Below are 248,418 nucleotides of genomic sequence, written 5' to 3'. Positions count from 1 at the left end.
AACTCTTTAGGCCTTATTTTAGAGGATCTGGGCCCCTTGCTCAATTTTATCCATCTGGCCCCAACTCCAGAATCAAGAATGGGAAATACAACTCCCTTTCCCACACGGTTTCAGGCAAGTCCCACCCCACACCTGGAGTAAGACCCGCCCTGGCAGCTTGAGCTGGAAGCCTGCCTGCCTCCAAGGGCACACGTATTGATCAGCCCTGAGCCCTTGACCCCTGAGATCCTTGACACCCCCCACCCCTGCACCTGTGCCCCCACAGCCTGCCAGAATGTGTCTTTGTGTCCAATAGGCTTCCCTGGTAACCATCCGTCCATCTGTCCCTGTGTTCTGCTGTATATACCTTCTTGCTGCACCCCACCTCCCTGCATATGCCCCTTCACCCCGCTGGAGAGAAACCTCTCTAGGGAAAGGCAGGGTGGCTGCACCCAGCGACTAATCCAAATGGCAAATATTTTGTAACAAAATAGCCCAGAGGTATTTTATCTGTTCAATTCATAGAGTTTTAGAGATTATATTGAAATATGTCACTTGAGCAAATTTTGTGTTGGTTGCATTTGTTTTGTTCTCTCAGAGGGAAGTCCCACTTTAAATCAGAGTGTCTGATTGTCCAGAGGCCAAAGCCAGAGGCTGTTCTGAGGCCCTCCGACCTGAGGTCTTTGAGTGCTGGACTGCCAGTCTGCTCTCTTCTGGCCACAGTGATGTCACCCCTCACCCCAGGAGGAGGTACCTCTGTGCCACCATGGGACATGGTTAGGAAGCCCCAACTTAACTAAAGGAGACTTGGGTGTGGGGGGTCATATGATGGGTCAGAGCTGGGGACGCAGGGCCAGGGAGCTGACCCCACCAACTTACCTGTCAGCCAGGTAAGAGAGCACCTAACCGTGGAGACCGGAACAGTTTTGGGGGGAGGAAGCCCCATGACTGGCAGTGTGCATCTCAGTAGAGTGAGAGACAAGGGACCAGGACCGCATCTGCCCTGCATGACTTTCTGCAATGGAGAACAGGGGCATGTTGGGGACCCAGGGTCCCACTGACCATGGTCAACCCCCCAAAGCCTGACTGTCCAATCACAGGTCTGCTTTGACAAGCCCTGTGTGGAGGGCACCAGGCTCAAGTGAAGGGACTGAGGGAACACTACTAGGGAAGGTACACGGAACCACAGAGTGTGGGGGTGCAAACATCTGTGGGTTGCTGGAGGGGATGCTGAGATTTGGTGGCGGCAGGATAAGACGAAGACAAGGTGGCTGTAATGCAGGAGAAAACAAGAAAATCAGGGCTAGGGAGAGACACAAGGGGCTTGGGCCAGCATTCACAGCTACATGCAGTGCTCACATCAGGCTCCATGGACAGAGGCTTCACAGAGAGTGATTTCTCCTGGCAGAGGAGAGAGGAGAGAGCCTTCCAGCAAAGCTGAAGCATCAGAGGCACTGCACCATGGGAAAAAAGCAACCAGCCAAGATGGTGGGGCCAGGGACACCTGCAAAGAGGGCAACCAGCTCTCCTGGTGACCAGAACCCTGAACACCCTGAAATCCAGACAGCTCCCCAGGTTGGGTCCCATTATCCCCTGCAAAAGTGGAAAGGAACATGACCTCCACCCTCCTTCCAGGAAATGGGAAATTCCAGGAGCAGCCTGGGGCCAGCTAGGACCTGTCCCATCCTGGGAACTCTCTGACCCAAGAATCTGAGGACAGGCCCCTCGAGAGCACCCCTGAGGGGACCCAACTCAGCCCAGGCCTGGGAGAGGGCCAAAGGCCAAAAGGGCTGCTGCTGTGTGAGAACACAGGCTAGCCACCATTCTCCAAGCCTGCCGACCCCTGAGGTCATCTGGAAGGAACGGCCATTCCTGGCTCAGCAAGAGAGGAAGACCATTGTCTCTAACAGAGGCCCCTGGATCCATCTGCCACAGGGCTGGAGAGCCAGGGCCAGTGACTCTCCCTGGTGGTGACCCTTTGGGGGGAAACTCAAACTCATCAGCCATTGACTTAGAATGTTTCCAATAAGGGAGACAGGGATGGATAGGCTTGTAGCTGAGAGCAATGGACCAGAACGAGATGCCAGTGCTAGAATCCAGGGAAAGTCAACAAGGCTACGAAGCCCCAGCATGCACCAGGCCCCGGCCTGGGGGTGGGGGGTACACAGTGAATGGGACAAAATTCCTGCCCTCCGGGAGCTCACACAGAGTGGTCACACACACAAACAGACCAATTACTCTCACATAGTGAGTGCTGGCACGCTAGAGGTGACAGGGAAGGGCTGTATCAGAGTGAACAGTCAAGGAAGGCCTCTGAGGGGAGGCATATTCAACAAGGTCAAGGTCAGGTCTGAGGGCAGGTGAGCAGTTCAGAGACCATCTCCACAATGTTGAATGGCCAGCGTTTTGAGGCAGAAACGGAGATATTTCCTAATATATGAATTTACTTACATGAAAATCGTTACTATCTCTTACTTAAATGCATTTGAAGAACTACTTACACTGAGGAAATAATAAAATTAGGCTTCTCCTGGAAAACTCCGGACAGATGGGCATGATAATCAGTGGGAAAGGAGGTGGGTTGAAAGCAGGCTGTCAGGCTGTTCCAGAGGCAGGCCGGGTGGGGGTGGCGTTAAGGGCTGGGCCGAAGCGGGAGGACCCAGGCCACCATTGCAGGCCCCAGAAGAGAAACACCCACAGTGAGGAAATGCTGTCCTGCCACCAGGCATTACTGTCCAGACCCAGGGCTCCCGTATGGTTCTGACTCCTGACGGGGAGGAGCCCACCCCAGGGCGCCATGAGCCCACAGGCAGCACTCTTCCCCCTCCCTGTCTAACCTGTCACCCCAAACCAAGGGGACTCAGGTTTGCAATTTAAAATATAATAGGGGGTGCCTGGGAGGTTCAGTCAGTTAAGTGTCCGACTTGGGCTCAGGTCATGATCTCATGGTTCTTGGTTTCGAGTCCAGCGTGGGCCTCTGCACTGACAGCTCAGAGCCTGGAGGCTGTTTCAGATTCTATGTCTCCCTCTCTCTCTGCCCCTCCCCTGCTTGTATTCTCTCTCTTTCTCTCAAAAATAAATAGATAAACATTAAATAAATAAATAAAATATAACAGCATGGACTCCATGGCCCATTACCCACAAGGCCCTGGGATTGGCACCTTTTCCGACCTCAGCGTGAATTTCACAAAACTGTAGTAGGGTTGATTTCTCATCCAGTAGGATAGGCAGAAGACCACTGTGCACCTTGGCGAACCTACCTTCCTTCCCCAGCCCTGACGAATGTGGCTAATTGACCACTGCTTTTCAGGAATCACCACCAGTCAACAAATGACACCTGGGATGAAACTCAGTTACCAGCCACCCATGGTGTCCTTGTGGAGCCACCTTGAGGGAAGCCATGGATGGAGAGGGTTTTAGAGCAAGAGGCCCAGTCAGACTCTGGGTCCCAGGGAGGAAGTCTCCTCAAACACCAGCAGCAGGGGCTCGTGCCCACTGTTGTCAGATTGCCTGTGGAAAATGGCTCGGGAGGACGCCTCACTATTCCTTAGCTCAGCGATGCTCTGCTCGTCTGGTGCTCAGGATCGCTTTTCTTGGGGCTCCACACCGCTCCAGCATCCTGTCAACATCCTGCCCAGTAGGTCCCCTCACTCCTCTACTCACCGGCCACCAGCTCCCTCTCTCCTCTGACCCACAGAGTGAACCACTGAGGTACAAGACAGCAGCCAGGGTCACAGATGCAGGTGGGGAATGCCAGGGGGGACGGAACTCAGAAGAGCTCTCCATCCCTGGGAAAAGCATGGCTGGGAGAGGCCACCACCAGGCATTTCTGGCCTTGAGAGACCCTTCACAGGACAGGGGAATGTGTTCCCTCCAGGAGCACGTGGGGCCCAGACAGAGCCCAGTGGCCTGGAGTCACAGGCTGAGCTCTTATGTGCTCCCCTCCCCTTCCCAGGAAGGAGCCAGGCCCAGCGATAGGCCCCATGTCCCAGCCTGGAGTCAGAACTGGTTCCACTGGGAAAATTCCATTCTGGAAGAGGCTGGAGGGTGAAAGAACTGGGTCGGGAGATGAGGAGGAGGGCTGGAAACTTTTTCCTCTGTCCCTCCATCCCTCCTGCAGGTCTGGGTGGCTCCTTTCCCGAGGGAACCAGGCGCCCTAACCCCATTAGCCAGCCCTGAGCACCTCGGTGCTTCCTGCTTCCATGACCCTGAAGAACCTCAAGGCAGACTCTGGAAAAATTGTGGGAACTAGCTGCGGGAAGGCAGGAAGCCACCAGGAGAGCTGGCTTTTATTCCCACATTCCCAACTTCCCTCCCCCCAGCACCCCCAATCCTTTTTCCTTCTAAGACGTGTGGGCTAGGAAGTGGCCTCCCCACCAACCCCCAGGCTTAAGGGGGTTGTGCCACCCCCTGTGCCACCATCACAGGGAGGCACAGGGTCCCAGAACATCCAATCTGGAAGCAGACAGGTTAGTCAGTCCAACTGCTTCCTTTTATGGATAAGGAGACTTTCATTTAAGACGTTAAATTAAAGCCTCAAAAATAACAACAGAATAATCCTACGGGCAGTAGGGGGAAGGAAATAACAAAGACAAAAGCAGAAATAATGAAATAGGAAAGACATACACAATAGACAGAATTAACAAAACCAGAAGTTAGTTCTAAGAAATGACTAATAAAATAGACAAAGCTCCCATTTGACTACTGATCATGAAGATGAGAGTCGTCACAGATAAGTACGTTAAGGCAACAAGGGTTAGAACTACTCGCACTGCAGAAATGTGGTTTTAAGTAGAGACTACTCCAAAAAAACTCCAAACAAACTATACACCGTATGACAACACATTTGAAAACCTTCACAGGGAGAGACTGGGTGGCTCAGTCAGTTGAGCGTTCAGTTCTTGGTTTCAGCTCAGGTCATGATCCCAGGGTTGTGAGAACGAGCCCCATGTCAGGCTCTGTGCTGAGCGTGGAGCCATCTTGGTATTCTCTCTCTCTCTCCTTTTGCCCCTCTCCCCTGCTCGTGCTGTCTCTCTCTTAAATAAAAAAAGGAAGAAAGAAAGAAAGAAAGAAAGAAAGAAAGAAAGAAAGAAAGAAAACCTTCACAGAATGAATACTATTCTAAAAAAAACACCTTACCAAAACTCAGTCAAGTACAAACAGAAAATTTGAGATGTATAATCATTAAAGAAATTTGAATGGGTAGTTAAAAATCTATCACCTCCCTCCATGAAAATGATACAAAACCAGGCCAAATGATTTTGCAAAATTCTACCACGCACTGAAGGAACAGATAGTTCTAATCTTACATTAACTCTTTCAGAGAGGAGAACAAAAGAAGGAAATTTCCCAAACTCCTTTTCTGGAGTCATTTTAAAAACAAAAACGAAACCAGACAAGGCTTATATGAGAAAAGAGAAACTACAGGCCACTCTTGCTCCTGAGCATAAATATAATACTTGTAGAGGCAAAATAACATACTGAATCTGGCAGTGAAGAACAAAGAATGTGATAAACCATGACCGAACTCGATTAGTCCCAGGAATTAAAGATGGTTAAATATTAGAAAAACCCATTAATATAATTCACTACATTAACAGATTAAAGGGGAAAAACAATATGATCATTTCAATTGATGCAGAAAAGGCAATCAATAAAATTCAACATTGAGGCACCTGGGTGGCTCAGTCTGTTAAGTATCCGAGAGCATGGCTTTGGCTCATGTCATGCTCTCACAGCTCGTGAGTTCGAGCCCCGAGTCAGGCTCTGCGCTGACAGCCCAGAGCCTGGAGCCTGCTTCAGATTCTGCATCTCCTTCTCTCTCTGCCCCTCCCCTGTTCATGCTCTCTTTCTTTCTCAAAAATAAATTAAAAAAATTTTTTTTTAATAAATAAATAAAAATACAAACCAGCAACCTTAGAACAGAGGAAAATGTCATAGCCTTATAAGTGATACCTACCCAAACCTACACCAGCCATCACACCTAGGCGTGGAATATCAGAACGCCTTTCATAACTAGGAAGGATGGTACCTGCTCCCACCATCGCTAGTCACCAAGTGAAGGAAAAGGAGGAAAAATGAAAGCACGATGGTCGGAGAAATCAAATTGTCACTATTTCCAGACAGTCCAATTATTTGTAAAAAGCCCTGAAGAATCAAGAGGAAAAAATCATTAGAATTAATTCAGAGGAAAAGCCTGCAGCCTGGTAGGGGCTGTTTCTCCTCTGCCCCACAAGCCTGCCCTGGCCACTCTCTGGCCTCATCCCCACCCTCTCACGGGGCCCCTCCTCTCACCAATAGACCCCAGCCCAACTGCACTTGCTGAGGACCAGCCAGGTGGGCGCAGGCTGCCTTCACGCACTCTGGTAGGCCGGGAGCCAAGTAGGGATGAGGGCACGGAGTCTCTCTGCGGGGGCCTACCCACTGCAGATGTGGACTGTGCGAGCTCTGGTCTCAGGGCCAGGCCCTCCGGTGCCGCTGAGGACGCCCTTAGCAGATCGGTGAGGTGGTGTGGGCAGAAAGAGCCTCAGGACGTGATCACATCAGGAGTTTGGGCTGGATTCTTGTTACATCAGCGGGGCTGGATGCTCACCCTCCAGAGGGGCTCAGCCTTGGCCTTGTCAGGGAGTGAGCTCTGACCACCATGCCAGCGGTCATACTGGAAGCACAGAGTGCTAGAATGCAGGACACCGGGGCCCACAGCACCAACCCACCTCAGCCCCACGTAACTGCCGGGCCCTCAGCAGCCCTCTGCTTGTGGTCCTCCCAGCCTCTCTGTATTGATGACTGGCTAACCAGCTTTTCCTCCCTGTCAGATCCAATCAGCCCGTGGTCAACAGGGAGTGGGCACGTGAGGACCTGGGTGGCAGGCAGGCCTCACCTGCCTCAGAACCGGGAGAAGAGGGCAAGGCCCCAGGGTCCGGGGATGGATTTGGAGGGCCAGAGGTGGTGAGGATGTGGGAGAAAGGCAAAGGACTCAGACAGGAGGAATACCAGCTAAGCATCTTCTTCCCAGAGTGCTGAGGGATGCCTCTGACAAGAGGCCACAACTGACCCTTGGAGATGGGGATTCTCGTATGCAGGGAAGCCAAGGGCCTATAGTAGTTACCTGCTGGTGCTTAATAAACTACTCCAAAATTCAGCAGCTTAAAACACTCACTGTGGGTCAGGAAATCAGAGTCCGCCCGGCTGGACGTTTCTGGCTCAGGGCCCCTCGGGAGGTTACAGTCAGTGTCAGCCAGGCCTGCGGTCATCTGAAGGCTTGAGTGGTGCTGCAGGATCCACTTCCACTGTGGCCCATTCACCTGGCTGACACATCAGTGATGGCCCTTGGCTGGAGGCCTTGGCTCCTTCCACATGGGCCTCTCCATTGGATGCTTGAGTGTCCACATGGCATGGCCATTGGCTTTCCCCAAATGACCCAAGAGGTCAAGGCAGAAGAAGCAGTTTGCCACCACTCCATCATATACACTGTGGATCAAGAGTGGTGGGTGCCAGGAGGTAGGGATCACTGAGGACCATCTTGGAGGCTGGTTACCAGGGCCCTTAGGGGAGTAGGAGGTAGGAGGTGGACTATAAGATTTATCCAGAGAGCGCCTTCTGTGCCTCTGCCTATTTTAGGACAACGTGCTAGCCTTTCCAGTGAGCTGAGCTCAAGCCCTGTGATTATGATATTTCCCCCACAGACCCCAGTCCTGGCTCCTTCTTCCAAAATCTCATTAGTCTGTGCCCCTCTGCCTCAACCTCCCCCCACCCCCACCATCTGATTCTGCTCCTTTCCCCTGCCCTAACCCCCATTCCCATAACCTTGTCCTCTCACCTCCACAGCTAAAAGCTTACAAGGCTGACAAGCATTCTCTCTGTAAGCATTCTCTCTCTCTCTCTCTCTCTCTCTCTCTCTCTCTGACTGAGTGGGGGGAGTTCTGATCTGAGGCTCAAGAACCCACATCCCTGGGCCACACTGGGATGGAACAGAAGGGCACAGCTGTGCTTCCTGTCTATAGGGACAGCAGACACAAGGGACCCAACCAGAAGTTAAGAGTCTCCCTCCAGGTGGCCTCTACATGAAGGATGGATTTGGGAGGTGAGCTGGAGGAGGAGCCCAGGCAGTTCCTGGAGGCCCCAAACCAAAGCCAGCCCTCTCTTATGAGGCTCTGCAGGGAGCGGGGTGGGAGAACTACAAAAGTAGGGTGCCAGTCTAGATGGGGGAGCAGTTTCTCCTCACAGACCACAGCCTGCAAATGGGAAGTCCACACCCCAGGGGTCAGAGGCTCCAGTGTCAGCAGAGTTCAAGGCTTCCTCAGCTCCCAGAGCTCTCCCAGCTCAGGGGTATTGGCTGGAGGGGACTGAGCGCACCTGAGTCCACTCCTCAGCTCGTGCGCAGGGCAGCACGCTGGATGGGAGGGGGAGGGGCCAAGCCCAGGCCAGCACCAAGGTCCAGCCAAGCAAGGGGGACATACAGGGAAAGCAAAGTGAGCAGCTGGGAATGGCAAACCCCCGCCTTGGGAGGTGGGCTCCCCGGAAGCCCAGCCTCAGGTGGGGAAGGGATTCCCAGGAAGAACTCGGGGTGCCTAGAAAGCAGGGACAGTCTTAGCCTCACAAAGTGGAGGAGTGCCAGTCAGGTAAAAATGCTTTTGCCTACAGTAAAGGGGAGGATGATTTCTAAGCACATTTGGATGCGCTGGTGGGCTGGGGAGGCAGCTGAGGCCCCAAACTTCAGAAAAGCCAGCTTAACCTTGTCCTTTTTGGCTTCGGAGTCCACTCTACCGTGGAAGCTGCCGTGTCCTGGCATTTTTTTCTTTTTTTTACTTTTTTTACTTTTTATTTGAGAGAGAGAGAGTGGAGAGAGGGGCAGAGAAAGGGGGAGAGAGAATCCTAAGCAGGCTCCATGCTCAGTGCGGAGCCCGATGCGGGACTTGATCACACAACTCTGAGATCATGGCCTGAGCCAAAATCAAGAGTCAGATGCTCAACTGACTAAGCCACCCATGTGCCCCATGACACTTTATATTTATCTCTGAAATCAAACTTAGCCATCCCCCTTCCTTGAGAAAGGGAAGAGCTCAGGTGGGAGGGGGAGTTGACCAGGATTAATAAATTACATCAGAGGGTTTACAGAATGGGAAATCCATACATGAACAAGCCATGAACCACCCCTTCTCTAGGCACAGGGATGCCTGAGACCACTTCCCTTTGGTCCCCCGTCCTGCTCAAGCAAGTGTTCCTGTGCCCTCCCTTGCAGAGTTCTCAGTTCTTCCCCCACGGCACAGATTATGTGAAAAGGTCAGGTATGAATAATAGGGACTGGGGGAGCCTGTGGCAAACTGGACAGTGCTTGGAGGCGTTCACCTTCAAGAGTTGTTCTTTAAATATCATACTGGCCAAATCATAGTTGCCATATCAGGCCACCAGTTTAAAACTCAGCCTAGATGAGATGAAATCAGACCCCAAGTTATAACCCTGCATCTGCTCTTTATGCATATATGCGCATGTACACACACACATATACAGATACACACATATACACATACACACACATATACACATACACACACATACACACGCACATACACATACACACACATACACACACACATACATACACACAAACTCCTGAAGTAAAGTGCTCTGGACACTTTGAAGAGTCAAATTGTTGGGGTGCCTGTGTGGCTCAGTTGGTTGAACGTCCGACTTGGTTTTGGCTCAGGTCATGATCTCACAGTTTGTGAGATCAAGCCCCGAGGCATGGAGCCTGTTTGGCATTCTTTCTCTCTCCCCCTCTCTCTCTGCCCCTCCCCCCACTCCACATGTGCACTCTCTCTCTCTCAAAATAAATAAACTTAAAAAAGAGTCATATTGTTACTCATTGTGGGCCCAATAAGTGGTACTCCATAAGCTATGAAGTTGGTCTGAGGTCTCTTTTCCTTAGTGTTCCCTCAGCCTCAACCGCCCCATGAAGGCCCTCTGACACGGCCCGCCCGCCACAGACCACAGAGGCTCTGTCTTGGGTGCCAGGGTGGAAGACGCAGTGAGAGAGGGGAATGGTTGCAGACATGCTGTCTCCAGTGGGGCCCCCGAGCCAGAGCGGAGACCTTCCCAGACAGGCTGGGAGCTTAAAGCCAGGGAACCCGGAGCACCAGAAACTCCTGGTGAGTTTACGTGGAGAGAGGAAAAATGGGTGAGGACCATGGGTGTCTGCAAACAGTCTGCAGAGATAGAAGGTGAGGCTCAGGGCCCCACAAGCTGGGGAGAGCGAGTGCCCTGCCAGAGTCCAGACTACATAGTCCAGAGTCTATTGTAGGGCAACCGCCTACAATAGAAAATGCCATATTCCAGGTTGAAAGGGCCCAGGCTAAAAAGCACAGCACACTATGGGGAGGTTGCAGGGGGCTGAGAGGCCTGGCCGACCTCAGCGCCCCCCATGCCCTTGCAGCTAGGCAGCTCCAAGGCAAGCCAACTGTAATGGGGAGCCCTGCTTGGACCATGGGAGGAGGGTATAGGAAGTATTTAGTTTCCAGAGGGCGAGAGCTTATACAGGGAAGAAACAGCCAGCCAGCCTGCGAGGGCAGAGGAGGCAGGGCCAGGGGAGGCTGCACTGCTCTCATCCACCACCAGGTGGCAGCAAAAAGCACTGAACCTGCCTCACATGTCCCTAGGGTCATACAGGAGCGCAATCTGGCTGAAGCAGTTTCTCTCTATCCCTTTCTCCTGGACCTCCTTCTTCACCCACTAACTAGTCCAACAAAAGTAAGCACAGATGTGCAGAGCAGTCAAAGGGAGGCAGAACCCAGGGGTCTGGACATCTGCCTGTGCCCAGCGTGCCAACGTACTTGTTCTTACAAGCGGAGAAGCCCTAACAGCTCTGGATGAAGGACGCCAGGCACTCTGAAGATGGAACTCACCCTGGCTGCACCGTGGCTTTTTACTTTGGCCACTGGGCAGTGGCTCTGGGTGACATCTATCTGTGCATCATTGCAGACGGCTATCTATACAGGTGGCTGCCCTTCTTCCAGCTCCCAGACCCTGCCCCAGGAAACTCTCCTGGAGTGGCCTACCCCACCTCTTCTTCTCCTCCCTTGCCTTTGGCAGGAACTGGCATAATTTTACAGGGACATGGGGAAAGGAGCGTCCCAAACACAACACCTCTCTCTCTGTGGGAGACCAGTCCTTCCAGACTCCAAGGAAGCGGGGGGAGGGGGGAAGGAGAGATGGAAAATGGCAAGAACAAAAAGATCCAGAGAGGAAATCTGGCCAGATGAGTATGGGATGGCAGAGAAAATGCCAAGGTAAGGATGCCAATCTGGGGAGAGCTGCTCACCCCTCTATAGAGGGGACCACTCTCCTTCCCACCCCAAGACAACATAACTAAACAGAAATGGGGTGAGGCAGAGAAAACTAGCACACAGCAGCAGGCAATCCATACATGCTTGTTAAATATGTATAATGGGGAAGAACACCGGCCTGAGAACAAGGACACCAGGTTTCAGGCATATCTCTGACCCTAAGGAGCCAGAACTTGAAAGAGTCACTTTCTCTCTGGTCCTCGGTTTCCTCATCCATGAAGTCAGGAGGTTGGACAAAAAAAGCACAGTGGCAACTGGAGCACCTGGAGCACTGTATTTGAAAGGACTGTGAGGTGGGAAAGACTCAGTCAGCAATGTCTGTTGCAGGCATAGGAAAGTACAGCCACCCTCACCATGCATTTGTACAGTCTAGGGATCATCTCTAAGTTCTTTCCATTCCAATGCTCCATGAGTTGAGGACAACATTGCAGGAGGCATGTGGAACTAGGGCTGCAGCTAGGGACACCTTAAGACAATGATGGCTTGTGAAGGCTTGCCTCTTGGCTGTTTCTCAAGTTCCTTCCCCATGGACTGACTCCAGAACACTAAGCCTAATGAAGCACCCCTCTAATGGAATGTCAGAATCCAATAGTGTGTTCGTTGTCATTTCCAACATGGTGTGTTCCATTGGGCTCTCCAAGCCAAAGCATGATACATATTCCCATCAGTGCTACCCTCCCAATGCACAAATATAGTAAGCTGTAACATCCCAGATACAGGAACATCCCTACAGTGGGAGTTCCACACAGTGTAATATGTTAGAATCAGATGGTGGACTCAAAAAAGACCACCCTCCTTTATAAATAAGAAGGTGTGTTCCAACAGTATGGCGTGGTGCAGTGGGACCACCTCTAGCCCACCAGAAGGAGCTGCCCTCGCTGAGGAGAGAGCAGCGTGGCCTCTGGCCGGGGGCACCCATGAACATCACAGAGGTGCTCAGCAGGACTGTGGTAAGGGACAGAGGCAAAGGCTGTTTGCTGTAGTGGCCCTGACAGAGGTTCCTGGCTCAGTGGCCACTTGGCTGCTGGCCACATCCTACAAGTGGGTCTCCTTCTCCCCAGTGATTAGTCCTTCCTTTGTTGGGGAAGGCCCACAGTCCTGGCTGGTACCACGGTCCAGACACAGGTGTTGCTTGGGCTGCGGGAGGCTGGGGTCGGGGGTGGTGAGCTGTTGCAGGCGCTGTGGAGAGAAGAAGGAACGAGTGGGTGCTACCGGTGAGAAAGGCAAAGCTGTTTCATCCTGGTTGTATCCCCAGGGCCTGGTACAGAGCCAGGCACACTGGGGGCAGCCAGCACGATATGAGTAAATACATGAATAAATATTTTGAGAAGAGAGAAGAGACGATCAATCCCGTGGCGATTAAGAGCATGAATGGGCTGGGTTCTAGTCCCAGCTATGTTACTACATATGCAACTTTTTAGGCAACCCATTTAACCCCTCTGTGCCTTATCTGTAAAACAAAGATAATAATAGTACACAGCTCATAGTATAGTGCCTGGCACAGGGTCAGTTGGTCAATAAGTGCCTATTATTTTTTATGAGGAGCAGTACTACTATTATTACTGTTATTGGTGCCATCTTCTTCCCCTCCTTCTTGCCTTGAATGCAGATGTGATGACTGGAATGATGACAACCTTCTTGTGACCATGAAGTGGTAAGCATGATGATAAAAAGACGTGCTCAGGATGGAGGTGCAGAAATAGAGGAAGAGTTTGGCCCTAACAACTTCTTTTCAGCAGCTGAACCAAACACCAGCAGCACCCATCTCTGGTCTCTTGATGTAAAAAGAAAATAAGCCTATTGCTTGTTGCAGGTCGGGTTTTCCGTTACTTGTAGGCCAGATAGATTTCTGCAAGTGTAATGTCTTTGTGGAGCATGCGCTATCCCCTTTTGGGAAGGCATGTCTTAAACTCTAAACAGGGAGCTTTTGCCCATGCCTCCCCAGGCAGAATTAAGAAAAGAAACCAGGAATGAACCATGATAGCTGGTTATTAATTTCCTGGGAGCAAGGAATTTGTGCCCTATAAATCTCTGTCTGGGCACCTTGAAGTTCTTATTGTGACTCAGTTTCCTCCATAAGCATTTGACAGTGTACCCATGGTCAACCTGCCCACATGATCGGCTGGAGGTCAGATTCTGAAGGTCTAGGACTCTAGGTCTTTTGAGTGTTTCTGGAAATGAAGCCATTGGACTGGTCTTCAAAGGCCCTTCTCTTTGAGATTTCACAGACCAAAAAGCTGTCCCACACTCAGAGCTGGGCCCCGCCCATCGTGCCCTGCCTGCAACCTCACTCAGCAACCCCCTTTAATATATCACTTCCCCTGACCCCTACCTTCTTGAAGGAACCCTGGGTCTTCAGAAGGGTGATGATGATGAACAGAGGGACGCAGACCATGGAGGACAGAGCCAAGAACCAGCCGATGGAGTAGCCCCAAGGAGGGTACACATAGATGTTGTTGTATTTGAGAGGTGTGTACTTGCTCAAGGAGAAGAGGAAGGTGGCCTGGAAAGAGGGAGAGGTGGATGCAGATTAGACAGAGAGCCCTTGAAATCCTCTCTTTAGCTGCTTAAATATCCAGTGACAGAGGACAAGTAAATTACACTGAAGTGGGGGCGCCTGGGTGTCTCAGGTGGTTAAGCATCCAACTCTTGATTTTAGTTCAGGTCACGATCTCAGTCATAAGATCGAGCATTGGGCTCAGCGTGGAGTGAGGAGCCTGCTTGGTTCCTCTCTCTTTCACTCTCTCTCTCTCTCTCTCAAATAAATCAACTTAAAAGAATACACAGATAGATAAATAAATACACTGAGGTGCTTCAATGAGGTAGAATAGTAAAAGCCATTACAAGCTGTGGGCCAAGGCATCACTCCATGGAGGGCTGAGACAGGAGGTGCGGCGGTGGGGGAGGGGGGAGGGAGGAGGAACCCTGAGCAGGCAGACAGAAAGAGACCATAACTGGGAAGTCTGGCGGCTGGATGGAGGCGCTATGAGAAAGGAAGGGAGCAGAAACTGGAGGGTAATGATGGTAAAGCAGAGAGATGACATGGTCCCAGGAAGGAAGGGCAGGAGAACCAACCCAGAAGTGGAAATGGACCGGCCTCCCAAGGTAACTGGACAGGCAGGAAAAGAGCCCCAGAACCCGGGCATCCTGTTCCTTGTCCCCGAGTCTTCTGGATGTAGGAGGAGATATAGGGGTAGCTGGGTGGGCACATACCAGGCAAAGTCCAGGGGTCAGAAAGAGCCAGGAGATCTTCACCAAGGGCCATGGCCGGTAGCCAATCATGTCTTCAACGTTGTCATAGAACCGATCTGCCCCTGCCCAGGTGGGAGGGGAGTGTGAGAACAGGAGGAAGGGAAGAACTCACAGTATCTGGGAAGGACTCACCTGGCTTTGCACTCTTCCCCCTACCCTATGAGGGGAAACCGGATCCAGGCACATGAATGAAATGGGTCCCTGGCACCCCAACCACAAAGCAGGGAGCGAGGAGGAAGAAGGGGCTGCCACCAAAAAGCCAGGTGCCCTTGAGAGAGTCACCTAACCTCCCAGTTAAATCCTTTGGCCCCTTGTCTAGGAATGAAGACCCTACTAACCACAGAGGTGGGTGAGAGCCTAAAATGGGCACAATGACTGTGCAAACGCTCACTTATATATGCCTCAGACATGACTTCAGTTTCAAGTCAAAACAGCAAAGTTCCCACTGTTCCAAGCATAGCATGCTGAACTCACATAGGGCCAGAAAGCCTCTGGGAATGGAACAACAGTCTAGATTCGACACTCTGGAGGAGCCACTCTGTGTTCTTAGAAAATCTTGCTAAGAGGCTTGCTTTGTGTTTGTGGAAACACTGACTGGATTTGTTTACTGTCCTTCTGTTTCCACGTTTGCTCCAGATCCAAATCCAAATCCAGCCAGTCTCCCAAGAAGAAAAGGGCCGCTGATCGGGAAAGACAGTTGGAGGGCCCCCTAGCCCTTCCTCAGAAAAAAAAAAAAAAAAAAAAGGAACTTTCCGCTGATCACTGATGGGCATGAAATGCCACCATTAGGGAGTCATTCCTTTGGCTTCTAAATTTTTCCCGCAGTTAAAAACCAGATGTTACTAGGAAGGGGTAACATACTAAGGTTTCTCAGCTACTTATACCTTTCTGTGATTGAGTTTATCAGATCTTCTTTGAGAACAAGTTCTGAGGAGCAGTAGGGGAAAATCAGAAAGACATCAGATGCTTGAGGTGAGAAGACAGGTGACCTGTCCCAGGAAAGGAAAGGACACCAAAAAAGAAGGCCCGGGGTAGCAAAATAAAAACCTTCTCGTGGCTTTCCTACCTATGCCCACTACACGGCACCCACCTACCCTCTCTGCCCTGAGCCTTGTTACACTAGCAATGTGTTCCCCCCCCAACCTGGTGCAGTGGAGTCAGATGGTTTGGGTATGATGATGCCTCCCCCACTTACTCTCTGTGTGAGCTCAGGCAAGAAACCTACCTCTCTGAGCCTCACCTCCCCTGCACAGGCTGTTGTGTGGGTTGAGAGAGAATGTATGATACAATCATCACGTTGCTTGGCATTCAGCAGTGCACGGACTCCATGCATAAAGATTTCTCCTCTATTGTCATCAGGCACAACAATGGCATGGATGTCACAGCACTCAGCACCACTGGCCAGTTGCCCCAGCACTGAGGGGGGTCAGGGAGGTTGAGGGCAGTCAATGGAAGGCAGAACTCACTTTAGTTTAAGAAAGAAATGCATAACAGCCACAACAAAAAAAGCTACCTCAAAAACGTGGGAACGAGTTTTCTGTTCCTGGAAGTATTCAAGCAAGGTCTGGGTGGTAACCTAGAAAGGGAGTGTGGAAATGTGTGGAGGCTCAGACTACGTGGCCCTGAAGATCTCTTCTGACTAGGACTCCCACTGATGAAGTGCCTCCAGCAGTTTCCGCATCAAGAAAACGGCACACTGTTGTTTCTGATTCCTCTCACTAGCGCAGGAAATCAGTTTTGTCCTTACCGCAGCTCTGTCTGCCACAATGAGAAATGCCTGGGTTCCCAGAGGCGGACAAAGTTCCCAGAGAAAAGAACCAGGGCAGCAACACCAAGACCTATAGAAACCAGAGGGCTGGCACACCCGGCCTCTCACAACCTTAGGGGTAGGCTCTCCCCGCCTCCCCCCTCCACTTACCATACACCCAGCTGATGCAGATCACTTCAAACACTGCCAAGAAGAGCAGGCATATGCCACTGGAAGCGTAATAATCAAACAGCTGGAAGATATACATCCCGCCCTGCAGAGAGACAGGGAGAGCTGGGCCTTGGCCAATGGGGGAGGGAACCCGCTCCTCAGGGACAGGGCGCACACCCATCTGGGCACACATCCTGCTCGGCCCATGGGAAATTGTTCCTTGCATCTGAAGGCGGTTTGGCCAGGCAAGGCAGGCCCTGCATTTAACATCGGGACAACAACCTGACAGCTACAGGGACACTGGGAACTGTCTGCCCGGGATCGTATCTCCTAGAAGTTGGCCCCACCTCACTCTGAGAGTGCTCCGCTCCCCTCTCCAGGCCCGAAGGACAGCCAGGGCCAGACATTTACCGTGTTCTTAGGAAAAGGTCCCTCTCTTTCCTGTGGGGTTGGGTGGGTGGCAGAAGGTAAGCCTGAAGCTGCACCCACCTTCTTTAATATGAGGAGGGGAATCTGGCTAAGAAGGGCATTCCTGACAATGTCATTAGACCAGCTCAGCTGGATCCAACCATGCCTGAAACCAAATATCCCTAGACTTTGCAGTTTCTTGGCTCCCCCGAGGCTCCCTTTTCTGCTTAAGCTAGCTTGCATTTGGTGTCTATCACCCGACACGGAAAGACAGCTAACTAACACAGGTAGATTCTGCCTCGTGGTCCCCACAACCTTGCTGTGAGGAAGGTGGGCTCTGAGAAGGGTCACCAGTGCACCCCACGGCTCCCTCAGCCTGGAGCCCCGCCTGCAGGCCACCCCCCTCTGCTCACCTCCGTGACCAGGAAGAGCCCTAGCAGGTAGCACACGATGGCAATGGTGAGAATGAGAAGTTCTCGCCTCCCGCTCTTCCGGAGCTGACCGGGGAACATGTCCACAGAGGCTGTCACCAGGCACTCCACACAGACAAACTGCAGGCAGGAGGGAAGCCAGGGTGAGAGGCACCGCCTGCCCTTGGGCCTTGCCTGGCGTGGCCTTGCCCTGGCCGCCTTGCACCCCACTCACCCGTGCTGATGCACAGGAGCGCAGGAAGGGGCACAGGGGCAGAAACAGGGTGGCCAGCCCTGCCCTCGGCCGTATCTCTACGACCGAGGGTCCCAGCAGTGAGGGTTGGAGGGGGAGATATGTTCCGTCCCCAAGATGGGGGCGGGGCTGTGGGGGGAGAAAGCAGGTGGCCCCCCTCACAGAAGAAGGTCTTGAGGCCAAGGGTCACCCAACCAACTGCAAGGACAAACCCTGGAAAGTGGAGTGGGGCTTGGAATGTAGGTCAGGGGAAAAGGAGTTGGGGGGGGGGGGAAGGGAAAGCCCAGAACCTCAGAAGCTGGCAAGAGGGTCACCAGGGCAGGGAGGGTTGGGGTGGGGTGACGAACCTGGCTGTCCAGCCCTAGGAAGATGAGCATGATGAAGAAAAGGCAGGACCACAGCTGGGATAAGGGCATCATAGTCACCGCCTTGGGGAACGCGATGAAGGCTAGACCAGGACCTGCAGGCACACAGCACAGTCAGGAGAGCTCCTGGCTCTCACTGCCCTGGCGAAGAGCCTTCTCCCAAGGCACTGTGTGGTTCAAGGGGAGTGGTTCAATAGATCAGGGTAGTTTCACCCCTTACTCTGCTCTCTGGTTCTGGGGAGTTGGCTGTGCATTGGTTTATCCATTTATCCATCCCTGCACACAACCGTGGGGCTACCCGCCCTCAGTGCCCTCCTCCACCTCCCTCCCTCCCATGAGAAGGCCCAAGCTCTGCCCCCAGATGCTGAAAGGTTCTCATAAGCCAGCTGCTGGGACTCCTGCCTGGGACCCTGTAGGAGGGATCTGTGTTCCCTGACCCACCTTCCCCTCAGGGCCCAGACAGCAAAGTGGTACCTACCAGACTCGGCCACTTCGGAGATGGGCATCCCCTGCTCCTGGGCCATGAAGCCCAGGATGGAGAAGACCACGAACCCGGCCGCGAAGCTGGTGGCGCTGTTGAGGAAGCAGAGGGCGATGCAGTCCCTGCGGGGCGGGGCCAATGCAGAGGAACCAGGAAGGAAAATGAGGAAGAAATCCATCAAGGGAGGGGAGATCCAAAGACAGCAAGCGGGGAGAGGGGAGGGAACAGGAAGGCAAAATATGCGAGAGGAGAGAAATGGAAGAGAGAATGGGCGAAAGACCACGGTCATGTGGTGGAAGGTGAGAGAAGAACGTGAGGAAGAAAGAAGAGGAGGGAAGGAAGACACTGAGTCTGCAAGATGAAGCTGATTCCCCGACCTCACTGCAGGCAGGTCTGGCGCCCTGGGGTCCCGCAGTGTCCCGGCCGCCCAGCCCTACCTGTAGCAGTTGTTGTGGTACTTGTTGTAGCTGCCCAGGGCTGTCAGGCACCCCTGGCAGATGGCGAAGGAGAAGAAGATCTGGGTGCCCGCGTCCATCCACACCTACGTGAGACCCCAAGAAAGTGGCAGAGGGAGTGGGAGGGTGCCCGCCCGTCACCCCTCAGCCCCAGCGCGCCCTCCTGGGTGTGCCCTCAGAGTCGCTTATTCCCCACTCTCTGCTCACAATCTCTTCACTGGCAGGCCAGGTTTAAATTTGCCTCTTTTGGGGGAGAGGCACCTGGGTGGCTCAGTCGGTTGAGCATCCAACTTCAGCTCAGGTCATAATCTCATGGTTCCTGAGTTCGAGGCCCACATCTGGCTCTGTGCTGATAGCTTAGAGCCTGCTTTAGATTCTGTGTCTCCTTCTCTCTCTGCCCCTCCCCAACTCTCTGTCTCTCTCTCAAAAATAAATAAACATTAAAAAAAATTTTTTTTAAGTAAATTTGCCTCTGGGGGCACTTCGTAGGCACCAAGTACTTGAATTTCTCAGGTGGAGTGGCAGTGCCCAGAGAAGGCAAAGCCTACCTGCAGGGCAGAACTGAGAGCACCTGCTCATTCAACAAGTGCCACAGGCCACTTCATTAAAATATAAAGAAAAACACCACCAGGACTCCACGGGGAGGGGGTGCAAAGAATGCGCTCAGACAAGTCCTAGAGGAGGAAATACAAATGGCCAGCAAATCTGTGGGAAAATGTCCAGCCTCACAGCAGTAAAAAATAAAAAAAAAAATTAAGACAACAAAATGATACTATTTTGATCTATCAAATTACCAAAGGTTAAATTATTATCGAATCTCTCATGGGCCCTGCAGAAAAAAGGGTACCCTCCAATACTGGGGGAAAAAGTCCACATTTCTCTAAAGCCAGTACATTTCAAGAACCTTAAAGGCACATGCTCTTTGACTTAGTGATTCCAGGGCTGACTGCCATCAGGAAATAATCAGAGAGGTGGCAAGAGATTTAAATATGGGGTGTCCAATGCAGCTGTATATACGATCATAAAAAACTACATGACCTTAAATGTCCAAGAATCAGAGATTGAGAAAGTGAGGACCCCCACCCCAGGGGTGAGCGTTCAGAGGACACGGGGCCTTGTCTGCTTTGCCCACTGCCCCACTCCATGGTCAGAGCGCCACCTGGCACTGAAAGAGTCCTCAGTACATTTTGGGTGAATGAGTGACCGAATGGATGATGGATGGAGGACATATTATGCAAGGATTTAAAATGACTTCTACAAATGAATGTGATAGCATGAAAAATGCTTACAATGGAATTTAAATGAAAAAAGATGCATCTCTCTGTATATAAATATCTCAAATACATTAAAACAAAGATACACAACACCAACTAGAAAAAGAGTTGGAAGGAAATATACTAAAATGCTCATAGAGATGATACCTGAGTGGTAGGATTACAAGACACCTTTATCTAATTTTTCTCCAGTGGGGATATATTGCCTTTAATCTTTTTTTTAAATGTTTATTTATTTTTGACAGAGAGAGAGACAGAGCATGAGTGGGGGAGGGGCAGAGAGAGAGGGAGACACAGAATCCCAAGCAGGCTCCAGGCTCCGAGCTGTCAGCACAAAGCCTGCTGCGGGGCTCAAACTCACTGCGAGATCATGACCTGAGCTGAAGTCAGACGCTCAACCGACTGAGCCACCCAGGCGCCCCTTTTTAATTTTTTTGCAGGAGGGAATATATTGCCTTTAAACCAAGAGAAAAGCAACTACAGATTTTCAAAAGTACAGCTCTGGTTTGGGGTGAGAGGCATCTGGGAAAGAGTCCCCAGCACAACCCCTACCTGGGGGTCCTTGAGGCGAAGCAAATCTGGCTTCAGGTAATAGATGACACCCTCATAGGCTCCCGGAAGGGTGATGCCTCGGATCAGTAGGATGATCAGCATCAGGTAGGGAAATGTGGCTGTGAAATAAACAACCTGGAGGGGAAGCGGGGCCAGGTCACTGCTGTTGGGGACACAGCTGCCAGGAGGTACCAGGGAGTCTGCGGTAGTCCTCCTGTCACCCCTCCTCAGGCAGCATGAGTCACACCTAGCTCAGGGTCCGACACCTTCTTAGAGATGCTGAGAGTGTGTGAGCACCTGTCTTCCTTTACACATTCCAGTGGGTCTTAGGTGCCCTGGCAGGCAGACTGTGAGATATACATCAGCAGGGTAAAGAGGGAACAAAGACAGGGAGGGGTACAAGCTTCCAGCCATAACATTTCGAAGACTATTTTAGAATTCAGGGGTGCCTGGGTGGCTCAGTCGGTTGAGCATCTGACTTCAGCTCAGGTCACGATCTCCCAGTTCGTGAATTCGCGCCCCACATCGGGCGCGAACCTCTGTCCATCACCCACCCCTGTCCCTCCCCCACTCACTCTCTCTGTTTGTCTCAAAAATAAATAAATGTAGAAAAAAAATAGAATCCAGAATCTGTTCTCCCTTAATCCCTCACCCTAGCTGGTCTCCCTATGCCCCTGGTGAGTGTGGGACGTGGTGAGGGAGGGGGAGCAGATCGCCACAATGACCTGTGGCAAAACTTAGACTGCACTTTTCCAGGCTTAGGGTTGGGCAAGCAGCAGTGGCCTGAGCTCTGGGACATGGAGACACTCAGATGGGTCTACTCGGCCCCTGACCAAGTTTAGCTCCTTAACCCACGGGGATGGCAATATCTGTGTTATTATCACTATTTCTAGTTTTATTATAATTACAACAATCCGCGGAAAGGCAAGGCTGCCCCCCAAGAACAGGCTAATCAGAGAAGTCAGCATCCCGTCTACTCCTGGCTTTAAAAAGCATGAGGCATCCACCTCAGATTCCCTGGGTTGAAAATAAGTGTTCAAGTCTGAACTCTCTCAACACATACAATAAGCCACTCTTGTCCATTCTTGGCTTAAACCCCCGTGATTATTGGAAACTCACCACCTCAAAGATAGTTCTGTGTGCTAGTTCTTACCAAACATTGTCTTGTTGTGTTGTTAGGTGCAAACAGCAAGTCGTAAAAGTGTATGATCCTAATTGTGTAATATACACACATAATAGATACAGATATACACAAGCATACTTCAAAAGGAAACTAGAAGGCAATACAGCAAAACATTAACAGGGATTAGTAGATCCAAACTGCCACCATGCTGGCTCCAACAGTGATTAGGGGGACTTTTATGCTTCTCATTTTGCTCTGCATGTTTCTTATGTAAACAGGTCTTTTAAAGTAATATTGAAAGAGAAAGTCCTTCCTTGTGCTGAGCTAAACTCTTCCTACCATTTTCCCCTGCTCTCACCATGCCTCTCCCCTAAACTACTCTTTCAGTTCTCCAGAGGGACTCTGTGAGTGTCTCCATGGATTCTGGGGGCTGCAGAGAGCTTACCAGGAGCCAGAACACCTCACCTTGCCAGTGGACTTGACCCCTTTCCAGATGCAGAAGTAGCAGATGACCCAGGCGAGCAGGAGGCACAGGGCCAGCTCCCAACGCAGGGCCCCCAGGTCATGGATGCCTGAGGTGATGCCCAAAACACGTCTCCTGAGGATGGAAAAAATGAATAACCAGGTGAAAGGCTATAGGGGCACAAATAGCCTTTGTCTTCAAGTCTCTTGATTCTTAGAGCTGACCCCACACATCTCAGGTTCCAGGCTTCCCCACCCCATCCCCCTGCACCTCCCCTATGGCCATGCCATGTTCCCACCTGTAGTCTGTATGCCCCTGGCCGTTAGAAGACCAAATCACGTAATCCCATAGGTATCTTTGTCTTTCTAACCATCCAGCTTTCTCTGTTGTACAGAGAGATAGAGATAGAGAGAGAGAGAGAGAGAGAGAGAGAGTGAGGGTGGTAAATAATAAATGGATAAGTAGATGGAGAGTAGATATTCAGGTTGATGCACAACTACATGGGTATCAAACAGAGGGGCTGAATGTGTTTTAGTACCTAAAGGGTGTAGGGAGTAGTGGAAATGTGTGTGCGTAAGCGTTGGTGGACATGTGTGAGGTTTGGGTGACATGGGGTCGTAAATGTGTGAGGGTGTAGGTAGACACATGTGAGTGTTGGTAAATAAGTGTGGGTTTTAGGTAAGGGTGAGGGTACAGGTACACTTGTGTCAGAACGAAGGTGGACACGTGGGCATGGGCAGATGTAAGGGTGTAGTCAGGGGAAGGGTGGAGGTGTGAGTATAGTGTTTGCCAGTTTTTGCAGTACAAATGCTTCCTCCTTGCCCAGTTTCAAGCCACCAACATGACATCACTGAACACAAAGCTGGGGAGCGATGTGCACAACCAGCTCTCCTTAGCTGGGACAGACTATTTGCCGTGCACCTGTGGACACGTGTGGGTTGATGTGAGTGTTCCCTCATGGCTCAGTGATGTGCCAGGTGGGGGTGGGAGGTGGGTAAGTGCTGAAGAGCATGCACAGAAAGGCTTGAACTTGTACTCCAAGTCCCAGACCTCAGACATCCAAATTTCCTGCTTGGGGCCCCTTAGCACATGGCATCCAAGCCCAGCACCTACTCCCAGAATTCCATGACAGGTGAAGTGAAGTTCTCAGACGAGGTCACTGTGCGGGCTCCCGAACGGTTCATAAAGTCCATGCAATGCTCTGTTGGGAACAAGGGGTGGGGCGGGGGGCTGTGCATCAGCTGGGGACGAGATGGGGAGAGATACCCTCACATCTTAGTCCCTCCAACCTTCTGACCTTACAGCCCAGCAGTCCCCATAATTCCCAGTCCCAAGAGCTTCCCCTGGAGCCCCCATTTCCCAGGAGTTAGCCACTCAGGTGGTTCATGAGACCATGTGCCTCCCTCCTCATGTGCCTCACACTGCTCTTGTTCCAGTGAATCTGGCTGTTTCTCTGGCCACCCCACCCACCAACCTCTGACACAGACCTCGGATCCCCTCTGCCCCTATAACTTGCTCACCCTCTCTCCACTCAGCAGATGAATGGACTGAGTCCTTGGGCTTGCTCTTCCCCCCACATGGCTTATGCTGTTCACATTTTGGGTCCTTCTCATCCTTCAGGCCTCAGCTAGCTCTTTCCCTCCCACTGCTGTATAGTTTCTGCAATGTTTCTTTCACCCATTGCAATATGTGATTGTTTTATTAACTTGTCTCTATCACTAGACCACACATTCAAGGAGGGCTGGGGCCATGTTGCCAGTGCTCACCCTTGGATCTCTAGCACCTGGCACAGAGGGAGTGAGGATAACCCCCTGCAGTTATATAAAACATTCACAGTCTTGTTGGATTTTTGGTTCTCCTAGTGGGAACCTAGTCTAGGCTCCCACAAAACTGCACCAGAGGCCACAGAGCTTGGCTTTGAGGCAAGTTATACCATGTGCTCTGTCATTGTTCGCCATCACCAGCCACCACAGGCCCAGCCCCTAAGGAGAGGCCCCCTCCCGGGGGCTGAAATGATGGATACCTGTGTTCCAGGTATTGGTACAGGTTGTCCAGGGCAGCTCAGAGGTAAAGGAGCTGAACAGGTAGAAGAGAGCCCAGGCGAGGATGATGATGTAGTAGATGTTCAGGTAGGACTCAATGACCACTGACGCCAGACCAATGCCTTCGGGAGTAGGGCAGGCATGGAGAGCAACAAACAGAATCCAAGAGATCAATGTTAGCCCAACAAAGTCACATAGAAGCTGCCAGCTGTGGCTAGAAGGACATTGGGTACTAAACGAACAGAACACCCGTGGTTTGCTTGTTGGCCTCAGAAGCCATTTACAGCATATTTTTCTTTTTAAATTTATTTTTATTTTTTAATGTTTTTTAATTTATTTTTGAGAGAAAGACAGAGCACGAGAAGGGAAGGGGCAGAGAGAGACACAGAATCTGAAGCAGGCTCCAGGCTCTGAGCTGTCAGCACAGCCCCACGCGGGGCTCGAACTCACGAACCATGAGATCATGACCTGAGCCGAAGTCAGATGCTCAACCTCCTGGGACACCCAGATGCCCACAGCATATTTTTCTAAGTAAGAAAAGCAGGTTACAGAATACCATCTCAGGCATTCTTCCACTTTTGCAGTATATATTTAAATGTATACTTTTTTTTTTTTTCTAATGAGATAAAGTCTGGAAGGATTGTCATCCAAAAGTTAACGGTGGTTGTCTATCTAGGTGATAGGATTTCGGCTCATGTTTTAAAGTTTGTTTGTTTTTTACCTTTTGTCCATCTGCATTTTCTAGTTTTTCTGTGACAATCATGCATTACTTGTAAAATGAAAAGGGACTGGAAGAACAAAGTAATTGGGAAGCGTTGGTAAGAATCAGCCTCAAGATAAGTGCAAAAACCAAAAGAAACCAGCAAGGAAAAAAGAAAGGAGAAGTGGTCGCTGACTGTCAAGAACTCTGGAGCGTGAGTCAGTCTCCACACGCCACATCTCGCTGCAGAGCGCGGGGCCAGAGTGTTGGCAGAGGCGTTCTCACACCCAGGAGCAGCCTGGAGGCTGGCTGTGGCTCCCTATCAGGGGGGGAGGTACCAAAGGGCAGGCACAGTCACCCCCACCCAGCCCGTCTGCTCCTGCAAACGTGGGATCTTTGCCACAGTAATTTTAAAAGTAGCACGTTGCCAGGGAGGCTCTTAGTCCCGAGGTGTGAAAGCTGGGCAGAGGACGGATCACAGGCCTGTTTGTCCTGAGTCCTGAGTCCTCGCCCCGGGCTCAAGAACGACTTAAGGAAGGCCAGCTCAGCCCCAGGGCAGGTCGGAGAATCAATGCTGACTGTCAACAAAACCACCCCTTGGCCAGGTGAGCCCACCCCGATTGTCTATTCCCGCTGGCCTGGCAAACTCGACCAGAGGCCATCCGTGTTTTCCTGCATCTGGGTCCCTGCAGAGCATCCAGGCATTGGGGGACGGGAGCCCTAAAGTGGGCGTGGCCAGGGCAACTTGGTCCTCGGGAGGGGCGGTGGCTGGGGCTGCTGATGGTGAGGAGGGTCCCCAGGGGGAGCCGGTGGCAGGGATATTCAGAGCGCGCACACAGACGCCCACACACCCAAACAAGCGGCCACTGTGCCGCCACTCACCCGCCGGAACGCACTGTGCTCCCACCGGCCCGCCCCGTAAACACCGACCTGACCCTGGAGGAGGCAGGGTGCCAGGCTGGGGAGGGGAGGTGCCCCTTCTCTGAGAGGAGGAAGCTTGTGCCTGTGTGCAAATTGAAGAGGGAGGGTGGGCGAGCACAGGGTGTGCCCAGGCTCCCTGGGAGGTGAACTGGGGCTGGGCGCAGTTAGGCAGGTGGCGGGCAGGCAGTAAGCAGCCTGGACCCTCCCACCAACATAGGTGCACACACCTTGAGTGAGCCTTTCCCTGAGACCCCAGGCCTTGGAGTCTCTTCAGCTTGGAAAAGACAGAAAGAGCAGCAATCGCTCCCCACAACCCCCATCCAATGCTTAGTCTGCACCCCCTGTCTGTGGTGACTCCCTTGGAGAGTTAGTACATGCGTGCCAGAGAGGCCGGCCCCTGTTTTGGACACCCAGGGGCTCGCTTGGACCTTGGGATAGAGCCCAACTGGCTGGGACAGTAGGCTGCTCTGGGGTCTGGAGCAGAGCACTGAGAAACTCTGTGCTCCGGCTGAGGCCACAGCACTCCTGGAGCAGCCAGAACTCATGAGAAGAAATGCATGTGGGCCAAGCTTCCCCCTGCCCCAGCCACTCACTGCTGCTGCTACAGGGGCCCCATGGATGCCCCAAGAGGGATCAGTACCAGACCAGCCTTGTACCCCAACCAAACCCCCAGTCAGTGGTCAGGGATCCGGCCTGCTCAGGAACCAGTGTTTCTCTACCATGCCCACCCCTGTCCAGCCTACCAAGCTGGGCAGCAACCCCAGATAGCCTAGTCCCTGGGCTCCCTTAGGGACTGACATGAGGGAAAGAGTCCTCTCCTCATTTCAAATATGCAAGAAACCTCTCGGAGACCAGGATTGGGTTTCCCACTGGCCCCCAGGGGACTGGTCCAATCAATTAAAGATGGGGTCAGGGAAGGACACTCCAAACTGCTCACACTAGTGCCAGCAACTCCATAGAGGGAACAGGAACTGTCCCTAACATAATCCCGAACACAAGAAATAGCATGAATTTTCAGCTCAGGGAGGCCTGGGTTCAAATCCTTAGCGAATGACTTCATTTTCTCATATACAAATAACTAAGAGAGTTATTACTGGAGGATTCAATGAGGAAATGCATGTAAAGTGCTTACATGAACCCTAACACATAGCAGGGCTGAGCAGATGTTAGACGACATCATCATCATCATCATCATGACTATTGTTATGTACTCTGGGACCACGCCATATACCCAGGAACAGCTTTCCAGGAAGCCAAGGAAGATGAAGCTCAGGATTCCTCACTTGCAAGGACCCCTTCCAAGGCTCCTCATCTGAAGTTTCACTTGCAGTTTTGTGCTGTCTTTCTTGAGGAATGCCTTCTTCCCCAGCATCTATAAGCTTTGGGCCCCACAAAGTCTGGCGACACTTCCTGGGTCATCCACAGCACTTAGCACGGGATGAGAGGAGATGACTAGGAAGCGATGGCCCCGAAGGAAGGGGAATGGGGTGACGGAGGGATAGAGGCCCTTGGGGGCCCTGGTAGGAGGGAAAAAGGGAACACTCACCCTGGAGAAGGGGGCAGATCTTCCTCCAGGCTGTCACGCTCCCTTGGCTGGTGTACTGGCCCAATGCCACCTCCAAGAAGAACACTGGGATGCCACAGGTAAAGAAGAAGATGAAGTAGGGGATGAAGAAGGCTCCTGTGGAAGAAGGAGGCAGGAGCTGAGCCCTCAGTCCTCGGAGACCTATGCCCCAGTGCTCGTCACCCTCCTCACCCTCCCAGGGGCCCAAGTCGGCTTCCTCCCATCTGCCGGCAGGGACAGGCAGAAATTTTCCAGTCTGAGCCCCACTCAGGATAGGAAAGACCTTTGAAGAAAAATGAGTAAAAATTTAGGTGGAAATCCTAACAGACGCACTATTTATTTTCTCAGTGTGCTTCACAAACTCAGTCAGTTTATTATTTTTGGAACAAAAACATGTGTTCTGTATAATTTGATATGCTTATTAAATTATCAAGTTTGTTACATGTTAGAGAAAAACAAACAAAAACACCTTGGAAAAATTATTTTCCCTCTAATAATTTTCAGAGGTTTTTTTTCCCCTCCACCAGGCTCTGGTTTGAACTGGGGTCTTAGCAGACAAGGCCCTTCCTCTGCTCAGGCAGGTTCCGGGCACTGGGGTTTCAGTAGCCATGTGATAAAGCACTGACCTACAGGCCCCCACAGGAGGCCAGGCCTAAAAAGCATCTGATAAATTATGGAATTTGAAGACAACCCTAAGCCATCAGTGCCCACTTCAGTCACTAAGATAGTGACCTCACCTCAGAAGTGTATCCATGGGTAAATGGAATATTGTTTACTGTACAATAATAACACTTAGCACCTATTTGCTGCTTACTGTATATAAGGCATTGTTTTTTTTAAATTTTTTAATGTTTATTTATTTTTGAGAGAGAGAGAAAAAGAGACAGAATGTGAGCAGAGGAGCGGCAGAGAGGAAGGGAGACACAGAATCCAAAGCAGCCTCCAGGCTCTGAGCTGTCAGCGTGAACTCACAATCCATGAGATCATGACCTGAGCCGACGTTGGATGCCCAACCAACTGAGGCACCCAGGTGTCTTTGTAAGGCATTCTTGTAAATGCCTCACCAGCATCAAAATCCTTGACAAAGCCACCTCCTGTGGGGTAGGTACTATTGTTATCCCCATTTTACAGATGGGAAAACTAAGACACAGATGAAGAAACTGAGACACAAACCCAGCTGGTCTGATCCTGAGTCTGTGCTCTTTTTTTTTTTTTTAAGAGAAAGAGAGAGAGAAAGAGCTCAAGTGTGAACAGTGGAGAGGGGAAGAGGGTGGGGGAGCTCAAGTATGAGCAGGGGAGAGGAGCAGAGAGAGAGAGAGAGAGAGAGAGAGAGAATTTCAAGCAGGCTCCACAATCAGCATGGAGCCCAATGAGAAGCTCAATCCCACAACCCTGGGATCATGGCCTGAGCTGAAATCGAGAGTCAGACACTCAACCGACTGAGCCACCCAGGCACCCCGAGCCTGAGCTTTTAACCACTGCATCATAAGACCTCTCAAGTAATTCACTTTACTTTGTAGACAAAATAGAAAGTGCAAAGGGAAAAAACATTGTACACCTTTTCAGTTTTTTGTACACACACACACACACAAACACATACATACTTCCTTTTTTGCAAAAGTGAGAACCTACTATAATTACTTGATAACCATTTAAAAACACATCAAGAACCTATTATATCAATAAATACATATGTCATAATTTTAATGGCTATATAGTATTCTGCCTTATGCATCTACCCTAGTTTTTTCCATCAGTACTCCCACTGGCATTTTTGGTTGTTTTATTGGAAACTCTGCTGTGATCCGTTGTCCACAGCCTTGTGCACTTGCCTAATTTGCTCCTCAGTATAAGTTTCCAGTAGACAAATTTGTAGGTCAGAGGGTATGCATATTTTTTTTTTTGGCTTTTTTTGTGGTAAAATATATATAACATGAATTTTACTTTTTAACCATTTTTAAGTGTACAGTTTCGTGGCATTAAGTACATTCACATTATTATCCAACCATCACCACCATCAATTTCCAGAACCTTCTTACCCAACCCAATCTGAAATTCTGTAGCCGTTAAATAGGAACTCCTTGTTCTCTGCCTCTCCCCAGCCCCTGGTAACCACGATTCTACTTTTTCTCTGTGAATTGCTATTCTAGACACCTCATAAAGAGGGATCATACAGTGCTTATGCCCTCAAGGTTTATCCATGCCATTTTAAGGCTGAACAGTATTCCCTCTTGTGTATATACCACATGTTTGTCTATTTGTCCATTGAGGGACATTTGGGTGGATTTCCACCTTTGGGGTTTGAACATTTTTTTAAGGTCTTTGACGTGCATTTCCAAATCGCCTTCCCAGACTCTCATACCAATCTGCACTGCCAGTAGCGATATGTGAGAGTGAGACAGAAGGATTTGTGAGTCTTCTGGGCCCTACAGAACCATAACAGCCAGTAACTCTGCGAGTCCTGATGTCCTTTTTAACCCCAGGTTTGCCGGTACATCCTGAGTACTGCTAGAACATTCCTCAACCCAGTGCCAGTACCATCACTGACTCCAGTTTATGTGGCTTAGGTGGCTGAGGGGCAGCGTTCAAAAGTGTTTGGGCTGGGGGCTCTCCCAGAGGGCACTTTCCCAAAGTCTGGTCTGTGGCGGCCTGTGACCCATGGACCCCTTCTGCTGGCTTGTGTGGAGGCCCTTCTCTCTACTGAAGGAGACAGTCTCAGCTCTACCCTAGGCATGTAGACTTCAGCCCCACGGAAACTGGGGAGAGCTCAGGAGGCCTGGAGATGGGCCACTGTCAGCCTGAGTCCACCCCAGAAGGGCAGTGAGGGCCTGGGCCATGGGCAGCAGTGTGAGGAGGTTGGTCCTGGATCGCCTGGATGGTTCCTCCATCCTTGGCTTTCTCCCTGGGTTTCCAATGCACTATCACTGCAAACACACTCCCCTCTAATGAACTTCTGAGAATCCTCACCTGGGGAGATTGCCCTGGCCCACATTTCTCTTGGCATCTGCCCAGACTCTGGGCACCAGAGGCCTGAAGATGCCCCACAGGGATCTGTGAAGACAGGGTAACTTGAGACGTGTTTATAATCTCCCTCCCTCTGCTCTAAGGTAGGCCTTATTACCTCTGCCAAGCACACACTCCTGAACCACTGAGTTTCCATTGTCATCTGGAAACTCAGAATTCATAAAATTCTCTCTCCAAGTGAACCATTTTTTGAAGATGATCTAGTTTAGTGCCTTCCTGCTTTCTTGTGACCAAAGACATTATTATACCAATAACATTGTTTTTTATCCCTTTGGAAAGATTTTTCTCTACAAAACTATTTATTAACTAATAATAATTATTTATTAAGCAATAATAATTGATTCATTTATCAGTAAAAACTATACTTAACTGCTGACTGAGAATTATGGTCAGTTTGAGATAAACCCTATTATCGCAATGAGTTAGTACAATTGTAAAAGCCTAAAGCAACGAGTTGACATTTGAGTTGGTCCGTGAAGTCATATCCCCCACACAGATCCATTATCAAGTTGTCTGCAATGAGGAAACATGTGTTACTACTTTCCTAAACCCCCACACACCAGTGACCTCAGATTGGGACCCTTGATCTGGCTCAGCGTCTCTTGTTAAAGGTGAGGGAAACACGCCGGGGCCGGCAGGGGGGTGGGCAGTGTGCCTCCTCCAGGTACTTAGGTTGGGGCAGAGCTCAAGTGAGGACACAAGGGACAGAAATGAACACAGACCCTGGCCAGGAAATGCAGTCTGGTTCTGCCTCTTCGCAGATGACCCAGGCTCAGCCCAGCATCACTGCACACTGGCACAGGTGCTTGTCTCTCCAGGCCGCCCCACAGTACAGAGGCCACAGCCACAGTGCAGCCACCAGGTGGGACAAGGCAGCGTGGGCCCTGGAACCTGAAAACCTGTCTCCTTTTCAGACGGCAGGGAGAGGATGAGGGAGCCTGCGAAGCAGGCTACCAGCTACCAGCCGGTTCTACGGTCTTGGGCAAATCGCTAAACATTCTGAGCCTCCACGTGCTCTATGAGATGAGCGCTCAGCCTAAGTCCTCTTTAGCTGGAGCATTAACGCCCTGTGTGTCCGTGAAACTGGCCTAGGACGGTTCAGTTCGTGAGTTCAAGCCCCACATCCGGTTCTCTGCTGTCGCGGCAGAGCTAGCTTTAGATCCTCTGGCCCACTCTCTCCCTGCCCCGCCCCTGCTCATGCTCTCTCTCTCTTTCTCTGGCGCGCTCCCTCTCTCTTTTTCTCTCTCAAAAATAAACATTAAAAAAAAGAAAAGAAAAGAAACAAGTTCTTCTTGCTTCCCCTGATCTCTGGCCAGGATTCATCCCCCACTCCCAGGCCTGGCTCCATAGCCCTGACCTGCCAGGAAACCCCAACGCTATTTCTTTGGAGCCATTAGTTCAAGCAGCTTGTAATAATAACTGTAAGTTTTGAAACACAGAACAAGTTACATAGTAGATACTCAGTAAATAATTGTCAAATTAAATACGAATCGTGTTTAGAAGGATTTTCTAAACAACGATTATCTTTAAATAGGAATGTTTCTTCTTTTTACCTTTCTGGAATGTTTCTAATTTCACAATATACATATGCGATTTGCACAAGAAGAATAAAGATATTTTCAAAAGGGAAAGATGAATCTGTCCAGTCACAGGGGCGCCTGGGTGGCTCAGTCGGCTAAGTGTCCAACTCTTGATTTTGGCTCAGGTCATGATCTCACAGTTCATGCGTTTGAGCCCTGAATCAGGCTCTGTGCTGGTAGCACAGTTCCTGCTTGGGATTCTCTGTCTCCCTCTCTCTCTGCCCCTTCCCCCACTCACTCTCGATCTCTCTTTCAAAATAAATAAAAATTAAAAACTTAAAAAAAAAAGAATCTCTCCAGTCACAAATAAATTCATATAAATGAATTCTTTCATTTGTATGAAAATTCCAAGTAGGTAAATCTATAGCCACAGAAAGTAGATTAGTTGTCACCAAGGGTTGGCAGGGACACGGAATACAGTGACTGCTTATGGCTTCGGGGCTTCTTTCTGGAATGATGAAAATGTTCTAAAATCAATTGTGGTGATGGTTGCACAATTCTGTGAATAGGCTAAAACCATTTAACTGTACACGTAAAAAGATTAAGCTGGCCCCTTCCCACCATGCCCCTACTCATTTTTACTACCAGTGCTGAAAAATAATAAAATTAATGTTCCTTCAATTAAAAAAATCATAAACAAGGTAATATCACCTCTCTGATCAAATTCTTCTACAGTTCCCATCTCACTCAGAGCAGAGGCTACAAGATGTGGGCCCTGTTACCTCTCTGATCCCTTCCCCTACTCTTGCCCCCATCTGTCTCTGCCCTCCTCTTCAAACATGCCAGATGCACTTTCACCTCAGGACCTTTGCACTCGCTGTTTGCTCTGTTTGGAATGTTCTTCACCTGAGAACTGTCCATACGATTCACTCCTTTACCTCCTTCAAGTCTTTCCTCAAATGTGACCTCCTCAGCTAAAGCTTTGCAGCTCACCTTGCTCCACATTTTCAACCCCCCCCCTCCCCGCCGATGACCCAGCCTTCCCCCACCCCTTCCCTGCTTTGCTTCTCACCATTCCACAACTCGCCATTCAACATACCACGCATTTTACTTGTTTGTCTGTCATCTGCCACCTTGCACTAGGAATATGTTCTGTTTTGTGTCTAGAACACTGCCTGGCCCAGGATAGGTCCACAGTAACACAGGTCGAATGAACGAATCCTATCAGCCACTGACACTGTCCAGAATAATGAAGCATTATTAGTAGTGTATCTTACTAAACACTCAGATTCCTTGGTCCTGCCCATTACCTCGATTAAACTTCACTGGAGCCCTGGGAGGCACCATCCCTATTTCACAGAGGAAGACCCTGAGGCGGAACTAGAACTCAGACCCAAACCCTCCAAACTGCATTCCAGCCTCCTTCTGGTTTACCACATCGCCAGGCAGGAGGCGCCCAGGTGGGCCCTGCCTGGCAGTCAAGGCACGGCTCTCCCCACCACGCCTACCTCAAAGTGAACTCACCACCTCCATTTTTGTAGCAGAGATAGGGAAACCTCCAGACATTGCCCAGCCCAATGATCTCCCCGGCCACTGACAGCACAAACTCCATCTTGTTGGTCCATTGGCCCCGATCCTTCACCTGGTCCTCGCCTTCCTGGTCCAGCTTCTCTCCCTCCTCAGGGAGCCAGGAGACCACAGGAGGCCCGTCCTCGGGGACTTCCATTTTTCTGTCCATAGCCACGGGGTAGATGGGGGGGCCGCCGAGCCGGGAGTGGGCAGGATGGGGAGACAGGCGCCTGGTGGGAGGACAAGGGGTGAGCCGTGCAACCCCAGTGCGTGCCCCACCACCCCTGCTTTCTCCATCCTCGTCTTTTGTCATCTGTATAACATTGCTGTAATATCTCATATGGTTGCAATATTGTTTAATATTGTCGGACTGTTGATTTTCTTCCCGAACTCTCAAGGACTTTTACACCTGAAGTTACACTTTGCTCTCATAACTCAGAGACCAAATATTAGTTTGTCCATTTTGCAGATGGAAAAACCCAGGCCTTGAGAGATGAAGACCACGCAGGAGTGGACTGGGAGGAAAGGGCTCGGGGTCTTTTATTCCGAGTCCCTTTTGAGCTTTACAGCCAGCCACCATGCGCGCTGGGCCCATCTGCCCAGCTCCACAGGGTCCATTGAGTGGCGCCAGCCCAGCCTCCGGCCTCCAGCCCAGAAGGGATCGAAGCCTGCCAGGGGTGATAGGAGGTCAAAGGGCAGGTGTGGCTTAGGTGACTGCATGGTCTTCCCCTAGCGGTTGTGTGCTCACTCCCGTGCCAGGTCATTGATCGGCTCAGGGTAAACATGGGAGCCAGCTAGCCCTGGGTGTCTGATTGGGAGGGAAGGAGAAGGTGGGGCCTCTGAGCAAGGCCAGGTGAGACCCAGAATCAGCACCAGAACCAAGTACCTACGGCCTTCGAGGGAAACCTGGCTCCTTTTCTCTCTGGCATACCTCTGTCCTGAGAACACGCAAGGGGTCCTGGTGGTAGATCCCAGGGCGAGACTCACTTGGGTAGTGGTCATCTCCAGGTCAAGGTGGTCCCCTCGTGGGAGACCCAGAAGTGGCTGCCCATGACAGCGGGTCACTGCTCTTCCTCAGTCCCTGCTCCCCTAAAGAGCCCAAAGCTCCCTGAACTGCCAGAAAAATGACGTGGTCGTTCTCAGCTTTACTCTGTGCCTGTCATCATCCGTTTGTCAACCCCCGGGAGATAAATTGCAGCACTGCGGTGTTGTCCTGGAATCCGTGTTTGCCTTCCCCTCCCTCCCCTACACACAGCTGCCCTGAGGCCACCTCCACCTTGGCTCCCAGTGAGCTGCCAGGAGGAGGTGCCCGGGCTCCAGAGGGAAGCGCCCACCCACTGCCCCTCACCTCCAGGGGCGCTGGGGGAATCAAAGTGACCAGAAGCTACCAAGTGCTCCATGCTTCTCCAAGGCTCTAGACAAACACAAGGGATTCTTTTTACTAAAAGAAGTGTCTGTGTTTATTTGTTGGTCCTTTTAACCCAGGCAACAGCCCAAGCCCAAGTCAGTTAGAAAGGCGTGGCAGGAGCCATTTGAGGTTATGGAAATTTTTGAAGGTGACTTCGAGGGTACAGGTTATCCCAGGAATGGGAAAGCCTGGCAGGGGGAAATTCTGGTATGGGGACTCAGAGGGTTCCACTGCAATCGCAGCCCAGGACAGGAGATGAGGAGAAGCACCCAGTGGAAATCAGGTCTTGGGCCTCTGGTGTCAGGGAGGAGGGAAGGGAGGAAGAAGGAAGGGGGGAGGAGGAGGAGAGGGAGGAGGGGAAGAAAGTTCCCAGGTTCAGAGGAGACTGTCAGACCTCAGGTGGGGAGGGGGGGGTGCTTTGAGAGCCAGAGTGTCAGGTTGGAAAAACAGTGCAGTCTGGCCCCAGGGGGAAAAGTTGGCGGGTACCCGAATGAGCTGTAGATGTTGTTACATAACTGGGGTTAGGGCACCCTGACCAATGGCCCCCAATTCATTATCAAACAAATGAATGGATGAGTGGAGGAATAAATGAATGAATTCAAAAATGTTAATGGAAAAGCACCAGACATGAAACCCAAGTTCTAGTCCAGACCTAGCCAATAATAATATTAACAAAATTAACGTTGTGCCAAAAACATACACTTCTTTGTGTACGTTACTAAATTTCATCTTCATTAAAATCTTTGACGTAGGTATTACTGTTAACTCCATTTTATAAATGAGGAATTGAAGCTCAGAGAGGCTAAGGAACAGGACTTGACACCCACCAGGTGTTCAGGAAAACTATTTTTGAATGATTTGAATAAACTTACCAATACACTAAGTGGTGGAGCTGAGTCTCTAACTTGCTATGTGACCTTAGGCAAATCACACCTCCTCTCTGGGCTTTAAGTCTCCCTGGAAGAGAGAATGATCCCTGTTCAACAAGGGCATTGGGAGGGTGGGGGGTAAAAATAAGATCCATGAAAGACAAGGAGAGATTTTTGCCTTTGCCTGACCAAGTACCAAGTACCAAGAGCTATAGTGTAGCTCAGCTCAGGGTGAGCCCGAGCACACAGGTCACCAAGGGGGTGGTCAAGGGACAAGTCTTACTTCGCAGACCAAAAGCGGCTGTTCCAGGGCCCAGCTGTCCTGGAAAGTTGAAGGAGGGGAGACCTGCTGGGGCAAAGGAGTAAACGGAGGGAAAACCAGAGGCGAGTGCAGGATGAGGAAGCAAATCTGAGATCCCCGCTCGGGCACAGGGTTTGGGTTGTATTGGGATGGGGGAAGGGAGACAAGAGAACATACATTGATGAGCTGATAATGACATTTTTTTTTTAATGTTTAAAGGTTACTGGGAAGATCATAATTTGTGTGTTAGAATGAAAAACCGGAATGGCAGAATGAAAGCAAGAGCATGCGAGAAGGAAAGCTGGCCTAGAGCCACGGCAAAGCCAAGGGGAAACAGGCTGACAGTGCAGCAAGTGCGATTCAAGTTAGACTCAGGGAAGAAGTGTCCAGGAGGATGTCAGACACAAAAACAAGCCGTACAGAGCTCTCCTTCTGGGGTGACTTTTAAGAAGCCAAGAGGATGGCACGCCCCACCTTTCCGCCTCCCTCACCCCGTCCCCACGGTACCCTTCTACCCTCCCCAACCCCGTGTGCTAGGAATAAACAACGGTGTCATCCACAGTTGAGATGCCTTCCAGAGATCCCCCCCTTCCCAAGGGTCCACCTGTCTCGGTCAGCTCTCCAGCCGCTCGCACCACTTTCCCACCCCCGCTAAGCTGGAGCAGGGCACAGGGCACAGATTGGAGCTCACCGCACATCCATGCCCTCCAGAAGCAAAGACACCTACACCCACACTGGGCTCAGTCTGCCCATCGAGGAAATCTTCAAGAGGCCTATCAAGTCCGGAATTAACCGTGTTCAGGAGCTGGGCATGAAGACGGAGGCCTGGCCCAGGGCTAGCGGAGGAGCAGACAGGTGGGGAAATGCCGCCCCCCCGTGTGCCGCCAGGATCCCAGTGCAGCCCAACACCCTCCCGGGCCAGCCCCGGCTACGGGGGCGAATGGGATGCCCCAGCCCCTGCTGCAGCCCACACCCACATACCAGTTCCTTTTTCCGTACACACACTGGTGCCGTTCCCGTCACGTCCCTTTGCACACACATACCTGTGTGCATGGCACCAAAACCTGACTCCGTCTAGTCCTTCACACCCTGTGGGCTGCTCACTTCAGCTGGTGGCCGCCTGCACCTCCCAGTGGCTCCCTCGTTGCCCTTCCCTGGCACAAGCATGCTCATGCCTCCCCGGCACCCTGAGCTGAGGCTGCTTCCTCCTTCTGGGAGACAGTTGGCTCCCTGCTTGCCCTGCCCCACCTGTGGGGGAGGGCAGAAACCCCTCATCTGCGTGGCTAATTGCAGGTCATGGGCCCTCAGGAATGCCCAAGCTTTCTCCTGTCTGCTCTCCCTTCCCACATCACTGGGCACTGTCTGCTTCCCCTCCCTGTCAGTCAGGTGACCACCCCTCTTTCCCTGCTTGTCTGGGGCCAGCCCCCGATCTCTGTACTTTCCCAGGATGGTCCCTAAGCATGGTTTGGGGAAGCTGGGGTGATGCCCCTTGTCCTGAGTCCCAAGCATCAGACTTTCCTCCGGTCCCAGGTTTTTGTACCACAGACGCACACACTTCTGCAAAGATTTGCCACCTGGGACTCAGCCCTCCAGCCCCTCTGAGGCACCTCTCAGGCACTGCGAAGGCACATCCAGTCCTCCACTTCCTGCTCACCTCAGTCCTGATCTCCGCTCCCGTGGTCAGCTCAGCTCCATGCCTTGGGTCCCCAGGACAGTCCCGGGGAAGCGGCTTGCAAGAATACCCAGAAAGACGGGACCTGAGAGGGAAACTGTCCACCTCTTCTCCTTCCCTTTTCCTCCCAGCTCAGAATCCCGTCCAAGTTGTTGTCCTGGGACTCCCAGACAGAAAGCAGCTCTGCGTGTGTGTGTGTGTGTGTGTGTGTGTGTGTGTGTGTGTGCGCGCGCGCACGCTCACACACACCAGTGTATTGGGAAGTGAAGGGACAGAGAAATACCACAAGCAACAGGAGGGACTGAAGCCAAAAGTTTGTGCACCAGGATTACAACATCTGACTTCAGGAAGCCAAGTCCTCTGTCCCCAGCCCCCCACCCCCATCTCTCTCCTGCTGTGGGCTGCCCCCCCCCAGCCCTCCTAGTGGGTGCTGTCCCAAGACAGTCCCTCCAGACCAGCTCAGAGACTCATACCCGATCTCATCTCCCTCCTTTCTTTCGTCCCTCCCGCCTTCCCCTTTCTCACCGTGCCCCTCCAGCACCAGCAACTTCTGAGGGAAGAAATGAGGATGTACAGGTCAGGGGGCAGCCTTCTCTCACCAGAGGAGTAGGATGGGAGCCACCAACCCCACGGTGGAAACTGACAACCTTAGGAGGGGAGTTGGCCTCAGTGACGAGGGCTCAGGAGGAGGGTGAATCACGCACTGGAGTTTTCCACCAAGTACCTGCCCTCTGTGGTTTCAAGGCAAGGCTCTGGACCTTCACAACCACTACCCTATTCCCTGGGATTTTCCTAGAGAAAGTGCCCACAGCATACTTCAAGAAACCTAATCTAGAAAGGACACAGGTTTACAGTCAGACGGACCTGAGTTTGAACCCCTCCTCTGTTCTACCAGTCAGGGCAGCTAGGCAAGGATCTGAGCCTCAGTCTTTCAATCTGTAAAGGGTACAAAACAATGTCTACCTACTTTTCAGGGTTAAAGACAATATGGTAAATTGCTTAGGATATTGTAGGTGCTTAAAGGCGAGTGGGGGTGGGGGCGGTCATTGGTGTTTGTTGTGTGTCCTCGGGACGCAGGGGCTGGGATGATGGGTGTCTGGGCCCAGGCAGCAGTAATTATGTTCTGGTGACCTCTCAGCACTAAGACACACAGCTGAGACAGCCTGGCAGCTGTCAGTGGTGAATTGGTATTTGTTGAATAAATGTGTATGCCCCCCGCCATGAGTGAGTTCATCCAGAACGGGGTCCTTATCATTATTCCTGAGCATGCCCTCGTGGTGCTGGGTACAGGACCGTCCCCTGGTCGGTCATTCATTCAGAACAGCCAGTGTCTCTTTCAAGACAGTGAAGGTGCTTTTTCAGCCCCAGGTGCTGAGGAGGGAGGGGAAGTTGTGGGGAGCAAGGGAAATTTCCCTTTGCATGAACTTCCCCTTCATATTTTAGAACTTCCCAGCAGGGCTGGGGTGTGAAGTGAGAATCTCGGTCTGTAGTTTTCCATCAAGCAGCCCCACTCGGTGTCTCTCAGGCCCCTCTCAGCATGTCCTGTGGGGATCCCCAGCAAGAGAAAGCCAGAGCGAGTCTCCGGCCTCAGACTCTTAGCCTCTGTGAAACCGGAAGGTTGTCTCTGGCAGAGCCACACGGCCTCAACCAGAATTCACACCCCTGTTACCCCTGGGCTCAGCTGGGACGGTGTGACCTGCATTGCTGCATCTGCCCTGTCCCTGCGTGTTGGGTCCACCGTAGTGCAGAGAGACACCAAAGTCCATGAGATTACAGAACAGTGGTGACAGCCGTCCCAGAACAAAATACCCAGCCTCTCCATGAACGGAAGCGAGAGGAAAGAGAATCAGACGAGGCAGGGGTTAGATTCCCTAGCTCATTCATTCATTCAAAAATTTTATTTCAGGGGCACCTGGGTGGCTTAGTTGGTTAAGCAGCCGACTCTTGATTTCAGCTCAGGTCACGATCTCACAGTTGGTGAGTTCGAGCCCCACATCAGGCTCTGTGCTGACAGCGGAGTCTGCTTGAGATTCTCTCTCCCTCTCTCTGCCCCTCCCCTGCTCCTGCTCTCTCTCTCTCTCTTTCTCTCTCTCTCTCTCAAAATAACTAAATAAACTTAAAAAATTGGGGGGCGCCTGGGTGGATCAGTTGGTTAAGCATCTGACTTCAGCTCAGGTCATGATCTCACGGTTCATGGGTTCGAGCCCCACATCGGACTCTGTGCTGACAGCTCAGAACCTGGAGCCTCCTTCGGATTCTGTGTCTCCCTCTCTCGCTGCCCCTCCCCAGCTCATGCTCTGTCTCTCTCTGTGTCTCTCTCTGTCTCTGTCTCTCTCTCTCAAAAATAAACATTAACAAAATTTTTAAATTAAAAAAATTTTTTTTTATTTCATACCTACAATGTGTCAGGCTTTCTGCAGGGACCTGGGGCTATGCACGGACAGGCAGTCTTACTACCTTACCTTCAACTTGTAGAACAGCTGCCTTGTTTGCTCTGGCCTCCTTCTCACTTTGAGCCCATCCTTACTCAAGCCCACCCTGGCCCCTGCAGCTTCCAACCCCCACTGGGTATTCAGACCAATTAGTAAGCTCCCAGAGGCCAGAGACCCCAATCTTTACAAAAGGTAGGAATCCTGAAATTACTTGGAAAGCCTACCTAAGACTGTGTCCACACTGGGGAGGGTCCAGAGACAAGATGAAATACAGTTAAATGACTCAGTCATCTTGCTGCAGTGAGAACTGTGAACCCCATAAAATGTTCTCCTCACCACCTTCATCTAACCCCATGCATGCTTTTAGAAGGCCTGCCATGGCACCTACTGTGTGAGCATGTAACTTTTGTTCCTGCAGTGTGTTGTTTCCTAGGGCATAAATATCTAAAGGGTGGGGACTGCTTCATAATTCCTTGTTTTTGCCTCCAGCATTTAATGGAGTGCTGGCTCAGAGCAGACACTCAGTGTTCATTGGATGGATGGATGGATGGATGCAAGCTGAGGGAAAAAATCCATCCCAGTTTTCCATTTTCTGGAAAACCATTGCTCTCCTGGAACCAGGGGATAGATTAGGGCTTGAAGGACTCAGGTCCCGCTTTTCCTGAACAATACAGCTAGTGCCAAACCCGACTCTGGGGCCACGGGATGCAGAGTTCTTCTAGGGCTACCTCTCCCTCGCACCCTTGCAAAACGCCTAGCCCCATAAATGTGTAGCCTTTTTCTGGGCCCAGTACGACTTGATGCCTGCGGCTGGAGAGGCGGTGGGGACAGCAAAGACGCCTCTGAACTCTTCCTGGCCTAGTGTCGTGGGGCTGGAGCCACGGGAAAGAGGATGAATTTGCTTGAATGTGTCCCCAGGGCAGCTCTCCCTTACACCCTTCACTGGACTCCAACAACACATTGATCTAGGTATTCTTATTTCCATTTTACAGAGGAGAAAGTGAGGGTCCAGAACGGTGAACCGGCCCAAGGTCACAGAGCTGGTAAGTAAGAAGGCTCAGACCCCAGCAGGGACTGCAAGCCTCTGGGAGGGACTATATTGGGCTGACTGTGGTGTATCTCGGGCACACTTATCTGAGGGTAACAGAGGACTAGGTGTCTGTGTGCACACGGATGGATCTGGGACATGCGCCAGGTCTGAGGTGTGGGATCCAAGGCTCCAAGGCAGCCTGGTGGGCTCAGCTTCCCTGCCTGTAAGGGCCCCGCTTACAACTCCAGTGAGCTGGGCTTCCTCTCTCCCCATTCAGCCATCACTTGCCCAGGGCTCCCCACGCCTGTCTTTCTTCCCTAACAGGTGTGGCTGCTAGACAAGAGGGGTCCCCTTCTTTTTGTGTCTTTTTCCTTGGAGAACTGCAGGATCAGGTATCTGGCCTTGCAGGGAGAGAAAGCAGATGGGACAGACAGCAGGCCCTGCCCCACCGTCTCGGCTAAAGCGACGTTCAGGAGTTCCTGCTCCTGTTCCTGGCCCCGACGCAAGCAAGTGGCTTTTCTCTCATGTCTTTGCCTGTCAATGCCCTGGGTTATTAGAGCATATCCCCCTCATCCGTCCCCCCAACTGGCTTAATGACCTCACACCATTTGGCACTGAGGACTGAAAGGGCTCTCACACCCGTGACATCATTTGAGCCCTACAATAAGACTGCGTGCATGCGGGTGCACAGTATTACTTCCGTCTGAAAAACATGAAGATCTGAATCCCAAGTAAGTTCCTGTGCTCACTTTGGCAGCACATATACTAAAATTGGATCTCGGATAAGTTCCACAAAGACAAGTTAGAAGCAGGTCAGGACTGGACCCCACATCTCCTGATGCTCAGGCCAACGGATTATTTTCACACCATATTCCACCACTAATGAATCTCCTAACTAGGATTCAAATCGCCATTACTGAAACACTGGCACCCTTCCCTCAGATGCTTGCAGCTGTGATCACATGGATGGATGGAGAGACAGCTGTCACACTGTCAGCACGGGGTTCGCAACCCACCCCATCTAAACCAGCGAGTTCCTTCCCAGACCCCAGTTTGCTTTTCCTTCAAAAAAACAGCATCTGTCACAAGTTCTTATTGAAGACACTGTGTCATGTGTCACGAGTATAGCACAGAGCCACATAGTAGGTGTTCTGGAAATATCGTCAGATGGGCAAGATGCCAGGGGTGTGGTGTCTCCAGCTGCAGCATGTTTCTCTAGCAGACTGACTTCTCCCACCTGGCACACCTGAGGGAGGCCCAACCAGTCATTGTCCGGGAAGAAGCAGCCAACACCGACCAACAGGAGGGCCACGACACCAACTTTTACGAGTTCTCCCAACAGCCACAAACAAATAAAAAACTGAAGATTGGCAAAGATTCCGGTGCATTTTCCCACTAACTGACCTGTAAAACAAACTAGGAAAATCACCCAGGGGACGCTGTGTGCCCTCAGTCTGCAGCTCCAAGAATCCCAGGCACTCCCCCAGAACAACGCCAGAAGGACCATCTGAACAGAGGTGGGGACACCGGCCGACCCCAAAGCCTCCACATGTTCAGGGAGAAATGCAGCTGTGTGTGTTCAGGCACTTACACACACACACACACCGAGAGATAAGTGCACCCCAGCTCCACGCAGCTCCACACGTATAGGCTGCAGACACCTGTGGTAGAACTTGGGGACCAGGCCACGCCACTGACCCCGAGGTAGGACAGGCTTTGCCTTCTTCCACTTGCATTCTCTTTGCAGCCTGACCCCAAGAGCTCATCTGCGCAGCTCCAGCCCTGACCGCGAGCTGTGGTCATGGCAGTGCCACCCCCTGGTGGCCACGTCCGGCGGTGCCGCGCCTGGCATCTGTCCGCTGAGCAGAAAAGCGAGGTGGTCCTCGGGAGGTGGGCGCCCTCTGCTGGCTGAACTTGGGTAGTGCCCGTTCTGTCCGGGCTTCTCATGCCTGCGGCCTCAGGTCTGCTGCAGTCCCTGGCTGTCTCCCTCGCGTCCCCCCGCAGGCACCCGCGCTCGCGCTCGCACTCACAAGTTTGGCAGGTGGGGTCAGGGAGGGACATGGTAAGGGGAATGTGGGCGGGAAGAAGCCCAACCACACTTTCCTCTGCCTTCCTCTAGCTAAGGCTCACGCCGCCCTCGTTCCTCCCTCCATTGCCCTGCTTATTCCACCGAGCGAAGGAGGGAGGGAAGGGGCTGTGGGGGACGCATGGACAGAATGTGACAGACCCCTCTGGTGTGAGTGTCTGAGGATGGAGGGTCTCAGCTGGGCCCCACTGCCCTTCTCACCACCGCAGTCCCCTCTGCTCATGGTCCACAAGTACTCAATGAGGCAGGGAGAGACAGAGAGGAGGGAGGGGCCGCTAAGGCCACAGCTGTAAAGTGAGGAAGTGGCCAAGGCCACAAGGCAGAGGGGCAGGAACCAGGCAGAGCCTCTGGCAGTCGGTGGGAAGAACATGGATTTAATGGAATGAAGGGTAAGAGGGACGGGGCTGTCACTCCACCCACCGGCCCTCACCCGGCTTCCCAAGGCCTGTTGCGAAAGGGGTGCCCTCGATACCAGCATCTCACACCTGTACAGCCACCCCTGGAGCAGAGACGTTCCAGTGGCAGGCGCCCAACCCAAGGTGGATTCCAAACCCTCCTTCTCATCTGCCCCGGGAGGAGGCAGAGAAGCACAGCGGGGCTGCTTCTGCCCTCCCCTTCTGCAGCTGTCCCCACAGCCAGGCCCACGGGCATGATCCGAGGCCTTGCGGACCTAGCAGTGGGACTCCACTTCTGTGAGTATGAGCAGTGATGTCCTGGGTGTGGCGGGGGCAGAGGGTTCTGCTCGGTTCCATCCAGGCAGGTCCTCAGCTGGGCACAGGAGCTGGCGAATTCTCTGCAAGGAACGTGGAGGTGGCGGTGGTGAGCTGGAGTCAGGGGCATATGTCCCAGCTTCCCTCACTACCAGCGTCTGCCTGCCGCCCCCACAGGCAAACGCGCCCTCCAGGTGCCGGCCCTGTCATCACCGCCTGTGACTTGGAGGCTTCCAGTCTTTTTCTGAGACTCGGAAGCACTCACTCAGTGCCTCCCCAGCACCTTCACCGGGCTCCTTTGCTGGCAGGCATCTGTGTATCATCATGGGGGCCCTACCTCACCCTCTAGGGCTCCTACCCGCCCTACTGACTCTCTACCTCTCTGAAGGAGCCCTTGAGGGTGCTGAGCTTGTAGAAGCCCCAGGCAGGAATGCAGACCATGGAGGACAGAGCCAGGAGCCAGCCCAGGGCGTCACCCCACCACGGGTATGTGTACTTCTTGTTGTAGGTCAGTGGCGTGTACTTGATCAGGGAGAAGAGGAAGGTGGCCTGAGGATGAGAGGAGAAGAGAAAGGGGCTGGGAGAGCAGGGGCCTTGTGCCCTCGGCCCCCCTGGGAGAGCTGGCAGAGACCAGTCCCCTTGCAAGACTGGATTTGCCTCCAGGCTCAACTGGGTCAATCAACCCCCAATCCCCATCCACATTCTACTCAAAGTCCACACCCCCAGTAGTATTTCCAGGGCACCTACCTTGTTCCTGCAGGGTCCCTGCACCCCTGGGCACCCATACACATGGCCGGCCCTCAGCTAGGACATGGTCACATGGCTGCTGGTGTTTTCGGCTGCTTAAGTCTCCTGCACCGTCAGGAGGGGCTGCCAGGGCCTCAAGGGCAAGAGTCATGCCTCCTTCCCCCTGGGCCTCATTTATGCCCTGCCTATAGTGGGCGTGTGGGGGGACTGCTGACACACAAGATAGAGCCCAAGGAAGCAGCACTTAGTGGTTTATGGTTCAGGATCTGAAGCCAAGCTGCCAAAGTAGCTCACGGCCACTTTCTCACTTGGGCAAATGGCTTCACCTCTCTGGCTTCAGCTTCACCTATAAAATGAATCTAACGGTAATTCTTGCTTCATGGGGTTCTTGTGCAGATAACGTGGGCTAAAATGTGTACCACGCTCTATGCCTAATGTGAAGTAAGTGCCCTGTGACGGTGCTATTATAATTGCTGTGGTTAATAGTATTATTATGAGCAACCCAGGACACTTGGGTTTTGCTCCTGCCCTGTGACATTCGACTCACTCTGTGGTGTGGGTTCAAGCCATCTGACAGCTCTGAACCTCAGTCTGTCCTTCTGTGAAATGGAAAAGAAGAATCTATCTCGCTAATCGTTTTCTAGAATCCAAGAGGAGGACGAGTGAAAATCTAAAGTGATTCTCAATCCTCATGGACACATCCTTTCCAGGGCTAACAGCCTATCTACCCTCCTACGGCCACCGTCCTTCTTTGCCTTCCTGTAGTTTTACCCCCTGAGGGTTATCTTACTGTGCATACGGCTGGTGTGAGGAAAAGCCAACAATATTTGATAAGAGGCCATGGCCTGTACCCAATCATATCTTCAATGTTGTCGTAGAAGCGCCCGGCTCCTACCGTGCAGAAGAGAAGGAAGGAAGGGGGAGAAAGGACATTCTTTAGCATCGAAGGCAGAGGCAGGATGGGCAAAGGCCAATGAACAGAAGCTACCATGGTTGTCTTTCCAAATCGCTGCTGGGAGACTCTCTTCCCTGAAATTCATAGGCATGCACGGCAGTGGGCAGAACTCAGCTTAGGCAAAGATAATAACTTTCTGATTACCAAGGCTGTTAAGGGCTGAAAAGGTTTGGATAGGACAGGATTTGGACCCACTTGGGGTGGTCTGGGTACAGTCATAACCAGGAGAGTGACAATGGTAGCAATAGCAACCAGAAGATTTTTGAGGCTGAGTAGGGGAGGTGCCCCAGGAAAAGGTGGGTGTGAGCAGATGACTGTCTTTTGCTCTCAGGCCCTGAGGTGACGATGAGTACTGGGGTTGGAACCTGGGGGAAGAGTCACTCACCATAGACCCAAGCCACGCAGAGGGACTCAAAGATGGCCACAAACAGGAGACACATGCCACTGGCTGCGTAGTAGTCAAAGAGCTGAAACACGTACATACCGCCCTGCCCAGGAAGAGATTAAAAAAAGAAAAAAATGAAATGTATCCAGAGGAAACAGATTGGCCCATGGCCTCTGGCCTCACACCCTCAGACACAGAGCAGACCTGGTGAGGATCATGGGAGACAGATATTAAAACAACATAGTCTGTAAGCTCTAAGGCACTAGGCAGATATGAGACAGTAATTATTTTTTATTATGATTTTTGGAAGGAAGGTAAAACAGACAGCTGTTGTTAGCTCATCCCTGAGAACATTTAGGGATTGACCCGGAAGTCTAAGAAAAAGCGTGTACTTTTTTGGCAAACGCTCGACAGGGGCTGTCCTCGATACTGTCAAGCTGGCAAGCTCCATCTCCTTCCGTCTCCCTTGAGACAAAACAGAAAATATCACCCCTCCCCAGGGCTCCCTTTCTTCCTTTGAAGTTTGTCCCTGGAACTTGGTTCAGTTGCCTGGGAAATCACAGGAGCTTGCTGGAGAGGCAGTCCTAATCCAGGACTTTCTGACCATCTTTTCACACCTCTTAGCTTACCTGGATCCAAATGACCCCTTGGCCACCCCCAAAGGTAGGTGGCCAGTGTCCAAAGGTCAGAGGAAGGTGCCGCCTGCTTTGTGCTTCCTGTGGCTGGGAAAGGAGGGCGTCCCAGGGCCCTGAAGCCCGGAAGGCCTGCCCCGCGACCTGAACCCACACAGCCTGCTCCGCCTGACAGGTGGCAGTGTCCAGCTTGGCTTCTCCTCCTCACCCGGTCCGCACCTCCAAGCCTCCCAGACCCTCACCTCTGTGAGCATGACCAGCCCAACAAAGAAGGAGACGACAGACACGCCGAGAATGAGAAGCTCCCTCCGGTTCTTCTTGCGGAATACACGGGGGTACATGTCCACCAGCGCCGTCACCAGGCTTTCTACGCACACAAACTGGATGAGAGGGCAAAAGAATTGGAGGGAAAGAGAGCTCCCAAAACACGCTGCACCAACTAGCTCTGGCTTCTGGCTCCCAGCGTCAGCCCTGCAGCATCCCTGTCTCAGGTCCCCGAAGCTGTCCTGTACACTTAAGTCTGGACCTCCCCTTCAGAGCTCGTGTTGGTCCCTAGAAGGGCATCCACTTCTGACATTCACCCAGCCCCCGGCTCTTTTAAGGCCCCTCGGGACATCAGGCTCAGCCTCGTTTCCCCTGCTCCCCCTTCTCCAGCCCCCACACACCCACCCATCTCTCAGGCTCTGCTCGGCCAGTTCTTGGTACCTGGCTGTCCAGTCCCAGGAGGACGACCATGAAGAAGAAGCAGCAAGCCCAGAGAGGAGAGAAGGGCAGCATCGCCACAGCCCGGGGGTAGGCGATGAAAGCCAGGCCAGGGCCTACAGCAAGAAGCAGAGGAACACAGCGCAGTGCCTGGGCTGGCTCCAGGCTGTGTTTGATCCCAAGGCTTCCCAGCGGGGGCCATGGAATCACAGGAGCCAGAGGAAACTTGACCCCAAAGTTACCATCATCACCCCCAAACTCACCCAGGAGAAGCCACCTAAACCTCTACCTGGGTCCCAAATTTCCAAGGCACCACCCGCTGTATTCTCACTGGCAGGGATGGAACCTAGACACTGTGGGTGTGAAGGGCTTTGGAAAATGGAAAGGAGGCATATCACCTGCGTTTCTGCAAGCTCCACCCTGAATCCTCAGGCTCACTCTCAGGATCTCTTGCCCCAAACCAGAGGTTTCAAACTTAAGAGCCAAGTGGTTGGGCAGGCCAGGTACATTCGTGCAGCTGACCCAGTGTCACACACTGGTGAGAGGGAGATAATTCTAGCACCTGCCTCAAAGCTTTCCACTGCATGGTGCGGGCAAAATGCTTCACACAGTGCCTGGCATTTAGTAAATGTTTAATAAAAGTGAAACGCTATGATTTTTAATAAGACTCAGTGGGATCCCAGTGCTTGGTACTCTGCGTAACAGGATGTGCTGTGGGAACGTTATAATAAAACACTGCTTTGCTAGTGAGTGCACGACGGTGGCCCTCAAGAATAGGGGAAGGGCAAGGGACATTTACAGCTTACCCAGGTAGGGGACCAATCCTTGATTTTGTTTAAAAGCAATAATAGCACTGCATGGTGAAAAGGAGGAAACTATGTGCCACCATAAACTTATCTTCGAGATACAGTTTAAGATGAGCAAAACAAGGGGCAGCTGGGTGGCTCAGTCAGTTATGCATCCAATTCCTGATTTCAGCTCAGGTCATGATCTCATGGTTCATGAGTTTGAGCCTTGTGCTCCCTGCTGACAGTGAGGAGCCTGCTTGGGATTCTCTCCCTCTCTCTCTCTGCCCCTCTTCCGTTGCACTGTCTCTGTCTCTCTCCAAATAAATAAATAAACTTAAAAAAAAGTAAAGTGAGTAAAACAAAAAGCCCAGCTGTATACCAGCTGTATATAGTATATTATCAATTAGCTTTTTGAAGGGAGTAAGAAATAGCAGTAGTAATATGTGCTAGGCATGTATGAATGTTTATGTGTGTGTGTGTGTGTGTGTGTGCGCGTGCACTTTTTACTCATATATGCCTAAACTGTTTCTGGAAGGAGAAACATGAACCTCATCACCTTGGTTGCCTCCAGGGCAAGGACGTGGAGGCCAGCTGTGGGAAATGCTCACTGTCTATGCCTCTACCCTTTGAAGCTGGGGTGAGGGTGCTCCCCAGGTCTTCCTAGGACACGTCCACCGAAAGATGACTATGGCTCACCCCCAGTGTAGGCGACAATAGAAACGTGTACAGATCCCGCTTGGCGAAGGTTCAAGCAAAACTCACAGAAGCCACCCCTGGCGCCCTTCCCCACAACACTCACCAGACTCGGCCACTTCAGAGATGGGCACCCCTTGCTCCTGAGACATGAAGCCCAGGACAGAGAAGATGGCAAATCCGGCCACAAAGCTGGTGCCGCTGTTGAGGAAGCAGAGGGCGATGCAGTCCCTGTGGGGCAGGTGGGAAGGCGGAAACAGGCAGGGTCAGAGAGGGGTTGCCAACAGGAACTGGGAACACTGCCCCTCAGACAGGCAGACACTCACCCCAGCCCTTCACGCAGGCCAGAGAGGGGCTGCCTGCCAGGATTAGGTTCTGCCCTCCCCCTGCCCACTCCATTAGCTGAGACTTGGAGTCAGTCAAGGTAGTCATGAAAGAATAAGGCTCTAAGGAAGTAAAATGCTAGTCTAAAAACTACAAACTGCCACACGGCCTTCCCTCCCTGCCATATTGCCACCACACCACTTGGGACGCTACCACTCAGACACAATTCAGTTTGGCGTACTAATATGGAGGGTATGGACATAGACAATCCCAAGCAACAAATAACTCCCATCCCTCAAATTTGATTTCGCAATTCATGACATGATTTTTTTTTTTTTTAGCTAAGATTGAAATTAGCATGAATGCTCTGATATGAACCAAGTTGGGAACCAGAGGGAGGGGGACATGGGAAGGGGAGCAGTGAGGTAAAAATAGGTAAGGATTCAGTGTTTGTTGGGGCAAATATACAAAGCAGGCCAGGCCCAGGTTCCACTGTATATGATGAATTACTCCTCAGGCTTCAGCCCACCAACGTCTCCGTTAGTCGGAGGGTTGGGCCCTCACTGTGGTTTCCCAGCCAACTGCAACTATCCCAGCCTTTGGAAGCAATCCCCCTGCCCGTGCTGCGGTTGGCTCCTTTCAGCAACTTGCGGCCCTGGGGCATTGGAAAATGGGGTGAAGACGAGTAGGGGGAAGGTGAATCCATGAGCTGGTGCACCCTCCAAATCACCCTTGATCTAGCATGCTGGAGGGGGGCAGTTGAGAGAGGCAGATTGGTGGCCTGGGCCCCACTGCCCCCAGTCACCTGTAGCAGTTGTTGTGGTACTTGTTGTAGCTGCCCAGGGCTGTCAGGCACCCTAGACAGATGGCGAAGGAGAAGAAAATCTGGGTGCCTGCGTCCATCCATACCTACACGGGGAAAAGGCAAGAAAGTTGCACACCAGGAGAGCCAGGCCATCGGGGCTCCATGGGGGCACACAGGCCCATGGCTGAGCCAGGCACTGGCTAGCAATGGTGAGAACCCTGCTCTCAGCCTGTGACCCTGCTGTCCCAATGGGCTCTACTTCCTGGGCCCCTAGATGGAGTTTCTTGGGCACTACCAGGATGGCATGGGCATTGGGCATTGGAAAAGACTAATGGACTTGATGGAGGAGGCTGGGAGGGAGCCCTAGGACTAGGCTAGACCCAGTACCAACTTTTGTATAACAGAAATACAGCCCAGGGTTCTGCCTGCACTTCCCCCCTATCCTTGCCCCTCCTGGCAGTGTGACCAGTTCAGAAGGAATCCAGGGACAGATATAGGCCCTTAATATCAATGCCAACATGAGATATGGCTTTGCCCCTGTGTGCCTCAAAATCTGCTATCTGAAAAACAGAAAGTAGTCCGTAGCTGACAAAGTTGAGGATGAATAGAAATGCATCTGTAAGGGCTTTGTACTCCTCGGGGGGGGTGGGGGGGGTGGGGGGAAGGAGCTCTGTGGCTAAACATAGGGCATGGTTGTTACTGTTGTCTCAGCTGGCTGACCCAGCCCCGGCATGTTATGATTTAGATTCAACAGCTACAATAACATCCCAAAGAGAAAGAACATCAAGGCAAACAGAACTAGGCAACTCTGCAGATCTGCAGGAGGTGGGGTCCTGGGGCCACAGACCCTCCCCAGGCACCTCCCGTCTTCAGAGGATGTGAGCACCACAAAGGAGCACTAAGTTACGGGCGCAGAAATCACCAGGCAGGTGTCCTACCATCTCTGTGTTTGCCATTTCCGGTCTCTGCCCAGCCCTGCCCTAGCAGCTCCCAAGTAGGCCCCTGCTCTCCTTACCTCCATGTCAAGCTCCCAATGCCCACATCCACCAGAACCTCAGCTTCTGTCTGTCCAAAGCTCCTCAGTCCCTCACCTACCTCTCCCTGCCTCACTAACCATCCCCGCGGCCCCCAACCTCCCTTGCTTTCTGGTCACACTCGCCCCCACCCAAGTGCCCATTTTCCTCAGCATTGTGGTGGGTCTCAGGGACCCCTTGGCAAGCCCCAGTTGAGATACTGGATCTCTAGGACTGAAGGAGAACTCAGAAATCTGTATTATTTTCAGAGCTTCCTGAATGATCCTAATGTCAGCCAGATGTGGGAATCACTGCCCCTGAGAACTGGCATCAGGGACCCATCCAGGGCACTCAGTCCTCTGGTTATAGTCCCATTTCTGTGGGAAGCAGGACAGCACAGGGAAAGCTGGTGAAGAAAAAGGGAGACCATCTCCAGTCTCCTGCCCCTTCTGCTCGCTCTGAACCCTGTCCCCAAGGTATTCCGCGAGGTGGGAGTTGCCACCAGGGAAAAGGCGTCAGCAGCAAGCAGCACAGTCGAAGATCCAGAAGGGTCCCTGGCTAACAAGGAAATAGCACACAAAGATGGAAACACCAGGAAAACTTTTTTAAACCTGACGGCAAATTATAATGGGAAAAGGAGGGGCAGTTTCGGGATTTATTTCAGAAGCTAGAGAAGGAAAAGTTAGGAATGAAACTGAGGATGAGAAGGAGGGGCTCACAAAATTCGGTGTGATGCCACGGACATTTGAGGGGGTGCCTTGGGTCCTCCATTTGCTCCTTTGAGATGTCTCAAAGCTTTTTCTTCTAAAAGTGCCCCACAGAGCCTGTGAGAATGGTCACCGCAGGAAAACTCAGTGACCGGAGGTCGCTCTGTTCTATTTCGTTCCTGTTCACTCAGCAGGTCATTCGCAGCGCCTTGAAGCAAGAGGCTCTGAGCCTGTGGGGAGAGGCCTGACCCAGGCACAGACATGGAGGGCTGGGAGACGCCCTGATCTTCCCCGGGGGCTCACAGCCACGGACCCCCGCGATCTCTCCCCATCAGGTCATCCAGGATATGGCCCAAGAGCCTGCCCAGTGTCAGATCTTCCAAGTTTGTTCCCTGTGCCTGGCAGTGCACAGGGTGCAGACTGACCCACAAGTTACCAGGGAAACCCTCCAGTGCCCTCAGAGACATTCTGCGGCTGCCCACACACAGGCACGGGCTGCAGATCCCATGGTGATGAGGTTTCGCGAACTTGGGTTCGGGAAGAAAAAAATAAGAAAAATTGTGCCTTGGCAGTTCACCCTGCCCTGAGGGGGACAGACTAAGACTGGGGTGGGAACAGAGGTTAATGAGAACACAGAAAAAAATGCAGCAGGAGGGCTGAGAGTTCGGAGGGCAAGGGGCAGACCCGGTGCCTCTGACAAAAGCCCCCTCCTGGGGAGCTTGGCAAGCCCCCTGCTCTTGGCCCAGCTGCAGCCTGACAGGCCTGCTGGGATGGGGAGAGCAGTGGGGTCAGAGGAAGGGCCACAGGGACAAGCAGAGCAAGCTGTCCTGTTCCCCGCCACAGGCGACCCACTCCCTGACCACGCCAGCAGCCCTGGCTTCTAAAGCAAAGCCCCAGTGTGTCTTTGGTTGAAATAGAGGTCCGATCGAGAATAAGACAAGTGTGAAAAACACCTGGTGGAATGTGGGCAAAAAAGAGGTCTTTGGGGGAGCAGAGAAAGACAGAGACCTCTAGAAGATCCAGGAGAGACGTTTCCAACTTTGAGTTCAGTCCCAAGGACTATTATATTCAGTATTTTTAGGAAGGCAATAGTGTGCAATGGAAAAAGCCTGGGCTTTGGAGTCAAATTGAACTGGGTTCAATTCTTAACTCTATTCATTACTAGCTATGTGATCTTGGGCAAGTCACTTAACCTCCCTGAACCTTGCTTTTCTCATCAGAGCAATGGGTATAACAACAAATAAAATAATATATATGAAATACCTAACACATAAATATTGATTCCCTATCCCACCTTCTGGAATAATAAAAGCATCCCTTAAAACTCTCAAATTCATATTCTTTGGATGATTTATATCATGGTCATCAACACAGCAGACTTCTAGAGTACCTGGAATGAAACCCAGGCTCCCCCATGCGCTAGTTTTGTGGGTTAGGGCAAATTTGTTAAGTTTTCTAAGCTTCCATTTCTTCTTCGGCAAAATGAAGCTAACGGCAAACTCGCAGGGTTGTGTGGGGACCACCCTGTGTCATGTAACCAGTTACGTGCCTGGCAAACAGTAAGCACATAATAAATGTGTTAGCTGTTGCTGCTGTTTGTTGTTGTTGTTGTTGTTGTTGTTGTTTTAAAAAGGCAACTCGCCTTTCAGTAATGATGAGGTCCCATAGATTTCAATGTACGATGTCAAAATAAAAAGACTCTAATCAATGGACCCAACCTCTTCCCTTAACAGACCCTTCATTAGAATAGCTTAACATAGGGCTTTAAAAGGCTCCACAAGGGCTCTTTGGACACTGTACCCTCAGCCTGCTGCCCCATCCATCTATGGAAGTGCAGCAGGACAGAGGGCCAGACGAGGGAAAGAAACAAGCACCCAGTAGGGTCCTGAGTTTCCAGGATCTACTCCACAACGTGAAAGAGACGAGCCCCAGGAAACACGAGGAGAGTCCGTGACCTGCCTGACACACAGCAAGCCTGGCAGAAAGAGAGGAGAAAGCCAGATCAACCCAGCATTGTCTCTGCCTGCCTCCCCACTCCCAGACCAACTGCTTGGCAGAGAGCGATGTCTTTGGTCTTTGTGTTGGCTAGCAGGAATTTTGCACCGTTCTCAAGTGCCAGGCAAATGCCAGTTGGAATTATCGCACTTCCTGGGGAGTGCCAACTACATTCAATTAGGGCTCTGGCAGGAGCATCACACCTGCAGGCCGCTGCTCTGTTCGCTGACAACAAAGGCTTCCTGCAGCATGAGACCAGGACCTGGCTGCCAGTGAGGCTGCTGGGAAGCCCAGACCAAGCCTGGCTCTTCAAACATCTCCCTCCTCATGGCTTCAGAGGACCAGGAAGACACATGCTATCTGCACAGCCTACAGCTGGCTGGGGTTGGAAGGGTAATATCCCAGAGGGCAGATTAAAAGAGGTTTTATTCCCTGCGGTAACCCAGACCCGGAGTCGTGGCTTTATTAATGCTCAGAGTTGAAGGCTATCTGGTCCACCTTCTTCATGTTTGCTAGAAGCTACTCTACAACAAACGCTACACCTAGAACAGACCTGCTGCATGATGAATGTTCAAGAAATTTTTGCTGAATGAATGAGCTATGAGAAAAACCAAGATGTGCAGACGGGACTTTGCTTTCAAGAGATCCTAAAGTAGGGGCGCCTGGGTGGCTCAGTCGGTTAAGCGTATGACTTCCGCTCAAGTCATGATCTCGCGGTTTGTGGGTTCTAGCCCCACTCTGTGCTGACAGCTTGGAGCCTGGAGCCCACTTTGGATTCTGTGTCCCCCTCTCTCTCTGCCCCTCCCTTGCTTGCACTCTGTCTCTCTCAAAAATAAGTAAACATTAACAATTTTTTTTTTTTTAAAGAGAGATCATAAAGTATATGGGATTTGTCAGCATTCGGGCCCAGCTTCCAGTTGCAGACACGAGGATGGAAAATTCATTAAACTCTCTAAGCCTTCATTTCCTATCTATGAAATGAGGATACTTCATTGATCTGTTGTGAGGATAAGCTATAATAATGGATGTAAGCCTCTTAACAATGACAGGGATATAGTTAGCACTCAATAGTTGTTGGCTATAAATAGCTGATCAGGACAAATGAGGCACTGATCACAGAAGCCGTAAATCCATTCCAGAAATCCCAGACCCCTCTCTCCTAGTTAGTTCTGTGTCAGCCTACCTGCCTGTCTCCCCGCCTGAACACAGCCCTTCCTTCCCTCCCTGACCTCCCAACAAAGGCAGACTGTGCGGTTTCATGACTGGTTCACACCTCTGCTGCTCCAGAATGACAACGGAGCTCTCCTGCACAACAGACCCAAGCCAGAGTCTACCCTTGGCCTTCAAAGCTGTCCTTCAACTCTGCCCCCACGACCTCCTGTTCGCTGTGGACTCTCCACCACAACACTTTGGTCCCAGATAAGTCAAAGTACTTATGATTCACAAAATAAAAATACACTTTGTTTGGCCAGCCACTTACTTGCTGTGTGACCTTGGGCCTTGTTTGCTCATCTGTTCAATGAGGAGTTTGCACTAGATGATCTCTGGGGTCGTTTTAGCGCCAACACCTACAGTTTTATGGTTTGTTCCAAAGCCTGACTACAGCCTTTGTGCCTCACGTGAAGCTGACGTCACAGCAATCTGCACCTCCACTATGTTTAAGAAATGGGGGAGGGTGGGATAAGCCCATATCCCCCCAGGTCACTGAGCAATACCTAGGACGCAAGGCTATGGATTCCCTGGGGGAGGTTTTGAATGCAAGTGCTCTGGCTACTTCTGGGAGCCACAGCAGGCCTGGTAGAACTTGGGATGGGAGAACTTAACTCGGCTGGGGTGGCTGGAAGGCCTAAGAAAAATTCAGCTGCTGGATCACCCAAAATTCTGTATCATGGGGACCCATCGCTTCTGCATGCTTCTGAGCGCCCAGCCCCAGAGGAAAGCGTGGAACTGTGTGCCGCTCCCTTTGCTCTTATTCCCCCTGGGCAGTTTCAGGGAATGTGCTGGTACCGCATTATTTATGATGTTTGCAAAGCCATCCAACGGTTAGTCTTTTCTGTACTGGGAGCCTCCCGCCCTATGTCTCCTTAGGGCCCCTTTCCAAACTCAGAGAACTCCTCCAGGACCCAAGGGGAGGATCTCTAAATTGTACATGCTCCCCAGGGAGGGCGACCTCCGTGCCAGGGAGGCAGAGGCGGGGCACGTAGCTGGGCAACACATTTTAGGGGCTCTGGGGTGGAGCTTACCCACGCTCCCCTCCGGCCCTCGACACCTCCTGGCTTTGCCAGCTTTCAAAATGGCTGCCAAACATGAGAAGATAAGAAACCCGTCAGAGGCAGTGGCTTCTTATTTCAGGCCCTGCTTTACAAACCCCTCCAGTCAGCAAGCAGCACCACCCCCCTCCCTGCGCCAAGCCACGAGGAAGCTGGCTGAAGCAGACAGAGTGTGGGCACAAAGGAAGGGCCAAAGGGGAGGGAAGAGGCAGGGGCCTCTTGACAACTGACAGGAAACTCAATACCAGCCCAGCTGGCTGGGAGGGGCCCGGGACACCTCAGAATGGGCCACGTGGCCACAGGGAGGGAACCAGAGGAGCTGGTGGAGGGTGAAGAAATAGAGAGGAAGCTCAGTGTGAAAGATCACCAAGAGAAAAAAAGTGCAAAAAGGGGACGGGGTAGACGGTGGGGAAAGGGCCGCCACCTGTGAGTAAAAGGCCCCGAGGGACACGTCTCAGGCAGCCCTGAGAGGTGTGAGCCAAGCAGGGACCACAAACAGCTGTTGACACATGTCTGGAGCCCCCCTACGCCACCATGGATGCCTTGGGGTTTGGGCCAGGAGCAGGGATTCCGGACCACAGTGCACGGAAACACCCTCCAGGGCCACGTGATGGCCCTTGTCTGTGGCTTCTTACCTGGGGATCCCACAGACGCGTGAGGTTTGGGTACAGGTAAAACTGAATTCCTTGGGCTGCCCCAGGCAGCGTCACCCCTCGAATTAACAGGACCACCAGCATGAGGTAAGGGAATGTGGCTGTGAAGTACACCACCTGGCCAGAGGGCAGATGAAACACAAGGAACCTGTGAGTTTGGAAGGAAGGGCCTGGCGATCCAGCAGCAGAGTCAGGAGGCCAGAGCTCCCCCACACCCACAGAAGAGGTCAAGAGAGTTTCTCTCCTCCCCCACCCAACCCCTGCAGCTGTTCAGCTCCATCTGCCCTCTGCCTTAAGCCGCAACCTCCCTTATCCCTTTCTCCCTCCCACTTAAAGCACCCACCCTCCTCCTGACACATACCCAGTAAATACTTGTCGAGTGACTGAATGAACTCAGGCATTCTCCCACCAAGTGTGCTTAGAATTACGGCAAGGGTTGTCAGGTATGAAAACTCTGTAACACATGATCCCTATCCTCACAGAGCTTACGAGCTTAGCACACCCGGGCAGCCAGATTACGAAGGAAGCCTTGTTGGAGGCCTCCAGGGCAAGAGTCCAGAAGAACTCAGAAAGCCCTCTCATACCTTGTACACCCAAGGCAAAGAGTGCCCCCCACCCCAGGTTCTCAGGGTGGTTGAGAATCATTTTGAGATTAACAGTCTCGGGCAGATTCTTTCTCCCAAGAACTGTTGGATGAAACAAGAGCCACGAACTGTGTCCAGTTTGCAATGTCCCCTCGCACGTGGTGTATTGCAAGATCACATTCCACAGATCTGGAAGTGTCCTTCCTGCCTTCCTCTCCCCCTCCTTTCCACTCCATTTCCCCATGTACCAGAGTCCACAGGATTGAATCAAGGAGAGACACAGAATCAAGGAAGGGAGCCACACAAAATCTTGGTGAGATCATTCCCTCCCATCCCTGACCAGGTTACAGCTTAGGAGAACTCCTGGGTGACCAGGCCCCCAGGGAGGACAGGGAGTCCTGGGATGAGAGGGGCCAGGAGCTCTCCAGCACGGACCTTGCCCGTGGACTTGACCCCCTTCCAGATGCAGAAGTAGCAGATGACCCAGGCGAGCAGGAGGCATAAGGCCAGCTCCCAACGCAGGGCCCCCAGGTGTTGGATGCCATCAGAGATCTTCAGGACCCGCCTCCTGGGGAGAGAAGGTTGAGCCGGGCTCCACTTTTGCTGCCAGCCTCAGTTTTGTAGCCCGTGTGTCTCAGGCAGTGGAGCCATGCCTCCAGGCTCTTGTCCAAAGGCTTGTCAGCTCTTTTCACTCAGATCCATGAGGCTCTCCTTTGCCCAGAGGTGGGGGTAGATATAAAGGGAGGCAAATATAAACTGTTCCCAGGTAAGTTTGCTCTGGGAGGCTGAGTACCAATTTAACCTAGAGAGGGAGGTGCAAACACATATCTTCTCAACCAGGGTTTCAGGATGTTTTGATATTAGGAATCATGTCCTAGGTCATTATCAACATTAGGGAGGGGAGAGAGGGGGGCTAAGAGGCAATATGCATGCAGCAGAAGGGAGGAGGGGTTAGGAGTGTGCACACACATGCATGTGTGCTAACATGCACATGGGCGCATGGGAGAGGAGAGGCAGGCACAGCCTGAGGAGAGTTGCAAAATTCTCATCTCTGAAACCAATTCTGCATTAACCACAAATACAAGCACACCAGAAAAAAGGCCACTTAAGTGAACACTTAGGCCACCAAAGAAGGACGTGGAAATTCTTCTCTTGTGGTCCCCTGAGGGTCAGCCCTGCATGAGCCCATCCCTGTGCCCTTCTTTTGAACACAACCCACACTGGGATGGGGAGAGGGGCCTCACTTACTCCCAGAACTCGATGACAGGAGACGTGGCATTCTCAGAGGTCACATTCAGGGAGCCATTGGTCCTCTGGAACTCTACACAGGATTCTACCCGTGGGTCCCAGGGAAGGAAGCAAGAAAAAGATCATTGAATATTTGGCATGACTAGAGAGAGTCATGGGGAAGGTAAGGTCTTTGGAATGAACCAGGCTGAAGTTGTCCAAACAAAACATCCTCAAACACAAGACGAACTCAACAAGCTTACTTCACCTTCCCCCACAGGACTGTACGTGTGGGCTTCTAAATGTTTGGGTACATATTCTTACTAAAGCATGATCAGATGGCATCAGGAAAGATATTCCACATGACATCTTCTTCAAAGTATACAAATATTTCTAGGTCACTGTCTTGTGTAAAGTCACAACCTTTGAGGGATCATAAAAGTGCTTTCTAGGGAAAAGATGGAGCAGAGTGGCCAAGAGCACAGACACAAGTTAGAAAGTTCTGGCTTGAATCCTGACCCTCTGGTTATTTGCCATGTGGCTCTCTAACTTCGCTTCCCTCAATTCTAGAATGCATGTAGTGATATCCAGTTGTGGGATTGACAGGGGACTAAATGAAAATATGAGTGCAAAGTGCCCAGTAAGTAGTGGTTCTTAACTATCTGCATCTGACATTGGAGTTTCACAACGGGGCTCACATTCTTTTATACATTGTGTTAGTATAATAATCCTAGAGATATTAAGACAGATAGTGTTTCCCCCATCATACACATGAAGAAAGTGAATCTTCTTAGAAATGGCCGGTTCCAGCTCATAAATGACGAAGCAAGGACTAGAATCCAGCTCAGCAAATTATATGTTTTACCTTCAAAATCTTACCTAGAATCTGACCTTTTTCATTACCACTACCAGCACCCTAGTGCAGGTTTTCATCCTTCCCTGGCTCCTAGACTGGCCTTCAGTTTCTACTCCTGCCTCCTTAGCCAAATCTCCACACAGCAGCCATAATGATTTTGTTAAAATTTAAGTGGCTTTATGTCATGTCTCACTTTAAAGCTCTCCAATGAGCTTCTCATCCCATACAGAGAAAAAAGCTATAACCCTTATAATCGCCTCCAAGGCCCTTTTCAATCTACTTGCATCACTTCTGTCCTCCTTTCCCAGTGCTCCCCCAGTCAAATGCTCCAGCTACACCGACCCCCTTGCTGTTCCCTGGATGCTATAGGCACAGGGCCACCTCAGGGCCTTTGCACTGGTTGGTCCTTCTACTTAGTGTTTGCCCCTGAAATCTGAGTGGCTGATTCCCCCACCTCCTTCAGAGCATTAGTCCTATGTCCTCTCAGTATGACCTTCCCTGATGACTCTATTTAAAATGACAACTCCCAACCCTAAAACTCCCAATCCCTCCTCCCTGTTTTACTTTTCTCCCTAGCACTTCTTTGAACATAATACATATTAATCATTTATTTTGTTTATAGTATGTGTCTTGCCACTAGAACAAAAATTCCATGAGGGCAGGGAGCTTTGTTTTTGTGCATTTTCGTAACCCCACTGCTTAGAACAGAGCCTGGCACATAGTAGGAGCTCTATTAAATATCTGTTGAATGAATGTAAATCAAGCATTCTTTTCACTAAACCCTTTCTCTCTCCTTGAAGCTTCAGCACACCCAGAAAAGTATTGTTTCATCTTGACAGGACAAGATGTCCTGTAAATGAAAGATGCTAGGCTCTGAGTAAAACCAGACTCACTAGGAGAAATGTCAAAAATGCCAAGCAAAAGGCTCAGGAATTGAATTTTCCTCAGAATTGTCTCAGAGATCCTCCAGTCAACCCAAAGGTATATAGGCCTAAAAGTGCCCTGAAGCAAAAGCCCTAGGCCACCAAAAATTTGCAACATTTTTACAAAAGGAACTCCCCTGAAATCTGGATCAAATCACTGTCTGACAAGCTGGTTGTCAAGGATGATTTCAGCGTCATTAGAATATATGAATGAATGAATGAGGGTTGAAGGAAAGAAGGGAGGAGGGAAGAAAGAAAGAAAGAAAAAATATATGATAAAGAAAATATTAGAATAAAACAGGTTTTTAAAATTGGACTCATCCAGCCACCTGGGTGGCTCATTTGGTTAAGGGTCCAGCTCTTGATTTCAGCTCAGGTCATGATCTTGCCATTTGTGAGTTTGAGCCCCACATCAGGCTCTGCACTGACAATTTGGAGCCTGCTTAGGATTCTCTCCTTCTCTCTCTGCCCCTACCTCACTCTCTCTCTCTCTCTCTCTCTCTCTCAAAATAAGTAAATAAACTTTAAAAAATAAAATAAAATTGGAGTGATCTGACGAATATTTTTTCAAGTGCTTATGAGGTAGGCAGCACTGTGCTAGTCACAAAGGATACAGAGATAAAGATACCTTTTCTGTCCTCAAGATCTTGCTGACCTGTGGGAAAACCAGACCAACAGCCCAAAAGTAAGGCAAGTGCCACAGTAGAGTCAGGGCTCAGTGCAGGTAATACTACATGTATTTAAGAACACGGGGTGCCTGCGTGGCTCAGTTGGTTGGGCAGCCAACTCTTGATTTCCACTCAGGTCATGATCTCATGGTTCATGAGTTCGAGCCTGGTGTCTGGGTCTGCACTCACAGCATAGAGCCTGCTTGGATTCATTCAAGCCCCTCCTTGCTCTGCCCCTTTCTCGCTTGCTGTCTCTCTCTCTCAAAAATAAATTAACTTTAAAGACCAAGAAGAAAGGAAACCTATTGAATCTTGGGGCATCAGGGGAGGAAGCTCCAAGATTTGACTCTTCACTTGCAAAATGGTGGAATGAAGGTGGCAGAGATCAGCAAAAGAATGCCTAGGAAGGGATCAAAAGTTTGAGGACAAGAGGGGCCTTGCTAAACATTGCAAAATGTGCCTCCCTGGCAAGAAAGACTCAGACTCCAGTTCGGAACTGACTACCTTACCTGAATAACAACAAAAAATTAATCATGGCACATATAGGGCCTTGGTGACGTATCAGCACTGAGAGTTGTAGTGCTGAGGGTCCAAGCAGGACAGCTCTCCATCTGTGCTGTCCAATAGGGTATTTTCCAGCTACATGTGGATGTTCGCGTTTAAGTTCATTAAAATTAAATACAAGTTTTAAAATTTGGTTCCTCACACACACTAGGCACATTTCAAGTCCTCAATAACTGCACGTAGCTAGCACCCACCACACTGGATAGTACAGAGAACACTGTCATTATCACTGATAAGTTCTCTTGGACGGCACTAGGGATTTTTAATTGTTGTTACTTTCAGTCAAATAGACTCAGCAGTTCTATGGCCATAGGTGGTTCTTGTTGTCTTACGAGAGAGTCGCATGCAATCTTATAAGCACGGGAGAAATTAATTGTTACTACAAATTGTAATGAAGACATACAAAACAGTTTATTCTCTGGTTAAGTCCAGATGAACTGTGAGTTAGAAAGACCTAGGATAGTATCAGAAAGAAGCCATGAAAAAGAAAACTAATGGACAAACAATACATATATACACCTAAGTAATCATACTTCAAATTGAAATAAGTAAATGGCTAAACTACATAGAAAGGAATCAATTCTATTTGCATAACACATGCTTTCATAATACATGAGTTGAATGCATTATTTTAAAAAAAATTTTTTTTAACATTTATTTATTTTTTAGAGACAGAGACAGAGCATGAGCAGGGGAGGGGCAGAGAGAGAGGGAGACACAGAATCCGAAGCAGGCTCCAGGCTCCGAGGCATCAGCACAGAGCCTGACGCGGGGCTCGAACTCGTGAACCGCGAGATCATGACCTGAGCCGAAGTCGGACGCTTAACCAACTGAGCCACCCAGGTGCCCCCATTATTATTTTTTTAATTTGAGTATAGTTGACACACAATTTTTTTTTAAGTCTGTGACATTTTTCCTGTGATGCTGTTCTCACTCTGACTTTTGATCCAAGATTTCCATGACCTACTTGGCAGACTTCTAGTATGTGCCAAGTTAGGGTTGGGGATACTCAGGACATAAGGATAATCTCAGTCTTGGTTAATGTGCTGTTTAGAAATGGACTCTCTAGAGATGACCTTACCTGTGTTCCACTCATGGTGGCAACTTCCCCAGGGAAGGTCGATGGTGAAGCTGCTAAAGAGGTAGAAGAGGGCCCAGGCCAGGACAATGATGTAGTAGATGTTGAGGAGGATGACAATCATCTGGGAGGCATAGCCGATGCCTGGAGGGGAAAACTGCAGAATTGGGCTAAGGACAGTGGACAGATTTCTCATAAGCCACCCCTCCCAGTTTAGGAGGGGGTTTGTACTCCACTGTCAGGGCCCTAAAACATTGCTGGGTGCAGGCTCATTGACTCTCTCCTCAATCTCCCCAGCAGGTGAGGAGGGACTTTTCTCTCTGCCTTCCATTGCTGTGCCCTGGATTCCTGTGAATTTTCTTCTTTGCCGGTTCTGAAAATTCCCTGATTTTCAATAGTTAATGTTCCCTGGAGTTAGGCTGATATATTTCTGAAATATAAAAACACATGTTAAGAGCAGAAACAGGGGCATCTGGCTGAGCTCAGCTCATAGACCATGAGACTCTTGATCTCAGGGTCATGAGTTCAAGCCCCAAATTGAGTGTAGAGCCTACTTGGGAAAAAAAAAAGAGCAGGAATAGACAATTCACATAAGAAGAAATACAAATAGATCTTTCCTAATAATTGCAGGTATGCAAAAGGAAACAATGATGAGGTACCTTTCTGTATAGCCAGATGTAATGAAATTTGTTACAAATGATGTAACTCAGTGATTTCCAAATTTGTCCACATATTAGAAATACCTGAGAATATTTTTAAAATTTCAAAGTCTAGACCAGACTCCAGACCAATTAAATCATGATCTCTGGAGATGGGATACAGGTCTCAAGATGTTTTGAAGATCCCCAGGTGATTCCAACTTGAAGACAAGTTTGGGAACCACAAATACCTTGGAGTCATTAAAGATAAGGGGGAAAGATGCTTACTCATATCTAATGACATGGCAAGTCAATATAACATTTCCATAGAACAATTTAATAAGCTAGACCAAGGGACATCAACTTGATTGTCCATTTGATCCAGCAATCCTCATCCTGGAAATTTATCCCAAAGAAATAATTCCCCCAAAAGAGGCAGAAAGCTATCTAAACAAATACACATGATAGCAGAATATAAAAATGTTATAAGTAATTGAAAATAAGTAAAAAGCCCCAAACAGAGAACTGTTAATTATGATATACCCACTCAACTGAAGTTTATGCAATCATTAAATTATTATTGTGTTGGAGCGTCTGGGTGGCTCAGTTGATTGAGTGTCTGATTCTTGGTTTCAGCACAAGTCATGATTCCAGGGTTGTGATATCAAGCCCTGCATCAGGCTTCATGCTGAGCGTGGAGCCTGCTTGTCATTCTCTCTCTCTGTCTCTCTCTGTCTCTCTCTCTCTCTCTCTCTCTCTCAACCTCTTCCTGTATCCCTCACTCATGTGCTTTCTCTCTCTAAAATAATAAAATAAAATAAAATAAAATAATTGTTGGGTAGAGGATGGAAAAACTGAAAAGTGGAAACATAAACCGTGTATGTTCCAGATTAACAGATATGTTAGCTCTATTCAGAGAGACAGAAAGAATGAAATAAACCCCCCAAACTGGAAACAACACAAATGTTCTTCAGTGGGTGATGGTTAACTGAACTGTGGTACATCCATACCATGGAATACTATTCAGCATTAAAAAAGAATAAACGAACTCTTTATACAAGAACTGGGATGGATCTCAAGGGCATCATGCTGAGTAAAAAAGCTAATCTCAAAAGACTATAGACTGCACAATTCTATTTATATAACATTCCCAAAATGACAAAATTATAGATATAGAGAACAAATTAGTGGTTGCCAGGGGCTAAGGATGGGGCAGGAAGGGGTAGGTGTAACTACATAGGAGTAGCATGACAGAGATCTTTGTGATAATGGAAGAGTATGTATATTGATTGTAGTGATGGTCACACAAATCTACGTATGTGATAAGATAACACAGAATTATACACACGCGCACACGCACACACACACACACACACACACATAAATGAGTGCTTGGAAAATTGGGGAAATCTGAATAAGGTCTGTGGATAGTACCAATGTTAACTTCCAGGTCCTGATATTTTTTAATAGTTAAGTAACATCTTAACATCTTGGGGAAAGTTGGGTGAAGGGTACATATGACCTCCCCATACTATTTTTGCAACTTTCTGTGACTATATATTATTTCAAAATAGACACTTAAAGAAAATCCTATAGAAAGAGAAATATTGAAATAAAACACCCTCAAGTCTAAATAGCAATTGTGTCAAGACAGAAGAATTATTAATGATATTTTTTGCCATTTAAAATTCTCTTTATTTGTTTTGTAATTAATTAAATATGCTTTGAAAAATACAAAATCATTGTTATGCATGTGTAAACTATATAGCTAAGAAAGCTTTGCACTCTACTTATTTAATCTAAAGCCTTTTTTCCCTTCTTCACCCCCATCTTCTCCATTCTCTCAGAGACCAGGGGATTAGCTCAGCCCTAAATCCACAAGTGGGGGGTTTAACATAAAGACACAAAGTCTTTAAGTCTGTGACATTTTGCCTGCCATTCTGATGAATTTTCACTCTGATCTTTGACCCAAGATTTCCATGACCTACTTGGCAGATTTCTAATATATCCCAAGTTAGTAGCACGGCTACTAAATCCAGTCATTCCAAATAAGGTTTATAACCATGTATGCAGATATCCTGGAATCAGGCACAGGGCTACTCACCCTCAAAGATGGGGCAAATCTTCCTCCAGGCTGTGATGCCTCCCTGGCTAGTGTACTGGCCCAGTGCTGTCTCCAAGAGGAAGACAGGAATGCCACAGGTAAAGAGGAAGATGAGGTAGGGGATGAAAAAGGCACCTGTGGGGTGGGAAACAGGCTTTCCATTACCTGGCACCACCCTCCTCATAGTCCACATTCATCTCCTCCCATCACCACCCCACGTTGCCAGTCAGAATCCCCAGGGGTGCAGGACATGCAAAATGCAGGGGACATCTGTCCAGATATCTGGAACCATAGCAGAAATCAAGAGTCACCAAGTTACCTAATGAGCCCTTTTTATCACTGAAAGTTTCAATCTATACCTACCAAGGCTTGCTCCCCATCGAACATCAATTATTACTTTAATTACACAAAACTTGTGGCCACAGCAAGGCGCTCATTGAATAATGGACATCCAGGAGCATTAACACAGCCCACAGACTATAATTCTTTCCAAGGAAATGACTGCTTTTAATGGTAGAGAGAGACTTTTAGCAGACTGAAATCAGATTTCCCTTTAGTAATCCTTTCTCCTTCTGTTTTTCATAATTATTGGCTGAGACAGTGTACTGATTCTGGAAATGCTGGCATTTTCTCCACTGTGGACCTCTATCTGTTGGCAGGGTAGATAGGGCAGTTCACAGAGTACCAGGGAAGAGAGAACTGCACACAGAAGGAGATCCAAATATCTGCGGAGAGTCCCCTTCTAGCTTTCAACTGAGTGCCGCTTAGCATCTACATAGGAGGAAATGACCCGAGCTAAGGGAAAGAACCATTCAGAAAGATTGAGAGTAATGGTGCTCACACAGGGCTGGGAAGAGTGCTGGCTCCCACTAGCCAGAATGGATAGTCCCAGAATTCTCAAGGGATTGGGAAGAGAAGGTATTTCCTCAGAAGTGGGGAATGATTAGCCCTAGATTGAGCACAGCTCTGGTTCTCCCTAACAAATCTTAGAAGCAAAACCCAAAAGTATCAAATAACTTCACTGGTCCCGAGCAAAGCTCAAGAATTTTTATAGAAATATAAAAATCCCAATAAAAATACTGTTCAGAAATGAAAGTGAAGTAATGCTTCTTAAGACAAGCAAAACTTGAAAGAATCCATCACCAAAAGATCTGTACTACAAGCGATGTTAGAGAAAAACCTTCAGCCAGAGGGAAATGATGCCAGAGAGATATATGAATCTACACAAAGGAACGAAGAATGTTAGAAATGTTACATACACAAGTAAACATATAAGAATTTTTTTCTTATCACCCAAATCTCTTTGAAAAGTTAACTGACTGGTTACACAATGTAAGGTGGAGTTTATAACAGATGAAAAAGTAAAACGTGTAACAACAAGAGCACAAAAGTCAGGAGGAGAGAGATGGAAATGTATTATTGTAGGGTTCTTATATGTAAAGTGGTATAATATTACTTGAGGGTGAATTGTGATAAATTGAAGATGTATGCTACAGGGGCACCTGGGTGGCCCAGTTGGTTGACTTGAGCTCAGGTCATGATCTCTCAGTTCATGAATTCAAGTCCTGCATCAGGTTCTGTGCTGTCACCGCAGAGCCTGCTTCAGATTCTCTCTCTCTCTCTCTCTCTCTCTCTCTCTCTCTGCCCCTCCCCAACTCCCATTCTCTCTCCCTCAAAAATAAACATTAAAAAAAAACCCAGTGTATGCTACAAAACCTAAAACAATCATTCAACTAACATAACAAAGGCTTATGGCTAACAAGTCATCAAAGGAAGAAAGCCAACAATGGAATAATAAAAAATATTCAATTAATTCAAAAGAAAGCAGAAGGATAGGAAAAGGGGAACAAAGAACTGATAAGACAAGTAGGAAACAAAAAGCAAGATAATGTCCCAAATAAATGGCAAAGATTGTCAGATTGGCTTCAAAATAAAAACAAGGTTCAACTACATGTTGCTTAAAAAAAATGCACTTTAAATATCAACACATGAAAAGGAAATCCTGCCTTTTGAGATTACGTGAATAGACCTCGAAGACATTACATTTTCAGAGAGAGAATAACAAATACTGATTGTTCTCATATATGGAATCTAAAAAAGCCAAATTTGGAGTGCCTGGCTGGCTCAGTCAGAAGAGCATGTGACTCTTGATCTTGGAGTTGTGAGTTCGACCCCCACGTTGGGTGTAGAGATTACTAAAACAACAAACAAACTTAAAATAAAAATTAAAAAGCCAAATCTGTGGAATTAAAGGGTAGAATGGTGGTTGCCAAAGACCTGGGGATGGGGGAAATGAAACGGTTTAAAATGAAAGTTAATGGGGAATAGAGCTCTCCAGTCCTTCACCTTTCAAATCTCTGGCCTGTAGTCTACACATCCATAAGTCAGGCACCGAGGAAGGCACCTGATTACCAGAAGGGCAAAGAAATAAAGATCATAAACACCTCAGCCTAATAAGTCCATAAGTCAACCCAAGACTTGTTGAGTAGGAAAGGAAAATAAGGGAAGACAGAACTTAGTAGCTGATATGGACAGTTACTGCTCAGAGTTGGAAGCATGGCAGAAAAAAGAGAGAGAAGAGGGAGAGACAGAAAGACCGAGAGAAAGAGAATTTTTGCCCAGCTCAAGCCCCACCTCCCTATCTTTATGCTACCTGCTCTTTCCCAATAAACCAAGCCAATGTTTAACTGCAGTAGGTTCCATGGTCAGCTCTATGCCTCTCCTCCTCTGCCTCTTTGAGCACGTGGGCAGCTGGCCACAAGGGGCAAGGTTCACACTCAATAAGCAGAGCCACTAGTCCTACAAAGGGAAGGGGTAGGAGAGGGATGGGACCCAGAGGGAGCCAGGTGCAGATTGGGGAGTCCTTTGGGGGCACTCTGCCTCTTTCCCCACAGCCCCAGTCACCACCATTAAAAGATGGAGCTAGTCCTAGAGGTGGAGGATGGAGTTCAGTTACCTGCTCCCTATTCCTGTGGGTTAGTCTCCTTCTCCAAATTCTAAAAGGTCCTGGCCTGTTCCCCCATGAGATGGAGAGGCCACATGCCCAACCTAGAGGGGAATCATTCTGTAGGCCACCCTTCACAAAAGCAGCACACTCTGTGGTGTCATCTGTAACATTCCAGCTAATATTTTAAAACATAAACAGATGAGATTCCACATGAGCAACACAGCAGTGAGCATACATGAACAGTTATGTGCTGCAGTCACCACTAATCTGACCACTCCTGGGGGGGTGAGTAATTAACTGAAAATGGTAACAAATCATCACACACTACTAAAATAGCTATTACTGTTACATGGAGGAAAAAAGTGTTCTTCTCTTCTCTCTGTTCTTACGTACTGACAAGCAACAGCAAGGTGACCAGTTCTCCCTGAGGCCAGGTACCATTTAATCCTCTTTGCCTTCATCTCCCTATGGTCTAGAGCTGCCCTTCCCCCACAGCCTGCTCCTCTAAGATCCCCATTCCTAGAGATCCAGTTGCGGGACATTCTGCTGTAGCCTCACATGCAGTCTCCAGGCATCCCAGGTGTTGAGAAACTCAGTCTGCTGGCAGCCAGGTCTAGGGAGCTAGAGAGATCCTAGCAGAAGGCCCATGTTCTGAAGCCACCAGGATCTGGGTGTCTGGGGACTGAAGATCAGAAGCAGAGAGGGCTTGGGGGGAGGCAGGGTACAAGGAAGAAGGAAGCACCTGTCCTCGCATAAGGTAACTGATCTCCAGCTGCTGTTCTATGACTAGCAAAAACCCACGATTCTTAGCACAAGTGACCTCTGCCCCTGGTTTTCAGCAACCTGGACTTAGAAATTAAGTGTGGGGGGTGAGGGTGCCTAGGTGGCTCAGTAGACTAAGTGTCTGACTCTTGCTCTCAGCTCAGGTCTTGATCTCGGGGTTGTGAGTTCAGCCCGTGTTGGGTTCCACAGCCGGTGTGGAGCCTACTTTAAAAAAATGAAATTAAGTATAAGGACGCCTGGCTTATGAGACCCTTGATCTTGGGGTTGTGAGTTTGAGCCTCATGTTGAATGTAGAGATTACTTAAAAATAAAATCTTTAAAAAGAAAAGGAATTAAGCATAAAATGTTTGGCAGATGGTCTTTTTGTCTGGGCTGAGATTGGCAGGCAAGTAACTTAAATTCCCTTGTGGTAGAGTTGAATTCTCTTGCCAAAACCCTCTCCTACCACCTTTCCCCAACATCATGCCTTTTGAGTTATCCAGAGACTTTTCATCTGCATGGCTAGAACTTTAAGGGATAGGCCCTGGTGGAAGGTCATGTTTGCTTTTCCCTCCAGGGAACTGAGGCTGGAGAGCTTGAGAAATAGTTCTTTGGCCACTTCGCCAGTCAGGAGACCCATCCCCACCACCGCCAGACATACGGGCACACTGTCACTACTACGCGGCACTCATATTGGCTTATCCCTCCCCAGGAGGGAGAACACAGACAGCAGAAATGTACTTTGCCCACTCCCAAGTTTTGCCCAAATCACCCATATTTCCTATTTCTAATCATTTTCTTTCCCCATTATCTTGAACCCACTGCAAGCGGTCTTTGCCCTGCCATACCACTGGGACTGCTCCTACAAGGTCACCAAAGGCATCCATTCCACCAAAGCCAACACTTCATTCTCACTCCATATCTTTCTTAACCTATCTGTGGCATTTGATGCTTGCCTCCCAAAACACTTCATCATCCTGGTATCATCTTTCTTCACTGGTTTCTCCTTCTCTGTCTCCTAATGGTCCTTCCCCTTCCCCCCAGTCCTTGCTCTCTTTTATCACCATCAAAATTCTAATCACTCTCAAATTTACATCTCCCATCCACATCTCTCTCACAGACTCCAGACTCATATGTTTTACTGCCTAGTCGACATCTCCACTTGATATCTAACAGATATCTCCACTCAGTGTTCCCCAAAGTCAACTCCTTATTTTCTTCTTAAAACCTGCTCCTCTTATGGCCTTCCACATCACAGTAAATGGCAACTCCTTCCTTCGCAGTGCTCAGTCTGCAATCCTTGGACCGCTAAGCCCAGGCAGCAGCAGTGGAAGTGACAAGAGGTGTCAGATTCTGCATACATCATGTGGGGTCTCCAGTCCCAGGCACTCTGGGTTCCTCAAGTCTGTTGGCAGCCAGAGTCCAGGGAGCTGGAGAGGTTCCAGCTGAAGACTCAAGCTCTGAAGCCCCCAGAATCTGGGTAATTAGGTAGATCTAACAGTCTGGGAGCGGGAGGGAAGGACTCAAGGATGACTCCGAAATATTTAGCCTCGTAACTGGTCTGCTTCTGCCCCGACTCGTGTACAATCAGTTCTCAACGGCAGCCAAAGAGATTATTTTAAAATGTAAGATCATGCCGCTCCTGCTCAAAACCCTGCCCTGTCTCCCCATGTCACTAGAGCAAAAGCCAAAGTCTTACAATAGCTGACAAGGACCTACATGATCTGCCACCCTCGTCCTATTTACTTCTCTGACCTCAGCTTCTATTTACTCCCCTCCTTGCAACTCCTCAAATAAGCCAGTCAGCCTCTTGCTTTACTACTATTAAATCTTTTGTGTCCTCTGCTTGGAGCACTTTTACCCTCGATATCCACATGACCAGCCCTCTCACTCCTGGCAAACCTTGCTCAAATGTTCTCGATGTGCCCCCTCCACACACACACACTCCTGATCCTCTTTTCCCAGCTCTACTTGGTCATTTTCCACAGCACCCATTAACTTCCGATATGCTATATAATTTTGTTATTTACTACATTTATTGTTTATTGTCTGGCTCCCTCTTCAAGAATGTAAGCCCCACAAAGACAGGGAATTGTTCTGTTCTGTTTGTAGATGTAGCCCAACAGCTTAGAATAATTCTAGGCAGATGGTTTGTACCCTGTAACTGCTGTTGAATGACTCAGGCAGGGTCGGGGCTTGGTGGGCTGTGTGCTGGGGCAACTGGCTGAGACTGGAGACTCCAAAATGATATCTGGGGGTGGATTGGCCACAGGTCCCAGACAGCAGGGATTGTGCTCAGCTAGGAGATGATTGAGGCAGGCATCTCGCTCATCCATCTCTCTGACAAGCCTACCAGTTTCTTCTGATTTTAGATGGGCTTCTTTAAATCACTGTCTCAGTTTCTCTGGTTTTCAACTCTAGCGTTTAACTAGTTTACCTGCTTTTCTATCATCTTCTTGCTTCAGCCCTTTCTCTGCTCTGGAACTCACTTCAAATTGGATCTACCAAATGTTAAGGCTAGAAGGAACCCAAGAAGACATCATTTGTATTTCTTAAGTTTGGAAAACTAAAATTATATTTTAGGGACTTTTTTAATCTCTGACCTCACCACTAGACAAATATTGATAATAATAAAAGGCCAAGCTTATCTTCCCCTCCTGCCCCAAGCACAAAAGTGGCTGTTTAAAGCTAGGAAGTTGAAGAAAGGGCCCAGAAGCCCAGAAGCAGGCCGATAGGGTCCATTACCTGAGCATGACACACCCCAGAGGACCCCAGCATCCTTCTCCAGAACTTGCTCAGAACATTCCTCTCATCCCCTGGGAGTCCAGGTCCCAGTTGGAGGACCATGGGTTTAAATAAAATCACTAAAGCAGGAGGAAAAGGGTCAAATCAATGTAAGTGGTCTCCATTCTCCTCACCTTCCTTCCCCATACTGGTAGCAAAGGGTCAGAAAGAGGCATCAGTTTGTTCCTTGACAGACAAGGGGGTGAGAAGAGGAAGTGTGGGGACCCATTCTCTGTGGGAGCTTTGTTTTGCTGGGAGATGAAGGGGGCTGAGTGGTGACAGAAAGGTTAAGCTGCTGGGAACCCCAAAACCCAGGCATATCTAGGTCCCTCTCATGAGCACACATCTCCTCGGTTAGTCCCCCTTACCTTGGCAAAAGAGGCTTTCCATTAATTCCCCCGGTGGCCCTGGGTGACTCATGCCCTTCAGAGCAAACCTGGGCATCAGTCTCTAGCTCCAAAGCCCCTCAGAACACTTCCCTCCAGCTGCTGTCGTCCATCAAGGAAAAGAGGAGTCCTAAGACCCTGCACTTGATCAAGGGAAGAGATTGTAGGTGGCAGTGTTAGGGATTAAACCGAGAGTTTGACTGGATCCGGGACCCCTGAAAATGTCTCCACTCTCAATCGGAATCAGCATGCTGGAAGGCAGGCTCTCTACAGGAAGGAAGCAGCCACAGCCATCATACCCACCCTCTTCCCTCACAAGCCCATAGCAAGAACCAAGGGCCCCCCGATTCTTTTCTCCTCTTGGGCCTGCATTTCCCCTGGAGACAATGTCACACACTCCCAGGCCTACACAGACTCACCACAGAGTCCAAAGGCAGAGCTCAGATCCAAACACTGCCAGACAAGCTCCCTCAACAGGGTGAGCCCACACCCCCCACTGCTCCTATTACGGTTCCCTTCGCTTCACCTTTCTCAGCCCAGCGGTTTTGCGCCAGACCTGGATATCACTCCCTCCCACCTCTTCGTGCCACTCCTGCTAATTCCCAGGCCAACCTTTACCCAATTCCAGAGAGGCTTGGGGAAAGCCGCTCACCTCCTAATCTTCCTGCCATGTGAGGAGCTAAGCTGGTTAATAGGCTCCAGATATAGAGTCCCAGTGGCCAGCTTTAGCCCCCAGATTCCTCCTCCTCCCTGGACCAGCCTCGTCCCTCCACCCAGTTCTCTGAAGGGAAGCGTGTGGAGTGTCCAGGACTAGGTTCAAAGTGGAAAGACCTCCTTCCTTCCCTCACAGGGCACAAGGAACAAAGTCCTGTGATTTCAGGTTGCTGGCCAGAAATCCCTGGGGAGAAAGGACGCATCAGCCCATACCCACCCCTCTGGAAACATACAAATTAACTTCCAACTCCACGGCCAATCCTCCAATTGCCACAATCCTGAGAATAGGTTCCATGGGCTCAGAGGACCTCTGTACCCTCCTCTCCGGCCCTCCCACTTCCACTGTCCGAAACCACCGGGAGACTGAGCTCAATGCATTTGGAGGCTCCGACTCCCCTGCACGAGGCTGGGTATCACATTAGGGTACCCTCCAATCCTCATGGCCCCAGAATAACCACTGCCCTCAGCATTTCCCCCGCGTTACCTACCTCTGCACTTCCCCCTCCCGCAGCCCAGGCTGCAACCTCACTTCCAAACCAGATCTGGGAGCCCCAACACCTATAAGCTTTACCCATCAACAAGGAGATGTTCGTAACCCACTGCTCAGCCAGAACACTTCAGTACCTGAGAAATCCCTCCAGGGCGTCCCACAGAGGTCTGGGATTCCCTGAAAGTGAGTTACTGGTTGGAAAATTACCACCACTGCTGTGGGGTAGCAAAGTTATTCTAGGAGGCTGGAAGGGATAGGAGGAATGAGAAGCCAAAAAAGCCCTAGGAAAGAGTTAGAGTTAATACTGCATACACACAAATTTTCAGTGGGAAATTCTGAAGGCAGAGCCACTAGTATCAAAGGTTATGACACTGGTAAGGGTTGGGTAATGACTGGCTTAGAGAATGTCACAATGCCAGCAGAGAAAGGGAAAACACAAAGGCTAAGGAGTCTCAAGACCACAGGACAGTTCAGTATCAACATCATCTTCAACATAGCTGCCATTTATTAAGCACTTTACACACATTACCTCTCATCCTTACAGCAACTTAAAGGCAGGTACTACTATCTGAATTTACAGGAACAGCAGCTGAGGCTCTGAGGGCCTCAATAACTTGCCCAAGACTACACAGAGAGTAAGTAGCAGAGCCAGAATCCAAATTCTGATACATCTGGTTCCAAACCTATGTTCATATGTCTATGATGCCATAGCATTCTAGAAAGACCCCTGGGAGAGTTACATAACCTCTCTAGGTCTCAGTCTCCTGCAGTGTCCTTACTGACTTGTAAGGGGCTGTCCAACTCCAGCATTCTATGCACCCATGGGAGTCCCCAGAGGGGCAATAATTACAGGAGATGGAGACATCCTCCTTCCAGGGACGGGTGGGGTGGCACAGTAGCTCTCACCTCCCCCATTTTTGTAGCAGAGATAGGGAAACCTCCAGACGTTGCCTAGGCCAATGATCTCCCCGGCTACTGACAGCACAAACTCCATCTTGTTGTTCCAGTGCCCCCGTTCCAGGGTACCATCTTCCTTCGTCTTTTCCATGACAGGGTACACTGGTTTTGTCTCCCCATTGCTGGCTGTGCTCGAGATCCTGCTATCCATCCCACCTGAAAAACAAGCAGAGTGTTCTATTACTGCTGGGAACCTTGGGAGGAAATCCTTCCCCTTCCTTCACCAGCAAACTCCTGAGGGAATAAGTGCACGAGGAGAAAGTAAATTTCTACCCCCTTGCCTATAGACCCACGTCCTCCTTAGCATCTCGTATTGGTAAAGCCTGGGTAACACCTGCTAAGAATGTATATTCCTTTACTGTTCAGGAAGAAAGCATTGATGCTGAAGTATAGATATTCTTTCCACTAGGGAGGGCCTCTTGGGTTGGGGCTTGTGGACATGGAAGAGTTCACATGGCCCCTGGGCTAAGTTCTCCACGCCATCCTACAACCAGCTTTGTCTGTGTTAGCACGTGCTCCAGTGTCTGTATTCTGTATGGGGACAGCGGAAAAGATCCTCAAACCCACCAATCTCCCATGCAGGAATTTACTCCAGGGAAATAATTGTGACTGTGGATAAAGATTTGGCACTGAGGATGTTCATTGTTTACAGCAGCAAAAAATTAGAAAACACACACAGGTTAAGAAATTATGGCCCATACATACAACAGACTAATATATAATCATGAAAAATTGTGTTGCAGAAGAAAGTGTAATGAAATGAAAGTGTTCACGATATGTGGAGTGAAAAATTATAAAATAGCACATATGATATGATCATGCTTGGAAAACATTTTATAAAGTGTATGCATCAAAAGACTAGGATATCCACCAAAATGTTTCTCGCTCAGTGGTTGGATTATAGGAATATTTTCCTTATTTCTATTTTCTATGTTTTCATCAAAGAACATGATTTATTTTGTAACATTAAAATAAAAGCAAGTTTTTAAAAACTCTTTCCAGGGGCTCCTGGCGGCTCAGTCAGTTAAGTGTCCAACTCTTAATTTCAGCTCAGGTCATGATCGCACAGTTTGTGAGTTTGAGCCCTGAGTCGGGCTCTTTATTGTCAGCAAGGAGCCTGCTTGGGATTCTCTCTCTCTCTGTCTCTGCCCCTGCCTCAAGTGCACTCTCGCTCTCTTTCAAAAAAAAAAAAAAAAGAAAAGAAATCCTTCCAAAGGAATGGGAGAAGCTGAGTGGGCCCTGGAATTCTGAATTAAGATGGACTGACCTTCCCAGCTATCTTTCTACCTCTCTCTGAAGTCAACATAAGAGAAAGATGAACTATGGGCTCTTTTTCTTTGTTGGTGATGAAACATGTGGGAATCTATTTCAGTAGAGAAGACAACATGAAATGAATAAAGGGCCACAGTTCCAAACGCTCCCCTGCCCTATTCTAGACTCTTACTGAGATTGAAGATAAGATCTGCTATGGCTCACACGTAAAGAGTAACTACTATAAAGCACTTTACATATACTTATTTCACTTAATCCACACAACCACCCTGAAATGTAAGCAGTATTAGTTCTGCTTTGTAAATAAGGAAGGTGCAGCTCAGAGAGGTTAAATGACATATCTGTGGTCATATAGCGAGTAAATTTTGTACAAGTGGGACTTGAACCCACTCTGTCCCTGCTCTTTCAATTAAATCTCTCGATTTAATTGGCTGCCCAGGTTTATCAGCATGTCTTTTTTTTTTTTTTAATTATTTTAGAGAGACAGAGAAAGCATGAGCAGGGAAGAGGGGCAGAGGGAGGGAGAGAAAGAGAGAGAATGAGAATCGCAAGCAGGCTCCACGATCAGTGCAGAGCCTTACATGGGGCTCGATCCCATGACCCTGGGATCATGACCTGAGGTGAAATCAAGTCAGATGCTCAACTAGCTGAGCCACCCAGGCGTCTCTCAGCATGTCTAAATAAGCATCTTCTAATGACTTTCCCTGATTTTTCACAGTGGCCCCTTTTCCAGAGAAGTAAGCAGATGGACATTTTTGTGCCCCTCAAGAAAAATTCATGTTAACAGAACTTTCTCATTGGGAGCCCCATCTGGCCAGACTCTCCTATGGTTCAGTTTCCCCAGCGGGGGCTACCTTCAGGATTCAAAAAGTTAGAGAGAAAGTCAAGGAACAGTAGGGATCTTTGCTTATTTGATAAATCAGGGAATAGGCTCCAAAGAGTGTGCACTGAGAAGGAGAAATCCAAGCAGCTGGTCCCAAGAAGCAAGCTTCCTCAGTCCTTTTGAGAAGGTTGTCTAACGTCTTGTGCCGCTTCTCAGCCTCCCTTTACCATCCGATGGGTGTCTTCCGATGATGGCATGCCATCTCCCTCCACTCCTTCATCTTCTCAGACCCTAGAAGAAACAGTAGCCCTATCCTGGGTCCCTTGCCTCATTAGGGTACTGTTTCTCAGAGGTTGTGTGGTGCAGCAAAAAGGTCATGAGTTGTAGAGTCAGACAAGCCAGGTACAAATCTTAGGTCTGTGCTGTACCACTCGCTGCCCAACTTCAGAGAAGTTAATTAATTACTCTGAGGCTTCGTTCACTCATCTGTAAAAGTGGGGAGGATTAGATGAGGTTATGCATATAAAGTAAAGGACTTAGCAGAATAACAGGCACTCAAATTTGTAGTTTCTTTCAATCTTGTCAAAGAGTTGCTCATTGTCTCATTTCACAGAGAAAAAAGCTTTCCTTTCTGCTCAATCTAGGGCTCTCTTTCTCTAAATCGCATTGTCCCTTAAGTCAACAGCCACTGCAGTTTCAGAAAGCCAAGAATATAGCATCTAGGCTTTGCATGTACACACATGAATGTCAGGAACATATATTCTAGGAGGATCAAAAAATCCTTTGGTTGTAAGTCCTATGATCCCATCCTATAGTCTGAGACCCAGAAACAGAAAAATGAGAGAAGGAGGGAGGGAGAGAGAGAGAGAGAGAGAGAGAGAGAGAGAGAACATATTACGAACCTTAGTGCAGCTGCTGCCAGAGGTCCAGTCAGGGGGAGAAGAATTATCTAAGGGGGAAGGGGAAGGTGCTGGCTATTTAAAGTGTGGTTCCAACTCCTCTGCGGCACTTGCACTTGTAATTCTAAACTTGGCCCTGCCCACATTCCTCCTCCTGCCTCCCCACCCCACTTTCCCTCCCCCTGAGCAGCAGACTTACACACCGGAGTCATTTCACAGCCTGGGGAGTGCGAGTACACCCTGGCAGGTCAGGCCAGTTGCTTGTGAGGCTGGGCAGCTAGTCTTCCCCCCAGAGCTCATGTGCTCTTGCCTGCCCCCCCCCCACCGGCAACCTCAGGGTCACCCTAGAGGGATCCCACCTTCCACCCTTTCTCCAGCCCCAGCGCTCCTGTACTCCTATACACACATCAGGAATAGGTGTCCCTTGGGTTGGGTGCTGTGCAGATTAAACGTACATTTCTCAGGGCACCTGGGTGGCTCAGTTGGCCAGGTCATGATCTCATGGTTCGTGAGTTCAAGCCCCACATCGGGCTCTGTGCTGACAGCACAGAGCCTGGAGCCTGCTTGGAATTCTGTCTCCCTCTCTCTCTGTCCCTTCCCCGTTGGCACTCTGTCTCTCTCTCTCTCTCTCTCAAAAAAAAAAAAAAAAAATTGAAAAAAATTGAAAAAAATTTTAGTGTACATTTCTCTTATGCCTCTATAGGTTCTGATTTGGTGTAGACCGTGATTAGAATAAAGATACATATGTACACCTGAAACTAATGTAATACTGTGAATCAACTACACCTCAATTAAAAAAAATACATTGATGGAATGAAAAAACCATCGATCATTGAAAGTTGTACCATATTATCTATTTTTTATTTTGTACTTTTTGTTTTACTGGCAAAATTATATGCATAAAGTTCAATAAAAGAAAACTTTCATTAGAAAACAAAAAAGTAAAGATATATAGATTACAGACAACTGAGAAGCCAGGAAAACTTCCTCAACACACATACATGCACACACACACATTTATATACATATAGAAAAGCTGGGAGTGTCTGGGTGGCTCAGTCGGTTCAGCGTCTGACTCTTGATTTCAGGTGAGGTCATGATCTCCTGGTTCGTGAGTTCGAGCCCCGCATCAAGCTCTGCGCCAGTGGTGTGGTGGCCTGCTTGGGATTCTGTCTCTCCTTCTCTCTGCTCCTCCCCCACTTGTTCTCTCTCTCTCTCTCTCTCTCAAAATAAGTAATCTTAAAAAAAAGAAAAAAGAAAAGTCAGAAAAAGCATTCACTAAACAATTAATAGTAGCTCTATCTGGAGAGAAGGGGTTGGGGTCAGGAAATGAAAAATGAAGTAAGGGACATTTTCCACTTCTGCTTAAATTTTTAAGCTTTGGGCTGGGCTGATGGCTCGGAGCCTGGAGCCTGTTTCCGATTCTGTGTCTCCCTCTCTCTCTGCCCCTCCCCCATTCATGCTCTGTCTCTCTCTGTCCCAAAAATAAATAAAAAACGTTGAAAAAAAAAATAAAAAAAAAATTTTTAAGCTTTGGGGTCAGTTTGAATGTTTAAATAACGTGCTAGAATTGATTTTTTGAAATAACTCTTTAAACCAATAAGAAAAGAAAGTGCCAAACTTTCCAACAAAGCAAAGCCCTAAAGTCCTCCTAAGTGAAAGAGCCGGCTGCGAAGAGGGGGCGGGCGCTGTCCCGGGCACTCAGTGTCGGGGCAGGAGCAGCCCAGGGCCCGGCTGTGGTGAAGGCAGGCTGCGTCTTTGGCCAGCAGAGCCCCCCAGAGCCACCGGCTGGGGCGCAGCGCAGTGCAGTGCTAGGACACCGCCTAGGCGCCAAGGTCCAGGGCTGAGTCCTGCCTCCATCACTTTCCAGTTTGTGGCCTTGTTGCTCGAACCTTGTTTTCAAGAAATCTATGAAAAGGTGCTTACCTTGCAGCGTTGAGTTGAGGTTTCGGGAGAAAATGGGCATATGTAAAGGGCCTAATACAGAGCAAGCCTTGAATGTCAGGCCAGACAGTAAGAAATAGTCATGCGGTGGGGGTGGATGACTGAATGGGATTAAAAACAAAAAAAATGTGCCTGAAAGGACACAGAGGAGTAGAAAAGAAGGTAAATCCGAGATTCTAACACAGTTTCTATTTCTCTTCTGTGTCATCTGCGACATCCCCTCCAGGGATGGCAGCAAGGGGCACGGCAGTGCGTTATGACAATACCCAAGGAGCCTCACAGAGATTATTATTCCTGTATTTCAGCAGCTCCATCTCCTCTCCCCTTCTAACCATCCCTCCATCTTACTTAACTGTAAAACAAGAGACCAAATATCTTCTCTGAGAGAGGTTGCAAAAAAGTCTGTTTTCAAAGCCAACACTGTTAACTTCTATTTTTATTTACCATTGAGTGGTACTTACTAATAACCTTGTAACTGAACTGTTAGGTTGGAAACTCTGGTATCTGTATTCAAAAATGACCAGATAGGGGCGCCTGGGTGGCTCAAGTGGGTTGAGCGTCTGACTCTTGATTTCAGCTCAGGTCACGGTCCCAGAGGGTCCAACCCCACATGGGCTCCGTGCTGAGCGTGGAGCCTGCTGAAGATTCTCTCTCTCCCTCTGCCCCTCTCCCTCACTCACACTCTCTCTAAATTAGAAGAAAAAAAAAAAGACCAGATAACTTGAGTTTACTGAGGCCTCAGATATATATATATGTATATATATATACACATCACATATATAAAGATACCATACAGCCTTTAGCAATGTTGCACAGCCCCTCCTATGTCCTCTATGTGTAAAAATCGGGGTTCCCAGTTTCCAGGAAAGACTGTCAGGGATCAGGGCATCATTAAGATCAGGCTGAGCTAGTTTTGAGTTGCTGCTCTCATGTTAAGGAATGTTTTGTTTTGCTGGTTGATCCTATTGTTTTTACATAACCACTTGCATATTACCACTTTTTTAAATTTTATTTTTAAATAATCTCTACACTCAATGTGGGGCTTGAACTTACAACCCTGAGATCAAAAGTCACATGCTCCACTGACTAAGCCAGCCAGGTGCCCCACATATTACCATTTTGATTGCTCTTTTGCTGTTTTATTCCTCTCCAAATCTTTGTTACCCTCAATTTCTTTTTTTTTTCCATAAAGTAGGAATTGATGTGGTAGGTCTTTTTTTTTTTAAGAGAGAGAAAGAGAGAATACACTCAAGGGAGAGGGACAGATGGAGAGGGAGAGAGAGAATCTTAAGCAAACCCCACACTCCGTGCAGAGCCCCACGCAGGGCTCAATCCCATAACCCTGGGATCACAACCTGAGCTGAAATCAAGAGTCAGACACTCAACCAACTGAGTCACCAGGCGCCCCAATGCTGTAGGTCATTTGCCTTGTTTAGGTTGACCAAAGTTTTAAAAAGTTTGAAAACCACTGGTAAATGAGTGTTCATGACAATTCTTCATAACTCCCTGTTTGGGGTTAAGCACAAATCAGGCAGGACTAGCTTTGCATCTCCTTCACATTGCCATTATCCTTTTGTCTCCTGGGTCAGGGAATCTGGGAAAAGGTAACACTAGAACCAGTACTCCAGAATTCTCACTCAAGAGTCTGCGTAAGTTCTAAGACTCACTCAGGCCTGTTAGTGAGGATAATGGGAGGATGTGCTCCCCAAACAGGATGCATGAAATAAAGTGAACGATGGAGAAAGTGGGCCTGGGAGGTCTTGGCTTCTATCCAATAGACCTTGGGCATATTTAAATGCCAATATGCTATGATATACTCCCCCAGCAATTTTTTGTCTCTACTAGGAGTGACACAAGGGCAAATAAATTTTAGAAGGAGCATGATTCATTTCAGAAAGAATATTTCTGAGCAACTCCAGTGTCAACACTGGAATTGGTTGGTGAGGGAAGTGGTGGGTTCCTCTGGAAATCTTTAAATTAATAGGCATAGTTAGGTCTGTTTAACCACAGGGGTGAGGAACTGTTTGACCCCTTTGATCTCTTCAAATATCACCCTGAAAGGGAAGAAAGGAAGTAGTGAATAAACTAGACAACAAATTATGTTTTTTTTAAAACTGGAACAATTCAAGCAACAATATGAATAAGGATAATAATGGGTTTTAACCCAAAGGAAAAAATATATTCACAAGTCCATGCTAATATAAGTATATAATCAATGAAGTAAATGAATGGGGGAGAAAGGAGAGCTCTCCTATACAGTAGAATTCCAGTTAATAAAAGTAGAAGGAAAGCAAAAAATAGAAACTCACCATTAGGCAAATACCACTGTAATAATTGGAGAAAAGATCCACCAATGAATGCTAAAATTAGTGGGTGAGAATTTGAGGAGGAACAGAGTTTACATAGTCTCAAAGTATCTCCTCCAAGGTATTTATTAACTACTAAGAGGCAGTAACTTCATGGTGGAGAAATCAGACAGAAACCATCATAACCAAGTGACCAAGGTCAACATCTCCCATAATAAGACCTATCAATACCCACATCACGAACCACAGGAGATGATGTACCAAGAAAAACACAACATTTCTGTGGTATCCTCACCAAAGATTGAGTCTGGTCACGAGAAAACATAAGACAACCCCAGAGTGGGGGACACTGGACGAAATAACTGACTACTACTCTTTAAAAGCATCGAAGTCGCGAAAGACAAGGAAACTGAGGAACTGTCTTAGGCCGCAGGAGACTGAAGGAAATAATAACTAAATGTAACCTGGGATCCCACATAGGATCCTAGGTAGGATGCTAGAACAGAAAAGGGACATTAGTGTAAACACTGGTGGCATATGAAGAAGGACTTAGTTTTGAATGTGCTCTGCCGATGTTACGTCCCCGATTCTGGCAATCGTGCTACGGTTTGGTAAGATGTTAACATTAGAGAAAGCTGGGTGAAGGGAAACCGGACTATTTTTGCAATGTTTCTTTAAGTCTAAAACTAATTTATATAAAAAGCTTGTTTTGTTTTTTTCCCCAAAGACTATCGTTTGCTCCCTGACTACTGCTTTTCAAGTACTTGATTGACCCTGTTGTGAAAAGCCCTGGTAACACAGGTGATACTGAAAATGTTGATGACTCTTCACTATGCTGTGTTCGATTCCACATGGGATAGCCTAACTTCTGTCAGCCCAAGGTCTTAAAGAAATAAAACTAATGACAAAGAATATTAATGTCAATCATCACCATTACTAGTTGTATCAGGCACTTCCAGTGTGCCAGGCACCGTGTAAGTGCTATTCGTGCACCATCTCATTTTACCCCCAGAGAAAGCCTATGAAACAGATGTAGAGGCCCCTTTTGGGCAACAGGCTTGACCGATGGAAGCCTGAGTGAGGTGACCCCAGCCTCTTGGCTGAATACAGACAGGGCCATCAGGTGACCCACCTCAAAGTATCCATAATCTCTAGCTGACCAATGGGTTACATAAACCCGGACACAGGTAACAAAAAAGGAAAATTACATATATTCCCACACCTCCTCCTCCTCCCCTTAAAATACAGCCCACACCCCTGCCTCATAACAGTCTCTGCTCTGCTGTCCTGCATGCAGCTCCCTTCCAGTGCATTCAACAAACTTCTATCTCCCTTGTTCTGCCTCGGGTGAATTCTTTCACCTCCCGTGCTGCAAGCTTCCACCCATCGGGTTGCCCCACATTTGGGGGAGAAACTGCTATTTCGACTTCTTAAAAATGAGAACACATAGGCTTAGGGAGAAGTAAATAACTTACTCAAGGTCACGTACCTAGAAATGGTGGGGCAGAATTTGAACTCAGGCTTGCAAGATTTCAAAGTCCACTACTTATAAATACCATGCTACACTTTAACTCCAGGAGGGGTGGGGAAAAAAAGACAAGAAAAAGGCTACCAAGCACAGCTGTAGCATTGTGTTTATTTGGGCTGTTGCTAGCCCATGGGATTAAACATAGCTGTTTTGGAAAGAGGTGAATAATGAAATGACAAGAAAAGTTGTTGCTTTCACTGAAAATTTCATCAGACCTGAAGAATATTTTAACAATCTAATTAGAGGCTGTCTCCTATCCCGACATGTTGACAATCCTGCCCCACTACTCTACCTTCCCTACCAAGGAAGGAAAATCATAACTTTTCTCTTTAACTCCAGAAAATTAATTGTAGTCCTTTTCTACTTGTATGCAGTTTCTTCTGATCTCTGTTCCCCTGATTTTCTTGTCTCATTCTCAGAATAGAGAGGAGAGTTTGCAACATTTATGTAACTAACTAGTCTCAGCAGGAAACTCTTGGCTGATTAACCGAGAGCGATAAGGGGCTCTGAGTGAATGGAGAAATTCTCAACATAGATTCCACACCCTGACACTACAGCCCAGAGCTACGGTGAGAGAGGGCAGAGTGGCAACGTGTTAAAACGACAGTTTCAACCTTTGGACAGTCTTTTAGGCTAACCATTTTTAAATACCACCACAGGAGTTTATTTACGATAGGCAAGAACATATATTGATGCACTGATCACTTAGCTGGAGGATATGGAACTCAAGGTACTGCCTATAATCTCATGTGTCACTGCTGATGACTCTTAGTCCAGAGAGGGAGAAGGGGCCCCAAAAAGGAGTGTGACTATATGGGTCTCCTCCATCCTTATTCTCCCAAACTAGAAAAGAATAGGGCCCACACCCAAACTGTGTTGTAGCAATGCCAACCAGCCAAAGACACCAGGCACACACCAGTAGTGAAACAGGTTGATTACTCATTGCAACAAGGGAGAATGTGCTCCATCAGGACTGTGGGAGATCTCAGTAAGAGGGTGTTAGAGAGGATTGATTATAAAATGAATTTGTGTTAGGTGATTTTGAGGATGGTTCGGGAAGCAGAGCTTTGCTGTGGATTGGTTGCTATTAGGAAGCAGAGATAATTTTCTGACCGGATTTCTTGGTAAATTTTATCTAGAAAGCAGGAAGAATGAAGCAAAGCTAAAAATGGGAATTTGTAGGGAAACAGTGGCCATTTGTGTTAGCCAGCATAGGGAGACGTTTGGCCATTTTTTGTGATTTGGATAATGTTCATGTTTTTGTCTCTTTTCAGAGATGATCACAGAGTGGTCTTATTTTTGTCTTTTCCATCATGATCACAAAGTGGCCTTGTCTGATGATGATGTGGGAAATGACTTATGTTCAACAGGAGAACACGGGGCCCAACTGTGGGTGTCAAGGCCTAGCCACGCCAAGGTTCTGGCAGTGCTAATGCAGGTCTTAGCTGTCACAGGGGTTCTTTTCTCACTGGTAGCCACACGCAGAGCCTCGCAGAGCTGAAATGACACAGCGGGAGCTGGTAACTCTGCGGAGAGGAGGAAACCCACCTTCCTCTCAAAGGCCTTGGCCACAGCTTCTCCCTTGCCATTTCCTGGAATTCTCTGGCCTTCGAAGGAAGCCCTACCCCAACATTCTTCACTCTTGTTGCATCTTTCTCCTCTTTCTTCCATTAAAAAAGGAAAGAAAAATTTCCTAGAATACATAGACATCATCTGGCCGTTCTCCTCTCAACTCTTCTATCAGATTAATATGTAAATTTTTCAGAATATGAAATCACAATGCGTGAACATGGAGTCTGGAGAAAACCTTGCTTCCGTGGGCCTTGGAGCAACTAGGAAAGCAAGGATTATGAAAGCATGACCTCCTTGAGGTGTCGCTAACCCTTGTTTTTTACACTAAGATCTCAGCAGCTCAGGAGGCTGCCTGCTCTGTTAGAGTGTTTAAAACTAAGGTGGATGGCTGTGCACGTGATAATCTGGCCCATGAACTCCTGCCAACTCTGCTCCCTTCTCCCTTCCAACATGCTCCTCCTCTCCAGTTAAACACTTTTCCTCAAAGAGCACCTGGGTGGCTCAGTCGGTTGAATGTCTGACTTTCAGCTTCAGGTCATGTTCTCACAGTTCGTGGGTTTGAGCCCCGCTTTGGGCTCTGTGCTGACAGTGCAGAGCCTGCTTGGGATTCTCTCTCTCTCTCTGCCCCTCCCCGCTCACCCTGTCTCAAAAATAAATAAATAAACATTTTTTTAAAAAAAGAAAGTGATTCCCAACACTGTACATCAGAATTACCCATAGAGCTATGCTACATAAATTTATAGATAGCTGTATATAACTACATTATGTATATGTAGTTATATGTATTAACTATATATATATATATACACATATATACATATATATAACTCCATATATATAATGTAGTTATATGTAATAACCACATATATATAGTTAGCTAGATTTATATATCTATATATAACTACATGTATATGTAGTTAGTCTAGCTAACTATATATAAATCTAGCTAACTATATATATAACATATATAAGTTTATAGTCTGGGTCCTGCCTAAGAGATTTTGATTCACTATTCTGGGGTGGAACCTAGATATCTCTGGTTTTGGGGGGCAGTTGTTTTTAAGACAGAAAGAGTGTGAACAGGGGAGAGGGATAGAGGGAGGGAGAAAGCGAGAGAATCTTAAGCAGGTTTCACGCTCAGCTCAGAGCCTGATGTGGGGCTCGATCCCATGACTCTGGGATAATGACCTGAGCCAAAATCAAGAGTCAGACACTCAACTGACTGAGCCATCCAGGTGCCCTGATATCTCTGTGTTTTTTTATTTTTTTATTTTTTTATTTTTTTATTTTTTTAAATTTTTTTTTCAACGTTTTTTATTTATTTTTGGGACAGAGAGAGACAGAGCATGAACGGGGGAGGGGCAGAGAGAGAGAGGGAGACACAGAATCGGAAACAAGCTCCAGGCTCCGAGCCATCAGCCCAGAGCCTGACGCGGGGCTCGAACTCACGGGCCGCGAGATCGTGACCTGGCTGAAGTCGGACGCTTAACCGACTGCGCCACCCAGGCGCCCCATCTCTGTGTTTTTAAAGCTCCGCAGTTTGATCTTAATGCATACTGACCCTGATTCTCACAAATATGATCTTGATTCTAACAAAGATTAAACTTAATGCCCAACCAGGATTGAGAACTACTACATCTGAAACAGGCTACCACATCAAAACCTATCTCTAAGGGGAATAGAGATAATAGACAGACAGATAGATGTAGATACAGACAGCTATATTTACAGATGTGTTTATCTATATCTATCTACACTCCAAGAAGCTAAGGGTCTATTATATACTTAAACCATTTCCAAATAGGAAGATCACACACTCCACTCAGGGCCTCTCCAAAATCACATAACCCTTAGCAGGTAAGGGGCTTTTGTCTTCACTCTTAGCCCAGGTTCTTGTTTGCCCATTGAAATCACCTGGAAAGCATTTTAAAAATCACTGACACTTAGCTCCCGACACTAAAGCTTCTGATTTTATTGTTGTGAAGTGCAGCTTGGACATTGACTGTTTTCAAAAGCTCCTTGGATGACTCTAATGAGCAGCTAAAGTTGAAAACCTCTGTAGCCTAAAAGCTCTTGTGGCAGTTATCTTAGCTCTCATTCCATCCTCGGGAAAGATGCCTTATATTTGAAATTCTTTTGGAAAGCCACCCTCAGCCTTTTCTTCTCCAAGATAAATAATCACAAATCCCTTTTATCTCTTCTAAGAATCCTCCCTTCTTACTCCACCCACTGTTTTCAGTGCTTGTCCCTGGATGCTCTCCAGGTTCTTAACATCTCTGTCAAGCTGGAGTGGTCAAAACTTCCGGACCCTGCCGTGCCGTATTGTTGTTGACTGTTCCATGTTGTGATTGCTTCAACGGTGGCTCCACACTGCTGATTCAGTTCTTGGTTTCCACCAATCAAGAAATCCACCAATTGGCGAACTCCACATACACACTCGCGGACTTAGAAGCAGAAGCCTAAATAAGTTAGTATGGGAATTGTATGGCAAGTCCTCCAAGGTGACCAATGGGGGTGGCGCATGGAGGAGGCAGAAAGAAAGGGCATAAGTGCAGAATGAGGCAAGAGCAAATTTCAGTGTGGTGGAAAAAACAAAAACAAAAACAAAAACGGATAACGTGGGAGGCAGAACTCCACGATCCCAGTCCTGGAAATGACTCTAATCAGCCCCATAACCTTGGGCAGTGAACTTCACCTTTCTAGGCCCCAGTTGCTCATGTGTAAAATCAGAGAGTAAGCCCAGATCATGTCTAGGCTTCACTTCAGCTCTGCATCTTTCACAGCTGACCTCAGGCCATAACGGAAAAAAGTGGCTCTCATGGTTCCCCTTCTACTTGATCTGCCCACAGTTCTTTCTCTCAGCAGCTCCAGTCATTCCAAGAGTTATTATTTTCCCAATCCTGACATCAAGGATTACAGTGCAGACCTAGCATCCCTAGAATGGAAGCTTCTCTAAGATGATACAGTGCCGTCTTCTAAATAAAGAAAACAGTCTCAAAGTATTCAGTCCACTCAGCTGATCCTTGAAACATTGAAATGAGTTAAAGACACATTCCTCCATGTTTAAGAATTAGAGCTCTAAACAAGAATGACCAGAATAGTCAGTGTTCACTTCTTCATCAACAACTATACCTACCAAAATGTAGCACCCTATAGAGTCATCAATATTAACAGTTGTGGCACTGTGCCAGGCGCTTTAACATACATTCTCCTGGTTTGCATTGACAAACCAGAAAGATTGGCATGATCCCTATTTTATAGGTAAGCCTCAGAGAGCTTCAGAGAGAAGTAAATGCCCAAGATTCCAAAGCTACTAAGTAACAGAATTGGGATTTGAATCCAGGGCTCCCCCAGATCCCTCTGTTTCACCCAGCAGAGATAGGTACACCTTGAAGCTAATGATGTCTTGGGGTCCCTCACTTGCACGAATGCCTTTCTTTTTTTTTTTTTTTTTTTTTTTTTTAATGTTTTTATTTATTTTTGAGACAGAGAGAGGCAGAGCATGAGTAGGGGGGCAGAGAGAGAGGGAGACACAGAATCCAAAGCAGGTTCCAGGCTCCAAGCTGTCAGCACAGAGGCCGACGCGGGGCTCGAACTCACAGACTGTGAGATCATGACCTGAGCCAAAGTCGGACGCTTAACCGACTGAGCCACCCCGGTGCCCCTGAGAATATGTTTTAGACATGGATTCAAGAGGAATGCTTGCTGGCTTTCTGCTCTAGGAACCTATCCTGCTACTTTAAAGAAATGAGGGACTGTGGTTTCACCTTGTGCCATGTGAGCATGGGTCACTCACTCTTCATTCTTCCTCCACTTTATTTTGTACCAGTGGTATCCTGCTCCCGTGACAGGCTGTGGATTTCCTCTGTCCCTTATGGCAGGCCTGATGGCATGAGTCTCATCCTGTGACATGCCACTCCATTCTGATTTTCACAGATCTCCATTCTGCACCTGATTTGTGGTAATGACTCTGCCCTTCCCCTCCTTTTTCTCAGTCTGCTTTCCAGAACTGAGCCTGCAGTTGCTTTGGCATTGGGCTTCAGCTCTACTTTTTTAGCCAGAAAAGTAATGCTTCTTGATCACTTGGAAAGGAGTACCTTGAAAAGGAGGGGGTGGGGCAGAAGAGGGAGCACCTTATACCTCAATTTCTATTAGAAAGGCCCTAATGCCAGGGTTTTTCACATTTCATTCTAGCTTCTTCTATAACCACATCAAAATACTCTAACACTGTATTTTTCATCTACTGCTCTTCCCTTCATCATGATCTTAGTTATCAAAAACCTGTTCTCCTTGAGATTAATGCAAATGTTTTTCTCTTTCCTCCCTTTCTGCAAACCAGAGAGAGTGCAGATAACAACTATTGACATACACAGCTTGGGGCACCTGGGTGGCTCAGTGGGTTGAGAGGCTGATTTCAGCTCAGGTCATGATCATGAGTTTGAGCCCCACATCATGCTCTGTGCTGACAGTTCAAAGCCTGGAGCCTGCTTCGGATTCTGTGTCTCCCTCTCTCTCTGCCCCTCCCTCACTCGTGCTCGGTCTCTCTGTCTCAAAAATAAATACATTAAAAAAATTAAAGAAAAGAAAAATACAGCTTAACAGAGAAACACCTTCAAAACTGGGAATTTCATGTGAAGTCAGCACAGTATCTCCTTCTCCCTCCACCTGTCCACTCATCGTCTCCCATAGCCTCAACACATCCCACAAATCAGACAAACCTTTGCTTGGTAAACAAATATTTATTATGCAATGGTAGCCTAATTAGTACTACTAGAAAAAACAAGGTAGAACTAGACTATTTATATATAATATTTCCCAGACACATTTTTCATGCAAGCGTTAGCCATGTTTTAGAAACAATTTAGTCTATCAGCAGAAGAAGCATGGAAAAGTTGACATTTGAAAAGCTGGAAATCTTAGGGCTATGTCATTCTAAGACATGATAGGATATATGTATATATATGTGCATGTATACATAGAACTTAAAGCAGAACTTAAAGCAGAATATTAAATATATCCCTGAAAAGAACTGTAAAACAACACACAAAGCCAGCACCCCTTGCTGAGATGTAAACATGTCTATAGGCAAATGGATATATAGGACTCGTCTATCAGTAATCCTTATTCTTCTTCTTTTATTTATTTATTTTTTTAAATCTTTTTTTATGTTTTTATTTTATTTTTGAGAGAGAGAGAGAGAGAGAGAGAGAGAGAGAGAGAGAGAGAGAGAATGAGCAGGGGAGGGGCAGAGAGAGAGGGAGATACAGGACCTGAAGCAGGCTCCAGGCTCTGAGCTGTCAGCACAGAGCCTGACGCGGGGCTCGAACTCACAAACTATGAGATTGTGACCTGAGCTGAAGTCGGACGCTCAATCGACTGAGCCACCCAGGCACCCCATTCTTCTTTTGTTTTTTTTAAAGAGAGTGTGCACAAGCAGGAGAGGGGCAGAGGAAGGGAGGGGGGAGAGAGAGAGAGAGAGAGGGAGAGAGAATTCCAAGCAGACTCTGCTCTGAGTGTGGGGCTCAATCCCACAACCCTGGGACCATGATCTGAACGGAAATCAAGAGTCAGATGCTCAACTGACTGAGTCCCTCAGGTGCTCTGGATAGAAATTATTATTAGCTTGGAAACCAATTTGACAATAAACTTCATATATTGAAAATAAATAAATAAAAATTATTAGTTTACAAAGTTGGGATGAAACTTTAAAACTCTAAATTCTGCTTCTGGTCTGTTGCCTCCTATCTTTTATTACCACATATCAAGAAATCAGCTTACTAAATCCCCAACTAATCCATCCCTAGAAACAAAATAGAAACTCTCAGGATACATGGGAAAGATAAGAGCATAATTTCAATGATGAGGAAATCCTCACATTTCCATATTTGTGAATGAAAATTAGGAATGGAAAATACAGCAATTTTTGCTGACAGCTTCCAAAAGCATGAGGCTACAAAGATAAGAAAATGAATGAAGAGGAAGCAAATTTGCAAAGACTCTTCGCTATGCATACTGTGAATCTCATGAATTAAAAAATTCAAGATTTGATTCCTTCCTCCAGAATTATAGCTTAAAGACTAAAAGAATGCTTTGCATACACAATAAAAAAGATGGGAACAATTTGGAATGTTTTCAGAGGAGAACTACCAGTAGGGCCAAGTAACTCAGAACACACGGTAGTAGATGTGAGGAGATTTGGAGGTTTCTCTTTCTCTAAGAAGAAGAAAAGATCATTTCCATTGAATGTAAGAGGGGGATTGGCCAAAGGACAATTATAATTACCCCAAATTGGAGTAGTTTTATAGAAGTTTAGCTCAAGTGAAAAAAAAAAGTTACTGCTTTTCTTCTCATGAACACTAGAAAAAAAGCCATTACACTTTTTTTTTTCAATCTGATTTGAATGGGAAAGTACGGAAATTGTGAATGTTGTTAAGCCTAAGGAAGTTAGCTCATTTTCTCAGGCACTTCAGTCTTAGGCTGATACAGCATATTACTCATGCTGACTGTGTGCAGGAAGGAAGGTCGCACCCCACAATCACTGCCTCTTGGCATTCACACCCTCTGTGACCTTCTCCCCATGAGTGTAAGCAGGACCTGTTACTTCTAACCAACAGAATACAGCAAAGGTGACAGGATATATGTGATTATGTGCACATGATTATATAAGATTGTAACATGTGTCTTGCTAGTAAACTCTTCCCCTGGCTGGCTTTGAGGAAACAATTGGCCATGCTAGAAAAATCCATGCACCAAGGAACTTAGGATGGCCCCTTGTCAGCAGCCAACAAAAATGGAGGCCTTGAGTCCAACAACCCACAGGAACTAAATGCTACAACAACGACATGAGCTTGAGAGGGATTCTTCCCCAGCTAAGTTTCAAATGAGACCACAACCTCAACCACCACTTTTGATTATAGTCTTAGTGAGACCCAGAAGCAGAGGACCCAGCAACGTTGTGCCCTGTCTCCTGCCCAACAGAAATGGTGAGGTGATAAATGCGTGCCGTGCCAAATGGCTAAAACTGTGATATTATGGATACACAGCAATAGAAAATTATTACAGCCAGTACATGAGATATATCCTCATAAGTAATTATGGTTGCATAGTAGAGGTTTTGGAATGACTATATTTACATATGCATAGATGCTCAGATACTTTGAAGAATGAATGAGTATGCTATAAGAAATTTAAGAAATGTAGTCAACAGAGGAATAATCTAAAGAAACGTGGCACTCCTCACACCAATTGATTCAGGATAGAACAAAAATTTAGTATAGAGAATAAAACTAGAAAAGTATTAAGCAAGGGGTGCCTGGGTGGCTCAGTCGGTTAAGCATCAGACTCTTGGTTTCAGCTCAGGTCATGATTTCACAGCTTCATGGGTTCAAGCCCCACACCGGGCTCTATGCTGGCAGCATGGATCCTGCTTGGGATTCTCTCTTTCCTCCTCTGTCTGCCCTCCCCCACTTGCGCTGTCTCTGTCTCTCTCAAAATAAATTAATAAACTACAAAAAAAAAGTATTAAGCAGGTAAGGAGGTATTTTTATTATCTTGTAGAGGAAGTCATTGTAAGCATGTCAGGAAAACCAGGAATTATAAAATTAAGGAAGTTGACATCTTAATAAAATAATAACTTTTATAAAGAAAAAAATAATAAATAAGAATAAAAGACTAATAGCAAGGTGATCAAAAATTTGCAACACAAGACAAAGAAATAATGTCCTCAATACACACAATTCTTAAAAATCTTTAAGATTCCATTTAATGCAAGCTATACATGCATTAAAAAGAATACAACTCTGTATTTTTGTCTTATACAAATGTTCTTATTACTAAGTAAAAGAATCAAGTTACCAAACAGTAGTGTGTGACATCATTTATGTAAAAGTGTACATATTTGCATATATGCATACATAAATATGCACAGATAGCTGTGTGAAAGTAAATTTGGTTAAATCTTAACAGTGGTCTTTTTTTTTTAAATTTTTTTAAATGTTTATTTTTGAGAGAGAGACAGCATGAGCAGGGAAGGGGCAGAGAGAAAGGGAGATACAGAATCCGAAGCAGGCTCCAGGCTCTGAGCTGTAAGCACAGAGCCTGACATGGGGCTCGAAACCACAAACTGCAAGATCATGACCCGAGCCTAAGTCAGACACTCAACTGACTGAGTCACCCAGGTGCCCCAGCAATGGTCTTTTTTTGGTGGAGGGTCATTTTTCATTTATTCTTAGTATTTTTTTTAAGTTTTATTTATTTTTATTTATTTTATTTATTTTTTAATTTACATCCAAATTAGTTAGCATATAGTGCAACAATGATTTCAGGAGTAGATTCCTTAATGCCCTTTACCCATTTAGCCCATCCCCTCTCCCACAACCCCTCCAGTAACCCTCTGTTTGTTCTCCATATTTAAGAGTCTCTTCTGTTTTGTCCCCCTCCCTGTTTTTATATTATTTTTGTTTCCCTTCCCTTATGGTCATCTGTTTTGTCTCTTAAAGTCCTCGTATGAGTGAAGTCATATGATTTTTGTCTTGCTCTAATTTCCCTTAGCGTAATACCCTGAGTTCCACCCACGTAGTTGCAAATGGCAAGATTTCACTCTTTTTGATTGTCGAGTAATATTCCATTGTATGTATATACTACATCTTCTTTATCCATTCATCCCTCGATGGACATTTGGGCTCTTTCCATACTTTGGCTATTGTTGATAGTGCTGCTATAAACATGGAGGTGCATATGTCCCCTTGAAATAGCATACCTGTATCCCTTGGATAAATACCTCGTAGTGCAATTGCTGGGTCGTAGGGTAGTTCTATTTTTAATTTTTGAGGAACCTCCATACTGTTTTCCAGAGTGGCTGCACCACCTTGCATTCCCACCAACAATCCAAAAGAGATCCACTTTCTCCACATCCTTGCCAACATCTGTTGTTGCCTGAGTTGTTAATGTTAGCCATTCGGACAGGTGTGAGGTGTATCTCATTGTGGTTTTGATTTGTATTTCCCTGATGATGAGTGATATTGAGCATTTTTTCAGTGTCAGTTGGCCATCTGGATGTCTTCTTTGGAGAAGTGTCTATTCATGTCTTTTGCCCATTTCTTTACTGGATTATTTGTTTTTTGGGGTTTAGCTTTTATTTTTATTTAAGTAATCTCTACAAACTTGGGGCTCAAACTCATGACCCCGAAGTCAAGTCACATGGTCTTCCAACTGAGCCAGCCAGGCGCCCCTTCTTAGTACTTTTTTTAAACAAATGTTCATGTGCTATTAAACAAACAAACGAACAAACAAAAAACAATAAATATATTTCCCCCAAAAACTTTTAGAAATATTAGTGCAAAAATCATTATATTTGTCAGATAAGTTAAACAGAAAACATTTAAAGAAGAAATACCAATGTGAAAGATACTGAAAGGAAAACAATTTCTTGGATGGGAACAACACCAGTATGTTGCAGTCATTTCTGCAGACTGTATTATCTCAGGGAGAATGCTCTGGAGATAACTTCTATTGCTGGTAATTTGTAAGAAAAACGGAAAAAAGACTAGAGATGTTTTGAAATAAGGTTGGGAAAAGCATGGGAGGCAATTAATATGATTCTAAAAGGTATACAGGGGAAATAATAGAATAGCCTACTAAGTGCCATTATCAAATTAATGATCTTGTCACACTAGTGGTGGCTGAATGCACAGGCATAGGTGGAAGGCACTACATAAAAATATGTGAACACCCTTATTATACACAGCTCTTAACAATCATTAAGACTCCCTATAATGCATTTAGAATGGTGGTTCTCAACCCTTGGCTGCATAACTAAAATCACCTGGAAACTTTTTTTTTTTTTAATCCTAATGCTTGAGTTTAGAAAAGGCAAATCTACAGAGACGTAAGTAGACTCATGGCTGCCTAGAGCTGGGAGTGGAAACGGGATGACTTTGAAGGGGCATGAAGTTTCTTTTTGGGGTAATGGAAACATTCCAAAGTTAGATTGTGATGATAGTTGCACTATTCTGTAAATCTACTAAGAATCTTTGACTCATAAAATAAAAACACGTGAATTTTATGGTATTGTATCTCAAAAAAGCTCTTCAAAAAAAAAAAAATACTGGTGCTTGCATGCTACTCCAAGATACTCTAATTCAATTGGTCTGGGATGGGAGTGTCAGGGATGGTTTTGTAAAGCTCTCCAGATGATTCCAATGTGCTACCAGGGCTGAGAACCACCAATTCAGTTGTAGGAGAATACAGAATTACTTCATGTTACCAAGGCCAGATTCTTTGAGAGAATACACGGAGCTTCAGACCACCTTTGATTTCCACTGTACATCTCCAACTATGCAAATGGAATGTTGGTCAAATTCGTTGCGAACTCCATTGTGTTGGGGTGACACTACACATAGAGTTCCACCTTTAGAATTTTAGCTTGAAAGCTAAAGGATGTTCTGAGTATGTATTTAAGATGGAAATGAAGTTGGAATTTTTTCAGATAAATTCAATGTGTTTGAATTTTAAGAGGCTCAAAGTCATAACACATAAGAAAAAATTAATATTAAGCCAGAAGATTGAAGTTGAAGGATGGGGAGGTTAAAAAAAAAAAGTTATTGTCAAATATTGAAAGGATGCCAAATAGAGGCAGTTGAACTCGTTTTTCATATCCTCAAAAGAATCTGGATTGATGTATGAGGCTACAGGAAGATGGACTTTAGTTCTTTGAAAGGAAGATCTTTACAATAAACTTGTTCTAGGCATTGTGTTAGAAGCTAGTGATATAAATGCTGTGACTATAATACAGTCTAGCAGTTCTCTAACTTCATCAAGTATCACAACCACCTGGAGGGCTTATTAAAATGCAGGTTGTTGGCCCTGCCCCCAGAGTTTCTGATTCAAGAGGTCTGGGGTAGGGCCCAAGAATTTGTGTTTCTAACAAACTCCCAGGTGTTGCTGATACTGCTGATCTAGAGACCACAACTTTGTGAACCACTGTATAATCTAAATATTACTAGAGTTCCATGAAAGGACATCCACATCACATTAGGAGGAAAGGATTAACCTGTAAGACTTCTCAGAAGAGTTTTGGGGATGGGCTGAATTTTGAAAACTGGGCAGTGTTCAAACGACAACCATAGGCTCAATATGAAGTCACTTATGTCAGGCCAAGTCACCAAACTGGGGCTTAATATCTAACCTAATTGCAGTTTCAACCTCCCCCAGAAACGTAGTCTTAACTGATCAGTACCATTGAGGTAATCTGTCACAGGGACCCTCTCTATCCACCTTCCCCACCTCAAAGAAAATATGGTAATCTGCCTGAGACCTCCTGATCATTCCCTAAAGGTAAAGTGATCTTGTTTGAAACAATCCTTTCTTCTCCTTTGCTAATAACTTCATTGCCCCACCCTCCCTCCTACAAAAATCTTCTATTTTGTACAGGTCCTCAGAGCCCCCCCCCCCCCCAACTTGCTAGATAGGATGCTGTCCTCATGAATCACTTAATAAAACCAATTAGATCTTCAAATTTACTCAGTTGAGTTTTTGTTCTTTAACAGGAGATAGTAAGGAAAAGTGTGGATGAGGGCATGGCAGCCCAAACAGAGCACAATAAATTGACAGACAACAATATACAGGAAGGGACAAAGGCATGAAACAACATTTATTCAAGTCATTGATTGAATGTTTACCATATGCAGGGTATTCTTCTAGTTGCTGGGTATAAAGAGATGAAATAAAAAAAGCTCCTGCTCTCATAGAACTTATAAACAAATACAATACATATTGCAAAGTCCCATTAGGGGGTAGAATAAGCTGTTAGGAGAGAATAAGGGGCCTCTGAAGAGGTGGCATTTAAACTGACATCTTGAGAATGACAGAACTAGGAGAGCATTCCAGAAAAAGCCTCGGAAATGAACATCTGTGTCTGAAGCAGTGAATGGGGGTGTATGTGGAAACAGGACAAGCTTAGAAAGGTAAATGGGGCAGATTCCATAGGACAATGTGTTAAACAGGCTGGCTGTTTGGATAGTTCATTCTGGTAGTAATTTGCAAGATAAACTTGATTGACCAGACTAAAGAGTAGTGCAGAAATCCAGGGGAAAACTGAGGAGGGCTTGAGCTAATACATCACAATGAGAACAGAGGAGATAATTGCATACAGGAAGGGAGTGGTCAGAAAGAATATACGATGGTTCACAGAATTTTGGCTTACGCAACACACTCTTCTTTTGGAGGGAATAAAGAGGAACTATTTTGGGGGTAGGAAGAAAAGTTTGGTTTTGACACAATGAGTTTGGAGTGATTAAAATCATACAAATAGAAATGCTTACCAGACAGTTGATTAAAGAGCAAGCAAGCAAGCATGAACTGGTGATAATGATTTGGGAAACATCAGAGAATAAAAGTGGTAAGTGGTAACTGGAAGTGAACAAGAGCTTATATACCCCCAAAGAGGGTATATAAGAGAAGAGTCTTTGATGACACCACTTTAAAATGCTGATAGTGGTGACTAGGGAAACTTAGAGCTCTCCTGTTAGCTTCAATTTGCTCAAGTCAGTGTTAGGAGGGTACCTCTGCTGAGGGAAGAGAGGTGGTGGGTGAGGATTTGACAACAGTGAAAGTGGTAAGTAGTCTTTAAAAATGGAAGAGGTTGCTGGACCATTGGGGCTTTGAGAACCCACCTACCTGAGTCAGTTTTTGGTACTACCAATCAGTGGTTTGTACTCAGTAATATTCAGCAGCCCATGAGAGCAAAGAGGTCAGATGGCTAAAATGATCCAGAAATAAGGTTCTGCAGGGCCAGAGTGATGGGGAAACACCATGAATGAGTGACAGGCCATGCAGTCTATGCTAAATGGAGAAGAAATGACCTGGAGACAGAGTGAACTGAAGATTCAAAGAAAAAAGTGATTAACTGGAGATTTTTGAGATCATAAACACACTAGGAGGCAAAGATCAAAGATACGACATTAAAAATCAGAATTGTATGGGGGCACTTGGATGGTTCAGTCAGTTAAGCATCTGGCTCTTAATTTTGGCTCAGATCATGGGCTTGAGCCCTGCATTGGGCTCCATGTGGAGCCTGCTTGGGATTCTCTCTCCTTCCCTCTCCCCCTCTCATGCTGTAAGTAAATAAATAAACATTAAAAAAAAATCACAATAGTATGAATATAGGCCTAGACCTTAACATTTAGAAATAAGTTCTTGACACAATCCAAGCTATGGCCTTGGAATTGGTTTGCTAAATGAAGTGAAAAGGAGTATTGGAAAAAAAAAGGAAAGAAAATGATTATTGGAGGTGAAGGTACAGAAACAGTAAAGTCAACCATTATCAATGATATTGCCCAGAATAATGGTAGGGTTGGAGGTAGAGATGCTCTTGAACCATCCAAGTCCTGAATGAATGTAAAAGAGTAACCAGAGATGACAGTAATGAGGATAGATGATGGTACAGCTGAGTGTCAAAGGCCTCAATGTGTGGCAGTGGAAATCAGTAACACAAAGGCAACAGCCCCTATAATGTACTGGTTTATACCTTATAGTAGTAAAGTGAGAAAAAGGGCACCCTCAACTTGAAATAGTCCTAAGGTAAGTGCGGCTGAGAGCCAGGTTCCAGTTAATGAAAAAGTAGAAGTTCACAAAGGAATAGGGAAGCAAGTCTCTATAATGTATACTTATTTAAAGTAATCTCTGCCCAACACGGGGTTCAAACTTAACCCTGAGATCAAGAGCCACATGGTCTACTGACTGAGCCAGCCAGACGCCCCTCTGTAATGCAAAAAAAAAAAAAAAAAAGGGCAGGAAGGGGCACAATAGGAACATGAATTGGAGATAGTAGGTGGTAACGCTGGAATACGAAGAGAGAGGAAGGATGACTGGATGGGCTTTGATCTATTATTTATTCTTTATTGTAAGTAGGCTCCACATGAGGCTTGAACTCATGACCCTGAGATCGAGTCACATGATTTATTGAGCAGCCAGGTGTCCCTGGACTTCTATTTTAGATGGCAGCAGTGAATTACAGGGATGAGAAGCAAAGTGAATTAAACCAGCCTTAAATGTTCCAACTGGAATTCTGAAGTCACAGGTCTATGACAAAACAAACAGAAGTGCTGAGCATTGACCAAGCCTAGATATGCCTGAACTCTTCTAGGTTCCAAGAAGTTTTAACGATAAAACTCCATTTTGTGTCTCAGCAAAGCTTAGCCCCAAGTAGAGAGGATGGAAAGGTTAGGCCAGAGAGGACTAAAGTAGCCTACTAAGACTGAAGACCTGTGAGTGGCCTACTGGTCTCAGTGGGAAGGGGTCTTTGCTTTGAGTGGTGGAAAAATATTACTAAGATCAAATACCAATTCAGGAGGAGGGAGTCTAATAGGTCTGTCGAAATGTGTCTTCTACTCACCTTACCTCCACACAGTTGGGCACTGGACAGAACGAGATGCTAGTCTTGGGGCATACATAAAAGTGCTTGATGAACTCTGCAAAATCCAGACCCAAGTGAAGGGAAGACTATGGGTAAGCTCTAATATGTAAGTTAGTGACCAATACTTACATTTTCAAAAAACAGAATATTCAATACAGTCTGTACAATCCCTCCTTGGAAGTAATGAGTAGACTTTTTCTAACATTAAACAGGGATTTGGACTACATGTCCAAAATCCTTGTACTACTTCCTCTAGAAATTCTATAAAAGTTTTAATAGGAAACTCTTAAAAATCATCATCTAGGTCTTACCTCTCTAGAGGGGAGAGGGCTATAACTTTGTATCCACACAAACTAACCCACACAAGGTAGGAAACTTAGTCTCAAAAACACTAGTATAGGTAATATAGAGCTAAAAACCCATTAGTTATTTGATTCCTAAATCCATGTTCTTTACCTTATGTAATCCTAAAGTCTTCATCTGGGCTTTTAAGTTTTTGTTCATTTGCTTGTTTTTGTGAACTACAGACAATTCTGTCTTCATCCCTATATTCCTGGCAACTCATCAGGGTTCCTTAATACAAGGGTTACCAGCTGGACCTACCAAGCCATTTTCAAGACTTCCTGTGTTGCCTTTTTTCCCATTAACAAGACATACAACCTAGCTCCAAAGTCAAGGTTAGTGAAAATCTATGGTAAAGAAATTTCATGGAACTTCACTATATGGAAATGCTAATTAAATCTTTCTTCCTACTAAAATGGAGTAGAAAGTCTTTAAAGAAGAGGTGAAAAGAATCCAGAAATTCCAAAATCCCTCTAAGTTTATTTACGTAACATTTTTGTGTTCTTTTGTATTTTATCTCCTTGTGTATGTGACTTCCCAATTCATGGCTAATGGCTAAGATTCTGGACCTTCAATTTATTAATGTCAACTACAATGCCAAGGCTCCAAGAAATATTTGATCTAAACTGGGAGGACCCCACACAATTTTTAAAGAATCTGTCACTGTATGAAATTGCAGGTGTCTTTTTTTCGCTGGCAAGATTATTTTCCAAGTTAAGAGACAGCCAGATTTCCCCCCTCCTCGTTCCCACCAATCTTCCATACCAACACATATATACACAGTCACATACTTCATATTTGAGGCCAATTTCATCGAAAGCAGAATCTTAACATTTCCAGCAATGCCCACATGATCTGGTAACCTTGGCAATGAGTAAAAAACGCTACTTACTTCTCTGAAGTAAGCTGTAGTTTGAACTAGTTTTAAGCATGAGGCCAAAAAAAGTATTTCCTCATTTTCCCTGCTATGGTTTGCTGCAAGGATCAAAGTGCTCAAGAATCAAAGGTGGGGAAATGGCTGTAGATCACTGCTGGATTCTTGCTGAAAGCAGGACAGGTGAAATCTTCAGGGATCACTTCTTCGACTTCACACTTTCTGAAAACAGTATTCTCAGTAATAGGCTAATCACACCAGTGATCAAATTACTTGAGGCCAGTATTTGATTTTATAGAGAGCAACTGCAGTATCAGAAACAGCTTTGACCCCGGGTGAAAAGCTCTCATGCACCTGCCAGTTTTCCTCAGGATCATCAATACTCAACACCAACATTTACCTTTACTTGGTTACCATTTACAGTTGACACCAATGTAAATGAGAGAGTAGGGGGGAACCTGAGCACACACACACAATTTTTTTTTTTTTATTTTTTAGATGTAATGCAAATAACCGTATCTAATATTCTTTTAGAAAACAAAAGAAATGGAAAACATGCTCAAAAAACAAGAAAACAAGTTATACTTTTCATAAGGCACCACCAAAAACCTTGGTAAATCAGAGTCCATATTATATTTAAGTGTCTCACTAACAAGTAAATAAATATGTAAGAGAATAATCAATAGAGGGTCTTGAGGTTTACAAAAGACATTCCTGTTTAGACATCTTGGAGTATTGCAAAAGTAAGAATAAGCTGGATACATCTACACCCGTCACATCCTTTCCCAGTGCACATCAGCCATTGCATAGTGGTGAGTGGATATGATCCAGGCCAAGAGAAGACTGCAATTCCAAAATAGATTTACATCCAATTGTTTCCTTCTCATGCTGTAAATATCATTCGGCACATCCATATCCAAAGAAGTAATGATATGCTTTAATTTAAAAGGGGGGGGGGGGGGCAGGAGTTTCAAAAGGTGAAAGACAAATCAATTGCCTGCTTTTTAAAATTTATACTTAACAGACCTACTGCAAAAGCAACTTTCTACACACATATGAAGCTAGTTCCGTATGTAAACCTTTATTGAACCTGGTTATATGTGGGACTTTAACAGCTTAATTTTCCACAATTTACAATTTTTAAATCCCACTCCAAATTGTCACTTTCTCCTTTAAAAAGGATATAGTCTCATCCTTTGAAAGAAAGGCTTTCTCAGTTTTTCCTTTCACCCTACTTTAAGTTCTGGCTCATATTCATACAAATGTACTACAGAATTAAAATACTGACAAGCAGGGAGTTTCTTTTACGTGCACTCAACTGCATCCAGAATGTTAAAATTAAGAAAAACAAATAAACAGACATTTCTTGGACACCAAAGACAAAAGCAGAGAAGAACAGAATTGAAGCACAGGTAAAAACTGTTCTATTCTTACAGGTCTGCTAGCTTTGCTAGGATTTTGATTATTAAAGTACATAGTAGACAATCACAGATTTAATGCTTATCTTTTCAATTATTCAAAGTATGACATACAGTAATTTGTAATTTTATTGAGGCACAAATTTGAATCATGCAGTGCAAAGGTGGTCTGCAGCAACTTAGGAAGGGAGTGTAACATCTAACTCTCAACATGGCTTTGTTGCAATAACTATCAGGAACTAAAATAGACATTTGTGGGAAAAAAATGTCCCCTCTTCTGCCAATAAGAAAGCTAACTACTACTAATGCTATAGTTGCACTTGTAAACTTGGGAATTTGCATAGTTCCACTGACCTACCCCTTTGAGAATATTAAAGACTTATGTAGCATTTTTAAAATTTTTCTTTCTATAACCTTCCCCAACATAGTTATAATGAAGATAGTAAGAAATATCTTTGAAAGAACTATCACAGAAGTTAAAACACCAATGGTGAAAATTTGCAACTCTGAAAAGTAAAGGAACATTTTAAATCAAATTTTAATATAAAATGTTACAACAATGAAGAATGGAGTAAGTTGTAAATAGGTAATTTCCTCTAACTGAAAACAATATTTTATATTAGAACACCAGCATGTCTTTAAATAGATGAATCTTAGTTCATTAATTCCAAAATTATAGACTTGTATATGTTCGTTTTTCTCTCTCTCTTTTTTAAACTAATGTCTCTCATCTGTTCTTCTCAGCCTTTGGTCGAGTCAGACCAAATCCTCTGTGACTTTCAAATAAATACAGAAAATCCCACCAAATCAACTGAATGATATATTTAAGTTTCAAAACAGAAGATAAACAGGGAGCTACTCATAGTTGAAGACTGTCTTGCATTTTTCTCTCAGATCTCCAGCTGGTAAATACTGTATTAAGGACATAAATTATTTCCTCAACAGCCACCTGCATCCACCCACCATACTCCAAGAAGCAGAGCACCAACTTAACTATCTTTCTCAGCATCCTCATGCCCTTCCACTGATGGCTGAGTAAAGTTAATGGGTGACTAGGAAGAAAAGATAAACTATTTTTAAATGTTTTCCACCAAGGCAGCCATCACTTAAAACTGCATTCAATTTTTAACCCAAAAGTATTTGAAGATCTTTGCAGAGAAGACGAAAGGCAAAAAATATTGTGCTTTCTTTTATAACATCAACCAGATAAAATTCTTAGGTAATAATATCTTTATAGACTGGCAAAATTAAAATTTATGAAATTGGTTAAAAGTTACCTTGTAATATCCCTTGAAATCTTAAATCATATACACACTTGAGATCATGCAGAGTGACGCTTATGACCCTTGTAACAGGTCAAAACACTAAAAATGTTATGCAATATTAAGGGAAGACTAAAAATTAGGTAGTTTGAACCATAGAGAAAGCATTTACAGAAACTGGGTTTTACAGGAAAAGTTTTTGTTTTTTTTTTTGTTGTTTTGTTTTGTTTTTTTAGCAAGATGCCTTTTGAGTTAAATCTCATACCCACTCAAACTGTAACTGGACAGTACATTTCACTTCTAGTTACTAGAAGACATTTCTTTAAAAGAGACTGGGACAAAAAGGGAACAGGAGATTATAAGCTGTTCTCTAGGCCCACCCTGCTCCCCTCTTTTAAAAAGAAAACTGATAAATTAAGCCAAACCACAGATTTTTAAACAAAATAAAGGGACACGGCATAGTGAAGACAAAACACTATTTTTAGTTTTTTGGGGTTGTTTCTTTGTCCTTTAAAAAAAATTAGTCCCCTTCTAATAAAAGTTTCCATACAGCTTACCTAACACCTTAACAATAGAGAGCACAACAGGAGGGAAGAGGGCACAGCACCATAGTTTCAAACATTCACATACAAAAACAAAACAAACCAGCCATCACAGAAATAGTAAGACCAAGTTTCCCAATAGACAGGGACAAGTTCCAACAACACAAAGGAAATACAATGATCTATGAATAAAAACAAGATGGAAGATGTGGTCAGGCTAGGATGGAGAAGGAAGTGCTAACTCCTTGTACTACAAGGAAGGAATGGGGTTTCTTTATTAAAAAGCAAAAAGAGAAAGCAAGCCCCCAAATGGATTTTTGATGCTGAAAATTCTGTCATATGCTGCTGGTAACAGTAAATATATATATTTATATATCCATATATGTATATTAAAAAAGGAAAAATAATCTATTTATAGAACAGTCAGTAGTCAGAGACATTTAGAAAAAAGTAAAAACAAGTCCTTTTTTCTTTTTTTAAAAATGGATTTACTAAAACAACTTTATCACCCGGAGGTGCTACAACCCCATATCCTCTGATGAAGCCAGGGTGTTATTCAACAGCATCTGCTGTGGGCCAGTATCAGAAATTGCCAGTGTTGGAAACAGCAGACATCGGGGTCAGGGCTGCAAGGCAAAAAGCTGTTATTTGCTGGTCTTGCTCATGGCCATGCCTGAAGCCTGGTGGTCTGGTATACTTGTAAATGAAGGTTTCCCCGAAAAGCATGCATCACTGGGTCTCAGTAAAACATTCTGACTTGTCTTCTTTTCTTTTGCAGGAGCCTGGATCCATGTACCTGCTCGTCTCTAAAATGCAGACCCAAGACAGCAAGACTTCTCAAAGCCAAAAAAAAAAAGGCTCCTTGCCTTGAAATAAGAAAAGCTCTTCTTCCCAGAATCCAATCTAGTCAGACTTCTGAACTAGATGACACACTCCTCCTTAGGAAGATAAGGTGATCTGCCTCTCATTTGGGGTTTTCTTCTTGGTACAAACACACACAAGTAGCTGGGGTCTAGACTGTGCTACTATCCCATGACTACTAACAGGAGTAACTTTGGCCCTGTTGCTCCCATGGCTATATCCGTAGGGCATTACATGCCAGGTAACAGTGGAAGGAGAGTGGTACTCTCACTCCTGTCCAACTGTCCTAAGGAGAGCCAAGTAGTCAGCACCTCCAGACAGTACTGCCTCTAGGTTGTAAACCTCTAACTAGTATCAACTGGCCATAAGCCACATCCTACATGCCCTGCTAACATACCAATGTATTAATGCCAACCAGCCACTCTAGAGCTCAATCAAATGTCTGGCTGTAAAGTAACATACCGTACTCAGAGGAGACATAAACTGAAATACTGGCTGCTGTACCAAAGACACCCTCTGCATAGATGTGTTGAAGAGAATGTAGGTCACACAGTCCATGCAAAGAGGAAGTCCGCTAAGAGGACTTTCTCTGAAGGCCATTTGTCTTTGGAAGCAACATTCTGAGTGGATCTAAACCACTCTACTTGATGACTAAGGTCTCAATGTGGTCCATTTCCCCCCATGTCCCAAACTAACCCAGCAACTGCTAACTGGTCTCCTTAAGATCCTCCATTGGTAGTTTGTAGCTCATTATGAAGGAAGGAGGTGGTGCTTGACCTGGGCTATCTGGCCCTTGCTTCTTTGCACAGTTTATACAGATGTAATCTTCATTTTCAGCCATTTCTGGAGATACACCCACACAAACTTGATGAAACCACTCATCACAGCCACCATCACATTGTACCCAGTCTACCTGTAGGAGACAAGATTGAGGAATGTTTAGGTTACATAAACATTAAGCCTAGAAAAAAAAAAAGCAAACCAAAGAGCTTTCTTGGCTTAAATGATAGCAAATAACTGGGATGTCCAGAGACAGACAATGACTTTTTATGGGGTTACTTTTTAAAGAAAGAAGCTGGGAAGTTAATATCCCCAAATTATATTTTACCACAGTATGTCCACAAAATTAGGCCTCTTAGGTACTCCATTACCTCATAAATACCCAGGGATCCTTTTGAGGCAGAAACATGTTTGAGAAAAACTTGACAAAAAAGGAACTTCTAATAGAGCAGCCAAGTAGTTTTAGCTAATATTAACAATTTCTAGACGCTAAGACAATGCAATTATCAATCAAGAAAGGAAGAGTACAACAATGTGAAGGCAATCCTGTGTATTAGCTTTATTTCAAAGAGATAAGCCAAAGTACTAAGAGCATTAAATACCTTTTTAGAAAAGCAGTCACATAGGCCACTTTTAAAACTAATATTTTTTATTCTTCTCTTCTTCCGTTACAAATACAACTCCCTATAAAAAGTTAGCAAATATCAGAGGTCAAATCTTACAAATTAACCAATTAAAACAGTCAAAGTCACAGGTCAATAGATCACTCTGGGGTTTAAAATTCAAGTCTGTATAACTGATAGGTCAGTGGCAGATGCCAGGCAAACTTTGACCCTTCAGAGGATATTGTAATCATAGAAGGCTAGAAAGGGACTGTAGTTTGGTGACTTTATTAAGCCTTGGGCCTGGAGTTAACAATAAGATGATTTGGGTTTTTGTATCTGGAGGGTGAATGTGGTAGTTTTTATAACTGATGTCATGGCAGATGAGAACCTTTAAGATTAAAAGAGCTACTCTTCCTCTCCCCAGTACAAAGTGGATCATCTCACTGGCAACTTACAAAGCCACTTACAATGAGCTTTGCCAGTTTTCAGAGCAAAGTAAGGAGTATGAAGGGATCAAAGAGGTACCTCAGTGAAGTTTATGAGAAAAGAACAGAGGAGGAAGGTTTGGGCTAGGTAAATGAGATTCAGGGAAAGTGAGTAGTTTCTAAATTAGTTTCCGAGTACTCAAAGAGTTATCAAAATGATGATGCTCATGTTAGTGGTTTTAGGGTTGTAATAAAGCATGGGAAAAATCACTTGTCAAAAGAATCTTTCTGCTTCCATTGTTCCTATTCTAGAGTTCTAGTTATTAGGAGACAGTGCTGTGTACAATAAAGATTACTGAATTCAGTCACAAGTTCTGAATTCTGATGTGTACAATTTGAGGCAAAGAATTTAATCTCAGTAAGGCTCAATTTCCTCATCTGTAAAATGGAGATAATATTCTGTTTACAGGATTATTTAGAAGATTAAATGAAATAATGTATGGTAAAACAGCTAGCTCACCGAGTGGCATCTTTCAAGATCACAGTTTCATGCCTCTACTCATTATACTATCTTACACAAGATCCATTTTGCACTTTGAAATAACTGCTTGTAGCACTGCTTCTCAAAAACGTGTAGACCACTTACATAGAATTGCCTGTTGTGTTCATTAAAAGTACGGCTGAGACCCATCCCAAACCCAAACCTACAGACTCAGAATATCTTGGGGGTACAAACCAGAGCTTATATTTTCAGTCAGATTCTAGGTAATTTTTATATTTTCTAAATTTGATCATTCCTAGTACTTTGTGATACTGCTTGCTGGTAAATTCAGAGCAATTTAACAATTCCTTCTGTTTTTGTTCTGTAATTATTTATGTAATATTTAGTTTCTGAAGTCAGTGCAGTAAAGAAAATTGAACTGTTCCTATTGCAGCAAACTACTATATGAAAGACAAAAGAGGGAGATAAATGACTTCTTTGCAACAAACTAAACATATAGGTACTATAGCAATGAAGATTTACAAAGTGCTAATGTGATGGTAAGTAACTTGGGGTAAGTGTTTTGGCTATTTGGCACTGGTAACGAGAACTGGGAAGATGATCTGTGTTTCTTTGGGCTGCCCAAATTGGAGATATTACCCTGTTTATGATGCCACCCTGAACCAGTAGATAACTCTAGTCCTACTTTCAACCTTCTTAATCTAGTCCAGTCCCCATTCATGCTAACCCATAGGATAAGAAAGTTCCCAATTTATCAGTATATCCTGCCAAGAAAAAGTGGCCCTATCTTTTTAAAAATCTAATTCTGCACTGCATTCCAGGTTTCCCCAAATTAAATCTATCAGTCTCAAGTAAGGATGAGAACACATTCTCTTTTGTGATTTTGGCTAGAGGTCCACTCCTAGAGCCTAGCTCTCCCACCATTCCAAAACAGTATAAAACTTTTCTTGAGACATGTATCAGTACACAGATTGTATCTCAGCCTACAGGTTATATATCAATTTACCCTAATAATCTAGCAGGGAAAAAACAATCCTTCCCTTACTAGTATCTTTTTGTCATGTTCATGTACTAATAACAATCCAATTCCAGTTCTACTTCTGTTTGAAAAGGCCCATAGGGTCATAAAGCAAACCAAAGTTTGGAATTTCAACTGAATTAACTGAAGATTTGACACAGGGGCAACAGATTGTGTACTAGGCTGAAAACTCAAGAACACAGAACTTGGTTTTCCGCACATTAGGCTCTAATAGTCACTTCCCCTTTCATTGGTTTTAAGAGATTTACTTATCAAATCACAAAAATAATTAAAAAACTTCACAGCTGTGAGTTGTTCAAATATTAACTGATAAAAGATTTGAAAGTATAGTACAAATACATTACCAGTTGGATTGGGGGAAATTTTTAAAGAGAAATACATTAAATACAGGAAATAATGTTAATTTAGTATTTCCTGTGTTGCTATATGGTTTCATATTTACACTTAAAAATATTTACCATATTTCATTTTGTTCACTTCACAGGGCCTTATTACTGCACTGGGAAAAAAGAAAGCCTGGTGATTTAGTGATAGTCTTAGCTTAGTTACCCGACCAAGCTTTTGTTATTTTGGCATTCAATCTCTACTGCACCAAGGTTCTCTGCAAAAACCAGATTCGAAATTTAAAACAATTCACTTAATGAAGTACAAGAGAACAATGTTCAGAATCCTTGTGTATATTTTTTTGATGCTCTTAACATTAAGTGGCCAGCTCTCTTAGCCCAAGATTGATGTGTTTCCCAAGATAGGAATTTCAATGCTAAAACTGGAAAGTCCAGGCAAACTGGGACAGTTCGTTACCCAATCTCACATCACCACTTGTTGAGGGTAATCCAACCTTTGATTACCTGTGTTTTAAAAAGAGATATGAACTAATAATGGAAAGGCAAATACTTTGGCTGAGATAGCACCCTATGAAAATCTTTTAATACATCAGAGTGGCTGACAAAGAGTAAAAGTGAGACATAGGTTTATCAACTTCATCTCTATTTAACCATCTAAAACTTATGGAAATAGTAATGGGTAAGGAAAAGGCCCACAGGAAAAAGGTAAAAAAAGGTAAGGGAAAAAAGTCTATTTTCATAAGATGATTAAATATTCTAATACAGAAAAAAAAAGTTTACTTAAATGTTAGCTTAAAGAATGTGCTCCTTTTCAAGTTAACTTCTTTTACTTTTGGTATCAGTAAGACTGAATGAAAGTGGCAGACTTCAGGGAGAAGATTCCGAACCTTAAAACTAATTTTTTGAAAATAGTTATTTTTTTTCATTATTTTTAAAATTAATTACACCTTGAAATTAATTTGATAATGGTGGAAAAGAGACTTTTTTTTTTAAACCCTTTCCCATTATTCTGGTAATATTTTTCTTTTCTCTTTCTAAAACATCTTGAAATTGAGGCTAGGTACGTTTAGGTAGCCCTTCAAAGTTTTCTCAATCTGCACATTGTGGGGGAAAAGTAATAGTAATTATTGGTTAGAAATATGGTAAATGTACATTTACCTAAATATGAACAAACGCTAGAAGTTATTTTTTGCTTCGTGATATTTAAAGAACACAGACTTCTCTAAAAACATTCTTCTTTTTTAACCATCATTTTATGCCATGCATTAATTTGGTTTTCTTAGAAAAATACTATACTTCAAATGGAGAAAGTTGTAAAATTCTTTACAAAGCAGTTGAAGAAATACACCTCTTATTTAGTAAAACTAGTTTCAAGAACAAACGTGGAGAACCATAAATATTGCAAAACAGCAATGATGAGCAAAATGTTTACAATCTGAAATAATTTCTGTTTAAAATTAAACACATTAGGGGTACCTGGGTGGTTCAGTCAGTTAAGCATCTGACTTTGGCTCAGTTCATGAGTTAGAGCCCTGCAACTGGGCCCAGTGCTGATGCCTCAGAGCCTGAAGCCTGCTTCAGATTCTGTGTCTCCCTCTCTCTCTACCCCTCCCTTGCTCATGCTCTCTCTCTCTCAAAAATAAACATATAAAAATTTTTATTAAAAAATTTATTTAAAAAGTTAAATTAAACACACTATAAAAATGCAACATTTAGGGGTGCCTGGGTGACTCAGTCAGTTATGTGTCCAACTTTGGCTCAGGTCATGATCTCACTGTTTATGAGTTCGAGCCCTACATCGGGCTCTCTGCTGTCAGCACAAAGCCTGCTTTGGATCTTCTGTCTCCCTCTCTCTCAGGCCGTACCTCCCCACCCCCATCCCTCTCTCAAAAAAAAAAAAAAAAAAAATTAAAAAAATTACAACATTTACTGTTTCTTTTATGTAAACTAATGACAGGTTAAGACACACCTTCCTCACCTTTGTATGTGTTTTAACAGTTTGAAATAGACATTTTCTCTGAATGTGCAGTTAAATCTCCCTCAGTTCTATTAAGACAACTTTCCAGATTAAAAAAAAAAAAAAATACCTTTAACATTAGGAGCAAATCTCAGGGCTCACTTAAAAATAACCATTACATCCTTAACATTTATACTGCATTTTGGTTAACAAGTGTTTTCATATAAATGATCTCCTCTTAATTCTCATAACCCTGAGAGTAAGCAGGGCATGTGTTAAATTATTTAACAATTTTATAGCAGATGATAAAAAAAACTGCTTGTAACGTTTATATGCTACAGGAAGATAATGGATGACCTGAGCCATATTTACGATGCTGAGCAGAAGAGGGGAAAGATTATTAGGTGGAAAGGTGAAAAAACAGAAAGCAAAAAGTTTGTGATGGATATAAACATTGTAGGAAGGATGATAGGAAAGCTTAAAAAAGAAACACCATCTTGCTGCCAGTCCTGAAACTGCCATAAAATTAGTTTAAAAAAGGGAGAAGCTTCTGCCAACATGAGCTGCTAATACTTCTTCAGTACCCAAAGAAAAAGTTAACCTTTCATCAGCTTCTTTAATAAACAAATTCGGATGAGAATAAATTCAAAATGAAAGAAAAATAATATACACACATATATAATGTAACTACTAAAATGTTTTAAAATATTCATAAAACAGAAAAATTTATATAATAAAGATACAAAAGTGAACAGGTTTTATGACATAACATAAAATAAGCCATATAGAAAAAAAGACTAGAAGGAAACACAGTAAAATATTTGTAGATATTGTCCTTGGAAGGTTAGACTATGGGATATGTGTCTTACCATATATATATTCATTTTCTAAAAATGAGTGGAAAACATTTAATAAGTGTAATTTAAATATAAGTGTCATTCAGTTTTGGAATGTGCTTTTGTACTTACATCTTAATTATTGGTGGGGTGGGGGATATTAGTGGAGAAAACCTGGTCTGGGAGCCAGGAAACCATGGTTCTACGTTTGGCTTTGCACTAATTAGCTCTATGACTTTGGTCACATCATTTATCTTCACTGAGTCCTGGTTTCATCATTTGTAAAATGAAGAGCCTGGACAAGGTGACCTCTTCAAGCTCTAACAAGAATCTGACTGAGGAGGGAAGTAAGGGAATAATGGTGCAGTTATATTCTCTGTTCATATATTCAAACTGAAGAGGTATTACAATTTTAAGTACCAAGTGGTATAATAAGCATTATCAAATAAAAACTATGAATTTACTAATAATCTTGATGGGAACCATAACAGATGCCTCCAGTCATTGAATGAACTGGGATTTTTCATAAAGTCCATCCATCTTACTCAGAAGTTCATAACATCAATATTACTTAAAGAATGGCCATCAGATAATTAATATACTGAAATTTTTAAAATAATACCTTTAAAGATCTTAATTATTTCTTCACAAGGTATTTGAAAAACTCTTACTCCATTTAGAAGAATGCACACAGGCCTGAGTGTTGGTAAGACACAGACCAAACGGGAAGATTTAACCCCTTAGTTTAGGTCTTTAGAACAAATCTTAATGCAATTTTCCAGAGCTCTTAAAATACTGGCCCAGAATGTTTTCAGGCCACTGTGACTAACCGACAAGGTATTTAGTTCTCTGAGTCACCCTACAGGGAAGGCAAAAGACTATACCAAAACTGCTATGCCAGCTCCACATGAAATGCACTGCTACCCAGGGTTATCACATAGCTTCTCTCTGCTCTTGTCTCTTTATGTTCACTAAGTACCTGATTTTTAAAGCACAATATCTCTTCTATTAAGCACACTGACCTAACAGCCTCATAATTCACAATGGTTTATAGAAACTGTAGAAAACATATTAAGTTGGAAGCCCAAATTCTAGAATCAAAACCATATTCTCATTTCATCAAACTTCTGTCTGGAGAACTGCTGCTCCTTGTCCTCTCTCCCACGTGACCGTATAGTTAAGAGCTCACCTTGTCCTTGCAGGGCCTCTGGCAGTTCTGTGCTGCACACACAGCATTTTCGTCATCAGACTCTTCCGCTCCTGACCAGTCGTACTTTGAGGGGATGTCCAGCACTTTTTTCTCTCTCTTCTTCTCAGTAGTCTCTTTCACAAGGTCAACTTTGGCTGCAGCAGCCTTCTCCTTCTTCTTCTTTCTCTCTTCTTCTTTTGCCAGTTTCTTGGCCAGTTTATTCAGCTCCTTTGATTTTTCTGCACTTAGTTTTAATTTCTTCTTTTTAGGTTTATCCATTTTCTTTAACTCCTTGGACTTCTGTTTTCCTTCTCCAAAAAGCTGTTCTACTTTTTCTAGCTTCCGTTTCCGTTTCTTCTCTGAAGAGTCTTTTCCTTTTATTTTTAATGGCTTCTCTTCCATGCTGTCATCCTTCATCAATATAAAATTAGAAACAATTTTAAAGCAAGACATTTATTTTATTTTAAATAATAATCTTTCTTACTATTTTTTCATTCATTTTAAGTAGGCTCCACTTCTGGCACGAAGCCCAACGTGGAGCTTGAAATCACAACCCTAAGATCAAGACATCAGCTGAGATCAAGAGTAGGACACTTAACTGACTGAGCCACCCAGGTACCTCTAAAGCAAGACATCTAAAAAGTTTTATTCTCTTATATGAAGTATCTTGAGTAGACAACCTTAACAAAAACAAAAACAACAGCAACAGAAAGTAGAACAGAGGTTACCGGGAGCTGAGGAGAGAGGGAAATGGTATTTATTGTTTAATGTGTACAGAAGTTCTGTTTGGGATGATTATGGAAATTGACAGTGGCAATAGTTGTAGAACACTGTAAAGGCAATTAACACAACTGAACTGTATACTTAGAAGGATTAAAATGGTAAATTTTATGTTGTGTACATTATATATAATAAATGTTCTAAAGATATTTAAAAGACATTTTAAGAAAGCAAATATAGGGGCGCCTGGGTGGCTCAGTCAGTAAGCGTCCAACTTCGGCTCAGGTCATGATCTCGCGGTCTGTGGGTTCGAGCCCCGCGTTGGGCTCTGTGCTGACAGCTCAGAGCCTGGAGCCTGTTTCAGATTCTATGTCTCTTTCTTCCTCTGACCCTCCCCTGTTCATGCTCTCTGTCTCAAAAATAAATAAATGTTAAAAAAAAATTAAAAAAAAAAAGCAAATATAGGGGCGCCTGGGCGGCTCAGTCAGTTAAGCATCTGACTTCAGCTCAGGTCATGATCTCATAGTTTGTGGGTTCGAGCCCCACGTCAGGCTCTGTGCTGACAGCTCAAAGCCTGGAGCCTGCTTCGGATTGTGTCTCCCTCTGCCCCTCCCCCTTTCACGCGCTGTCTCTCAAAAATAAATAAATGTTAAAAAAGAAAAAGAAAAAAAAAAAAAAAGCAAGCACCTGGGTGGCTCAGTCGGTTAAGCTTCCAACTTCAGCTCAGGTCATGATTTTATGGGTTCATGAGTTTGAGCCCCACATCAGGCTCTCTGCTATCAGTGCAGAGCCCACTTCGGATACTCTGTCCACCCGCCTCTCTCTCTGCCCCTCCCCCGCTTGCACAAACACGTGCACATACTCTCTCTCAAAAATAAACATTAAAAAACAAGAAATCAAATGTTAATATTCAATGAAAATAATGGCAAGCCTATATAAAACATCTGACTTTAGATTACTAGGGAAAAAAGATCGTTGTTAGCATATATTAGTATAGTGTGTAGCACCTCTGTTTAACTGAGATAAAACATACACATAAAGCTAAAAGCACTAAATGTACACTGAATTATGTAACAAGTTTTTTGGTCTTCATTTACTACTACTACAGTTCTTTACTAACTCACAATTAATAAATTCCTGAAGGCCAAGTTATCAAAAGGGTTGGCAAAACCTAAAACTATATCCATGATCTCATTACAAAAGATACGTAGTAACTTTGGCAAGGGCTAGAACAAAAAACTCTTACTTTTTTTTTTTCAATTTTCTAATATTTTTCTGATTTCTATTATATGCCAATGTAATAAACATTAAAAATTTTAACAGTAAAAGTATGTCTAGCAACAGAAAGTACAAGGAGGAGGTACAGAAAGGAATACTGAAAAACATTAAGCTTGATAGTTACTTAAGAAACACCACTTGAGAACTCATTTTGTGACATATCTGAAACTGGAAAATCTTTGACAGGAACCTAAGAAACCTCAGAATGCAAAACACTGCATTATAAATGTCTGAAGTCTATCACATCTTGCACTATAAATTCACCCTCTCAATACTTTGTGTTTCCTTATGTGTAAAATAAAGAGGATCAGATGAGATAATGGATGAGAAGTAAACCCTTTGTATTTTGGAAAACACTATCTAAATGAGACTACCTTTGATCTGAATTCCAAACCAAAAACTATCATATGCCATGTATATCTGTATCAATTGTCAGTGACATCGTACCATTCCATTACATGGAAATAAGTAATGGAAAAGAATAATGAAAAGAACATTAGGAGTCCAGTGCCAGAGCTGGAATCCAGGTCTCTTTGTTTTTACTAAATGTGTGATCTAAGCAAGTTTCTACCTCTCTGACCCTTAATTTCTTCATGTGTAGAATGGGCTCAATACTTGCCCATCTATCCTTTCCTCTCCCCTTCAGGATTATGGTGAGGATCAAATGAGATCACAGATAGAAAAACATCATATAAACTGCAACCTGCTATGAGGTATTAATATATGAACATGGACTCTCTTGCCTACCCCAGTCTGCTTCTATTTAACCTTTCCCTTTTATTCTCCCCTCCTCCCCTATTTAACCCTTCCCTTGCTTCTTTTTTTTAACCACTATATTTTCTTCTGCCTTCTTTTGGGCCTTTCAACAGTGGGAGTCTGGGATAAGGAAGTTGTTCCTTCCTTAGAAGAACTGGTAGTTTTCAGTGCCCTCCTTTCTTTTTAGCAGAAATGGTGTTTACTTCCCCCGCCCCCCCCAGATATTATATAAAATCTTAATAAAGAAAATGAAAAAGCAGAACTACTTTTGGCTTAATGGAAAAAAAGTAGGATAGCCACAGTACTACCCACTCAGCCATCCCCATCCTGGCATTTGTGGTACCTCCAAAGAACCAAGACATTCTAAAAATGTTAAAGCCATGGTTTAAGCTTTAAATTCTTGCCTCCATGATATGCAGGAATCTGTCTTCAGAGGGTGGGTGTGTGGCCTGCAAAATCCGCCAAATGTGTTGAGTCTCATCCAGAGATACTTCTAGGAGATCCCCAACCATCATAAGTTCTTCCAGCTGGGCTTTAGCGCCGGGTGACAACTCCAACACTGGAGGTTCCAAACTCCGGGGCACCAAAGGGCTCTTCCGAGGTTGTTTCCTGGGGGTACTAGAACCTTTCCAATAAAACAAAAGACAAAGCAAAAAAATGAAAACTATCAACAAACTGTAATGTTTCCAAAGTAAATATTTAGGGGAATGGTTCCTCCTCCTCTAATACTTACTTTAGACATCTGAATTCACTGCATCCATATTAAAGTTAGAATAAAATCTTCAAAAAATACAAAACAAAAAAGATCTAGAATTCTAATGCCCACTCTCAAAAATTAGCTAAGAATAAAAATCTGGATCCTTAGTGATTCTTCACTCTGTGACTGAAGTGGAAAGGGAATGTGAAAGAATCTCTTAATCCATTCTCTGTTTTAGAGGGGACCAAAAGATCAGTAAGCACATGAGCTGCCCTATATAAATAAGGTGCTATCCTCCTAATAAACCAACGATAATATGCTGTTCCATAAAATCCTGAATGAAGAGAGAAACACCCTTTACTTCCCAGACGTGTGACCTAATGATATATTTTCAATGGAGGAAAGGAAAGTGGACATACAAGAGCAATTATCTACCAAAGAAAGGAAGAACTTTCTAACAAAGCTTTCCAAAACAAGAATGAATACTCTTTTTTTTTTTTTTTTTTAATTTTTTTTTTCAACGTTTTTTATTTATTTTTGGGACAGAGAGAGACAGAGCATGAACGGGGGAGGGGCAGAGAGAGAGGGAGACACAGAATCGGAAACAGGCTCCAGGCTCCGAGCCATCAGCCCAGAGCCTGACGCGGGGCTCGAACTCACGGACCGCGAGATCGTGACCTGGCTGAAGTCGGATGCTTAACCGACTGTGCCACCCAGGCGCCCCAAGAATGAATACTCTTAAAAAGCAACAAGTTCCTCAACAACTGGTAATGAACAAATAGAGGCCTATTAGAGATTTTATACTAATGAAAGATGGAACTAGAGAGCCTCTAAAGTTCTTCTTATTAGGACTCAATAATTCAATGCAAGTTTTTTCAGGTTACCACCCAGTAACATAAAATGCAAACAGGGACGTAGCTTTTCCTAACCAAAATTGCATTTTCAGGTTTTACTAGCATTTCATGGCTAGGATATACATTTAAGAGAGATTCACAGTCTTGATTAATACAATTTTTTTTCTCACTGGTTTCAGGCCTATCTTCTCCACATTGCTTTAAAGGTAATACCTTGAGAACAACTCTTAGAAGCAGAAGAATAAGCATGTTCTGCACAGAACGAAGGTGCTGTCCACATGTGAGTGACCACCTCTTCAGACTTAATGGGAATTTCTTCATCACAAAAAAGATTGGGTTCCAGACTACTGGAGGACTTCACACTGGCTGTGTCCTAAGGAAGAAACAAAGAGGGGTATTCAGAATTAGAACCACTTAATTTACCCTGTGACAAAGATCTAAATGCAGGCTTTGTAATATACTAAAAATACAATTGTAAAATTAGATACATAGTATTAAATAGGACAGAAAATGCCCACTGGGAGGAAAAACAGTAATGATTACAGTTTCAAGCCAAAAGGAAATGAGTAAAGCTCAAAAATAATCCACAGAGATAATAAACCTCAAGAAAATTACTATTAGGGGAGCATGGGTGGCTCAATCAGGTAAGTATCCAACTTCGGCTCAGGTCATGATCTCACAGTTCATGGGTTCAATCCCACGTTGGGCCCTGTGCTGACAGCTCAGAGCCTGGAGCCTGCTTCGAATTCTGTGTCTCCCTCTCTCTCTGCCCCTCCCCTGCTTGTGCTCCATGTCTCTCTCTCAAACATTAAAAAACAAAACAAAAAAAAAAAGGTACTATTAAATAATCTACCTTCTACAGTCTACATCTCATAAAAACTCCTATACCAAGTTAGACAATCTTGACACTTAAAATGGACTTAGGAGGGGAAGAAAGGTTTAGACATGGCGTCTTAAGGACACAAATCATTTAATCCAGGAGGCACCTGGGTGGCTCAGTCAGGGGTCCAACTTGATTTTGGCTCAGGCCATGATCTCATGGTTTGTGGGATCGAGCCCCGCATTGACTTATAGCATGGAGCCTGCTTGGGATTCTCTCTCTTGCACTCTCTCTCTGCCCCTCCCCTGCTGGTGATCACTCACGTACTCTCTCTCTCTCTCTCTCTCTCAAAATAAATAAATAAACTTAAAAAAACATTTAATCCTCTCTAAAGGTTCTCAAACCTAGAAGCTTATCAATTGCTCTTGCAACAAAAAGCCTCACTGACAACATTCAAATTATATACTTCTGACAGCTCTAGTTGGTTCTCAGATTCCCCTGTAGTTCGTTTCCAGAAGCTCACATGTACAGCTTTAATGAACAATCAGTAAGACAGAAATCACAGGTATTTCAGCAAGGATAATTTAATAAAGTGAACTGGTTAGATGTATATTAAAGGCTGAAAAGGCAAAATGGAAACACCAAGCTAACACCAAGAGAGAGGTGCCAACCCTAGAGCTTGAGGTAACAAAGCTCAGAGAAGGAGCCCTGTGGAGTTGGGACCCATACCTCTGAGAAGGAAGTGCTGGCCAGTTAGTTCTGCTATCTCTAATGGAACATGATGTGGTTGGTTTCAGGGATGTGAAAAAAAACAACCACAAATTGGAACCAGTTCCCGATGCCAGAGTAAAAAAAGAAGGGGGAAAAAAAGCATGCAATTCAGAGATGACACAAATGGAGGCTAAAACAGGGGAAAGATCATGTCCCTTCTTACTGTCCAGGCCTTTTAATATTCTCTAATGTCCTCTTATTGGCAGAAGGAAGGCAGTAGGCAGAAAACAAATGTGTAGAGCAGGAGTTGGTTGGCATATTGCAACCCAGTTGGCAGCTCACTTTTTGTATGGAGTAAGAACTAAGAATAGTCTATATTTTTAAAGAGTTGTGGGGGGAAAAAAAATATGCAATAAAGACCACATGTGGCTTACAAAGCCTAAAATATTTACTAAGCTTTATGTGTGTTATTTATCTAATTGTATATTAATGTGTGTTAATATATACACATTACAGAAAAAGTTTAGAAACCCCTAGTGTAGAGTCCCATCCCCAGCATCACAAAGCAGAGTACAGAAGAGTGAGTTAGGAGATGAGAGACCACAGGGGTGCCTGGGGGGCTCAGTCTGTTAAGTATCTGACTCTTGATTTCAACTCAGGTCATGATCTCATAGGTTTGTGGGTTCGAGCTCCACACTGGGCTCTGTGCTGACAGTGCAGACCCTGCTTGGGATTCTCTCTCTTCCTCTCTCTCGGCCCCTCCTTTCTCTCTCAAAATAAATAAATAAATTTAAAAACAAAAAGGAGACGAGAGACCACAGCTTAAAGACTAGCACAACACCTGCCTGATTCTCTTTGTACAGTGGACAAGAGGAAGATCATGAGACTATCCTTAATTAAATAGGACACTTAAAAGGTTTTATAAGAGAATTCTTTTTTTTTTTTTTTTAAACGTTTATTTTATTTTTGAGACAGAGAAAGACAGAACATGAACGGGGGAGGGTCACAGAGAGAGGGAGACACAGAATCTGAAACAGGCTCCAGGCTCTGAGCTGTCAGCACAGAGCCCGATGCGGGGCTCAAACTCACGGACTGCGAGATCATGACCTGAGCCGAAGTCGGATGCTTAACCGACCAAGCCACCCAGGCACCCCTTATAAGAGAATTCTAAAAGACAATGTCACTCACTGAGAATTTAGGAATAGCAGTTTACAGTCATCTTCCCTATTCAAAAATTTAATTTCTAAAAACCATCAGATGGAAGAATACTTTAGTGCACCCCCGCTTTAGTTCCCAGATGCTTCTTCTCACTGACTAGAATTGTCTTTCCTGACTTTGATTCTACTCATTTCATTATAACTCATACACGGAACTTTCTGTTAAGATTTCAAAATGGAAAGGACAGTGATCAGAAAATAATGATGGAGGGGCATCTGGGTGGCTCAGTCAGTTAGGCATCTGACTTCGGCTCAGGTCATGATATTGCGGTTCATTGAGTTTGAGCCCACATCAGGCTCTGTGCTGACGGCCTGGAGCCTGGAGACTGCTTCTGATTCTGTGTCTCCCTCTCTCTCTGCCCCTCCCCTGTTCATGGTCTATCTGTGTGTGTGTCTCTCTCAAAAACTAAACACTAAAACAATGTTTTTAATTAAAAAAAAAAAAAAGAAAAAGAAAACAATGATGGAAAATAATGATAGCTAAAAAGAGGTTTTTAAAAAAATTACTTCCCCAAGGTGATGCATGAAATGTGAATATGTACAATACTGACTTAGGTAAGATAAAGACACATTTTTAGCCCTCGAACAATCACTGAAAACAAACAAAAAGAGGTGTAAGGTAAGAAGTCAATAATGGAAATGAAACATTAAATTTTTTTTTAATTAACCCAAAGAAGGCATGAAAAGTGGAACACAGGAACAAAAACAAGAGATTAATAAAAAATCAGCAAGATGATCAACTTAAACACAATCATGTCAACAACTATGTTAAATGAAAAATGGACTAAAAAAAAGAAAATAGACTAAACACTACCAATGAAAAGACAGAGATTGTAATATTACTTTAAAAACAAAACACAAAAAACAAGACTTAACTCTGCATTTTATGAATGCATATATATGTAGAATTACAGTCCAGAAAGGACCCTCTATATATATGCTATCTACAAGAGACATATTTTAAATACAAAAAAATTGAGTCTTTCCACCAAAGCTCAAGCCACCCAAGGATTAAAAAGGAGCACCTGCGTGGCTCAGTCAGTTAAGCGTCCAACTTCAGCTCAGGTTTACAATCTCACGGTTTGTGAGTTCGAGCCCTACAGTGCACTCTGTGCTGACAGCTCAGAGCCTGGAGCCTGCTTTGGATTGTGTTCCCTCTCTCTCTGCCCCTTCCCCACTCACGGTCTCTCTCTCTTTCTCAAAAATAGATAAACGTTAAAAAAAAAAAGGTGGGGGCGCCTGGGTGGCTCAGTCGGTTAGGCACCCCACTTCAGCTCAGGTCATGATCTCATGGTTTGTGGGTTCGAGCTCCACGTCGGGCTCTGTGCTGACAGCTCAAAGCCTGGAGCCTGTTTCAGATTCTGTGTCTCCCTCTCTCTCTGCCTCTCCCCTGTTCATTTGCTGTCTCTGTCTCAAAAATAAATAAACATTAAAAAAATTATTTAAAAAAAAAGGGGGAGAGTTAGAAAAGAGGGGCACTTGGGCGGCTCAGTCAGTTAAGCATCCAACTCTTGATTTCGTCTCAGGTCATGATCTCACAGTCATGAGATCGAGCCCCATGTCGGGTTCTGTGCTGATAGCACTGAACCTGCTTGGGATTCTCTCTACCACCTCCCATGCTTGCGTACTCTCTCTTAAAATAAATAAACTTAAGGGGAAAAAAAAAAAAAGGAATTAATCACGTGAATACGCAAAGGTTATGCCAGACACAAACACAAAAGATCCATGACAAATTTTGCTTCATTAAATATATATTTTCCTAAGTAATGATTTTCTTAAATTGCTACTCAGTGATTCAGTGGTGATTACAGGATATTACCTGCAAATGAAGTAATCCAATAATGCAAAGCACAAATTAGATGCTATGATAACTAAGATCAAATGACTGATTTTAGTTTTCTATGTAATTACCTACTCTTCTTCCTCAACCAGTAAGAGGCTCTCCCTCAAGCAAACATACTAAATTTAAATTATTTTAAAGATGAATTCATGGTCACAAATCACCAAGCTAATTGTAAATAAATTGGCAAATAAAATTTTAATTACACAGGAAGTGCTTGTTCCATGAGAAAATACTCAAGAGTTTAATTTTTTTTTAATGCAGAGATACCTACATCAAGGTGAATGTGACCTTGAAAATTACCCCAAATCTTGCCACCTACCATTCTGCTATTTTTCTACATTGTCAAATATATCGCCAACACTATAAATTCATGATTCATATTGTAAGTCTTCCCTACCAAAGAAGAGTCCATAAGCTAACACCACTGTAGAAATTTTGCAAAAAAGACTAGTCTGTACAAACATATCAAACCACAGGTTTGATCCCTAGCCTTAAAATCATCTAATACTTTTGATGTTTTGTTTTCATAGGTTACCAATCTGCTTCCAAACAAAGTCCACCCCATTCAGCAATTCTAGAGCACTGGTTGATACTTAATGTGCTAGAAAGATAACAACCCAGTTATCAAAGGCCTCCAAGCTACGGTAAACTGGCAATTCTAGTACTAACTTCTTTGTGGCATGGGCCACATTCCCTTTCAGCTGCTCCTAGTCAACCTATACAACTTCGTAAGCAAAGAATGTCATTAACTTCAGAGTAACGAGGTGCTCAGAACCTTAACAAGCTAATTCAAGTTTCAACTTTGCTCAAGTCTTTAATTCCTAAAACTAAAAATTCTCTCATTAAAATGTCCCCAAGATGCATTTTTATCTTGAGAAAAATATTTTCCAACAGATCATTTATAAGCATCTATGATGGATAGTTTTAATTTTATATCCTATGATTTTTTTTTAATTTTCTTTTAATGTTTTTATTTATTTTTGAGAGAGAGAGAGACAGAGACAGAGAGAAACAGAGCATGAGCAGAGGAGGGTCAAAGAGTGGGAGACACAGAACCCAAAGCAGGATCCAGGCTCCGAGCTGTCAGCACAGAGCCTGCCACAGGGCTTGAACTCACAAGCTGTGAGATCGTGACCTGAGCTGAAGTCAGATGCTTAACCGACTGAGCCACCTAGGTGCCCCTATCCTATGACTTTAAAGTTGATGAAGGGGCGCCTGGGTGGCTCAGTCGGTTGAGCGTCCGACTTCAGCTCAGGTCATGATCTCACGGACCGTGAGTTCGAGCCCCGCGTCGGGCTCTGGGCTGATGGCTCAGAGCCTGGAGCCTGCTTCCGATTCTGTGTCTCCCTCTCTCTCTGCCCCTCCCCCGTTCATGCTCTGTCTCTCTCTGTCTCAAAAATAAATAAACGTTAAAAAAAAAAAAAAATTTAAAGTTGATGATATTAATGCTCTAAGAATGAAGTGACCTACCTGATTTATACACTGAAAGGACAAACAAAAGATAGCTATGGCGTAGGGGGAAAAAAGGCAACCTCGCCTTTTCACACATCAGAGTATGAACTCCCTGGTTACAGACATAAATTCTAAACAGTTCAACAAGGCTAATATAAAACAGATCAATGGGTTAACTGTAACCTGGCAGAGTTTCTGCCTAGATCATGATGTTATTACTTGGTAAAAGACAAAAGACTTGGGCCTGACACAAAATAGTAAAAATCCAACACAAAACAAACTTGCCAAAACCAGTGTGGTGTCATTATCAAAATAACCACACTGAGGGCAAATAACTTATTCTAGCTGCAGCTGTGACTCTGCAAATCTGAACCATGGGCCCAAGTATAACTCATCTTTAAATAGGACATTTTGGGGCGCCTGGGTGGCTTGGTCGGTTAAGCGTCTGACTTCGGCTCAGGTCATGATCTCACGGTCCATGAGTTCGAGCCCCGTGTCAGGCTCTGTGCTGACAGCTCAGAGCCTGGAGCCTGTTTCAGATTCTGTGTCTCCCTCTCTCTCTGCTCCTCCCCTGTTCATGCTCTGTCTCTGTCTCAAAAATAAATAAACGTCAAAAAAAAATTAAAAAAAAAAAAATAGGACATTTTATCTAGCATCACCAGATGAGAGATCAGAGCAAAAAGACTCAAAGCACAGTTAGAATGGGATTCTTAAAACATAACTACACAGACTTTAACAACCCAAAGGGAACGAAATACTGAAATAAACCATAAAAACTTTTAGTAATCTGTATGTATAATGTTTCTAGTCCTTCTAAGCCATAAGGAGTTATAAGGTGAGGAAAATACAGATCTTTCAAAAATTCCATCCTTAAAAAAAAAAAAAAAAAAAAAAAAAACTGTTTCCAAAGAATAGAAAGAAGAGAAAGGGAAAGAAAGAAAAAGAAAAGAGAAAAGAGAAAGAAAATTATTTCATCAACCTATATTTTTGAGGGCTTTGAAAAAATGGTAACACCATAAATCCAGTATAAATAGATGACTACTTTCTCTTCCACTTTCAGTGGAAACATCAGTGTTCAACAACTTTTTTTAACAAGCCCAGTGATCGGGTATGCACTCAGAGAGCCTGTCCATTAGTTACCTTCATGTCATAGCCATAGGTCTCCCGAATGTCTTCATCAGAATCTGTTTCTTCATCATCATAGTCCATTGTTTGTCGAGGAGAAGATGATACACTGCTCACCACCCGGTTAAAAGCAGACTGCTGGAAACTAGGTAGGTGTCCCTAAACAACAAAAAATTCCAAGATGAACAGAGCAACATACTAAATAAACATTGGTAATTAATATGCACCAAAATGTAGGGCTCCTGGGTGGTTTAGTTGGTTAAGTGTCTCTTAGTTCCAGCTCAGGTCATGATCTCACAGTTTGTGGGACTGAGCCCTGCATCAGGCTCCAGGCTGACAGGGCAAAATCTGCTTAGGATTCTCTATCTCCTCTCTACCCATCCCCTGCTCGCTCGCTCTCTCTCTCAAAATAAATAAATAAACGTTAATGGGGCGCCTGGGTAGGCCAATTGGTTAAGAATCCGACTTCAGCTCAGATCATGATCTCATGATTTCTGAATTGAAGCCCTGCACCAGGTTCCATAGTGACAGCTCAGAGCCTAGAACCTGCTTCAGATTCTGTGTCTCTCTCCCTGCCCCTCCCCTGGCTCACCTCTGTCTCTCTCTCTCTCTCTTTCTCAAAAATAAACATTTAAAAAATAATAAATTAAAAATAAAATTAAAAATTAAAAAATATCAACAAAATATAATGAACTTGCTAAGTGGTCAATAAAGTTCAACAGTTAGTACAGATTAAATTATTTGGTTATGATGCCAAGGTCCATCTCAATGATATTTCCAGGTACTAGTTCACTAAAACTACCTAGATATATATCTGAAGAAAATTCTACAGTTATATATAGAAAGGTGTTATTGATAACATGGCTACTGGCAACTTACTGTTATTTTCCTCATCAGCCAGTAACATATATTTGATTTACTATTTATACAGTGACAAATATAATCCCATGAAATAAAAAAAGAAAGTAAATCCTAAACTTGCCTGTAAGTCTGGATTGGCAGCTGCTTTCTGGAGTTCTGCACTGATGATCTTTTCAGTTTTTTCTCGAGCTGCCTGTTCCACCATACGCTGGCTCAACACGGACAGTTTGGCTAGGGCAGAGGACAGTTCATCTGTGGCTAGGGCCTGCCGTGCTCTATCTTGCCAACTCATAGCACGTTCTGTCAAACACTGCAGGGCCTCTCCTTCTGGCAAACGTACAGGTAACTTCTGAAGGGATACCAGGAGTGATAGAATAGTCTCTAGCCTTGGCCTTCGAGACCGCATACAAAGAGGGCAAAGGAATTTTACTTCTTTAGCCTGCCAGCTAGATCCTTTTTTTTGGGAACCTGATTTAGGAAGGGGAACACAGCTGTTATGGAACCAGTCTTTGCAGAGCTCACACTGTAGCATAAACCCACTGGCTGTCTTGCGACAAATACAAAATTTTACTTCTTCTATGCGGTCCACCATTGTCATCTTGGCTAGGTTGGCTGCTCTGAGGGAATGCATGGCTTCGATCTCTTTTTGCTCCCGTTCTTTGAAAACTGCCACCTGTATACAACGAACATTTAATTAAAAGGAGTCACGGCAAAATACTCCAAAAATGACAAATCCTCAAAGCTGAGGGATCATCTCCACATTGTGCCCTCATTGTAACAAACCACTGTCCTTTAAAAAAAAAAAAAAATCAGTTGTCAATCATTTCCCATAATTTGGGTACATTCTTCATTTGTGAAATGAGCAGAGTGCTACCATATTTGACAATGTTTATCAGTAGAGTACTTTGAATTTTTCTATAGGGTGCAATAGGAAAGATAATATGCCCTGGAGTCAGGCAACGTGGGCATGAAGCCTGGCTCTTGGACATCTAGACTAATGATCTGGGCACAAGTTTTATGAATCTCAGTTTTCTGAAAAATGAGAATACCAATCTCGTTTTGTTGTTTTGAGGATTAAGATAATACATGAAAGTGCCTAATTTGGTATCTTGCACAAGGTAAGTAGTCAATAAATATTCCTTCCCTGGGGGGATAATTTCTATACAAATCAACTTTTCTTTCTTAACAGCTTCTCCAACTCATGTAGAAGTAGAATAACAAAGCGTGATGACCAATTATAACAAGATTTTATGTAACTCACTTTTAAAAAGTAAGTAAAAGCAAACAAAATTTAATTATCATGAACACTGTCAGTACATTTTCTTTTTTAAACTATGGTAGCTTTGAAACAATTCTGAAATAATTTCCAGTCCTATCAATCTGGCAGGACGGATTTGTTAGGCAGATTTGCTAATAAATCATTTCCACTGGCCTCAAAACAAGATCATTTGTAGGCAGAAACAGCCATATCAAGTGACTTAATGTATGTAATTCCCTGCTGTTACATATTGCCCAAACTCATTTTTTATTTCTCTTTACAACCTCAGGCTCCTAGTCTTCTTCACACTTTCCTCCTCCTCTCCAAAAATATCTATCATTCTTGGGGTGTCTGGGTGGCTCAGTAGGTTAAGCATCTGACTTCGGCGCAGGTCATGATCTCATAGTTCTTGAGTTTGAGCCCTGCTTCAGGTAAGCTCGAGCCCCGCTTTGGGTGAGCACAAGCCCCACTTTGAGTGAGCCCCACTTCTCTCTCCCTCTCCCTCTTTCTTTCGACCCCTTGTGGGATTCTCTCTCTCTCTCTCTCTCTCCTTCTCTCTCTGCTCTTCCCTCACTTGTACCCCCCTCTCAAAAAACAAAAACAAAAACACCCATCATTCTAATTAGCTACAAATATTTTGAGCACTCACTATACTATGAATGCTACAAAGAGAAGGGAGATATTTTAAATAGTAGCTAGAATCATTAAATGGATAAAGGGACACCTGGGTGGCACAGTCTGTTAAGCGTCTGATGCTTAATCTCCGCTCAAGTCATGATCTCACTGTTTGTGGGTTCAAGCCCCACATCGGGCTCTGCACTGATGTTGCAGAGCCTGCTTGGGATTCTGTCTCTCCTTCTCTCTGACCCTCTCCCGTTTGTGCATGTGCTCTCTCTCTCTCTCAAAATAAATGAACTTAAAAAAATTAAATAGATACAATTCCTTTTAAAAGCACAGTATTAAATGCTATTAAATTCTAACCCAGTAATCCTATTCCTAAGAGTCAAGTATAGGAAAATAATCTGAAAAAAGGAAAAGGCTTTACAAAGAAGTTCACTTTATATTATCCATAAGAGTAAATACTTAGAACAATCAAAATATTTGATGTATCAGAGAACTGTTCAGCAAATCATGGACAATTTGTAGGAATATTAGACAACTATTAAAACAATAATAACGAACAGAGATATGGAAAAGACAATTTTAGGGAGGGAGCAAAATGATAAACTTTGATTACAAATACAAAAAATGATCCCAGAATGCAAGCTATATTACAAAGCTGTAATCATCAAGACAGTATGGTACTGGCACAAGAACAGACACTCAGATCAACGGAACAGAACAGAGAACCCACAAATGGACCTACAAACGTATGGCCAACTAATCTTTGACAAAGCAGGAAAGAATATTCAATGGAGTAAAGACAGTCTCTTCAGCAAGTGGTGCTGGGAAAACTGGACAGCGACATGCAGAAAAATGAACCTGGACCACTTTCTTATACCATACACAAAAATAAACTCAAAATGGATGAAAGACCTAAATGCAAGACAGAAAGCCATCAAAATCCTAGAGGAGAAAGCAGACGAAAACCTCTTTGACCTTGGCCAAAGCAACTTCTTACTCAATACGTCTCTGGAGACAAGGGAAACAAAAGTAAAAATGAACTATTGGGACCTCATCAAAATAAAAAGTTTCTGGGGTGCCTGGGTGGCTCAGTTGGTTAAGCATCTGACTTCGGCTCAGGTCATGATCTTGCGTTTGTGGGTTCGAGCCCCGTGTCGGGCTCTATGATGATGGCTTAGAGCCTGGAGCCTGCTTCAGATTCTGTGTCTCTCTCTGTCTCTGACCCGTCCCCTGCTCATGCTCTGTATGTATCTCTCTCTCTCTCTCAAAAATAAATAAACATTAAAAAAAATTTTTTTAATAAAAAAATAAAAATTAAAAATAAAGAGCTTCTGCACAGCGAAGGAAACAATCAGCAAAACTAAAAGGCAACCAAGGGAATAGAAGGTATTTGCAAATGACACATCAGATAAAGGGTTAGTAGCCAAAATCTATGAACAACTTATCAAACTCAACACCCAAAAAGCAAATAATCCAATGAAGAAATGGGCAAAAGACATGAATAGACACTTCTCCACTTCTCCAAAGACATCCAAATGGCCATCCAACACATGAAAAAATGCTCAACATCACTCATCATCAGGGAAATACAAATCAAAACCACAATGAGAAACCACCTCACACCTGTCAGAATGGCTAAAATTAACAACTCAGGCAACATGTTGGTGAGGATGCGGAGAGAGGCTCTCTTTTGTGCTGCTGGTGGGAAGGCAAACTGGTGCAGCCACTCTGGGAAACAGTATGGAGGTTCCTCAAAAATTAAAAATAGAACTACCCTACGACCCAGCAATTGCACTACTAGGTATTTATCCAAGGGACACAGGTGTGCTGTTTCAAAGGGGAAACCCCAATGTTTATAGCAGCACTATCAACAATAGCCAAAGTATGGAAAGAGCCTAAATGTCCATCGATGGATGAATGGATAAAGAAGATGTGGTATATATGTATGTAATGTAGTATTACTCGGCAATCAAAAAGAATGAAATCTTGCCATTTGCAACTTCATGGATAGAACTACAGGGTATCACGCTAAGTGAAATTAGTCAGAGAAAGACAAATATCATAGGACTTCACTCATTATGAGGACTTTAAGATACAAAACAGATGAACATAAGGGAAGGGAAGCAAAAATAACATAAAAACGGGGGGCGGGGGCACAAAAACGTAAGAGACTCTTAAATATGGGAACAAACAGAAGGTTACTGGAGGAATGGTGGGAGGGGAGATGGGCTAAATGGGTAAGGGGAATTAAGGAATCTACTCCTGAAATCACTGTTGCACTATATGCTAACTACTAATTTGAAAGTAAATTAAAAAAATAAATAAAAACTTAAAAAATAAAAAATAAACAAATATAAAAAATGAAATACATATATATATAAAGCCAAAGATAATGTTTACAAAACAAAAATAGTTAAGAACATAAAACCAGTGAATCTGCTAATATCTTCACAGAATTTTGTATTCACAAGCAGATTCAAGATGCATTACATAATTTCTTACCACCATGGCTGTATCTCTGGTTTCCTCCAATCCTTCCTCGAGATCACTCAGAGGCTCAAGGTCCAGATCCTTTTCTTTTTCTTTTTCTATTAGTTCTTTTACTTTTTTCCTTCTGTTTTTACCACTCCCATATATACCAATGTCAGTCCGGGGACTCAGCACCTACAAAAATAAAACCAAACACTGAGCTCCAGTTTTTAAAAAATCTTAAAACTGAAAATAATAAAAGGAATCATTTACTGACCATTCATCATGTCCTACACACTTTTCTTACATACTTTATACACATTACCTAATTCAGTCCTCACAACAACCCTCCGTAGTAGGTAGTATTATCTGTATTTTACAAACCAGGGAAACTGAGGCTAAGAAAGGAAACAACTTGCCCAAGGACACAGGGTTAGCAATTAGGGAGCCAGTCCTCAAACGTGAAACTATCTTACTCCAACTATGCTCTTTACGATGTTCAAATGCTCAAGATAAAAAAGATAACGACTATTTAAATTTGTACTTCTGAGAAATAAATCTTTCAATGACAGAATCTATTAGTAACAGAGATAAGATCCAGGCTGTATTCTGGACGCAGCAGAAGATGAACTGGAAATAAGTCTGCCTAAAGCTCCACATTTCTAGTCAACATTTGATATCACTTAATAGGAAATCACTTATATAACCATGACCAGATAAACTGAAAACAACCCTCACCAATGAAACTCCTACCTACAGGTGTTAAATTACCAACTATTCTTTACCTGCAACAACGTATGGCTAGAATTCTTCTTAAGAAAGGTCCGCCCCGTCCGTTCTCTCCATGCCCGTGCAGCTGCTACTTGTGACTCTACTTGGGGCAATGCGTCCAGACGCACAGGGATAGGGCGCCCTTTAGCAGACAAGCTTTCCAACTGCTCCAAGTAAGCATAGTTGCTGCCACTCTGAAAAACAAAAGTACACTCTCACACAGCTTGCACTTTCTTATGGAGTCTAGCAATACTGGTCGGAAGATCTTACAAAGAGTTTAGTGTTAAGCTTTTTATTAAATATTATTCTTTAAACCTAATCGTATCTCTTGAACTAACAGAGCCAATGTCGTTTTTAAAAAGTCTGTAAATTCATGTTGTCAAAGTTTTTTTATTTTATTAATTGAGAACAAGTTAAAATGTAAAAACCAGTTCAACAGATAATCTAAAGAACATGTATATAAATACGATCAGGAATGAGGCAAGGAATTTGCTAATAGATGGAAACAGATGTTTAATATCATACCAAACAATGCAATCATCTTTTCTACCATGTGGAAATCAATTGTTCCATTATAGATAAGTTTAATTGCTTTTCTATGGACATAATTCATTTGTATTACTATCGTTTTTAATAATCGACAGAGTTGTAAGATAGCCTGGTCAAACAAAATCTAAGGCGCACACTCCTTCAATGAGATAATCTTGGAGGGTTCACCAGACAATATCCAGTATTCCAGGGAAAGGACATCAGTAATCTCTTTTGCCTATTTCAGTCTTCCAACTTTTCCAAATACTACAAAGCAGTATTTTAGTTCTGATAACCACCTCCATTTTATGTTCTATAAATACAGATGAGAATGGATATTTGCCTAAGTCACATGGTTCGGTATTTATGTGTAATGAAGTCATTATTGTTTTCAGAACTATTACTGCTTTACATTTACTAACTAAATGAATCATTACAAGAGGGGAGAGGGTTAACAAGTAATCCATTACAGTAATTCTGAGTGATAAGATTGGATGAATCTCCAAGCAGACAGGACATGTAACTATTCCTACAAGAAACTGTATATATACCCTTAACATTCATTGTTATTCAGAGGCTCTGAATGAAGGAAAGGCATAGTTACGTGCTAAACAGACATTCTAATAAAAAGTTAGTTCCTATCTATTAAATGACTCATTTGCCTAAAAATTCATTTGGAAAGTTACACTGAAACATGTGGAAAAATAAATAAGCAAGAAACTTCAGTGAATTTTTTTTTCTTTAAAGTAGGCTCCAGCTCCCAACAGGGGTCTTGAACTCACAACCCCCAAGATCAAAAGTCCCATGTTCCACCAACTGAGCCAACCAGGTGCATCAACTTAAGACAATTTTTACAAAGAATATGGGAAGCTTCTAGCCCTAAGAGATATTAAAATGGTATAATTAAAATCACTGTGGACTAGGATTAAAGAATAGCAAACTGGAAAAGAAAAGAAAGCTCAAATACAGATATGGTTGACAAATACCATGTTTACTAGTACTCCTTGTGCCCAGCTATAGCTGTTTGACTACAGAATATCTCCTGGCTAAGGCTTGACAGAGCCTGCTCCCAAACTATGTATCTTAAAGAAGAGTCTGCCTGTCAACAGAAGTTGTCCACTTACTTAGAATCTACAAGTCCATCTCCCCACTGAAGGGAGGGCTTAGTGGAGGAAAAGTCCTCTAAATGACAGAGGAAACACATGGCAGCCACCTACACTTGGAGACTTGGTCCAGCAGTCATAAACAGCCAACTAAGGGTTATCAGACATTCGAGGACAACCAACTTCCTGAAATAGGTTAAAGATGAAACAGAGGAGCTGCCCTAATGAAAACACAGGTAATTTTTAAAATAGCATAGAAAAAGTGCGGCTAACCAGCTCCCAGAAAAAATCAACTTAAAACAAAGTAAAATAGAAGTCATTAGAACTTGACAACTACAGTATGTTCTCTCTTAAGTTTAGTAGAGTTGGTTTCCTTTTATTTGGATATAGTTCTACAAAAAAGAGTAGGTATACCCTCAATACTAAAAATGCTGCCAGGTTTTTATAATTCAGGAGGAATTTTATATATTCAAATACAGTTTCATCTCTAGCCCTTATTTCATTGTTTTAATTTTCTTTTTTCTTTTAGAGAGAGAGAGTGTGTAAGTGGGGTGAAGGAGGCAGAGGGAGAGAGAGAATCTTCAGCAGGCTTCACGCTCAGCATGGAGCCTGACACAGGGCTTGATCCCGCAACCCTGGATCATGACCTGAGCCAAAATCAAGAGCTGAATGCTCAACTCACTGAGGCACCTCATTGTAGTTTGTTTTAAATTAAAATGTATATGTCTTTCTAATTAGAGAATATGCTATTTTGAGGGCCTGGATACTACCTTTACACCCTTCCCTCACATTTCTGCTCCCAAACAACTAGAATAGTACCATGAGTGTTATGGGGTTCAGTAAATATTAATTCCATTTTCTTTTTGCTGCCTCTTATTTTAAAGTAATTTGTGCACATGGCAAAGATTCAAAGAATACAGCAGGGAATAAACTCCCTACTGCTAAGAGTTAAATAAATAGCTAATTCTGTCATCTTTCACAGCAGGAAGTCAACAAAACAAGTTAACGTTTAAATAGGTAATATTTACTTTGAATGATAGAATCAGATGGAAGAACAATTGAATTTTAAGTACTATCATTATTTTATTCTGGTTATTCTATTCTAAAAAATTATAGGCTTAAAGAATTCATCTGTGAGACAGCATTACCCAAATGGTAGGATAACTCAAGAGGCTCCTTACCTGAATAGCTTCTACTTTCGCTGTCCATTCTCGAGCCTTTTGTAAGGCCTCTTTTAGGGACAACACATTGGGTAGAAAGGCTGGAATGTTCTTGGCTTCATTCACTATGCTTTCTAAACTTGCCACACTGTGCCTTGGTCTAAAAAAAACCACAAAAACAGGGTAGATGCATGAGGAAAAGTCAAACTGCTACCAACATTTAAATCACATTTTAGAATGTGCAGAGAACTTTCATATACATGATTTTACTTCTTACCACAATTCTATAAGGAAGGCAAAGCAGCGATTATCTTTATTTCCAATTTACAAATAAGAAACCCTTAGCTCAAAAATCAATTTACCCCCAAAGTCATTTAATACAGTGAATGGCACAGCCGAAATACTGATTCAGAATGAGTCTCAGATCCCATGCTCTTTTCACTATAGTAAATTGCATCTATTTTAGTACTCCACAATATCTGAAATTGTCAGAGATGCATATTAGACAGCAATGTAGAAAGCAATAGTCTAGAAGTCCATTAATATTGACCATATACATTTAATTCAACTGCATTCAAGAATACCTAGTTACAAAAAAGATGAATAAAATAGACCTTATCCTCAACTAATCAGAATACAAGATAAAAATTAAACCTGTACTGGGGACGAAGAACAAATTAGTATAGGCTCATCAAAATGGGATGTCGTGTTTAATTCTGCTTAGGGGAGCTGAGAAGGGCCTTGAGGGGCGCTTAAAGAATTTATTTTATCAAGTAGAATGTTAAAGAAAAAAAACCAGGAATATAATGAACAAACACAGGAAGACACATTTAAAAATAAGTTAGTGGTCCAGGGCAGCCTAATTGGCTCGATGAGTAGAGCATGCAACTCTTGATCTCAGGGCCATGAGTTGAAGCCCCACGTTGGAGGTAGAGATTATTTAAAAAATAATAAAAAAAATTTAAAAAATTAAGTTAGTAGCCCAGTTTAAGATGGGGGCTGGCGTGAGGATGGAGGTAGAACAGGAATAGGAGTAAGAGCAGGAAGTAGGAGAACATGACCGGAAAGATAGATACAAACTGATATAAGCGGTCTTGACAGCCATGAATTTCACTATGAAAGCAACAGGAAGCTACTGAGGGTGGGAATAGTTTCATCATATAGAAATCCTACTATATGCTCATGAAACTTTTCAATCTTGTGGTGGAGGGATTATTAATACACAGTTATGATGCACTGTAAGATGCTATCAGAATATATAGTCGGAGGACCTAAACTGACTTGGCAGGTGAAGGAAGGCTTCCCAGAAGTGACCTCTAAAGTTTATCCTTTTTTAATAGGAGTGAGTCAGGAAAGCTGGGACCAGAGGCAGGGTAGGGGTATACCACAGGGGCTGGGCAGAAGGGAAGAATGTTCCACAGGAAAACAAAATAAGCATGTGAAAAGGTCCAGAGACAAGAAAGAACATGGCATGTCTGAAGAAAGCAAGTGGGGATCACTATGTTTGGAACACAGAATGCAAAGAAGATAGGCAAGGGATGAGGCTAGATCCTAAAGCAAGAGGCTAAATTACAGATGGCCTTATGAATCAGGTTAAGGAGTCTAAATTTCATCCCAAGGAGAATGGGAAACACTGAAGGGCTTTAAACAAGACAAGCCATACCTATATTTTAGGAAAATACGAGTTGCAATGTAGAGAATGGGTTAGAGAAGAGTGAGGTCACTGAGGTCACAGAACCTGTTGCTATGATTTAGGCCAGCTATGACAGCACCCAAAAGAAGAATGAAAGTGAGAAACATTGAGGAAATATAATCAACATGACTTGGTAGTTAACTGAGTTTGAGGGTAAGGAAGTGGAAAGGAAAGGTTAAAGTTAATTTCCAAAGTACTGGCTTATGTATGAATGAATCCAATTTTGGATTTGGGGAATCTGAGGTACCAACAGGACATCCAATGGAATTATCTAATAAGTAGATGATATCTATGAAATATATCTGTTATACATGAGATTTTGGAGTTAATCAGTATAAAGAGGACAAATGGAGCCAAGAAATTAGATGAAATTTCCAGGGAGATGTACACAGTGAAAAAAAGAAGTGGTCTACACCAGAATCTTGAGGAAAGCTTTTATTTAAGAGGCAGGGGAAAAAAGGCCAAAAGCGAAGAAGGGTATTGAGAAAATAATGGTCAGTAATCAATCAATGCTAAGACGTGAAGAATATTATAGATGTGTTTCAAAAAGATAACTTTATCCATTCAGAAGATGTGGTTTACATATACAATGGAATACTACTTGGCAATGAGGAAGAATGAAATCATGCCATTTACAACAATGTAGATGGAACTGGAGGATATTATGCTAAATGAAATAAGTCATTCAGAGAAAGATTTCATATGTTTTCACTCACATGTGGAACTTGGGAAACTTAAGACCAGGGGGGAAGGGAAGGGGAAAAAATAGTTTCAAACAGAGAGGGAGGGAGGCAAACCACAAGAGACTCTTAAATACAGAAAACAAACTGAGGATTGATGGCAGAGATTGGGGGAGAAGGGAAATGGGTGATGGGCATTGAGAAAGGCACTTGTTGGGATGAGCTCTGGGTGTTGTATCTAAGCAATGAATCATAGGGAATCTACCCCCGAAGCCAAGAGCACACTGCAAACACTGTATATTAGCTAACTTGACAATAAATATTTAAAAACAAACAACTACAACAAAACCCCAAAAAAGATAATCTTGACAGGAGTAAGAAAACAAAAGATTCTTCTTCCCACTATCCCCATCAAATTCCATCACCCTCTATTTTCTAATTTTATTTTCTTCATGACACTAATTATCTGAAATTTACTCATCCATTTATACACTCACTTATTCACCTGTCTCTTGGCTCTCCCCACTAGAATGTTGGCTCTATTTTAGAGCAGGGACTCTGTGTGCTTTTCCCTACTGTCTCTATAGCACTGAGAAACAGTGCCTGGCATGTAGCGGCTACTCCACGAATACTTACTGAATTGCAAAGATTAAGGGAAAATACAAGAGTACTGTAACTAGGTCAGTGACAGTGAAGACAGATATGAAAGACATTTTGGAGGCAAACTCACTAAAACTTGGTGACTGATTAAATGTAGAAAAATGAGAGAAAAAGTTTTCACATATTACTACCGCCAAATTTTCATTCTGTAGACTACAGTAAGTTGCATCAGGTATACCAAATTATAGTTTTGCATTCCACAGTTATTTAGTTTTTCCCATTTCATATGCTCCTGGAATTGTCATGAATCTGAAGACACTGAATAGTTTCAAAGGAAAAAAAGCTATGGATACATTTTAGTATGTATTCTCCATGGCATCTGGAGAGCAAAATATCCAGCAAAAATACATGCAGCCTTTTCTTGGCAAAACAAAACTGTGTTCATTATTCATTAAATCATCTAAGGCTTTTCCTATCATCTGCATTCAAAATAAGTAGCTGGCAAAGTAGTTAAGTACATGAAGACTTTGGAATGAAGTGGAAAAGGCTTCAAATTTGAGCTGTGTTAAGAACTATGTGATCTAAGTATCCCAGGTTCCTCATCCTCACACGAGAAATTGTGTATCAATTTTAGCTGAAGAAATACTTTAATAAAGGACATTAGTTCTTACATAATTATGAAATTAGTTGATACACAAATATGATGAATGCTTTACTGAAATCTCACAAATCCAATGGGGTGCCAATGCTAATGCAACTTAACGTTTTCTTCCCCTTCTTTCTCTTTCCCACTACTTTCCTGCATAAATCCTCTACTCCAGGGAAGCCCATTTAACTTTTGTCACCAAAACACAATTTAGCTTATGACATTTCTCCTACCTCCCTTCCGCTTCAATCGCACTCATGCTTCAAGTCTCTACCTAAGTTCTTTCTTTTCTCTCCAGCTTCTCTTCTGAGCACCCAAGCTAACACTGACCTCTCCTCTAAACTCCTGTTGCATTTTTCTGTACCTCTCAGTTAACAGTAACATATGGTGGTGAGCTTTACATTTCTTAGCTCTGAAATACAGCATAGGTAATGGAAAGTTCTAAACAAAATACTACTTTGTGTCACCTAAAGTACCTAGCAAAGTACTCTGCACTAGAGTGCACACAATATTTGAAAACTGTTTATGTGCAGACCTATTCGATAATTTAGTGATTGATCAGGGAAGGCACAAAACATCTAAATATTTAATGAAATAGAACCTTATGTTCCTCCTTCGGTTCTACTCTGACTTTGTTATTAAAGAGGCAACAGTCATCAATATATGTGTTCACCTTGCCTGCAGGCAGACCTTAGCCTTTTCTTCCCACCGCTCAGAGACTGTAAGGAGCTCCTGTAGTTCAGCCATTGCCTTCTCCACAGCATGGTGGGGTGCCAACCCCACCCCAGAGTCTATCAGTTTCTTCATGACATCCAAAGTGACCTGCTGTGGATCTGACAGGGTCAGTCTTACTTCATCCAACCATCGAGCCTGCTGTAGCTCTTGCTTTAGTCGTGCTAATTCAGGTAGCTCCACATAGAGACTAGAACCCATGTCTATCAACATTTGGAGTTTGGAAGAATCTGGGGTTTCATCCATCATGGCCTCTTGAGCACGTTCATGAAACTCTTCCACATCATCCAGGAGATTCTGAAAAAGTAAAAAAAAAAAAAAAACAAAAAAACAAAACAACCAAATTTAAAAGATACAAAATGAGGGGCGCCTGGGTGGCTCAGTCAGTTGAGTGTCCGACTTCGGCTCAGGTCATGATTTCACGGTCTGTGGGTTCAAGCCCCGTGTCAGGCTCTGCACTGACAGCTCAGAGCTTGGAGCCTGCTTCCGATCCTGTGTCTCCCTCTCTGCCCCTCCCCCACTTTCACTTTGTCTCACTCTGTCACTCAAAAAATAAATAAATGGAAATAAATGGAAAAAAAAAATTTTTTTAAAGAAATAAAAAATAAAAGATACAAAATGAGTATGGAATATAGCTCAGGCAAACTAACTCTAGATTATCTAATAATTTCACCATTATAGCACCAAATAGATACGATAGTAAAAAACGTAAAATGCTTCTCTGTAATTACTTACCTTCTTCCTTTTAAAATACGACTCATTCAGGGGCGCCTGGGTGGCTCAGTCGGTTGAGCGGCCGACTTCAGCTCAGGTCATGATCTCACGGCCCCGTGAGTTCGAGCCCCGCGTCAGGCTCTGTGCTGACAGCTCAGAGCCTGGAGCCTGTTTCAGATTCTGTGTCTCCCTCTCCCTGACCCTCCCCCGTTCATGCTCTGTCTCTCTCTGTCTCAAAAATAAATAAACGTTAAAAAAAAAAAAAAAATTCTATAAAAAAAATAAAAAAAAATACGACTCATTCAAAAAAACTTTTAAATTTTTTTTAAATGTGTATTCTTGAGAGAGAGAGAGAGAGAGAGAGAGCGAGCGCATGAGCGGGGGAGGGGCAGAGCGAGAGGGAGACACAGACTCTGAAGCTGGCAGCACAGAACCTGATGTGGGGCTCAAACTCACGAGTCGCAAGATCATGACCTGAGCTGAAGTCGGACACTTAACCCTGAGCCACGGAGGCGCTCCAATTCAAAAAATATTTAAAGACTGCAGACTTAGATATAGCCACTGTTTTAAGTGCACAATATTAAAACATACAGTCCTTTGTCTTCAAGGAACGCATTTTAATCTAAATAGCCAGACACTGAATACGTGAATGAAATGTTTCAGTTCGTTTTAAATGCTATGAGAACAAAATAGAACACAATAGAGAATGACCAGAGGAGGAGGGCATACTACATTGCAATGGTGGTCACAGAAAACAGATGAACTGAAACTAAAATAAGGAGACGGAAGTGGGAACTATAAGAAGATCTGGAAGAAGAGCAGTTCAGGCAGGGCAAGTAATAACTGCAAAAGCTCTTAAAGAGAAATGAGCTTGCTGTCTTGCTCATCTGGATGAGTGGATGATGAGAAGCAAAGTGGAGAATGTAGTTTAAAAATAAGCAGAGGTCAGATTACACAGTGCCCTGTAGATTATGAATTTAGATTTCATTCTAATGGCTTTGAGGAAGCACTGGAGAATTTAACCACAAATAAATGATATGATTTGATTTATATTTTACACAATCATTCTGGCTACCAAATAAAAAATCAACTATCAAGGACAAGAGAAGAAGAAAGGAGGTGAGTTAAGAGGCTATTACAGTAACCTAAGGCCTAGAATCTAGTGGTTCAGAGCAGTTTAAGCAATGGTCATGATGATAAATGGTTCACTCTGGGATACATTTTGAAGATAAAACAGCACTTGTTTAGAGACTGGTTGTAGGGTAATAAGGGAAATAAAGGAATCAAGGATTTTGACTCATTAAAAGGCTTTTAAGATTACTTCAGTCTGCCAAAGGGATATGGAGAGTATGCCACTGGACATACAAGCCTGTAGGAAAGAACAAAGGCACTAAGAACTGGTGATCTGGGAATCAGATCAGATTTGTTTAATGTCACTAAACAAGTAAGATGTCAAGACCTAGACTAAAGAAAGGGCTGAGGCTCCGAACATACTCCACAATTAGAAGTCAAGCCAAGGAGAAAACAAACAGCAAAGAAGACTAAAGAGAAGGAGTTGTGAATAACCTAGAAAACCAAAGAGTGTGATGTCACAGATGTTTAGAGAAGAAAGTCTCTCAGATAGGAAAGTGTGGTTAACTATCAAAATGCTCCCACAACAAGGAATAAAGCAAAAACACAATTGATACTAGATTTCACAAGCTGATAACCTTGATAAAAACCATTTCAGATATCCTGCCCATGGCCAAATCACAAACCACCACCATGAACTATCAAAGGAATACTAACTACACAAATTAATGTATTTGATATATACTTTTGAGATTTTACAAATTCAAGAAACCATCAGGACTCTAGTAATTTCAGAGCTCATATTTTTAAAAGCTCATGAACTAATAACTTACTGAAACATTTAGATTCTTTTAATGATTTTCTTGCATTTCAATTTTATCTATGCCAGATAGGGATTCTGATCTAAAATTAAAACAGAAAAAAATTCTAAACTAATTACTCTTGGTTCCAGAATCTTAAAGGGAGTATTAAAGACTAAGAACTAAACCAAGGAATTCTTTTTTTTTTTTAAGTTTATTTATTTTGAGAGAGAGAGAGAGAGAGAGAGAGAAAGCAGGGGAGGGCAGAGAAAGAGGGAGAGAGAGAATCCCAAGCAGGGTCTGAACTGTCACCACAGAGCCCGATGTGGGGCTCAAACCCATCAACCGTGAGATCATGACCTGAGCAGAAATCAAGAGTTGAATGCCTAACTGACTGAGCCACCCAGGCGCCCCTAAACCAAAGGATTCTTACTGTCAGCAGTAAGAGAAACAGAACAAAAAACTAGTCTAGACACAGTATTTTATCTGCCCAAAACAGAAACCCATACTACAAAGGTTATTACCCAAGAAAAGAAACGTAATACTCCACCTTTACTTGTCGAGCTTGGCTGATGACACATGGAAGACTAAAAAGTTGTTGGACAAAGGCTTTCAATTCTTCCACTGTCAGTTTGGTCCGAGTCCTCCCACTATCTGGGCTCTGCCTGATGTGAAATAATATTGAGACATAAGTAAGAAAAATTCATAGTCATCTGATATCAAAGGGGCTTCTAGTCTCTCTAGAATTCTAACCCAAGCAACCCCAGAATATGAGTGTTTGAGAGGTTCCACTGTAATGCTGATCACCTCCAAATCAGGTATTTACCTCTTTAGTTAATGGCTCAAAGATTCAATACTCCAAGTTGTAGTTCCTCCAATCTTACAAGTGTTAAACATTTCAAACAGTTAATCAATTCCTCAGATCAAAATATTATGTTCATTAATAAAACTAAATCTTCTACCTCAAAAAGCTTAAAATGTGGAACAAGGGCACCTTTAACTTAGGAGACAATAAACCCTCTGAAACATATTCAGAACTGTATGTGTATGTGCATTTTTCTAAGAAAAGGGTCTCTAAGCTTTTGCCAGATTCTCCGAGAGGGTTAGTGACCCAATGACAGCTGAAGATTCACTGACCAACATCTTTAAGAAAGATTCTCTAATGAAATGGTAAATAAAAAATATACAAGGTAATTTTAAAACCCAATGTGAAGTGCAACAGAAGAACCTGTTCAGATACCAGGAATGTGTTGGAATGAATACAAAACAATACCACAGAAAATTTAACACATATAAATGACATTAAATCAAGGGTGCATACTTCTACACTCCTTAATAACAGCCTTTCCTGCATCCATCAAGGTTAGTCTTTGCTGCCACCTGCCTTCAGCATGTAGTATCATTTATTTATTTACAAATATTTATTGCACACCTATTATATGCCAGGCATTGTGCTAAGCACAAGAAATAAAGCAATGAAAAAATGAATAAAAAATCTCCAACATCCTAGTCTCACACATGTTCTAGTGGGCCTGGGAATCAGTAGAAGAGATAATGAGTTAGTATATCAGGAGGTGACTGGGCTAGGAGAAAAACAAAACAGGAAAAAAGAGTAAAAAGGTTGCAACTTTATAAAGGTTGTCAGAGCAAGTTTCTTCAAGAATGTGTCATCTGAAAAAGACCTGAAAGAAGTGAGGGACAAGCCACCTGGATAGCAGGGAAGGCCTGTGAAGGCCCTAAGGAGAACCGTGCCCAGTGTGTAGGAAAAGCAGAAAGGGGAAGAAGACTGCAGAGTGAAGCAAGAAAGAAGGGAGAGTAGTAGGGGTTTAAGATTGGGACATGACTGGAGGAGAAAGGGAAATGGCCACAAGAGATCAAAGATTAAATAGAGGGCCTTGTGAGCCAGTTAAAATTCTGGCTTCTACACTGAAAGAAAAACAAACAAGACCAAAAAACCCACAAGAAACCACTGGGGAACCCAACTCTTCTTCATAGTCTTACCTGTGCTTCTGCTTTTTGCTGAGAAGCAGCTGAGCCACAGAGGCACAGGTCTCCGCTTCTTTTACAGCATCCCTGAGCTTTCTAAAGAGATCATTCTCTGGGTATTTCCTATCCTCAGCATCTTCCAGCATTACTCGTAATTCAATCAAATCTGTAAGAATAAAACCGTATGCTATAACCACAGACATAAAAAGCCATTTAAAAATGTTAACCAACCCCTCTCAAGTTAGTCCTCAACCTATCAGAAGAATCATCGCAGCTGGGAAAATCTCACCAATGCAATTAAAAGCTTATGAGCAGATGCTCATTCCTAATCCTTATGGATGATTTCTCTCAGGTAAGGTTAATTCCTCGTTCTTTTTTTTTTAATGTTTTATTTATTTGAGAGAGACAGAGAGAGAGAGAGAGAGAGAGAGAGCGAGCATGCACGCAAGCAGGGGAGGGGCAGAGAGAGAGGGACAGACAAAGAATCCCAAGCAATGTCTAGACACTTAACTGACTGAGCCACCCAGCCGCCCCTGCAATTCCTTGTTCTTAATTAGCCTTCAGTGTTAGTCCACTGGTAACAATGGCTCCCCAAAATACATATGTATTGCCAGTTAGCCATCTGTCCCATTTTATATTAACTTTTGATGTAAGAGAAGATTCTCAAATAGAAAACTAAATCTTAAGTCAGTCAACCAATCCATTAGTCTCAAATCTTAAATGAAGCCTAAGATTTTTCCTTAATAGAAAAACACATAAAACAAAACAAGGCCTCTTTCTTTTTTTTTTTTTTTAATTTTTTTTTTTTAATGTTTATTTATTTTTGAGACAGAGAGAGACAGAGCATGAACAGGGGAGGAGCAGAGAGAGAGGGAGACACAGAATCCGAAACAGGCTCCAGACTCTGAGCTGTCAGCACAGAGCCCAACACGGGGCTCGAACTCACGGACCGTGAGATCATGACCTGAGCCAAAGTCGGACGCTTAACCGACCAAGCCACCCAGGCGCCCCACAAGGCCTCTTTCAATGTGACAGTAATTTCAGTGTATGCATACAAAAGGAGGATACTTAACCTTTCTTGTGGTTGAAGTTGGCAGATAATGCTTCTGTAACACGGCTGACCCAAGTGTCATAAGATTGTGCCCTGACTTTCACACCGTATAGCAGAGAAGGGAGGTCTTCTAATGGATAGCGGTATCTAAAAACAAAGAGAAACAAACAAAACACAGAAATAAAAACTTGAAAATCCAACAATAACTTGAAAATAAATTTTAAACATAATCAGTTTAATACAATGATGAGGGGAATGGGGCCTTAAAAAAATCAAAGTTGTCCATAGAGGTTTAATGTAGGGAGAGACAGGGAATATATGAAATCAACTGATAAAATAACTTCAGTTGCCAAGTTTAGAGCCAACTTTAAAGGACTGGTCCACAGCAGGGAGGCAGAGAGACAAGGAAAAATCACCAGTCTACACATGGGGAAGGGAAATTACAAAGAACAATGCCCTTGGTTTTCAAAGAATTAACAAGTTTTACAAGAAACTTATGGATACCTAAGACACTTCTTCTGCATGGGGCAGGGGCACAGATCAGCTGGATGGTAGAGACACACAAGCCGCTCAGGATTACAGGAGCATGTCAGAGCAGAGAGAAAACATGTGGTTCTGCACGCTGAACACTGTCGCTCATCATCAGGAACAAGTTCAAACACCTCTTCTTCCGACATCAGCACACCCTGAAATACAATTCATGTCACTACATCAAATCTTTCTATCTCTCAAGCATCAAAGACCTTCAAGTTATTAAATTTTTTTCTTACAAGGAAAAATGATGCCCCATTAATGACACAGGTTAAACCTGAAATGGGACCATACCACAAGAACTTACTTCATGAGTCTCCACCAATGTATAAGCACACTTCAGAGATACTGTGGGTTTGGTTCCAGACCATGGCAATAAAACAACTATCACAACAGAACAAGTCAAATAAATTTTCTGATTTCTCAGCAAATATATAAGTTATATTTACACCATACTGTAGTCCATTAAGCGTGCAATAGTATTGTGTCTGAAAAAGCAATGTACACACCTTAATTAAAAAATCCTTTGCTGCTAAAAAATGCTCAACATCATCTAAGCTTTCAGGAGGTTATAATCTTTTTGCTGATGGAGGGTCTTGCCTCGATGTTCATCAGACTGTTAACTGATCAGGGTGGTGGTTGCTTAAGATTGGAGTGGCCGTTATAATTTCTTAAAACAATGGAGTCACATCAATTGTCTCTTTCACGTGTGACTTCTCTTAGCATATGATGCTATTTGACAGCATGTTATTCACAATTAGGACTTCTTTCAAAATATGAGTCCATCCTCTTAAACACTGCCACTGCTTTATCCACTAAGTTTACATAATATTCTAAATCCTTTGTCGTCATTTCAATAATCTTCACAGCATCTTCACCAGGAGTAGATTCCATCTCCAGAAAACAATTTCTTTGCTCATCCATCAGAAGCAACTCCTCATCTGCTAAAGCCGTTATCACAAGATTGCAGCAATTCAGTCACATCCTCAGGCTCCACTTCTGTGATTGTAGTTCTCTTGCTCTTTCCAACACGTCTACACTTTCTTCTCCACTGAGATCTTGAAGCCCTAAAAGTCATTCCTGCCACAGCTGGAATCAACTTCATCCAAACTTCTGTTCATGTTGATATTTGGACCTTGTTCCATGTGTCACAGATGTTCTTAATAGTATCTAGAATGGTGAATCTTTTCCAGAAGATTTTCGATTTATTCTGCTTAGATCTATCAGAAGACTATTTATGGCAGCTGTAGCCTTACAAAATTTATTTCTTAAATATTAAGACCTGAAAGTTGAATTACTCCTTGATCCACAGGCTGCAGAATGGATGTTCTGTTAGCAGGCATGAAAACAACATCAATCTTGTTGGACATCTCCATCAGAGCTTTCGGGTGGCCAGGCACATTGTCCATGAGCAGTCATATTTTGAAAGGAATCTTTTTTTTTTCTCTGCACAGCAGGTCCAACAGTGGGCTTAAAATATTCAGTAAACTGTTTGTAAACACATGTGCTGTCATCTGGATTTTGTTGTTCCAGTTATACAACACAGAGTAGATTTAGCACAATTCTTAAAGATTTATTTATTTTTTAATGTTTATTTTATTTCTCTTGAAAGAGAGAGAGAGAGAGAGAGAGAGAACAAGTGTGTGAGCAGGGGAGGGACAGAGAAAGGAGAGAGAGAATCCCAGGCAGGCTACACATTGTCTGCACAGGAGCCCGATGCAGGGCTCAATCTCACCAGCTGTAGGTGAAAACCAAGAGTCAGATGCTTAACTGACTGAGCCAGCCAGATGCCCCTAGCTGGACCCTGAGATTTTAGGATTGGTAAATGAGCAATGGCTTCAACTTAATGTCATCAGCTGTATTAGCCCCTAACAAGAGAGTCAGCCTGCCCTTTGAATCCAGGCATTGACTTCTCTCTAGCCATGAAAGTCCTAGATGGCATCTCCTTCTAATAGAAGGCAGTTTTGTCTACACCGAAAATCTATACTTAGTGTAGCCGCCTTCACTGATGACCTTGGCTACATCTTCTGGATAACTTGCTGCAGCTCTGTATCAGCACTTGCTGCTTCACCTTCCATTTTTGTGGTGTGTAGATGATTTCTTTCCTCAAACATCATGAACCAACCTCTGCTAGCTTCAAACTTCTGCAGCCTCCTCACAGCTCTCAGCATACATAAAACTTAGGAGTTAGGGCCTTGCTCTGGATTAGGCCCTGGCATAAGGAAATGTTGTGGCTGGTTCCATCTTCTATCCAGATCACTAAAACTTTCACCGTATCCTCAAAAAAGGCTATTTTGCTTTCTTACTGTTCATGTGTTCACTAGAGTAGCACTCTTAATTTACTTCAAGAACTTTTCCTTTGCATTCACAACCTGGCTAGCTGGCACAAGAAGCCTAGCTTTTGATCTATGTAGGATTTCCACATGCCTTCCTCACTAAGCTTAATAATTTCTAGCTTCTGATCCAAAGTGAGAGATGTGTAACTCTTCCTTCCACTTGAGCACTTAAAAGGCCGCTGTAATAGGGCTATTACTTGGCTTAATTTCAGTATTGTTGTAGCTCAAAGAATAAACAGGAACAGAGAAATAGCTAGTTGGTAGAGCAGGCTCAACATGCACATTTATCGATTAAGTTCACCATTATGAGGGCACAGGTTGTGGCACCCCAAAACAATTACAGTTATAACATCAAAGATCACTCATAAAATGACCATAAAGAATATAATAATAATAATTTAAAAAAGCGTGACCAATTAAAATATGGGCAGAAGGGGTGACTGGGTGGATCAGCATCTGACTCTTGATCTGCGCTCAGGTCATGATCCCATAGTTGTGGGATCAAGCCCTGTGTCAAGCTCCACGCTGAGCATGGAAGCCTGTTTAAGATTTTCTCTCTCCTGGGGCGCCTGGGTGGCGCAGTCGGTTAAGCGTCCGACTTCAGCCAGGTCGCGATCTCGCGGTCCGTGAGTTCGAGCCCCGCGTCAGGCTCTGGGCTGATGGCTCGGAGCCTGGAGCCTGTTTCCGATTCTGTGTCTCCCTCTCTCTCTGCCCCTCCCCCGTTCATGCTCTGTCTCTCTCTGTCCCAAAAATAAATAAAAAACGTTGAAAAAAAAAATTTAAAAAAAAAAAAAAAAAAAAGATTTTCTCTCTCCCTCTGTCCCTCTCCCCCACTTGCACTCTCTCTAAAATACAAAAATAAAAAATAAAAAAACAAAAATCAACAAAAATGGGCAAAAGACATTAATAAACATCTCTCCAAAGACATACATGATCGCTAACAGACACATGAAAAGATGCTCAACATCACTCTTCATCATAGAAATGCAAATCAAAACTACAATATAGTCTCATGACTGTCAGAATGGCTAAAATCAAAACTATAAGAAACAACAAGTGTTGGCATGGATGTAGAGAAAGAGAAACCCTCATGCATTATTGGTAAGAATGCAAACTGGTGCAGCCACTGTGGAAAACAGTATGGAGGTTCCTCAAAAAATTAAAGTTAGAATTACCATATGATTCAGCAATTGCACTACTGGGTATTTACCCAAAGAATATGAAAACACTAATTTGAAAAGATATATGCACCACTAAGTTTATTACAGCATTCTTTACAATAGCCAAATTATGGATAAAAAAACGTGGTATATATACACAATGGAATATTATTCAGCCATTAAAAAGAACAAAAACCTGCCATTTGCAACAACATGGATGGATCTAGAGAATATGCTAGTGAAATAAATCAGTCAGAAAAAGACAAACACCATCTGATTTCATTCATATGTGGAACTGAAGAAACAAAACAAAGAAAAAAAGACAAAACACAAAAAACAAAAAACAAAAAACCTCAGACTCTATTAAGGGAATTTCATTCTTTTTTTAAGTAAGCTCTACACCCAATGTGGAGATCAAACTCATGACCCTGGGTTCAAGTCATCCACTGTGCCAGCTAGATGCCCCAGACTCTATTAAATATAGAGAATAAACTGTTGGTTACAGAGGGGAGGTGGGGGTGGGGGGGGTGGGGGGGGTGGGGGATCAGTGAAATAGGTGAAGGGGATGAAGAGTACGTTTATGATGAGCCCTCACTAATGTATAGAATTTTTGAATCACTATATTGTACACCTAAAACTAATATAACATTGTATATTAATTATACCATAATTAAAAATGAAATAAAATAAAATGAAAAAATTTGAAATATTGTGAGAATTACCAAATGTGACAGAGAGACATGAAGTGAGCAAATGCTGTTGGAAAAATGAGGCCAATAAATTTGATCAATGCAAGGTTGCCACAAACCTTCAATTTGTAAAAAACACAGTACCTATGAAACTTCAAAAGATGGACACCAGGCAATGGGAAAGAAATCATTCTTTGTGGAAGGTGAGTTGACTGTATTTATGTGAGTCTGTTTCTGGGTTCTCTGTTGTGTTCCACTGGTTGATTTGTCTGTTCTTTTGTAAATACCACATAGTCTTTATTACTACTCTAGCTTTATAGTAAGTATTTAATATTTTTATTTATTTTTTATGAGTATAGTTGACACAGTGTACTTTAGTTTCAGGTGTACAATTTATAGTAAGTCTTGAAATCAGGTAGCGTTAGTCTTCTGAGTTTGTTCTTCTGCAATACTGACTTGGCTGTTATGAGTCTTCTATCTCTCCAAATAAATTTTAGAACCAATTTGTCAATATCCATAAAATAACTTGCTGGGATTTTGATAAGGATTTCACTGGATTTATAGGTAAACTGGGAAGAACTGACATCTTGACAACACTGAGTCTTCCGATCCATGAACATGGAATATCTCTCCATTAACTAAACTCTTCTTTGATTTGGTTCATCAGAGTTTTATAGTTTTCCTCCCTGTACATGTTCGGGGTACCTGGGTGGCTCAGTTGGTTAAGTGTCTGGCTCTTGGTTTCAGCTCAGGTCATAATCTCCCTGTTTCATGAATTCAAGCCCAGCTTCAAGCTCTCCACTGGGAGCGCTCTTAGGATTCTCTCTCTCTCCCTCTCTCTGCCCCTCCCTACTTGTACTCACTCACTCTCAAAATAAACTTCCAAAAAAAAAAAAGAAAGAAACTGGGGCGCCTGGGTGGCTCAGTCAGTTAAGCATCTGACTTTGGCTCAAGTCACAATTTTGCGGTTCATGAGTTCAAGCACCATGTCAGGCTCTGTGCTGACAGCTCAAAGCCTGGAGCCCACTTCAAGTTCTGTGTCTCCCTCTCTCTCTACCCCTCCCCTGCTCGCACTCTGTCTCTCTCTCAAAAATAAACATTAAAAAAAAAAAAAAAAGAAACCTAAGTATTTCATTCTTGGAGGGTGCTAATATAAATGGTTAACTTAAAAAAAAATGTTTTTTAATGTTTATTTGAGAGACAGCATGCATGTGAGCACAGGGAAGGGCAGAGAGAGAAAGAGAGACAGAGAATCCTGTCAGCGCAAAGCCAGGTGAGGGGTTTGATCCCACAAACCATGATATCATGACCTGAGTCGAAAACAAGGGTTGGAGGCCTCACCAACTTAGACACCCAGGTGCCCCAATGGTAATTTGCTTTTAATTTCAAATTAAAACGTTAGTTGAATTTTTAAAAAATAGAGTTAGGAGCACCTGGGTGGCTCAGTCAATTAAGTGTCTGACTTTGGCTCAGGTCATGAGCCAAAGTTCGTGAGTTCAAGCCCTGCACTGGGCTCTGTGCTAACAGTGCAGAGCCTGCTTGGGATTCTCTCTCTCTTCCCCTTCCCCATTTGCGCTCTCTCTCTCTCTCAAAATAAATAAATAAACTAAAAAATTAAATTAAATTTTAAAAAAAGGTTTGGGGTGCCTGGGTGGCTCAGTCAGTTAAGCGTTTGACTCTTGATTTCAGCTCAGGTCACAATCTCATGGTTTGTGAGTTTAAGCCCCCATGCTGGGCTCTGTGCTGACAGCACAGAGCCTACTTAGGATTCTCTTTCCCTCTCTCTACCCCTCCCCTGCTCCCGCTCTCTCAAAAATAAATAAATTTTAAAAAACAAAAGATTTAATTTACTACAAGCATTCAAAATCCTAACACTTGTTGGGGTGGAGGGGGGTTGCAGTGGGAGGTGGATCTGGTCACCCTCTGCCCAGCCACCTCCATTATAAGGAAACTCCATCAAAAATTCAACTGGCTTCCAAACCAGGAAAAAAAAAATCCCAGCACTTGGTCATTCAGTACTTCCTACTCATTAAGTTGCTTAGAAAGAGGAAAGAAATAAAAACAAATCAATTTAGTCTGACAGTTGGAATCACCAGAAACATAACTTTTATTCAATTTCAAACCTCAAAGAAAAGTAAAGGATTTGAACTTTCTTATTTAAAGAAATAACACTATATGTAGAAGATTCTTATTTAAAGAAATAAATATATACCTAAGAAATTCTAGCTGATAGAATTCTATTTTTTTAATCTAGAAATGACATAAAGATTCCTGAAATTTTTCAATTTGAAGAACGCAAAATGGCAAGTATAAAAACATACCTTCTCTAAACTTATGATTTTTGTGTTTAACTTCTAAAAGAATCAAAGATGAAAATGGATTCTTTCTACACATTCCATTTTTAGTATATTCCATGAGTAGTACTGAATACAGGAAATGTGCCAAGCAAACTCACCATTTGTACAACAGACTCCCTTAATCTTGTCTCTTCTTCAGTCATGAGAGTCAATTCTTTGCACACCATGGCAGCCAGGCCCACGTCTAAGCATTCTGGATCTGCTGCCATCTTGAAAATGAGTTCTTCATGTGAAAAGACACAATGGCGCCTTAAACGTCTGTAATGATTGACACACTGACGTCCAATGGGTAACTGTAAAACGACAAGTTTCTCAAATTAACTTACTTGCTTATAACATTTTCCAGAACAAAACCACTATTTAGCCTACAGATCCTCTCTTTTACTGTAAAGAAGGCAGAATAACCAACTCCATTTGAAAATAAGAGGTAACTTAAATATTAAATCTTTATGGCCCAGCAGGAATTTCAAAGGTGTTCCCACAGAAAATTTCCATAATTTAAGATGCTAAGCCTCTACCCTAAGCTATTGACTTTCTACTCATTATGTACCAGAAGTACAAGTTCCTTGATATTTAAATGAGGTAGCAAACTTTTAGACCAGTCTAACATAAACTGCCTTTAAAGAAAAAAGAAAAGACATTCAGATTATAAAGGGTTTGGTGGACATATTCAGCACAGAAGTTTCCGTAGAACAAAAAGCAGAGATGTTATTAGAAGTTTGAAAAAGAAAAGGGGAGAAAAAAAGCACTACTTTAGCAATTCACATGGACTCACTCAATTTTTTGTAAGAACCAAAGCAAAAGATGATTTACATTTTAGCATCTAGAAATTATTTTAAAAACAATCAGTCTAGGGCACCTGGGTGGCTCAGTTAGTTAAGTGTCCAACTCCTGATTTCAGCTAGGTCATGATCTCACGGTTTGTGGGATCAAGCCCCAGGTCGGGCTCTGTGTTGACAATGTGGAGCCTGCTTGGGATTCTCTCTCTCTCTCTCTCTCTGCCCCTCCCCTGCTCACACACACACACTCTCTCTCAAAATAAATAACTTAGGGATGCCTGGGTGCCTCAGTTGGTTAAATGTCCAACTTCAGCTCAGGTCATGAGTTCATGGGCTCATGAGTTCAAGCCCCACGTTAAGCTCTGTGCTGACAGCTCAGAGAGCCTGGAGGCTGTTTTGGATTCTTCATCTCTCTCTCTCTGCCCCTCCCCCGCTCACGCTCTTTCTCTCTCAAAAATAGACATTAAAAAAAATTTTTAATAAATAATGTAAAAATAAATAAATAAATAAATGCAATCAGTCTGACCCAAAGAGAATTCAAAGTGAAGTCATGAGATTATATACTTTATTCTCCCTACGTGAAATGATCACTTTTCATAAATCATCAGATTCCTTCTTTAAGATAAATACTGAAAATTTCTTTAACCATCAAGCTCTAAGCCAAATTGTGATACTAGTTATACTATACAGGCATTCCTTGGAGATATTGTGGGTTCAGTTCCTGACCACCATAATATGTGAATACCACAATAAAGTGAGTCAAGTGAATTTTTTGGTTTTCCAGTGCATATGAAAGTTAGGTTTACACCATACAATATATATTTAGTGTGCAACAGCATTATGTCTAAAAAAACAATGTACACACTTTACTTCAAAAATACTTTCTTGGGGGGGGATGAAAAAAAATACTTTCTTGCTAAAAAATGCTAACAATCACCAGAACTTTCAACAAATCCTAATTACTAATCATAGATCCCTGTAACATATAATGAAAAAGTTTGAAATATCGCCAGAATTACCAAAATGTGACATAGAGACATGAACAAATGCCATTGGAAAACTGGCACCAAGAGACTTGCTTGACACAGGGTTGCCACAAGCCCTCAATTTGTATTAAAAAAAAAAAAAATGCAGTTGTGGAGTGCAATAAAGTGTGATGAAACACGTATGCCTGTACACACAAACACACACACTCCTCCCATTCCTTTTCTCTCTTTTCTCTCTCTTTCTTTCCTTTCTCTCTCTCTTTCCCTCTCCACCCCCCCCCCCCCACTTGTATCCTCCTGTACAGTGGAAAAACTTGGGTGATTTAAATAGGGTTTTAGTTTATATTTGAAAACTAAGATATAAAAGAGAAAAAATTAAAAAATGGACCTTTAAGAACCTTTTAGAAATCACCTCCAGTTTAAGACAGGCAGAAGACAACGATAGGAATCATAGTTTAAGAATATAAGACTATCTCTGAATCAAGTAATATTTCCATACTCTTCTAAAGAAACCATCTTTCCCAAGAAAACAATTATACTGAACTTATGATTAGCAATTATTTTGTCTATTAACAATCTACAAGTCTTTCATTTCTTAATTCATAAATATTTACTTTTTAAACATTTCTGATACAACTTATTAACAATGGCAAGAAGATATGCAGATCTTAATTATTACAATCTGTAAAGAAGCCATATAAAATACAACTGATTATCTACTGTGGCTTATAAAACTTAATACCATCACTTTATTCCAAATCTAAAGCTGCTAAAACATTTCATTTCTATGGGCAGAAGACACGAATAGACACTTTTCCAAAGAAGACATGCAGATGGTAGACACATTAAAAGATGATCAACATTGCTCATCATCACAGAAATACAAATCAAAACCACAATGAGATACCACCTCACACCAGTCAGAGTGGCTAAAATTAACTCAGGAAACAAGACGTTGGCAAGGATGTGGAGAAAGAGGAATCCTCTTGCATTGTTAGTGAGAATGCAAACTGGTGCAGCCGCTCTGGAAAACAGTGCGGAGGTTCCTCAAAAGAGTAAAAATAGAACTACCCTATGACCCACCAATAGCACTAATAGGAATTTATTCAAAGGATACAGGAGTGCTGATTCGAAGGAGCACATGCACCCCAATGTTTATAGCAGCGCTTTCAACAATAGTCAAATTATGGAAAGAGCCCAAATGTCCATCAAACGATGAATGGATAAAGACAATGTGGTATATATATACAATGGAGTATTACTCAGTAATCAAAAAGAATGAAATCTTGCCATTTGCACCTACGTGGATGGAACTGGAGCATATTATGCTCAGTGAAATAAGTCAGTCAGAGACAGACAGAGATCATATGCTTTCACTCATATGTGGAATTTAAGAAACTTAACAGATAACTATAGGGGAAGGGAAGGAAAAATAAGATATAAACAAGACAGAGACAAACCATAAGAGACTCTTAAATACAGAGAACAAACTAAGGGTTGATGGGGGTAGGGAAAATGGGTGATGGACATTGAGGAGGGCACTTGCTGGGATGAGCATTGAGTGTTGTATATAAGTGATGAATCACGGGGATCTATTCCTGAAGCCAGGACTACACTGTATGTTAGCTAACTTGACAATAAAAAAAAAAAATTTCCCATTTCTATCACACTCTTCTTCTACAGAGTTTCAAGGACTTTTACATATATCATCTCACTTATTTGAAGTTATTAAGCAAATCTTAGCATCTTTATATACCATGTGAAAAACTTAGGCCCAGTGAAATTAAAAGAGCTGCTCAAGGCCAAACCAATAACAGTGAAAACATTAAAGGCAGAAACCATCTTTAATTTGTTTCTGAATTACCTCTATTTCCTATCCTACATCTAGCCAAGAAACAAGTAAATCATAAACAGTTAATAAATGTTAGTTAAATTAAAAAAAAAATAGAGCTTGGGGAGCCTGGTTGGCTCAGTCGATTAAGTGTCCAACTTCGGCTCAGGTCATGATCTCATGGTTCATGAGTTCAAGCTCTGTATCGGGCTCTGTGCGGACAGTGCAAAAAGCCTGCTTGGGATTCTTTCTCTCTTCCTCTCTCTCTACCCCTTCCCCACTTGCTCTATGTCTCTCTCAAAATAAATCAACTTAAAAACAAAAACAGAGTTCAAACCCAAGGAAAAGTCCTAAGCTCGAACTTGCTCATACTGCTTCTTAAGCCTAATAATGTTGTTTTTTTTTTTAACATTTTTTTTTTAACGTTTTATTTATTTTTGAGACAGAGAGAGACAGAGCATGAACGGGGAAGGGGCAGAGAGAGAAGGAGACACAGAATCAGAAGCAGGCTCCAGGCTCTGAGTGGTCAGCCCAGAGCCTGACGCAGGGCTCGAACTCACGGACCACGAGATCGTGACCTGATCTGAAGTCGGACGCTTAACCGACTGAGCCACCCAGGCGCCCCAAGCCTAATAATGTTTAAAGTTACTAGATCAAATAAGATCACTCATGTCATCCGTTAACCAAGGAAACAAAAATGATTCACTATGAAATTTAATAAATTAAGGTGGCTACAGAAAACATAAGACCCAATATTACAAAAAAACACCTCCCCAAGGGGCGCCTGGGTGGCTCAGTCAGTTAAGCATCCTACTCATCTTACGACTGTTAAGATTGAGCCCCGTGATGGGCTCTGCACTGACAGCACAGAGCCTGCTTGAGATTCTCTCTCTCCCTGCACCTTCCCAGCTAGCACACATGCATGCACTCCCTCTCTTTCTCAAAATAAATAAACATTAAAAAAAAGATACTTTATATATATATATATATATATATATATATATATATATATATATATATATATATCGCCCCAAATGCTGAGAGACAGAAAAGTGTCACTAAAGGAAAAACAAAGTCAAAGGTGTATCATAAATTTGCAGTCTTTTCCCAACCAACATGACATAATCATATCTAATCACTTTTTGATATCTACCTCATACAAAAAAGCAAAAGAGCAATCACTGGCATTATCATTTAAACAAAAGTATATCAACAGAGATCCCAATATCATAGTAACTTTTTAAAATAAAATTTTTTAAAGGAATAAAAAAAACAAAATGGCAGGAAGAGTAAAATCAACTAATTGTCTATAAAAAGAAAAATAATAAAGGGATATTTTAAAACTCTGAGCTAAATATTGGAAAATATGGGTAAAATTCTTCTATTTTTAATTTTTTAATGTTTATTTATTTTTGAGAAAGAGAGAGTATAGTGGTGGGGGGAGGGGTGACAGAGAGGGAGACACAGAATTTCAAGCAGGCTCCAGGCTCTGAGCTGTCAGCACAGAGCCTGACACGGGGCTCAAACTCACGGGCTTCAAGACCACGATCTGAGCCGACAGTTGGACGCTTAAACGACTGAGCCACCCAGATGCCCCGGTAAAATTAATTCTTAAAAAGATCTGGTTGTAGGGGCACCTACGTGGCTCAAACGGTTAAGCCTCCAACTTCCACTCAGTTCGCGATCTTGCAGTTCGTGAGTTCAAGCCCCACATTGGGCTCCCTGCTGTTGGCACGGAGCCCGGAGCCTGCTTAGGATCCTCTGTCTCCCTCTCTCTCTACCCCTCCTTGGCTCTAGTGCACATGCACTCTCCCTAAAATAAATAAACGTTTAAAAAAAAAAAAGATCTGGTTGTCATTATAAAATCCATAAGTTGCTCAGATAAAGCAAAGACTAGAGGAACCATATTCTCTCAGAAAAGAAAGATTCAAAAAATATCAACTGTTCATTTAAAATTCAAACAGAATGGGGAAAATAATGGATAAGAACTATAAAATCTTCCAAATAGAAAGTGTAATGGAAACTAACTGAACTTTCTAAATTATAACAGCCACTCTACTCTCTACTGAAATATTCATGAATCCTCCCCTCCCCAGCTAAGCAAATATGGCAACTAAGATGCATTTTCCAGGGGTGTTAGTAGACGTACAACAGCTACTTGCTATAGAACAGACCCAGTCAGCAGTACAGAAGTTCACAGCTTCAGCAAAGTTGTAGCCCTGGTTAAATCCAGAATGATAGGCACGAGGAAATGTCACAACAAACTCTCCAGCACACTGATTGGTCCTGTACACCTAAATGCAAAGTGGGAACAGGGATACAAAACAAAACAAAATAAAAACAACAAAAAAGGGGAACAGATTTTATCAGTCACTTTCAGCAGCACTTTCTAAAATTAAAAACAGAAAAGCATTCATTTACACCTATCAGAAGACAATATCAGGGTTTAAAAAGGAGCCCGAGGGGTACCTGGGTGGCTCAGTCAGTTAGGTGTCTGACTTCAGCTCAGGTCATGATCTCACGGTTCGTGGGTTCAAGCCCCACATCAGGCTCTGTGCTGACAGCTCAGAGCCTGTAGCCTAATTCAGATTCTGTGTCTCCTTCTCTCTCTGCCCCTCCCCCACCCATGCTCTGTTTCTCTCTCTCTACCAAAAATAATTAAAAAAAAAAAAAAAAAAGCACCAGCCAGAACTCTACCTTCTTAAAATAGTCCCTGATAACAAATTATAATAATTCATAAAAAGAAAGTATGAGACAAATTTTCAAAGAGAAATGTTACTCACTGAACTACCAGTTTCTGAAACTTGACAAAATTTTTACAATTAAGAGATTTTTTCTTTTATTCCCTTTATCCTTGTGTTGTCAATCATGGTAAAGGATGGAATTTCCTCCTACTCTTGGATAATTTTTTGGAAATTACCTAATTAGTTCATATGTAATATGGAAATATCCCCAAAATCAGTTTTCCTGAATCCCACTTAGTTTTATAATAATACTATATGTCTTCAGAAAAGTCCCAGATTTGGGGCACCTGGGTGGCTCAGCTCAGTTAAGCATCTGACCTTGGCTCAAGTCATGATCTCACAGCTCATGAGTTCGAGCCCCATGTCGGGCTCTGTGCTGATAGCTCAGAGACTGGAGCCTGCTTTAGATTTATCCGTCTCCCTTTCTCTCTGCCCCTTCCCTGCTTGCGCTCCTATCTCTCTCTCAAAAATAAACCTTAAAAAAAAAAAAAAGTCCAGATTCTAGTACACATTCACTCTTCAAAGACAAACTAACACTACTATTACTCAAACTACTTTCTCATTAAGGGTGTGATGAATATTTGAATATATACAGCAAATCCGTTAAATTTATACCTTATCAGGTATTAGTGGCTTAAATTTAATAATCATTATCAAAACCAAGTTGAAAAGTAAAAAAAGTATCCATAGTATATTTCATTATTGCATATAAAAAGAGGCTGTGAAATCTTCACATGAAAAATGATCTCCAAAGGATAGACATTAGTTATTACAACTATCACTTAAAATACTTACACTTTGACTAAACAAGGTTAATAAGGAATACAAGATTTTTGTTAAGACCAGGACATAATGGTTTACTGAAAACAGAAGACTATTTTCATAGGTAGTTATACATAAAATATGATGAATACTTTAAAACACCTCTTAACCAAAAAAATGTTCTTCCCTTCAGAATATAAATTCTAATTTGGCTAGAAAATGACATGATCTTTTGCTTCCAGTTACAAAACAAAGCATATGTTGTGATTCTAATAAAAAGCGAACATAAATTTAAAGTAAAAATACTAAAAGGAGACCCGAAAAGACTCACAGGCACACCATGCTCCATCAGTACATTGGGATTCATGATGGTGACTAACTGATGCAGGAGATCAGGCTGGGATTCAAATAACTCAGGGGCCAGCTCCCTCATCACCTCCTCCAGTTGTTCTGCAGCATGAGATGGCACACCATACCAGGTCTTTGGTTCCCCCCTAGCAAAAGAAACAACTGTTTAACTAGGTGAGCATGGTACCAATGAGGCCAGGGTCTCTCATGCAAATCCACTAATTTATAATTAATTTTGTTTGTCCCATGGTCATAGATTATATACCCTGAATCCTGGCAAACCAACTCATAAATCTATTGTTTGATGAGCTATTGTTCATAAAGAAGGTAAGGCAAGAGTATATAAATAGGCAGGCACATACTTATCACTACTATTAGAAAAGCAATTCAAAGCACATGAACTCTTTAAGGTGGATCAATAAATAGTATTTCAAACAGGAAAGATCCTATCCGAAAAACCAACATCATTCTAAAGGATACTGACATGGTACCTTGATTTCAAGTCCACTGGACATTCCAATTATCCCCACAACGACCAAAGTCAAAGTCAGTACTCTCTAGACTACTTTTACATAACTTCATTAAGTTGATTTACTATCCAACAAAATAAGGCAAGGCTGGAAATTGTTGAAAACTTAAAGAATTCTATCTATAAATCTTAAGGACCAAACTGGCCCCATTAATGTACCAGACTTTAGCGGACTAGAGTTCATTTATAATACTAAATTGTACTCCTAGGAAATGAATTTAACGGGTCATACTATATTTATAAAATAGCTGCATTTCCTAATCCTAATACAATCCACAGTGCTGTCTCTAACAGAACTTACTATAATCATGAGAATGTTCTATAGCTGTGCTAACCAATACATACAGCCCTAGTCACCTGTGACCATAAAGCACTTGAAATATGTTTCCTGTAACTGAGGAATTACATTTTTAATTGTATCTTAATTAAAAAAAGATTGTTTTTAATGTTTATTTATTTTTGGGAGAGAGACAGAGGATAAGTCAAGGAGGGGCAGAGAGAGAAGACACAGAATCCGAAGCAGGCTCCAGGCTCTGAGCTGTCAGCACAGAGCCCGATGCGGGGCTCAAACTCACGAACCAAACCGCAAGATCCTGACCTGAGCTGAAGTCAGATGCTTACCCAACTGAGCCACCCAGGTGCCCCATTCTTAACAAATTTAAATAGCCACATTTAGCTAGCAGTTATCATATTAAACAGCACTGTGATAAAGCAGAGAAATAAAATCACTATAGTTTTCCACTGCAAAGAGTGATTTGAGTAGTATCTTCCAAATGGAGAAAAAAACATCATATAGTTGATATCATAATAATGGACAAGGAACTGGGCAAGTAAATAAAAGCTATGGGGGAGATACAAAAAAATTCAGCCAACAAATTTAATGAATACACATGTAACAGGCATTTTTAGGGAAAATGTTATCAAAACGAAAAAAAAAATCATTTGATAATTTCCAATACTGAAGGTTTAGTCAGATCTTAATTATATACACGCTTTGAACATTCTACCTTGAATATCAAAAGATACACCAAGTAATTTTCATGTACACCAAATAAGTATCATTTGGTCTAAAACTCTAGGCTCTGAGGGTACCTGGGTGGCTCAGCTGGTTAAGCGTCCTACTTCAGCTCACGTCATGATCTCACAGTTAATGAGTTCAAGCCCCGAATCAGGCTCTGCGCTGACAGTGTGGAGCCTGCCTGGGATTCTCTCTCCCTCTGCCCCTCCCCTGCTCATGCACATGCTTGCTCTCTCTCTCTTCTCTCCCGCTCTCTCTCAAAAATAAATAGTTTAAAAATAAAAAAATAAAACTCTAGGCTCTGCTGCATGCACATATTTTAAAAGGGAAGGTATCTGAGATATACATATCCTTAGACCTCTACACTTCTCAATATGTTACCCTACTTTGGATAGGAAATACTTTTAAATTCAGCTCTTACTAACATATCACCTAATACTATATCACACCTTTAAAAAGATAACTAAACATATAACAAAGATCATATATACCAGTGTAAGTAGTTGATGGAATAACTCCAGTGATCTTCAATGTGCCAGCAGAAAGAAGAAAAACACATTCCCACATAGAGCCATGGCACTTTCATACCAGAGATGTCTACATTAATGTGTGCAAGAACAGACTGCTCTAGGACAGGCATATTATTCAAATTCCAACCAGAAAGTGCATACTCCTATAAAGAAAAAAAAAGATGTAAATGAAAGATCAGAAATGACACGTGCCCAATAGAAATTTCAAGGGAGTCTTTTAAAATAAGGTAAAAATTGTATATAATATTTATAATAATCTAGTCCATAGAATCGTGCTCTTTGCTCTCTGCAACATGTAACTCATATACCTATTCAATCCTGTCTCCTGTCTAGGTGGCATTTAGATTTCCCTTTAGTTATTTCAAATACCTCTGGTTTATTCTGAAGCATATAAGCAATTTTTTTTACTACTCCTCCCTCAAATACACTACTATAAAATTATGTGAGACTCATTTTAATAGGACAGTATTATATTTCTATTTTATCCCTAGTAGTGTAACTTCCCCAAATATTTATAGCATGGTGCCAGATATTGTGAAAACAGAATACTACGATATGTAATCCTGCATTTATGCCAACAGCAAAGACTAAGATGACACAGAAAGTCACCATTACCACCCCCACTAGCAACTCACCTAGAAATACTGGATAAATTATAATAATGAAAACATTTGTTTCATAGATGAACTCAAAAGAAAAAAGAATTCCAGTTTCCAGAAACAAAGAAAAAGGAAAGAAAGGCAGAATGAAAAAGGAAAGCTACTGACTGAGTTTTCATAGAGGCTTCTCTGGATATAAGGGCTGGACACTGAGTTGCAAAAGCCTACCCTGAAACCATTATGAAGCCTTAAAGTGCTTATCATCCTTGCTGGGAGCAGTTCTCAAAGTGGGGTCCAGGGAACCCAGAACTATTTCCGGGACTATGCAAAGTCAAACTATGCTCATAGGAACTGTTAAGATGTTATTTGCCTTTTTACACTCATTCTTACAGGGATGTAGTGTGAATTTTCCAGAGGATACATGATATGTAACATCACAACAGACTGAACGCACAAAGAAGAAAGTGAACCCAGCTGCCTTCTATCAGGTAGTCGAAAACTGCTAAACGTGGATGCCAGGTACTGAGGGAAGGAGGAAAGTTCATTATTATGTGCACTTTCCACAATACAGAGTTGAAAAAATAAAACCCTCAAAGTAAGAGCTTTAACAGCCAATGACAAAGCTGAAGACAGAATGTGTCAACTAGAAGTCAGATTTGAGGATATCATCCACATTGTAGCACAAAAAAATGGAAACTATAAATATGTAGTTAAGAGTCACAGAGGACAAAATAAGAAAGTCCATCATAGGTTTAAGTAGGAATTCCATGCAAACTGGTGCAGCCACTCGGGAAAACAGTGTGGAGGTTCCTCAAAAAATTAAAAATAGATCTACCCTATGATCCAGCAATAGCACTGCTAGGAATTTACCCAGGGGATACAGGAGTGCTGATGCATAGGGGCACTTGTACCCCAATGTTTATTTATAACAGCACTTTCAACAACAGCCAAATTATGGAAAAAGCCTAAATGTCCATCAACTGATGAATGGATATAGATGTGGTTTATATGCACAATGGAATACTACTTGGCAATGAGAAAGAATGAAATCTGGCCATTTGTAGCAACGTGGATGGAACAGGAGAGTATTATGCTAAGTGAAATAAGTCAGGCAGAGAAAGACAGATACCATTATGTTTTCACTCATATGTGGATCCCGAAAAACTTAACAGAAGACCATGGGGGAGAGGAAGGGAGGGGAAAAAAAGGTACATAGAGGGAAGGAGGCAAACCATAAGAGACTCTTAAATACTGAGAACAAACTGAAGGTTGATGGGGCGTGGGAGAGACGGGAAAGGGGGTGATGGGCATTGAGGAGGGCACCTGTTGGGATGAGCACTGGGTGTTGTATGGAAACCAACTTGACAATAAATTATATTTAATATTAAAAAAATAAGTAGGAATGCCATTAAGAAATAGTAAAGAAATAGGGGCGCCTGGGTGGCTCAGTCGGTTAAGCATCCAACTTTGGCTCAGGTCATAATCTCGCAGTTTGTGACTTCAAGTCCCATGTCAGGCTCTGTGCTGATAGCTTGGAGCCTGGAGCCTGCTTCAGATTCTGTGTCTCCTCCTCTCTGCCCCTCCCATTCTCATGCTCTGTCTTTCCTGTCTTTCAATAATAAATAAACGTTAAAAAAAATTAAAAACAAAGAAATAGTAATGAAATATGATTCATACCCTCAATATGTTTTTTAAAAAAGGTTTTCAAAAAATACTATTCAATATGTTTTTTAGTTGGTTGGTCAGCTGGTTGTGTGAAAACATAATCAATCTAGTTGAAGAGGTAAGACCTACATACAAAAAGTTTCAAGACAACAGTATACACATGAAACTCCAAACACAGATAAAAGAGTAAATTCTTTAGTTCTTCAGAGGACAATAGTAATTAGTGTGGGTTTGCATCATTAAGAAAACTTTTTTTTTTAATATTAATGTTTGTTTATTTTTGAGACAGACACAGACAGAGACAGAGTGTGAGCAGGGGAGGGGCAGAGAGAGAGGGAGACACAGAATCTGAAGCAGGCTCCAGGCTCCAAACTGTCAGCACAGAGCCTCATACAGGGCTCAAACTCGTGAACCGCGAGATCATGAGCTGAGCCGTAGTCAGAGGCTCAATCGACTGAGCCACCTAGGCACCCCAGGAAAACTTTATGGAAAAGAAGAACCTGAGTAAAGCTTAGAAAAATAGATAAGATGTGACAATGAATGACAGAAAGACAGAATATATACTGTCCTGGCTGGTGAAGGGGAAGACTGAAATTAGTCATACTCAGAAACACAGGAAATAAGACTAGAAAAGAAGAATGGACCTTTAACCTTAAATTAAGAAGCTTGGGTTTTATCCTATATTCAGAAAAGAAATAAAACAGAATCTGAAAAATGAAACAGTATAAACATAGTATCTTAAATATTTTTAAACTTTTGTTTATGGAAAGTTTCAAACATAAACAAAAGTAGACAGAACTGCATAATGAACTCCAGAAGACCTCTCAACCTTAACATGTTAAGTAAAAGCAATATATTTAAATTTTTTTAACGTTTATTTATTTTTGAAACAGAGAGACAGAGCATGAACAGGGGGGGGTCAGAGAGAGAGAGGGAGACACAGAATCTGAAACAGGCTCCAGGCTCTGAGCTGTCAGCACAGAGCCCGACGCGGGGCTTGAACTCACAAACCGCAAGATCATGACCTGAGCCGAAGTCGGACGCTTAACCGACTGAGCCACACAGGCGCCCCAAAGCAATATATTTAAAATGACTGCAGAGACAAGCAGTAAGCAGAAAATCTGGTTAACATAACAGGCCTAAGACTACTATTCTTCAAAAAGCCTAAAGTTCTCTTGGCTGGTATGTGGAAACTTACATGGCAAACAGCTCCCTACGCTAATAAAAAAGAGTGATTTATGATGCCTAGACCATACAATGTGGTTTATGTACACTTGCTTTCTTTCTGGGAGTTTGGGATTTTATAGTATGTGTTAAGCACAGGATGCCCAGGTCACCAGCCTCCAATAAAAACCTTGAGTTGGATCACTAATGAGCTTCCCTGGTAGGCAATACTTCCTACACATTGTCAATTTGATACTAGTGCCTTCTATGTAACTCCATTAGGAGGACTCTTGGACACTTCTACCTGGTTTTCTCTGGATTTGGACCATGCATCTTTTCCCTTTGCTGATTTTGCTTTGTATTCTTTCACTATAGTAATCATAGCCATGAGTCCTCCCAGAAAATCAATGAACCTGGAGATGGTCTTGGGGACTCCAAACACGAGTGGTCATTATTTAAGATTATGACAATCATCCCAACATGATGTGACAGGACCTAGACAAAGATGGTAGTAGTGGGTATGAAAAGAGGCCAGTCCTACAGAAAATAATGAAAAATGAACTAACAGGATTTAGTCGATGACTTAATATGGAGCCAAGGACAAGAACAAAAAAATGTTCCCAAGTTTTCAAGTTCTGTGCCTATTTTTATTCCTTAGAAGCCCTGTTGGTAGAGCACATTGTATTCATAAGACAATATATTAACTTCAGAAGTACTTCTCCAGTAAACTATGACTCCAGAGAAATACGCTATCAGATACTGAGAGCTATCTCATGCAGAAGTTCAACACAAATGTACAACGCCTAGTGAAATGTTGGTAGTTATCTGCTATTCTAGTACAGTAACTTTACCGTAACTGATATTAAGTATAAAAAGTCTGAGGGTTTTACACAAACTCTAATTAGTCCTTAAAATCCTTTTGTAATAAAGAAGTCCTCTCATTCTATCTTTAAACACAACAAAAGTATCCTGTGAAAAACATTACTGCTTAGAAAACAAAGAGCAAATCCACGATCCAGTCTAGAAAAAAAGTTGTATCACCTGTCTCTTTATACTATGGTTGGTTACAGCCCAGCATTTCTCCACATTCATGAAGGTGAATAGAGCAAAAGCAGAAATAGATAAATATTCATTTAAAACTCAAACATGGAGAAAGATTAATATTTGTATTATTAATATTAGGTGCTTAGGTTTAACACTTAAAATAATCTTTAAAATCTCTGTGACCTTGTTTTTAAGATCAGAAGATATAAATATCTGTTTAAGAACAACTTAAAAATTCAGAACAGGGGCGCCTGGGTGGCTCAGTCGGTTGAGTGTCCAACTTTGGCTAAGGTCATGATCTCGCGGCTCACGAGTCTGAGCCCCGCGTAAGGCTCTGTGCTGACAGTTTGAAGCCTGGAGCCTGCTTCAGATCCTGTGTCTCTTTCTCTCTCTATCCCTCCCCTGCTCACACTCTGTCTCTTTCTCTGTCAAAAATAAATAAACATTAAAAAAAAGTTTTTTTAATAAAAAAAAATTCAGAACAGAAACAAAATTCAGAAAAAGACAGAAAAAGTCTTTTCCCAATAATTCAGTAATTGCTCACCACTTGGCAAAGGAAGGGTATAAAGAAACTCTGATGTGTTTCCTTACACCTATAAAAACCACATTAAATTCAGTGATACTGAACAAACCATCTGTGTATTATCTATGTTCTCCTTCTATTGTAATCATTCTCTTTCTCCCTTGGTAAAACCCAATGTGTATTCTCTAATCTATATTATCCTAACCTGATTATTCCAACCTGTACTCTACCTACGCAGAAGGAAAAATATAATAACAAGGCTAAAATAATAAGAAAGCCAAAAGATGTAACTTTTGATCATAAAGAAATGAAACAAAATGAAAACTTAATTCAGCACACATTAAGTGCTCAGATACTGGTTGGCATAATATCCAATGAGATGGTACCATGAATAAACTGGGTAGGTAATGCTATAAGGAATTAGGATGGACTGAACAGGGCCTGAAGGGACTCAAAAACAAAAAACAAAAAGGGTAAGACCACGTAAGTAGTATACTCCATTTCTTTTTAAAAAGAATATGTAATTCTGCATGTGTGATATATAAATGCTTGCATAGAGGGGCGCCTGGGTGGCTCAGTCAGTTGAGCGTCCGACTTCGGCTCAGGTCATGATCTCGCGGTTTGGTTCGTGAGTTCGAGCCCTGCATCAGGCTCTGTGCTGACAGCTCAGAGCCTGAAGCCTGCTTCAGATTCTGTTTCCCTCTCTCTGTCCCTCCCCCACTCATGCTCTGTCTCTCTCTCTCTCTCTCTGTCAAAAATAAACTTTAAAAATAAATAAATAAATAAATAAATAAATAAATAAATAAAATGCTTGCATAGATCACTGTATCTGAAGAACAGCTAGAAGATGAAATAGTGTCTTCCTCTGTTACATTGGTGATCTGGGTAGGAGGGAGACTTTTAATTGTAAAGAACTTCCAGCAGTGGCAATATGGAGAGGTTGGGCAATTCCCCTCCACAAAAAACAAAGATAAATCTGGACAGAATTATCAAAACAGCCATTTCTAAGGCACTATAAATCAACTAAAGGCAAACAACAGAACAAGACAAAAAACTGAGAAGCATTTACAACTGAAAGACTAAAAGCCTGAATAAAAACATTCCCAGATAAGCAAAGACTGAAAAAAATTCATTCCTTAGCAGACCCATACTACAAATAAAAGCAGTCTTCCAGCCTGAAAGAAAATGACCTGAAAAAGTAAGTTGGATCCCACAGGAATAAATGAAGAGCATCAGAAATGGTGTATTTGTGAGTAAATAGGTAAAAGAGTATATGTGTATTTTTTACCTTCTCTTAACTTTTTAAAAAAGATGGTTTAAAGTAATAATTATATTGCTGTGTTGTCGTGTTTATACAATATGTAGACATACTGTATAACAATACAGTGGGAAATGAAGAAAAAAGTTGCTATATTCACCAGAATTAGGTCAATATTAACATAAAGTAGGCTGTGTAAAGACCATTTAAAAAGTTAAAAAGGGGCAAAAGGGGCACCTGGGTGGCTCAGTCAATTAAGTTCCTGCCTCTTCATCTTGGCTCAAGTCATGATCTCACAGTTCATGAAATCAAGCCCCGAGTCAGGCTATGCACTCAGCGTGGAACTTGCTCGGGATTCTCTCTCTCCCTCTCTTTCTGCCCTTCCCATGCACACACGTGTACTCCCTCCCTCTCTCTCTCTCTCTCTCTCAAAAATAAACTTTTATAAATAAATAAGATGCATATTAGAATTCCTAGAACCACTAAATAACTAAAAAGCATATATGCAAAACAAAAAAATCTAGAGGAATTAAAATGGTATTATGAAAAATCTCTGTTTAACACCAAAAAAAGGCCACAAAGGAGAGACAGGAACAAAAAAAACCACGAGACACAAAATCACAAAATGAACAGACATGAATCAACCGTGTCAGTAATTATATTAAGTGTAAATACACTAAACACTCCAATCAAAAGGCAACCCTCAGACTAGGTTTTTTAAAAAAGCAAGATCCCGGGGCACCTGGGTGGCTCAGTTGGTTAAGTGGCCGACTCTTGATTTTGGCTCAGGTCGTGACCTCACAGTTCAAACCCCCTGTTAGGCTTTATGCTAAGAGCACGGAGCTTGCTTGGGACTCTCTCCCTCCCTCTCTCTGCCCCTCCCCTGTTGGCATGCACGCACATGTACAACGCGTTCAAAAATAAATAAAAATAAGCATTTTTTGTTTTAAGAAGGCAAGATCCAATCATATCCTCCTACAAAAAACACACTTTAGATTCTAAGATACAAACAGATTCAAAGTAAAAGAATGTTAAAAGATATACCTTGCAAATACTAACCTTAAGAGAACTGGGATAGTTATTCTTTTTTATTTTTTAATTTTTTTTTAATCTTTATTTATTATCAAGAGACAGAGACAGAGCATGAGCATGGGAGGGGCAGAGAGAGGGGGAGACACAGCATCCCAAGCAGGCTCCAGGCTGAGCTGTCAGCACAGAGCTTGACACGGGGCTTGAACTCACAAACTTCAAGAAGCATGATCTGGGGGCGCCTGGGTGGCGCAGTCGGTTAAGCGTCCGACTTCAGCCAGGTCACGATCTCGCGGTCCGTGAGTTCGAGCCCCACGTCAGTCTCTGGGCTGATGGCTCGGAGCCTGGAGCCTGTTTCCGATTCTGTGTCTCCCTCTCTCTCTGCCCCTCCCCCGTTCATGCTCTGTCTCTCTCTGTCCCAAAAATAAAATAAATAAATAAATAAAAAATAAATTTAAAAAAAATAATAATAAATAAATAAATAAAAAGAAGCATGATCTGAGCTGAAGTCGGACACAACAGACTGAGCCACCCAGGCGCCCCAGGATATTCTTTTAACTATATATCCTTCTGCACTATATAACCTTTTTTTTTTTAACCATGTGTAACTCTTTTCATAGGAAATAAAATTCTTAATCACTGCCAATATAGAAGGAAAGGAAAAGTGAAAAGGACCAAAATAATGAGAAAAAGAAGTGAATGATCATCTTAATTCAGCTTTATACATAAGGGTCATCTCCTATTTGACAGAACTTCAATATATATTACAGTTTAAATGCACTCTTTGAAAACCTACCTGCTCAGGTGTTGAAGGAAACTTAATTTTGAACCTATCAAGAAATGTAACTCTTTTTTAAAAAATCTTAAATCACTTCAAACACAAAGAGGCAAAATTTTTTTAACTGGAATCAAAGTTTTAAACTAATTAAAATGGTTGGGGCACCTGAGTGGCTCAGTCGGTTGGGTGTCCAACTTCAGCTCAGGTCATGATCTCACAGTTGGTGGGTTCAAGCCCCACATCGGGCTCTGTGCTGACAGCTCAGAGCCTGGAGCCTGCTTCAGATTCTGTGTTTTCCTCTCTCTCTCTCTTTGCCCCTCCCCCACTCATGCTCTGTCTCTCAAGAATAAATAAACATAAAAAAAAAATTAAACTAATTAAAATGGTTTTGGGGCACCTGGGTAGCTCAGTCAGTTAAGCATCCGTCCGACTTTGGCTGTCATGATCTCACAGTGTGTGGGTCTGAGCTGTGCTAACAGCTCAGAGCCTAGAGTCTGCTTCAGATTCTGTGTCTCCCTCTCTCTCTGCTCCACCCCCGCTGTGCTCTGTTTCTCAAAAATGCACAAATGTTAAAAAAAGATTTTAATAAAAATAAAAATAAACTAAAATGGTTTTAAAATGCAAAGCTAATGGGAGAGTGGGGAGAAAAAATAATAATAGTAATAATAAAATGCAAAGTTAAGGGTGCCTGGGTGGCTGAGTCGGTTAAGTGTTCCAACTTCAGCTCAGGTCATGATCTCACAGTTCGTGAGTTCAAGCCCTGCGTCGGGCTCTGTGTTAACAGCTCAGAGTCTGAAGCCTGCTTCAGATTCTGTGTCTCCCTGTCTCTACTCCTCCCTCACTCACTCTGTCTTTCTCTCTCTCTCTCAAAAATAAACACTAAAAAAAAAAAAAAAAGGTTTTTTTAATGCAAAGTTAAATTTTTAAGGGTACTTTGAATGTATTGTTTTTAATTTTTTTTTAATGTTTATTTTTTGAGAGAGAAAGACAGAGCATGAGCAGGGGAGGGGCAGAGAGAGAGTGAGAGACAGAGAATCCGAAGCAGGCTCCAGGCTCTGAGTCGTCAGCACAGAGCCCGTCACGGACTGTGAGATCATGACCTGAGCCGGAAGTCGGACACTTAACTGAATGAGCCACCCAGGTGCCCCTGGATGTATTGTTTTTAAAACTGAAGGTAATATATAATGTCCAAATCCTACAGATTGAATATTTTAAATGAATGTAATCCCTTAAAATTAGAGAAAGGCAGTTTTCTACTATGCAAAGGCTAAATCAGCTTGGGCTAAGTTTGAATTACTACTATCTGCTCTGCACCTCTTCTTCTGGCAGCATCTTTCTCCGACCATCCTTCACAGGAAATCCACTTCCAAAGTCTTTTGAGGAGATATCAGCTCCATACTCTACAATAACATCTTCTTCAATGCTGCTCACCAGCCGCCAGAATTCCTTTTCTACTAGTTCTGTAGGAACCATCTATACAGGGAAAACAAAGATTACAGATTACTAACTCACTATAACCATAACCTTCTAAAACATAAAATGCAGATCAAGTGAACACAAACCCATGATAAAATGAAAAGTCTTATTTCCAGAGCTGAAAAGACCAGGTTCTTAGCTTTTTCCAATGAGGACAGCGAAATGCTAAAGGCAACCTAAATGTTCAGAAAAACATAATAAACTTGAACTGCCTTTTTCTGTAAACTGTTTTCCAACTAAGAAATATAAAAATGACCCAGGACATCAAGAAAGAAAAAAGGAAATGCAAAAATCAAGGCTGAACTTTAATAGCTTTGGCAAATTTTTTGGATAAGGATTTTAAAAAGCCCAAGATCCCCTAGGAGAAGAACAAACTTCATATTACAAGTAACAACAAAAGGAGCAACTGCCACATACTTCATGGTTTTCTATAAAAGATTTCCTACAGAAGGCTAATAAACAATTCCAAGATCAAAGCAGATTTCTCAACAGGAGAGTGCACACTGCCACATTAGCAAATGAAAAAAATAGAAACAGATGCCAGGCCCCTTATCTTTAGATTTAATATTCTATCATCTTTCTCATGCTGTCCCGATTTTCCACAAAATGATGAAAGTAAAAAGCAAACCAAAAGCTTTGGACACAGATAAATCTTCAGACTTCCCCAAACCGACCTAAAAGAAAGATACTCACATGAACTGGCATATTGAAATAATCAGACTTAAAATTATCTGCCATCTCTCCAAAGCTCTGAAGTGTATACTCTCGTACAGCTTGTTCAAATCCAAAGGCCTCTCGAGGTTTATTGCATTCCTAGGAAGAAGAAATACTTAAGATTAACTCACTGAAAATGAACAAAATATTAAGGCTCTCAGGCATTACCTTCTTTGATCATTTCCCTAGGGGAAGCAAATCCAATCAACCTTAGCAAAACAAGTATTAATTACTTGCAATATGAAATCAGTAAATAATGTTCTAAAACCTTAACTGCATTTTCACAGCCTTCCAGTAGGAAGGTGGCAATGAGACAGCTTCAGACTCTGGAGTTGGCATTAAGCTCAGCACCAAGACAAGGTGAGAGGGGCGCCTGGGTGGCTCAGTCGGTTAAGCTCGGCACCAAGACAAACACCTGGAGGACTACTGACATGCAATCAAGCCCAGGGATGCTACTCATTCTCAGTTTACCAGTGGATTTAGCAATGGAGAAAATAAATGTTCACAGACAAAGGAAAGATAATGGATAAAGGGATATCCACTCGACTGCTAGAATATCTAGCTATAGGAATGGTTGTTTCACACCACCAATCACCCTAACCAGTATCTTAACACAAATTCTCAGAGTATAACTGCTTTGGAATCATCTAACCATGAGAATAACAAATAATAATTCAAAGCTCTGAATACACCTAGATACAACCCAGCCAACTCCTTCCCTTCCATATCCTACCACAACATTCTGTTAAGCAAATGGATTAGGTATTTCAGGACAATAATGTCAATGTAATCTTTGAATAAGAATAATTTAGAATAATCAAGTAAAAATTTAAATAAGCTAATAGATACTATCCATTTACCTGTTAACATGAGAACTGGAGACATAAATCCTAAGTTCTAGAACTTTATGTCTGATTTCTACTTTGGTTTTTTTTTTGAAGTTCATTTATTTAAGTGATCTCTACACCCAACATGGGTCTTGAACCCATGACCCCAAGATCAAGAATTACATGCTACAGGGAGCCTGGCTGGGTGGCTTAGTCAGTTGAACGTCTGACTTTGGGTCAGGTCATGATCTCACGGTTGTGAGTTCGAGCCCCGCACTGGGCTCGCTGCTGTCAGCACAGAGCCTGCTTTGGATCCTCTGTTCACCCTCTCTCTGTCACTCCCCTGCGCTTTCTCTCTCTCTCTCTCTCTCTCTCTCTCTCTCTCTCTCTCTCAAAAATAAAACATTTAGGGGTGCCTGGGTGTCTCAGTCAGCTGAGTGTCTGACTTTGGCTCAGGTCATGATCTCGCAGTTTGTGAGTTCGAGCCCCACGTTGGAGCTATCAGCACAGAGCCTGGAGCCTGTTTCAGATTCTGTCCCCCTCTCTCTCTGCCCAACCCCACTTGTGCTCTGTTTCTCTCTCTAAAATAAATAAACATTAAAAAAAATTTTTTTTAATTTAAAAAATTTAGGGGCACCTGGGTGGCTCAGTCAGTTAAGCATCTGATTTCAGCTCAGGTCATGATGTCACAGTCCGTGAGTTCGAGCCCCGCATCAGGCTCTGTGCTGACAGCTCAGAGCCTGGAGCCTGCTTGGGATTCTGTGTCTGTCTCTCTGCCCCTCCCCCGATCATGCTCTGCATCTCTCTCTCTCTCTCTTAAAAGTAAATAAACACTAAAAAAATAATAATTAAAAATAAAACATTTAAAAAAAAGAGTTACATGCTCTTCCGACTGAGCCAGCCAGGTTTCCAGGAATATGAACGTTCTGAGCAAGAGTATCATTCACCTACAGCAATAAACAGAATTATCTAACCGATAGTCAGAAAAAGTTTTTGAAAGGCAAACTGCCGTAATACAACTGTTACATTTTCATTCAATATTGCTCTTAAAAAATCCTAGATATTTTAAAGCACCTGGGTGGCTCAGTTGTTAAGCATCTGACTTCAGCTTAGGTCATGACCTCACAGCTTACGAGTTCGAGTCTCACACTGGGTGAGCTCGAGCCCTGCTTCAGGAGAGCTAGTGCTCTGCTTCGGGTAAGCACAAGCCCTGTTTCAGGTAAAACATGAACCCTGGATGAGCTCCACCTCTCTCTTTCTCTCTCTCTCTCTCTCTCTCCCTCTCTCCCTCTCTTTCACCTGTGCCCTCTCTCTCTCTCTCAAAAAAAAAAAAAAAATCTTAGCGATTTTAAACATTGAAGAACAAAGCAAGCACTTTTGGAAATTGGATTTACTGTATGTGTGTATGTGTATATTATTGTTATTAATTAAAAAAGAATCTATAAAGTTTAGGCTTGTACCTCAGCAACACATTTAGGACACCTCCAGTCTCCTTTGGGCACATCAGGTAGTGGGGGAATTAAACAAAATGTATGATAGCTGTCATCACATCCATCACACAAAAGCAATTTATCTTCATTATTTCCCCGACCACAAAACATACAAACATAGAGATCAACCTGTTAGAAAACAAACAAAATAAAAGTCTATTTTCTACAATAAGTAATACTGAATTTTTACCAGGAATTCCTTAATTGAAACAAAATAATGTATACTAAAAAGTACACATAACTTAAATCCTGAATATTTTTTAAATGACTGTATTTAAACAGGTTTTCATAAAATCTCCTCAATTTCCTCAGCACTTCTACTTAATAAAAGCATATCAAGGTATCAGAATAAAGAAAGACTTTCTAGACCACTTGAAAGTCAATTTCTATAAATAAAATACACCATGTCATCCTTCCTATACACAAACACTCTTTGTAGAGAATGAATACTGAGCACTGTCCACAATACAGCTCAAGAATTTAGATTCTTATTCTCTCATTCACAAGGTATACGTGAGTATAACTTAAGGGAAGAGTCAATGTAAATGGACAAAGCAAGGTTAACATTACATAAACAAAAGCTGCAACTTTAAATTTATCATCCAGTCCTCTAACCAAATGAACTAACCAAATGGCATACTAATACATAACGAGATAAAAAAGTGCAAAACTAAAAATAAATCCTTTCCCTCCTGACACATCTCAGAACACTTACAAAGTTAACAGAGAGAGTTCCTTTCCGTTGTCTCATTTGCATGTTAAATGCGTCTGACCTGTTGGTAACTTTTCGTCTTCGGGAGACCTCATCTTGAAATAAAAATAGTTATATAATAATAGTAAAAACTAATGTTGAGAGCTTACTCTGGACCAGACACTACTTAAAATTATTTAAATTAAATCTCACAACACTATGAGGTAGATATGCTACTATCCCCATTGAAGATAAAGAATCTAAAGTATAGAGAAGTAACTTGCCCAAAATCATAAAGCCAGTCAGAGGCAGATTTGGGAATCCATTCCAGGCAATCAAGCTCTAGAGAGCTTAACTACTAATTCTATACTGCCTGTATGTAGTACTTATCAGGGACTAACTTGAGACTAGTTTTCAGATCACTGCCAGCCAATGCATTAAGTACAAGAATGAAAAAGACAATTAAGTGCTTAATTCTTAAAAGGGTGATAATAAATATCATAATGTATTTGGTAAGTCCTATCACACTGAATGTTTTTAGAGTGATGGGACAATATTATCTGATCCTCCAGAGTTCTTGTCCACAATCTGAATTGTGATTTATATCATGAAATGGATAATAACTAATGTAACTTGTGATTATAGCACTTCATTAAATTCATATATACTAAAAACAAATCCAACACAACCTTTGTTAAACTGAGTTTTCAAATTGACATGTACATAGAACAGCAAAACTTGACCTTTACATTAGAAATTTTACTCACAAGAAGTTTCAAACATACTAAGCTGAGAGTAACTAGGCTTTCTTCACAGTTTTTTTTAAATGAAGTGTCATAATGTATCAAGATAATTATGGAAAAACAACAAAGTTGGAATTAGAATGTAAGTCATGAACTCCCCACAGTACATGTCAATAGTAAAGGTCACGGAACCCTGTCTCTGAATTTAAAAGCTTTAGATCACCAAGTAAGAACCATTTATTTCACCACTCTCTCATAAACTAAAGCATTCAGAAACTATAAATTTCTGTGTCACGTATCAGACATAAAAATGAAAATTTATCTCAAATATAAAAATTCAATAAAATATGGTTCCTCAAGCCTTAAATTCAAGATTATCTGCCATAAAGGGTGATCTAAAAACCATACTGCAAGTTTACACTCAAGAAAATCCCAAGGCAGACCGCAATTCAAATATTATTTTTATTACCTTATTTCTTTTCATGACCAAATAACAGATTTTACCTTCTTTATCTTTTGCTCCCATCGCTAGGCCCACAACCTTAGGGCCAGCCCCAAAAATTCGAAGTTTCTTCAGTTCCGTGTTTCTATTCACCTCTCCAGATTCTGACTAAAACAATAAACAAAACTCGTATTATCTAATTATTCTGATTCATATATTTATTTTCCTAACCAAGAAAAATTTCAAGATCCTCTTCAAAATGAGAAAAAAATTAACTGATTTCTTCTCTCTAAATCCACTCACTGCCTCATTACAACAGTTGAACAGTCATCCAAGCACTATGCAACACCCAGCTTCCTTTCAACAAAAGAAAATCTATCTCTAAGAAAAGCACAGTTGTCAATTAAGTTCTGTCCAGAGACAAATAATACTGGTAATAACCAATATAATACTGGTAATAACTCAACAGAGATCCTCACTTCTAACTTGCTAATGGACATCCTTCTTTGAACAGAAGGCAGTATGCCTAGTCCATGAGATGAATGATTATCCTAAGCCAATCATGCCATTTCTCATTATTAGTGATGACCTAGCCAGAGGTAGAAATGTTACCCTGGTCTAGCCAATGAGACACAAAGAATGTCTACTGGAAGTCTTTTGGGAAGATGTTCATCTTCTAATAAGAAAAAGCTTCTCGAAGAGTAAGCCTTTTGTCCCAACTTCCTTCCATACTGCTAGGAGATTCACCTGGTGAAAGTATGGTGCTGGACTATGCAGCAACCACAATGCAATTAGGAAGAAATATATTACCCACACACTGAAGAAAGCAAGGCAGAAAGATGGAAAGAGCCTGGCCCTTCATGGCAATGTGCAGTTGCTGCATCAATCCTAGAACTACCTATACCTGTAAATCTTATGTGAAAAACGTGTCCTTATGTGAAAACTGTGTTGTTAATGTTTAAACTGATGTCATTTGGCATTCTAGTACTTGAAGACGAGAGCATCCTGGTAGACACAAGTGTTACATCATGAATTCAGATGGCCCATACGCTCTGAATGTACACTAAATAAATAACCAAAATTTACTAAAAATATAGTCAGTAAGAATAAAAATAAACCAGGACAAAATACAGAGTACCTCATGATCATATAAGAACCAAACTACCTATGATCATATAAGAGCCAAACCAACCAAAATGGCATTTTAATACACATAAACTTTGATTTGATTATACTAATTTAAGTATAATGGAGAAATTGGCTCAAACTTAGTGTCACTAATGAGACATATTGGCATTATGGGCTTCATTCTAAAGTATAAATATGCTAAGGATTTGATAACCCTTCACAAACTGTTTTCTTTTTTTTCCTTGTAAATTATGCTTTAATTTCTGCAATCAGATATGATGCAGTGAGATACAAGTATAAACTTTCATTGTACCTCCAGAAAATAAAAAGCACATTTATACAGATATAGCCCAACAGCTTATTCCCTTAAAAAAAAAAAAAGTTTTGAATGTAATTAAAGGTAATTTATCTTCAGTGTAAAACCTTGAATGTATAAACGAGCTTTCAAAAAGCTCACTAATGAGGTTGCAGATGAAAAACAACTCTAGCAGAGAAAAGCAAGTGATGTGATAGAAGAAGGGGGAGTGGGGTATCTTTCATAACTTGGTTTCTTGTTTAAGAGACTGATGGAAGGCTTGTCAAAGACACTGAGCTAGAAAATAACAAACGAAAAATGGATTTAGAAAAGGTAATAATGTTTGAGGTGTACTGAATTCAGCATACCTGCCGTGGCCACCAAGAAGTACACGTGTATACGTATATTCTACACACACACACACATCCCAGGTAAACAGAAAAGAAACATGGTGTCAAGACATATTTAGGAGAGTTAGGCGCCTGGGTGGCTCAGTCAGTTAAGCTTCTGACTTCGGCTCAGGTCATGACCTCGTGGTTGATGGGCTCAAGCCCCACTCTGGGCTCAGTGCTAACAGCTCAGAGCCTGGAGCCTGCTTCAGATTCTCTGTCTCCCTCTCTCTCTGTCCCTCCCCTTCTTGCGTTCTGTCTCTCTCTCCCTCTCAAAAATAAATAACCATGGTGTCAAAACATATTTAGGAGTCTTGGGGCACCTGGATGTCTCAGTCAGTTAAGCATCCAACTCTTGATTTCAGCTCAGGTAGAGATCTCACAGTTCATGCGTTCAAGCCCCACAGCAGGCTCTGTGCTGACAATGTGGAGCCTGCTTGGGATTGTCTCTCTCTCTCTCCCTATCTGCCCTTCCCCCGCTCACTCTGTCTCTCTCAAAATAAACTTAAGAAAAAATTTTAAAAAATAAAATGAAATAGAATAAAATAAAATAAAATTAAATAAATAAATAAATATTGAGAATTTAAGATACAACAGGGCACCTGGGTGACTCAGTCAGTGAAGTGTCCAACTTCAGCTCAGGTCATGATCTCAAGGTTCATGAGTTCAAGCCCCATGTTGAGCTCTGTGCTAACAGCTCAGAGCCTGGAGCCTGCGTCAGATTCTGTGTCTGCCTCTCTCTCTCTCTCTCTACCCCTCCCCCATTCATACTCTGTCTCTCTCTCTCTCTCTCTCTCTCTCTGTCTTTCTCTCTGTGAAAAATAAACATTTAAAAAAATTTTTTTAAAAACATTAAAAAAAGAATTTAAGATATAAAACAGATGAACATAAGGGAAGGGAAGCAAAAATAATATAAAAACAGGAAGGGGAACAAAACATAAGAAACCCTTAAACAGAGAGAACAAACTCAGGGTTGCTGGAGGGGTTGTGGGTGGGGGCATGGGGTAAATGGGTAAGGGGCATTAAGGAGGACACTTGTTGGGATAAGCACTAGGTGTTATATGTAGGGGGTGAATCACCAGACTCTACTCCTGAAATCATTATTGCACTATACGCTAACTTGGATGTAAATTTAAAAATAAATAAATAATAGGGGCACCTGGGTGGCTCAGTCGGTTAAGCATCCGACTTCAGCTAAGGTCATGATCTCGCGGTCTGTGAGTTCGAACCCCGCACCAGGCTCTGTGCTGACAGCTCAGAGCCTGAGGCCTGCTTCAGATTCTATGTCTCCTTCTTTCTCTGTCCCTGACTCACTTGTGCTCTGTCTCTCTGTCTCTCTCTCTCTCTCAAAAAAAAAGTAAACATTGGGGCGCCTGGGTGGCTCAGTCGGTTAAGCGTCCGACTTTGGCTCAGGTCATGATCTCGCGGTCCGTGGGTTCAAGCCCCGCATCGGGCTCTGTGCTGACAGCTCAGAGCCTGGAGCCTGTTTCAGGTTCTGTGTCTCCCTCTTTCTCTGACCCTCCCGTGTTCATGCTCTCTGTCTCAAAAATAAATAAATGTTAAAAAAAATTTTTTTTTAAAGTAAACATTAAAAAATAAATAAATAAATAATGAAGTAAATAAATTAACATAAAAAAAAAATTTTTTAAAGACATATTTAGGAGTCTTGAGTGTATAGGTAGTACCTGAAATCACAGGGTAGATACACAGCTAGGGAGACTAAAGATAGGAAACGACTAAAAACACCAAGTAAAAGGCAATGAGAAAAGAGAACAAAGATGACTAAGGAAAGGTCAGAGAGTGAAGACAATAACCAGGAGAGAGGCATCATGAAAGCCAAAGAAAAATCAAGGTAACTAAATTTCAAGGAGAGGAGTCAACAATCATATTAAATGTATATGTGACCAGAGATGAAGTAGGATAAGAAATTAAAAAAAAATGTACTCAGCTTCTAACAATTATTAACTCAGTGGTAACTTAGGCAGTGCAGTTTCAATAAAATGATTTTACTCAATGTCAGATGACAGAGTATAAAAGCTAAGCAAAGAGGCACCTGGGTGGCTCAGTTGGCTGAATGTCCAACTTTGGCTCAGGTCATGATCTCGCAGTCTGAGTTCCAGCCCCTCACTGGGCTCTGTGCTGACAGCTCAGAGCCTGGAACCTGCGTTGTATTCTGTGTCTCCTCTTTCTCTGCCCGCCCCCCCCCAACCCACTTATGCTCCTTCTCTCTCAAAAATAAAAAAATTAAAAAGTAAAAAAGCTACACAGATACTGAGGAAACAAGACAACACAGACTATTTTTCAAGAAACTTCACTTAGAGGGGCACCTGGGTGGCTGTCAGTTGGGCATCCGACTTCAGCTCAGGTCATAATCTTGCGGTTTGTGAATTTAAGCCCCATGTCGGGCTCTGTGCTGACATCTCAGAGCCTGGAGCCTGCTTCAGATTCTCTCCCTCTCTCTCTGCCCCTCCCCTACATGCGCTCTGTCTTTCTCTCTCAGAAATAAATACTAAAAAAAAATTTTTTTAAATATAAAAAAAATGAAGTTCATTTAGAGAGGCAAGGAGTAAGGCACTATCTAGGAAGAGAGTTTTTGTTTTAAGATGATACATAAACATGTTTACACTGGGGGTAAAAGAAGATCCAAGCAGACAGAGAAGGTAGGAGAGAAAGATTTCACAACTGGTAATATTGAAATCACTAAAGAAGCCAGAAAGGATGGATGTGGAAGGATTATCCTTAGAGACAAAGGTACCCTTTGCCCACTGAGATTGGCAGAAATTAAGAATGAATACTAACAATTCTGTGTATGGGGCAAGAAGTTGAAGGAGTTCTACCAGAAAGCCTTTATTTTCTTTCTGAAACTGAAGACTAGGAATGAGGCAGACTTGGCAATACAGTAATTAGGGATAAATTGAGAGTTGAAGAAATTCTTTTCTTTTTTTAATGTTTATTTATTTTAAGAAAAAAAAAAAAGAGAGAGAGAGGGAGCACACATACCCAAGACAGGGAGGGACAGAAAGAGAAACCCATGCAGGCTCTGCACTCTCAGCTCATATCTCACCAAGTGTGAGATCCTGAGCCAAAATCAAGAGTTAGATGCTTAACTGACTAAGCCACCCAGGCGCCCAAGAGTTATAGAAAAATTTTTTTTAATGTTTGTTTATTTTTAAGAGAGAGACAGAGTGTGAGTGCGGTGAGGCAGAAAGGGAGACACAGAATCTGAAGCAGGCTCCAGGCTCTGAGCTGTCAGCACAGAGCCTGACACAGAGCTCGAACTCACAAGCTATGAGATCATGACCTGAGCCAAAGTCGGACACTTAACCAACTTAGCCACAAAGGCGCCCCAAGAAATTCTTGCTGGCTCAGTCAGAAGAGAATGTGATTCTTGATCTCAAGGTTGTTGAGTTCAAGCCCCACAGTGGGTGTAGAGATTAAATAAATACATACACATACATACACACACACACACACACGAATGAATGAATGAATAAAATGAATGAGGGAATGAATGAATAGATCTTTGGGAAAAAAAATTCTAAAATAGTTCTACTTTCTACCTGATATCAATCAATCTGACTACAGTGACAATTATTACAATAGGTAAAACATTCTATGCTGTCCTTTTCTTATAATATGTACAGGCAATCAGCAGCAGGACTTTTTCTGGTTTCAGAAGGAACATCAAAAAATTTCATCACAAGCTGGCCAATGATTAGATGCGCAGGGCCACTTGGGGCAACTCTTCAAAAGTGAATCATCATGTCAGAGACTAGTCTTCAACTGTTTCAGGTCTTAAAATAGAATCATCACTATATACCCAAAGATGATCAGAACTTCTGAGATCAACCACAGAAATAAAAATCTAAACCAGAGTTTACCAATTTATAATGGTTTATAATTAGGAATTTCTACTGATATGTGCGCCTGCGTGACTCAGTCAGTTAAGCATCCAACTCTTGATTTCAGCTCAGTTCATGATCATACGATCTGAGTCCTGTGTCAGGCTCTGCCCTGACAGTGCGAAGCCTGCTTGGGATTCTCTCTCCCCCTCTCTCTGCTCCTCCACTACTTGTTCTCTGTCTCAAAATAAATAAACATTAAATAAAAATTTTTAAAGAAAGAATTCCTACTATGATAAATGTAAGTTATAAATACTATGTAATTATAACTAAATTATGAATTACTGATTTATATTATATATTGATAACTCACTAATTAATGAATATGTTATAACTTATAATTCACTTTCCAATGAATTTCTATTAAATTCACACTCCTCATTCAAGACACTTACTTTCTGTTATCAAAGTACTTAAGAAGCTAAATTATTATTAAGAAGATTATTTAAGGAGCATAAATTCAGGGGCGCCTGGGTGCCTCAGTCAGTTAAGTGTCCAATTTTGGCTTGGGTCATGATCTCACAGTTCATGAGTTCAAGCCCCACATTGGGCCATTGGGCTCTGTGCTGACAGCTCGGAGCCTAGAGCCTGCTTCAGATTCTGGGTCTCCCTCTCTGTCTATCCCTCCCCAACTTGTTCTCTCTCTTTCTCTCTCTCAAAAATAAATAAACATAAGGGGCGCCTGGGTGGCGCAGTCGGTTAAGCGTCTGACTTCAGCCAGGTCACGATCTCGCGGTCCGTGAGTTCGAGCCCCACGTCGGGCTCTGGGCTGATGGCTCGGAGCCTGGAGCCTGTTTCCGATTCTGTGTCTCCCTCTCTCTCTGCCCCTCCCCCGTTCATGCTCTGTCTCTCTCTGTCCCAAAAATAAATAAAAAACGTTGAAAAAAAAATTTAAAAAAAAAAAAATAAAAATAAATAAATAAACATAAAAAAAAAAAAAAAAAAAAGAGAGGCGCCTGGGTGGCTCAGTCAGTTAAGTGTCTGACTTCAGCTCAGGTCATGATCTCGCAGTTTGTGAGCTCGAGCCCCACGTCGGGCTCTGTGCTGACAGCTCAGAGCCTGGAGCCTGCTTCCGATTCTCTGTCTCGTCATCTCTCTGCCTCTCCCATGTTCATCCTCTGTCTTTCTCTGTCTCTCAATAATAAACATTAAAAAAAATTTTAATAAATAAAATAATATAAAATAAAGAACATGAATTCAGAGCAAAGAAAGCTGCCATGGCATGAAAGACAGATATCCCCTGAGCTCTAGAAAAGCAAGATGAAATATCACTACCTTCCTTTCTACTAACAGAACTCCTCACAACCCTAGATCCAATAAGTCTTATTAATAATGAATAGACCAAGTCCCTTCTCTGATTCCCACTTTCTTTTGTTTTTTTAGTGTTGATTTATTGACTGAGAGAGAGAGTGCATGAGCAGGGTAGGAGCAGAGAGAGGAGAAAGAGAATCTGCTGCTTGATTCCACAAACTGTGAGATCATGACATGAGTGGAAATTCAAGAGTCAGATGCTTAGCCTACTGAGCAACCCAGCCCACCCAGCCACCCACCCCCCTCCATTCCTACTTTCAGTGGGAACCATTTCCATTCTTACAACACAATGTTTCTTTAGATATATTAAAATCAATGATTAGGATCAAGTTAAGCTGCTCTTCTGATCCAACCACAGGTTAAATGAAACATATCTAAGAGTTATAAGGGCATCTCGCTGTCAACCTACAGACCTGTCTTTACCAACAACTTTAAAAAATGTAACTTTGAGGGCCACAAATGGGAATGGGAAAAGGAGGACAAGGAAACACAAAAAGGAAATTAAGGCATTTTTTTCTGAAAAAATTACTTTAGGCTACAGGAACACTCTAGAAGTTAACAATGGAATGGTTCAGACACAAGCTCATACTCTAGCTTTTAAAGGAATGAGTGAAAAATAAAACCACCCTCTCCTACTCCTCTCACTTCTACTAACCATGAAAATATAATATACTACAGATCATCAGCATGTCTATAACGCTGGCCCTACAATACCCAGTCACCCTCTGATTTGTCATCCCTCTCAGAAACTGTTCAAAATTAACAAAAAGCTTGCTAAATCAAATCAAACTGAATTTTATAATTTCTTCCCTGTTTATTGTAAAAGTAAATGAAAAATAGGGCTCTTCAAGTCCTAAAGAACAACAGTATGTGACTGCCTCCAATAACCACGTAACTGTTCTGCAGTCAATGCACTTAAAACGCATGTTAAAAATGATCCATGGAAGCTGATACCTGAGACTTGACACGTCTTGTTCTTTTCGGCAGAATGTTCACTCTTGTGCCTGGCTCTGGGGAAGTTTGGACATCAGTGCCAAGAACCTCAGGCTCTACTTTTTCCTTTAGATCTAAATTAGGCATTTGTACACCCTAAAGAATCAGAGCACACAAAGAGAGCAGATTCATTGATAAGAAGTCAGATTTGAGAATCAGGAGAAAAATAATAAATTTCCAATAAATCCCCAAAATTACATGAAAGCAGGTGATAGTTCTACCCACCAATCGATCTACAGATTCAAGACAATCCCTATCAAAATCCTAGCGGGCTTTTGTTGTAGAAATTGAGAAGTCAGTCCTAAAATTTATGTGGAAATGCAAATTGTTTGGAAATTCTGAAAAAAGTAGAACCAAGTTGGAAGACTTATACTACTGGATATCAAAACTTACTATAAAGCTATAGTACTCAAGACAGCACAGTATTAGTATCAGGGTAAATATATGGATCAAAGAACAAAACGGAGACCAGAAATAAACCTACATTTATAGTCAACTGATTTTCAACAAAGGTGTCAAGATAAATGGGAAAATTTAAACAAATGATACTGGTACAACTGGATATTCCTAACAACCCCCCACAAACGAACTTACACTTTTACCTCATACTACACACACACACACACACACACACACCCTGAAAATGGATCTCATACCTAAATATAAAAGTTAAAACTATAAAACTTCTAGATGAAAACAAAAAGTAGCTTTGGGGCCTTGGGTTAGGAAAAGATTTCTTAGGACAATAAAAGCACAATCCATAGAAGCAGGGAGGAGGGAAATCAATAAACTACTCTTCAAACAGACACCATTATAAAAATGAAAAGGCAAACCACAGACTAGCAGAATATATTTGTAAAATCATATATCTGATAAATGACTTGTATCCAGATTATATAGCAAACTCTTAAAAGAAGTGTAAGATGACAAACAACCCAATAAAAAAAAGGTCGGAACAGACACTTCATCAAGGAAGATATGCAAATGCTAATATGCACATGAAAAGATGCACACCATTGATCATTAAGGAAATGAAAATTAAAACCACAATGAGATACCACTACACACCCACTAGAATGGCTATAAGCAAAAAAACTGACAATATCAAGTGTTGGCAAAGACGAAGAAACTGGAGGCCTCTACATTACTGGTGGGAATGTAAAATGGTTCAGCCACTTTGAAAAACAGTTTGGCAGTTTCTTAAAAAGTTAAACATAAACTTACCATATAACCCAGCAATTCCACTCCTAGGTATCTACCCAAGAGAAATGAAAACATATGTCCACACAAAGACTTATACATGAATATTCATAGCATTTATTCATAATAGCCATAAACTGGAAACAATCTAACTGCCCACCAACTGGTAGATGGATAAACAAATATGGTATATCCATACAATGGAATATTGTCAGCCATAAAAAAGAATGAAGTACTAATACAGGCTAAAACATAGATGAACCTTCAACATTAGGCTAAGTGAAAGAAGCCAGACACAAAATTATATTGTATGATTCCATCTTTATGAAATTTCTACAAAGGCAAAAAACTACAGAGCCAGAAAGCAGATCAGCTGTTATCTGGGTTTGAGGGTAGGAATAGGAACCAACTACAATTAAACACAAAGGAACTTTCTGGGCTGATGGAAATATTCTAAAACTGAATTGTGGTGATTACTGCATAAATATGTAATTTATTAAATTTATTCAGTATCTACAATGACTGAATTCTATGGTATGCAAATTATACCTCGATAAAGCTGTTAAAAAAAATACATGAAACCAAGAGGAATTTTTCAAAAAGCTTAAGTCATGAGGATTTATTTTAAATAAATAAGAAAATAGCCTTCATTCCCATTAGCCTTTATCTTGTAAACCACCAAAAACAGCCGCAATTTTTAAACTACACCTTGCTATCCCAAATTTTGGTACCAGGAGAAATTTAACTTCCTATACTTAGTAAACTGCTAACTTGTTATGGTGAACACAGTCTAACATTCAAATTTGGCCCACTGGATTTATCCACTCCTAAAAAAAAAAAAAAAAATGATGCATCTCACCATAAGGCTGACACCAGATTGGAAAAGCTCATATGGGTAGAGAATTCTTTCATAGTGTGACTTCAAAAGAGACCCAGTTCCTTTTCCTGGCAGATATCCCAAGCGACTACCCACTTTAGACCATTTCTTCTCCTTGGTGACCATTTCAAAACCTCCTTTGCTGGCAACAATCTGAAAACAAAGTAAACATTACTTAAGAAAAAAACACAGATTCATGTATTCTGACTCTATATCTGTCTGCTAAATACAAAAATTATTCTGAGCTTACATTTCTAATTTCCTTTCCACAATACCCATAAAATTGTAACTTGTCAACACTTAAAGTATGAAATAAAGACAATGATTTTTTGAAGTTTTAATGTTGTGTCTATTTTCCATGAACTAGGCACTCAAAAACATTTCATGATTTACACTTTGTACGTTACATACCTTGAGAAAACTAAACAGGTTTATGTACTCAATATCCACAAGGAACTCAAAATATAAAATATGAATTAAAAACAGACCAAAAATGAACGTAAGAATAAATGTTAAGTTAAAGGGCGCCTGGGTGGCTCAGTTGGTTAAGTGTCTGACTTCGGCTCACGTCATGATCTCACGGTTCATGGGTTCAAGCCCCACCTCAGGCTCTGTGCTGACGTTCAGAGCTTGGAGCCTGATTCGGTTCTGTGTCTCTCTCTCTCTCTCTCTCTCTTTGCCCCTCCCCTGCTTGCGCTCTGTCTCTCCCTCTCTCTCCTCTCTAAAAAATAAACATTAAAAACAAAATTTTTTTAAAGAATAAATTAAGGGGCGCCTGGGTGGTTCAGTCAGTTAGGCCACTGACTTTGGGTCAGGTCATGATCTTGCACTCCGTGAGTTCAAGCCCCACATCGGGCTCTGTGCTGACAGTCTGCTTCGGATTCTGTGTCTCCTTCTCTCTCTTCCCCTCTGCCTCTTATGCTCTCTGTCTCTCTCAAAAGTAAATAAATATTAAAAAAAAAAAAAAAAAAAAAGAATAAATTAAGTTAAGGGCGCCTGGGTGGCTCAGTCGGTTGAGCATCTGACTTTGGCTCAGGTCATGATCTCGCGGTCTGTGAGTTTGAGCCCCGCGTCGGGCTCTGTGTTGACAGCTTGGAGCCTGGAGCCTGCTTCAGATTCTGTGTCTCCCTCTCTCTCTGCCTCTCCCCTGCTTATACTCTGTGTCTCTCAAAAATAAGTAAATGTTAGGGGCGCCTGGGTGGCGCAGTCGGTTAAGCGTCCGACTTCAGCCAGGTCACGATCTCGCGGTCCGTGAGTTCGAGCCCCGCGTCAGGCTCCGGGCTGATGGCTCGGAGCCTGGAGCCTGTTTCCGATTCTGTGTCTCCCTCTCTCTCTGCCCCTCCCCCGTTCATGCTCTGTCTCTCTCTGTCCCAAAAATAAATAAAAAAAAAAAGTTGAAAAAAAAATTAAAAAAAAAATAATAAGTAAATGTTAAGGAAAAAAAAGGATAAATTAAGCTATAAATTAAGTTATATAGGACACAAAATGAACATAAATCGTGAATTAGAAAATGTACTAAATACCTTACAGAATTTAACAAAAATGTCAAGCAAACAGGGGCACCTGAATGGCTTAGTCAGTTGAGCATCCAACTCTTGATTTTGGCTCAGGTCATGATCTCAAGGTCATGAGATCAAGCCCCACGTGGGACATGGAGCCTGTTTGGGATTCTCCCTCTCCCTCTGTCCCTCCTACCCCAAAAGAGAGGAAAGAAAGAAAGAGGAAACAAAAGAAAAATGTCAAGCAAACAATGGATTCAGAGGATATTTTGGAAAAGGCTATACTTTTTCAAAAGGAGAAGTTTTACATGGAAGTTTATGAAGGAATAATGGAGAAAAATCAGATTACAGTAGCAGACTTACTAGAGAACATACCATAGAATGTATTAATGTAGGAAAAGATGAGATAAACTGGCCAATGTGGCTGAATGCTCCCATCAAATGAGGCACCAAATAGGGGCACTGGGGTGGCTCAGTCAGTTGAGCATCCAACTTCAGCTCAGGTCATGATCTTGTGGCTCGTGAGTTGGAGCCCCACATCAGGCTCGCTGCTGTCAGCACAGAGCCCACTTCAGACCGTTGTCCAACCTCTCTCTGTGCCCCTCCCCTCTTCACACTCTCTCTCTTAAAAATGAATAAACATTTTTTCAAAAAGACACTATATAGAATACACATGTATCAAGGTTCCCTGTCTTCCAGAAGTTGATACTGTATGTCTCAGACAGTCTTCAGTTGACTAACAACAGAATAAAAAGGACTGTGACATAATCATTTAACTCAAAAAAAAAAAAATTTTCCTCTTTGAGTACATACTACTGTATTTCTCTGTATCAAAAAAAAAAAGTTAAGAGAGGGGTGCCTGGCTGGCTCAGTCGGTGGAGCAGGAGACTCTTGATCTCAGGGCCATGAGTTTGAGCCCCATATTGAGCACAGAGCTTACTTTAAAAAAAAAAAAAAAAAAGTTAAGAAACAAGTTAAACATAGAATTACCATATGATCCAACAATTGCACCCAAAAGAACTGAAAACAGGGATTTAAACAGATACCTGCAAACCAATGTTCACAGCAACATTATTCACAATAGTCAAAAGGTAGAAACAATCCAAAGGTCCATCAGGAGATGAATAAACCAAATGTGATATACATACAATGGAATATTATTCAGCCTTAAAAAGGAATAAAATTAATACACGTGACATGATGAACCCTGAAAACATTATGTTAAGTAAAATAAGCCAAACACAAAAAAATGAATATTTTATGATTCCACTTATATGAAACACCTAAAATAAGCAAATCTATAGAGAGGGGAAGTAGAAAAGAGGTCTGAAGGAAGAGTGGAAGTTCTGGAAACGAAGAACAGTGATGGTTGTATATTGTGAATGTACTTAATGCCACTGTACCCTTAAAAAATGGTAACTTTTATGTTACACAGATTTTACCACAACTTTTTGTAAAAGGCTAAGAACATGGACTCTGGAGCCAGATTTCCAAAGTTCAAATCCCAGCTCTACTACTTAATAATTGTATGACCTTGGGCAACTTATACAATGTGTCTTGGAGTATTCACTATTATTAAAATATTAATAATTTAACAGCACCCACACTTTATTATGAGGCAGTTGTGAAGACAAACTAAATAAAACATGAAAAACCAGGACAAAATAAGCACTGTATCAATGTGAGCAGTATTATAATATCTACGTGTGTGGGCAGGAAGTATGCGTGCTATAAATAAGCAAATGTTTTCAGTGTTTGTGCTCTACAACGCTATGATAGACGAAGATGAACTTATACCAAAGCAAAATTTCCCTCTACAGAAGTATGTGAAAGCTTGGTAGAAAACACATAAGTTCACATGCACAAGAGCTGAACACATCTCTAATTCCTTAGCTGTTTTTATCACACCCTCAGAGAAGCCCCCTCTGAGGCTAACCAGGGAAAAATTATAAAGAGAAGAAAGTTTATTTTTCCAATTTTGTAGTGTAGAGGAAGACACAATGAAGGTGTTTTAGAGGGCTGTCTGGAAGTAAGCAGATGAAGCAGAATGCCTTTCATTCATATTTTCCAGTGCTTCTATACTGTCAGCTACTGTTCTAGGTGCTTGAGACACATCTGTGAATAAAACAAAGATCTTTACCTTCGTGGTGCTTACATTTTAGGGTGAAAAACAGGCAATACACATAATATGTAAATTTGAAAGTAATAAATCCTGTGGAAGAAATTTTAAAAACCAGTTAAAAGGCCTCACACGTAGCAGAGTGAAGGTTAACTGAAGTATTAAACAGTCACAAAAAACTTCATTACAAAGGTGAAATGTGAGGAAAGACTCCTTCAAGATGAGGCAGCTACCCAAACAGATACACAGGGAACAGTAAGAGGAAGGGCCCCATGTTAGAATCATGCCTCAAGTGTTTGAGGAGCAATAAGGAAGCCACTGTGGCTGAAGCAAGTGGGGAGAAGTTAGAAAGGAAACAGAAGCTCTCTTAGTAATCTTTATTATACAATTATCACCATTACATTACACAATACTCTATATTCAAAGCACTTCAAGCTCAATTTCCATTAGTAATGATATATCTTCATGGATCCAGTCATGCTTTCCCACCCAGTTTTAAGATGATTACCGGCATGCAGCTGTGAAAATAACAGCACAGAGTACAGCCAAGAAATAAGATAAAACTATCTCACAAAGAAATCAAAACTATGACTTTGGCATCATGCATACAACACTCTAACAATCTAACAAGGCCCGATACTATCAAAACACACAAAACTTTACACTTGGTTTTCTTCAGCTGACAGATTCAAGAATTATCATGTATGATTTCAAAATATAAACCATTTACTCCAAACATTTTGCCATGAAATATATCACACCACTATCACTAGAAAAATATCACTTATGAGCCATGCCCTACAAAAGATGCCATGCACTTAAACTGAACAAAGTGGAGACAAGCCCTTAATCAAAATTTAACCAAAGAGTCATGTTAATCAAGGCCAAAATTTCAGTCCAGTGTCAAACTAAGTCTGGTTAGCAAGAGAATTTTAACAGACATGAAGTAGTAGTGTTCTACTTAAAAGCTCTCTCTCAAGCATCCATTAAAAAAACAGTAAAGGAACAAAAAGGCAAAGGACCAAGAAAAAAGCAGATGTAGAAGTGAAAACCTAGCAGGCAGAACCAAAAACCAACCAAGTACCTTCAACAGAAGAAAGTCAAGGAGAAGCTTTCCAATACAGAACCTGGAAAGGCTTAAGAAATGGAAGCAGCAGTACCTTTAAAATCAGAGATGGCAATAAAACAGAGAACAGGACTGGCTGAAAACCTGTATAAAAGCAATTAGACCTCTCCCAGTCAGCACAGCCAGGCAACTATTGCTCTCTAACCCTACCAGAAAACTAGAGATTTACTTTCAGAGAGTTTGAAAAGAAGGGACTCTACCCTAAGAGAAATATGTAAGCCAACTATAGGATCAGTCTAATAGTCTAATAATCTAGCATCAGGTTATTAGTCTCACATCCAACTAATAAAAGTTCAAAAAGAGAGAAAAGTGGAATTATCAAATACAAAAAACACAAGAAAAGTTACAAAAACTCAAAGACACGAGTTCAGATTAGAAAAGTTATCAAGTGCAATAAAAAATATTAAATGAGGAGGGGCACCTGGGTGGCTCAGTTAGTTGAGTGTCGGACTCTTGATTTCGGCTCAGGTCATGATCTCACTGTCTGTGGGTTCAAGCCCTGAGGGGAGGGAGCTCCACACTGACAGTGCAGGGCCTGCTTACGACTCCCCCCCCCACCCCCCCCAACACTGGCGCACACTTTCTCTCCCTCAAAATAAACTTAAAAAAACTAAAATTAAAAAAACAGGTATTAAATGAGGAAGTGGACATTCTCTCTTCAGAAGAGGTTTCCTGGAGGAGGGTTTTAGAAAGGCTATGAAGAAGGCAATAGTGTAGGTATAAATGAAGGAAGACAATATGGCACATTACATGGAGTTAAAAATCAGCTCTGAGACGGAGTGCTACCAAAGTGTTGCTTTTGCTTGGCAATGTCTCCTCCACAGTTATGCCACTGAGAAAGACAGCAAAAGGATGAAAGTCTTAGAATCATTGACTGGAATGATTCATAAATTCCCTTATGATGATCCTACTTACGATAAACTTAATAAAGACTTAGGCAAAAATAAAAAGTAAATGTAAACAGCTTTGTTCATTATTGAATGCTTAGCGGGACTTTACAATTAGTGTGAAAGGTTCTGGACTCTCACTGTTAAGAATGATAGATGAACAAAGACCAAAAATCAAGGAATGGATGTCCATCTGTTAAGTGTTTAAAAAGGTGATTAAAGCAAAACTTTAAAGGAAACAAACACGTATGTATATAATGAAGATAAACACATACTAATGCATATACCACTGTGAAATCTCAAGGCACTGGGAATAAAGATTATGTTCTATGTCTTCAAGAAAAAGAAAGCCACATAGGAAGGAACAAGAACTAATACAGCATCATTCTTCTCAAAAGCAACACTGGAAGCTGAAAGATCATGGAGTAAAGTTTCAAAACGCTAAAGGAAAACAATTTACAACCTAGACTTTTAAACCCCACCAAACTACTACTAAAGCGTAAGAGTAGACCATTTTTAGACAGGCAAAAAATTTACATTCCATTTACCTTCTTGTTCATGAAACTAACAGAAGAAATGCTTCATCAAAATAGGAGTGAACCAAGTAATAGGAAGATTTGAAACAAGGAGAGAGGCAAAGGGAATCCCCAGAATGATAACAGTGAAAGGAAGTTCTAAGCTGACAGCTAACCTTAAAAAACAAGCAGTCTGGATTGAAGCAGAAAACAGAACTCCAGAGGAGTGGCTCCAAGATCAAAGTGAAACTGATAGATTACCTGACAGGTGAAGCATATAGAGAGATTTAAACTGTTGCTGGAAAATCTGAAAACAAATTTTTGATGGTTACAAAGAAATATTACAAAATGAAAACAAGGAGGATTATTAACCCCAAGGAAAATAAAAATTGGTATAAGGAAGCAATCATGGCACACTATAAGGCTCAGGTACAAATAATATTTGTATTTACAGTTAGAGTAAAAATGTTTGATTAATAAAAAATTGATCTAACTACACTAGAATGGAAGAGGGGAATTATGTAAGGATTTAGGTTTCCTACACCCTTTCTCCATCTTTAATGGTAGAAATACAGTGTATAATATTTAAAACTGAAAAATGAACTAGCATGAGTATATTACTTGAAATACAAAAATCAAAATCAGAAATTGCTAGGGGTGGCTCAGTCAGTTAAGCGTTCGACTTCAGCTCAGGTCATAATCTCGTGGTCTGTGAGTTCAAGCCCCACATCGGGCTCTGTGCTGACAGCTCAAAGCCTGGATCCTGCTTTGGATTCTGTGTCTCCCTCTTTCTCTGCCCCTCCCCACTCACACTGTCTCTCTGTCTCTCAAAAATGAATAAATGTTAAAAAAATAAATATAAAAATAAATGGCTAAAAGAATTGAACATGATTAGCTCTGAGGAGTGGGAATGGGAGTGGAGAGGTGGAGAAGGAAGAATGTTGGTTTTCATTTTAAGCCTTATATTTTAAAAAGTATTACATTGACAAAAAAATGTTAAGGGCTAGAATGAATGTTCCTTGCTGCACTGATTATAAACAGTAATTGTTAATGTCAAACTCCTTTAAATTATAGACATTCTAAGCAATACTTTTTATAATAAAAAATAATACCCAGGAAGACAAATGATTTAATCAACACAGGAAACCATCAAATTGACAATTTAATGACTGAGACTGAAAATTTGCTTCCCATTATAAAGTAGTGGGAATTAAAGTGTTTCAAAATCATGTCTGTAATAACACAAATTCCAGAGATGCTCACCAGCTGTCAGCCAATTATAATCTTTTCTCTTTTTAAGTAAAGGGCATACCTAACAACCTAAACGTATCAGAACTCTCATATATATAAACTCTCACATATTTTCTGTAGTTTTCACCCTGAGCTCCTTGCTACAAAGTAAAATGTCATGGTAATGAAATATTCACCCAATGACAGAAGTCAGAATAGTGATTACCTCTGGGGAGAAGTACTGACCACAAGGGAGACAAAGGAGCCTGCTAGAGCCTGTAAATGTTCTATACCCTGATCTGGGTGGTGGTTACATTAGTGTATACATATATAAAGATTGATCCAAAAAAAAAAAAAAAAAAAAAAAAGATTGATCCAACTGTCCATTTAAGATTTGTGCATTGCACTCTAAGTTATCCCCCAACATAAAGAAAAAAAGTTCATGTGGTGAGAAGCAGCAAGCTCACCATTTAGGTGACATTTAGGAAACAAAGTATTATACCGGAAACAAAGTATTATACCGTGCAAACAAAACAACTACGAATCAAAACTTAGATCTACCTCTTAGTTTTACATCTTAGGTTTATAAGCACTCCCAAAGATTAGGGGAAAAAGATGTCCATGGGTACTTAAAAGACGAGACTACAATAAACACCAGGACAATCAAACTTAACCTTTCATCACAATATATTTTCAACATATTCTCTTAAGTATTTAAATGAGGTATATTTTACTAGTAGTTTTTCTCTTTGCACAAAAAGAAACTGGGTTTCTCAAGATGGAGTTAAACTGGCAAGATGACAAATACAATACAGAACTGTGAACAACTAGGTGTTCAGGCTAGGTTACCTCTAAAGCCCCTTTTTACTTTTGAAATGCTACAATTCAGTAAAACCAAGAATGCAATCTAATTTACCATCAGAATAATGTTAATTTTTTTTTCTTATTTGAGAAAGAGCACACTTGCATGCGCAAGCGGGGGGGGGGGGGGAAGGAAAGGAAGGAGACAGGAGAAAGAGAGAAAGAGAGACAGAGAGAGACAGAGAGAATCCCAAGGAGGCTCCCTGCTGTCAGCATGGGAGCCCAATGCAGAGCTCAAACCCATGAACCATGAGATCATGACGTGAGCTGAAATCAAGAGTCAGACACTAAACCAACTGAGACACCCAAGTATCCTCCAAGTGTTTTTTATCTACTCTTTTTTTTTAATGTTTATTTATTTTAGGTATTTATCTTTTAATTGGAAAATTACTGAAACAGGAACAACTTCAATTTGATAGATTATCTGCTTATATAAAATACTTATTCTAGCAAATTCCATAAAACCAAGGTACATGGAGTTTTAGCCAAAAATTACCACAACCCTATTGTTATTAATGATTAATTTTTGAAAATTTCTTTAAACTATCTAAATTGAACCAAACATATTCAGAACTTTAAACAGCATCACATAGCAAAACTTAATAATTAAGCTTTCACTGAATAAAAATGTAAAAAAGAAAAAAAATTCTTAAAATTTTTTAATAAAGACTTTTGTTTATTTATTTTCGAGAGAGAGTGAGAGAGACAGAGCAGGAGCAGGAGAGGTAGAGAGAAAGGAAGACACAGAATCCGAAGCAAGCTCCAGGCTCCGAGCAGTCAGCACAGAGCCTGACACGGGGCTTGAACTCACAAACCATGAGATCATGACCCGAGCCAAAGTCAGATGCTTAACTGACTGAGCCACCCAGGCACACCCTTAAAACTAAATTTTTATCCTAATGGTTCCCTACAAGACACAAACTCATCCCTCATATTCACATATACTTTGCTCTTTGGTATCATCAATTTTCATACAACTATACTAGATAATTCTCAGGATGGTGTTCAATTATTGATATCAGTACTAAACTTTATCAGATGAAAGAAGCCTATAACCATATTTTAGCATAAGACTACACATCCCAGAATTTTTAGAGCATTCTAACCTGACACTAAATTTAAAATGCATTACAGGGTGCTCAGGGTGCATTACAGGTGGCTCAGTTGGTTGAATGTCCAACTCCTGATTTAGGCTCAGGTAGTGATCCTGAGGTCCTGGGATCAAGACCTGTGTCAGGCTCTGCAATAAGAGTAGAACCCACTTAAGATTCTCTCTTTCTCTCACTCTCCCCTTCTCCCTCTCCCTCCGCCCCTCCCTCAAGTGTGTGCATGGACACTCTCTCTCTCCCTCTCTCAAAAAATCATAAATTTGTTGCCTTAAAAAAATGTGTTACAAAAAATAATTTTTTTTTGATGTTTATTTATTGTGAGAGAAAAGAGTGAGCATAAGCAGGGGAAGAGCACAGAGAGAAAGAATCCCAAGCAGGCTCCATGCTGCTGTCAGTGCAGAGCCTGACCCAGGGCTGCATCTCATAAACCTTGAGATCGTGACCTGAGCTGAAATCAAGAGTCAGACACTTAACTGACTGAGCCACCCAGATGCCCACAAAAAATAATTTAAGTATGTTTGTCTCATTTTTCCTTGATAGTGAAATCTCCAAAATTAACTCTGTAACTTGAATAACTTTTTATTTCAACACAGTACATCAAAGACATGAAAGACCACTCAAAAATAGATGTTTTGCAAAATTCCTCAGATAATCAAGCTGTCTTTACTCACAAGTCAGAACAATCATACATTTTATTATATTAACAAAACAGGTTTTCAAGGTAATTCAAATGCTCTTGCAGGTCAGTTAGTTCTTTTCACATTAGGAAATATAATGTTACAAAATTAACATAAGTTTAGGTAAAAATCAGTCTAAACTCTACACTCTTAAGTTTTCAAGCTCTTATTCATTCTGGATAATGCTGGCTTCAGTTAACACTACTTATAGGTATTAATACAATTGATATGTACCACACTCAAGGATGGTGAGCAAATGAATTTCTTTAACAAATTTTCAATTCAGAAGTAGAATAAAAATGGCAAGCTCAACATAAGACATCATACCCTCAACACAAGATACTATTAATAGACTGGCATCATTTCTTTTGTATAATGTTTATCAGAGTCTACTAGTATGAATCATTAAATATGTTAAGTCTCATAACAAATTATGAAATAATTTTAAAGGTAACTTCAGAATCGGTCATTTACATTTATTCATGCTTGCATTTCATTGTCAAATCCCACATAGGAAACAATGTTTTCCATAAAGTTTATTGGAAATTTCTAATTTCACAGATTCACTAGGCTCTGCTCCAATTTCTAAACCAAGTACAAGCCTCACCTTGCTCAAAGCGTACAGATCCAGGATTTTTCTCTCCACCACTGGAATCTTCAAGGTAGATCCTTGGAGCTCCCAAAATTTTGCTAACTGATCCAAGAAGTCCAGTCTCACTCTGGTCATTGCCTAAGATTATTAAAAAACAGAAACCAGAAATAGCAATTAAGTTATGGTTGAGAATAAATGAGCTTTACTTAACAAAGGTACTCATCTCTCTAAAGAAATTCGTATCGCTTAGTCCAACCCTGTAAAATAAGACAATAATAAAGAGAGAAAATAATACTAATAAACTTTATTCACTAAGGCAAAAAAGTCACTCTAATTATGAGAAATGCTCTCATATTTTATCAACCAAAGAAATTTCTAAGAGTTGGCTTAACTAAGCTAAGCAGAAAATGTAGTAAATCGGATTATTCTAAGCATTCTATCATTTCATCTGTATAAACTATATATACCTCAGGTACACTAACTTTCTACCCCACTGATATTAAGATCCTTCATCAAGTATCTAATTACAAGAAACTTAAAGGGAAAAAAAGTATTAAAATCTCAGAAAATAAATGTTTCAGGAACATCAAGGGAAAAAAACACCTTACTATGACATATTAAACCTCATCCAAGAATTCTCTTTTGTACTCTGAAACAGTTTTCTACCACACCGAAGTAGCTTCTGATAATCCAGCAGACAGGAAAAACAATAATATTTAAATAGACTTCAATTTAGAAAACATAAAAGAGACAAATAATATTTAAAGGGAAATCTTAATAAATCAGATTAAGAGTCCTGGAAAAGTTCTGTTAAAGCCAAATATAACCTTTGAAAACCTTTGATAAAATTTTAAAACCTACTTTCCAAAGACCTCAAGAAACAGAATCTTCCAACATTAACATAAAATTTTCATAGAATAGTAAGTGCCAAAGGAAACAGAACTTGAGAATTCCAGGTCTCTGCAGGTAAGTACTGGATATTTCCACTATGAAAAACACAGTTTCCTGTAATAAAAAAAAAAAAAAAAAAAATAGCTTCCCATAATCCCATTTAAGTGGAAAAACTATAACAACTACTTTTTATGATGTGTTTTTATCAGAAACTTCCTTCCATTCAATCTCAATTAACATTAATTCTGAGCCCTGGTACATAAGCTTCTCAAAGTTCTCTACTGGAGCCCTGACATAAACAATGAATCAGGAGGCAGAAATGGTGACACAACACCCACCTCAAGTTCATTCAGGCGCTGGACTCTGGGAGTGAAACGAAAGCTTTTTACTTCACATGCAAATGGAGGTTGCCAATCCTAAAGACAAAGATTTTTTTTTAAACATACTGATATATAAAGAAAGAATCTATTATTTATTCCCTTAATTTAAAGGATGAGTAGCCACAAATCATGATGACAGCAGGTCAACTTTAAGTCTTTTTCACTGTAGAAATAGAAAGAGTAACATTCTTTAGGTGATATAATTTTAATATTACTTACCTCCAATCACTTATCTATCATATTCTAATTTTAAAATTACTTTATCTATAAACCCTCCTCAAATTTCAACAATCCCACTCTATAACCCAATATTATGCTTTCCCCAATTACTCAAGTGGAATGCAGTGAGCTCATGTATCACAACACAGTGTCTAATAAACATCTAAATTTACCAAATTAAAAAGAAAACAGAATTTGAAAGAAACTAAAAAGGGTAAAATAAAAGATTAAAAATCATTTTTAAAGTACTTATATAATTGGATATCTTTTTTTTTATTCATGTGTAATGTGACACAGCACTTTACAGTCTATGTTATGTTACATAAATGTTTTGTTCAAAGCCTGGTTTCTCGGCACCCAAATATTAAAAAAAAAAAAAAAAAAAAGTAAGCAAATCCACAGAACAAGCACAATTCCTGATTGGAGTTGTGGTGTAACTGAAATGAGATAGCACAATTTGAGCAGGGTTCTAGAAAAAATACTTTGATTTGGCCTAAATAAGAGTAAATCTACTTAAAAATATGAGAAGTAGTCAAGTATTTTTTTCTTACCTTGGAAACTAAAGAAATCCACCAATATTGAAATTAAATTCTGCTTGCAAACAAGATTTTATTTTTAGTAATAATACGACATACAAACAGATGATATATTATTTCTTTTTTTTTTAGTAATAAAAAACATGTATTTTTTTTTTTTTACCTAAAGGAACCCTGAATACAATTTCTAATTCATAAATGGCAACAAAGTTGATGAAAATATGGTTGTTTGAGAAAAATTTCAGTGCTTAAAGTTTTGCTAGTATTAGGTAATTTTGATAGGTAAACAGTTAAATGAAGTTTCTGGAGGATGGTAATGCCCATCATTGATCATAGCAATAGCTTTTAATCCTTTGCTTGTGATTGATAGTCTATAAACTTTAATCAAATTCATTAAGCATAAACAGGTTTAGTAGCATGTCTGGGTTTCAGAATCAGACTGATCTAGGTTCAAAAGCTATTTTGCCACACGCCCAAGATCATATATTTAATAAGTTATGTAACTTATTCAGACCTGTCTCACCTATAAAACAAGACGTTATTTACCTCCTAGGGCTTCAAAGAATATTAAGTGAAATAATCTGTAGGTTTATTATCTAAATCGCTCCTCCTCCTCCTCCCCCCCCCCCCCATCTTAAACTCTTTATTCTCTATGGTGCACACACTACTGTGGTAGTCTGTGGTGAGAACAGACACTTTTCAAATGCAACACGCATAAAAGTACTTCATCTTTTATTCTTATAACTAGTAGACAAAACATAAAGTGTCCCTTTAAGAAGCACCGAAGGCAACAGTTCAAATTTAAATGTGCATTAAGTTGCTAGAGGACTTGCTAGAAAAACACGTTCTAGAACTTCCACATCCAGAAACTGATTCTAGTCTGGGAATGAGGCCTAGAGATGTGCAGTTTAACAAGCATCTGGTTGAGCCTGGCGCAGGTGGACCAAGAACATCATTTGGAAAACGTTGGTCTTGTGGGTAAAGAAAAAAAATCTTTTGACCTTGAGCAAATCACTCAACCTCTTGGGGCACTAATTCCCCCCAAAGGGGAGTACCTGCTTTCTTTACTTTAAAGATTGAGAATTATAAAAAAAACTATAGGCAAACAGTTATTTGCAGTAACTGCAATTGATAAATCTTTGAACCTTGGTTCCTATGTCAAAAGATCCAACGTTTTCTTCCACATCTATTACTGACCAATTCCTCTTAAACCTCAAAATTCTGTAATAAATGCTGCTCCTTCTCCTCCCCTGGGAAGACTTTTTCAGTGCGGCAACAGAGAGTCTAGGGCTCTTGTTTGGTAATATCATCCTAGGGGACAACTACATCTCAGATTACCGTTTAAGAAACCTTAGCCTTGAGATGAGGCCTCCGAATATTTAATAAGTTAAGCATTAATAGGACTTGGTTAAAGAAATAACCAATTCAAGGGCAATTTTTACTATAGCACCATAAGAAGAGAGTACAGTACATGAGGATAAGACATGCCATGTCATAAACTTCAAACACCTTCCTGACCAACGAAAGGCCTGAAGTCTTTTGTTACCCCTGCCTACAGTCAAACAAGAAAAGTACCAGTTCCCAAGTTCTAGGCGGAAAGGCCCCTGGGACACCACTCGCAGGCTCAGACCTTCCTACGTTAAGACTGCAAAAGAAACCAAGGCAAGAACATCCACAAACTTAGCTTCTAGCTGTTGAGAAATGAGAGACAGTAAGTATGAAAGGACAGAAGGACTGAAAAAGTAAAGCTAAAGCACTCTCCCTTCCCTTTCTCCTCGGACTCCGGTACCTTGGGCGGTCGGATTTTGCAGATGCCGGTTTTCTCGGCCAGAGGCCGGATGCGGCCGATAAAGCTGAGCGGGTCTGTGAACTCCTCCCAGCTGGGCTCAAAGACTGGGCACTCCGGTGGGGGCACGAACTCCGCCGCGTAGCCCCCCGGCCCCACGCCTGCCATGGCAATACCGGGGGTGGGGGGGGTCCCCGTGGGGGAACAGGTGGAGAAAGGCTCACTGAAGCCCACCGAACTCTCTCACGTCTCCTGACAGGGGCCGAAGCTCATCTTCTCGGGCAAGAACCGCTCAACACAGGAACCCCACAGTCGCTTCCTCTTCTCGTTTGTTATTGTTTCCTTCGGGGTTTTTCCTCTCTGGGTCAGGACTTTTCCGGAAGTTAATGTACTGTCAAATCCCTCCGCCACCACAGAAACAGAATCCCTCCGCAGCAACGCGATGCCTCGTCGTTTCGCCCTTCTTCTTCCTCCCTTTGCCGGCAATCCGGTGTAGTTCCTTGTCTGCGGAAGTTCCGCGCTGTCCGACGACTTTCAGCGGCACACCCCTGAGGTCGCGCGAGCTCACCTCAGGAAAGATACTGGCGGGGAGAAAGCAGTCAGGGCTCAGGAGGGGCGCACTCTTCCGGCGCGGAGGAATGTGTAATGCCCCAGAGGGCAGAGGTTCTGCTTCCGGTGAGGAGGATTCTGTTCCCCTTTGTGTATAAATGACACGGAAACAAACTCGACCTGCTTTCCGCGAGCCTATCTGGCTGTCCTGGCATCGCGGCTTGTTTTAACGTACCTGTCTTTTTCCACATAATCAGCTTTTTCAGCATCTGGCTCTTTCTTTAGTATTTTGACTGTTAGTATCTCTTCCAAATAATCTCCCTTGGCCACTCCATAGCCGCCTCATCTCCGTGACAACAGGTTCGGATCGAATCTGTCCCCCAAATCCTGCCAGCCGGCCTTAGTCACCGTCTAGGAATTGCTTTTCGTGGAAGCCACCGCTCTTGACCTTCCTTTTCCAGCAATTGACAACCCCAAGTCATCTCAACAGCAAGCACTTTACTACCACACGCTTCGTAAACTTTTCTCAATACGCTGTAAAGACTATGGCAAACCTTCTGATCCTGCTTGTCAAAAATTTCTGTGCCAGTGTACATCTCCACTTACTCCAAATTGTGGAAAATAACGTAGAAAGAACTAAAGAAGAAACTGAAAAGGTAGTTCGAGTATTAAATATTTATTGTAAGGAAGACTTCCTTTCCAGGGCTTTTTTTCATACTCCCTGTGCAATCTCGGCTACCCCAGGACCTGAATTACCAACTGCGGTTGATAACTCCCAAAACTGTATTTTCAGACAAGGTTTTTCTCTTGATTTCGAAACCAATACATCTAGCTACCTGCGAGACAACCCCACGTCGTCAATTCAAGTACCTACTGTTTTTTCAGTGTTTCCTGTTTCCGTGAATGACTTCACCTACTCAGTTGCCTGAGCCGGAAATCTAGAGCTAATCCTTAACTCCTCCCTTACTATGTACTATTGGGTGTCAAGTCTGTCTAGAGATTCACCTAAAAATCTTAAATTCACCCATGTATCTTCATCCTCACGTATCACTATCTTAAGTTCTCTCTCACCTGAACTATGATAGCTCAGTTCTTACCCCCCTCTCAAATCCCATTCCATTCAGTTGTCAGATTGCTTTGTCTAAAATCCAGAATACACCTTGTCCCCTCATCTCCAAACTCAACGATTCCAAACTCCTTTCTTATTTGCCACCTTACTCCCAAGCTTTGTGGTGGCTTTAATGCACTGTGCCTTCTCTCATCTCTGAGCCTCCACAGATAATGTTTCCTCTGTCTGGAACATGTTTGTACTCTCCTGACCCCACCCCACAGTTTCATATATCCCCTTTCTGACCTACTCATCTTTCATATATCAGTTTAAATATGACTTCCTCTGGAAAGCTTTCCTTAACTCTCTAGCGTCATTTACCCAACAGCAACCTGTACTTCCTTATCAAACTTTTTGGAATTTCTTCATTGCCATTCTTCCTCAGGCTTTAAACTATATGAAGGTAGGTGCAAGTCTGTTGTATTGACCACTGTAGCCCCAATTCCTAGAATGGTGCTTGGTGTATAGAAGGTATGCAATAAACATCTGTTAAATAAGTATCTGTTGAATGAGTGGGTCACCCAATAAATTTACTTTGTGTTTCATTGCTTCATCTACATTTACATATAACAAATTTTAAGACTCTACTAAGGTGTGGCATATATGATATCCCATCATTTGATTATAGTATCCGTAAAAGTTAATGCCCAGTTACTACACCCACCAGCCTCAAACCCATACACAAACATTTGTTTCAGTTAGCCTTTGTTATGTAACAAACTACCCCAAAACTTAATGGCTAAAAAAACTTAGTGGCTAAAAATGAAAACTATTACTGCAATTCTGTGGGTTGGCAATCCGGTGTTCTCATGGTTCCCCTGGGATCACTTCTGCAGCTACAGGCGTCTGACAGCTTAACTGCAGTTGGAGGATCCACTATGGCCTCATCACGTATCTGGCAGTTGGTGCTGGATGTTGGCTGGGAAGCCTCAGTTCCCCACATGACTTCTCATCCTGGATAGGATAGACTGTGTTTCTTCATAACATGGTCTTAACATTCTGGGAGTGTGAGAATGGAAGCCTAGGCCTAAGTCCTAGGATCCAAAATGTACAAGATCACTTCTGTCATATTCTGTTGGCCAAGGCAGATCATAAGGCCAGTCCAGATTCAAGAAGGTGGTGAAATGGACTACATATCTTGATGGGAAGAACAATAATATCACATTGCAAAGGGATGTAGAGAAAAGTGTGATTCGTCACACACAATTATAATGAGTCACAATAAAATCTGATTTAAAAATCAAATTTTTACTATTTAAATCTGAAAATCCACATTACTCACAACAGAAATAATGAAATTCTAAGTAAACCAAGTAACACTGAAATAATCATTAAATATGTAAATTAAAGTATAATTGTTTTGCTTTTATATTACTAACAGAGCAGCAAAGCCTTGATTAATCCTCAGAATAAACACAAACTCCTAAAAGCTTTGTTTCTCTTACTTTCCTTTTGATCTTTCAAGGTATACTTACCTAGTACTTTAAACTGTCTCCCTAGTATTTAAATTCATTCAGTGATTATCCTCAATCATTTATTTGCCTTAATGTGCCTGAAAAATCTGTAGCAGTCACTTTAGCAGTGAGTCTATAAGAGAAACACAGTGAATATCTCTACTGGGGATGGAAAAAACTTATCCAGTTTTACCCACATGAGATTCTAATCCTCCCCTCCAAGAGTATCACCCACCCTCACCCCTCATACCCATCCCTTTGAGAATCACTATTGTAAAAGTTTCTTATGGTTTGTTTCCCTCTCTGTTTCTTATTTTTGCTTCCCTTTCCCTATATTCATCTGTTTTGTTTCTTAAATTCCACATGAGTGAAATTGTATATTTGTCTTTCTCTGACTTATTTTGCTTAACATAATACACTCTAGTTCCATCCACATTGTTGCAAATGTCAAGATTTCATTCCATTCTTTTTGATCATCAAGTAATATTCCATCGTGTGTGTGTGTGTGTGTGTGTGTGTGTGTGTGTGTGTGTGTGTCTTCTTTATCCATTCATCAGTCGATGTTACATAACAAAGTCTCTTTCCATACTTTGGCTACTGTCGATAGTGCTGCCATAAACATTGGAGTACATGTGTCCCTTCAAATCAGCATTTTTGTATTCTTTGGATAAATACCTAGTAGTGCAATTGCTGGGTCGTAGGGTAGTTCTGTTTTTAGTTTTTTGAGGAACCTCCATACTACTTTCCAGAGTGACTGCACCAGTTTGCATTCCCACCAACAGTGCAAAGGGTTCCTCTTTCTCTGCATCCTCACCAATATCGGTTGTTTCCTGAGTTGTTAATTTTAGCCATTCTGACAGGTGTGAGGCGGTATCTCATTGTGGTTTTCATTTGTATTTCCCTGATGATAAGATGTTGAGCATTTTTTCATGTGTCTGTTAGCCATCTGGATGTCTTCTTTGAAAAAATGTCTATTCATGGTTTTTGCCCATTTCTTCACTGGACTATTTGTTTTCTGGGTGTTGAGTTTGACAATTCTTTATAGATTTTGGATACTCACCCTTTATCTGAGATCTCATTTGCAAATATCTTTTCCCATTCTCTCAGTTGCCTTTTAGTTTTGCTAAACTAAAACTTTAGTTTTGCTGATTGTTTCCTTCACTATTCAGAAGCTATTTCTCTTGATGAGGTCCCAGAAGTTCATTTTTGCTTTTGTTTCCCTTGCCTCTGGAGACATGTCAAGCATGAAGTTGCTGCGGCCAAGCTGCAAGAGGTTGTTGCCTGTTTTCTCCTATAGGATTTTGATGGCTTCCTGTTTTACGTTTTAGCTCTTTCATCCACTTTGAGTTTATTTTTGTGTATGGTGTAACAAAGTGGTCCAGGTTCATTTTTCTGCATGTCGCTGTCCAGTTCTCCCAACACCATTTGGTGAAGACACTGTCTTTATTCCATTGGATATTCTTTCCTGCTTTGTCAAAGATTAGTTGCCCATATGTTTGTGGATCCATTTCTGTGTTCTCTATTCTGTTGCATTGATCTATTTGTCTGCTTTTTGGGCCAGTACCATACTGTCTTGATGATTACAGCTTTATAATATAGCTTGAATTCTGGAATTGTGATGCCTCCATCTTTGGTTTTCTTTTTCAACATTACTTTGCCCGTGGTTAATCAGCTCTAATGAGGGCTTTCTGCACATAGTATGTTAATATTGACTGTCAATAGTGCTTGGGTCTCAGGGCAGAACAGTTAAGTATAGCTGTAGTTTACAGGTGCTGTTTTCAGTAGTTAAGCTATTCTTAAAAACTTTTGAGAAAAAAATTAAATAATATTAAAAAATTATGTTTTATACAAAATTTGCTGTCCTTGGTGCTAGAATAGGATAAAATGAATATCCAACTCTGATAATCATCTAGCTAGGCTGTGATCTCTAAATTTATTAAAAAACATAATAAAACTTCATAAATTCAGACTAATTGAAGGAAGGCAAGTTGCTGAGAGCCAAAATTAAAAATTACTAAATTTGTAAGGAAAGGCTATTTCGTTTCAAATATACTTTTCTACCAGTGGTTCTCAAACTTTTTGGTCTCAGGACCATTTTGTACTCTTAAAAATTATTGAGAACCAGGCACCTAGGTAGCTCAGTTAGTTAAGCATCTGACTCTTGATCTCAGGTTAGGTCATGATCTCGCAGTTTGTGGGATCGAGCCCTGTGTCAGGCTCTGCACTTTCTCCTTCTCTCCCCCATCTCACATGTGAGCACTCTCTCTCTAAGTAAGTAGACTGTTAAAAATAATAATAATAATAAATAATAAACCCCTTACATGTTGTATTAATCAGCTTTCTCCAGAGAAACAAGACCAATAGAATGGAGAGAGATAGAGAGAAAATGAGGAATTAGCTCACACAATTATGGAGGCCGGCAAGTCCAAAATATGCAGTGTGTGCTAGCAGGCTGGAGTCTTAGGAAAGTTGATGTTCCACTCCAATGACTAGCAGGCTGGAAACCCAAGAAAGAAGATGGTTCAGATAAATTCTGAAGGCGCTCTGCAGGAGAATTCCATCTAGCTTGGGGAGGCTGGATTTGTGTTCTATTCAAGCTTTCAGCTGATTAAATGAGACCCACCCACTATGAAGAAAAATCTGCTTGACTCAGAGTTTATTGATTCAATGTTAACCTCATCCAAAAAAAAACCCTCCAAGGTGACACATAAAATTAACCATCACACATGTTAATATATATATATTTTTTTTTCTAAAGGGAATTTAGTGATAAAAGTGGCTTGAGTTTACATTTTTTGAAAAACTTTTTAATGTTTGGCTTAGTAAGACCAAGCTGGATTCTCATACCTGTTTCTGTATTAAATCTTTTGTGATATATTGTTTGGGTTGAAATATATGGGAAAGAATCCAGCATCACACAGATATGTAGTTGGAAAGGAAATAGTATTTTTTCAATATTTAGCCCTTTCAGATAATTGTAATTACTTTTTCCATTTTTTTTTTTTTCATTTTAGAGAGAGCGCGCAAGCAGGGGAGAGGGGCGGGGGGGGGGGAGGGTGGGAGAGAGAGAGTGGGAATCCCAAGCAGGGTCCACACTCAGTGCAGACCCAATGCAGGGCTCAATTCCACAAACTGTGAGATCATGACCTGAGCCAAAATCAAGAGTCAACCAACTGAGCCACACAGGCACCCTGATAATTGTAATTTCTTAAAGGTTAGCAATATGGAATCTAAAACTTTATCAATGAACTTTTTGTACTCTGTTACATTAAAATGGTAGTCAACATTGTCCTTGAATGGATTTTTTACTCAGTCATGATTTTGTAACATCATGCATTGGTCATTTTGATAATATTATTTCAATATTATAACTGAGTTATATAGATCTTCCTAATGTTGATGCACATAATTATATAATATAAAAAAATCATAGCAACATTACCATTGATGTTCTCAGAAAATTGAGAGGCTGTCAAACTCAGAGTAACAGAAACAAGTTTTCCAAAATAATGATTTTCACTTATAGCTCAGATTTTCATTGTCAACAAATACCATCAGTTGTTTCCACTGAATAAATGGGCTCACGTTGTTCGTTTTCAAGAAAATGTCTGTCAACTACCTAGATCTAAATAGCCATGGTTTATCTGTTTGGCCTTCTGGTGTTACATGAAAAATGTGACTAATTAAGCTCATAAGTGCTTCTCCTTGAGAAAACCTTCCTGCTTCTGTACATAGTAGAACTGCTTTCTTTACGTGTACTTCCTACTTCATCACATAGACTATTAAAAAAACATGTTCAAGAGTCACGGTTTACTAAAACTAATCATTTTTACTGCTTCATCATGGGCATTCTTTCTTTTTTTTTTAAGTTTATTTAGACAGAAAAAGAGAGAGAGAGAGCATGGGGGAGAGGAAGGGAGAGAGAGGGAGAGAGAGAATCCCAGCAGGCTCCACGCCGTCAGCACAGAGCCTGATGTAGGGCTGGAACTGATAAACCTGAGCCAAAATCAAGAGTTGGGCACTCATCCGACTGAGCCACCCCCACACCCCCATCATGGGCATATTTAAATGAAACTGGCTTTTTTTCTTCTTAAACCATTAGTGTGTGTGTCATGAAAACAATGACTACAAGTACAGTTTGGTGTTACTGCCATGATTCATGCTGAGGAACCAGTAGTTTTAGCCACCACTGCTTTTGCAGTGCAAATGTCAATGGCAAAAACAAAACAAAACAAAACAAACAAAAACAGGGTGCCTGGGTGGCTCAGTCGGTTGAGAATCCGACTTCAGCCCAGGTAATGATTTCACAGTTCATGAGTTTGGGCCCTGCATCGGGCTCAGTGCTGATAAGTGTGGAGTCTGGTTGGAATTCTCTTTCTCTCCCTCTCTCTCTCCCCCTCCCATGCTGTCTCTCTCTCTCTCTCTCTCTCTCTCTCTCTCTCAAAAATAAATAAAACATTAAAAAATTTTTAATAAAAAAAGGCAAATAGCATTTTAATGTTAATATGAAAATAATTTTGACTTCAAGACCTTCAGAAGATACTTCAGGGACCAACATTGGCCTGAGGACAAATAAGGATCTGTTGACCACACTTTGGGGACTGATGATGTCACAGTCCATGAGTTCGAGCTCGGCATCAAGCTCTGTGCTGATAACTCAGAACCTGGAGCCTGCTTCAGATTCTGTGTCTCCCTCTCTCTGCCCCTCCCTCATTCAGGCTCATGCACTCTCTCTGTCTCTCTCTCTGTCTGTCTCTCAAAAATAAACATTTTTTAAAAAGACACATTTTTATGTGGGTTTTGAGCAGACAGACTCTAAGTAGTCCACAGGGACAAATCAGTATAGGAGGAAGAGATTCAATTTTTATGAACTCTAAAGGTTGAAAAGCTATGATTTAAAATGTTTCTTTTAAAATTTTTTTAAATGTTTATTTGCTTTTGAGAGAGAGAGAGAGAGAGAGAGAGAGAGAGAGAGAGAAGTGGGGAAGAATGAGTGTACCCCCCAACATGGGGCTCAAACTCACAACCCTGAGATCAAGAGTTGTGTGCTCTACCAACTAAGTCAGTCAGGTGCCACAAATTATATTATTTTAGAAGCAATTACAAGGTGTTCTTTGAAGGATATACATGGTTTTACTGCTGAACAGAACAATTTACAATGCACCTAAATTTATTGATAATCTTGTGCCTTGCCTTACAACAATCCATTATCTGCTGAGTACAAAAGAATAGATGATTAAGAATCCATTAAAGGTCATATAAATATAAGTCATATTCAAATAAATAATGCTAATATCTCGGGCAAACAAGCTGTGGGTACTTTGAGGGAAGATAGACATAGACTATGAATGTTCAAATAATCTGATTGGAAAGTAGTTGTTGATACCTTAATTAAGGGAGGAAAATAGTGATAATTTACAAGTAATTTCTGTAGACCTGCATTCTAGGTGCACATATTTTCACTAGTCTTGAAGAAGAGATAAAATAAAAATCATCAATTACATATGAAGAATACGTCAAGTTTAAAATTTTTTCAAAAACTGTGGAACTCTAAGGCAGTAGTGAAGCCAATAATAAAATTTAATTAGTATGTATTCTAGGAGAAGAAATTATATTCTAGGAGAAGAAAAAGAAATCACATATAGAAGAACTTTGGTTAAGAGGCTACATGCAGGGGCACATCGGTGGCTCAGTCAGTTAAGCATCCAACTCTTGGTTTCAGCTCAGGTCATAATCTCACAGTTTGTGAGTTTGAGCCCCACATGGGGCTCCGTGCTGACAGCATGGAACCTTCTTGTGATTCTGTCTTCCTCTCTCTGCTCCTCCCCTGTTTGCTCTCTGCCTCTCTCTCTTTCAAGAATAAACATTTTAAAAAAAGAAAAGAAAATCCTTTAAAAATAAAATAGAGGCTACATTTATATCAGAATTTTGAACATAGAGACTAAAAGATATTTCATTTAAACATTAAGATATATAAAAGGAAGTTATAAAGGAAAGGATTAATTCAATAATGCATGGCAGTATTTCATAAGAATTGGAAATAACATACCAGGCTCTGTTTTATATCACTTTCAATGGCTCTGGTAGGCAAAGTGATCTAAAAGATTTTTAAATGCAATATTTCAAATGATTACCTCCTTATTAATGTTATGGTAAAGGAAGAAGAAACATTTTAGGGGCCCCTAGGTGGCTCAGTCGGTTAAACATCCAGCTTCTGCTCAGGTCATGATCTCATGGCTCGTGAGTTCGAGTCCCATGTCGGGCTCTGGCCTGGAGCCCGCTTCGGATTCTGTGTCTCCCTCTCTCTCTCTGCCTCTCCCCAACTTGTGCGCTCTCTCTCTCTCTCTCTCTCTCTCTCTCAAAATTAAACAAACATTAAAGTTTTTTTAAAAAACTTTAATCATTTGAATCTCATTTGAATCTCTAAATCTGTGTTTGCCAAAATATTTGCATAATTTGTAAAGTAACGTATCAAGAGCTTCTACCTTAACAAACTGGGTGAATTCAAGAACAAAGTCAAATGCCATATTCCAAACAAACAAACAAACAAACCAAACAAAAAAAACTAGGTGAGGTATTTTCTCATATTTGGTTTGGATTCACTCAAATTTATGTCAAGGACTTTATCAATAATTTTCTATGTCATAGATGCCTTCATAGAGGACAGATAACACAGACCTTGTTCACTACTATGTACCAACCTACACATGACAATAAAAATACAAATAATAAACTGGAAAGGAAATGATAAATGTCAGTTTTCTATCTTCTCTCTGCCCTGTGATTTTTCAAAATTAAAACATGGGTACTAGTTATTTGTTTTCCTGGTGTAGGCTCCCTGGACAGGTACATAGTTTTTAAGTACTCCTATTTCCTTTAGTGTGTTTGTATGTGCATTGTCTATTTTTCTGTGATTTCTCAGAGGGCAAAAGCTATTATTTCTTAAATTTAGCATTAAATGAGGATGGGAAGCATACCAAATGCATGCTTCAGTTATATTTATTCTTACTTTGATATGTATTATTGTTATGAAGTCCATGGTTCCTACACAAATAAGAGAAACCAGAAGTTTACTTTTCAGTTATCTGTGTTGAGCTAATAAAAGTTAATTTTTCCAGGAAGGTAATAGTTCTTTCACCATAAAAAGAAAAACCAGCATGTGATGCTAAGAATGAATGGTGAGAGTGATTTGAGAGGGTTTTCATAGTTGTCAAGAAAGTAAAATTTGAAGAAAAGGTGAAAATTTGCAACAGTATAAAATGTCAGAAAGAATGAGATACGACAAGATGTGATCATTCAGTTTAGCAGTTAAAAGATCATAGAGCAATTTCAATAAAGTTATGGAGTCAAAATCCAGTTTCGAGTGAGTTGGGAAATGAATGGGAGATGAAGAAAAGGAGCCAAGCATGGACTCAATGTCCTTGGCTGTGGAGGAAAGGTTGGGTATGGAAACATGGAAGTTACTGAAGGAGAACCAAAGAATATCTTCACAAGCTAGTATACATGAGTGGGCCTCAGTGCTGAGAAGGAAGAACTAATGGAGAACTGGAGGCTGAAGATAGTAAGAGAAAAACCAAAGTCCCTAAAGAAGCAAAAGAAATGAACATGATAAGAGCAGGGACACCCGTTCCTCTGATACAGAGGAAAAGAGGTAAATACAAGTACAGTGATGGTAAGTAAGCGGGTGAGAAGGCATGAAGTTAAGGCAGTTGATTACCTTGGGAAAGAAAGACAAAGATACTGGGAGGGCTCCCTTAAGGGTTTAAAGCAAATTGTGAATACCCAAAGTGGCTCCTGTGGAAATAAGGAGAAAGAGCAAATGTTTCTTGAGAAGTGTTGTTCTTCACTTCTGAGGGTTTCACTAAGGTTAGAGACCATAACTTTATGGTGATATCATTTCCCATAAATGGGAGACTGTTCCCCAGGAGCACACATAGAAGGCAAAAGCTAAGAATAATCTAAAGTACAGGGATTGGGGCACCTGGGTGGAACCTTGGTGGTGGGTTAAACATCTGACTCTTGGTCTCAGCTCCTGTCTTGATCTCAGTGTCAGTGAGTTCAAGCCCCACATTAGCCTACATAAATAAATAAATAAATAAATAAATAAATAAATAAATAAAATAAAGTGTAGTGCCATTACAACAGAAAGACAAAGAGATGAGATTGCCGGCAGTAACAATGTTATGCACCACAGAATTAAACTGAGTAGGAAAGTAAAGTCCCAGGGCGGGAGAATATACCAAGTAAGAGTTTCTCAGGTTTGCCTTTCTCATAGCCTCCATATATATTCATATATACTCTTCCTCTTGTATTTCCCATTCTTTTTTAAGATTTTATTTTTAACTAATCTCTGCATCCAACATGGGGCTCAATCTCACAACTCCGAGAACAAGAGTCACACTGTCTACCGACTGAGCCAGCTAGGTCCCTTGTATTTCCCACTCTGATTAATGTCACCTACTCCAGCTAATCTCTCTGTCCTGGATCCAGTTGATTGGAACTTTTTAAAAAATGTTTATTTATTTTCTTGAGAGAGAGAGAGAGAGAGACAGAGTGCGAGCAGGGGAGGGGCAGAAAGAGAGAGGGAGACAGACTCAGGAGCAGGCTCTAGGCTCTGAGCTCTCAGCACAGAGCCTGACGCAGGGCTCAAACTCACAAACTGGGAGATCATGACCTGACCCAAAGTCAGACGCTTAACCAACTGAGCCACCCAGGCGCCCTGGAACTTTTTTTTTTAATCTTTATTTATTTTTGAGAGAGAGAGAAACAGAGAGAGAGGGAGACACAGAATCTGAAGCAGGCTCCAGGTTCTGAGCTGTTAGCACAGAGCCTGACATGGGGCTCGAACCCACAAACTGTGAGTTCACGACCTGAGCTGAAGTCAGATGCTTAACCTACTGAGCCACCCAGTCAATTGGAACTTTTAAATATTTCCCATTTTCCTCTTCATATTTCCATTTTTGCCTCCCTTGTTTAGTTAGGCATTTCCGTGAATTACCACGGCAGCCTCCTAGATCTTCAAGCATTGTCCTTAATTGCTCCTCTGCAACCAGAGTGTTTTTTAAAAAAATCAATCTGACATTGGGTGGTTGTGAGAGAGGGAGGGTTGAGAATAACCCTTTGACATGTGAATGAATGATGACACTTCAACCTTGATATAGAATGGAAGAAGAGCAATCTAATAAAAAGAGGAAACACACCTGTGGGAAAGAATGTTATATTATATATGTATTCATTCATTTGGCAACAACTTTTGAGCATTTGCAATGTGCCAGGCACTCTCCTAGATTCATTCTGCATATATAACATGAACAACAATAAAAAGACAGAGCTTACATTCTAGTGGCAAGGGGAGACAAAATAATGAGCACAAGCAAATATATATTATTTTAGGTGCTGATAAGATCTTTTTTAAAAGTACAGAAGGTAGGGAGCGGAAGGGTGGTAAGGGGGGATAGTGTAGTCAGAGAAGGGCTCAAGACTGATGACATTTGAACAGAAGCTATGCTATCAAAATACAATGACAAATTGCTAAATGAATATCAAAGCACAAGGGATTACTTCTAATAAAGGAGATGTTATTTGTATTGGCCTTGGTAGGGATTTTATAGGTTAAGATTCATGGAAAAGATCAATCCACGTAAAAGGAAGGGTATGAGCCAAACCTGGGAAGTCCATGCTACATTCAGAAAATAAGTTATTTATTATATAATGAGATAAGTAGGATCAGGTTATGTCAGTATTTGAATGCCATATCACTCTCTGGACTGATTGTCTACTCTTTGGGGAGTCACCAAAAGTTTATGAACAGGAATGTGACATGTCCAGAAATGTGCTTTAAAAAAAATAATCACCTTTTGTAGAATGGATTGGAGAAGGGAAAAACACCAGTTGTAGTAATCCAAGTGAAAGGTGACGAGACAGAGTAGCAATTAATAGGATGATATGTATTTAAGAACCAGTCTGAAGATAAGATCACCATGATTTTGCTTAAAATATATATATAAGGGAGGGCACCTGGATGGCTCAGTCAACTGAGCACCCAACTCTTGATTTTGGCTCAGGTCATCATCTGACGGTTTGTGGGAGCCCCTCATCCAGTTCTGTGCTATCCGTGCAGAGCTTACTTGGGATTCTCTCCCTCTCTCCCTAAATAAAAAAAATAAACTTTAAAATTAAATAAAATAATAAAAAAATGTAAGGGCCAAAAGAGACACAAAAATACTGGTTTTGGGGGTAACTAATAGAGAAAAATCACAAGACAGAAAAAAGTAAATTTAGGAGATGTCAAATTCCTTCTGGACATCCTTAAGTCTTATATAGCAAAGAGTCACAGCTTTTTCATAGCAGTAGTGACAGCTCAGAGGCTGAAGTACCTTTCCCCCTACTCCTACCGTTTGTTCTTCTGGAAAGATGAGACTGCAATTGAGTTTTGAATTAGCTTACATTATTAAAGCCAGTTTCTCACATCTTTCAGGAAAAGGAAGCAGTGTCTGCTGATAAAAACAGTAGTATTAATATACATAACTCTCTGACGGTAGAAACTGAACCACAGGTCCTATCTTGACCCTAGGCCACCAGGTCATTGAAGGAGAAATTATCTTCTTAGAATCTTCACCTTGATATAAGCTTGTAAATTGCAACACATAATAATCCTGTATCCATTGCATGATTATGCATCGCGTTTCTGCATGATTTTTTATGAAAACAAAGTAGCTGAACAAGTTTAAACTGGGGGTGCCCAGAATTAGTGTGTTCTGACCCCAAACACCACACTACCAGTACTGGGATGAACTGGGTTGCAATCCATTAACATCCTCCACCAGGGAAGCTGAGTGCTGAAGTAAAACTACATTTCCCGGCTATCTCTGCGCGGTTAGACGCGAAGCGAGGAAGGGCGGGAATGGGGCGTGCCTCTGTGTGAATAGCCTTCCTATTGGCGCACAATCCAAAGGGCCGTGTAAACTTGTGGGCGATTGGACCGATTTCGTGCACGCTCAGTGGCGCTGCAAAGCTACCGGATTTAAGTTTTGTTTTTCGGTTGCGGGTTTCTGACTCGGAGGTTTAGTGTGGCGTGAGTACAGAGTTTTGGGTTTGGGATGCAGGAGTGGGGGAACGGGCCTTGGGCTAGAAAAAATCTGGTGAGGGAGAAGTAAGTGCGGGTCCCGGAAGAAGGAAGTTAGGATGTGCAAAGTGAAATATTTTGAGGGTGCTGGAGGATTGGGGAGCCATAAACATGAGGGAGTCAACAGCAGGATGAAATATAAAAAAGAGTGTAGAATTTGGTGTCCTGGAAGTGCGCTCCGGTATTCCCTCATCCCACAATAGTCTAACCCTCAATTTCCTCATTTGTAGATTAAAGTATAATAAAAGTACTTAACCGAGTTGTTATGGGGGTAAATAAAATAAATGTCAAAGTACTAATCAAGATTTAATTTTAAGTAAACAGGCTGTATTAAAAAACAAAAAAACCACTTAAATGAGGATATCACAGAGAGAGGAGTAGAAGCTAACTGAAACCCATTAATTTATCTATATTGATCTTTTGGGAGATACTATAATGAGTAATGCCTATTTTCTATCTGCAAGGAACATACCCTGCCATGAGAGAAATTGTAGCAACAAAGAACTCTATTATGTTAACTTTTAGAGAATTACAGATGGTGTTCTTTTGCAGCTACATCATTTTGATAGATCAATTTGGATCGAGAGACTCTGGAAAGAGATGGAGGTAGTTAGTTTTCAGGTACTAACTGGATTTCATTAAGTGAAGGGGGGAAGGGTGGGGGTGGATTGATGTATGTTCCAGCTGGAGGGAAGCTCACTAACAAAGGCATGGAGGCAAGAAAGTTATCTGCAACGGGAGTATTTTAGGGGAAGAGAGGGAAATTAGGAGAGATAGGTTTGGTCCTTAGATAGAGAGCCATGACATCTAGGCTGAGTTTGATTTAATGCGTTAGGCTTTGAGGAGCCACTGATGAATGTTATGACTTTTAAGAATATGGTGCAAAGGGGAGCCTGGTTAGCTCAGTCACTTAAGCATCCAACTGTCGACTTCTGCTTGTGTCACGATTTCACAAGTCATGATCTCACATTCGTGAGATCGGCCCCATGTTGGGCTCTGTGCTGACAGCATGGAGCCTGCATGGGATGCTCTCTCTCTCCCTCCTTCTCTGTCCCTCCCTGGTTCTCTTTCTCTCTCAAAATAAATAAACTTAAAAAACAAAAGAATATGGTCCAAGGGAGACAAGGGGTGGGTAGAACAGTTAAGCCATTATAGTAGAGCTGGGAAGAAGATATGGAGATCCTAAATAAACATGGTGATTGCCCAGAGAGACTATATGGGATTTTCATATGGTTGGATGAAGGTCAAGAGAAGGAGTAATGAAATAATGAATGTTAATTTTAAAGTCCAGGTTGCTTATGAGATGCTGAATTCGCTTTGAGGTGCTAAAACATACGTGACTTGAGTGATTTTTTTTTAAGTTAAACTTTTTTAAGTTAGACATTTCAAACCCCAGTGGGACATATAGGTGAAAATGTCCATTACATATTGGACATTCAAACCAGGATATTGAAAGATGTCATTTGTTCATTCAGTAAGTAATTGTTAGTTACTCTGTGCCAGGTAGTGTTTTAAATAATAGAGGTAATCATAAACGCAGTGGGGATAATGATGTTCCCACAGAAATGGATAGAGGAAATAGCAAAGAAAGTTGAAGACAGAACCTTTTGAACCAAGAAAGGAAAATTTTCAGTAAAAAATAATAATCTCCATTTATTGAGCACTCATGTGTCACTGTTCATCCTTTTTATTCATTATTTCATTTAATTCTCACACCAACCTATGATATATGCTATTTTCCCCATCTTCCTTTTTTAAGTGTTTATTATTTTTTGAGAGAGAGGCAGGAGCAGAGAGGAATGGGGACAGAGGATCTGAAGCAGGCTCTGTGCTTACAGTTGTGAGCTTGACACGGGGCTCAAACTCAAGAACCATGAGATCATGAACTGAGCTGAAGTTGGACCCTCAACCAACTGAGCCACCCAGGCTCCCCTATTATCCCTTTTTTTTTTAAAGTTTATTTTATTTTGAGAGAAAAAGCCAGTGGGGTAGAGGCAGAGAGAGGGAGAGAAAGAATCCCAGGCAGGCTGCACACTGTCAACTCAGAGCCCAGTGTGGGGCTCAAACTCAAGAACTGTGAGATTATGACCTGAGCTGAAGTTGGATGCTCAACTGACTGGGCCACCAAGGCACCCCTAATTTCCCCCTCTTTAATAAGTAACTGAAATGTAGTGAGGTTAAATAACAGGTCTTGTTACACAGCTAATAAGGGACAGAGCTTATACTTAAACCCAAGTCTGTTTAACTTTAGAGCCCAAGCTCTCAACTCCCAATATTTTTTGAAAAGGTAGTCAACACTGTCAAATTAAGTATGCAAAGCGAGAAGTGACTTGTTGGATGGAGGGTGGGAAACCAAGAAAGCAGTTAAATTTATTCATTTGGATGTCTCGTGACCAAGAAGAATAACCAGTTCAGATGTTGTAGTAGAAGTCAGATTGTGAGAGAATAAAACTAAATGAGATGTGAATATAGGTAACTTTTTGTAGATGTGCAGTAGTCATAGGAAACAGGAGTGAGGACAGTCACTGACTTGGAGGGGGAAGAGAGGTTACGGGTTGTGGGAGGACTCTCTTAAAGTTCCAGGTTACTTGGGGGCGGGGGGGGGGGGGCAGCGCGGCAAGGCCTGGCTGGCTCATTTGGTAGAGCGTGCAGCTCTTGATCTTGGGGTTGTGGGTTTGAGCCCATGTTGGGCTTTACTTTTACTTTATAAAACAAATAAAATGACTCAAGATTATTTAAAAAAAAAAGCGTTCCAAGTTACTCTTAAATAGTTTTAGAACAGTGGCATTCATCTTTAAGATGTCACCTGGATTCATAAAATGGGATATTCTTTGGCCATATAAAAGAATGAAGTACTAATACACGCTACAGCACAGATGAACCTTGAAAACATCATGCTAAGTGAGAGAGAACAGTACTAGCCAACTGCAAAGGACCACATACTATATGATCTCATTCATATGGAAGTCCAAAATAGGGAGATCTATAGAAACACAAAGTAGATCAGTGGTTGCTTAGAGTTTAAGGGGAGGGGGGCACAGGGGTGATGGCTAAAGGGTAGAGGACTTCTTGAAGTGATGAAAATGTTCTGTAATTGTGATGGTTACACATATCTGAACATACTGAAAGCATTGAATTATATACTTTAAAGATTTTTTTTAACTATTTATTTTTGAGAGAGAGAGAGTACAAGCAGGAGAGGGGCAGAGAGAGAAGGAGACACAGAATCTGAAGCAGGCTCCAGGCTTTGAGCTGTCAGCACAGAGCCCGACGTGGGGCTCGAACTCACGAACTGCGAGATCATGACCCGAGCCGAAGTCAGATGCTTAACTGACTGACCAACCCTGACACCCCTGAATTATATACTTTAAATGAATGACTTTTATGGAATGTGAATTACTCATCTCAATAAAGCTGTTTTAAAAAAAAAATGTTACCCATAATCCTACTATACCAACCCAATTACCATTTCTATTTTCTAGGTTATTTTTTACAAAAGACAAATTGGCCCGACTTGGAGAAGTTTTGTGGAAGGAGGTGAGTAGTCATTTTAAAGGAGAGAGTGAGAGGGGTGCCTGGGTGGCTCAGTCGATTAAGCCTCCGATTCCTGGTTTTGGCTCAGGTCATGATCTCACAGTTTCTGAGTTCGAGCCCTGCATTGGACTCTGCAGACAGTGCGGAGCCTGCTTGGGATTCTCTCTTTTCTCTGCTCCTCCCCTACTCACACTGTCTCTGTCTCTCTCAAAATAAATAAATAAACTTTAAAAATGTTTTTAAAGGAGAGAGTGAGAAAAAGAGATGGTATATTTGAAGGGTTGGTTGGTAGAAGAAAGCTAATGGAATGACAGACAGAAACCAGTATTCTAGCTAAACTGGGTAGACTGACCAGTAGAAGAAGATGTTGAACAGAGTCTTTCAAATTCATATTGAGGATTTTTAAAAAAATTTACTGAGCATCTACTGCTACTGAACCAGGCACTGTTTTTAGTGACTGGGGATTTAGCAGTGAAAACAAGAGATAAAAAATGCCTGCTCTTAGTGAGTTTCCACGATCCAGTGTGGGGAGTCAATAAGTAAAATATATCAGATGGTGATGAAGTAAAGCAGAGAAGGTCGGTAAGGGGATGCCAGAGTGGTCAGGGGAGACTCACCAAGAAGGTGACATCAGGACCCTCAAGCAGCGGGAACAAGCCGTATAAATGAATGGGAGAAGAACATCATAAATACAGTAGAAATGTGAAGTCTGAAGTAAAAATTTGGCACATTTGAGGAACAGCAGAGCCCGGTGTTGTTGGAGCAGTGAGCAGGGGGAGAGTAGTAGGTGGGGTCACAGAAGTACTGGGGTAGTCGGACCATGTAGGACTTTGTAAACCATTTTAAAGACGTTGGTTCTCTGACTAAAACAAAACAGCTTGGAGGCTTTTGAGAAGAGGAGCTTTGTGGTTTGAATTATATTTTAAATAATCACTCTAACTGCTATGTTGAGAATAGACTGTGGGGGGCTGCTCTAAAAGCAGAAGCAAAGACACCAGTTGAAGAGGCTGTTGTAGTCATCCAAGCAAGAGGTTGTAGTGCATTGGACCAGGGCAGTATTGGCATGAGTGATCATCAGATTCTAGATATTTGGATGGTAAAGCCAATAGGATTTGCTCACAGGGATCAGGTGTAGCATATAAGACAAGGAGAGGAGTAAAGTTTCTCCAACCGACTTTTTGTCATAAGCAACTGGCAAGATGGAGGTAGTAATTACTGGAAGGTAGAATTCTGAGAGAAGAGCAGCTTTGGGTGGTAGGTATTTATTTAGCAGGAGCTTGGTTTTAGACCTGTTAAGCCTGAGAGACCTGTACAACATCTAAATGGAGATATGGAATAGGCAGTCAGATAGGCATGAGCGGAGTCGAGGGCAGAGCCAGTGCTGGAGGGAGAAATTTGAAAACCATTAATGTGTAGATGGTATTTGAAAACTGACACTTTATGTGGTCACCAAGGCAATAAGTATAGAGAAAGTTGAGGAAGAACTAGCAGTGACTGAAAATTAATGACCAGTGAGGAAGAAAGAAAACCAGGAACATGTGGTATCCAAGAAGCCAAATGAAGAAAGGTTTCAAGGAGGAGAGGCAGGGGCGCTCTGGGTTCTGAGCGAGAAAATGGCACACAGAATTAACAAGAGTGATTATCTCTTTTCACAATTTTTCACAAAATTCTTCTCCAAAGAACTGAAGATTATAAACAGATGTATGCCAACTGAAGAGCACAGGAACAGGGGTGCCTGGGTGGCTCAGTTGATAGAGCGTCTAACTCTTGATTTTGGCTCAGGTCATGATCTCAGGGTCATGGGATGGAGCTCCACATTGGGCTTAAGAGTCTCTTTCTCCCTCTCCCTCTGCCCACACCCTAAAAGTACATGAGCAGAATATTACATCATCTTGCTCAAAATCAAATGGGTTGACAAAGCATGCTCAATAAGACAGTTTTCTCTAAAGTTAATAAAATAAATTCTCCTCTCCCCTCCCTCCTTCCCTCTTCCCCTTCCTCCTCTCGGTCTCTTTCCCTTTTTCTCTCCCCCTTTCTCCTTCTTTCCTCCCTCTTTCAGAGAACATGACTGTGAGGTTATCTTCGTGAAAATTTCTTTGATAAGGTTGTTCAAATAGAGGAACCCAAGGTCTGTATTAACAATGGGAATGGAGATTGTAAATGAACTTTTGTAAGTAGTTTTTTCTTTCCCTAAGATAAAACAATGGATAAAGAACACCAGATAAGGATAAAATGTCAGTGGCTTTGTATTTATTTTAAATTTAGCATAACTAGTCCTCTACCTTAATTCCCATACTGTCCCTTACTTGTCAAAAACTTTTCTGAATCTCTCTTCTATTTCAGCAAAAGGATTGTAAATTTGTTTTGCATTGTTGCAGACAGCCTTCATATAAAGGAGGCTTTTCTTTTGTGTGTGCTTGTCCATTCTGATTTTATTTGAAAATAAGAACAATGAATGCCTTATGAAAATTCAAAGTCAGATTTTCAGGATTTGGAACAACTTTAAAGAGTGCTATATTTTATTTATTTTTTATTTATTTTTAAGCTGGTTTTTGTTGTTGTTATTGTTGTTTTGTTTGTTTTTAGTAATCTCCACACCCAAGATGGGGCTCAAACTCACAACCCTGAGATCAAGAGTCACATGCTCTTCTGTCTAAGCCAGCCAGGCACCCCAAGAGTCCTACATTTTAGGACAGCACGTTCTCACCAGCAGGTGCATCTGATGATGGTGGAGAGGGAATGAGTCTGTGCATCCCATCTTATACTGTTTTTTTCTGTTCCTGACCCCTCATTCTGAATTTTTGTGTGTTTGACAGGTGTGAAAAGGACAGAATGAACTTTACCCCAACACGAACCCCTGTCTGCAGAAAGTAAGCCATTTGTTTATTTTTGACTTGTTAAAGAATCAAGACTTCTGTAGCCTTAAGTGCAAGTTAACTTGGGAACTAGAAGGGTTTTAGAAGTGTATTTCCAAACTCTGGATTTGAACTATGTTAGACCTCATTTCTCTATTCTTACTATGTATTTTTCGGATTAAAAACTAGGACATATTAGGGGTGCCTGGCTCAGTTGGTTAAGCGTCTGACTCTTAATTTTAGCTCAGGGCATGATCTCACGACCCACATCAGGCTCCATGCTGGCAGCACAATGTCTGCTTGGGGTTCTCTCCTTCTCTCTCTGCCCCTTCCCCGCTTGCACTTTCTCTCTCTCTCTCTCTCTCTCTCTCTCTCTCTTTCTCTCTCTTAAAATAAATAAATAAACATTAAAAACTAGGACATATTAAATGTTCATACCAGAATGCAGGCAGTTTGAGTGAGCCTGGTATAGCACCTGTGGATGCTGGACGACAGGGAACAATCAGCATACAAACAGGGGACTTTTAATTCCGGTTCTGCTATTAACTTGCTACACAATAGATACATCTCATCCTCGTGGCCATCGCTCCCCACTGCAGAATCTCAGAAGTACCTCTTAGTTCATCTACTAGCCTATTTCCCAGAGTTGTTATAAATAAAACTTCCTTTGAAAACATGAAACATTAAGTAAAAGAGTATTTCTGTCATGAGCTTTTAGTGATTGAGAAAATACTAAGTTTTTTTTCCTTCCTGATAGCTGAAAATAAATTTTAATATCTCTTCTGTACATGCTCACTTATTAAAGGTGTTGGCCATGACCTTCGTTAGCTACAACTCTGGGCTTCCAGTATAAAGTTTCTCCACACTGCTGTGTATTTTGTTATGTTGTAAATTGTAGAGATTTAGCCAAACTGGATTAATTTTCACAGGGTTTCTCCACTTCTGGGCTATTTATTTTCCAACTTTCATTCTTTTAGCTGAAGGCTCTTACTTGCTAAACTTCTTGTCTTGCCTTTGATTAACCTTTGATCTGGTCTAGTCTTGGTCTGTGTAATTCAGATGTCTCTGATGCTAATATGATTGTGTGCTCACTAACTAGCCTATTTTCTAATCCTGAATCTTATATTTATCATTCCCTTTCTTAATAAGTTTGCCACTTATATACTTATTCCTAAGAACAGTTTCATTTTGCAAATTATAATCTTAAACAAATGGCAGTACCTTCTATATACGCATCTCCATACATTTTTCCATTTAATACTGTTTGGGTGATTCAGTAATATTTGAGTATCTCTAATTCACAGTTTCTAATAACTTTGAATAATGTTCCATTTATATGAATATACCACAATTTATCCATTATCCTATTGAATGGATGGAAGGTTTACCATTTTTATTGTTACAATGTCATAAACATTTTCTTACATGTCAGCTTGTATATATGTGCATGAGTTTCTCTAGGACAAGAGGAGTAGCAATTTTACTACAGTGTATAGTGTTCCGTTGCTATGCATCTTAAGAGCACTACATTTTCTGTTACTACCTGGTCTTACTTGGGTGATGTTTCATTTTTTTAAATGATCTTTTTATCTCCCTCTAACATGTATTTTGAATCTATCTTTAAGCCTTTAATACTTGGAAACCAGTTCACAAGATTTGTCACTAACCTGAAACATCAAACTTTGAAGGTTTATGAGCACCTTACTTCTAGCACTTTAAGAACATAAACCCCTTTTTTATTTAAGAAATTATAATGTCTCATAAACGTCCCCACAGTTTAATGAACATGCCCTTTGTAATGTCACATAGGCTGACAACTGCCTCCAAACATGATGTTGCCTGTGGCTTCAGTGGTCCCACCAACTGGAAGGGAAAGTCTTTCTTGGATTCGGTGGAGTCAACTCCCTTGCCTTCCACACAAGATCGTCTGGCTGTCCTCTGCCCTTCTCAGGAGCTTCTGGAATATTACCAAAAGAAGATGTCTGAGTGTGAGGCAGAAAATGAAGACCTGTTGAAGAAACTGGAACTCTACAAAGAAGCTTGTGAAGGACAGGTGAAAGAGATGGCGCATTGTGCCCTTTCAGGACCCTGATGGAGTCCATTCGTTACTGAGACAAGTGCCAGCTTGTATCATAATCAGATATTTTATTTAAAGTTTATTTGTTTATTTTGAGAGAGAGAGCACATGCACTCATGTGAGCCAGGGAGGGGCAGAGGGAGAGAGAATCCCACGCAGGTTCCATGCTGACTCGGGGCTTGATCTTACTCGTGAGATCACAACCTGAGCTGAAATCGAGAGTCAGATGCTTAACTGACTGAGCCACCTGTTCACACCCCCCCTTTTTTTTTTAAGTTTATTTATTTTGAGAGGGAGTGAGAGCAAGTGGGGGAGGAGCAGAGAGAGAGAGAGAGAGGGAATCCCAAGCAGTCTTTCCACTGTCAGGACAGAGCCCATTGCAGGGCTCAATCTCATGAACCATGAGATCGTGACCTGAGCTGAAATAAAGAGTCAGATGCTTAACCAACTGAGCCCCCTGGGCGTCCCGACTTTTCAGGTTTTCTAAGTGTTGCCTGTCAGTTTTCTGACATCATGTCCTTCCTTCTAACCCAGATCCCATTGTGCTTCGCTTCAGTGGCTGTACTGCCTGCACATGACCCCTTGCTTATTCTTCTGCTCTGCTTGCATAGCACAAATCCTAGCTATAACTTCATCTGGTTCTCCACTACCTCCTCTCCTGGAGCAGGATTTCTCAGTCTTGGCATTATTGACATTTGGGGCTGGGTAATTCTTTGTTGTGAAGACTGTCCTGTGCATTGTACGATGTTTAGCAGGATCGTTGGCCTCTACTCACTAGATACCAGTAGCACACCTCTGCCCCCATCCTCCCTGTCCCCATTTGTGACCATCAAAAATGCCTGTAGACACTGCCCAATTTCTCCTGGGGGCATAGGCAAAATTACCCCCCAGTTAAGAACCGTTCTCCTAGAACGGTCACAAATCATTACACAATAAAGTCACGGTAAACATATCCATCCGTATCCTCAGTCACTGTACAACAATTTTCTCACTTGTGCTCACCTGTGCCATACCCTCACTCTCCTCCAGCCTGCCACCCCTTCTTAGCCCACTTCTCTCAGGCAATCTTGCTTCCTAGTTCACAAAGGAAATGCCAGCCACCTCGCATGCACTCCCTTCCTGCCCATCCACACACAGATACCTACACCTCTGTCCATCTCTCTTCTTCTTTACCGCTGCAGGGGCAAGATGTCTTTGCCTGTTCAAGGTGAATTGATCCAGAACTTTCCCCCCAATCCTCCTTCCTCCTAAGAAACCCTGTTTCATCCACTCTCTTCTCTCCATGTTCTGTTTTTAACTTCTTGCATGACATTGGCTTTTTCTCCTCAGTATATAAACATACTCAAGTCTTTCCCAACTTAAAGGAAGAAAATGCTGTTCTGTAGTTATGCTTTTCCCTGTCGACCCTCTTTTCTCAACCACACTTCTAGAATAGTTTGACTTTATCACTCTCTCAGCGACTTCTTGACTGCAGTTTGGTCTCTGTCCTCATTGCTCCATGAAAACTGTACCTCCTGTAGTCTCTAGAACCTACTTGTCAAAATGATCTCTTCTCTTTGTAGCCTTTGCAGTATTTGTCACCATTGACCTTTTTTCTGCAAACTCATCCTTTCTTGATTTCTGTCATTTTTCTTTCCTAGGTTCTGTCTTCACCTCTCTGCCCAGTTCTTCTCAGTCTCCATTCACAACTCCCTTTCCTTAGTCTTAACTGTCTAAGTTCTAGATTCCACTGTATACGGTCTCATTGTATTTGTTCGTTCTACTGCTACATCTGCGATGATGACACCAAGTAACTGATGGGGACTCCCTTTTCTCCCTGAACTCCATGCTAACATGCCCACGTCTAAGCTCCTTTCCCCTTTGCTCCCCTACCCACACATTCATATATGCCACTAACACTTCCCCTTATCTCTTCACTTGTCTTTATTCTCTGTCCAGTAAATGGTATCGTTGCCTGCCGCACTCCCCAGCCCCTACTTCCTTCATTTGGTAAGTGCTGTTGCTTCTGCTTCCTTAATGTCACTAGATCCATTCTTACAGCTTAATTGCTCTTGCCACAACACTAGTTCAGACTCTTGTTATGCCTTCCCTGAGCTATTCCTTACCAGTATCCAGCCTCCGGCCCCATAAATCCCCAGTCTGCCTCTCACTATCCACTCCAGTAACACTGAAGTACTTGGAGTTTTCCAGACACTTACGGCTCTTTGATGGCTGTGTATTTATGTCTCTTTCCTGAGAGTACGCCCCCCTCCGCTTGTCTCCAACAGTTTTCGTCTTTCAAGTTCCAACTTTTTGGTTGCATTCCCTGACTTCCCAAAACCTTAGAGGTTTACCCCTGCCGTGCTTTCCCCTCTACCGTTTTATTCTGTATGCTCTTTCATGAAATAATTATTTCATTTTAATTGTTGGCGTGTCTCTTTCCCCACAAAATCCTTCAGCTCTGTAGCCAAAAATCATACCTTTTTATCTTTGTCTTTCCAAAATTTTATAATCCTTATTACATAGAAAGCATTAAAAAAAAAAAAAAGGTGTGACTAGAACTAGATCATTTGGCATTACAGGGTTTTGTAATCTGTAAAAGATACGAGAGCTTTGATGTTATATGCAAACGTCACACTCACCCTGTAGCTTTTAAACCCTAGTCTATACACACCTGTTGTCATTTGAATTCTGTGTTGGTGAAATCATTCACTTTGTGATATATCTACCTGAACTGAGCCACCATACCCAATGAGAGATACTCCTATGAAGTCAAATATCTTTTCAACTACCTTTTTTTTTCCCTCAGCATAAACTAGAATGGGATTTGCAGCAGAGGGAGGAAGAGATTGCTGAATTGCAGAAAGCCCTAAGTGATATGCAGGTCTGCCTCTTCCAGGAACGGGAACACGCTTTACGCCTCTACTCTGAAAACGACCGACTGAGAATCAGGTGCCAACTAGCAGAAGGGAAATATTGGAGTTCTGTTTCTAAATTAAATGAAACAAGATAAATATCTCTATGGTCCTTCTCTTAGGTTGTGTTCCCCAGGAAGCAGACTCTGAGATGGATATGAATGCCCATAGGATGGTTAGTAGGTAGACTCTCAGGAATACCATCTACGAGCAGATTTGGACAGAGGAAGAATTTGAACTGTGATTCGATGGTAACAGTTAGCTTCAGCTGAGCTCTGAGGCCAGGACAGCCATTCAGAGGCAAAGGGGTTGAACATTTGTACCCCACTCATTGGATGTAGGCTGCCACCAGGGAGGGGATATAGACTTGGGAAAGGCTGCTGCCTTCAGCCTAGGACAGTTGCTGGAGAAGCTCTTGGGTGAGAAGTGTCTTGGTCCTGAAGGTAGCATCTGAGCAGTGGTCCACGATGTGGAAGCATCCACTACTAAATTGTTTTTAAATTGTGGTAAAATATATTTAACATGAAATTTACCATTTTAGTCATTTTTAAGTGCATAGTGCAGTGGCATTAGGTATATTCACATTATTGTGCAGCCATACCACTATCCATGTCTAGAATACTTTTTCATCATCCCATATAGAAACTCTAAACAATATCTCCCCATCTCCCCTCCTCCTAGCCCCCAGTAACCACTGTTCTACCTTCTATCTATGTATTTGACTTCATATAAGCAGAATCAGATAGTATTTGTCCCTTTGCATCTGGCTTATTTCATTTAGCACAATGTTTTCGAGGTTCACCAATGTTGTAGCACATATCAAACTTTCATCCCTTTTTAAGGCCAAATAATATTCCATTATATGTATATACCACATTGTGTTTATCCCTTGGTCCATTGATGGACATTGGAATTATTTCCATCTTCTAGCTATTGTGAATAACACTGCTGTGAACATTGATGTACACATACCTGTTCAGGTCTCTGCTTTCAGTTGTTTTGTATATATACCTAGAAGTGTGATTGCTGAATCAAATGTTAATTCTATGTTTAATAATTTTGAGGAACTGCCATACTGTTTCCCATAGTGACTGTACCACTTTATATTCCCACCCACAGTGCACATAGGTTTCAGTCTCTTACTGAATGTGCATACCAACATTTGTTCTTTATTTTTTTTAATACTAGCTATCTTAATGGGTGTGAAGTAGTATCTCATTGTTTTGGTTTACATTGCCCTAATGATTAGTGATGTTGACATTTTCTGACATGTTTATTGGTCATTTGTGTATCTTTTTCAGAGAAATGTCTATTCAAGTCCTTTGCCCATTTTTGAATTGGGTTCTTTGATTTTTACTGTTGTTTAGTGTTAAGAGTTCTTTGTATATTCTAGATTGAATCCCTTATTAGGTAAGTGATTTCCAAGTGTTTTCTCCCATTCTGAGTGTTGCCATTTTATTCTGTTGATAGTCCTTTGATGCACAAAAGTTTTTTATTTTTGTAAGGTCCAATGGTATATTTTTCTTTTTGTTCCTTCTGCTTTTGATGTCATGTTTAAAAAATCATTGCCAAATCCAATATCACTTTGTTTTCTTGTAAGAGTTTTATAGTTTTAACTCTTCTATGTAGGTCTTTGATCCATTCTTTCTGAATTAGTATAAACACCTGATGTTTTAAAAATTAGAGCTAAGGTCTAAATATATCTTACTCAATTTTAATTTGATGTTGCCATTGTCTTAAAAGTAAATCAGAAAGGAGGTCTTTTAAATAGGAAAATTTACTTCCTCTGAACACAATATGTGCTTACTCTATGAGAATTGCAGGGAGCTAGAAGACAAGAAAAAGATTCAGAACCTCTTGACCCTTGTGGGCACAGACACTGGAGAAGTGACCTATTTTTATAAGGAGCCTCCAAACAAAGTAAGTAATCTTTGGTACAGCATGGTAAGCATGGCTTTTATAAAATACAGGATGGGGTCCACAATAAGAGCAATTTTGGTACTTATTAAAGAAGATAGAAGAATTAAATGTCATAGCCCCTAAGTTTTCAGAGCACTTGCTATAATTACAGACAGTTTTAATGATTTGATTTATTTTTCTCCGAAAAAACCTTGGGAAGTAGTATTGTTTACCCCATTTTATTGCTTGGAAATCTAATTTTTTTTAAATGTTTATTTATATTTAAGAGAGTAGAGACAGAGTGCGAGCTGGGGAGGGGCAGAGAGAGGGGGAGACACAGAATTTGAAGCAGGCTTCAGGCTCCGCAGAGCCCAATGTGGGGCTCAAACTCACGAACCCCGAGATCGTGACCTGAGCTGAAGTCAGATGCCTAACCAGCTGAGCCACCCAGGTGCCCCTATTGTTTGGAAATCTAAAGCATAGAGGAGTAGATGTTTTGGGGGGAGATTAGAGAGGAAAGCAGGAGCAGAGTTAGTGTGGGAGCAAGTTGCAATACTCAGGTTTCTTTTTTTTTTTTTTTAATTTTTTTTTATTTTTGAGAGAGAAAGAGATACACAGAGCATGAGTGGGGGAAGGGCAGAAAGAGGGAGACACAGAATCCCAAGCAGGCTCCAGGCTCCAAGCTGTCAGCACAGAGCCCGACACGGGGCTTGAACTCACAAGCTGTGAGATCATGACCTGAGCTGAAGTCCGACACTCAGCCGACTGAGCCACCCAGGCACCCCTCAGGTTTCTTTTTTAATCTGAAGTTTCTGCTGATAATAAAAGTAATGCATGGTCTTTATTAAAAACAGATAGATTTGAGAAATCGATCATATAAGAGTGGCAGTGTCGCATAATTCTATATCCCAGAGATAAAACTCTTTTTCCATTCATATAGAAATATTTGTGTATGTATAGTATTTCCATTTTTATACTTGTATAAACAGTGCCTCAATGAGCATCTTTATGTGTATCTACATATACATCCTTTTGTGTTACCGTTATTTTCCTAAAGGCCTTTGTCAAGGATCCCCTCCCCCTTTCTTTCAGCAGATATTACTAGATAACTCTGAAATTTAATTTTTTTAGTTTGTATTACCAGCACTGAGTTTTATCCAATTTGTTACTTTGTCCACTTTGGTATCTCACATACATGACATCCTTATATGATTATGGCAATTTTGACAAATTTGATATATGAATAGTGTTTGACCTACAGAAATAAAGCTAAAAAGTGAAATATGACATCTTATAGGGAGGCTAATTCTATACTTTTTTTTTTTTGCCTTTTCAGGTCAGCATTTTCCAAAAGACTATCCAGCCTGTAGGTATATGTGAACAGAATGAATTTTCCTCAGCTTTCAGAGCAGGTACTAGCCACATTATTATAAATTCTCATTGATGCAGAGTTCAAAAACAGTGCACATGATTAGAAATTTTTTCTACTATGTAGTGATAATGAATATTCATAGTGATGTCTTTGGTGGTTTCAGATTTCACTGAGCTTTCTTTCCTTTAACCTTCCTTGATGTTTTAATAAAGTAAAATAAAAAATACATAATTAACATGATGATAAATCATAAAACAGACTTGGACAACTTCTGGGATCACAGAATATTAATTCGATTCTAAGCCTCAGTCTCTTCTCTTTCTTTTTTTTTTTTTAAATGGAAATCTTAGTTTTATATCTTTGCCTCTTTTTAGAAAATTAAGATGTAACTGACATATTACACTTGTTTTAAATGTACAACATAAGGATTCAATATTTGTCTATGTTACAAAATGATCACCACAGTAAGTCTGGATAGCATTCATCACCACACATGGTCATGCATTTGTTTTTCCTGTGATGAGAACTCTTAAGATCTGTTCTCTTAGCATGAGGTTCTTAAATCATTCTAGGAATTTTCTTCAGTGTAATTTTAGTGTTGCTTGTTTTTTTTAATATAATTTATTGTCAAATTGGCTAACATACAGTGTGTGCAGGGTGCTTTTGGTTTTGGGGGTAGATTCCTGTGATTCATCACTTACATACAACACTCAGTGCTCATCCCAACAAGTGCTCTCCTCAGTGCCCATCACCCATTTTCCCCTCTACCCCACTTGACCCATCAACCCTCAGTTTGTTCTCTGTATTTAAGAGTCTCTTACAGTTTGTCTCCCTCCCTCTCTGTTTGTAACTATTTTTCCACTTCCCTTCCCCCATGGTCTTCTGTTAAGTTTCTCAAGTTCCACATATGAATGAAAACATATGATATCTGTTTTTATCTGACTGACTTATTTCACTTAGCATAGTACCCTCCAGTTCCATCTACATTGCTGCAAATGGCAAGGTTTCATTCTTTCTCATTGCCAAGTAGTATTCCATTGTATATATAAATCAAATTTTCTTTATTCATCAGTTGATGGACATTTGGGCTCTTTCCATAATTTGGCTATTGTTGAAAACACTGCTATAAACATTGGGGTATATGTGCCCCTAAGAATCAGCACTCCTATATCCTTTGGATAAATTCATAGCAGTGCTATTGCTGGGTCCTAGGGTAGTTCTATTTTTGATTTTTTGAGGAACCTCCACACTTTTCTAGAGCAGGTGTGCCAGTTTGCATTCCCACCAACAGTGCAAGAGGGTTCCCATTTCTCCACATACTCGCCAGCATCTGTTGTTTCCTGAGTTGTTAATTTTAGCCACTCTGACTGGTGTGAGGTGGTATCTCAGTGTGGTTTTGATTTGAATTTCCCTGATGATGAGTGACGTTGAGCATCTTTTCATGTATCTGTTAACCATCTGGATGTCTTCTTTGGAAAAGTGTCTGTTCATGTCTTCTGCCCATTTCTTCACTGGATTATTTGTTTTTCAGGTGTTGAGTTTGGTAAGCTCTTTATAGATTTTGGATACTAACCCTTTATCCGCTATGTCATTTGCAAATATCTTTTCCCATTCTGTCGGTTGCCTTTTAGTTTTGTTGATTGTTTCCTTTGTAGTGCAGAAGCTTTTTATCTTGATGAGGTCCCAATAGTTCATTTTTGCTTTTAATTCCCTTGCCTTTGGAGATGTGTCAAGCAAGAAATTGCTGCAACTGAGGTCAAAGAGGTTGTTGCCTGTTTTCTCCTCCAGGGTTTTTATGGTTTTCTGTCTCACATTTAGATCTTTCATCCATTTTGAGTTTATTTTTGTGTATGGTATAAGTGGTCTAGTTGCATGTTGCTGTCCAGTTTTCCCAGCACCATTTGCTAAAGAGACTGTCTTTTTTCCATTGGATGCCCCTTCCTGCTTTGTCAAAGATCAGCTGGCCGTACACTTGTGGGTCCAATTCTGGGTTCTCTATTCTATTCCATTGGTCTATGTGTCTGTTTTTGTGCCAATACCACACTGTCTTGATGATTATAGCTTTGTAGTAAAGACTAAAGTCTGGGATTGTGATGCTTCCCGCTTTGGTTTTCTTTTTCAACATTACTTTGGCTATTTGGGGTCTTTTGTGGTTCCATACAAATTTTAGGATTGTTTGTTCTAGCTTTGAGAAGAATGCTGGTGCAATTTTGATTGGGATTGCATTGAAGTGTAGATTGCTTTGTGTAGTATTGACATTTTAACATTTATTCTTCCAATCCATGGAATGTTTTTCCATTTCTTTGTGTCTTCTTCAGTTTCCTTCATAAGTTTTCTATAGTTTTCAGCATACGGATCTTTTACATCTTTGGTTAGGTTTATTCCTACGTATTTTATGATTCTTGGTGCATTTGTAAGTGGGGTCGATTTCTTGATTTCTCTTTCTATGGCTTCATTATTGGTGTATAGAAATGCAACTGATTTCTGTACATTGATTTTTGTATCCTGTGACTTTGCTAAATTCATGTATCAGTTCTAGCAGCTTTTTGGTGGAGTCTTTTGGGTTTTCATGTAGAGTATCATGTCTGTGAAAAGTGAAAGTTTGACTTCTTTGCCAGTTTTGATGCCTTTTATTTCATTTTGTTGTCTGATTACTGATGCTAGGACTTCTAACACTGTTAAACAACAGTGGTGAGAGTGGACATCCCTGTTGTGTTCCTGATCTCAGGGGAAAGCTCTGTTTTTCCCCATTGAGGATAATACTAGCTGTGGGCTTTTCATATATGGCTTTTATAATATTTCAGTATGTTCCTTCTATCCCAACTTACTTGAGGGTTTTTATTAAGGAACGATGCTGTATTTTGTTTTGCATCTATTGACAGGATCATATGGTTCTTATCCTTTCTTTTATTAATGTGATGTATCACATTGATTGATTTATGAATATTGAACCAGCCCTGCAGCCCAGGAATAAATCCCACTTGATCCTGGTGAAGAATTCTTTTTATATGCTATGGAATTCGATTTGCTAGTATCTTGTTGAAAATTTTTACATCCATGTTCATCAGGGATATTGGCCTGTAATTCTCCTTTCTTTGTGGGGTCTCTGTGTGGTTTGGGAATCAAGGTAATACTGGCTTCATAGAATGAGTCCAGAAGCTTTCTTTCCATTTCTAATTTTTGGAACAGCTTGAGAAGGATAGGTATTAACTCTGCTTTAAATGCCTGGTAGAATTCCCCTGGGAAGTCTGGTCCAGGACTCTTATTTGTTGGAGATTTTTGATAACTGATTCAATTTCTTCACTAGTTATGGGTCTGTTCAAATTTTCTATTTCTTCCCATTTGAGTTTTAGTAGTGTGTGGGTATCTAGGAATTTGTGCATTTCTTCCAAGTTGTCCAGTTTGTTGGCATATAATTTTTCATAGTATTCTCTGATAATTATTTCTAGTTCTGAGGGGTTGGTTGTGATAGGTCCATTTTCATTCATGGTATTATCTGTTTGGGTCCTCTCTTTTTGAGGATTCTGGCTAGGGTTTTATCAATTTTGTTTATTTTTTAAAAAAAAACCAGCTCTTAGTTTCATAGATCTACTTTTTTTTGGATTTTGTATTTATTTCTGTTCTAATCTTTATTATTTCTCTTCTTCTGTCTTGGGGTTTCTTTTCTGTTCTGCTTCTATATCCTTTAGGTGTGCTGTTAGATTTTGTATTTGAGATTTTTCTTGTTTCTTGAGATAGGCCTGGATTGCAGTGTATTTTCCTCTTAGGACTGCCTTTGATGCATCCCAAAGGGTTTGGACTGTCATGTTTTCATTTTCATTTGTTTCTGTATATTTTTTAATTTCTTCTTTAATTGCCTGATTGATCCATTCATTCTTTAGTAAGATGTCCTTTAACGTCCATGCATTTGGAGGTTTTCCAGACTTTTTCCTATGGTTGATTTGAAGTTTCATAGCATTGTGATCTGAAAATGTGTATGGTATGATCTCAGTTCTTTTATATTTTTTTGAGGGCTGTTTTGTGACAAGTGTGTGATCTATCTTGGAGAATGTTCCATGTGCACTCGAGAAGAATGTGTATTCTGCTGCTTTTGGATAAAAAATTCTGAATATATGTGTCAGATCCATCTGGTCCAGTGTATCATTCAGGGCCATTGTTTCTGTATTGATTTTCTGCCTAGATGATGTGTCCGTTGTTGTAAGTGGAGTATTAAAGTCCCCTGCAATTACCATGTTCTTATCAGTAAGATTACTTATGTTTGTGATTCATTGTTTTATATATTTGGGTGCTACCAAACTGGATTCATAAAACTTTATAATTGTTAGCTCTTCTTGATGGATAGACCCCGTAATTATGATATAATGCCCTTCTTCATCTCTTGTTACAGCCTTTAGTTTAAAATCTAGTTTGTCTGATAGAAGTATGGCTACTCCAGCTTTCTTTTGACTTCCAATAGCATGATAGATGGTTCTCCATCCCCTCACTTTCAGTCTGAAGGTGTCCTCAGGTCTAAAATGGGTCTCTTGTAGACAGCAAATAGATGGATCTTGTTTTTTTATCCATTCTGATACCCTGTATCTTTTGATTGGAGCATTTAGTCCCATTTATATTCAGTGTTATTATTGAAAGATATGGATTTAGTGTCATTGTGTTATTTGTAGGTTTCATGCTTGTGATGTCTCTGGTCCTTTGTAGTCTTTGCAACATTCCCCTCACAGAGTTCCCCTTAGAATCTCTTGCAGGGCTGGTTTAGTAGTGATGAATTCCTTCAGTTTTTGTTTGTCTGGGAAAACCTTTATCTCTCCTATTCTGAATGACAGGCTTGCTGAATAAAGGATTCTTGGCTGCATGTTTTTCCTATTCAGTACATTGAATATTTCCTGCCACTCCCTTCTGGCCTGCCAAGTTTCAGTAGATAGGTCTGCTACTACCCTTATGTGTCTACCCTTGTAGGTTAAGGCCTGTTTGTCCCTAGCTGCTTTCAGAATTCTCTTTATCTTTGTATTTTTCCAATTTCACCATGATATGTCGTGTAGAAGATTGATTCACATTACATCTGAAGAGAGTTCTCTGTGCCTCCTGTATTTCAATGTCTGTTTCCTTACCCAGATTGCGGAAGTTCTCAGCTATAATTTGTTCAAGTAAACCTTCCATCCCTTTCTCTCTTCTTGTTCTGGAACTCCTGTGATACAGATATTATTCTGTTTCATTGAATCACAGTTCTCTAATTCCCTCCTCGTGGTCTAGAATTTTTTTATCTTTTTTCTTGGCTAGGTCTTTTTCCATCATTTTATCTTCTATTTCACTTACACTCTGCTCTGCCTCTTCAGTCCTCACTGTCACTGCATCTAGTTTATTTTGTACCTCATTTCTAGCATTTCTTAATTCATCCTGACTACTTTTTATTTCCTTGGTCTTTGCAGCAATCGATTCTCTGCTGTCTTTTATGCTTTTTTTCAAGCCCAGCGATTGATCTTATGACTATTATTCTAAATTCTTGATCAGATATAGTGTTTATATCTGTTTTTATCAACTCTTCAGCTGTCAGAATTTCTTCTGAGGAAAATTCTTCCATTTTGTCATTTTGGCTAGTTTTCTGTCCCTTACGTGTTTTAAAAGCTTGTTATGTGTCCTGCACCTGGGAGCACTACTGTATTAAAGAGGGGTCATATACTGTCCAGGGCCTGGCCCTTTAGGAGGTGTTTTTTGCAGTGTGTTATGTGCTCTCTGTTGTTGTGACTCTGGTTGCTTTATCTCCCTACTCATAGTGATGTTTTGGACCTTCCGCCAGGTGTGCTTTGATTTGTTCATTGAAGTAGTCCTGGAAAAAAAAATTTTTAAAAAAAGGGGGTCAGGGGGCAGTGGTGGTGGAAAAGGCCCTGTCCTGTACAAAGAGAGAAATGACAGGGGCGGGGAAAAAGAAAGGAAAAAAGAAAATTAACTGGGCAGAGAAACTATATGGCTTAATCCAGAGAGAGAAGAAAATAAAGAAGGAGATATAGAACAGGTATAAAGAGAATAGATTAAATATGTCGCTTAAATAAACTAACAACCAGAATACAGAATAACCGGACTAGAGAAGGGAAGAAATAAGAGGGAGAAAAGGAAGAAAACATATATACATATATATATACACATATGTATATATATATATATATACACACACACACACACACACACATATATATACACACACACATATATATATGTGTGTGTGTATACATGTGTATGGGTGTAAATACACACACACACACACACACACACACACACACACACACACACACACATATATGCATATAATAAGAATGATCCAAGAATTAAATCAGAAAATGCAAAAATGCTGGACTGATATCTGATGGTGCCTTGGAACTGGTGGCAGCACTGGTCTGGAGGAGAGGCTGTCTGGTCTGGTTAGTGTCAATCTTGCTCAGGTAGACACCCAGTTACCAGGTGCGGAGGGGCGTGGTTTGGTGTAGGCGGATTCCGCCTCCACTGTGGGCCCTCTGTCGGTTCCCTGAGGCCCCACCTTGTTGGTGATGGGAAGAAAAATGGTGACATCCCAGTCTCTCCTCCCCAGACCCCCGGTGTCCCAAACTACTCTGTTCAGGCCATCCTCACAGTACTGCACAGTGGGAGTGGGGCTATTTTTTTCCCCCCTCTCTCTTGCTCCACAGTCTCCCATGCCTGGGCTCATCTGGGGTTCAAACCCAGATGTCTTAAAGGGTCCTGCTCTGGGCACCCCACCAAAGGGCCTCCTCTCAGTGCCACATGGGTCCGAACGAGGTGGATTGTCCTGCTCTACTGACTCTGACGCCTCCCTGGTGCTAGGCTGGGATTTAAACCCTGATGCCTTAAAGGGTCCTGCTCTGTGCACCCCCCTTCCTGGGAAGTGCTGCTCCACCCCACCGATAAATGGCCTCTGGCTGGCAGGTGCAGGCAGGGTCCTAGCATTGCTTATTTTTAAAATCCCCATCTTTAGAAAATTGGGTGATAAATCACAACCAAATGTTTAGACTTAGTTTTCCTTATTCCTTACCTTTTTTGATTAAATAAGATTTTATGAGAATAGATACAACTCCAAAGGAAAATTTAGTGTTTATTTTTTAGAAAGGTGAATATTATTATCCAGAAGACATCCTGGCATAGTTCCTTTAGAGAGATTCCCATTTGAAAAACTATTACTATAGCCATTGGATGTTTTCATTCTTCTTCCTTTTCTTCTCTTACAGGTAAACCCAACCAGACTCCTCTGCAGAGCTAATGTTGATGCTCAAATAGCTAAGAAAAACTAGGTAAGGGTCTTGATTAATTTTTGTTTTCTGTTTTAGATTCTAAAGTAAGCAAAAGAAAACCAGCAATGAGAGAGAAAGAAGAAAGTTCTGAGCAATACCAGGGAGACATACAAACACTTACCCTGCAGGTAAAGAATTTATTTTGGCAGACCAGAACAGTTTCTGTCCACAACTTTAGCTTTGTGTAGCATACCGTTGTTATCATATAAATACCTTCTTACGTACATGTTACATCTATTCATCAAGTGATAAAGAAAACATAGGTTGTTCCTAATTTCCAAGGAAATTATTTTATATTTTAAAACCATTATTCTCTTTTGAGCCATTCTAGAAGCGCTATTGTGAACCTTCTATTCCTTCAGCTTATATACAAAGCCTTACCCAACAAAACTATCATACAGTAAGAATTCCCTTTGTGATTGGCCTAGGGAATCTGTGCTGATAGATTGACCTCTGGGGGGGTAAATCGGTTTATTTAAGTGCATGTATTCTACGGGTGCCTGGGTGGCTCAGTTGGTTGAGCATCTGACATCGGCTCAGGTCATGATCTCATGGCTCATGAGTTCGAGCCCTGCATCAAGCTCTGTGCTGTGACCTTCAGATCTTCTGTCCCTCTCTCCCTCTGTCCCTCGGCCTGCTTGCACTCTCTCACAAAAAATAAATAATTTTTTTTTAAAAGGTACATTGGCCTAGGAAAGTCATGAATCATCCTATTACCATCTGGTAATTGTGTATCATTTGCAACCAGGATTTTTCATCTAGTTGCACTCAAGTTCCTGTCCTTACTGGGGAGGAGTAACAACAGAGCAGTCTGTTGCTTTAAATGACAGTTTCTGCCTTTGGCTAGTATCTCCATTTGGAGTCATGACAGCCAGAATCAGAGAAGGAAATTACATTATACTGATTTTGCCCCACCTTTTAAAGTGAAAAATGAAGAAGAGTCATTCTATTTCTGTGCAACAAGGGGTTCTTAAGAGGAAGACAGTCCTAAAATTCCAAAATAGGAGATAGTGAAAAGATGAGAATCTTAGGGTAGAGGAAACTGTATTTTCTAGCTTTTTGCATGTGATGTAGATGCTTTGTTTAGTGTGGACAGAGCTTGCTCTTTTGTAGCCTAACCCCATTTATAAGACATTAAATAAAAAGGAGAACACTTAAGATTTTTCTTTGTTTTGCTGCTGTGCTTTTGTTTGTGGGTTTTTTGTTTGGCTTTTTACACTTTTCTGGAGCAAGGCTGGCTTTTAGAGGTAATAAATAAGTGGAAGCAAAGCAGGAGTGGATACGCCACACCCCATTTGGCCTACCTAGGTGGAAGCGCTGCAGGCTCAGCTGGAGGAACAGACCAGGCTTTCTCGAGAGCAAGTTGAAGGGCTCATAGAGGACAGACGGATTCGCATTGAGGAAATACAAGTGCATCAACAGAGAAATCAGGACAAAATCAAAGAGCTTACCAAAAGGTGAGTGTTCAAGAAAGCTGTACCTGACAGATTTTTGCATTTTTCTGAGTGGCTTAAAAGTGGACGGTCCTGGGGCGTCTGGGTGGCTCAGTTGGTTAAGTGTCCAACTCTTGTCCTGCCCTGTATGCACAATAGGCCCGCAATAAACATTGAGTACTTGGTGATCCTTATCAAACTGCACCTTGCTGCTTCTTTTCTGTGTTAAACGTTCTACATTTAAAATTTTTTTCATGTTACGTTTTTCATCGCTTTATTTATTTTTTTTTTTATTGTCATCTTAAACTTCTCTAGTGCCTCTTCCTCCACTTGAAAGTATGGGGATTAAAATTGGATGTGATACTTAAATTAAGATTTCTGGCCACTGCAGAGTAGGAACTGCCTTCTGGCTCTTGCCGGCTCTGTTTCCTTGAACACAGCAGTATGTTTGCATTTGGCCAGCACTCCTCCACCTTCGTTTTTATTTTTGGTATTTTGGCCTTACGCATAGCATTTTCAGTTTTCATTGGATTTTAACTGTTTTTAAGGGAACAGTGTGTTCATTATTTATTTATTTAAAAAAAATTTTTTTTAACGTTTATTCATTTTAGAGACAGAGAGAGACAGAGCATGAATGGGGGATGGTCAGAGAGAGAGGGAGACACAGAATCTGAAACAGGCTCCAGGCTCTAAGCTGTCAGCACAGAGCCCGATGCGGGGCTCGAACTCACGGACCGCGAGATCATGACCTGAGCCGAAGTCGGTCACCCAACCGACTGAGCCACCCAGGTGCCCCTAGGGAACGGTGTTTTTAAATTTTCATAGTAATTGTAATTTTACAATTGTCTTCTAGAATATTAATAACCATCCTGGTTTAACATCATCTACATATCTGAGCACATGATCAATCCCTTACATTAGATAGATCATCCTAAGAATATTGAATGGCATGAAATCCAAGGCCATTAGTGACTGTCCTTTGGGTCTCTTTCAAACCACTTACACATTAACAAGATCCTACTCGCCCAGTTTGTAATTGAGAACATAATGTAAGATAGAATAAAATAACTCGTTGAAAGCAAGAGAGATCCTTGTGGTAACTGAATCAATCTCTTTATACACATACATGTATACCTGAACATATATACATTCATCTGGTGACAGTTATCCTGCTTTGTGCCTGCATTATGCTATTATTTCCCCTTCTCTGCATATCCTATTACTCATGAAAAGAACTGAGTGTGTCTGACATTATTTGGTCAGTGGAAAATTACAGTGATTGCCTCATGGTATTTCATATTCTTTGCAAGCAGTTTGATCATTTGATACAGTATTTTTCTAGGTGTTGATGTTAAACTGATGAACTGCTAACTTCTAGATAGATTTTTTTTTTTTGAAGATAGAACATCATTCGTCTATTCCAAAATCTCAGTAGTCGGCGAGAATCTATTCAGTACTTTGTGTCTGTTTAGTAGCTGGTACTGTCCTTGAAAATCTGGTGGTAGCAGTGCAAAAGTAAATGATAAATAAGGTATCAGCTTTCACTCAGGTTAGAAAATACGCACGGTGGGACACCTGGCCAGCTTAGTTGGTGGAGCATGTGGTGCTTGATCTTGGGGTTGTGAGTTTGGGCCCCACATTGGGTATAGAGATTACTTAAAAATAAAATCTTTTGAAAAGAAGAAGAAAAATAGGGCATCTGGGTGGCTCAGTTGGTTAAGCGTCTAACTCTTGATTTCGGCTCAGGTCACAATCTCCTGGTTAGTGAGTTCAAGCTCCGTGTCAGGCTCTGCACTGATAGCATGGAACCTGCTTGAGATTCTCTCTGTGTCTCTCTGTCTCTGTCTCTCTCAAAATAAACTTTAAGGACACCTGGGTGGCTCAGTCGAGTGTCCGACTTCAGCTCAGGTCATGATCTCACAGTTCTTGAGTTCTAGCCCCACATTGGGCTTGCTACTATCAGTACAGATCCTCTGTCCCCCCCATCTCTCTGCCCCTCCTCCACTCATGCTCTCTCCCTTAAAAATAAATAAAGATCTAAAAATAAATAAACTTAGAAAAAAAACGGAAAATATGCCTTTTGATAGTTAAAACAGCATCGTATATAAGCAAGTGTCGGATTGTAGCACAGGCATAGAGATTTAAACTGACATGGAATTTTGGAGAATAGAGAAACTAAATGGGCTTAAAGTTGCCACGATGCCTCCATGGAGGAAGTTGATCTTGAGAAAAGGATAAGATTTGATACCAGGCAGTTTACGTGTGGAGCACAGCATAAACAAAAGCAAAACTCTTTGACATTTTAGAACTTGTGTTCACCCTCAGGGAATAGTCCACATTTGTGCAGGCTATGTGCAAATATTTCTATAGGTCTTTTAATTATATAACCTGAAATTTAGGAAAATATCTATAAAGCCCAGTCTGTTAGCCAGTGAGCAAGGGTAAGTACAGTACACTTTGTCTTGTAAAACATGTAAGATTGCCAGTGACCAGGTAAAGTGTGTTTTTAAAAGTGTTAATGATATTTTACAGAATTCACGGATTTCACAATTTTTAAAGAACCTATATCTTCCCTTTGTCTGAATAACTATGTGTCATAGGTGCCATGTAAGCTTCTTCGTGTCCACATTTGTATTTTCTTTCAGTCTCCATCACACCCAAGAACTTCTCTATGAGAGCACCAAAGACTTTTTGCAACTCAGATTTGAAAACCAAAATAAAGAGAAGTCATGGATGCTTGAAAAGGATCATTTGATGTCAAAGATTAAGCAATACAGCATGCAATGTAAGAAGAAAGAAGATAAAATTAGAAACGTTTGGCCAGTCATTCATGAGAATCATCATCACCAAAATGAATATGTTAAGGTAGTTTTCTTATGTCTTATAGAAATTGTTAATTTTTCTGGAAAAGTTGAAAGAATTCAGAGAATTTCAAAGAACCTGAGAATTGTCATACAAGATTCATTCAGTTCCCAAAGCTGTTATAGCAGCAGCCTTAAGAAATAGGTTTTTTGGGACACCTGAGTGGTTCAGTCAGTTAAACATCCAAGTTCAGGTCATGATCTCATGGTTCTCAAGTTTGAACCCCACATTGGAGTCTCTGCTGTCGGCGTGGACCCGCTTGGGATCCTCTCTCTCCGTCTCTCTCTGCCCCTCCCTGGTTCGTGCGTGAACTCTCTCTCTCTCAAAAATAAGTAAACATTAAAAAATAATAGTAAAAAGAAATATATATTTTTTTAAGTTTATGTATTTGAGAGAGAGAGAGAGAGAGAGAGAAAGAACATGAGTGGGGGAGGGGCAGAGAGAGAGGGAGACGGAATCCCAAGCAGGCTCCACACTGTCAGCACAGAGCCCGATGTGATGCTCGGGCCCACGAACTGTGAGATGATGACCTGAGCTGAAACCAAGAGTCGGACGCTCAACTGACTGAGCCACCCAAGCACTCTAAGAAATAGTTTTCAAAGAGTAGTGTTATCATTACAGTGTTTGCATATTTAGAAAATTAAACTACTGATTGATTCGTTTATTCATTGAACAAATACTTATAACACTCCTACTACGGGCTAGGCTCTGGAGCTACAACAGTAGATAAGTTAGACCAGGCCTGCCTTCATGGCATTTACATTTTCATGGGTGAGAATGGGGACATCTGGCTGGCTCAGTTGGAAGAGCATGTGGCTCTTGATCTTGGGGTCATGAATTCGAGCCCCACATGGATGTAGAGACTACTTAAATAGATAAAAAAAACTTTAATGGGTAAGAAGGAAACATTAACAAAGAAAATGATTGGGGCGTCTGGGTGGCTCAGTCAATTAAGCGTCCAACTTCGGCTCAGGTCATGATCTTGTAGTTCATGAATTTGAACCCCATGTCATGCTCTGTGCTGACAGCTTGGAGCCTGGAGCCTGTTTTGGATTCTGTGTCTCCCTCTCTCTGTGCCCCTCCCCCTCCCGAGCTCTTGCTCGCTGTCTCTCTCTCTCTCAAAATTAAATAAACATTTTTTAAAAATGATAGATTATTAAAAAGTAAGTGGTATTAAGGAATTAAAAAGATTATATGAAGATTGTATGTAGTTGCTAAAAGTCTACTTTCGTAGGGAAGCACGGGGACCCTCTGTTAATGTCTGATGTTTTTGCCGAGACCTAAAATGGTACAGAGCCTGCTGTACAGACCTAGGGGATGAGCATTTCAAGCAGAGGGAAAAGCAAATTTAAAGTATGTTCAGGGAGGGGCAGCTGGCTGGCTCAGTCGGTAGAGCAAGTTCATGAGCTCGAGCCCCACATTGGGCGTGGACCCTACTTTACAAGAATTTTAATTTAAAAAGAAAAGTATGTTCAGGGAAGAGGGAGAATATCATTGTGGTCATAGAGGAATAAGCAAGAAGGAAGTGGAAAGCAAAGAGGTTGATGGTTTGGGGGGTGGGGGCAGCAGCCAATTGTGGAGGATGCCTTCTAGGGCCTTTACATTCCTGGTGAGAATAATTTAGCTGTAAACACTGTATCTCTTTGAAGGATTGTGTGTAAGGAAGAAACATCTGATTTAGGTTTTTGTAGATCTTCTGGCTGCTTGATGGAACATATATAATATTTGTTGTTGTTTCTATTTAAGGGAAACTTCAGGGGCGCCTGGGTGGCTCTGTCTGATGAGACTCTTGGTTTCAGCTCAGGTCATGATCTCACGGTTCGTGATATCAAGCCCGCATCAGGCTCTGCATTATTAGTGCAGAGCCTGCTTGGGATTCTCTCTCTCTGCCCCTCTCCTGTTTGTGCTTTCACTCTTTCTCAAAAATAAATAAACTTAAAAAAAAAATGAAAGTAAAATAAAGAAAAACTTCAGAAATGTGTCCCAAAACATATATTGTAATGTCTTACTTGAGATAGTTCTGAGCTCCATTATCTGATTCTTCTCAGATCCAAGATATTTGTTTTATTTTAAAGAATTTCTACTATGTACACTTCAGAAAAAGGTTGAGAGAGTCCTCTAGAAATAAGAGGCTTTCACATTCTCTCCAAAGTTCCTTGCTGTCTTGTTCCTTAACTCGTTTTAGACTTAGGGAAATCCTTTCTTTCCTTGCCTAAGTGCTATTTGAATTACCAAAATTGTAATTTTTTTCTCCTTCTGACCTGCAGTCCCTAAAAGATAAGTTAGTACAAGAGAAAAAATTGTCCAACATGTATCAAGAGCAGTGCATTTCCCTAGAAGAAGAACTTGCCCGAATTCGTGAGGAAGAGAGAGTGAGGAGAGAGATCTTCAAGGTACAAAATTCTCTGCCACCTCTGATGGAGTGGGAAGTGCAGATGGTTTGGGGAATGCTTCCCTCATCTTCAAAAATGCCTTGCCCTGTCCCTATATTTAGGATCGCACTAACAAGATGGGGAGGCGCTTACAGGTGATGACAAAACGCTATGAGGCCTTGGAGAAGCGGCGTATCTTGGAAGTAGAAGGCTTTAAGACAGATATTAAGATTCTCCGGCAGAGGCTGAAAGACTTGGAGCAAATACTCTATAAGGTAATTGCTGATTCTGAATGACCAAGAGGGAGAAAAGGGGTGCAGGTGAGGAGACGTGGCCATGAGGCCTCCTCAGAAGAGAAATGTGTAGACACACTTCACTAAAATCAGTTTAGTGAGTACACACCAGAGGGAAGACTAAGTAGATTGAAATCATTGATTGCATCAGTGTACTTCTGTCTTAGCTAAACTTAGCAGAAAGCTTCATCCCTCCCCGTTCAAGAAGTAGAGTACAAGAACTGTGTCTATTTTACCAGTGGAGAAAGTGAGTAATTGAGTAGTAAAGTAATTTCTCCCTATCAAACACAGCTTTATTTAGAATTCAGGTTGCCTCAGGATCCTTCTTAAGGAGATTTAACCAGTCATCCACATATCTTCAATGATTGCTATGTGCCAAACAAGGTCAATTGTGGAAAAGAAGAGATGCTTTCTTTGATTCTTTGGCAAATTTACCAGTAATGTTCATATCAGTGTCTTTTTTTACTCATTATTATTTATGATCTCTGTCCCATGGCTTCTTTACTGCTATGTGGGAAAGCCAAGAGTCTCACGCCTTTTCTGCTTTAATTGTACTCTACATTTTCCTTCTTTTAGTTAGTCGTTAAGCAAACTAAGGACTGGATTTCTCTTATGTACTACAAGTCTCACAAAAAGGAGCCAGAGAGCCTAACCTTTCTGACCGATTTCTTCCCCTGGCGTGTGCTATAATCATTTCTTCTTTTTTTTTTTTTTTTTTTCCCAATCTCTAGGCAACACTTAATGCCCAGGCAAACCAGGATCTTGCCATTCTGTGTGAGGTGCGTGACAGCAATAGACGGGCACATAAGCTACAAGGAGAACTGAAGAACCTTAAGTCCAAAGTATTTGGTCTGGAGAATGAACTTAGACTCTGTTGATGTTTACATTTAGAAATGGCCCTCATCTGGAATAGGTCTGCTTCCTGAAATCTGAGGAAAAGGTCATTTTCTCCCAGAATCTGTACACATAGAGTCGGCTAGGACAGTGATATCCGTCATTATGAAGACCGGGCTAAGAGTTAGGGACCACTAAAGGAGCTCTTCTTGCTAAGTTTTAGCTATAATTTTTGCTGTCCTATTAGCTTTTTTTTTTTTTTTTTTTTTTTTTTTTTGGTCTGGATTGTAACCTTTCCCACATTTTTTCTCCCACTTAAAATATAATGACAGTTTTTTGTTTTTTGTTTTTTAAGAAGGCAATGACAATGAAAATTTAGGAAGAAAGTATTTTCTTCACTCAGCTGGGCTGAGTGTCAGTAGTTGGAACACTTTCCCTGAGATCAAGGCATCCTCTGAGGTTGCCCAAGGCAGCAAATCACATTCTGTCAAATGTGAACAGGTAGTAATTCTGCTATTTAACTTTCTTCCCTCATGAGCGGAATTACTTTTTTTGGATACCCAGTCTCAGGAAGTTTCACCAGAGGGCACTAAAGACCTCTTCCTTTCTTTCTCCCTTTATTTCTCTCTTTTTCTTTCTAGAGACTCCATTTTTAAACAAAATGTTCACCTAGGAAAATAAAAGTGCCACTTTTCTAAGAGTGAGTGAAACTTCAGTGATCCTTGTATGAAAGCTCATCATTTCACCAATAACATGTTTTTTAAAAAATAATGTATATATTGTATATTACACATTATTTTTCAATAAAAATGTAATTGAGGATATTCTAGTCTTCTATAATTTGTTAAAAACCACACTTATAACTTTGTTAATGACTTTACTTGTTCCAAGTCTCTGCAGTTTTGTACAAGTATTAAAGTTTTGCTCTGAAATTCTATGATTTAATAAGCCTTTTTGTTTTGCCTAGTGCCAAAATAGCAACTGTAATGAAAAAGTAGTTCTTTAAGTGTTAGAACAAAAAGAAGAACCATCCACATATGTAAGTCCCTCTAAAGTCCAAGACTAATCCCTCTGGGAATTTCTGGCTGAACTTGTTAGTTGAAAAAAACCTGATCTGTTATCATAGATATTAAAGAAGAAAGTAGCATCTCCTACTGGCAGTTCAATCACCATTTTCTTAATACAAATATGGAAACCTGAGTTCTTTCCTTTGTCCTGGATGAATCAGAATGAGGCTATACTAAGCTAAGATCAACTGACTGTCCAGAGGCTGTCCAGGTACATATGCAATTATTTTGGTCCAGATGCAGAACAATTTGCTTTGTAGAGGATGTAGATGGAAAAATGGATAAAGTTTTAGTGCCACTACCTTTGGTTCTATCACATATAAACGAAGAGATGTTTGTGAAATAGGAGGAGGAGAATGAGAGCCAGTTCGATGGAGGCAGCAAGAGCAGAGGAGTAGATAATCCTAAGGGCCGATTGCCTCATTTTTCACGGAATAAAATCAAGTCCTTCCACTGAGAGTGAGATGGGGCACTGCTGTGGTGCGGAGCTTGAGAAGAGTGAATGTTTGGAAAGAGGAGAGGGCACTGGTGAGGGGCAAGGGATAGAACCATTAGGAGTAGGTTTTGATGAAGGATTTGGTGAGTTGAATTGGCTGCCAATGAAAAAAAAGTCTAAGATTCCAGCAAATCACTGTCTGCGTCATGTGTCCTAACTTACCAAGTAGGTAAAGGCAGAGAACCAAATGGATCTAGAATAGGCAGACAGGAGAAAGGGCCAAAGGGAGGCACTGCAAAGAAAGTGTTTCAAAAGGTGGTGTTTGTTTTTAAAGTAAGCTCTAGGCCCAAGGTGGGACTTGAACTCAGGACCCTGAGATAAAGAGTTACATGTTCTACCAACTGAGCCAGCTAAGTTCCTCCAAAAGGTTTTTTTTGGGTTTTGTTGTTTGTTTGTAAATCTGTTAATGGGTGTAAGCTGTGAAGTATTCTACTCCTGGACTGATTGGTAGCTTAATTTCAAGTCAGTCCTAGAAAAAGAAGTGTGAACACAAGCTGAACTTGTGGAACAGTTACGTACTTGATTATTTGGTGACTAAGGTAGCATCATAGTATACCCATATTATTGTGGATGGGATAGCTCTCTTTTTGGAAACGATGTAATTTTTTTCTGAACTACCAGATGATAATATTCACATCTTAAGTGGTACGTAAGTATGTGGAGTGAGATTGTTACTAAGAAACCTACTGCCCTTGCCATAGGAGCTTTCTGGGAGCTTGGCTGTCAAATAGAAGCTATTATTGCTTTTGTTTGCAGATCTTGGCATCTCTTCTTTGCTTTTTGGGCTGCGTGGCTTCTTTCTGAAAACTGAGCCAGCCATGCTTTTTTTTTTTTTAAATTGTGTTGTATTGACACATTAACAGACCAACAAGTGCCATAGAATACAAAGTTGAGAAATAGACCCAATTAAATATTGGAATTTAGGTTACTGTAATAGAGTCAATTCAAATTGGTGTGGTAAATATATATTTGTTTTAGTTAAATATTTATTATAAAATCATATGCTTGAAAAGTTAATTCATTTACCTCCATCTCAATCTATCTTCTTAGATAATTGTGGGTTCACATGTGGTTGGAAGAAATCATACAGAGTAAGATGTTATTTGTCCAGTTTCTCCCAGCCATTCCATTTTGACATGGCTAGTCTGCTGTTTTTTGCATCCCAACAAACTCCAAATTGGACCACGGTGTTTCTGATGGACCTCCTGTTGGTTTTGTGGCATTTTCTTTCCTCTTTTGGCTCACGATTGTCCAATCCACTAAACATCTTCGTATTTAACCATATCGGTGCTAATTTTAAATTAGTACAATCTTGATACTACTTTGTTGACTGTTCTCTGTCTTGACATTTAGAAAGGGATAATGAAATATTAAATGGAGGGATCCAAAATCTGAATGAGTCTGATGTATTGTCATGCATATTTCTGTAAGATTTCATTTGGCCACAAGCTCGATAATTGGTCAAGATTGGACTGGTCTGTCTGGGATTCTTTTACTTAACTAGAGTGATTCTCCACTCTGCCCTACACTCTTGTATCACTTCCTAGGCCAGGGCACCACCTGATAAGCTTCTACAGAAGAGCTATGCTCTCTATGTGCCAAAAGCTATGCTTTCTTTCTTGCTTTATATCAAAGCAATGAATTCCTTCCCCCCAAAAATGACCTTATTAAACTCTTCTTTATATGTTCTTTGTTCAAATCCTCTATAATGTCTTCAGGATTCTGTATTTCACCTCTACTCAGTCTGACCGTAACCTTGAATTCATCCTGCCCCATCTTGTGTCATGCCTGGCCTCCAGCTTCACCTCCTGAGCACTCGCATTTGAGGGTGCCACCCCATCCTCACACGTTCTTGCTTCGTAGATCTCTCTGTCCTCTCTGACTCCTCTGTCGGCTGGGTTTGCTCACTCCTTGTCTGACTCCCTTCTGCTTATCATGTCAATGTCAATATTCCCAGGACTCTCTCACCCACAGGATCCTCCCTAGGTGATCTGCTTTTCCATGATTCCAGCAACTAATGGTGAGAATGTTAGGGCATTTCTTTGCCTAGAGGTATCGAAAAGCAGGAGTAATCTCCCTTGAGAATAGTATGAAATTAAAAAAAAAAAAAACTTTTATTATTTTTAATTAATTAATTTATTTTTTATATACCCAACATGGGGACCGAACGCACAACCTTGAGATCAAAAGTTGTATGGTCTGCTGACAGCCAGGAACAGCATGGAATTTAAGGGAAAACCTACCTGAAAGCAAAGTATCCACCTAGTAAGCAAAGGTAGCACTGGGATGGGAAACTGTATAGCAAAGGGTGACTGAATCCAGATGAGAGAAATAAATCAGAGACTGATTTAAAGTCCCCAAGTTCACTTGCTAATGACTTAAAGGAAAACAGAACATGAAATGTCCCCTAAAATGAGCTGGGATAATGGAATGCAGGGGTTTTCCATGTGTATCTCTCAGTGACTTGCATCGACAGGCCTCTTTTTAGGATAAGATGTCAGGTTGAAGAGCAGAATCTTTGTTAAGGCAGAAGAATTTTTTTGAAGCTCTAGGGAATATAAATACTTAGGAAGAACTCAGCATTTCACTTTCTCCCAAAGTGATTTCTTACACCCAACACCCACCCTGACCACCCTACACTACACCACACCCACACCACGTATGCAGTGAATATATGAAGGGCCAGGAAAACAAAACAAAAAAATCTCATCACATGACTAGTTGCGCTGTCCTTGTCCCAAATCACTAGACTGGGTTTCTCTCCTTTCTTCATAGCTTAGCCTGATGAGAACGTTCTGTCTCAATTGATTCTTGGAAACTGACTTCATTATTTTTTTTTTTTTTTATGGTGAAAAAATTTATATTTAGATTTAGCCAGCTGGACTCAGTTTAGATGATCCCAATTTTGTTGGCAACATCCAAAGCGTCATAGTCAGGAGCCAGTGGAACATATGTCTTCTTCCCTCCATTGGCCCTGATCAGGGTGTTGACCTTGGCCACGTCAATGTCATAGAGGTTCCTCACAGCCTGTTGGATCTGGTGCTTGTTGGCCTTGACATCCACAATGAAGACAAGTGTGTGGTTGTCTTCTATTTTGTTCACGGCTGACTCAGTGGTCAGCGAGAACTTGATGATGGCATAATGGTCAAGGTTGTTTCCCCTGGGGGCGCTCTTTCCTGGCTATTTGGGCTGCCTTTGAAGACACAGTGTCTTGAGCCATCAAAAGGTAGGTGGCATGCGGATCTTTTTTTTCCTGTGACCGTGGACCCTTTTAGCACTGCTTTCTTGGCCTTCAAAGCCTTTGCTTTGGCTTCAGCTTTGGGAGGGTCAGGGGCTTCCTTCTCTGTCTTCAGTGCCATCTTTGTGAAAGGGCTGGTTCTTGTAAAGGGACTTTAAATCAGACTTCCCTACTCAACACCTTAGTGTTGGCCTAGGGAGGAGATGGGAGAGAAATTGACCTTGTCCTCACCCCAATGCCTTCCCAGTCCTGACAAGCCTCAGTGCTAATGGGCTTTGCTGCCTGCAGAGGGCGTTGAGAGTGGATGAGCAGTGTTGCTCTTTAATTTTCCCTCTCCAGAGCCAAGTTAAATTCCGGAGAACCACATACAGTGAGGATTTTTGTTTTCTTTCTTCCATCCCCAGCCCGGGTGGCGGCAGAGCTCAAAGGGTAGTCTGTTCTGGGGAAAAGACGGCGTCTGCCTCTCTCCCAAACCAGCCCTGATCAAATCCCAAGCAGCCGGTCCTTAGATAACATGGCTGAGAAACCCGAAACCAACAGTTCTGACTCTCATCAGTGCCCAGCATCGCCGTCTGGAAACGGAGACATGCTGCTGAGATGCCACAGTGATTGAGTGTTAAGTGGCATGGCTGGGGTTCTCTCACCAGAGTTTATAGCCTGGACCTATGAACTTAGACAAAGAAGTTTTTCAGAAAGTCTGTCTGGGGTTTGAGCACTGGAGCTGTTTTGTAGCACTCTGCACATGTACTGGCCATTAGGATCATTGTTCTTCCCTAGCAAAGCCATAAGGGAGGTTCATCCAACCGTGCCAAGCACTTGCCTGGGTTGCCTGCAGCATTCCTAGCAGGTGAGTGGATTCACTTGTGTTTGAGGCATGGGAAGGAACATCTGTGTTCTTGCTTTTGCTTTAATAGAGGAAGACATCCTTAAATGAGTGGGCTGAAGAGGAGGCAGGGGAGTAAGAACATTTTCCGTTGTTACAGAGTGTTTATTGAATGACTTCTGGGCGGGATGCTATAGGAGGAGTACAGGTTGTAGAGTCGTAGAACAGATGTGGTCACTGACAAGCCCTGTTAGGGATTTGAGAAGCTGGGAAGTCTGGAGTGATAGCTGTATATGGAAGAGTTTCTTCAGGATGAAAGAATAGAGGTAGGAAATCCAGTCTCTCCCAGAGGCTTAGAGACCTACAGCGTGTTCTGAAAATGCTGAGAACACCCTCCATGCTGCAGAAGGTGGTGCCAGAGAGCTAAGTCATGCCAGAAAGCTGCCTCTGAGTCTACCATCTGTACAGCCCCCCAAAGGGGAGCGTGTGTACACCTGTGTGTGTTCATGCTTGTGGGGACCAACCGTGTGGGTTGTGTCTTGGGAGAAGAGAAGAAAGCACCAAGAGTTCACTGAGAGGTACTAAAGCACCAAGCACCATGGCGAGCCACAGAGCTCTTAGACATCAAACATTCCCAGGACGTGGGAATGAGGCAGAAGCTACCCAGAACTGGGGGTCACTATGCCTTAACTTCAGCTACAAAGTTCCTGACCATTATCTGTAGTAGCAGATTGCAGGATGCAGACAGGAGAGACTGTCATTCTAGTGGGAATTAGTTGTCAAAGAGACTGGAGGTGGAGCTTCAGGGAAGGCTCATTTAGCCTCTGTTTCAGCACCAACTAATGAGCA

The 248,418-nt window shown here is 42.3% G+C and overlaps 4 protein-coding genes and 1 pseudogene across 12 annotated transcripts; 1 reads left to right on the top strand and 4 right to left on the bottom strand.

Annotated features, from left to right (window-relative positions):
• Positions 1 to 11,518: 11,518 nt before the first annotated feature.
• On the bottom strand, positions 11,519 to 38,044 carry SLC6A12 (solute carrier family 6 member 12). The gene is made up of 16 exons (XM_042945485.1): positions 37,848 to 38,044; positions 35,896 to 35,980; positions 33,571 to 33,845; positions 27,485 to 27,619; positions 24,299 to 24,439; positions 23,389 to 23,476; positions 22,278 to 22,410; positions 20,690 to 20,824; positions 18,846 to 18,949; positions 18,406 to 18,530; positions 17,910 to 18,022; positions 17,313 to 17,450; positions 16,492 to 16,594; positions 14,535 to 14,635; positions 13,654 to 13,824; positions 11,519 to 12,500 (listed from the first exon to the last, which is right to left on the bottom strand). Exons 3-16 carry the CDS (start codon positions 33,782 to 33,784, stop codon positions 12,357 to 12,359), a joined length of 1,845 nt encoding a protein of 614 aa, XP_042801419.1. The 5' UTR covers positions 33,785 to 33,845; positions 35,896 to 35,980; positions 37,848 to 38,044; the 3' UTR covers positions 11,519 to 12,356.
• Positions 38,045 to 43,754: 5,710 nt separating this feature from the next.
• SLC6A13 (solute carrier family 6 member 13) lies at positions 43,755 to 77,504 on the bottom strand. Of its 7 annotated transcripts, none has more exons than XM_042945480.1 (16): positions 74,047 to 74,126; positions 72,296 to 72,456; positions 71,889 to 72,007; positions 65,435 to 65,569; positions 62,696 to 62,836; positions 58,625 to 58,709; positions 57,812 to 57,944; positions 56,775 to 56,909; positions 50,155 to 50,258; positions 49,132 to 49,256; positions 47,548 to 47,660; positions 47,085 to 47,222; positions 46,211 to 46,313; positions 45,661 to 45,761; positions 44,502 to 44,672; positions 43,755 to 44,206 (listed from the first exon to the last, which is right to left on the bottom strand). In XM_042945480.1, exons 5-16 carry the CDS (start codon positions 62,814 to 62,816, stop codon positions 44,084 to 44,086), a joined length of 1,452 nt encoding a protein of 483 aa, XP_042801414.1. In that variant the 5' UTR covers positions 62,817 to 62,836; positions 65,435 to 65,569; positions 71,889 to 72,007; positions 72,296 to 72,456; positions 74,047 to 74,126; the 3' UTR covers positions 43,755 to 44,083. The 7 variants fall into 7 exon arrangements, with proteins under 7 accessions (XP_042801414.1, XP_042801416.1, XP_042801413.1 ...); XM_042945482.1 differs by having other exon boundaries at positions 72,296 to 72,451; positions 74,047 to 74,111; XM_042945479.1 differs by lacking the exon at positions 74,047 to 74,126 and adding an exon at positions 73,652 to 73,912.
• A 26,930-nt stretch (positions 77,505 to 104,434) lies between these two features.
• KDM5A (lysine demethylase 5A) lies at positions 104,435 to 198,608 on the bottom strand. The gene is made up of 28 exons (XM_042945475.1): positions 197,996 to 198,608; positions 195,410 to 195,487; positions 194,196 to 194,318; positions 183,548 to 183,718; positions 181,450 to 181,584; positions 173,533 to 173,638; positions 172,310 to 172,401; positions 171,565 to 171,723; positions 169,257 to 169,376; positions 168,402 to 168,560; positions 158,989 to 159,170; positions 156,934 to 157,096; positions 155,271 to 155,390; positions 149,599 to 149,793; positions 142,932 to 143,113; positions 142,450 to 142,574; positions 141,392 to 141,542; positions 139,941 to 140,055; positions 136,747 to 137,102; positions 132,476 to 132,614; positions 129,678 to 129,857; positions 128,926 to 129,087; positions 124,663 to 125,214; positions 123,696 to 123,839; positions 116,726 to 116,885; positions 115,366 to 115,586; positions 112,208 to 112,618; positions 104,435 to 105,443 (listed from the first exon to the last, which is right to left on the bottom strand). The coding sequence occupies exons 1-28, from the start codon at positions 198,158 to 198,160 to the stop codon at positions 105,237 to 105,239; spliced, it is 5,073 nt and encodes a 1,690-aa protein (XP_042801409.1). The 5' UTR covers positions 198,161 to 198,608; the 3' UTR covers positions 104,435 to 105,236.
• A 13,485-nt stretch (positions 198,609 to 212,093) lies between these two features.
• CCDC77 (coiled-coil domain containing 77) lies at positions 212,094 to 242,853 on the top strand. Of its 3 annotated transcripts, XM_042945473.1 has the most exons (14): positions 212,146 to 212,177; positions 212,781 to 212,849; positions 215,711 to 215,765; positions 218,579 to 218,632; positions 220,427 to 220,670; positions 223,483 to 223,625; positions 225,412 to 225,508; positions 226,824 to 226,899; positions 234,188 to 234,279; positions 235,460 to 235,608; positions 238,230 to 238,449; positions 240,714 to 240,839; positions 240,941 to 241,093; positions 241,843 to 242,853. In XM_042945473.1, exons 4-14 carry the CDS (start codon positions 218,595 to 218,597, stop codon positions 241,987 to 241,989), a joined length of 1,485 nt encoding a protein of 494 aa, XP_042801407.1. In that variant the 5' UTR covers positions 212,146 to 212,177; positions 212,781 to 212,849; positions 215,711 to 215,765; positions 218,579 to 218,594; the 3' UTR covers positions 241,990 to 242,853. The 3 variants fall into 3 exon arrangements, with proteins under 3 accessions (XP_042801406.1, XP_042801407.1, XP_042801408.1); XM_042945472.1 differs by lacking the exon at positions 212,781 to 212,849 and having other exon boundaries at positions 212,094 to 212,177; XM_042945474.1 differs by lacking the exons at positions 212,146 to 212,177; positions 212,781 to 212,849; positions 215,711 to 215,765 and adding an exon at positions 218,386 to 218,475.
• Positions 242,854 to 246,357: 3,504 nt separating this feature from the next.
• LOC122224093 lies at positions 246,358 to 246,867 on the bottom strand (annotated as a pseudogene).
• Positions 246,868 to 248,418: the final 1,551 nt, after the last annotated feature.

This window comes from Panthera leo, chromosome B4 (assembly GCF_018350215.1).
Source record: "Panthera leo isolate Ple1 chromosome B4, P.leo_Ple1_pat1.1, whole genome shotgun sequence".
In the NCBI taxonomy this organism is placed as follows: domain Eukaryota; kingdom Metazoa; phylum Chordata; class Mammalia; order Carnivora; family Felidae; genus Panthera; species Panthera leo.
This window is presented reverse-complemented; position numbering and strand designations above follow the sequence as displayed.

Excerpts from the sequence above, each read along its gene's own strand:
- KDM5A (XM_042945475.1), bottom strand. The coding sequence starts at position 198,160 with ATGGCAGGCGTGGGGCCGGGGGGCTACGCGGCGGAGTTCGTGCCCCCA. Across the intron at positions 143,114-149,598 it reads GGGAGTCTGTTGTACAAATG|GGTGTGCTGATGTCGGAAGA; the intron begins GTGAGTTTGCTT and ends ATTGTATTTCAG. Across the intron at positions 129,088-129,677 it reads CTAGCCATACGTTGTTGCAG|GTGCTGAGTCCCCGGACTGA; the intron begins GTAAAGAATAGT and ends TTATTTTTGTAG.
- CCDC77 (XM_042945472.1), top strand. The coding sequence starts at position 218,595 with ATGAACTTTACCCCAACACGAACCCCTGTCTGCAGAAA. Across the intron at positions 234,280-235,459 it reads TACAAACACTTACCCTGCAG|GTGGAAGCGCTGCAGGCTCA; the intron begins GTAAAGAATTTA and ends TGGCCTACCTAG. Across the intron at positions 235,609-238,229 it reads ATCAAAGAGCTTACCAAAAG|TCTCCATCACACCCAAGAAC; the intron begins GTGAGTGTTCAA and ends ATTTTCTTTCAG.
- SLC6A13 (XM_042945477.1), bottom strand. The coding sequence starts at position 74,625 with ATGGATAGCAGGATCTCGAGCACAGCCAGCAATGGGGAGACAAAACCA. Across the intron at positions 65,570-74,423 it reads CTGCTACAAAAATGGGGGAG|GTGCCTTTTTCATCCCCTAC; the intron begins GTGAGAGCTACT and ends CCCACCCCACAG. Across the intron at positions 56,910-57,811 it reads GGGTCAAGTCCACGGGCAAG|GTGGTGTACTTCACAGCCAC; the intron begins GTCCGTGCTGGA and ends CCCTCTGGCCAG.
- SLC6A12 (XM_042945485.1), bottom strand. The coding sequence starts at position 33,784 with ATGGACAGAAAAATGGAAGTCCCCGAGGACGGGCCTCCTGTGGTCTCC. Across the intron at positions 20,825-22,277 it reads GGGTCAAGTCCACTGGCAAG|GTTGTTTATTTCACAGCCAC; the intron begins GTGAGGTGTTCT and ends CTTCCCCTCCAG. Across the intron at positions 16,595-17,312 it reads GGCTCTTCCTGGTCACGGAG|GGCGGGATGTATATCTTCCA; the intron begins GTGAGCAGAGGG and ends GTCTCTCTGCAG.